At 49.8% G+C, this 218,964-nt stretch overlaps 6 protein-coding genes across 12 annotated transcripts; 4 read left to right on the top strand and 2 right to left on the bottom strand.

Moving 5' to 3' along the window:
- The first annotated feature begins 13,844 nt into the window (after nt 1-13,844).
- On the top strand, nt 13,845-102,717 carry CTDSPL (CTD small phosphatase like). Of its 4 annotated transcripts, none has more exons than XM_087824860.1 (9): nt 13,845-13,952; nt 77,034-77,185; nt 84,907-84,939; nt 90,343-90,444; nt 92,652-92,708; nt 96,032-96,124; nt 99,593-99,778; nt 101,126-101,247; nt 102,184-102,717. In XM_087824860.1, the coding sequence occupies exons 1-9, from the start codon at nt 13,874-13,876 to the stop codon at nt 102,248-102,250; spliced, it is 891 nt and encodes a 296-aa protein (XP_087680986.1). In that variant the 5' UTR covers nt 13,845-13,873; the 3' UTR covers nt 102,251-102,717. The 4 variants fall into 4 exon arrangements, with proteins under 4 accessions (XP_087680986.1, XP_087680984.1, XP_087680985.1 ...); XM_087824858.1 differs by lacking the exon at nt 102,184-102,717 and adding an exon at nt 92,510-92,566 and having other exon boundaries at nt 101,126-102,068; XM_087824859.1 differs by lacking the exon at nt 102,184-102,717 and having other exon boundaries at nt 101,126-102,068.
- A 9,421-nt stretch (nt 102,718-112,138) lies between these two features.
- Nucleotides 112,139-125,613, top strand: VILL (villin like). 3 transcript variants are annotated; one of them, XM_016196182.2, is made up of 19 exons: nt 112,139-112,201; nt 112,380-112,455; nt 112,709-112,913; nt 114,131-114,239; nt 115,620-115,730; nt 116,030-116,229; nt 116,627-116,705; nt 116,796-116,894; nt 117,562-117,700; nt 117,872-117,972; nt 119,972-120,109; nt 120,217-120,375; nt 120,912-121,094; nt 121,643-121,794; nt 122,737-122,881; nt 124,260-124,454; nt 124,639-124,710; nt 124,915-125,220; nt 125,475-125,613. In XM_016196182.2, exons 1-19 carry the CDS (start codon nt 112,139-112,141, stop codon nt 125,586-125,588), a joined length of 2,646 nt encoding a protein of 881 aa, XP_016051668.2. In that variant the 3' UTR covers nt 125,589-125,613. The 3 variants fall into 3 exon arrangements, with proteins under 3 accessions (XP_016051668.2, XP_087680982.1, XP_087680983.1); XM_087824856.1 differs by lacking the exons at nt 112,139-112,201; nt 112,380-112,455; nt 112,709-112,913; nt 114,131-114,239 and having other exon boundaries at nt 115,668-115,730; nt 124,648-124,710; XM_087824857.1 differs by lacking the exons at nt 112,139-112,201; nt 112,380-112,455; nt 112,709-112,913; nt 114,131-114,239; nt 116,796-116,894 and having other exon boundaries at nt 115,668-115,730; nt 124,648-124,710.
- Nucleotides 125,614-126,000: 387 nt separating this feature from the next.
- Nucleotides 126,001-142,644, bottom strand: PLCD1 (phospholipase C delta 1). Of its 2 annotated transcripts, none has more exons than XM_087824861.1 (15): nt 142,572-142,644; nt 134,842-135,006; nt 131,201-131,429; nt 129,916-130,045; nt 129,593-129,824; nt 128,913-129,114; nt 128,686-128,830; nt 128,459-128,608; nt 128,208-128,366; nt 127,816-127,975; nt 127,518-127,634; nt 126,948-127,126; nt 126,730-126,862; nt 126,504-126,653; nt 126,001-126,335 (listed from the first exon to the last, which is right to left on the bottom strand). In XM_087824861.1, the coding sequence occupies exons 1-15, from the start codon at nt 142,603-142,605 to the stop codon at nt 126,250-126,252; spliced, it is 2,271 nt and encodes a 756-aa protein (XP_087680987.1). In that variant the 5' UTR covers nt 142,606-142,644; the 3' UTR covers nt 126,001-126,249. The 2 variants fall into 2 exon arrangements, with proteins under 2 accessions (XP_087680987.1, XP_016051692.2); XM_016196206.2 differs by lacking the exon at nt 142,572-142,644 and adding an exon at nt 137,724-137,826.
- A 7,371-nt stretch (nt 142,645-150,015) lies between these two features.
- On the top strand, nt 150,016-191,618 carry DLEC1 (DLEC1 cilia and flagella associated protein). Its single transcript, XM_016196205.2, has 37 exons — nt 150,016-150,414; nt 151,614-151,764; nt 157,940-158,050; nt 159,586-159,785; nt 160,009-160,229; nt 160,451-160,529; nt 164,920-165,007; nt 165,646-165,819; nt 166,529-166,665; nt 167,249-167,341; nt 168,918-169,008; nt 169,886-170,048; nt 171,180-171,372; nt 172,084-172,142; nt 172,763-172,922; nt 173,292-173,385; nt 173,570-173,700; nt 173,805-173,963; nt 175,704-175,843; nt 179,003-179,156; nt 179,801-179,911; nt 180,865-180,995; nt 181,461-181,652; nt 182,500-182,570; nt 182,971-183,122; nt 183,353-183,468; nt 183,969-184,039; nt 186,663-186,868; nt 186,963-187,076; nt 187,165-187,290; nt 187,397-187,491; nt 187,713-187,797; nt 187,994-188,212; nt 189,635-189,796; nt 190,886-191,039; nt 191,266-191,389; nt 191,466-191,618. The coding sequence occupies exons 1-37, from the start codon at nt 150,016-150,018 to the stop codon at nt 191,587-191,589; spliced, it is 5,250 nt and encodes a 1,749-aa protein (XP_016051691.2). The 3' UTR covers nt 191,590-191,618.
- Nucleotides 191,613-201,953, bottom strand: ACAA1 (acetyl-CoA acyltransferase 1). The gene is made up of 12 exons (XM_016196181.2): nt 201,725-201,953; nt 201,450-201,543; nt 200,451-200,508; nt 197,922-198,001; nt 197,599-197,641; nt 195,751-195,849; nt 194,753-194,833; nt 193,420-193,610; nt 193,088-193,267; nt 192,727-192,782; nt 192,501-192,646; nt 191,613-192,151 (listed from the first exon to the last, which is right to left on the bottom strand). The coding sequence occupies exons 1-12, from the start codon at nt 201,899-201,901 to the stop codon at nt 192,076-192,078; spliced, it is 1,281 nt and encodes a 426-aa protein (XP_016051667.2). The 5' UTR covers nt 201,902-201,953; the 3' UTR covers nt 191,613-192,075.
- Nucleotides 201,954-203,843: 1,890 nt separating this feature from the next.
- MYD88 (MYD88 innate immune signal transduction adaptor) lies at nt 203,844-207,940 on the top strand. Its single transcript, XM_087824611.1, has 5 exons — nt 203,844-204,183; nt 204,960-205,094; nt 205,505-205,685; nt 205,870-205,961; nt 206,220-207,940. Exons 1-5 carry the CDS (start codon nt 203,844-203,846, stop codon nt 206,372-206,374), a joined length of 903 nt encoding a protein of 300 aa, XP_087680737.1. The 3' UTR covers nt 206,375-207,940.
- The last annotated feature ends 11,024 nt before the right edge of the window (nt 207,941-218,964 follow it).

The raw sequence follows: 218,964 nt of genomic DNA, 5'->3' as shown, positions 1-218,964 counted from the left end.
GAGGCAGGTTCTCAAAGCACGCGTGCCCTAGAATGAAGGCGAGCTTCGGGGCGGGACTGCAGCCCCAGGGAAGGCATGAGGAAAGACTGGAGTCAGCTGGTCCCTTCGCACGGCCCTGGACAGCTTTATGAACCGGGACGAGCAGCTCAGATTCTACAGTCTCGGTTCAAGGCAAGGTCAGGAAACAAGGGACTTTCTGTGATGAGGCTAAAAGAATTTTCATCTCATGCTGCCACGGAACTGAGGTTGCCAAGAGTCAGCCTCGAGATCCTGTGGGTTGTCAGATTGTCAAGTCCATTAAATTCGCGCATTATCAGGTCCCTATGTGAAATGCAGGGCGCGAGTGAGGCATAGAGGAGGAAATGAGTGGGCCCAAGAATGCAATGGGGACATGTGGGAGGGTGCCACGAGCCTCCTTTGCTTCTGTCTAATGAGGCTCTTGCTGCCCCACTTGAAGACCCAGAAGATGGAGAAACCTGTTTTCTATATGCCCCACACCCCTCGCCCCTTCAAGGCCTTCAGATCTACAGGAAAAGACAGACCCACTTGGGAGTGAGTCCCATCGCCAGACCATAGAAGAGGAGCCTTACACACATCACCATTAGAAAAGGCCGCAGCGAGGAAGGACCAGTGCCCACTCAGTGTCGGTGGGCACGGAGGCAGCCCAGCCCTACAGGTAGGAGCAGGTAGGAAGGCTCTGGGGGAGGCTGTTTTGGCCAACAAATCAATACTGATCATGAGCACCTGGCATGTTAGGACAGACGGGAGGAAGATGCATACAACCTGAGCTGAGTTTGGGGATGAATCAGTGAGAAAACCAAGTAAAAGGGAGAAAAAGACAATTATTAATTCCAAGGAAAACAGAAATTGAACAGCAAATGGAAACAGATGCATCTGGCCTTGAGCTCCCGCCTCCAATTTGCAAGGTGGCTGAAGAAACTCCTGGTGGTCCAGCTCTCGCTGTAAAGCACCCTAGGTCAGCTCCTGAGTTTCTTGTGAGTTTGGGTGTGGGAGTGCGTCTACGCGGGGAGGGCTCAGGGCCTTCCAGGGTAACACCCCAGCCCTCAGCGAACTGCAACAGGGCTGCGTAGCTAGGGTTACTAACAATAACCATACATATAATCATGCAAATAACCCTGCAAAGGTGTGATAAGGGCATGAAATGGAAGGGTTTGCCTGTTCTGGGAGATCAGGGAGCAGATGCTTGAGAAGGAGAAATAACTAGGCACGAAAGGAGGGGAAAGCATTCCAGGCAGAGGGAACAGCATGTGCAAAGACCTCGTGGCCGGCGGGAGCCTAGATTGTTCAAGGAACTGAGAAAAGCCCAGTGGCCAGAGTGCATGAGCCAAGAGGTACCGGGGGTAAGCTGGGGCATGACAAGAAGAACCTGGAACTCCTCTAGCAGGTGACTGGAGCGACAGTAGCCCTTTGCCAGGTCACGTGCTAGAGAGGAAGGCCCACGGTGAGAGCAGCAGCAGCACCTTGCCATCAGAAGTCTAAAATACTGGGGAAGGAATCAGTCTGGCTACCGGCTGTCCCCTGGTGGTCAGGACATGTCGGGGCAGCCTTCTCAACAGCTGCTTTGAAAGTACGTGGTTATATTTTTTTGGTATTTATGGGAACAGAACATTTTGCTTCCTAAAACGTCAGTGAAGTAGTGCTGAGAGGCACCACTAATCAAGAAATTAAGTTATGCAATTAGTGGGTTTAACAAGAAAAGAAAAGAAAAGAAAAGAAAAGAAAAGAAAAGAAAAGAAAAGAAAAGAAAAGAAAAGAAAAGAAAAGAAAAGAAAAGAAAAGAAAGCAAGCATCTTTTAAAAGAACAAAAGAAAACTTCAGCCATAAATTTATAAAAGCAGTGTTTTAATTGGGCATTCATTTCAAGTTGCAGAATTATGGAAACACTGAGAATAACGATGAAGCATAAAACATGATCACAGTGAAATGGGGCCGTTCTCAAGGCCATTCTCCAAAACTGTATCATTGTCAAGGAGACTCGCTCTTCACCCCCATGTAACAATGGGAGAAATGCTACTAAATCAATAGGTATCTCCCGGCAACATTTTCCCTGCAGTGTCACAGCAGTTACTAAAAAAATCTGAATTTTAAATACATCTTATAAAGACAGCAGAGACATACTTTGATTCTAAGCTGTTTATGTTTTTGCTGTTTGATGTGGATTATTTTCCATGTCTGTGTTGAGGTATGTATGTATGAGTGCTTAACTGTATGCTCTGGGCCCGTGAGTTGAAAACGCTTTTCATTGTACATAAGTCTCTTTACTCAGGTGGTTTAACCTTAAGTTTTCTGAAAATTAATATTCGTCTACCTTGAATACATGACCTTGAGCTGTGGCATACTGAATTACAACACCAGTATTTTGCCTGCTGGAAACGTTAACATTTGTTATTAGATAGCTATCTGCAAGGGTGTAAAACAGGATGGCTTGTTATTTAATAATTTTTTTAAAGGAAGCTAAGAATTCCAAAGAAACAGTGGCAATTGCAGGAAAAAAATTATAAACCAAAAAAGGACGATAAAATTCAGTCATACATACATCCAAAATATTATCTGCCACAGTATTAGTTCTAATGCTTCTTTCGGTTCCCAATTTAGAATAGTGTGCTAAATGCTATGACGGGTACAGACTCATCCATTTAATTTATTTGAGGAACAGCACTCAGCTTAATATGTTTGCTTCTTTAAAATTCATTTCACATTGATCATATGCCATGTGCCAAACCCTATATAATAGATCTGTGTTATTCTCTGAAGAATTCCTGAATTTGCTTTTTAACTGTTTAGGAGATCTTGCTTTCTCTCATTCTAGAACTAGAATTACCTGAAGAATTCTTTCTTTGCTAAATCCCCAATTTCATCAGCTGGAATGTTTCGCTTTTTTCCATGAAGCCTTGGTGTCACGGGTATTACCATTTCATCTTGGAATTTCCCCTATTTCCCCACCGGGTGAAGTGGTTTATTGACTGTCAATTTGTCAAGTGCCCTCTGGGATTATCTGTATGCAAGACAGTAAGAGGGGAAACATATTTCATTGCCTTTTCTGTCCAAATAGAGTTACCATGCACCGTATATCATCATAGAGCGAGAGCGATTTGCGGGCTATGTTGTTAAGTGAAAAAGAGAGGCACTGCGGAGTGTCTGTTGTCTGCGGCCTTTCGTGTAGGAAATGAGAAATAGTGATACACTGTTTAGGTGTATCTGCTATTTGTACAGAACAAGGAAAGAAAACCCAGAAGGATAAACCAGAAACAAATGAGAGTGATGACTGCAAGTGCCAGGGTAGAAGCAGGGGTTATGAGCATGTAGGGCAGAGAGCTTATGGGGTTATGGGCGAGGCACACAGCACGGGGCAGCGACACCTCTCTGAGTGCACCTTTCTGTGTAGTTCTGACTTTAGGAACCACATTAACATTCCACTTACCTAAAGAAAATTTTTTTTAAATAAAAAACAAGAATGGGGGGGTGGAAATCCTAAAATAGGATACAGACCAAAAAAATGACCCTAATCAGAGGGTGGAGGAACTAACCCAAGTGACATCTCAATAAGGTATTTTGATGAAAGACAACAAGAACCTTCAACAAATCCTGACCTCTACTCAGTGGGTTGGGTTTTGCAGTGGGTGGGTTAGCAACTCTGAAGCTACACCCTGGGCGTCCTAAGCTTGAGTATACAAGTATATTGTGGATAATGGGAGTCACGTTTCTCAGTGTCAGAGAAGAAAGTTACAAGTATGGGAAGAGGGGAGGCCACAATGAAGCGTGTATTGTTAGGAATTAGAGGTATCACTATAAACTCTTGGTTAGAAGATTGAATATAGATAGATGATAAAGAGATAAAATGATTTATATAGAAGTAGATAGAGAAACTGATGATAGATGATGATAGATAGATAGATAGATGATAGATGATAGATAGATAGATGATAGATAGATAGATAGATAGATAGATGATAGATAGATAGATAGATAGATAGATAGATAGATAGATAGATAGATAGATAGAAATTTATTCTGTGTCCACCGAGTGAGCCTAGGATCAAGAACAGCCCAGTGTAATGAGCATCTCTAGCCCCCAGATCTTGGTTTGTAAACACCATGCTCCACCCAAAAGAACCAAGCCTTCTTAAATAAAGGACTGGTTTCTATTGCAGAGAAAGGACAGGATGAGCCTGGAACATACTGTACTAGAAAGTAAGGAGGAGCTCAAAGACTAATGGGGAGTTGCCAGGCGCACACAGAAACTCCCTCTGGTCACACTGGGAAACTCACAGCAGTCACCGATTCAGGCAAGAATCACCAACAGATGCTGGAACTGGAAGGTAAAAATTTGATGCAAATAAGGATGTTTACACTGTCTCAAAGCACCTCCCCACAAAATGCTTTTTCATTAGAAAGGGGACATACCAAGGGACAAAAGTTGCAGTGGACAAACCTTAGAGACGCTACCTTAACCAAGGGATCAAAGTTAATGCCATCAATAATGTTTACAGCCCTGCCCGGATAGCTCAGGTGGTTAGAGCATCTTCCCGATGCACCAAGGCTGTGGGTGGGATCCCTGGTCAGGGCACATAACAAGAGTCAACCAATGAATAAATGGAACAACAAATAGATGTTTCTTTTTCTAAACTAAAAAAAAAAAAAGAAAAGAAAAATTTTTTAAATGCTAAAAAGTAACGTGATGTGCTTCATGTGACGCACTGGTAAGGATCCATCACTTTGGAGCATTTCTGCCAAAAATGCATAGCCTGAGTCTGATCATAAAGAAACAACAGGCAACGCTGTTTTAAGGGATATTTTGCAAAAATAAATAAGTAAATAAATAAAACTGGCCTGTACCCTTCAAAACTGACAGGATCATGAAAGACAAAGAAACACTCTTCTAGCTTAAAGGAAACAAAAGAAACATGACAACATAATCCTAATTTGAACCTGAGACCTGAAAAAATAAATTTCCTCTTTTGCCCTAAAGGGCGAAGGGACCAATGGGTAAGATGTGAATCGGAGCTATAGACGGGGAGTGACACGGAATCAGTGTTAATTTCCTGAACTCATCAGTGTACGTGGCTGTATAAGAGACTCTTCTTGTTGTTTTAGAAAATAGTCGCTGAAGTGTTTAGGAGTAAGTCTGCAACTTATTCTCAAATGGTTCAAGTAATAATAATATGGGGGCAACAAAAATTTAACATTTGGCCCGGCCGGGCGTGGCCCAGCGGTTGAGCGTCGACCGAGGATCCAGGAGATCACCGTTCGATTCCCGGTCGGGGCACATGCCCGGGTTGCGGGCTCGATCCCCAGCCAGGGGCATGCGGGAGGCAGCTGATCAATGGCTCTCTCTCATCATTGATGTTTCCATCTCTCTCTCCCTCTCCTTCCCTCTCTCTTTTAAATCAATAAAAAAATAAACATATAAAAAATTTAACATTTGGGGACTGTAGTTGAAGGGTACGTGGGAATTCTTTATTCTTGCAGTGTTTCTGTAAGCGTATAATTTTTTAAGAAATGTGTACACTGTACAAACAAAATTTTAAAAAACAACAACCAACCATGTTTGCCCCCTGCACGGCCTGTGGGCTGGATTTCACCCCTGGGTTGCCAGTTTGTATTATCCGGTTTAGACCCATTTTCTTGAGTTGGTTTTGAGTGAGATGTTGCTGGTGACAACCATCGAGAGTGCTGGACAATGCTTTGGCGCATCCTGAACTTTTAAACCAGTTTAGCACCAAAAAGGAAACTGCGGAGACAGCCCTGATGTGAATCATCAGTTTGGTAATGAAGCAGTTTACATCTGGGCACAGCCCCAGTCCTCGGACATGAAGAAAAGCAGGTGTGGCCCAGACAGTCTCCCCCTTGGAGGTCCTGCATTTCGTTAGCTGCTTTTGGAGAGGTGCAAGCAATCTTGCCTCCTGGGTTTTTTTGTTGTTGTTTTGCTTTTATTTATTTTGTTAATCTTCACCCAAGGAAATTTTTTCCCATTGATTTTTAGGGAGGGAGGGAGGGAGGGAGCAACTTCTGAGACCAGGTCATAAAACATGGTATCGTCTCGCCTGGGGCTCCCTCTTGCTTGGAGGACACGCACCCTGGCCACCCAACCACCACAATGTGAGGAAGCCCAAGCCACTGGAGAGACCACTGTTTTAAAATATAGATTTTCTTATGGTAAGGCCCATAGACAGGAGACAACTGCCACTGAAAAGAGAGTTATACTCATAGTTCCCAAAAGACAGGAGCACACCATGTCATGGAGGCCACATGGGGAAGCACTAGTGCAGGTCAGGAGGCAGATGGAGAAAGGAAAACTGTGTCAAGAGACTTTAGTGTGGTTTCCCTGAAAGCAATGGATAAGACAGGCTGAGCAAGTCTAGGATTGGCTGGTTTAAATAACTTCTGTGGCCTCTGGGGTGCAGGGACTGTCCCTAGTTGTCTGGCACCTGGCCCTGAGGTGACTAGGGAAAGGGAATAGTGGCCTGGAGTGTGACAGCCTCGTGGAGGAGTGGTGCGGGATTGGTCGGTCTGCCAGGAAAGATGTGCTCACAGGCAGCTAGTTGTTTGCTGTCTCTAGGAATGAGTTTGCCTTGCCTGGGAGGGGCAGCCACTCAAGCAAGAGTCGGCAAGGCCCCAAGATGTCAAAACATCAGAGGACAGTAAATAAAAGTCACAGCTGCTACAACCATGTGTGGGTTTTCCAGCCAGCAGCCCAAATGCCTCAGCGCACAGCCAGCATCGACTGTGATGTGAGGAAGTGAGTCTTCGGAGGAGTCCAGCCCTTACCCCAGGTCTTCGAGAAGTTCAGGGGACACCGTGAGAAGCAGAGATGAGCCATTTCTGCCATGTCCCATCCAAATTGCAGATCATATGCATATATTTTTGTGGCTTTTTAAAAAGTCACTAAGTCTTAGAGTAGTATTTTAGACAGCCATAGGAACTAGAACAATGGTAATGAACTGAGCCAAAATCTTTCCTCTCTCCCCAGGATGAAACTGGGACTTATGAAACTTAGTAAGTTGCTAGCAGGAGGACAAGTGGTTAGGCCCAGAGAGAAGCAGTGATGGAAGATACAGCTGAGACACAATCATGACAAATAACTTATCCTGGAGTAATTTTAATGGTTCCAAATGTCCAAACATTTTACTTTTTCAGTCCCATCTCTAAGCTCAGACCAGGACAGGTGCCCCCTTCTGGTTTGCACTAATTCTAGAGCCTTCTGGGCAACAGACCATTATCTGTATGTTCCTGCTGGAAAAGCAAGACCCAGAGAGAAGAAGCGCTTGCCTGTGGTCTGGAGATGGGGCCTCCCTGAGCCCTGGGTCCCCACATACCTACTTCTCCAGCCAGCCCAGCCCAGCAGTCAAATTTGGAGCCACGTTAGCACCCAAGCAGGACTGGGTAGACAGTGGGGGTCATTGGGGTCAAGACCCCATCTGAGAATCGGCTTTAGTGGTGCATTTGGGACATTTATGTAGGACAGAGCACAGCAGGTGCCAATGAGTAAGGTGGTGGGTGGGGGCAGGGATGGGCCGGCTGATTTATTGAGATTTTTTTCTCTCCTAGTACCCTCCCCTCCTCCAGTTCCAAAGGAGATAGCCCAGCTCTCCCTCCACCCAGGCCTCCGGGGAAGTTGGTAAGAAAAACAGAACTTGCCAGGAGACTCCTTTGCTCACACTGTGATCATGTACATGAGGGACGGTCCAAGAAGACCAGAAGGGTAGGAGGCAGGGCTCAAGGGAAATAAAGGGGTAGGGCAGTGCATGGCAGGGCTGGGACATGGATGCCAGAGTGTGGGGGAGGGAGGGAGAACTGTGCAATGCCAAGGTGGGAGAAACCAGCCTGGGCAGAGACAACCCTGTCACGTGTGCACCGTGCCCCAGCATGCGTTTGAGCCTGTGCACAAGTTAGCTCGTACCTGTGTGTGCCAAGATGTGTGTCTGTGACCAGACCTGCCTGTGGAACATCTCATGTCACAGACTGTGGGCATGTCTGGGTCTGTCCGCCTCAGCTCTGCAAGCACAGGTCATGGATTAAAACGAGTACCTGTGGCTGGGCCAGAGCCCAGGGCCTGGGGAGCTTGGGTCAGAGGCCAGATGCCAGCAGCTAGGCAAGGGCAGCTCCACCAGCCTGGCCAAATCATACCTTGTGCCCTGGGACACAGGAGAGGCATCGGAGGGCAGTCCATCTGGGGGTTATAAGTGTGGAGTCCTACCTTAAGGGGCTTTTTGACTCCAGAGTCACCAAATCAACTTGGGACTCTATGATTCTCTGCTCCTTCAGGAGCCAAAGCCACTCCTGCCAATGGGCTGAGGACACACAGGGCTGCCCTGCCCTACTCTGCTCCATTGCCTATTCCTTTGTAACAGGGTTTCAGGGTGAGGCCATGTCCTCCCTCTACCCAGGGCTCCCAGGGAAGACCTGAGCGCAGGGGCGTGTCCCCTATCTCCACCCAAGCTCTCTGGGCAGGACAGGTCTAGGATTTTGGAGGTAGGGGGAGGTGACTGGAGTGTCCTCCTTTAGAAAGGCTTCTTGGATTTCTGGGTACCCTGAGGATGTAACATCTCCGCCCCAAGCCCCAGAGTCTGAGACCAGGCTGTGTCTTGCCCTCAAACTCCAATACTTCCTGACCACCAACTTCATGCCAGGTGGCCTTTTCTCTCTGCACTCAGGACCCCTGGCGGACTGCCCTCTCCATCACCAGCAGCCAGCATCAACTCTGCCGTTCCATCCCTGCTCCAAGACTGGCTGCCAAGTGGGGTACATCCATTCCCCTACTCTCTACCCCTCCAGACAAGCACACAGGGCTTTCCTGAGGGCTTTTCTGTTAACACCCTGGGGAAAGTGGCACAGGAGCGCACATCAAAACCACTAGGGGAAGCGAAGGCGTGACTGAGCCCACCCCGGCTATGGTAGCCTGGGGAGTGGGCAGGGACAGAAGCCAGCTTTCCTATGTAATTGGGCATGTGAAAAGGACCTCATGGGGGCCACCAGGGGGCGGGCTACACCCATTGGACCAGTGGTCCATTAGGGGGCCTTTTCCTTGGGAGTGAAGTGACTGTAGGTAGGAAGGATGCCTTACTCATGTCCCATGTGGGGCCAGTTGGAAAGCATCCCTGGGGATGAGATCAGAGGGAAAAGATGCCTAGGAAGCCCCAGGTGTCAGTGGACAGAGGCATCTGGTTGGAGGAACCCATGTGTGATGGGGAGGGGGAGTTTTGGAAAGGAAGAATAGGATGTCAAGGGAGCGTGGGTGTTGAGGGCAAAAGGATGAGCTGTTGGGAAGCCCTTAAGGAGAATGTCCTGGGGCAACTGAGGAGGGAACACAAGAGGGTGTCTTGGGACATAAGGAAGACGCCTGCCTTCCCTCGCAGCACCTTGGTCTTCCAGGTCATGGGGAGGGGCAGCTGGAGTTCACAGCCTCCTTCCAGGGACCTCTAGCTCCTCTCTTCAGGGGTGCTGCTCCCAGACCACTCCAGCCCAGGCATGTGACCCGGTTTGGTTACATGGGCCAGTATAGTCCCCATTGTTGCTTATGCTGGTAGGAGTTTTCACTTCCACCTACGTAGAAGAGGCAGACCAAGAACAGAGCCCGGAGGGGAGCAATTCAGAGATGAGGAGTGGAGCAGGGGCCGGCTGAGAAGGGCAGACCCAGAGAGCATTGCCATTCGCCATTCTCCTTTCTGGATCAATGCACCATCTTCTGCGGGGTTCCCTGCCCCTCGAACTGCCCCGACCCAACCTGGTAGTCGGTAACAACCTTCTAAACACACGTCTGAATGTGTCATTCCCACAGCCCCACCCCAGCATAGCCCTGGGTGTGAGCCTACACATCGCCAGGCCCTCAAACTGCAGCCGTGGCAGGCTTTCCCCCAGCATGCTCTCCCTTGCCTTGAAGCCTGGAAACCTGCTGTTTCCTAACCTGGGACACTCCTTCTGTACAGCCCCCTCCCTGGTTCCCTCTCCTCAAATCGCCACCCCACTTTGATCTCAAACTCAATGTTCCTTTGTCAAGGGCAGTCTCTCCCTTGCCCTCAGAGCAGTCTTGTCACTCTCCCCCACCTTCTGGCCCAACTGTTCCCTCCCACACTGGAGCTCTAACCCAGGGCTCTACCAGAGACTCCAGGCCAGGCTGCGCTCACCAATACCCTACATCTGTCCTTGGTCCCTTGGAGCCAGGCTTGCCAGCCCTAGTCCCATGTCCCCCCTGCCTGTGGCATCCTAGTCTCTATCCCCTCACTCTGTGCAGCTCTTCCTTTTGGGGATCATGGTCCTTCCTACATTTTCCACTTGTCTTTTTTTTTTTTTTTTTTAAATCGTATCCACTAATTTTCTATTTAAATAAAAATTAATGTAAGGAAAATATTAAATGGTGCAGGTGGTACAATGACTTTGCCTGGTAGGAGTTTGGGAAATGTGACTCAGACAACATTCTGGTGCTCTGGCTAGATCTCCTTAGATCGCGTTTCTGGGCATCCCTCTCTGATGTTCAATGTGCTCTGGCCTCCAATGGTTGGCACCTGTCCTCAGGTCACTGGGGCTGTTGTGCTTTCATTCCCAGGGAGTCCACAGTGCCTGGGAGCTTAAGGCACTCAGGACAGCCCTAGCTATAACTGACAAGTGAGAGTATGACGGCCCAGCTCGCGAAACCTCCTTTCGGACAACGCTGGGGTTCTGTGTCTGGAACAGAACCCAGCACATCTTGGACACTCGATAAATGTTTAATGAATAAATGCACCCAAATTTATCAATCTTATCCTTTGTAATTTCTGGAATTTTTGTCACTCTTAGACCTCTCCCACTCAAAATCAAAAAAGCACGTACTCATACTTGTTCTGGTGTATTTACTTACTTACTTACAAATTTTGTATATTTAATTATTTGATCTACTTGTCCCAATAGCGATTCTTGAATCTTTCCTTTATCTGTAGAACCAAGATACTTTATTATCTGTGATTCATTTAGTGAGGTATTATGCAATTATTTTAATGGTAGCTATCTGTAATGATTATGTCACCATGTGGAAAATACTTTGTAATTTTAAACATTTTTTTATAGCTATATAAAAATTATGTCAACACGTAGGCAAGGACAGGGAGAGATAGAGGAAAATAGATTCATAGGGCTGTGAGTGATTTTTTCTTTGATTTCTATTACTATTTATGAAATAAACAAAAAAAAACTTTAAGATGAAACTTTAAGATACCAAGCTCTATTCTTGCTTGAGCCTGAGACAAACACTTGGGTGAAGGTAGTTTTTTGTTGTTGTTGTTGGATTTTATTTTATTTTATTGGAGGATGGTGAAGGATGCAGGTAAGGGAAAATTGTTACTGAAGGGCCCCAGGGAGTCATTATTCGAGGAAAGGCCAGACAGTAGAGAATCTGTGATGAAAACCACTTCCTTTGGCCCTGTGCCCTGAGCCCCGAGCTCCTTCCCAGCCTCAGCCAAGGGAGCAAAACCTCTGAAAGTCCCCCACCCAAAAGGCCTCAGGCCTCAGGCATGTGGCTCCCTGAGCCCAAGTGCTCTCATCGCCTTGCCCTGGCCAGTGGGACGCTGCCAGCCAGGCAGCAGAGATGCTGGTCTCGGTGCTTACACCCTAAGAATTGTATGAGGAACCTGCTTTCCCACGCAGCGACCTGGAAAATTCCTCTCTGACCCCTTAGAATTCAGTAGTTTTTGAAAATTTAATTCAGAGAACATTTTACTTCGCCAGGCTCGGGCCCAGCCATAAGCCCCTCATAATAGGTGTGAAGCAGCATTGGGAGGAGGGACAAGGGAAGGCCCGGGCGCCAGGGCCCTCAGCCGGTCTGTACTCGGAGGTCAGGCGGGGCATGTCCCGGAGCCCCGGCTACTTAACTAGGGTTTGCCTTCCTAACCAGAGGGCGCCCCGCTTCCCCCTTGATGGCTCGGCTGCCCCGGCGGACTCACTGGGGCCCCAGGGGAGCAGTCACAGGGCAGGCTACTCACGGGTGGGCACGCGCCACGGCCGCCGCACCAGGACCCGCCCCCCGTGGGCTGGCTCCCCCTGGGGCCGAGGCCGGAGAGGGCTGCCGGCTGCCCCTGGCCAGAAGCGCTTCCTCAAGCGTCCAATACGTTTTTGGAGAGGCCCGCTGGTTCCCCCGTGAGCACCCGACCTGGCTGACCGGACCCACGCGCCAGGGCGCCTGAAGGAGAGGAGGTCCCACTGGCCTCGCCGCTTTCAACGACGCGCAAGCCTGGGCGAGCCCGCAGGGCCCGAAGTGCGCGCGCAGCCCGCCCCCTCAGCCCAGCGCACCACGTCAGCCGCCGCGTGCCCGCCCCAACCCTCCTGATTGGCTGAGAGCGCGCGCGAGCGCCCAGCCCCGCCCCCCTGCGGCACCGTCCCGCCCCCTGGTTTACAAAGCCGCCTGTGTGGCTTCCAAGTTGGAACACGAAGGCGCGGGCGCGGGGGGCCCCGACTCCCCGAGGCTGAAGGGGCGCTTTCCCGTCATGCCCGCGCTCTGGCCGTCGCCCCAGGCTTGACAGTGGCTGGCGGCTGCTCTGCACCGTCCGTGCCCAGTTCGGCCCTCCACAGGCCCCTTCCTCTCCTCGGCCCCCTTGCTGCGGAGCACCCGGAAATTCCCATTGCCCAGGCCCCCCTCGAAGGGGACCCCGCAACGTGCCAGGAGGTGGGTCCTCGAGGACCCGGCACTCGGGCTCTCGGCACAAAGCTGATGCGGGTTCCGCCGGCACCCCACGCCTGGAGCCTCCAGCCCGGTCCACAGACGCCCCCCTCCTGACCCCCGACTCACTCCTGGTTTTCTCAGCCCCGGACCCCTCGCATCTCCCGGGAACCCCGGGTTCTTCCTCACACCAGCGCCCGGGGCCCCTCCGGGGTGTAAGGGGCCACTTCTTAGCCTCTACCCCCGCACCCCCGGGCCCTCCCGCCCACGCCCCTGCCCTTCGGTCCCCGCGCTGGGACGCCCCTCACGCAGCGTCTCCCCCAAACACCCTCACGGGACCCCCACCCTCCTCCCACACTCTACCCCACATTCCAGCCTCTTCCGGGGCCCAAACTCAGTCCCGCAGCCATGCGATCCCTTCTCCGTCCCCCACCACGGAGGGGTGCACCGCGCACCCCTCCGTACCCCACCACACACCCACGGGCCCTGCTCACCCCCCCCCACGCCCCTCACCCCCCTCGTCGGCCAGACTCCTCCCCACATCCCTCACACCCAGGCCCCTCGCCCCACTCATTTTCCCAGCCCCCTGACATGTCCCCCCCCATACACCCCGGGACCCTCGCATCTACCGCCAGAACCCCTCTGGAATCCCCGACACCCCAAACCCTGCACCTCACTCACCTGCCCGGGACCCCCACGCGCCCCCTCCCGCCCCACGCTCACCGCCTCCACCTCACCCCGCACCCCTCTCCCCGGGGGCTGGCGGGCAGAGCCCGCGGCGGCGGCGGAGGCCGGTCCCAGGGCCGGGACACACCCACCCGCCCGCCCTCCTCTCCCTCGCGCCCTCCCTCCTTCCCGCCCTCCTCCCGCCCGCCGCCCTCGCTCCGCCGTCGCTCCTTCCCCCTCGCCCGCTCCCGCTCCCCGCGGCGCCGGCCTCCCCCTCCGCCTCCCGGCGCGCGGCTCTCCCGGGTGCGGCTCCGGGGTTCATGGTGACGAGGCGGCGGCCGCTCCAGCCCAGCGGCGGCGGCGGCGGCGGCGGGAGCCGGGGCGCGGGCGCGGGCGCGGGCCGCCTCTCCCGGAGCGCGGGGCCGGGCGGCGGGCGCGCCCAGGCGGCCGCGGCGGCGAGCGCCCCCCCGGCCCGCGGCCCCGCTCGCCCACCGCGCCGCGCCCCCGCGCGCCCGGCAGGCGGGGGCCGGGGCCGGTGGGCGGCCACCGCGCCGCGCACCCATGGACGGCCCGGCCATCATCACCCAGGTGACCAACCCCAAGGAAGAAGAGGGCCGGGCGCGGGGCGCCGGCGAGAAAGGTGAGGAGGGGCGCGGGCGGCTGCGGACCGGGGGTGCGCGCACAGCCGGAGTTTGCTGCCCCGCGTTCGCCGCGCGGCGCGGGCTCGGCCCGGGGGAGGGGGGTTGAGGGTGCGGGGGTGTGGGGTGCAGGGGAGGCTGCGAGTGCGCTCGTGCGGGCGGAGACAGGCCGGCGTGCCCGCGCCGGCGGAGAGCGGTGAGGCGGGTGTGCGCCTCGGCGGGAGGCTGCGGGCGGGCGGGCGACCCCGGCCCGCCGCGAGTTTGTGTGGCCGCCGCGCCGACGGAGAAGTTGTGAGCCGGTGTGTGTTCCTGGAAGGCTCTGTGTGTGCACCAGAGGGCTTGTAAGGGTGCGTGCCCGAGACGGAGGCGGTGAGTGTGTGGGCGTGCCTGGCGAACTTGTGTGTGCACACTCCAACTGAGAGGCTGCAGGGATGGGTGTGAGCGCGTGTTTTCCTAACGGGCTGTGAGTTTGTGTATGTACCTTATGCAGAGGTTGTATGTCCCTAAGAGGTTGTGGTGTGTGTGTGGGGGGGGGGGGTGAGAGAGAGAGACAGAGACACCTTTGCCGGCCTGAGCTTGAGCCTGCAGAGGTGGTGCACGCGTGCTCGCTCCTGCTGGAGTTTCTGTGTGTGTGACCGTGTTCCTACACCACGCAGCTGGCGGGTTGAATGTGCCGTGTGCATGCCCTGGGAGGGTGTGTGTGTGTGTGTGCTCACACATGAAGGCTGTGTGTGCAGATGTGTGTGCCTGCCTGTACCATGTGTGTCCACCAGACAGTGAGGCTGTGCGCCTGGGTCTGTTTAGTGGGTTGTGCAAGTGCGGGTTGGGGGTGGGCGCGGGACAGTGCTGACTGGTTCCCCCTTCTCTGCTCTTTGCAGTCTCAGTGACACCAGCCTGTGAGGAGCACCTGCCAGGCCTGGTTCTCCCCGGGCTCATTTAGGGCCCAGCTCTCACAGGCACTCAGGGAGCCCGCAGGTTGCCAGATGCGGCGTTTCCCAGACAGCCAGCTCTGTGCTGCAGCACCCGGTTTGATTCTGGCACATTTTGGTCCCAGCACCCGCTTCTGTTCCCTTCTTCCTTTTGTTCTTTTCGTCTTTGCCCCTCTCCGAGACTTGGTGTCCCCTTCAACCATGTGCCCTGCTTACTTTTCATCCCATGAGCTGTCCTGAGACTTGGACAGATGGTTCTGAAGGGCCAAGGAATTTGGCTGGTTTTGTTCTGGTGATGAAAGCTCCACTCACTTTCTTAACTGCTGTGCCCCACCGAACACCTGGGTGGAGGTCAGGAGCGGCCCACCAGGACTGGCCTGGCCATAGCCGACTTTGGGAAAGAGTCGGGTTTCTTTCCATATGTTGTCACCCTGGCTGTGCCAGTGGGGTGAGGCGTGTAGCCCTTCTGACGGAGCCGTGTGGGGTGAGGGAACACGCCACTGCCTCTCCCCAAGCAGGGACCACTGGGCAAGCCCACCAGGAAAACGGGAGAAACAACCAGAGGTACCCTAGATTGGGGCTTTGTCGACCCATTTGCACTTTTGTAGACTGTAAACATTCTGTCTGCAGACTTGTTTTCTTCTGTGTAAAATGGGAATTCGAACTCCCCCAGGCATTTTTCTGTGCCTTACAAACTGGCTAAAAAACTCTACAAGAAGCTTCAGGTAAACCTCCATGTCAACCTGGGGCCCAAGCAGGCAGCACCTAGGTGGTCTGGTCTTCCCGTGTGAGGACTGTCAGTTCTCGGGGCCCTGGCATGCAGGCTCTGGGCTGGGTGTGTCCCCTGGGAGGGTTTAATAGAAGGCATCAAGGAGGTTTGATGCCTGTGCTCCTCGCCCGCTCGCTGTGGGTTGAGTGCTTTGTGTGATGCTTTGCCAGAGAGAGAATCCACAGCTCCGTGAGGGGAGGGGTGGCATAAAGCAAGGAAATATTTGTCAGGGCCTCAGCCCTCCTGCTGCCCCACACCTGACTCCGGGGGCCGGAGCCTCCCCAATTTTCTCTTTTCCTGTAGCTGCCAGGCTTTTTAAAGTAGTCAGTCTATCCAAAATCTAAACCATGTCCAAATACTCAGGATGGTGCATGTTCTATTCTACTTGTTTACATTGCTTTTCACCACAGTCTTTTATCATCTTTAACAGCTCATTTTGTTTGTTTTCCAGTGTCAGAGTGGTTGATTGTTAACTGATTAGAGGAATTCTTTACTCCCTTGCTCTGGGTTGGGACAGTTAGCTAGTAGCTTCTTTTTTGCTGAAGCATTAAAATCCTACTCAATTTAGTTTTTCACTTTAAAAAATGGAAATAATTTTGGTTAACTCCAGTGTGGCAATAAACTTTAGAGCCAGACTTTGGAACAGCTTCTTCAGATTCATAAACCACTAAACAGGTTTAGCAATGCTTCTAACTTAAGCATGTTGATATATTTAGATAGGCGCAATATATTTTACATAATTTTAATTTCAGGAAAACAGTCATTTTGTTTTTAAATATGGAGCTTAGAATGTTGTAAGTTTTTGTGGCAGGAAAGAACCTATTGATTTTAAAAGTTTACTTTTATTATTTATTCTGTGAAATAGGAATAATGACTGCCTCTTGGGTTTGATATGAGGGTTAAATGAGATGATGTGCGTTAAGGACTCTGCCTGGTTCACCAGTGTGTCACTACTTCATAAGCCTTGCTTTAGGTGTAAATTTGCAGAGGAAGTGCTAAGCATGGGCTGCAGTTTTGCACGAATTGAATTACTTCTTGACACATTGCTATGTGGTGGTGCAGCACTCAGAGATGACTGTCACGACTGTCACTGTCAGCCTGGCCTGACCTGGAAGATTTATTACTTAGTTGTGTTTGATTTGATTGATAGTGTAAAGATGCAGAGACAAATTTCCCCCATGAGTTTAATTCAGTCTGTTTTGCTATCTGGAAATTGACTCTTACGAATCAATAAGAAAAAGTCAAACAATGCAATAAAAAGTGCTCCAGGGATATAAACAAGAAAGTCATAGAAGAGGAAATCCGAATGTCCAATAAATATATGAAGGGATGCTCCACTTCATAGGAAACATTTTCACACATCAACTCAACACGGTTACCATCTAAATGACTGACAACATCCAAAGTAGAAGTTTTAGGAAATGGATACTCTTAAAGACTTTTGTGAGAGAATAAATAGAGTGCAGGCTTTCTGGAGAGTAATTTAGTACTGCATCATTTGGCTACAAGTAACAGAAAACCAGACTTACACTGCAGCTTATGCCATATAGCAGTGTAGGAGTTCATTCTCACATAACATGCAGCCTGGAGGTAGGCTACTGCTGGCTTTGATTCAGCAACTCATTGGTCAGGGCTGACATCATCGTGATCTCTTGGCTTTCCTTTATGTTGTAACAGGGCTGCCACCCCTCCAAACACCACAGCCACCTTCAGGGCAGGAAAATGGGACAGTGCCAGTCATGTCTATCCCTTTTACCTGGAAAGCAAAAACATTCCTAGGGAGCACTTAGTATACTTTCGCTTGTGTTTAATTGGCCAGAACTGGGTCACATGGCCACTGGCTGTAAGCATAGTGAGTTTCCAGCTTTTTTAGCCTTTGTTTTGGGAGGAGGGGAGGAGATGATTGAAAATGAGTGGGAGCAGGTGGTGGCTCAGCCAATCAACAACGTTGGCCATACCTTCAAAGCCCCAGTTCTACTTCTGGGTTTCTCTCCTAGAGAAATATCTTCATATGTGCTCAGAGAAATATGTACAAGGATTGTCACTGATGGCTACATTGCTTGCAATAGCAGACGTTGGAACCTTCTTAAGTGCCAACAGGCGAACAATTAGACTATGGTACATCAATACCACAGACTACTTACTGCAAGGCAACTGGAAAGAATGAGTTAAATCACGTCTAATTATACTGACATGTACATTTCTAAGGCATTTTAAAAGGGGAAAAAAGGAACTTGAAAAACAGAACACATAGTATGATTCTATCTTTGTAAAAACACACACATGCAAAACTTTACATGTGTCTAGAAATACACAAAAAATTCTAGAAAGAAATACTTCAAACTGACAACGGTGATTTTTCTCTGGGGAGAAGGCTGCAATGGGAAGTGAGGGAACTTTGCCTTTTTGTTTAAATATTAATGAAAATGTACTCGTGTTATACAGATGAATTTTTTTGAACGAAAACAGAAAAGAAATTCCTCAGAGCTGTTTGGAGGGAAATAAATAACTTAAGGGAATTGAATAAGAATGAAACAAAAAAACCACACCTCAATTAATATGCAATATTAGCAAGAACGTCTTGACTCCAGCTAAACGGTTATTTTGTAAGCTAATACATGTCCCTTGGTGAGATTTCTGCAGGCAGGTTTGTTTTGGCAGATATTTTGGCCCAAGGTGCTAGGTAGGTTTCTCCGAAATGTTTGCAGCACTTAAGCTTAACCTTTGGGCTGCTAACAAAATTATAGCAAGGAGAAAACTCTTGGAAGCAAGGGTTCTTTCACATGCCAGAAGAGATTTGAAGTAGATTCAGTTTGATTAACTTTTTAAAATTAAACTTTTACCTAGAGGTAACTGTAGATTTACATGCAGTTGTAAGAAATCACGCAGAGATCCCCTATCCCCTCTATACGCCCCCCCCCCCCCTTGTTAACATCTTGCAAAACTATAGTACAAAATCAGGGTGTTTACATTGGTGTAGTCACCATACAGAAAAATTCCATCACCAGGAAGGTCCCTCATGGTGCCCGTTTATAGCCACACCTACGTCTCCCATCCCTACCTCCTCCTTAGCCCTTCGGCAACCGTTAGTTTGTTCTTCATTTCTAAAACTTTGTCATTTCAGGAGTGTATGTGTACAAGTGGAATCAAACAGTATGTGATCTTTTGGAATTGACTTTTTCCACTCAGCATAATTCTCCAGATGTTCACCCAGGTTGTTGTTTGCATTAATAGTTTGTTGTTTTTTATTGCTGAGTAGTGCTCCATGATGTGGCTACACCACGGTTTGTTCACGCATTCACCTTTGAAAGACGTCTGGGTTGTTTCTGGGTTTTTGGCTATTACGAATAAAGCTGCTATAAACATTAGTGTACAGGTTTCATGTAGACACAAGTTTTTATTTCTCTGGGATAAATACCCAGACATGCAATTGCTGGGTCATATGGTAGTTGCATATTTACTCTTTTAAGAAATTGCCAAACTGATTTCCAGAATAAAAGTACCTACCACTTTACATTCTCACCGACAGTGTGTGAGTCATCCAGTTTCTCTGCATCCTCACCAGCATTCGATGCTGTCACTATTTTTTATATTAGCCATTCTGCTAAGTGTGTAATGGTGTGTCATTATGGTTTTGATTTGCATTTCCCTGAAGGCTGATGATATTGAACATCTTTTTATGTGCTGTATGTCCTCAGTGAGATGTCCCTTTGTATCTTTTGCTTGTGTTTTGGAATTTTTTTTTTTTTTACTGTTGAGTTTTGAGAATTCTTTACATATTCTAGATATTAGTCCTTTGTCAGGTAAGTGGTTTGCAAATATTTTCTCCTTGTTTGTAGCTTGTCTTTTCATGCTCCTAAAAGGGCCCTTTGCAGAGAAAACGTTTTTAATTTTGACATGCAGTATATCAGTTTTTCCTTTTATCGTTTGTGTTTTTGATGTCAGGTCTCAAAACTCTTTATCTATCACTAGGTCTCAAAGATATTTTCTTATTCTTTGTAAAAAAAGTTTTGTAGTTTTACATTTTATATTTCAGACCCTGATCTATTCTGGGTTAATATTTTTATAAGGCGAGAGACTTAGGTTCAGTTTTTTGCCTGTGTCTCTTCATGGCCTAATAGCTCATTTCTTTTCAGTGCTGAATAATATTCTGTTGTCTGGATGCACCACAATTTGTCCATTCACTTTCTGAAGGACATCTTGATTGCTTCCAAGTTTTAGCAATTATGAATATAAAGCTGCTATAAACATTCATATGCAGGTTTTTCTGTAAATGTAAATTTTCAACTCATTTGGGTAAAAACCAAGGAGCACCAATGCTATATTGTATGGTAAGAATATTTTTAGTTTTGTGAGAAACTACCAAACTGTCTTCCAGAGTGACATCATCTTTCGTTTCCAGAAGTTTAGTTATGATATATTTTAGCGTGGATTTCTTTGTGTTTATCCTGTTTGTGGGTCACTCAGCTTCTTGAATTTGTAGGGTTATGTCTCTCGCCAAGTTTAGGAAGTTTTCAGCCATTATTTCCTTAAGTACTTTTTAAGTGCCGCCGTTTCTCTTCTCCTTCTGGGACTCTGAGGACTCAAGTATTAGGTCCTTTGTTATAGTCCCACAAGTTTATCAGTACTAACTTTAAAAAAAATATTTTCTCTCTGTTGATTCGGATTAGGTAATTTCTATTATTCTGTCTCCAAGTTCATTCATTTGTTCCTAGTCTCTTCCATTCTGTTATTGAGCCCATCCACTGAGCTTTTATTTCAATTTTTTTTTTTTTAAGTTCTAAGTTTTCCATTTAGTTTTTCTTTATATCTTGTATTTCTTTGCTGAGGCCTTCTATTTTCTTTATTTGTTTTAAATGTGTTCCTAATTGCTTTTATCAGAGCTGCTTTAAAAATCTTTGTCAGATAAGTGTAACATCTCCATTGTCTTGGTGTTGGCACCTATTGGTTGTCTTTTATTTGGTTTGAGATTTTCAGATTCTTTGAATAGCTGCTGAATTACAGTTGAAATGTGAACAGTTGAAACTCTGCATCTTATTTAAATGTCCTGTTTTAATTGGTTTTCTCTGACGGTGCTCCAGTAGAGAAGGGGCAGCACTGCCTTGTTACTGATAGAGGTAGAAGTCTAGGATCTCCACTTGGCTTCTTTTGAGACACTCCTGGGCAAGGGAGGGAGTTCCAGCTCCCACATGGTCTCTCCTGAACTGCAGTGGGAGTGGTGTCATTACCACTACGCAGTGGTGAAATCCCTGACTCTTCTGACGCCTTCTCTGGTACTACCCGTCTGGAGGAGAGGAGCACTTCATTACTGCCCCGTAGGGATAGAATTCTAAGCTGGCCATGTGGTCTGCCCTGACCACATGGGAGAGGAGAGGACTCATAACCAGCTGTCTTCTCTTGGTCTTCTCTGACACTACCCCAGTAGGGGTGGTGGGTGCTTCCTTACACCCTACTTAGGATGGAATTCTAGATACCCATTGAATTTTGCTCACATGGGTGGGAGTGGGGCCATAGTGTGTGTGTGTGTGGGGGGGGTGGTATTAGGCTGCAGTAGAGCAGTTATTGTCTGAAAGTTTTCTGTCTTGCTGGACTTTCTTTTACAAAGAGTAGGCTTTTGAGGGTACTCTTTATGTTTGCAACTATTGGTTTTTCCTCTCTATCCAGCCTCTTCAGCTCTTAATCTGGGCTACATGAGACAAAAAGAAAACCCAGGGTTACCACCACAATGCTTCAGATCTCAAAGTCCCTAGTTAGTTTACTGCCTTCTTTCTACCTTTCAGAACCTCCTTATGTGTGCTTTATAAACTTTCAGGATTTACTCTCTTAGCAACTTTTAAATACACTATACACTATTGTTAACTATAGTCATCACGTTGTGTTTTACATCCTTTAATCTTTTAACATACATTTTACTATTTTTTTAAAAAATGAAAATACATATTCAGTGCTTTACTTAAAATAAAATTAAGCAAATATTTACCTTTATGGCTTTGAAATAACATCATATAATGGAGCAAAAACTTAGGAACTGCTTGTAGCAGTGGGTTGGGATGTGGACAGTTTTATATTTGGGATCAAGGCTGAAAACACTGGTGGCACAGTTCTCTGAAACTGGGGCCTAATAAACAGTGGTCTTTATGGCTGCTAAGGATTATGTAATCACCTAAGTAATAGCTCATTTTGATTCTGAGTAGCTGCTTCAAGATAAAAACTGAAAGGTTTCTTTGTAATTATAATTTGTGTTAAGGCTGTTTGCCGAAATGTTTTAAAATCCTGGTACTTAAAGCACTTTAAAAACTGAAGAGAGCTGGCTTAACGTTTGATGACTAATACTGTTCTTACCTTTCAAAATTAGTATTTAACCTAAGCTTTCAATGTTTCCGGGCATCTTGAAGAACACACTGCTCCATCTTGTCAACATGGCTTGAATAAGTGTCACCTTTTAGTACCAGAGAGAAGTCAGTATTCCAATAAAAATTCATACTGTACTTTAAATTGTATATAATGTCTCCCTCTGCATTCTGATCAGGTTTTAGCTTCATGCTTAACATATCATAAATTTGATCTTAGTACTTGGCTCACTTATGTTCAAGTCAGAAACCATTGACTTTAGTTCCATAGATTTAAGTCAGAGCTATATATTCTTTCCCCAATTTGAGGAAATGGCTCAACACATTCGTTTTTGTTTTGGTTAGAACAAATGCATTTCATAGCAGTCATCAAACAAGTGTATAATTTGAGTAGCTATTAGCTCTGTCAAGTGTATAAGCACTTACTGGTGAGCATTAATTTTTTACTCTACAGTATATCCTGATTTACTACCATAGGCCTGACATCTCCCCTTGAACTTTAAGTTTTTTATTCACATAAATGTAAACGCAATAAAAATCATTATTTTGGGTGTTTCCCAAGGTTACAAAGTTTTGTGTGTTTTGACAAACTCATATAGCCCAGTCAAGACATGACATGTGCCCCTTTGCAGTTACCCTCCCTCCACACTCAGCCCCCAACAATGACTGATCTGATCTGTCATTTTTTGCCTTTTACAGAATGTCATATGAATGGAATCATGCAGTAGTAGCCTTTTGAGTTTGGGTTCTTTCACGTAATATAATGCTTTCAGTTCTTATGGGTAGATACCCAGGAGTGGAATTGCTGCATCATATGGTAACTCTGTTTAATTTTTTGAGGAACAGCCATACTGTGTTCCACAGTAGTTGTATCATTTTATGTGCCCACCAGGTACACAGGATCCAGGTTCTCCACATCCTCACTAACGCTTGTTATTTTCTGTCTTTTTTATATTAACTGTCCTGATGAGTGTGAGATGTTAAAGATGTGTTTTGAAGGGCTGAAATTGAAGTTTATTTGTTTGCATATGGATGTCCAATTGTGTCCATGTCAGTTATGAAAAGACCTTTTTTCTCTATTGCATTGTCTTTGAACCTTATTAAAAATCAATTGACTACATATGTGTGGGTCTATTCTGGACGAATTCTCTCCTTAAATTTTGATCAGCTTCCTTAATGTGAAGCAGTGTTAAGCTTTATATAGTACCAGCACTCCCTCAGAAGTAAATTTTGGGTCATGATTTAAGCAGAAGAGAAGATCAAGACATTTTACAATCTGGCAGGGAAGAATTACTCTGCATTTTGCAGTGGGGAAGGGGGGCGGGGGAGCTCTGAAAAATAAAACCTATGACTTTCTCCACTCTTTTTTAGGAACTTACCCAAACAGATTTTGTACGGTATATCTTTTTTCAGGTTTAAAATTGGGGATGAGAATTTCTTCTAATCTTGCCTACTCTTCTGCAGAAAACTAGTACAAAAATACAAGATTAGATAAATAAACATTTGAATTTAAAGCCTCCCGTAGTTATACAATAGTGTAAAAATAGTGACTATCTTGATGGAGGCTAAGAGGACAAAGGAATAGAATATCACTAGAACAGAAATAAATGTGCTGAAGTCTCGGCTCAGCAGAGAGGGCCTGGGCTCTGGAGGGTGTGGGGATACCTTTCAGGCTGTCCACAAATGTCTGCAGAAAAAAAAGAAAGTCCTTATACTACTTGAGACTGTAGGCAACAGCCAGGCTCATTCACTGAGTAGCTTGAGTTCTTTTGCCACCAGTTAAATAAACCAGGTGTAACTTTTCTGAGAATGAAATCCTCATCCAGGAAGTGTGACCCAGTTTGTATAGAGATCACAATTCTGTTTGCCACTAATATTAAGACGTGACTTAGAAAATAATGTAGAGATGATGAGGGTCTCAGAGACAGGAAGGATGGGCAAAAAGCTAATATTCTTTTCTCTCTTTCTGCCCGCTGCCTGGGCTCTCATTCCAGTTCCTCCTTGGTGAGGCTGCTGGATGTACATTTCTAAAGCTCAGCTCTGATCATGTTGCTGCCTGATCAAGCTGTTTCTCCATGGTTGCCCATTGGCCCCAAGGTAAAAACATGACATTTCACAGCCTGCAGCCCTTCATGGACTGACCCTAGACTACCTTTACCCCTCTTCTCCAGGATCTCCTTTCATGCTGTAATGAACTGCTGGCTGAGCCCGAACATGCTACGCTTTTTCACTGCACTGTGCAGGACTGGTTCCTCTCACCGGGGTGGCTTTTCCCGTATGTGCCTGGTGGATTCTTAGTCATCCTCTAAGATCCAGCTCAAGGGCCACCTTCTCTCCACACCTTCCTGCACTGCCTGAGCAGGTGTCAAGTATAATGTCAAGGGTATATGCTTGGGTTTGAATTCCAGCTCCATCACTTAGGAGTTGTGTGAACTCCGACAAGTTAATTAATCTCTCTGGGCCTTGATTTTTTAGGATTAAATACCTCAGAAGGTTATTGAGGATTAAATAATATATATGTATTACATAAGTATTTAATAAACATGTGTTCTTATTAATATTGTTTTTAATTCATTTTTTCAGTAAACATTTATTGAGCACCCTCTATGTGCTCTTTACCTATACCAGGTGCTTGGGATGCTCAGGTGAATGGAACCTGGCCATGTATTTGAGGTGCTCAAGGACAGTCCCTTAAGAAGGTGTGGAAAGTGCCATGGAAGCTACCATTTATTTTGTGACTACTGTATGCCAAGCACTTCACATGTGTATCTCAGTTCATTCTCCAACAACCTTAAGTTGTAGGTATTATAATTCCCATTTTACATCTGTGGACACTGACCCTCAGAGAGGTTAGTAACTGCCTGTGTGATACAGGGATGCCTATCAAATAGTACAGGCAAGAGTTAAGCCTAGTCTGTCTGACTCTGTTAAACGGAAACTTAGGAACTATTTGGAGAATATTATAAGCCCTTTGAGATTTGCATCTTGAAAGGCACAACCATATTTTTCCAAAAGATGCTTCTTTCTACTTCTGCCAAAGGCAGCATATTTAACGGGATAAATTCTAGGGCTCACCCAAGTTGACAGGCCACATTTTCTTACAACTCGTGTTCTGTTGTTTATAGAACAATTTCTGTTTCCTTGAGTCTTGCTATTAACTCTTCAACCTCTTCCAGTATACACTGAATAGTAAAAATGAGAGAACTTAAAGTTTATAGTAAAAGGTCAAGAATCTAGTCAGTAGCTCTTATCTCTGAAATTCTGGAAGAAGTGATAGGCTTCACTCATCACACGCTGTGTCTAGGCAAGTAACTAAATAAAAGTAGAGTTTTAAGATGTTTTTAGTTTTCTGCAACCAGCTGCCTTGTGGAAGGTGGACGTTCTTGGTGTAAAGGTGGGGCTTACCTGAAGTGAGATCCAGGGGACTCCGCTCTGCCTGGAATGAGGAGCTGGAGCACCCCATTTCCTGATTGACCTTGTTGGCGATCACTTAACGCCCAATGGTTTGCAATACCTGAGGCGCTTTGGAGGCAAAAAGCGAAAGGTACTTCCAGTGCCTGTTGCCAAGGCGCTGGCCCCGTGGGCCTAAAGGAGCAACATTATTGACGTCATTTTCTTCCCCATTCCTGGGGGTTCGAGATGTCAGGGCTCCCAGAGAGAAAGGGCAGTTGTAACCTGCTGGTTCTTCCAGATGACAGCGAGATCATGGCCCTATGTGACACCATCACCAACCAGCTGGTGCAGCCTGAGGACGGCCAGGATGCTGTTCATGCAATATTAGTGTACAAGGTGTAGAACTTGGCATTGCAAGGGGTTATTATACCTCCAGCTTCTGAATAACACAATCTTATCCAGCATGCAAAGGGTTACTGAGAAAAGCAATTACATCTGAAATTGAAGGAAACCCCAGAGCCGGTTAAGACCTCTGAGGACGTGAGACTCTTTCAACAGCAAAAGAAAGAAGATAAAAAAGCTGAAGTAGTTGATTTTCGTCGATTAGGAGAATTCTGTCACTGGTTCTTTGAACTTCTGCCCCCGCCTGCTGATGAGTGAACTTAGAAGCATCAATGCAGCAGTACCTACTCTCCCTTAAACTTGGTGCCCGTGTTCTAGGAACAACTAGAAATAACAGAAAACCAGTTCTTATAGGCGTATTTGGTTCTTTTTAGGTGTATGTTCACTTAAGGAGCTGAATTGAGATATCGTTAAAAGAGATCCTATAAAAAAAATCCTAGATAAACAAATTGAGGCATGTTTAAACAATGAAATCATGTATAGCAATGAAAAGGTATAAATTATCCAAACCTCTTAATATGGCTAAAATTTTAAAATGTAATATTGAACAAAAAAAAGCAAGTTCCATAATAACACATAGAATGGAATACATACCTACAAAGTTTGAAAACTTGCAAAAACAGTTTTTGTATAGTGTATGGATATGTACATATATTATAAAACTATAAAAACATCCTTAGGAATGATGAATATATTCATAATAGTGATTACTTCTGGAGAGGAAGGAAAGGGAGTGAGGTCAGGGAAGGGTACACAGGTAGCTTCAGTTGTATATTTAATTTTTGTTCTTTTGTGAACTATTTTCTTGAGACAGATACAGAAAAATGTTAAGATAGGCTAGATCCTAGTAGTTGGGTAACCTAATACATAGTTGTTTGTTATATTTATTCTCTGTACTTCTCTGTATGTTGTAATATTTCATAATTTAAAATGTTAATCCTGGACTTCTGGGTATTAAGATACATTTTCGTTGAGTATTAAGATACATTTTTTAAAACATTGCCTTTTTTACATAGAGATGAATTCAAAAGAAGCAAAAATGCAGTTATTGAATTTAGTTGGTCTTTTCCCTCTAGGAAAGTGTTTAGGAAGATATCCAAAACACTTGGTCATTGAGCTTTCCAAAAGGATTCAGGCAATCCTCAGGCTAAGCAGGCTTTGCCAGGTATGTGAGTTGGAGCCAGGTCACACCCCAGTCCTATTATGTTTCTCTCAGGTGACCTTCCAAAGGGTGTCATGAGTGCTTGGTGTAGAGCCAGGTTGGCTTTGTGTAGAGTTCTGACCACAAAAGTCCATGTTGGTTTAAAATGTTCTATTTACAAATGTGTAGTCAGATAGCCTGGGTGTCATCAAAGGAATGATTTGCTCGACTTGCCAATTCTACCCTGTTATCGTGGGAATTCATTTTGGGAATAAAGGAACTGAAATGTTTGGTCAAGTCCTTTATATTAAGCAAAGTAGAATCTCACTGGAAGGAGAACAAAGAAATGTGTGAAATGCAAAATCAAGAGGAGTCATCTTAAAAGGAATCAACTGAAAAAGTGTTTGAAGACTTGTGGCATCCCTAGCACAGAGGCCCTCATGAACACTTTGAACTGGTGGGATTTCCATTTGGACTCGAGCTCTGGTTTCCCAGTGGCCCACACTGCCTCTAGCACTGTGTTGTTGTTTTTTTAGTGCAGGAATTTTTGACATGGAGTCCACATATTCCCAAGTAGTCCATGAATAGACTTCAGATATAATGCATCTTAATTTTTATTGACTTCTGACTAAAATTTAGCATTTTTCTCAGCTACGGAGGTAACTGGCAACAAACCACTGTAGTATTAACAGTGCCTGTAACTTTATTATTACGTCCAAAACAGATTGGTCTGTGATTTTCTTCTTGTTACACGTCCTTGTGAAGTTTTGGTATCAAGGTTATGCTGGACTCAAAAAATAAATCGGAAAATTATATTCTGTGGAAGAATTTGTGTAAGGTTGGTGTTACTTCTTTCTTAAATGTTTAGCAGAATACATTGGTGAAGCCCTTAGAAGCCTGGAGGTTTTTTTGTAGGAAGGTTTGAAATATAGATTTAATTTACTTAATAGAGGCAGGGCTATTCAGATGTTCTGTTTCTTCTCGAATAAGTTTTGGCAAGTTTCTTTTTCCTAGGAATTCGTCTCTTTCATCTGCATTTTCATAATAATGGGTGAAAGTTGTTCAAAATATCCTATCCTTTTTAATGACTGTAGAATCTCTAATGCTGTCCTCTTTTTCATTCTTGATATTAGGTGAAATTTTGAAACATTACCAAAACTTAGGGTTCTTGAGGGTTTAGTAAAATGACAGCCATTGATAAGAGTTTAAATTAGTACAATCTTTCTGGAAGACTGTTTTGCAGTATATATCAAACATAAAAAGTAAGTATATTTTATCCATTAACCCCTTTCAAGGAATTTGCCGTAAATTTCACAAATGCAAATACATTCAACACAGCAACACAGCATTCTCTATAGCAGAAAAAAACTCCACCTGTAAACAAATGAATAGGGGACAGGGAAGTCATTAATGTTATTTACATTCACTAGAATACCTTTTGTAGTTACAAAACAGAAGATACTGACATGGAAAAGTTCTGGGGAGATATTGTTGGTTACCAAAAGCAAGTCATAGAATAGCATGTTGTACAGTGTAACCTCTTCTGTGTTAAATACATACTTCTCTGTGTGAATGTGTACGTAGAAAATAATTTGGAAGCATGGTCACCAAATTTCTAACAGCCGTTATCCATGAAGGGTAGGATGTTGGGTAATAGTTATTTTCTCTTTGCTCTTCTGTGTTTAAAATGTTTGCATGAGCGTGCATCACTTTAACAAAAATAGCAAAACTTTCTAAAGAGCTTGGCAGTAGCAAGTGGATGAGAGGGTGTTAGGGGAAGGGAGTGTCAAAGCATTTTTCTCGCATGATGGAGGAGAGCTTGAAGTCTACCAGAAAGAAGAAATTATCAACCGAGTAAATCCTTTAGAAGGACAGGAAGGCCTGGACTCAGACCCAGAAATTAGCCTTAAAGGGACAGGACGACATTTCTTTCCAGAAAGGAGGAAAAGATGATAGGAGATATGCAGAAGTTTAGAGCCGAAGAGAAGGGAAATAAGAATGTTCGTAACTCGTGGCTGCCACTTTCTTAGTGAAACTGGAGGTAAGACCATTTGCCACGAGTGGGGAAAATGAGTGGATCCAGGGTCTCGAGGAATGTGGTAATGGTTTCCAATAGACTTGACAGTAGGATTGGGATTAAACGGGGTGTGGACAGCTGAGCTGGCCTGGGCCCTACTGAAACTTTGGTAAGGGAGCCCAGTGGTATGCTGGGCAGTTTTTCTCTAGTCAGTACCAGGCTTAGCAAAGCTTCATAGGATACTGATGAGGGCAGTTTAAATAATGACCTTAGAATTTAGGAGGCTTGGCAGGAAAGTGAAATTGAAAGAGTACCAACGACTAGATATTTAATTGGAATCTGGACATCCAAGAAGTCAGAAGACAGGTGTCTGTCCATGGTGAAAATGGGGTCTCAGAGTTTGAGATGTTATAGGACTTCTGGGGGACATGAAGGTCTCCTAGGTGGCTGAGGGCATACAGAAATGGCCAAAGTGCAGTGGTCAGAGGGCTGTGATGCTGGGAGGTTCAGTTGTCTTCCTCATCGATGGCAGCATTTCCCAGAATTCTTTTGGAGAAGATTTTGAGACAGGTCCTATGAGATTGGCTTCAAGGACAGAAAGAAAGTAACTCCTCAGAGAATGTTTGGTGAAGAGAATGGTGGAGACCTGGTCTGGAGCCACTGTGGGATAGCAGGGTCCTAAGGCCAGGACCCTGGGCTCCCCTCAAGGCAGAGGAGCAAAGCCAGGTTTGCACTATAGGAGGCTGGCAGGGGAAGGATCCAGAAAAGAAGGAATGCTCTGCAGAAGCCTCTTAGCAAAGGGACGGGAGGCATGGGGTGCGGATGAGTTGGTAAAACATATGAGAAAGAGGGTTCTTAAGAGAAACAAATTAGTGAGAGGAAGGGTTAAGCCGCAAAGGGATGGAGATTAGTTTGCTGCTTTCCCAAAGGAAATGCTGAACTGTTTGTTTCTTTTTCTTATCACAAAGCAGTATCAGCTCACTACAGAGAGAACAGAAACTACAGATAAGCGAAAAACTAAAACAAGTAAACTGAAAGAACCCAGCAACTACCCACGATCCCAGGGTCCTGGAGCTTTTGCACTCACATGTTCTCCCCTCATGTTCCCACTGCCACAGATCCAGGTCAGGGCCACATCATCTCTAGAATAAGCTTATCCTCTGGGTCACAGATGTCTCCCCATCTGAGCCACCAGGCCTGCCCCCCCTCCCACTTTTCCAGTCCTGCATAGGCCACCCAGTCATCTTCCCAAAACACCACTTTCCATTGTTGCTTCCCTCTTTAGTTTCCATCGTACACTACATCGCCTCCCTGGTTTTCAAGGGCTTCTGTAATCTGGAACCAACTTACCTTCCTACCCATGTTTCCAGTGTTTTTCTTTACTTAGACCTGTTTTATTTCCCTCCAACTCACTCCCCCCACATCCTCACGTCTGGTCTCTCTCCCCTCACTACGATGCCTGCCCTATCAGGATGACCACCCCAATCCAGATTCTCCTCGTTGTCAAGGCCCAGTGCCCTACTCCAGCCCATACTGACTGCTCTTCACCCTTCCAGGTACTCATCTGATACTCCTTTTAGGACCTTATCAGTTCTGTTTAAGTAGCGACTCAGGTATGGTGAGTATACTTAGGTAGGAAGCATAGAATTCAGAGCTGGGAGGGACCTGGTCCCCTAATCTTACTGATGGGAGCCTAAGATTCACAGAGGCCAAGGGACATCCTCAAAGTCAAAGTACAGTTTTTCTCTGATGTCTGGCATGAAACCCCAGAGACCCAGAGCAATGGTCATCAGTGTTTAGAGTACATCAGAATTACTGGGGCCGATTTCTAAAAACCTAGACTCCTGTGCCTAATAGGGGAAAACTATTTCAGTAGGTCCAGGGTAGGACCTGAGTATCTGCATTAAAAAAAAACAAAAAAAGCCCTCCGTGGATGATCCTGACTTAGAGAGCCCACAGATCACCCTTTGAGGCACAGAGCTCATATCTTTGGTTTTGCTTCCTTTTTGAGTTCCCTGATATTGTCCCTATGGACACTAAGCTTTTCTGAAGCTTCCCATCTCAGCGCAGGTTTGGGTTAACCCCACATCCACATTCCCATCCAGGGTGGAAGAGCAACAGCTCAGTGCTGTCGCCTGTGTACCTTCTCAGGCTCACTCTGGCCTGGGTTCAGCTGCTGTCTTTCCCAGGAGCCAAGTTATTTTTCAAAGTACTTTTGGGCATACCTTGGCAAAATATTGAGTGTAGTGGAATTCTTGTTGGAAACCCCCCATTTGCCAAGGTGTTTCTGAGCACCTTCTGTCTGTTGTGTAGATGCCCAGCCTCTGTGGCCTGCCAACTGCCTGTGCCACAGGACACCCAAGTAACCAAAGCCAAACATGCGCCTAGAGCTCTCCAACCCAGCACACAGAGCTCTGGGCCAGGGTGACAAGGAGGAAAGGCAGTTTGTGTTGTGATTAGGGCAAGACTCTGGACATAATGCCTGCCTGGGTTTGTATCTCAGTTTCCACCATTTCTAGCTGTGTGACTTTTGACATCTCTCTGCTTCTGTTTGCTTATCTATAAAGTGAGAGTAAAAATTTAAAAATAGTATAATTATACTATAAAAATAAAAATAATTCCTGTCATGGGATAGTTATGAGGATAACAAATAAATTCATGTAAAGTACTTGAAATAGTGTTTGGCACCTAGTAGGTGCTAAATAAGGGATTGCATGCAATTAATCTAATTATTTTATGAAAACTGTGATGAATTAATGAGACTTTAAAGTGGTGACTCACTGCTCTCCACAGTTCTGTCTGCAAGTTATCAATTCCCTCGATATATGAGCATAGATCAGAGGAATGGCGAGAAATGTAATAGCTCTTCAGAATGCTTCCTGAACCTCTGAAGACAGTTAAAATATGCTAGGTATTTTCCAACAATAAGGTCAAGCCTTGCATAGTTTAAGAAATATCAAGAAGTTCAGCATTTTGGTGCTTTGATAAGATGGCAGTTACATAACAGGCTGCAACCACGCAGATGAGCAGAGCTGAAGGTGGGAGAGCGGGTGCTTTTAAAAGATGTGTTACTGCTGGAGTGAAGGGTGTGATGGATGACCAACATGGCAGCAGCTGCCGTCTCCAACAAGACTGATTCTGGAAGATCTGTGCATGCCCTGTGCCAGTTCTGGGGGCACGTGTTGGCTTGACAGCAGGAAAAACAGCTCCCGACATTTACTACCAGGCTAACACCCATGGGAGGTATGAAAGTTCGTCTTGCATTAGCCATATTGCCAGTGTTTACTCACTCCTGGGTAGTGTTTTTAAGCTAAAAGTAAGATTGCATCCATCTCTAAAGTGGCACAAAGCTGAATTAAGCTCTGAAATCATAAGTTTTATCAAACTTTTCTTTAAAAAACTCAACTTACAGAGTTGCCAGAGCATCACCTTCCTGCCATCACCTCGCCAACTTAACCTTGCTTGGTGCTTCAGACTTAGTGGTGCTGCACTTCAGATTCCAAGCACAGGAGAGCCCTAGAAGGGTGTTAGAAAGCAGGTTCCAGTGACTTATTTCTGTTTTGGGATGGGAAATGCTAGTCCATGAGCACTTAGCAACTGATCTCAGGTGCTAGCCACTAAAATACTTCTTAGACTGCCGTATTTGAAGTGTGCCACATTTCTTTAAAAGAGGACTGATAGATTTAAATAGACTGCTTGGTGTTTGTCACAACATAAGGCTCAAACTTCTAGAGAACAGAAAGCCATTTTGTTTCTGAAACCATCTTCAGGCCAGGCATCATACTCATCTCCTAGGAGGAGCCAGAATTGTTGATTTGTGGCCTGAACTTTTTTGGAGATAATGCTTAAATCAGGGTTCTTTCAATCCATGGATGGGGAGAATGCTAGAGGGGGCTGCTGCCAGCCAGACCAGGCTGAGAGCTTTGGCTCTGCCTCAGCACTTGATAGCTTGCAATTTGCCTTAGCAAGAAATTGCTGTGGAATGAGTCCCTGGAAATAGATGAGGCCAGGAAAACCTTGTTGGATTGAAATCTATTATCTTACCTCCAGATCTTTTAAAATAAATAATTTTAAAATATTTACAATGATGCCCGGCCGGGCGTGGCTCAGCGGTTGAGCGTTGACCTAGGATCCAGGCGATCAGGGTTCGATTCCCGGTCAGGGCACATGCCCAGGTTGCGGGCTCGATCAATGACTCTCTCATCATTGATGTTTCTATCTCTGTCTCTCTCCCTCTCCTTTCCTCTCTCTGAAATCAATAAAGATATATTTAAAAAAATAATAAAATAAAATATTTACAATGAAAGCAAAGTGTGCAATGAACATATTTTTTTATTGCTGCCTATCCGAGCAGCGTGGGGATTAGAATGCTAGCTTGATGGCTAACTAGCTACAATTTTATTTATGAACATAATACCTCCTTGATACAGCAGATGGACCACACAGTGCTATACAGGAAGGATGATGACTGCAGTCTTGCTGAGTACATATGTGTAAGGCATTATTCTGAATATCAAACTTTGAAATGTTTTATAATAATGTTTTTTAAAAGTGAGTATTTGAGAACAAGAAGGAGACCCCAGAAAATAAAAGTACAACTAACTTAAATTATTTTTAAATATAATAGAAAGGATGTAAAACAAAATCATTGAGTTTCCAAAGGTAAAATGAAAAGAGGCAGAGAGAAGATAGGTGAGATAATAAATAAAAATTTTTAATGGCATGTCTAGGAGTTTCAGTATCTGACTAATAGAAGTTCCATGATAAAAGAACACAGCAAATAGAGAGGAGGAAATTATCAAAGAAATAAGAAAAGAAACATTTCAGGACTGAAGGTCAAAACTCTCTGTATTGAAAGGTGCTTTAAATGTAGAGCCCAGTCCTGTGAATCGGAAAAAAAAAAAAAACTTAACCCATACTTCAAGGCGTCTTATCATCAACATTTAAAACTCCAGAAACAGTGAATTATAAAAACTTAGATGGGGAAAACTTGTCGCAAACAAATGAATGAAAATCAGAATGCTATCAGAGTTCTTAACTTCAATACTGGAAGCTAGAAGATAATGGAACAAAGTCAACAAACTTCTAGGAGAAAATTATTTTCTTTCGAAATCTTTATACTCAGATGAACTTTCAGTCAAGTTTGAGCATAGAACAAAGACATTTTAAAATCTGCAGGGACTCAAAATTTTGCTTCCTGCAGATCCCTTTCTAGGAAACAACCATAATAAATACTTTAGCAAAATGAGGAAATTAATAAAGGAGGGGAGAACAGAATTCAGAAAGCAGGGAACTAACAGAGGAAAACAGCCTGGAGAAGCCCAGTGTGTATAAAATAGGCCCAGTTACTTTGGAATTCACAGGTTATCTGATATACTTGGCCATTTGGAAAGTAATATTAATATATGTTGGTAGTTCGGATAGAATGCTTGGAAAAATTCAAATGTAAGTGCATAAGCAAATGAAATAAGTATGGAAGTGTTAACTCCAAGGGAAAAAATTGTACGAGGGGAACAAAAACCAGAGTGAACTCCTTGGCTTTTGGGTGAACAGTTCTTTATCATAATAATGTAAGAGAAGGGGAAACGTGGTAAGTGGTAAGCTAAAATCTAAACTATTATAGCAGGAAGTTAATAGATGAAGGGTAAATCAATAAACCAAGAAATGGCAATATTAACATAGTATTTGGTTAAAAGAAGCTAAAAGCATTGAAAGTGTTTGTCTCAGGGTAGTGAGTTTTGTTTTCAGGATTTTTGAGCAGTTTGACTTAAGACATGATTTTGTTTTCTTTGATAAAAAGGAAAACTAATTTTAAAATAATATAAAAAGTCAAAAATTTTCCTATCCTAGGGAAGCTCAAACCTGCATCATCTACCAAGCTTTGGCCACTACTAGCATCATGTCGTGGTGGATGGTGGCACACTGTCAAAGCCTTGGTCAAATCTAGACTCTCTGTCTCCAGGTTCTTTGCCACTGGATATATCCTCCCTGTCCTTTGGCAGGTGACTGGGCTGTCTCCTGCCAGAGTCATACCAAGTTTCAGATGAGGTCAGAAGCTGAGCAGAGATGCTCGCCTCATAGCAGGAAGGAAGGAAGAGAAAACCCCTTCCTGGGTGGATTTAGAAAGCAGTTTGCCACTTTGCTGCGGAGACAAACAGCTTCAGGGAAATTCTATCTGAAATGCACCAACCAGCTGAATATGGCATCGAATGGCAATTTTGCATCTTTACCATCTGAAGTTTGCTGATAATACTCAATAATGTGTCTCTAGGCCCGCCCCAGGAAGTAGAATTAACCAGCGGGCAGACCAGGCTGTCCCATTCCCACCCCTGCTCCAGGTTGGAGGCGGGGTGTTGTAATGTCCTAAAGCTTCCAGGCTGGACCAACCCAGTGATCAGTATAGGGAACATGGAATGGACCAGGTTACCCTCCATCTTCACCCCTCACCCAGGGGGTGACCGTCTCTCCAGTCATCGCCGCAGCTGACTGCTGACTGAAGCTGAGCCTTATCGTTAGTCTGGGGCCTGCCTCAGTCCACACTAACCATGTCTGGGCTCACTGAGTCTGGTTAGAATTGGACCACCCAGATCATGGCAGTATTCAAGCAGCCATTCACTTCTCTATACCCTGCTCCTGTTGACCAGCACTCTCTGAAAGAGCCGATTGTGCAGGGAAGAGCCTTTCTAATCCTACACACAGGTGTGCAGGGCAGCAGGCCAGACGCAAGCCAGGACGCAGCTGTTTATGTAGACTGGCCTGCGTTAAAGCCCACACTGGCCTCCTCTGTTCAGGCTTGGAGTGCCACTTTATAGTGGAAACTGTTGTACCAAACTCCTAGCTGGGGAGGACCCGTTGTACTTCCAATTAGTTGTAATTTAACCTGTTTATGGGAGTGTTTTCCTTTGAAAAGAAAAGGATCTTTTATTTTTTAGGTAGTGAGCCATTTTTTAAAATCTTTTTTGTTTATTACACAAGCATGTTTATCATATACTTATAACAGATTAAAATAATACAAAAGTATGTTAGAAAAGGGATAGTATATAAGTATGTATGTAGTACAACTTTGTACAGCATATATATGTATATATATGTACATGTATATAACATACATAGGCACACACACATATTTCACAAACAATTATGATTACACCTATATAGTTATTGTTCAGCAAAAATGAGATTTTACCTATGAAATGAACTTGTTTTTTCTATTTACAGATATTATAGACATCTTTTCATCTATAGATCTGCCTCATTCTCGGGAATATTCTTCATACAGATACACTTTGGTTTATCTCAGTTCCCTACTTATGAACATTTAGGTTCTCCCAGACTTGATATTCTTAGTGCTACAATAACACCCTTAACTCTGAAGTCAGACAGCCTTAGTTCAGATTCCAGATACCCTGTTTACTTACTTTGTGTCCTTTAGCAAGTTATTGAAACTCTCTGTGCCTCAGTTTCCTGATCTGTAAAATGGGGACAAAATTGTCCTCATAATGTCCCTCCGAAAAAAAGCTAAGTGAGATAATATATCTATACATATTGTGCACTTAGCATGTTATAATAATGATAACTATCATTTATTGAGTACTTGTTATCAGCCAGGCACTGTGCAGGTAAACAAATATTACACTGTTTTTATATTAGCCTTATAACATATTTTAATATCTGTAAAGGCAAGCACTATACCATTATTATTAAGATGACAGTAGCTATTCCTGTTCATTTACTCCTCCAGGTAAATTTTTAAATCCACTTTCCACCTACTTCCCATCAATATGACAAGGTTTTTTTAAATCCAGTTGGAATTTTGAAGTGTATCTCTGCTCTTGAAGGTTGCCAGAGTAGAATGACCCTTGGACTTTAGTCAAGGAGACCTGGATGTCCATGTAGTGGTCCCTCCAAAACCACATGACCATGGGAAGTTCATTTAAATGCTCTGAGCAACAATAGCTTCCCTACCTGTAGAATGGGAAGGATGGTCCTTGCAGGACTGGGGGGATAGTGTAAGAACGCACTGCAAACAGTGCCTGACGCTAAGTAAATGTGCTTGCTTCAGAGGCAAGTAGTTTTACTTTGTCTTCTGGTCCTTTGTCATCAGCACCATTTTCAGTGGCAGCTCTAAGATGATCTTCAGTGAAGAGAGTTTGTGTAAGAGCAAGAGCAGCAGTGTGTGAGCAGGATGAAGTTTAAGGCCCCTGCTTCCTGTGCAAGGCGAGCTGAACATTTACGACCAGTGAAGATTAGCCGAAAGGGAGGAAAGGGAATCGGGACAAACATAGTCCATTCCATTGTGCCGGCATGTGCCACCAACCATGGAGTGGACTTCCTGTGGCAGGATACAGCTGACCTTTGGAGAATCACTGTCTGGGTGAGGCTGCCCTTTAGCAGGACAGAACACAGCTGTTGTTTAGATGTCAGAGGCTACTTTAATAACTGTGTTTGGCAGTCAGCTTGGGATGTTAGCAGTTTAGAAAACAGTCTGCTTTTAGGTTTAAGGCAGGCCAGAATGAAGGGAATTTTTGTTTTGTGTAACCAACAGGTTGTTTGGTAATCCTTCTTAGAACAAAAATTAACACTTAGCAGCAGCTTTAAAAAAGTATTAAGAGAACTCATAAAAGCCAGAGCAGATGTGCAGGAGAAGGTCACACGTCCATACCTCTCTTGGGGACTATTTCTAGACTAACAAGTCCAACAAATGTGTTAATTCAGGTTGAGATTTCTAATGCAAATGTTGACTCAGTCTCAATCTTTGCAGCTAATTCTCCAGCTTGAATGCGTTCTTTCAGGGTACCTTTGCCTATATGTTTTCTTTCCTCTTGCCTAATAGTTTGCCCACCCTTCATTTTGAACTCTTAGCAGGTGAGTTTTGAATGGTCAGTTCTGAATTCTTTCCCTAGGTCTGAAAAATGCTTAACGGAATGAATTTAACTATTCTTTCATTTTCCTAGTGGCATAATTGTGGAAAGGGGGAGAGAAGAGACCAACCCTTGAATCCAGAAAATCTTGGCAGAATGTAAATGACTCTCAGTCTTAGGTCAGATTACATAAAAATAACCTCTTACCCACTATTCAATATGAAAAGAAAACTGAAGACAGATTTTGTTGATTCCTGCCCCCCCCCCCAGTTCACACAATATTTTAATTACTGTTAATTGAAAAACATGTTTTAAAGTTTCTATGAATTGGTGTGCAAACTGCTGCATGGCTAATTTTAGTATAAAATTAAAAATTTTGACTAAAACATATGACAAATAAAATATATATTTACTTCACCTTCATTCTTGAAGGATATTTTCATGGGGTATAGAATTCTGGGTTGAAGACTTTTTTCCAGATGCTGTTATACCATCTTCTGGCTTCAGTGGTCACCAGAATTACTGTTACCTGTAGGTAATGTATAATTTTTCTCTGGCTGCTTTCAAGATTTTATTCTTTTTATATTTGGTTTTCTTTGTATTTATCCTGCTTGTAGTTCATTGAGATTCTTCAATCTGTAAATACAGGTTTTAAACAAGACTTGAAGAATTGTCAGCCATTATTTCTTCAAATATTTTTTTCTAGCCCATTCTCTCTCTTCTCCTTCTGGGACTACAATTACACTCATAGGAGACTTTTTTTGTACTGTCCTAAAGGCCTGAGATTCTGTCCAGTTTTTTCCAATTTTTTTTTCTTTCAGTTCTTCAAATTGGGTAATTTCTATTGGTCTATCTCGAAGTTCACTGGCTTTTTCTATATTATCTCCTTTCTGTTCAGCTCATCCAGTGATTTTTTTTGAAAGTTTTATATATTGTATTTTTTTAGTTCTAGAACTTAAAGCTGGTTCTCTTTTATGTTTCTATTTCTCTGCCCAGGTTTTCTATATATTTCACATATTCTTTTATGCCTTTGAGCATAATTATAATAGCTGCTTAAAATTTCTTATTTGCCAGTTGCAACATCTGGGTTATCTTGGGATCATTATTGTCTTTTTTCTTGAGGATAGGTTGTATTTTTCTATTTCTTTGCTGAATTTTTATTGTATTTTGAACATTGCACTATTATGTTACGGAGACTCTGGATTCTATTCTTCGGAAGAGGTTTATTTGGGAACAGGGTGAGTTGTTGTTTATTTTGGGTTTTGCCTTAGCCGGCAATTAGCTTAGTTGAACTAAAACCACAAACTCTGTCTCTTGGGCAGCACCTCAATTCTTGGCTCTTATTTTTTCCTTCACTAGGTTGCTTAGAGTCCGCCGTGTGCATACATCGTTCAGGAGTCAGCCAGAGATCTAGGCAGAGCTTTTACACAGAATCTGAGGGTCTTTCTTTCTGACTCTATACTTTCTGGGATTCCCTTTTCACTTTCCAGTGGCTGTGGTTGTCCCAAAATTGGCCCCCCAGGTGTGCTTGCTTTCTGTTGGAGTTTTAGCCACCCAGGGTGGCAATGACTGCAGCCTGCCACTGGGCTAAAAGCCGTAAAACTGAGAAACACATCTAGATTTTTTCCCCTTCTTCCAAGCGTCAACCCTCCTCCAGGATCTACCTAATTTTTTGTCTTTCTACAGTGCCTTTAGGTAGTTGTTCTTTATATTTGTCTAATTGACAGTTGTTTTCTCCGGGAGAATCAATCCAGTAGATGCTTACTTGAGCATACCAGAAGTGAAACCAAAAGCACATTTTTTAAAAAACATTTAAAATGCAAGCTGCTCCTTCCCATAATTGGTTTAGATTGGCAAGTTTGAAATATATCTATAAATAGAGAGAGACATGGAACTTGAAAACTTCTAAAGAAAACTGTTAGCTTTTGGGTCTTAGTAAATAATCCTACTGTTAACACCCAAATAGGCAGCATAGTTCATTGTACACTTCAACCTATTAGCGAGGCACCAAAACTTATTTGTCATATCTTTTAGTTAAAGCTTTTTATTTCATTCTAGCCAAGTAAAAGTTAACATGCAGCAATTTACATACCAATTTATGGAACTAAAGGGAGAAACAAAAATTTCTTCAATCAGAGTTGGAGATTCTTCCTCTGTCAGCAATTGGTAGGACAATTATACCAAAAAAATAAAAAAATCAGTAAAGGCAAAGGTTAAATATAAACCTATACTAAATTCAACATACACATTTTTTTCAAGTGCAGATGGTATGTTTACCAAGTTGATTAAATGCTAGACCATAAAACAAGGCTCAGTAAAGTTTAAAATTTTGAAATATTTGGAGAATACAGTATATCCTTTGACCATAATAGAATTAAATTTGAAATTAATAACAGAAATATACCTTGGGAAACCTCAAATATTTAGAAATTCAACAACACACTTGTAAAGAACCTACGGTTCAAAGACGAAATCATAAGGGTATTAGAAAATATTTTTATCTAAATAGTAATGAAAAAACATATCATAATATGTAGGGTGAAGCTAAAGCAGTATTTAAAGGAAATTCTATAGCTTTAAGGATTTGTATTAGAAAAAAGAAAGGTCTTAAATGTACTATCCAATAGAACTTCCCATGATGATAAAAATATACTGTATTTGTAGTGTCCCATCCGGTAGCCACTAGCCATCTGTGGCTATTGGGTACTTGAAATGTAGCTAGTGCGACTAAGGAATTGAATTTTTCATTTATTTAAATTAATTTAAATTTAGATACCTGCATATCCTTTTTACTCTTATTTTGGATATATTTTTTTTTATTAAGCGGAAACCTTATTCACTGTAAGAGAAGACCATGATAAAGATAAGAGCATAAATCAGTGAACTGAAAAAACAGATATAAATTAGAGAAAATATATAAAGCCAAACGTTTGGTCTTTTAAAAGATCAATTAAAAATTATTAAGTATATGCATAACCCATGGACACAGACAATGACAGGGTGAAGGCCTGGGGAGGGGGTGGGAGCGAGGTGGAGGGGGTCAATTGGGGGGAAAAAGTGGGACACCTGTAATACTTTCAACAATAAAGATAAATTTTAAAAAAATTATTAAGTATAGAAAGAACATGCAGATTATCAATATCCAGAATAAAAGGGGTTATCAATTCTACCGACATTAAAAATTAATAGGACAATAGTGTGAACAACTTTATGCCAAAAGAAACTCAGCAACTTCAATGAAGTCTACAAATTCTTTGAAAAATACAGTTCATCAAAACTGACACACGACGAAACAGAGAATGTCAGTAGCCCTAGTCTATCAAAAAACCTAATTCATCATCAAAACCCTTTCCACAAGTAATTTGGAACTCTCAGATAATGTTGGTAGGGATGTAAAGTGGTATAATTACTATAGGAAAAAGTAATTTTTTATCCAACTAAATATACACCTCTTTAACCCAGCAGTTTTACCCACAGCTAGACACACAAGAGAAATGGAAATATTTGTTGACAAATAAACATACGTATAGCCTAGGTATCGCCATCCATGGGAAAATGATAAACAATGGTATAGTTATACAGTGGAATACTAGTCAGCAATGTTACAGGGAGTATTACTAATACATGCAACAACACATATGAAACTAACATGCTGAGTGAAAAAAGCCTCCCACAACAAGAGTATATAGTATATGATTCCATTTATATGAAATTCTAGAACAGGCAAACCTAGTCTACAGTGAGAGGGAAAAACAAAACAGTGGCTCCCTGTGGAAGAGGAAGAGTTTTTTTACTCAGGTGTATATATTTGCCTAACTTCAGTGAATGTACACTTAAGAGTTGGGCACTTCATTAAGTGTAAATTTTACCTCAAAAGAAAAAATTAATATTGAATTGTAGTTAATGATAGGAATGCTGAATTATTTAGGAGAAGTAGAATGATATCTGTCGTTTACTTTGAAATACATCAAAAGGATTAGATGGATTGATAAATGGATAGAAGAATGGATATATGTATTGATAAGCAATAAAGCAAGTATAGTTAATATTAATGGTGGAATCTAGACATATTTTGTTGTATATTTGAAACATTTTATAAAATGTTGGGGAGAAAAAATGAGGAAAAAGTGCGCTTTTAATTCCGTATACACAGAATTAGTGAAATGTAGTTAGTTGAATCTTCATTGGGATCTACTTTTACAGTCAAGAAAAATGTGTTATGAATACATTTGTTCTCAGTTTCTTGAGAGCTACTATAAGCAAAGGACTGTGGAATAATTAATGTGAATCAAGCATTTTCCTTGTCCTCTGGAAACTTGCAGCCTGAGGGTCATAAATATACAAATAAGAGTGCAAAATGAGATACATTCTCTAATAGAGGTATGGACAAGCTGGTGTGTTTGTTAAGGAGAGTGAGAGCATACGAGGTTAGAGAAACCATGGAGGCTGCATGGAGGAGGGGATATTTTAGATACCAGCAGGACAGAGGGCTTCAACAAGGGAGATGGTACCCCAGGTTCACAAAGGAGCCTGTGCAGACGTTTGGAGAGATGTGAAATAAAGCTACAAAGGTGATTTTTATTCAGTGGATAGGTAGAAGATATATTTTGGGGCAAGGGAGGGAGATGGATATTTCAACATTAATGTTACCTATTGGTCCTGAAGCCCAGCGGGGAGCCCCTCCCCATTCACTGTGAGGTTTTATTCCCATCACGCCCCCTTAGAGGAGTATCCAGGCCCAGACTTCAAGTTGAAGGAGTTAGACTAGCAGATTTCCTTTTTTTTTTTAAATATATCTTTATTGATTTTAGAGAGAGGAAAGGAGAGGGAGAGAGAGAGACAGAAACATCAATGATGAGAGAGTCATTGATTGAACCCACAACCTGGGCATGTGCCCTGACCGGGAATCGAACCCCGATCGCCTGGATCCTAGGCCGACGCTCAACCGCTGAGCCACGCCCGGCCGGGCTAGACTAGCAGATTTCCAAGGTCCCTCCATTACTAGCATTCTCTAATCAGATGGCTGCTCAAAAAACTTGTTGCCCAAGTTAAATATTTCCCCTTAAAATGTTATTTTGCTCTTTTAGCCAACTCTTTCTTTATAAAGTCTGGATTGTGCTATTAGATATACTACAGATACCATGTTCAGAGTGTCAGAGCTCATAAACCATTGCTGTGTGGTAATCTTGTTTTTCCTAGAGTTGTGACATTTCAAGCTATTGAACTTTCACATTATGAAAAAATGACTATGTTGTTAAGCTAGATGAGGGTCATAGGGGAGGCCTTACAGCACTTGTCTCACACGGGATCTCGTAGTTCTTCGTATGTTGCAGATGAGTCTCAATAATCCAAACCTGAAATGAGACCCTTCACAGAATGCTTATATAATTCTGCTAATTCCCAAATGCAAGGAAATGAAATTGTAAAATTGGGCGAGACAACACAATTTCTTTTGTTGAAAAGAAAATTTATTACCACATGAGTTTTTCATAATGGTTTTATCATTGTCTATGATGCACTAAGTATTTTTATCTTTGGCCCAGGGGGAAAAAAGTCTCAAACAATATATTGAACCATTGGGTGAGTGATGAAAAATTAAGTCTTCATCTCTAAAGCATCCAGGTCTAGCTGGACATCTGTGTCAGAGTGAAGACAAGATGCTGGAAATGCTGTTATTTTCGGACCACTGAGGACAAGCATTTGATGTGAGGAAAGGAGCAATATGCTGAAAGTCTTGCGATGTGGGAGCACTAACCTTGGGGAGTAGAAACAGAAAGGAGATTGCCAGGGTACCCCATTAGTAAGCTCACTATTGCTGTGCTGGTTTGGCAACTGACTTAGACCCAGTTCTAAAGACACAAGCTTGATCCCTAATGGAGGGCTGGTTATACACGCAGTGCTGTTGCAGAAAAAATAAAAATAAAAAAAGCATGTTTCTTAGCATTTCATTCACTTTTCATCTTATTAGGGAGAAAAGCCATATCCTGACCTCATCAAAACCATTTGAATGAATAGCAAGCCACACTTCTCCAAGTGTCTCATGTACTTGTCCTCTATAAATTGGGCAGAGAGGGTTAGTCTTTAGTCTTGTTGATGGAATGAGTTCAGAGTAATTTCAGAACCACCAGGGTCTTTTACAAAGAGGGTCTTCTCTCAGGGAACCACAGTGAGAGGGGTCTCTGATCAGAGCCACTTCAAAGGAGGAAGGATGTGCCTCCAGACCCAGGCCCCACCGAAGGGAGGAAGGTGCTTTCCTGTGCTGGGAGGTGAAGGGGCCACATCAGAGACTCTTCCATCTTAAAAATATTTCACTGAAATGTGTGCTTTCTGGCTGTTAGCAAAGAGCATGTTTTGAAGCCAGATACCTGTCCAAGTTATAAAAATTGTGTCTCAACTTCTGTCCCTAGCACACTTTCACCTTTCCTCAACTTACAAATAATAAGGATTTTTCTTACAGCCATAAAAGAAACTATAGAAATCTCAGAAATATAGAAAAGTGTACAAACAAGAAAGTCATCCATAATATCGCAAATTAAAGATGTTAACAGCTGTTAGCTTTCTAAGATTTTCCTTCTTGGCTTTTTAATTTTGTTACAAATGTATATGCATAAATGCTATAAAGGGATCTTGGGAAATATGCCACATGTGTAGTTTAATATGCCAGCTGTTTGTCACATAACAAGAATTTTTCCATAAGAAAAGATGAAATGCTGCCATTTGCGACAACAGGGATGGATCTTGAGAATATCGTGCTAAGCAAAATAAGTGAGACAGAAAACGTTTAAGAACCATATGATTTCACTCATATGTGGGATATAAAACTGAAAGCAACAAATGAACAAACGAGAAAAACAGAAACTCATAGACACAGATATAAACAGTATGGTGGTTACCAGAGGGAAGAGAGATGGAGGGTTAGTAAAAGTTAAAGGGGGTCAAATATATGATGATGGAAGATTTGACTTTGAGTGACAGGCACACAATGCAATGTAAAGATGATGTATCATAGAATTGTACACTTGAAACCTATATAATTTTATTAACCAATGTCACCCCAATAACTTTAATTTTTAAAAAATTTGCCATGTTATAAAAACTCTAAGAGAATATTTTGATGACTAAAGAATATTTATTCCATTTGGCAGACATAACATCACTTTTTTAAATAGTACCCTACTATTAGACATATAGGTTGTTTCTGATGTTCAGTTGTAGAAGTGGCAATATCCATTGTTTTAAGAAACACATTTTTGAGTCTGGGGAAGGGGGAGAAATGTGTGGGTTTGCCGTGGTGCCTGACATCCCTAACAGCCTGTTTAGCCCTCTTCTCAGGGCCTCTGTCTGGCTTTCTGTGTATGTTCCAGGGGGACCTGGGTCCAGATCAAAGGAACAGGGAAGGGAGTACTCAGATCCACCGATTTTGCCAGGGGTCACCTTGTATCTGCTCCTCTTCCCGGAGGACAAGCAGGCTCTGGGAATGGGAGTTGATCTCAGTGGACAACCCCTCTGCTCCCAGTATTCCTGTTAGGGCAGAAGACCTAGCCCTTCCTCACTCTCTTTTCACCTCCTTCTGGGTTCCCATTTGTCTTTGGTCTAAGGTCTGTGGTCTCCTAAAACAGGAACTTTCTGTGGCTTGGCCTAATAGTAATAGTAGTGACCAGTATTTATTGGGCATTTGCTAGGTTGTGTCAAGTGCTTCATATACAGCATTGTGTTTAGTTTGAAGGCCCCTTGTCCTAAGAGCAAGAGGTAGGGTTGTCCTGGGAAAATAAGGAAGGCAAGCTCTGGTGTTGTACACACTTTGGTTCAATTCCCAGCTCCACCATTTACCAGCAGCTCTGTGACCTAGGCAGGTTATCAGTTAGGAATGCATTCAGCTGCAAATATCAGAAAACCCAACCAAGAGTGTTTTAAACAAGTAGGTGGTTATTTTTCAGACATAATGAGAATTCTGGAGGGAGCCAGTCCAGGGCTCCTACAGTGTCGTGAGGGACCCAGTCTCTTTTTTTCCTACCTGTACTGTCCTTGGCACATGGTTTCATCCTCATGGTTCCCAGCTGGCTGCTGCATTGTGGGTCCTTTCTGCGTGATCCAGGCGGGAAGCACAAGTAGCAAAGGGGGAAGGGGTGGGGAGAGCTCAATTGGAAAGCTAAAGCTTCTTTTGAAACTCTCAGCTTATGTCTCATTGGCCAGACTTTGTCACATGGCCACCTAGCTGTAAGGGACTCTGTGGGAGAAGGCTTAGCTGGGCACATTGCCCAGCTAAAGAAATCAGGGTCCTGTTAGAAAGAGAGACAAGGGAACGTTTGAGGGGTAAGCCGCCATCAGCGTCTATATCAGCAAGTCACTTAATCTCTTTAAAGCTCAGTTATTCCTCCAGTAATAATTCCTCCCTATTCTAGTCAGGCTCTTTCAGTTTGTAAGAGTTGTGGCCAGTCTGCCTCAGGGGATGGGAGCTCCTCATGAAGATCCCCGGGGACATGGGCAAACTCAGGCATGGGTCCCAGCGACACCCAGTTCGTTCCCCACAGGTTTCCGTACTTCCCAGCCTGCCCATTGGCACCTCGTTCAGGATGTGCCTGGAGCTCTGGGGACTCCCTGTCATGCCATCACTTTAAAATTGGGCATCCGTGGCTGCCTACCCCAGGGAGTCCTCCAGGTGTGGGGCGCTGGCCTCTTTGCTCGCCCCTTTCTCTTCTACTCCGCGCTCTACTGCTTCACCCCAGCTGTTGTCTCTGCGGCCACTGCGGCATCTCACGTCCAGCCCTGCCCCCCAAAAAGAGACCGTGTCTCAGGTTGGTCAGTTACCACTCACTGAGGAACACCACAGTCGGGTAGACCTATACCAGGCTACCTATCCCAGTGGTCACCAGTCACCCTTGAGCCGTAGGACACATTGTGGCTTCTTTCCTCAACATAGACCGATGGCTGTGGCAAGTGCTAGTGGACCCCAGGTCCTCCCCAGTACCTTCCCTCAGAGAGTCTCAGGTGTACAGTACTGCACAAGTCTTGGGGGCACCATCCACAATGAACCTGTGAGTTGTTTCCTAGGAAACACCGGTCCCTGAAGTTGAGCAACAGGGACGTACAGATCCCAGGTGGGCTTTGGGTGTTGTTTGAGACTGTCTGAGATGGTGGTAGGCTTCTTGTCCGGCTGTTAGAGAACCAAGCACCAGCCTGGGCCGCTCGTATACCAACACCGGGCACAGGGGAGAGTAGGCCTCTATGAAAAAATGAGGAAACGTGGGAAAGAGCAGCCTATCTGACTGCAGACATTCCTGAGGAGGACCTTGTCATTTGAAAAGGAAGCTGCTGGTAGCTACAGTTTTCTTCATTCCAAGCTGCTGAGAGGCAGTTGTTAGGACAAATGAGGGAATGTTTATGCACATACTTTCAACCAGCAGTGACTCACTTGAGAGGCCTCCTTGTTGCTGTTATCACAGCTGCTGCTGCTGCTGCTGCTGCAAAACAGCTTTGAGCCCGGAGGTATAAGGCTGCCTTTGGAGGCAGGGGCAGGGAGTGGGGGAGTTGGCAACACAGGACCCGAGGGCTTGTGTTCAGTGATGGCGGACGGGACATGAGGAAGGCTGAGGAATGAGGCTTCTCTGTTTCCTAAATAGTGGTTTTAGGTTATTTGTGTAATTCTTGATACAGAGATAGAGCCCATCTGGGCCCTGAGTGTCAGACGCCAGAGTCAGGCACGGATGCCCGTGTTACACAAGAGTTATCACGAGGCTGTCTAGGCGACCAGACAGCAAAGGAGATGTCAGACCCTCTCTAGACTCCTCTCAATTTGGGCTGTGTGTTGGCTTCATAGTAAACCAGGCACAGGCTCAGCCCCTTGGGACAGAAGCCCAGCAGCACCTTTCCGTTGTCCACCCCGCGTTTATACCCTTCCCCGGGGAAGCTGCGGTGGGCGGGTGCTGCCACTGCTGGGTCAGGTTCCTGCCAGAGCCGCATGCAGTTGCTTCCGGTTGGCGCGAGGTCCCGAGCCAGCCCTCCGCTGCCTCTAGGCAGCTGGTTTATTCAAGCGGCACAAGCCTGGGCCGTAACTGTATAAACAGAAAATAGCAAGATGGCTCCGCCTCCCTCACAAGATCCCTGCCACACACTCCTGTGGCTTCAGGACTTCTTCAGCCTGTCCAGGGCTGGAGGCTGAAGAGAAAACTTCTCAACACAAAGAGTTTTATATGATAAAGTTGGCCCTGTGCTCTGGCTGCCCCCAGCTGTCAGCAGAATAGCCCTTCATGAACTCAGTTAGGTGACATTTGCATCTTGAGCAGAGAAGAAAGCCAGATTGCTGGGCAGAGCTTGCTGGTTGTGGTTCTTATTTTGGCTGTTTAGCACTATCATTCCCTGTGGGGAGGATCCTCACTTGTCCCCTTTTTAGACACCCAGGAGGAGCATCTACCGAGCTTCAAGGAAGGGACCCACAACAGTGGATGGAAGGCCCAGGGTTCTACTCCCACCCACGCTGAGAAACAACCTCTGGTGTGAAGAGCTCTGCAGAGGGAGAAGCAGTTCACCACCACCACAGTAGTGGCCCCCTGGAGCGGAGATGGGAGCATAGGGAGCCTGTCAGGGGCGAGAGGTCCCCTGCCCACTCCCTAGCCAGACCACGACTCCACCAGGCTCCCAGGAATCAGCACCTGTGGACTCCAGACTCAGACTAGGTGTCGGGAGTGGCGCGACTCCCTTGTCTTGGCACTCGCCCTGCAGCTCTCTGCTCAGCCTCCTTTCCACGATCAGGACCTATCTCCCCTGGCCACATCATACAGACCTGGTCCACGTCTCTTCTGCTTCCTTCTCCACAGTCCCTGGTCTGGGAAAGTGGCTTGTCTGCCCATCCTCACACTTTAACTGCGATATTACGGTAGCCTCCTAACTGGCTTCCTGCCTCTAGGTCTCATTATCATCATTCCATGCATCTTTCCAGCATAACTTTCCAAAACGCAATACAGTCTAATCAGTCCTCCGTTTGGAAGTTTTCTCTGCCTACAAGAGACAGAAGAAGGTGGGAGAACCTTCTTTTGTGATTGGTTCCCACCTGCTTTTCTGAGCCTTGCTGCACTTTGTTCCACCTACAGCTCCAAACGTAAGGACTCAGGAAGCATTTAGAGACAGAATGAATGAATATAAAAATTATGAAGCCAAACAAGAGCTCTCTGGTGTTTTTCATGTTGTAGTTAAATGGAGCTATCATGCTAATATCTGCATGAGATTAATCATTGATAGTCTTTTCATGGTTCTCTTGAAACAAACCTGTTATGCAAAGAATTAAGAAGCCTGTCTTACGTCATAAAGGGGGCAAGGTTTATAGAATATATAAGGAAATTGAGAGTCAAATAACATTCTGATCTTCCATTTTGAATTTGTAGATCAGATCATGCCTCCAGAAACTTTGCTCCTTTTTTAGCCAGCCAGTCAACTTTGAAAAGGCTTGGAAGAACATGTGATGTTTTAAATATCCTGGAGGATTTTTCCAGGCCTGGGCGACTTGTGGGTCAATGCACTGTTGCTATTTCTGTATGTCAGTAGAGTGGGAGAGCTTTCTGCTCGTTCACCGAAGGCCATGGCCTGGTTGTCTGAACTGGGAGCTTGGACAGAAGGACTTCCGTCTTCCCGCATTGTGTCACAGCTGGGCTTCACCGCAGAGCCACACACACGGCCTCCTCACCCATCTGTGTTTGCGTGCATGTGCCTGCTGCAAGGTGTTTTACTCTGAACTGGTCCCTTTGAATTGTGAGACCCCTGACCCCCTGTCAAAGGTGTGGCACGCAGGAATGAACCAAGTCTGCATTTGGGGAGTGGCTCTGGGGAGTGTAGACTGTGCTGTGGTGGTGTAGCTTTGGAATACACAATCTGTGAGAATAAACAGTTCCCAGCTGATTGGAAGGCCTATTAATTTTCAATGTTCAACTCATGTTTATTGGAGAAGGAATCCCTGGGTGTAATGCAGAGTGGAGCAGTGTGAACCGGCACCCAGGGATTGAGTGCCCAGCCCAGCTCTGCACCTTTCCCCCTAACCCCCGCCAGGCATAGTCTCTTTCACGTTAGGGGGTTGAGTTAGTTTCTTCCTGTGCGGGCTGTTTCCTGTCTGTCCCTCCAGATTCACTCTCCACCCTTCTCCACCCTGCCCTGTGCTCTCACTGACCAGCAGGGACTCTATGAAGGGGCTCCCTCGCTTCCTGGCCCCATATTGTGTCCTTGGCCCCATAGGGATTGGAGGAGGGAAGGAGAGCACAGACAAAGTATTGAGTCTCCTGGCTCCTCCCTGTGGCATCACCAGGTCCAGGCTCCTGGCAGGCAGCCCTCTCCACGGGGCACTGTCTCAGGGTTCCAGTAGCCTCTACTCCCTCACCCCTTTGGTCCTAGGGGTGTAAATGTGACACTCTTACTGGTCCCAGAACACTGTGCTATGGTTCCCCTACCCCTGTCCACTCCTCTATAAATGGTCCCTTTATTAAACGCTCCTCAAATTACCCAATTTGAGAGTGCCATCTGTTTCCTGCCAGAACCCTGGCGGATATGGTTCCTAAGATCTTTTCCAGCTCCGAAAAAAGATGCCTGCAAGTAGGGGAGGAGCTGGTCCCCTGGGGCTCCCACTTTTCACTAGTGCCTCCCTGTAAGTTCACCAGGACCATGGGAGGGAGGGACTGGTAGAAATATGATCGTTAGAGCCAGCGTCACTGCGACAGGAATCACCGGTGGCTTGGTTGGCATAGACCGTTTGTATCGTGATTTCCAAAGAGTGCACAGGTGTGTTGTCCTACTGTGGGGGAGGGGGGAGAGAGAGCAAGGGGTGATCACACCAACTGAGGCTGGGCTGCCACTCTCACCTCTTTCTGCCTCTGAGCTTTAACTTTTCTCTTCCTAACCCAAAGTTGATAGCACCTACCCTGGCCCACACATGATTGTTACGAGGTGCAAAGGAAGGAATCTATGTGAAACCGCTTTGTTGAACATTAAAAAGTGCAAGACTGAAGAGAGTTGCAGTCATAAACAGCTTTTACTGTGGTAGGGGTCACAGGCAGGGCACAGAGCCCAGTGGGGACATTACTCCTGCTCCTATCCCAGCTAAAAACCTGTTTTCTTTCTCTCTCTCTCCTGCTGTGCGCACTTGCTGAGACATACATGGCTCCCAGAGTGTCAATTTCAGGATCAAAGCTTGACTTCAGAGATACCAGAAGACAGAATCCTGCCATCAAACAGCCTTCTGACATCTCTGGAATTCGGATCCTGACCTGGAGGGTCTTAGGTGGTCACATATGGCCCTTCTAAAAGCAGCAGCTCTGAAATAGGTTTCTAAGAGAATGGGGGAATTCAGAGGATCACTTTTTAATTTAAACATTTTTTATTAAAGTTATAACGGACTTCTTGACACAAGAAAAATACATTCCTGAAAGCTACATATCTCATGTTCAACTTTCTCTTTAAAAAAAATAAAGGGCCTTGAAGAAGTTTAATTTACTCAGTCGGCACTGTTGACATTATGTTGTGCCAGATGCATACAGTCCATGTGCAGCTCCTCTGCAAGGTGAGAGGGAGAGTTGAGGAAGGAGAAGGGGGGAACGGGTGACCAGCTGGGAGGGTACACAGCATTAAATGCACAAACAGATATTTCCATAAGTTAAAAATAGAAAAACCCATTGCACATTTTGTGATCACTCTTGAAAACATATGCCTCAAGCTCATTAAAAGTTTGCCTGTGGGGAACGGGAGCAGCCTATAGGGCTGAAAAGGAAACACAAGCATTCACACGGGGCTATTCATCAGACGGTGTTCATCATGTGCCAGGAACTACTGCACATGGCACATGCAACCTTCTGCTCCCGAGATGCACAACAAGCAAAGTCCTCCGTTTTTCTTTTCCCTTAAGTTTGCTCTGGTTGCCCCCCATAGTCCTCAGTGTAGCCCCTAAACCACAAGTGGTTAATGGACCAAAAGTAACCTTTGTAGGGTCAGAACACAAACACAGCACAAAAGCCGCCTAGAAACCACATGAAAGAAGGGATGCTGTAAGCCACCCCTCGGGCTCACTTCTGGAAACGCACCACCTGGCAGTGCCCGCCAGGTGGGTGAGTGTCCATCAAACAGGCGAGAGTATTCCAAACGTGGTTCTCTTTTGTTCAGAAACAAAATGCCTAATGGAAAGTGGAGAGATGGCAAATGCATGTAAACCTATCAGAAGAGCTGCATAAAATATTTTGAACCGTGTACCTTCTTTCCTTTTTTTTTGTGTGCGTGTATTCTGTTTCATCTTGTCATGGGTAAATTTTTTTTTTTTTTGCATAAGTGCTAGCACATATCTACATAATCACATTTTACACCAAATGCATTGTTACACTCACCCCAGTCATTCTTTCCTTAATGACGCATTTAACAGTATTTTTCTGTAGTGATACATAGACTATCAGCATCATTTTTAATGGCGGAGTAATATTTTGTTGACTAAATATACCAACACTTATTAGAATGACATTTAGGTTGCTTTCCACTTATCCCCCACTTATAAGTAATGCAGAAAAGAAAGTGTCCGTGTTGCATATGACTTTCCATTTTAAATTAATCCCTTAGGATAGACTCAGGAAATGGAATTACTGGGTGAAGGAGTATACAAAAGCTTCTATGACCTGGTACAAATTACTAAATTGCTTTCCAAAAGGATAGTAGCAATTTACACTTCCAGCAATAGTATGCTCTCATGCCAACACTGTGTTCTGTAGTCCTTAATGGCCAACTTAATAGCTAACGTACATTGAGTTTATTTTTGCATTTTGATTAATAATGAGGTTGAAATTTTTCCAAGTTGGTTAGAGAGTAGTATACCTGTTTATATTACTATTGGGGGGTGGTTTAGACTTTTCTTTTCCATTTGTAGGCAGCCTTTACCCAATATTGATATTTATTCTTCATCATAATTCTGCAACTATTTTGTTTGTCCTTTAAATTTTTTAAAGTGTTGCACAAAGTGTTTTTCTTTAAAGAAACTGATACGGATTCGTTGGTGGTTTTGTTTAGTTTGTTGGCACAATGAAAATCAAGATACCTTGTTGGTTAAATTTGAGAAAGAAAATTTATAGCGTGGCATGATGGAAAAAAATACATCCGATTAAGGGCTTTTGAAAGTAGACAAAGCCAGGTTCCAGTCTCCGCCCATGATGCCCTGGCTGAGGGGATCAGTCAAGCTCTCTGAGCCTCACTGTTTTCATTTACGCCATGGAAATCATGACCCACCTTCCAGGTATGGGACTGGCATCATGAATAAACAGTTGGATAGCGGGTGCCCAGTAAACATGGGTCCTTTTTCTGCTCCGTGCCCTCCAGATCCTAGGGACCGAGCAGGCTGCCCAGGGTGGCCGGGTGGTTGGTTAGAAGGAACCAGCCACAGTGCTCACCCAAGACTGCCTGCGGCATGCCCAGCGCTACCCTGGGGCTGGCTGTTTCTGTCCAGGCCGGAGGCCCTGGGACACAGCAGTGGCTGTGCTTCTTGCCAGTCACTCAGAACAGTGGAGCTGTTGTTCTGGCGTATCTGGTAACCAGCTTCCTGTTTTTCCTGGTGTGTTGGTGTTCTTTCAGTCAGCAGCAGGAGGGAAAGAAATAGTCCTGGGTGGGTAACCTCAGTTCCCTCATTCCTCCTGCAGCGTGAAAGGCTGGCCCTTTCCACCAGGGACTCTGTGGTCACGATCATGAGCTGCATGACCTTGAGCAGGGCCGGGACTCCGAGTCCCACAAGTGGTGAGGGAATGAAGGAAGGGACGGCGAGTCACCATTACCTGGAATTCAGGATCGTGGTGGCCATGAACTACCACTAATGGATTTTAAACGTATGCTGATTAAACATTAAACTCTTATTTCCCACAAAGTGAATGTATCACACGTTTCCATTCTTTTCACATCCTGGGAAGAATGGTTCAGATGAGCAGTGGAGCCAGGCTACGGGGTTCTAATTGCAGCTCCGCTTATTATCTCTGACTTTGGGCGAGTGACTTAACCTGTCTAGGCTTCAGTTTCCTCATCCGTAAAATGGGAGAATAATAGTAAGTACCTGTTAGTATTGTTGTGAGGATTAAATGAGGTTGGGTGAGTCAAGTACTAACAGAATTCCAGGCCACACAGTAACCATACGACAGTATAGAGTCTTAAGATTTTACTTGGAAAACTCCATTTGAATCTGTGGTACTCAGAAGCTGGACTGCGTTTTAGTCAGAGATCTAGAAATTCAGTTTAAAGGTAATTTGAGGAAAGAGCTCAGCTCATTATAAGTAGATGGTATTTATGAAGAATATAGTAAATATATTCCTAAAAAGTTAGTCATAGCCTGGCTGGTGTGGCTCAGTTGGCTGAGCGTTGCCCCATGTACCTGGAGGTCGCTGGTTCAATTCCCGGCACATGCCTGGGTTTCGGGCTCCATCCCCTGTAGGGGGCATGCAGGAAGCAGCCAGTAAATGTTTCTCTCTCTCTCTCTCCCTCTTCCTTCCTCTTTCTGAAATCAACAAAAACATATTTTTAAAAATATTAGTTGTAGAATGTAATATTTTCTTTTCATTGGCTTTGATTTTTAAAATTCAGCGCTATACTCGCATGAAATAGTTTGCTTGCTGCTGAAATAAATGCCCCTTTGTTCCAGGGAAACACACAGAAGCTGAATTACTCCACAGGGTGAGAGGTGTGAGCTCACCACAAGTGAATGTGGGCCCCGATGTCTGGGGGAGGTGAGCCAGTGGGTTACAGCTCCTCCCAAGCTCCAGTGGTTCCAAGGTTGGGGCCCCTGCCCTGTGTGCAAAGTCCCGGCCCCTGCCCTGCCTTATGTACATAGGGCTTTGTTAGAGGATGGTGTCCGAGGGCGCTGGACAGATGCGGAGCTTACAGTGAGCCCGTAGGTCATTTAAATCACCTAATGCCCTTGCTTCTTTCAAAACAGTCTATCGCAGGAGCCTGACTCGGCTTATTGCTGGGCTCAGGAAATCAAAGCAGAGGGTGAGCCCTGGATGTGGTTACGGCGGCTGCCGCATTTGCTCGTCTGCAGTGTGCTTTGCCAAGGTGACTGAATACTAAGAGTGTAGTGCTCCTTGGGTTTTACAAATTGAGGGAGATCACAAACTTTTCATAACACTTTGCAGTGTAAACTGAGTCTAGGCTGCAGGGCGATGAGGCCCCTTTTGTTACTCGGGAGAACTGAGAGTGAATTCAGAGAAGGGCCAGCGAGATCGGGGAGGGCAGACCCTCGAGGGACATAGAGCTGTGTAGCTAGAACAGAGAAGGCTGAGGGACGGCTGAACAATGACGCCTTCATCTGGGGTGCAGATCAGCCATGTGTAGTTCCACCGAACATCCGAAGAGAAGAACCTTCGACAAGTAACGTTGGAGAAAATGGCTTTTTTAAATTACATTTCCAAAGCAGGTTCAGATTCTCTTATTGGGAAGGGCAAGAGGAGGGTTAGCAGCAAGTCTCAGGAAACTTACCAAGCACCATGGTGGCAGGTGCAGCCCTTTCTGTAGCCAGAGGGAGGAGCAGGATTCTTATATGCTTACAAGTCAAAAATTGTCATGAGGAGTCCCTCTTCAAAGTTACGGTTTAGCATATTCATCTGTGACTTTAAAAGCACCTTGGTTTATGGTGTCAGGGGTGAGGGGGAGAACTTAACACACACACCCTCGGTAGGGTCCAAAAGTCATGTGACAATCCCAGCAGGGAAGGCCAGCTCCTTCCTGCAGTCAGCCCTGGCCACTCCTCCCTTCCTGGCAAATGGTTTCAGGCCTAAAATGTAAGCTCTAAAATAGGGCATGGTGGTACCCAGCTTCTTGTTGGTTTTGAAATGTTTCCTTTATAGGCTGTTTTGTGTTAGGGGTCTCTGGGTAGGGTAGACCTTCAGTAAAGCACAAGTTGACCACATGAGGCATAGGGCCCCCCATATGTTCAGGATGAGAAGGGAAAAGATGTTAGCTGAGGCTGGTGTGCGTGTGTGTGTGTGTGTGGTATTGGGGCCTTGGGAGGAGCCCAGTCTTTCATGGAGGGCAGAAATATATTAGGAATCCAATTATCATTTCAAAGCAATCCTGACACTATAAACAAGAGGACACTAACTACAGGATTTGTGAGAGAGCCTGGTAAATGAGTAACTTCCCCATTCCACAAATATTTATTAAACATTAACGACACAGGAGGCACTATGTGATAAACCCTCACAAGTCTAGTTCATTTCCGCTACCCTGTCCCCATCATTAGTAAACAGCCCCAGCACCCAGCCCCAGTATATTTTCAATAATGGCTTTCACTTTTTAAATGCTTGCTATGAGTTAGACACTGTCCTAAGTGCTTCGCAAGCATTAGTCAATTTAATCTTCACAATAACTGTCCTTCCACAGATATAAGGATAACTGAGGTTCAGAGACCGTAAACAGTTTGATTAGAAACTTGATAGACATGTAAATGAAAAACAGTATTTTAAAACCAAGGACTACCTGATTCATCCACTACCTTGTATGCCTCCTAAGTGAGCAAACATGGCAAGAGAGCAGTTTATACCCTTTAGACGCAGACTTCCCTGGAATACTTTGGATTAACATCTGTAGGTGGCAGGACACAGGGCATAAATCCCGGCTATTCCCTTTTCCAGGAAAGCAGGGGTGGGGAATGGTTTCCTAGAAGGTTGTCTTGCTTTGAGGTGGAAGTGAGAATTGGGGAGACCCTGCAAACTGGAAGTGCTTATTAATCCGTTCATTTTTATTTCAAGTCAGAATTTTGTAACCGAGCTCAAATTGCAGATATTGTCAATGAAGAAACTGAAGTCAGGATACAGGGAGAGCCTTGCCCAGGATTATACAGAGAGCAAGGCTCCCGGAATCTAACAACGTTGGTCTCTCTGTGTGAACATAGATATGCCTGAGACTGTTTCCAGGCTTTCTGTTCTGTTACACTGGCCTATTTCTCTATTCTTTTACCAAAATTACACATTTGTAATCACCGTTGCTGTATAAGTTTCAGTATCCAGTGGAGCAAGTCAGTTATTGGCCCTTTTCATTTCCATGTAAGTCAGCTTATTTGTTTCCAGTTTCCACAAAATGAACAAAAACAAAAGCTGCTGTGGTTTTCATTGAGACTGCATGGAATCCGTAGACTAGTTTGGGGAAAATTGGCATCTTTAAAATATTGAATCTTCAAAACCATGAATATGGTATGTCCCTCCATTTTTTATGGACGTGTAAATTTTCTCTAGATAAAAGCTTAGCATTTTCTGCATACAGGTCTTTCAGTTTATTCTTAGATATTTTATATTTGGATGTTCGTGTAAATTATAACTTAATTTTTCCCCTTTTTCTAAATGTCTGTTGTTGGTTTTTAGAAATACAAGAGAGATTTTCAAACTGACCTTCTTATATTTCCCAACTAATTGTTGATCCTAGAAATTTATCTGAAGATTCTTTTGGATTTTCTATGCAATAATCAAAATATCAGTGAATAAGCTTCCGCCTCCCCACCCCTTGCTTATACATGTGTTTTTTTCCCTAGTATGATGTTTAATAGAAGTGCCCATTCAGGCATCCTCATCTTGTCCTTGATCTCAGCAGGAAACTAGCAACATTTCATCAAGTATGATGAGTCCATTAGGTGTTTATAAATACCATTTATCTAATTCAGGAAGTCCCTCTCTGGTCCTAGTTTGCAAGGTGTTTTTATCATAAAAAGATGTTGAATGTCATTATTTTTCCGACTCTATTCCTGTTTTTCCTCTTTATTCTGTAAATGTGATGAATTACATTTCTTCATTCAAGCCATTTGCTTGAGGTGCATTATATTATTTGAATATATTGCTGGATTCATTTTCTGAATCTTCTGTTCAGGATTTTTACGTCCATGCTCATGACAAGGATTGCCTATAGTTTTACTGTTCGTTAGTGTCTTTGCCATGGTTTTGTTAGTCTCATAAAATAACCATGTGTTTTGTTCTCTGGAAGAATTTATGTAAGACTGGGGTTATTTCTTTCTTAAGAGTTTGTTTAAAATTGGTGTCTTTTGTTTTTTAAACATTTGGATATTTTCTTTCAGCACTTTGACAGTATTCCAGTGTCTTTTGGCTTCCGGTATTTTTGTTGAGAAATTAACTGTCAATTTTATTGTTACTCCTTTGATGATAATAATCTGTCTTTTATTCCCTCTGGCTGCTTTTAAGATTTTCACTTTGTCTTTGGTGCACAGCAGTTTATTATGTGCCTAAGTACCATTTTCTTTTTATTTATCCTGTGTGGAGATCATCCATTTAAGGTCTTGGATCTGTACTTGATGTCTCTCTTTGGTTTTGAAAAATTCTTGGCTGTTATTTCTTCTGCCCAATTCTCTCCTTTCTCTCCTGTGATTCTAATTGCATATCTATTAGTCCCCTTTTTTTGTATCCCTTACATCTCTCACCCTCTCATCTTTATTTTCTATTCTTTTGTCCCTGATTTTCAAGCTAGATATTTTCTTTGGGCCTATCATTTGGTTGACTAATTTTCTCTTCAAGCTGTATTTAAGCTGTTGTTAAACCCACCTATTGAATTCTTAATTTCAGTTATTTTAAAGTTTTGGGATTGCAGTGTGTTCTTTTTGTTTTGTTTTGTTTCTAGCATTGAGAAACTTTTCAGTCTTTAACTCTTGAACATATTAAGCATAGGTTTTTTTTCAATTCTGTGTCTGGTAACACCTTTATTTTTAGCCCCTGTGGGTCTGTTTCTGTTGCCTGTTGTTTTACTTGGAATCCATTCATATCGTCTTGTATCTTCATATACCTGGTTATTTCTGATTGAGTGTAAGTCATCATAGATGAAAACTTCCAGAAATAACTTGAGGCTTTGGATGATGTTACCTTCCTTTAGGGAGAGCATACATTTATTTCCGGAAGGCCCCAGAGCACCCACAATCTGTCATCACTGTAATCCAGTTCCAGGGCTTGAGAGGGCATCTACCAGCCTGCTTGTGGTCCCTCTTTACTTTTTACTTTGGGAAGGGGACTTCCACTTTAGTCTCCCTAGCTCCGCACCTGTCCAGAGTGCTGCTCAGCCTTTCCAGCTCTTAGCCAACTCTTCCAGGAGTTACAGGCATTCTTAGAGGAAGAGTGTCCCCAGATGCCAGGCTTGCCTCTGGATTCCTCCCTCCTTCTGAATCTTGGTTTCATTGTTCTGCATCACCTGCTAATTCTCCATAACTTTGAGCAGAATTTTTAAATACTTTTCCACCTTTTTTCATTGTTCTCAGCCGAAGGGATAGTCCGAATGACCTGGTCTCTCATTATTTCACTGGTTTTTAAATGTGGTGCTTTTATTCACATGGCACTTATAATGGATTAAACTGTGTCCTGCAAAAAGATCTGCTGAAGTCCTAACCCCCAGGACTTCAGAATGGGACCTTATTTGGAAATAGGGTCATTGCAGATATAACAAAGCAATGGGCATCTGCGCAGGGTCACTGGGAACCTCTCCATACCTAGGACACCAGAAAGATGGGATGAAGTTGGACAAGAATTATGGCATCGCAGTGGGGTAGAAAGCAGGAGGCTACTTCAGCACACCCAAACTCTGCCTGGGACTTGTGGTACCCAGAATGCTGATGCCTCCTCTCGGGGCTCAAATGTTTAGCAGACACTTAGTGAGCACTGAGGCCCGGTGCCCAGGTGAGGGCGAGGGCACAGTACAGAGAAGGACAGATGTCAGAGGGACAGAGTGAGGACTCAGTCCCTTTCCTCAGGAGCTCACAGTCCAATGGCAGAGAAGATGCATGCTCACACTTAAACTGTCGTAGCTTGTAAGATAGAGACTAGCAGAGCGTGAATAATTTTACTCATGTAAAGTGAATTTTCCACTCCGGTTTATATACAAATGAAATGTAAGAAAGCATTTGTATATCCTGTTTAATATTTATGGCACATCCTTTGCCCTAAAGCGTTAGACATTCTCACTATAATTATTTAGAAAATGATCTGCTGATAAATTGTCCTAAATTATATCCCAATATAGATGAATAAATTTAGACCTTATTAGGTTGATGTCATCTAGTTAGAAATGTAGCCTTACAGCAAATGCCAGACCACAGTGTACTGGATATAGTTTTCCTAGTAAATGTTTCTATTTAGTACATAGTGTTACTCAGTCATCAGATTTTTAAAGGAGTATAAAGGAAGTGTCGGGCAGTTCTTGTGCTGAGAGAAAAACTGTAAGTGATGGAACCTTATCTTTTCATTTTTCAGCCTTGATTTCAGTATCCAGGCAGTGGCTATGTGGTGTTGAATAAGACATGAATGAGCAAAGTGTAAAATTCAGTGCTATTATGTTTAACAGCAGAAATTCAAGAAAAGAGCTGGCTGAGTCAAGCGCCCAAAGGCATAGTAGGTATCTGGGAAGAGAAATGTGGGTTGGTGTTTTTAGGGAAGACTTTCAGAAAGCTTCATGGAACCAGACCTTAAAAGGTAAGAAAGGGGCTCGAGGGAGGACTGTGGGAAGTACTCAATGAGGAGAGATGGGGAGCAGAAACAGGCGGGCACAGGGAGGAGGGGAAGCACACAGAAGGGTGCTCTAGAAGGGACATAAGCCTAATGCACTCAGTTGCATGCATACTTGCTTCATTGGACAAGGGAACAGAGCTCAGGGCCTGGAGAGCTGAGTTCCAGTCTCTGTTTGCATCTAACCAGTTCTGACATTGTGCATTTCTCTGTGTCTTTATTAAGGAGCTCAAGAATCCACCTGTCATCAGAACATTCCTCAAAGTCTAATTCGTTAGAGCCCCTCGCGCCCCTGCCCCATCTTGCCAAGGCCCGTGCTAGCTCTGGAAGTCCCTGTGTGTGCTCAGGCTGGCTGGGTCCTTGAGGCTCCCTGTGCTGTGTGCTGGGTCTTTTCTTAGCTTCATGCCTCTGCTCCCAGAATGGCTCAGTACCTTCAGGGACATGTGTGGACTATTTTCCAAACCTTCTTGCATTTACCGTATTTCTTGGAGCCCTCCAACCTGTAAATGTGGTGCGCCTCTCCCTCAGAGTGTCGTCTGGGCTCACATTTCTGGAGGACTGTAATCTCTTTCTGTCCTTCCAGGCACATTTCGTTTTCATATCAGTTAGTTCTCTTAATAGTTCTCCCATCACATGTTGTCTTGATTTAATCTGATCACAAACTGCATAGACCAAAATTTCGCATTGCTTTACAGTGACACTCAGAAATTGTCTTCTTTATTGTGGTAGAGTTGTTTTTTGTCTTTCTGCATCAGATAGATAGGGTCTTAAATAAAGTGCAGCTCCTGGAGCTTAGGAACAATTTGAATCATTGCCCCAACAAACACCCCCCCCCCACACACACACACACAGTGTATACACCGTGTATGCTGGTATAGAACTATTATGAGGCCTCGCCTCTGTGGTAAGGGGACACACCCTATCAGAGAGTGGTAACTACAGCTCCTGGTCAGGCTGGGACATCCTGTTTCTTCTCTTTGTGCCGTCTTCTCTTGGGCCTTGTCTCTGCCAAGTTCAGATGTGCTTGAGGACTCTTTCCTAGGTCTTGGGAAATGGAGATAGCTCCTTGGGGGAGGAGAGATAGCCAGAACAGCTCCATAGAGGACCCATGGAGAGGAACATGAAGGCAACCTCATCTAGCCGCCCCTTGTAGGTAACTCTGAGTTCGATTCTTAAATGCTGTCCTCAGCAGAAGGCTTGCAGGAGCAGGAAGGCCAGGGAAACTATCCCAGAGTTTCCCTGAGTGGTCTGGGAAGCAGTGCCCTGAGGAACCTGAAGCAGGGCCTCGGTGACCAGTTGGATTCCCAAAGTGAAAGTGGATCTCAGGACAGGAATTGGGCTGGAAACTCCAGTTGCTCCATCTCATTTGGAGATTCTCCCTCCTCTGCTCAGAAAAATCTTTACATCGCTACTCTTTTCCCTTGCAAATGTGACTCTGTTGAGTTATGGGTTAAACTGGGCCTTACAGGCCATCATGGGCACCATAAACTCTTTATCACATGGTATTTATGGGAAATAGCATTCCGGGCCCCAAACAAGTGGTTGGCAAGTGAGGCTTGTGAACACAGCCTGCTCACCAGCCAGGGTTTTGCCAGCTCCTGGCCTGGAGCACTGAAGTGTGTGTCTGTGTAAGGGCTATGGGCCTGGTAGGACTATGCCAGCCTGGGGGTATTTGACAAACCAGGGCAATGCTTCCATCGTGGGCACTAAAGGGTGAGTCCACCAAGCATCCTTTGCTTCCCTTTGTTACCTTATCTTCTGTAACATTACAATAACCCAGTCCAAGCCAGGTAGGGCCTCCAAGGGACTGTAAGCAGGAAAGGGGTCTCGCCACACCTGCACTTGAGAAGAGGTCACTTGGAGAGAGTGGTGAGGAGAGACCTGTCACCAGTCAGACTGCTGCTCAGGTTCCAGGGAGGGTGGAGTGGCGGCGTGGGCCAGGATGACAACTGAGCAGATGGTGAGAAGAGCCCTGGCCTGATAGTTGATTGATTGTGGGGCACGCAGGAGGGAAAATGGAACTTGGCGTCCACATTGCTCGTGTTGCTGAAGTGACATCGAAGTAGTCAGTTGGAGAAAGGAGCCCTGAGGTCCTCTTTTGTGAAACCCTGAAAATGCTGTGAAGACTTCCAGTGGACTGCCATCCCAACCAATAGTTCAAGTGCGTTCTTAAAATATCTGACGTTGGCAGAGCGGAACTCTGTAGGAACAATCACGTGGAACTTCCTATTCCAGGCTCAGTCTGCCAAGTGTACTGTTTATTTTGAAATCCGTGGCTTATGCATCTTTATCTACAGACATTTCTTTGTTAATATTTTTCCATTTATAAAGGTTTTCTACCCTAGAAAATGCCTGGTAAAGGGACAAATAACCAAAAACATTTTTTATAAAGCCACGCTGTTATGGTAATTCACATTGTACAGTTAGGAATACAGGCTGTTGACAGTGAAATTTGAATGTGCATATTTTCATCTGAATTATTAAACTGTTATCTAGTTATATAAACAAGTTTTCCTGGCTTTTCTCTGTGGGTTTTTTTTTTTTTTAATGAAACAACAACTTACAAACCAATGCAAAATCCAAACAGTATTAAATCACTCATTTTGGCTCTCAGAAAACTACAGTAATAGGAAGGGAACAATACAAACATAGAATTTAATGAAATTTTCAGAATTAATCTGAGAACGCCTGTCCACATGCCTTAGAGCTGATGCCTGTTTTAATCGGAATGTCAGAAGCATAAACTCTTGTATTTTACCCTTCCCTTGTTAAAACAAAACAGGGAAGGGTTCCTGTGCTTGAACACTGGGAATAAGGCCGAGAGGCCTTTTGCCAGGTAGCATTTGCACGAGTCCTAGGTGAGATTTTCTTTGTCTGAGATTCTCGAGGTATGAATTCAGAGTTCATTACAGTTCGTGCTAACGCTGTTTCCATGATCTGGCCTGAAGAGAGGAGTACTGTGTGTCCCGTTTACACGATGAAAATAAATTTCTCTTGCTCTTTCAGCATTTGCTCTTTGTCCCTTGTGGTTGCAGTCCCACAATTGGAGGGCTTGTTTATCCATGTGGAAAAGGAATTTGAAAGGGTTACGAAGTCCAGGGTTGATATTTGAGAGACTGAAAAACAGCACCGAGTGACCCGGTGCCAACAGTGTTTACTTTTCCTTGCAGGCTCCCTTCTATTGTTATTGCCGGCTTCTCCCATAAGGGGGACCAGTGGGCACCCTGAGGAATTATCCTGGTGGGCAACGTGTAAAATGTCCTGTGGCTCCTGTTGATCTTCCTGCCTCTACACTGGCAAATAATGATAAAAGTAAATATTTGTGGCCAGGTTTATTTTGGTGAGACAAGTTCCAGTCTGGATGCTAAAATTAGGAATTCTGCGGGATGTACGTGGTTGGAGGCATCCTGCCAGAGAACTGTGTCTCAGGAGTGGGCAGTTCTCCTACTTGTTGCTTGGAGATGTGCATCTGAACCCTCTCTCATGCCTGTCCATCTGTGCAAACCCACTGCTGATGGCAGGAAGGTGCTGCCTGGCTGATTTTGGTAGGCTCCTACCCCCCTGCCCTCGCCAGCGTGACCCCTGCCTAGATGGGGATCTAAGCCTGCCTTCTGTCCTTCATACTCTGCCAGGCAAGCCTTCCAAGAGGACAGCTCTCAGCCTGTCCCTGTCCCTCCTCAAAGCATTCACTAACACACACACACACACACACAAACTCTGCCTTCAAGCTAAAACCTACCCCCCAACTCTGGTCTCACCTGGTGGGACATCCCCTGCCACCAGTCACATTGGCCTCCTCGTTGCCCCTCAAACACACTGGCTGCTTGCTTGCCTCTGTCAATTCCCATCTTCCCATATAAGTGTCTCTCCATATGCCCTCAGTCCGTCCTTCCAGCTCAGCCACAGTCCCACTTCCCCCAGGACACTGCCCTGCCCAAGGGGAGCCTTGGCCAACAGCCATGGAGGTTTGCCTGCACCCTCCGCCTTGTTGAGCCTCTTTCCCTCAATGCCCAGGGCAGAGGACACATGCAGGAAACGTTTCTGTTCAGCCTTCTCTTTTAGTTTCAGGTTTGCCCCTCCTGGAAGCTGTCCTTGCGCCAAAAGGCTGCTCTCCCAGCACCGGTTCCTGGGCTTGCCTTTCTTCTCCGCCCAGACTCGTTCAGCTCTTTGCGGAATGTAGTAGCGAGGGCCGTGGTCCCCTACACCTCCAACCAGGGCTGTGTCCGGGGGCGCGGCCTGCGTTCACGCCCCTGCCTTCATCTGCCTTCTTGGGTAGAACAGGAATAGGCGGGGCCACCCAGCAGAGGTCTTCCCTCCCCACTCCCCCTCCCCCCCCCCACTTGGTTTAGTGCTCTGCCGTTTCAGTCTTGAAATTCTTACTTTTTGAACAAGGGGCCCTGCATTTTCATTTTGCACTGGGCCTTGCAAAGTAGGTATCTGGTCCTGGGAACAGAGCAGGTGCTGACAGACAGGTAAGGGTGGGGAGCATTCCAGAAGGAATGCTGGGGGCGGTGTGTGTGGAGGCCAGTGGAGGGTGGGTAACAGAATGGGAGAAGAGGTGGAGGGCATACATCGCAGGGGTGATAGTTCTCCAAAGCCAGGAATGTACCTCAGGTGAGGTGGCTCCACAGCACCTGACTCTGGCCCTAAATAGCCTTATTATGTTTCTGTCATAAGCCTCCCATTTGAATGGCACTATTCCAGCAACTTTCCTATCTCAATCAAAGGAAAAACCACATCCTTCCAGTGGCATACAGGTCCTGCCTGACCTAGCCTTTCACCCCTGACCTCCTCTCCTACCACCGTCTCCGTCTCCGCAGTTACTCTGTTGCAGCCACACTGGCCCCCTTGCTGTTCTTGCACATGCCCAGAATGGCCTGGCCTGAGGGCCTTTGCACCTGCTGTGCTCTGAATCCCGAAGGCTCACCCTCACCTCCTGAAGGCCTTTGCTCAGATGTCACTTTTACAGTGTGGTCTTCCCCAAATACCCTATTTAAACACACACATCCCACTCTTTAACCTCTCTCCTGCTTTACTTTGATCCACAGTACTTACCACCATCTGACCTCTATATTTTACATGTTTGTTTATTGTCTGTTCCCACTGGTTGTAAGCTCAGCGAGGGCAGGGATTGTTGTGAGTTTTGTTTGCTGCTCTTTTCCTCAGCACCAAGATCACTGCCTGACACAGAGAAGACACCCAGTAAGCATTATGCTGGATGAATTCACCGCCCTTTGGGGGCTGATAGTTCTGCTACTTGAGACCAGAATGATGACCAGTGGCAACTTGGGAGAGGTCTGTAAGGCCTTGGGAAAGTTACAGAGAAGACAGTAGGCCAGCTGACAGAAAGAAATTAAAAGATAGCACACAAGCAAGTGGGGGTAAACGCCGAAGTGCTGAAATGACCAGAGCAGCAAGAGACAGGAAGACTCCTCCATTGAAGCCACCCCAGGGAACTGAGAGGAACAGCTATGGTGGCTAGGCTCATAGGTTTCCAGTCTGCATTAGAAACACTATTACTTTTTTCATTCCTGCCCCCACCATGGACCCCATATCAATGCTAGCAAATAATGTATTAAAGAATTAGTTTTTGTTCTCATTTGCTAATAGAGACATAGATATTCAACATCGTAAATAAGAAACAGCCCCTGACTGTCACCAGCCGCATAGGTGTGCAGCCTGCCAGGTGTGCAGCCTCCCAACAGCAGCAGAGCGTGGTGTTTCCATGTGCGTCCAGCTGTGTTGCAGCCACATCCCCAGGCTCTCGGAGACCCCTATTCATAATTAGCATCCTGGGCACTCACTTAGAAACCACCCACGTGAGTGACCTCTGAGATCCCTTCAGCTCTGCAAATCAGGTAATCCTGTGAGGTAGCTCAGTGGTGCCCCTGGGCAGGTGAAGGCCTGGGTGGATCTGTGGCATTGACTTATAAATATCAGTTCCCATCATGACAGGTCCACTCTCCTGACAGGTAGGTGTGTGACGGCCATCTGATCAAGGGAATCCTCTTGGCAGAATAATAGGGAGTCCAGACATCCAGGTCTTGCCTCATAGATAACAGACTCTGACGATAAATGATGGGTATACTGTCATAATTGATCAGGGGCAAAACTGATGTAGGAATTGAAGATTTGCTGGCAGACAGATGGGAGCTTTTTTGTTTTGTTTCTGGCCTAGGGAAGCATCCGTTCTTTGAGGAGGATTATTGAGGACTCTGAGGCATTATTTGTCTCTACTGTATGACAAAGGAACCCTTACACATCAAAGGAAAAAATAGGCAAAAAATTTATAAGCATAATTCTCAAAGAAATGGAAATGGCCAAAAAACATACTTGGATGGCAGTCAAGGAAATGCAAATGAAACAATAATGAGTTGCCGTTTTTACCTTTCAGATTGACAAAGGCTGTTTAAAGTCTCGGTGTTGGCACATCCCTACTGTAATACCCCCCGGGTGGGAGTACACATCCACACTGCCTCACTAAAAGGCAGGTTGTCTATAGGTGTCAAGAGGCTTGACATTTTTTTCCAAAGACTTTGGTCCTCGCAATTACATTTCTAGGATTTTCTTCTAAGGGAATCATTAGACATGCTCATAAAATTATGGACACTGTGCTTATTTCAGTATTATTTTTGATATTTATACTTTTTACTGATTATAATGCATAATACATGACACAGAATTATTATTTTAATACATGATACAAAATGTAAAGGATTCGAAAGAGAATAGAGTAAAAAATAATTCTCCCTCCCACCCAGTTCTGACCTCCATTTCTCTCCCATGAAGCAACCAGTTATTTATGTCTTTCCAGAGATACTCTTTGTACATGTAAGAATATACATGTGTGTGTGCATATTCTTCTGTTAATTTATTTAATTTTGTATTTGGAGGTTGATAGTAGCATGCTGTATGTACCATTCGTACCTCGCTTTTCTCATTTAACATGTCTCAGGATGAGCTCCATTATCAGTAGGCAATACAGGGCAGAGGTCAAGAGCACAGACTACTTGGGTTTGAACAAACTCTACTACTTACTAAGCAGGTTTCTTAACTTCTCTGGACCTTAGTTTTTCCATCTATAAAATGAGTATAATAATAGTCCTTACCTCATAAGATTACTGAAAGGATTCAATGAGTCAATGTATATAAAGGGCATAGAATAGCGCATGGCACATCTTAACTAAGATAAGTGTTAGCTAGTATCAGTATGTGTGGAGCTGCAGCCTTGTTAACAGCTGTGTAGTATTCCACCTAGAGACTTATTTTATTTTGTCCCATATTGATAAGACAACCAGATTGTTCTCAGCATTACTGTTGCAAATTGCAAGGTTTTTTACGACACATGTTTTTAAAGGAAACAACATAAATGGCCCAAGTTAGTTTAAATATAGTGCAACTCACATCTGTACTGTGGAGTACAATAGAGTCGATCAAAATCAGGTCATAGAAAGATACATGAAAATGTTCCCATCTATTTTATTGAGCAGAAGCATTTTAAATATTTACTCAACTTTTTTTTATATATTGAGAAATGATAGAAAAGAATAAAAAAAAGTAATAACCTAGTCTTGTGATCCAGAGGTTGCCATGCTTGCTTAACATATTAGTGAATTTTACATAATCTCTCTTTCTGGAAACTTGCACTAATTATTTTATAGGAAGCAGGGACTGCCATCTTCACTAAAGATGGCAGGGGAGGTACAATTTGGGTCTGCAGAAGGGGTTGGCCAAATGTGGGTAGCATAGGTTCAGACTTCTTAGAGGAGGGAAGCTTGCTGTGGGCAAGAGGGCTTCCCAGGAAAGTGGTGTTGCTCGAGCTGAGCTCTTTCTCGAAGAATCGCAGGAACTGTTTCTTTTTAAAATATCAGTCATTTTCACTGTTCTTTGTTTCCTTTCATACGTTCATTTATTCAGTAAACACCTGCTATGACAGGCCTGTTTTGTACCAGCATGTTTCTAGGTCTCAGGGACTCAGGTGTGAACAAGAGAGGTTCCAAGCCTGTGTCCCTGGAGCCCACCATCCAGACCTTGTCCAGAAGCACATTAAAAAGTTACAGACGCAAGGCATGCGCAGTGTCTGGGACGCTTCACCTGCCAGTGACCACAGACACTTCTCTGTGTGTCTTCATAATGGCCGTTTCTTCAGGCAGCACAGGATTCTGTCTGGTTGCTGTGCACTGATGTAACTGACCATTTCTACTCTCTTAGACGTTCAGATAGTTTAGTCTTTGACATGCCACTCATCTGCTTTTCACGTGGATTGTTCCATTTGCAGAGTTATCAGTGATGTGTGAATGAATGGGCCTGTGCCATCAAAACCTCTCCATCGTTGGCTATATGTTTTTATTTTTATCATTTCTGTTCATTTAATAGGTACAAAACTGGCCTCATTGTTTAAACATTCACTTATTTGATGATTGTTAAATTTTAACCTTTACTTCCTCCTAAGTGCATTACCTCTTTAAATCCTTTGTTCTGTTAACTTTGGCTCTCAATGTGAGAAACAGGCTCTGTATAGTGATCTTTAAGAGCTTGGGTTCTAGACTCGCACAGACCTGGTTTATATCCAGCCCTGCTCCGTATGAGTGTGTGACCTCGGGCACAAAGGTCTGGGGAAGTGCTAAGGTGAGGAAGGGCATTCCCAGAAGAGGGACTCGTCTCATAGGGCTGCCGTGAATATCATTGGTTTATTTGGGAGTTCTCGAAAGTGCAGCATTTGGCCGTGCCAGTGTGGCTTAGTTGGTTGAGCGTCACCCCATGCACCAAGGGGTCACCAGTTTGATTCCAGGTCAGGGCGCATGACCATGTTGCGGGCTCGATTCCCAGTAGGGGTGTGCAGGAGGCAGCTGATCGATGTTTCTCTCTCATCAATGTTTCTATCTTTCCCTCTCTCTTCTTCTTTCTCTAAAATCAATATTAAAAAACATATATATATTTTTTCTAAAGTGTAGCATTTGGAGTGAAGGCAGGTGGCACAAAATCTCCTATTCAATTTCTCCCTAGAAATAAAACCCCAACCCCAAAGAGTGCTGGGGAGAGGCAGGGAGGGTTATGAGGTGGCTGGGAGCCCTGCAGGCAGGTTCCTCTGGCTTTGAACCCAGTACCCTTGCTGTGTAGTTGAATGTTCTCCGAGTCTCTGCCTTCTCATCAGAGAGGTAGTTATATTGGCACTGTGCACTGTGAAGGCCAGAGATAGAGATGGCTTATGTAAAAGTCTCGCACAAACGAGGCTCTCAGCTAATGTGGGCTGTTAGGAGCCAACGGTGAGCAGGAGAACGACATCCTATCATCATGGGAAGGTGAGAATAGAATTTTCCCTGTGCAGCCTTAGCCACCAGCCCTGCTCCCACCCCACCCCCTTGATTTCTCTCTGCTGGAAGAGCCGTGCCAGTCCCTGGCTGCAGTGGGAAAATGCGCTTTCAGAGGTACGTTTCTTTCACAGAGCATTGGGTGGAATTCCCTGGGGAAATTTATCGCTTAGAAAAGGAATAGGGATTGACTGGCTATCTCAAAAAGTGACTCTTTGGGTGCCTAAGCCCTTTTTCTAGGAGAAAAAGATGTTTGGATCCTCAGCAGCCACATCTGCTTTTTTGAACTGTGTGCAGTCTGTGCCCTGGCTTCTCCCCGCCCTCGACACCCCCCTTCTATTCAAACAGAGGGAAGCTGTGGTTGTTGACCACTCTTTGGGGTGGGAAAGGAATGTAATGTATGCATAGACTGCCCAGAATTTCCTGTTCAACACCCATTGCGAACCACGGCCCTGGGATGCATTCCAGAGGTTGCAGCCCAAGTCCCGAAGAGAAGAAATGGTGCATTCATTTAAACGCCGACCTCGGGAGGGAACTCCCCCTCCTCCCAGAAAAAAGGTGTGTAGCTTAATCCATAGTAGCAGAGCTGTGCGTTGAGCTGCATGGCCTCTCCGGGGTTGTAAAGTGGTCTGACACCCCTACGTTAAAGACAGATCCCTACCCTGGGAAACTCCAGGGTGCAGTTTTGCAGCCTTAACAGCACTGGTGTCCACGTTGATGCTTGGAACAGGATGTTGATTTTTAATGTGTCCTTACTGATTTCAGAGAGAGGAAGGAAGAGGGGGAGAGAGAGAGAGAGATAGAAACATCAGTGATGAGAGAGTCATTGATCGGCTGCCTCCTACACGCCCCCTACTGGGGATGGAGCCCACAACCCAGGCATGTGCCCTGACTGGGAATCGAACCTCGATCTCCAGGATCCTAGGTCGATGTTCAACTGCTGAGCCACACTGGCCGGGCAGGATGTATTTTTGTTCACTGCTGTAAATACTTGGATGATGTAAATCTGCTCTGGAACACCTTTTTTAATTCTGCTCTTATGTGATAAGTCAGTGTTCTCCTAGAAATTCCATTACGCTGGGTGTTGGGCAGTCTGGCCCCTGTGCCGGCACGTAGGTGGCTTGACACCATGGAAATGAAAGGCAAACCTTCTGTTTTCTGTAGCTGCCAAGATGATTGGGGATGGACTCATAGTGAGTAGCCAGCATTTCTGCCTGTGTGTTCGGCTACTCTGATCTTCCTCCTGAACTACTCCTTTGATTGTGTAGAGATGTGTGTGGCGCACCGGGAGTTCTAGGTCAGCTCAGAGATACAAAGGATGGGTGGGGTGCTCACAAAGGTGAACGTGGGAAGCTCCGAATTGATGTGCAACCTGGAAGTTTGGGTCCTGAAGCCTCCCACATCCAGAGTACAAACCAGGGTAGTGATTGTGGGCTCAGGCAGCTGTCAGGCTAATTAAGAAAACACTGGCTGTTTGGGGTCAACATTTGAATTTCTGGGTATAGAAGGAACCAGTTAGTCAGGCGGTATAAGAGGATGACTAGAACTGCCCCTTCTCAGCCTGTGTTCCTGACTGGTCGTGAATTCCCTTGTGCCTTGCACGTTGGCATAAGCACGGTTTGATAGCTCCTTAGACCAGCCCGCCTGTCCCACTGAAGGACAAACCTCACCGACAGCCTTGGTGGACTTACCCCTGGACATTTCATGTTTTTAATTACAACACTTTCTACCTATATTTCAGGTGAGTGCCTACAAAACTGAGCCCTAGGGTTTACTCTAAGCTTTACATGTGGAGCTCCTTTGTATATGTTTGTTTGGTTTCTATTATTATTCTTCAAAGAAAACTTCACTGGATAGGTGGTACAGTTTTAAAGAGCTACTGTAAGTTCTGTGTTTAGAATTCACATAACCAGAAACAAGATGGGTCTGTCAGCGTGTTTTCTCATAAAGCCAGGCTGTTTTGGGAGGACTGTTGTCCAGATAGAAGCTGACTCCTGAAGGTTCACAGTAAGACACTGTACCGTGTCTAAAGCAAACAAAATTTTTTGTTGCTATGCTTTAGGCTACCGGTAGATTTTCCCTCTTACGCAGACGTACGTGTTTTTGCCGCATGTACACAGGGAGCCCTGCAGAGTAGGCATTATGATGCCCGTGTTACTGGTGTGACTTAGTCAGATGAAGTCACACTGGCTAACAAAGAGCCGGGCTGGGGCTCACACCCAAATGTAATTTCAAAGCTCCTGCTAATGATCTCCCTTTACTCAGCCTATGGGATGTCCGTGCCCATGGCCCAACCATCTGTGTGAAGAGAAGGGCAGCTGCTGGCACCAGCCATGGGCATGTCTTCGTTAGCAGGGCTAAGGGAGAGAAAAGGGTGGTCCATCTGACAGGCCTGCTCTGCCAGAGCCTGGGAGAAATGGCAGCATCTAAGGGCCCAGTAGGTGAGCCTGCAAGAGAGGCCCGTGCTGGGTCCATTAGCCTCCTGCATGGTCCTCATGTGGTCCACCTCACACAGGAGGACACTTGTTTTTCATGCACAGCTTAGGGCATTTGGACCCTTAACCTTCCCTTTTCTCATCTCTACATCCAGTTTTTAGAGCAATTAAGTAGAATCACTTCCCCAGATTTTTTTCTACTTTTGCTTTCTAAATTGCCATTTATGTAACCAGGACCTGTGATGGTAAGTTATGCCTCCTAGTTGTCAGATGCCAGGGAAAAAATATATACCCACAGAATCCAGCCTTTGATTTAGGATTTTCCTCCAGAACCCCCACTCCTTTAAAAAGCAAAAGCTTTTAGGAGACTAATGCTAATAACAAGAGTTAACATTTATGAAGTGCTTACCCAGTGCTAGACACTGTTCTGATGCTTTATAATAACCCCATTCTCACAGCTGCCTATAGATGAGTACCTTTATTATCCCCATTTTACAGATAAGGAAACTGAAGCACAAAAAAGTCACGTAACTTACCTAGGAGGCCCTGTACTACTGCTGGTCAAGCCAGCATTCTACACCTAAGCAAGCTCACTGCAGAGTCCACACTCATAACGACCAAAGAACCTATTTACTTGTTGGGCTTTCCCTAGGTGGCTCCTGTCGATAATTAATTATAGGACACAAGATCAGCAAGAAAACAAGTGAAAAAGCTATCACAGGTGTCCAGGGACAAAGTGATGAGTGTCTCAGCTGGGATATGACAGGGACAGGAAATTGTTGAGGACATATATAAGAGCTGCTAAGGGTATCAAACCCAACTACTTGATGAAAGGGAGAAGGGTAGGTTTTTAGACGAGGAGATGGGTGCCTGGAAGTGGAGAGGAATGAGCTGAAGACATAGCTCAGATATACACACATTCACATGGGAATTCAGTGGCCAAGGAACAAATCCCTTCCACTGGGGTGGGCTTCCTCCAGCCCCTGAAGAACAGGCATGTTCTGAGAAGTGGGGATATGAGGACAAGAGGAGTGGGAGGGGGGATGTCAGCGTGGTGAGGAGTCTATCGGAGAGGAAACCGGGAGTGCGGTGGGCGGGTGTGGGCGTGGATACGAGTGGGAAGGTTATGGGAAAAGGCAGCAGGAAACTTTGGAATGATTGTCTATGACTCTTTCTTCCTAAGTCTGATTTTTAAAAAAGAAAATCTTTATGTAATGTTTTAGACTGATGTTCGAAGTTGCTGCTCCTTCCTTTACTCCTCCGAAGTATTAAAACCCACATAACAGGAAGATGTATGCATTAAACTCTCTATAATCTCCTGCTGTTACCATCCTGCTAAAGACCTTGCTCCTGGATACCTGAGCCACCAGGAGACCTCCCTCTTATGTATGTTATCAGTAGGAACATTTAAAGGCGGTGAAGAAAGGTGGTGAGAGGCCCAGTCCTGATAAAGAACAAAGAAGCTGGACGCATGTGTGTGTGCAGGGCGGGTGGGGGTCTGCTGGGGCTGCCAGATGAGAAAGCCAGTGGGAGCGTTCTGCTGGGGAAGACACTTGTTTGGTGCCTGCCTTTCACGTGGGCCTCCTCTGGTTTTGAGGTGGGCGGGTTGGAGATAATCACGGTCCAGGAGGGGGTGTGGGCCGTGAAAGTAGCGACATTTGCTTCCTGCGAGGCTTTTAACAACACTGCTGTTGCCCGGTTTGTGCTTCACGGGCATGGAGTGGGAAAGCATAGGAGTAAGTCTAAAGGTTTCGATTTAGAAGTAGGATATGGTTTCTCTTGAGCATCACCAAGTTGCCAAATGAAGGCGTAACAAGATTACTTGCTTTCCCTTTGTTAGAGTACTGTATAATTGCCATAAAACATTTGGAAAATATACATTGAAGGAAAAAATGTGAGCACTCATAGCCTGACAATTACTATAACATTCTGACATATTTTTGCCAGCCTTTTCTTATTTATGATCTCCTTTAATTTGTTTTGCACGGTTCTAATCAAGTCAGATATACAATTATTTATCTAGTTTTTCTGATCTAATGTTATAATAAAATGTTATAATATAAACATTTGTCCGTTAAACTATGGCTTTAATTTCATGTAGCAACCAAAACCCTTTCACCCGACTGTAGCTAGAGGAGAGGCAAGAGCTGGGGGTGGAAGGCAGTAGGCTCCTTACATTCAGACAGCCCGTGTCTTGAGCCCTTTTAGGAACAAATGAGCACTGAGAGTGGGGAAATCCGTGCATTTCCCCCCCGGCCTGATTTTGAGAGCGCCAGACTCAGCCAAGAGTGACTAGAAAATTAGAAATCCCCCAGCCTCCCAGAGGTCCCTGCAGATCCTAGAACTAACTGTAGTTGGCAGGAAGAGGCCTGGACCCTAGCACAGGCGGGGAAGTGAGACCCCTTAAGCTGCTCCACAGAGAAGGCAGAAGCTGAGTAGCTGCCATTTCCCCATCGGGGACGATAGGCTCCCAAGTGACTCAAGCTCATTTAGTGACTCTTAGTCTATTTATGGCTTCTACATGCTAAATAATCATATGGTAGAAATTATAAGTAGCTCACTGGCTCCAGATTTAGGATTTTTTTAGCATATAAGTTAGTTAGTTATAGGTGGATTTGTGTGACCTGAGGATGAAAATAGAATCTGGAAAGGTACTTTTTGCAGAGCTATTTACTGCCCAACCTGGGTATTATCTGCTCAGTGTCTCTGAGACATGAACAAATACTTGTTTACTTGCAGAGAATTGGCCAGAGAAGAAAGGGTTGAGGTTTTTTGTGTGTTTTTTTTAGTCCTCATGTGAGGATATGTTTTTCATTGATTCTAGAGAGAGGGGGAGAGAGAAAGAGAGAGAGAAACATCTATGTGGGAGGGAAACATTGATCGGTTGCCTCTCGCACATGCCCTGACCGGGGATTGGACCTACAACCTAGGGCATGTGCCATTACTGGGAATCGAACCCGTGACCCTTCAGTACACAGGAAAACGCTCTAACCACTGAGCAACACCAGCCAAGGCAGAAGAGAGATTTTTTCCCCCTCCTCTGACTAAATTATTTGAGTGTGGCACAAAAATTAAAACAGCCAATATAACAACAAAAGAGTTTAACCAATCATTTATATAAAATGGGAGTTTACTGCAGCAGTTGTCTCTCCATTTGGCCTTTTTCTTCCTCTCCTTAATCTGACCTAAGTTGTTTCAAGATGGTCTTCCACATGGCACATGGAGAAAGCACACACTTTGGTAACAGGCCGTCTTGGGTTCAAATCCCGGCACCTGCAGCTACTAGTTGTATTTTCTCGGCAGTGATATGGAAGCAATGACACCTATCTCCTTGGGTAGCTGTGAGGACTACATGAGATGAGGGCTGTAAAGTCCTGGAATTAAGAGGCCTGGTCCTTGGTAAACAGTGTCATTATTGCTTCCCACCACTGCTGCTCGGAAGGCCTCTGTGTCCGGAGGCCTGGCCTGGCCTGGCCTGGCCTGGCCTGGCCTGGCCTGGCAGGTGGGGCCTGAAATGGTACCTGGCACATGTCCTCAGAGATTCACAAGGCAGATAAACAGCCCGCTTTCCTGGGGATTTATGGTTCTAAAGCCTTTAGTGAAAAGGGATCTTAAATTCACACTTACTGGGCCATGTGCTCAAACATAGCCTAGTGACCATCCATGCCTGTAGAGTTGCTGGAAAAACAGCTTTTCCATACTTTTTCAGAATTTCCTCCTGAACGCATTGGCTTTTGCTGTCAGCAGGGAAGGACCCCAAGACTTTTAGCAAAGGTTTTGCAGTCTCTTCAGAGGGAAGGTGGTGTACAAGTCACTCGTGTTCAAAAATAGGAGCCTTGCCAGAATTGCTTTTGGGGACAAATAAACTCCAACAGTGATCGTGTGGACTTAAGTAATTTCCTCCATTGGTGATTTTCCCCTTAACCGTAAGCATGTTCCTTTACCTATAGCCTCTTCTCAGAGCACTGCTGACCCACCCAGGCGTGATATGTAGGGGGGAAAGCCCTCGCTGCATTCCCATGCAAAATCCCCCTGCCCCTCCAAGTTGTGAGTTTCCTCCCCTGAGGTGTGCATTTCATTTATACTAATTTTTGCCTTCTATTCCTAACTTGTGTCAGCTTATCTTGCACCCTGGATGACAGAAAGGATCCATCCCTCTCTCAGGAGCTTTAGCTCAGGCCAGGTCAGGGACCAAGTCCATGGCCCAGTACTGCCCTGGGTCTCACAAAGACGGGCTTTGCCCGGGCCAGCCCTGCGCAGGCCAGAGCGCCTGTTCTCTGTGCCACGTTTCTTGCTGTTTAAGTGGAACGGAAGCCTTCAGCCCTGGGCTCTGTGAGTCCAGGCTGCAGTCAGCTTCCCTTCAGCTGAGGAAGGGGCCTCCTTTGTGCCCTTACACATCCTATTTCTTAACCGCGTGAAATGAGTCATTTCCATGGAGAGCGGGGATTATCGAAGAACCTAGTTTCAAAGTGACTCTTGGGACCCTTGATAGAGAAATGCTTCTCCGAGAGCGCCAAGGATTTGTGCCTTAAAGGATCCTTGTTTTGAAGGGGTGCTTGACGCAGGGTCAGAGCCGCTCTCTGCCGGGCTCAGGAATGCAGAGGGCGCCTGACCCTAAGGGTGGGTCACGTAATGAGCAAGCAGCCCCCGCTGGGCTGAGGTCCGAGGAATTCCGTCCAGCCAGCGGGACTGGCCTCCATGGACCGGCTGGCCGCCTAGGATTCACTCGTCCAGTAACAATCCTTTAGAGGAACTTCCCGGGGCCCCTCGTCTGCCTGTCCTGAGTGGGCCTCCCGGAGTCAGGGCGGGGTGGGTGGGGTGGGCTGGCGTCGGGGTGGGTGGGGTGGGGTGGGGCGGGGCGGGGTGGGTGGGGTGGAGCCGGGCGGGCTGGGTGGGGTGGGGCGGGGCGGGGCGGGGTGGGTGGGGGCAGCGCACGCCCCGTCCTCAGGGTGCACCCCAGCACGCGCTGCCCGGGGCCTCAGGGTGCTGCGTCTCCCCAGCCTCCCAGGGTAGCGTCGGCCTGAAGAAGCAGCGCAGCCGCAGCATCCTCAGCTCCTTCTTCTGCTGCTTCCGGGACTACCATGCGGAGGCCCCGCCGGCCGGCCCGGGCGCGCTGCCGCCGCTGCTGGAGGAGAACGGCGGGCTGCAGAAGGTCAGTGCGGCGCGGCGGGTCCCCGCCAGGCCTTCCTCACAGATCTGAAGCCACCCCAGGCGTCCTCTGTTTTGTGAAAGGGCGTCTCAGCCCTCCCCACGTGGCCACCGGAGAGGGTACTTGATGAGAGTTGTGAGAGTCGCTTGTTTATAACACTCTTGGCCAGTTGAACGTAGGAATAGAGAGTGGAAGGGCCATTGGCAGAGACCTGGAAAGACAAGGAGACGCAGACATGGGAAAGAGCCAGTAATAACTACAAATGGATTAACTACCTTGTTTAATAACAAACATCCATTATATATTCTTTTATAGGTTTCAAATAAAGCAGTGTAAGCCAGTTGTCACCGTAGGCAAACAAGAACAAACAGATTCTACCCACATGCTGCCTACGGACGTATTCGAAGCAAAGGAGCTCAGGATAGTTAAAAGTAAAGGGAGCGAGCAAAACGACATTCCACAAGTACAAGCAAAAAGAAAACGGGTTGCACTGTTCATTTAGCCAAAAGTAGACATTCAGGCAAAAATCACTGAGAGAGGCAAAGGGGATTATTCGTTATGAAGACAGTCAAGATTGAGGACACAAAAGTCATAAATCTTTATGTCCCCAATAACATGAGCAAAGGACATGAACAGGCGTTTCTCAAAATAAGTAATACAGTTGGTCAATAAAGAAAAAATTGTTGAGTATGGCCAATAATAAAAGAAATACAAACGAAATGATATCCTTGTACATTATCAAATTATTAGAGATATTTTTAAAGCTAATACCTGGCTTTGGTGTAGAGTAGTAAGGGAGAGCAGAGGATATAAGTTGGTTATTGGTAGGAGTGTTCATTGGTTGTACCTTTCTGGAGGGACAATTGGGATCTGACCTTAAAACCTTAAAGATATGCCTATTTGTTCCCCTAAGCAGTTCCACCTTATTGACATAATTATAGATGTGTCAAGAACACAAGGTATTATCCAGAATACATTATAATATTGCAGAATTGTAAGCAACCTAATGATCGACAGTAGACAGTAAAAGACCCATAGAGTAACCCATACAATCAAATAGTATGCAGCTATTAAAAATGACATCTCAGAAATATTACTGATACAAGGAAATGTTCACAATATACCACGTCAGAGAAAAACGCTAAAATATAGTAGGTGAGTGTATCTGTAATTATGTATGTAATCGTACACTCCCCCCACACACACACTCACAAAGGCATTTCTAAGACTAGAATGATATATGCCAACATGAAGACGTTATCTCAGACCAGTGGGATTACATGTAGGATTTTCTCCTCTCCTCTGTATTTTGTTTCTTCCTCTCATTTCTTTTCCCAGTTTTTCCCAGAATATGTTTAAATTACTTTTGTGATTAGAAAATACATTATTTTAAAAATACACATGAATGGAAAGAAGGGGATTCTGGGAAGATGACAGCCAGAGCGCATGGCTTTGACCTTTTAAATTCCCTCTTTGAATAAAACCCAGCTGAGCCTGCACTAAAGCCTGGAAAGTGCATTAAGGCTTCCAGTTTCCTGACATCTCCAGGGGAAAGAACAGGCACAGGATTCATTCTTTCTGGTACTCAGTGAGAAGCAGGGAGCCACCAACACAGGAAATTGCTTGTCTCTCTTGGAGTCCTAGAACAAAGGCATAAAACATATAGTCCTGTGAAGCCCACCAGCCAGCAGGAACCTGTGAGTCCACTGTATGTGTGTAGTCCTTGGAGGGGCTGTATCAGTGAGCTGAATTGCTCTCAGTTCTTGTGCCCTGGACAAGCTCCATAGTACAGGGTCTTTCTTCATCTCTCTGTGGTTTGTTAATTGGGCTGTGCTGGACCATGAAAGTGTCACTCTTTGCTGGGCCTTGCGCTGCTTCCTCATTTGCCACTGCTGAGAAAGTCCCAGTGGAAAAATTAGAATATGAGCCTCCTATTGGGGTAAAACTAATGGAAGAGATAGGAGAGAGCTTTAACAGAGAGCTTCAACTCAGGAAATGCCATTTCAGGAACTGAATTTTAAGTGCAAAAGTAACTTTTAGAACTTAAAAAACATCCCATGATTTCTGAATAGAAAAATTCAGTAAACAAACTGAGAAAAGACAGTGAGAATGGTCACTGCTGAGAACTGAATTAATGTTCTGGAAGAGCAAATGGAAGAAATATCTTATAATTCAGACCGGAAACATAGAGATGGTAATGGGAGGGGGGCAACTAGGAGACCTAATGTGCAACTAATAGGAGTTCCAGGAAGAGAATAAGTAATAGAAGAGATTTTCATTGAGCTGAAAAAAACTTTAATTTGCAGAATGAAAAGGTACCAAATCTACAGCAGGATTAGTGGGGACAAGAGAGGGAGCATAGGCCTACATATATGCTAATTATATTCTGAAATTTAGGTATAAAGAGAAAATGTTACAAACTACCAGAACAAGTTATTTCAGAGAGAGAAAGAGAGAAAAATTATACTAGACTTCCCATCAGCAACACAGAAAGCCAGAAGACTATGAAAAACATTTATAGGCTACTGAGAGAAAGGAATTACAAACCAAAAATTCTATATGTGATCAAGATATCATTTATCAATTAAGGAAAAAGATGTACACTTTCAGACATACAGTGACTCAGAGAAGGGGGCAGAAAAACCTGGGTGAGATTGATATTGTTACAATATAATTATAGAAAATGTAGGAATAAATATCACTATTAGGAATAGAACTATATATAACAAGTAGCACAGTCAGAAAATAGATCCTCAGAATTCACAGAGAGTGAAAGGGGAAATAAACAGAAGTGTGAACAAGTCATTAAGGAAAAAAGGGACAAATCACATAATAAATAGTAAACCTAACATAAAGAGTAGGCATAAAACCAAGGTTAATAAACCAAATTCTCCTAATGAAAGACCAAGACTATATCAGATGAGCTTGAAAAATTCAGCCGTATATGTTTCCAAGAATATACCTATATCAGATAGGAATGATTTTGGCAGCAAGTAAAAGAAAACTGAGAAATAATAGCTTAAACAAATAAGGGACTATTTTTGTCAGATAAAAAGCCTGACATTGGTCATTGTTGGGATTAGTTCAGGTGCCTGATGAGGCCATCAGGGACCCTGACTCTTTCTGTTCTTTTGTCTTTTCATCTTTCTGTTCCAGCGTCCTCGGCATGTTTGCCTTTATCCTCGGGCTTGTGGTTGATTATCTCAAAATCACAAGCCTCAGCCTTCATGTCCACACTGAAGGGAAACACAGATGGAGGAGGAGCCTAGCCATGTCTGTCCCTTTTATGGAGAGTAACGGCTTTCACAGAAAACCCCAGGAGACTCCTGCTTAGGTCTAATTGGCCAGAACTTTGTCACATGGCTACCCTCCAGCAGCAAGGGAGGCCCGAAAGGGGAAGAATTGAGACAAAATCCGAGCCCTTTTCACAAAAAAGAGGAGTGACTACTGAGCAGATGTACTTACTAGTCAGCCAGGGTTTAGTTATGCTGCATCAGTAACATCCCCCGAAGCCCCAGAGACTTAAAATAATAAAGTATTTATTTTTCACTCCTGCTGCATGTTTGTCATGGGTTGGCTGGGCCTTCTGCTCTGTGGCACAGTTCAATAGAAGTATAATGCGAGCCACATACGACTTAAGCTTTTCTAGTAGCCCCATTTTTTAAAATAGTTTTAAGGCAAATTCATTTTAATAATATATTTTATTTAATCCAGTATATCCAAAATATTGTTCCAACATGTAATCAATTGAAAAAATTATCAATGAGATAAAATTGACATTTTTTTATCTTATAATTCTTCAAAATCTGGTGTGTTTTACATTTATAACACATCTTGATTTGGACTAGCCACATTTTACAATAGTCTCATGTGACTAATAACTATCATTATTAGATTGTATAACTCTGTCTTATGCTCACTCATGGACCTAGACTGAGAAAGGCCCATCTCTGCTTCCATGATTGTCACAGCACGGAAGAGGGAATGTGGTGGTCACACTGGCTCTTTGAGTTTCCACTCAGACGTAAGATGCCTCGTTCCTGTGGGTTAAACACTGAGCTAAGACAGAATAATGTGGATGCCAAGAATGTGGGGCTCAGCTTGTGTCCTGGCCATACCAGTTACTTCTCATGTGACCTTAAGCCAATTACTTTAACAATAAAACAAGATACAATAAATGTTTGTTATGCCGTTATTAGGAGGGGAAAAAAAGTAACATGCCTCGTTTCAACTTACTTTTTATTGGCCAAGGCAATTCAAAGGGCATAGAAATGTAATCCTACCATGTGGCCATAAAGAAAACTGGAATTAATTGGTAAACTGTGCTAATATTACAGAATAGTTTTTGACCCAGTATCTAACATACAGTGATTTTTTTTTTAAGGTGGGAAATAAAGAGATGGGTAAAACGTACAGAGCAGATCAAATAAAAAGCAAAAGTGGCGGTGTGAATATCAGACAAAACAGAATTTAATGCCAAAAGCATTAAACAGGAGAGGGCAGGACATTTTATAATGATAAAAGGTCTAATACAGGAAGTAAATAATAGCCATAAACCTTTATATGCCAATCAATAGTATAGCCAAATACATAGAAGAAAGGCATTTAAACATGATAAAAAGCTATCTTCTAAAAATAAACAGTAAACAACATAGGAAAATCATTGGCAGTATCTGGCTGATGTAATAAGACAAGAAAATAAAACAACTGGTACAAATATGGGAAAGATACAAAATTAGTTTTATTTGCAGGTGACATGATTATTTATATAGAAAACCCAAAACACTACAAAAAAGTTAGAATCATTAAGAAATTTCGATATGGCAGCTCTTATTTATGGAGAAATGTGCTGTGTTTCCGGATAGGAAGACTTAAAATGTATAGAGAAGAAAAATGTCTAAGAATAGCTGAGAAATTTGAGGGGGGGATAATGAAAGATGACTTGCCTTAACAGTTATTAAACCTACTCTCCACTGGGGTAGAAAAATATATCAGTGAAATTTGAGTGGCGACATTCCACTGTAAACCATATTGCAGCTCCAGATTCTGATATGATATCCTCAGTATGCTTTCCTTATACTCTCCCTCCCCCAATTTAAAAATCATTGCTGTTGGAAAATAGCCATTAGTGAAGGGAAAACAGTTTGTGCTGTAGACCTGTAGAGAATTTGAAAAAGAGAAGAATCACTGCTGTCATAGTAAAAGTTATTTTAAAATAGTTTCTGCCGAGAGGCAATGACATGGAAAAATGGTGTTGCATCCCTGGAAGGCTTCCCAGAGTATTTAGCTGTGTGTGTCAGCAGCAAGTAAAGGCCTTTAAAGACAGAAAGACAGTTCTCTGGCAGAGCTGAGCTCACCTGGACTTAGTGTTCATTCATGGACTTCCCCCAGTTAACATTTGTCAGAATGGCCTTTTCAAGAATGAAGTTAACTCTGAGTAATACATCATTTGCATAACACTCCACTCTTCCATCTGTGAGACCAGACCCCTTAGAAAGAGCCCATGCCCAAGTGGACCAGCTAATTCCCAGGGAGGCCCCTCTGCCCTTTGCTCTCCGCTTGCTCAGGACACCTGGGACACAAAGCCCAGGCCCGTTCGATGTGGAAGCAGATTCTAGGCCTGTCTCTTCTGCCGACTCCTCAGCTCTCCCTGCTCTTGGAGCTCAGCATGCCAGAGGGAGACGCAAGGCTGTGGACAGGACGCCATAGATGGCCCCTGGGGTTCCATCCACCCGCGTGTACTTAGGCCTGGAGAAATGCTTCGGCAGGAGTGGCCTGGGGTGGCAGCCATTGCCACCATCCAGTTACACCCTGGGCCTGCAGGCTGGTTGCCCAAAATAAATGTGTGCAGCCCCTGGCCAGAGGCTGGGAGGAGTCAGCATCTAGAGGACCCCAGTGGCAGAGACCGAGGAGGGTCTTCTAAGGGCGAGGACAGAGTGAACAAGGTTTCTGGACACTCACTGTTACGTGAATACCCCGTGTGCACGCGCACACACGTACATGTAAACGGGGGTAATTTTCAAGCCCAAATATCTGTCTAGAATAGCACCGTTGGTCCCAGTGTGGGTTTGGTCGAGCCCTTCAGATGTCGCTGCTACCTGTCTCGTCACTGAGGCACTCATCTCATTGAAGATGTACCTGTGCGGGGAGCTGTGTGCAGTGTCCCGCTAGTGCAGTGTTCTCAACTGAAGGCAGTTTTGCCCCCTGCGGAACATTTGGCAACATCTGAGGGCATTTGCGATGGTCACTCCTGGAGGTCCTACTGGTATCTAGTGGGTAGAGGCCAGGGGTGCTGTTAAACATCCCACAATATCCAAGACAGCCCCCCCCCCCCCCCCATGGCAGAGTTCCCAGGCCCAGAATGTCAGCAGTGCTGGGGTTGAGAAACCCTCCTCCACAGTGACCCAACGTGTGAGGGCTTGTGAGCGTCTGGTTAAAATCTCCCAGGTCCAGATGCTGGGAACAGTATCATTTAAGAGCTTCTGAAATGGACTCCTCTATATAAATTCTTGAAAATTGAGATTTGATTCGATGGTGCCAACGTGTTGAAGAGCAGCACAGCTCTACCTTGAGTAATAATAGCAAGAGACCGTTTAGAATCCTTACGACGAGCCCCGAGTGTCCCGAAAAAAGGAAGGAGCCATCAAGATTATCTCAAGAGGAAATAATAGTTGCTGTTACACCGCAGAGGGGACAACTAGGGTCTGGAGACAATCAAGAAGCTGCTAAATGGTTCTTGGAGTCAGAGCAGAGCTCAGAAAGGTGCCAGCCATCTGCCACTGTCCATATTCAGGTTTGGCCCCTTTCCGTGAGAACCGTCACCAAACCCCCCTTAATAAAAGATGGTTACACTTTTCACGAATCGCTTAGTGTGGGAGACCATGAAATGGAGCACGTCCTTCTCAGGAGCCATGCTGCTATCTGTTGCCTCCCATCCCACCATCTAAAACGGAAGACGCACAGAAAGTGGAAATGCTCAATGGAGAGAAATGTGTTCTTTTATTAGCATTTCTTAGTGATGCCAAAAGGAAGTGTTTCCATCAACCATGTTTGGAACAATGGGCATTGATGGGCATTCAAGGCTGAGGAAATGATTGATGCTCTTCCTTGGGACCTGAATTTTCTTAACACTCCCTGTGAATACAGGTTCTGTGCCCCTTAAAGGGAAAGCTGTCCCACGTCTGTGGCCTCAAAGGGCATTTCTTGTTCCTCGCCTCATCCCCTCTGCCCGGTCCTCCCTGGAAGAGGACCACGAGTGGCCAGGGAGCTCCTGGTAATCTGACGAACTGGTCTTCCTTCCCCTGCCTATTTGTATAGACTTAAGTCTTAGTCTTCTTAGGGAAAACTTACTTAAAAGGAGAAACGAGCCAGTTATTAGAGGGAGTCATGGATCAAAGTAGAGTATGGGGTTTCATTTTTAATTTTTAATTAAGGATTAAATTTCTGGAAGTAAGGGAGGCACTATTCAAATAAACAAGATGATTAATGAGCCTCAGGAACCCAGCCTGGATGGTCAGGGGAGGGGGCGTCTGGGAGGAATGGTGGAGCGCAGGGCCCTGACTGGAAAATCTCAGGGTTCCTCGTGTCTATTAAAGACCACCAGGGTACAGAGAATGGGAATTATATGCCTGCTATATACTTACAAGTGCTTTGCAGTTTTTTTAGAGTATATGTTCTTCTCTTCAAACCTGACAATGACTTTTTTTTTTTTTCTTTTTCCTCAGGGTGACCAGAGGCAGGTCATTCCCATACCAAGTGTATGTATATTTCTTCACTTTTATTTCAACATTCATAGAGTCTTGCAGCTTTGGGCCTACTAACATAAAATATTTTTATCAATGTCCTTGCTTATGTTGCGTTTTATTGTGTGGTATAAACAGCTCTGCACTGTTAAAAAGAAAAATAAGGCTGCCTTTTATTTTTTTATTTTATTAATATGTTTTTATTGATTTCAGAGAGGAAGGGAGAGGGAGAGAGAGATAGAAACATCAATGATGAGAGAGAGTCATTGATCGGCTGCCTCCTGCACACCGCCTACTGGGGATGGAGCCCACAACCCAGGCCTGTGCCCTGACCGGGAATCGGACCGTGACTTCCAGGTTCGTGGGGCAACGCTCAACCACTGAACCACACTGGCCGGGCAAGGCTACCTTTTACACTGTGAACAGTAAGTCCTTTACAGAGAGAGCTCCCTTCTGCAGGAAAAGCAGGGCAGCCAGTGTCTCCTAACCAGATTCTCGCCTTCCTGGATTAGCTAAGGCGGCTTGCTGCAGCCCACCACCCGGCACCTTAGCCCCAACTCCACAGACTGGGAAAACACACTTTTGCCCAGACATGGTTCTTTGCAGCAGGAACTGTCCCGGTGGAACTGGGCTCACCAAGCCCATGCCCCAGGTGAGAGGACCATTTCTCACTTGTTCACCAGTGTCGGTAGCTTGGCTGTGGCCCCGAGATCAGAAAATCAGCCCAACTGAATATACCTTGAACTTGCAGGACCCACCCCACCCCCACAGGCTGGTGGGCTGTAACTCTGCCCAGCTAGGCTTCCCTTGGGCCACCCACTTCTGCCTTCGGCCCTGGGATTTGGGAGAATAGCTGTACCAGTGTGTGACCCCAGCACAGGCCTGGACCAGCCACCCCTCAGGCATCCACTGCCCTCACTGCTCTTCTACTTCCTCTTGCTTGACCAGCAGAGTTATGTGGCCTGAGGCCATTCCAGTGACTGACTCTCGAAAGAAACTTACTGTCGAGATGCCCATATCAAACAGGACCTTCCTAGTGGCCCTGTGACCTTAGAGGACTAGGTTTTGGAAGGTGTCCATAAATTGATATTTTAATCCAAAAGATTCTCTTCTTCAAATAGTCTGATTCAAATCTGTTCTCTATTTTTCCTTGGACTTTTCCCCCTATTTTCTGGGCTCATCCAAGAGATACAGCAATCCTACATTTGAAAGGAATGGATTTCACTAGTATGGGTTGACTCTACATTTGGTGATGCATGTCACTTAAAAATTGCCCAAAATGTTTCTGATCATTTCATTTTTCTCAGAACTTTTAACTCTCCATTTATTAGTAAGTTGCAAGGGTTTGTGGGGTGATTCTGACTCTGCCAGCGCAACTGGGGGGTTGGGCATTGTTAGGAAAACTGATCAAAAAGATTGGTAAGGCAGCATGACTGCTTATTCAGTGTTGAGTAGGATTCAGATCTGTTCTTCTATCTTTCCTTGGATTTTTTCACATATTATTAATCCCCAGTGGGATTGATAACCAGAGGTCTCTTTATAGCCGTCATAAAATGCAGTTTCATATACTGTATTCTTTCTGCAAAGGTACTTATAGTAAACAGGTGACAGTGGGCATCTCTCCCCCTACCTCTGAGGCTCCAATAGCACTGTTTTTTCTCAAAGTTAATTCACTGCTCTGTATAAAGTTAGGTGCTGAATCAAACACTTGTCAGGGTAAAAACTCTGCTGAGAAAGATCCTTTACCCAAAAACCTAGACTCATTCTAGACGCCTAGAATAAATAGCCAAGGGGGAAAAGATTCCTTGTATAATTTAGCCCAGTGCTAGATTAATATACTACTGACTGCCTCTTACATATGAGAGCCTGAGGTCTAATGTACAGTAAACCCTTGATTTTACGGACCTCGATTGAGCAGACAGGATTTAACGGACAAAATTTCCAGTCCTATGTCAAATTAACACCCTGCTAATTTTAAAATGCTTTTAACCAAGATTTGCTTATAATTAAATTAACAGGTTATTTTTTGTTATTAATTCACTGTTGTTTTTAACAAATTTAGTGACTAGGTCATATGTTGGAAAAAAAACACTGTAGAAATTTCATGGACATAAATAAATCTTACATATCTACAGCAATCACACCGCATTGTGGGAGGTAATTGGTTCTGTTGCTCGTGGTGTGACTTTCTGCAGCAGTTTTTTTCTTAATCTTTATTGTTGAAAATATTACAGATGTCCCCTTTTCCCCCCCAATGACCGCCCCCCCCCCCCACTTCTACCTCCCCCCACCGCCTCCACAGCACTTTTGTCTGTTTTAACACCTGCCGGCCGCTGTTCAGAGGAGCGCTAAGCCCCAGCCGTGTGCATGTGTTTACTCTCTGTGACTGGTGAATGCACACATTTACTAGACCTATTCAGTATAAATTTAAAATTACAGTAATACATATAGGAAACTCTTCTGTGAAATTAAACTTCTCATACATACTTAATTTTAATTACACAAGCGTGTCTACATAAGTAAAAACAGGTAAACTACCTTGTCAATTTTTTAACATACGCATTCGGAAAACCTACTTTATTATATAACAGACTTTGGGCTTTAAGGGACACCCCCTCACCTGAATTAGCCCATTATATCGAGGTCTTACTGTACCAAGAACAGGTGCTACATCCGTAAGATCTGTGAGGGCACATGGGGTGGGTACACTAAAGAAAGGAGCTATAGAGTTAACTATTCATGGCTGCAAGTCCACCACCAAGGACAGGAAATTTGAGACCTACTCCCAGGAAGAGAACTCCCAAACCTTGGATGGCAAGTCATGGTCCCTTCCTCCTCCCCCCTCCCGCCACATGCTTTCTGGTCTCCCCCCCCCACCCTCACCCCCCCCAGCCCCCTGCAGTGCTCGTCTTGATACAACATTTCTCTTGCTCTTCAGTTTTATGAAGGAGAGAAAATTTGCTTCAGCACATTTTTTAGTTAATGATAGAGGCATCTTTGAACAATAAAAGAAAGAAAAAATGATTGAAGCATCACCCGAACAGATCCATTGACGCAGCAAAGCACTATTGCATGTGTGCAGTGTCCTTGCATGTTCCAAGGACACAGCTGTCCAGAAGAACCCTTACAGTGGCCTGGACAGTGTGCATGCATCCAAAGCCTGGCTCTCAGCGAAGCTGTGTGTGTTTAGGCACAGACTAGGGATTCACGGAATCTTCCGAGTCTGCCGCCCCCCGCCTGGCCTTGTCCTCTGCAGCACAAATGCTAAATCAATAGCTTGCCTAACACCCTTCTTGCTTTTCCCTCAGAGAAGTACAGTGAGGCATTTCAGTCTCTGTTAACTCAGAGAGTGCTGGTAAAGTGTGAGTTAAATGTGCTAAGAAAGTAACTTTTATTCTTGGGTTTGGAAAATAACTGAGCCCCTTTTGGCAGATCTTTGGTGTTTTCAGATATGCGAGGGATAGAATTTCTGGATCCTTACTTTCCAGGCTAGCAATTACACAATGTTAAAATGTTATTTTAGTGTATAAATGCATAGAGAAAGGACTGGATGGACAGACACCAAACTCAAAAGGGAAACATCTGGGAAAAGAAATGGGGGGCATGGAAAAGAGAATGGTTGTGTTTTCATGTCTGTGTTCTTTACAGAACTGTATAATAAGACGTTAAAACTAATTTTATTCTAGTCTCAAGCATGCTTTTTGTTATGGCCCAAACAATAGAAATAACCCAAATCCTGATGTTCACTTAGAGACTTTATCATATCCTGCCTTTTTAAAGCACTTTTTGATAGAAAAGTTCATGCAAGTTTATTTTAATTTTATTAATAACCTGCTGGCTTGATGATTTATAATACAAGGTGTCCCCCAAAAATGTATACATACTTTGAATAGTTATTAATTCCAGTGGGTTAAATCTGAAAAGAAAGAAACACCAATTGAGCTATCAAAAAACATGCGTATACATTTTGGGGAGACACCCCATATATGACACTGTCCTTCCCAGGACCCTGAATCCCATGGCCCAGGTCTAAGGCACATCTCTCCCCAGTGCTGCAAGGTTAGGGACATTGCCTGGGGAGCTGGGAGGCCATCAAAGCTTCTTCTAGATGATGTGGGAGGAGGTGAAGCACCCACGCTCACTAGAGAGAGCCCCTCTAGGATGAGCAATGCCCATAGCCTCATCCTGGTCAGCCCTGCACAGCCCTTCCCCACCAGATTTACCTAACCTGCTGACCACTGGCGTTACCGTCACTATTGAACCAGCTAAAGTCCAAAACTAACTCGAGATCCTTGACTAAGGTTCAGAGTTTAGACCCAAAAAATAGCCATTTAAAAGGGAATACGTCTTGATTCCATTTCTTTCTTGTTTTATTTGATAAACTAATTGTTCATTCTCAGTGGCTAGGGACAGATATTTTCTTGTGTTTTGTTTTGTATTAAATATTGAATAGAGCTTGATCTTCTTAGAGCTCGGAGAATTCGCTTGTTAACATTAGATACTGACTATGCCGCAAAGTAAACTAAAATACTTCAAATCATTTCTTAAAATGAAACAAGGTCCAAAGACATAAATACTCTAAATCAAGAATGAGGTTGTCTGAAGATATCTAGTGTTTTATTAATTCTTTATGACCTTTTGATCACAAGGTAGAGTCAGCTACTACAAAGACATAGATATATAAATAGATTTTCCAGTTAACATGCAGCATGTTGATTAAAGTATAACTTCCCAAGACAGAGTCCAAGAGGTGAAAACGCCACATTCACCCACTGTTATGGCTCAGTAGGGCAGGCACAGGCCTGGCGCTGAACATGGACCAGTTTTATTTGTTTCCTATTATTGGAGGTCACTTTGGATTGCATTTTGCTTGTGGTTCTATAGTTTCCCTTCAAGTTTTTGAAAATTTCAATCCCTTAAAAATAAAATACTGTGGTTCCAATATAGCTCTGAAATATATTTATGTACCGCAGTGAATTTCAGATAAAACATGACCCCAGGAAATGGGCCTGCATAGTTAGAGTAGCTGTTATAATTAAACATTCATTATTGTGTAGCCCATTTTAATAATAACAATAACCACTATATGTGCGTGCACCAGGCAGAATGCAGACATTGACAACCTTTCAGGATAGATATTATTATCCCAACTTACAGCCAAGAAAGAATCAGAGCTGATGTTCAAACCCAGGTTTGTCTGGTTCCCAAGCCTCAGCCCTCATCGTAGCCATTCAGTGGCGCAGTATTTAGTAAAACTTTGGTTGCAAACTATAAAATTCCATGATGTGCTTGGCCAGGCATTTAAATGTTTGGTTTCGTTTTTAACCTCACTGACATAGTATAATACAATAACAGGAGGACTGGTTTGTCTTTTATTTATTATTATCAATAATAATAATGATTATTTCTTTCCTTTAGCCACCAGCTAAATACCTCCTTCCCGAGGTGACGGTGCTTGACTATGGAAAGAAATGCGTGGTCATTGATTTAGACGAAACATTGGTGCACAGCTCCTTCAAGGTAAATCAACATAAAAGCCATCAGTGATCTCTGTGCTTCGGTCGCAGTTGGATGGAAGCTTACGGTTGTTAGTGTGCAACTTCATTGCTCATGAAGAAGTCCCAGTAACAGTTTTTTATTAACTCAGGTGAACAGTAACTCAGGTAGTTGAATATTAACATGATTGGTTTGGGGGGGGAATGCTCGGCTGCCAGTATCACTGAGCCCTCACTCTTATTATGAGGTTTGCGTTTCCAGCATTTTAACCCCTGCAGAAGCACTTTTCAGGTGGCACAAGGCAGGCAGTGCACCGATGCCCCAGGACACTACTGTATATTTGTCAAGGTAACCAGAGGGCCATATGTGTCGTTGGGAGGGGCCGGGAGGCACTGCCAGAGCAACCTGCTCTCCTGGAAGTTTTCCCAGGCCAGTTTTTGAAAGAGGTCCACACTTGAAGAAGGCTTCCAGAATCACCGCATCTGAACAGATTCAGCCGTTTATCTTGACCATTTTCATAACAAGAGGTTGCTAGGGATTTTAGAAGCTTCCCAGCTAAATGAGTACCCCCCTGCATGACTTTCCCCCTGCCGCGCTCGGGGCTTCTGTGACGTCGAGGTGAGTGAGCGTCAGGAAGTCTAAATTCCATCACCTTCCTCACTGTCCATCTCCCTGCGGGAACAAGAGCAAAAATTAATTACAAATCACCAGAGGACCTCTGTGCGAGAACAGCTGTAATTATACCATGAAGAAATGAGCTCATTAACCATTTTCCATTTTTTTGAAATGGAATAAATTATTTCAAAGAGGCCAGTGATGAGAAGGTTTGGAAATGGGGGGTTGATGTGCTAGGGGGAAGAAGTGGTGTTTGAGGTCCTGGCCCTGTTTGCCTCGGGGTATTTCTAGCAGTGGAGCCCCCTCTGCTATCGCTGGCCAGTTAGAACGCGTTCCTCTTTGTATCCGAATCCTAGGGCTCCCCTGCTTCACTGGGAGACATGGAGGAACCATCCATGATGGGGCATGTGTCTCATGTGAACCAGGGGGACGTTCCTCAATGGTTGTGTGGGGAGCCAAGAGCCATCAAATTCACCTGCAGTCCTTAATGCCAAAAAATGTTCTCCTTGTGTTCCCACTAAACAGAGGCCTTCCTTGACAGGTCAGGGCCAGGGGCTTGTCTCTGAGTCCTTTGGAAGAGTGGAGGAGGGCCCATATTTACCTTTAGCAGTGAGAAATGGCCTGTCCGGCCACTGGGGCTTGTGGTATCACCTCATCTCCCGGTACCTCCAGAGCCCTTCCATGAGGCCTCATGGCCCAGCTCAGCTCCAAGAGGCACTGGAAGCCTTCCTCCTCCCCGGGGAGCAAGTTGCTCAGAACTTTTTCAAGTCCCTCTGGAGGGAAGCCCTTTAGAGCAGGGGTCAGTTGCCATCACATCATAGACAGCTTCCCCCCAAGCAGCTCTGGGAGTGTGGGCAACCCTGGCCAGACCGCCCAAGGTTACTGAGGGCTCCTGGCTGAAGAGTCATATTTGAATGTTCAATGTCATTAATATTGTCAGCCTTATTTTAAATATCCAGCAGTTTGTGAGTGTGGCTTAGACCAGAGCAGGCGAGGGAGGCCTGAAATCCCTGATGCTCAGGACTGGATGGAGCTATGAACATTCATCACAGTAGCTATGGAAGAGAGGAGAAACCGAGGTCCAGAGAGAAGAGCCTGCCCAAAGTCATGGTGTGTGGCCTCTGACCTCACAAGTCCTTGGCCCTGCTTTGTGTCCATGAGCTGAGCATCTCCTGCCCATCACAGGGCAGCTGGCACTTGTGGGTTTAGTAATAATTATTGCCCTCGACGTAGCACTGTCCTCTGGGACTGTTGGGTTCTCATCACCTCCCCTGATGGCCAACAGTGGTTCCCTGTTATCCTGGCTTTAGTCTAGAGCTGGAGTTTCTGAGGCTCCCCATTCCCTGGCCAGGCTGCCCCACCCTTTGTGGTTGAGGGAAAGGCAGGTGATAAAGAGGTTGGACCAAGATGCTGAAAATGTAACGATATTCAGGGGAAAGAAATAATACGCTTTCCTGCTTGTGCTTATTTTAAGGAACCCAGGCACGCTTCAACATCTTCTGAACTGTTTTTTCCAATAATAAAAACATTGGTACAGGCAAGCTTTTTTCTTGCTAAAATTTTCAATTTTATTTCATCCTTCCAGATGTATTAATCATAGTTTCTTTTCTCTCTAGCCTATTAGTAATGCTGATTTTATTGTTCCGGTTGAAATCGATGGAACTATACATCAGGTAAGAAATCAAAGCTAAAACTGTGTTTCCCTTAGCATTTTCTTAGTAATTACATTTCTTCTGAACTTTATTTCTAAATTCCCATTTCAGTAATACTCTTACTACAGAATCAAAAGGTTGCACACTTTGTAAAATAAATACAATGGTTTTCTGCTTTTTTTTCACTCGTGAACTTGTCTTATACTGAGTTTATAAGGGAAATTATAAATATTAGATGTGGTTGCAAGTTCAAATAGTTCTTTGATTTGATGCAGACTTTTAGAAGTTTCCATATCCCCCACTGCTCCAGCTTGATGGTCTGATTAACTTCCTCACGTAATTGCTCTCGGCTCCTCTCCTAGCAGGCAACAGGAAAAGGCCACATGTCAACCACGTAGGGTGGATTCTCAGGAAAAAGTGTCCATTTCCAGTGCCAGCCACTGCAGCCTGATCTAGTCTCTCCTGCATCATGTCGTCCAGTGAATCTTTAGCAAAAACCCAACCCAGAGAGGGAGGGAGAAGGGTGTGAGTTTTTGGACCAGCAGGCAGCGTTGAATAAAGATAAACCTAGTCAGCTGGCATGCATCTCTGTTCTGATTTTTTTTTTTTCCCCTCTTATCTGCATGAAGCTCCTCTGGGAAGAACATATTGGAAACACTGTAGGAAAAGTAGCCTTGGGGGCTGTGGAACGAGGGAGCCTTTGTCAGGTTTCCCACAAGGATGATCTGACCATCTTCCTGTCAACCCCACGGACTTAAAAGTGGGCCTCTGGACTGATTGAACCAATAGGTTTATATCCCAGGAAGGGAAATCTCTCTTGGTGCTTGAGCCATAACAGGATGTCTTTCCTTAATGATTTCAGTAGTCACTGGTCCTTGAGTGGAGGGTGTCAGAACTGCCAAGGCCTTAGAGATCAGCTTGTCTGGCCACCTCACTGTCCAGATGGGGAAACTGAGACTTAGCCAGAGAAAGTGCTGTTTCAAGGTCATGCAACATGAAGAATTAAAATGAGACTTCCAGGCTCCTGCCCTGCCAGGAGATCCTGCCAGGAAACCAACCCTGGAAAAGACAGCTCTGTCCCTAGCATCTCCACACTCCATGCTTTTAAAAGCCACCAGGGAGCCAAAATGGCAGGCACTTGGGCATTTAACATTTGCAAAAGCATCAACTGAATTAACTTAGCATCTGAGAAGCAGTTAAGGCTTCTGCATTTATTGTCTTGGCTCATGTTACAAAGTAATGAGGCAAAGGAGAGGCTGCCCACTGGCATGGCAAGAATTAGGAGGGAAATTAATACCTCTTGACTGTGAGCATGACCCTGGGGGCCTGACCCGCTATGGCCAGACCATTCTTGAAGGAGCCAACCCAGCTCCCTCAGCCTCCCTCCAGACTGTTCTGTGATACCCCAGGGCACCAGGGCTGGGATCAAAAACTCTCTCCTGAGGGAATGAAGCCACAGGCGCCAAGAGAGGACCAAAGCCCTGGCGAAGGCCGTGGCCTCGTTCAAGTAATCCAGGATAGGCTGTGCAGGTCCCGATGGGCCTATTCTCGGTTACTTGCACGGGGACGCGGGCCTGGACGCCGGCATCCGGGCCCAGGACCCTCCTCTCTGCCAGAGGCACCAGCACCAGAGTTCCCAGATCAGTCTCCCACTCTTTGCATGTAGCAGAGCTTGCTTTCCAAGCGTATTCCCAGGGAGACTGAGGACCGCGGGCCACACCATTTTCTGCACCAAGAGTCTCATGGACAAAGTGAGCTCCTAGAGCTGCTGCAGCCATAGGCCCTGCCCCTAGCCCCAACCATCCTCCCAGCTCTGCAGAGCCCTGTTGGCACCCACCGCAGGCCTTTCTGCTCCTTTGGCCCTCGCCGCACCTTCGGCCACAGACCCATGCTCCTTTACTCTTTTGGTCGGCTGCGCACTTCTCACCAAGTCCTGGCTCTAGAGAATTCGTCTGTGTGGTACAGAGCCCCCTGTCTCCCCTCTGTTACTCCTCCTGTAGGGATCTGACCTGCTCCATCTGCCATTCTCGGCCCCGCATACTCACTCCCACCTGTCTCTCACACTTGGTCTTTAGCCACTTCTCCTGTCCCCCATCTCCCCTCTTCGATGGTTTTCTCTGAAGGGCTGGTCACCCAGGGCTCTGGCCATTCTCTAACACCCCAAGTATTTTCAGTCCAGGTCTCATGTTTATACTGTTTCCTACAGGGAGCTCACTTACCCTCACTGGCCTGGTGAACTCCAATTCATCCTTCAGGTTCCAGGACAAATATTACCTTCTGTGACTCCCTCCCCTTGAGAGGGGAGTTGATTGTCCTTAATTTACCCCTCTGCGATAACTCTTACTATGCATGTTTACTTCGAGAAATGTGTGTGTCTGCTCTAGAGTGTGAGCTCTTTAAGGGCAAGGCCTGCATTGTACCCCTCTTTGTAGCTGCTGCAGCTGAGCAGAGCTGAGGCTGAGTGAACTCGAACTGAACTGAATTTTAACAAGCTGGATGTATTTTAGGGAAGCGGCTAACTTCTAATGGAATTTATTCAAGTTTTAATTAGTTCTTCCCTCCTCCTACCTCCTCTATCTTGGTTCACCAGCTTTGCCTTCTCGCCCATCTCCCCGTTTCCTCAGATTTGTTCAGGCTCCCCGGTCAGGAGCACAGAGCCCCGCCCCTCTAGAAAACGCTTTGCTCGCCTCTGCTCAGTGTCCCCTTCTGATTGCTCTGTGTCTGGGGCCTGGGATTCAGCTGGCTTCACATCCCCGGAGCTCTCATTTCTGTACCAAGCCCAAGTACAGTGCCCTCTGTGATGTCCACGGTGCCTTCCCACGCCCACGAGCAAGGTACTTCCTCAGCAGGCCTTCCCAGCAAGGAAAGTGTCCCCATCGGAGAACCAGCAGAGCAGTCCCAACCTGCCGGGCAGGCCTGTACCTCCCAAAGGGCGCCTAGGAGGTCCACCATGGCCTGTGTCCACATGGAGCCTGACCCAGAGCATGTGCCGAGACACACACGTGAAATGAATGAGTCGTTTCTCACAAACAGGGCTCGATCCTTCCACTCCCTGGTTCTGAAAATCCCAGGGCCCTCAGGACCCTGCTCAGCTTTCCTTTCTCCCTTGGGAGGAGCATCTGCACCGAACTCAGACCCGGAGCCCAATCAGAGGGTGTGTCTGGCCTGAAGTGCCACATCAGAGTACCGAGCCCCTCATAAAACCTGGGTCTTCATACCACACATGGACCCTAGGGGCAGGAGGTGGGAACCATTTCGGGAATCCTCCTGCGCTGGTGTTTGGGCCCCCGCCCATCCCCAGTACCTGCTCTAACTGACCGGCCTGCTGCTTCCTGCCGTTGCAGGTGTATGTGCTGAAGCGGCCACACGTGGACGAGTTCCTCCAGAGGATGGGGCAGCTCTTCGAGTGTGTGCTCTTCACTGCCAGCCTGGCCAAGGTGAGTCCTGCCCCCAGCCCCGAGCTCCCAACCCCTCCACTCCCACCACCCCCCCGTCTATCAAACAGCCCTTTGTTAAGGTGGGGAATGTGGTTTCTTGGTGACACATTCCCACCCCAGATGGGGTGGATGCAGGCCATGTGCACAGTGCCAGCCTGAAAGGCTTCTGGGTTACCATGGTGACAGGGAACACTTGGAGCAAATGCTCCATGAAGTTGCTGCGTGCAGCCGCCTGAAGCTGGTTGTCCACAGAGCAGGAAATCACAAATGTGTCCAGAGCAACCAAGAAAGGTGTCTGCATCTCACCTGTTCACTGGCAGCCACATGCTAGAGGCCCAGGCCTCTGTGCCCTCGGGTTAGTTACACGGGTCTGGGGGAGAGGTGAGTGCCAGCGACTCACCCCCATGCCTGGCCCAGTTAATACTGACTGCACTGAGTCCTGTGACCTCAGGCCAGTTACTTCATTTCCGCACCTCAGTTTCTTCTGTTGATTGGGGATCACTTCATTTACCTCGTGGGATGGATCAAAGTAACGCACATAAAGGGCCTAGCACGGTGCCTGACTCGTGTTCGGCAAATACTCGTGGATACCTGTGCTCCGGACGCTGTGCTGGGCAGTCACACGGCGAGTGCTCCTGGTGTCCTTGTTCGTTGTATAATTGTAATGATGATAAAACAACCACACGTTTTGGCCCTGTAGCTTGGTATGAATCTCTGACCCAGCGTCTACTTGGCTTTAACCAAATAGAGTGACTTCTTTGCCCCCTCCCACTGTTTAAGGGAATTATCGGGGTCACGGGACCCCCAGTGTGGTTTATTCTATCCTATAACAGGTGCACTGAAGTGCCTGTGCTTGTGGGACAGGCAGGCAGGCCCCCGTTCCGCCGAGGAGATCCTCGCCATGACCATCTCTCACACCTTGGCTCTGGTGGGGCCAACACCATCCATTTCTTAGTGGCACCACCAGTGTCTCTGTGGGCACCTCAGAGACCCCAAGTGGCCCCAGTGATGAACTCCGTGGAGCCCGAGTTAGCCACGCTCCTGTCTCAGACCTGCTCCGAGGACTCTCCTGCAGCTGCTTCCCCCATGTTCTGTATCCAGATGGCTCCCTCCTCTGTGTCTCTGTATGTCAGGGCCTCTTACTCCAGGTTCCCAGACGTGCTGCTTTGCCCGCCTGGGTGCTCCTGGTTTGGGCCATCTCTCTGTCATGGCCAAGGTGAGGGAGAAACTTACCTGTACAACATTCTGCCAGGCTCCTTGCCAGGCCTTAAAGCATGAGCTGGCAGAGATAGAATCCAAAATCTGGGCCTCACTCGTGCATGCTAAATCAAGACCGTGGCCTCAGGGAAGACATAATCTTCCTCAGTGCACTCTTTCCGATGAATGGTACCGCTGATTGCATTACAGTGTCCATGGCTCTCCTGCCAGTGCTCTGGGGTGCTGAGGGCCCGGAGTGATAACCAAAGAAATGGTAAGCAGGAAGGTCGCACTGGTGCCGGTTGACTGTGAGCTATTTTTTCTGTGGCAAAATTGAAAACACTCCTCCTTGGCATTGTCCCCAGCATCATCCTTGCTCAGTCTTTTCCTGGACTGCTCCCACCTGCCCCTCCATCTGTCTCTGCACCCTGCTCTCGCTGCTCCTCCAGCCTGGCTCGGCCGTCCAGCCTCATCCTTCCCTGATGCACGGGTTGTGCTGACAGGTGGCACTCCCCAGTGCTTGGCTCCGGGCTCAGCTCCCAGCCAGCACTGTTGGTGCAGTGACCTCCTGGCCTACTGCCCAGGGGCCACCAGGAACCCTGAGCTGTCAGAGCCCTTCAATAGCTGTGTCCTCATCTTAGTTTCCTCCATTCACTCATTCACCCTACAAATATTTACTTAGTCCCTGCAGTGTTCCAGGCACTATCCTAGGCCCTGGAGATACAGCAGAGAACTAGAGATGAAGTCCCAGTCCTCAGGAAGCTTGCATTCCCCTAATTCATCTCCAAGGCCTGGAGACCCTAGACTTGGACGCTCCCTTAAAAGATGTTTGCCACCACCATTGTTAATGGTTATGAGGAAATTAATCTTTTCCACGTAGAGTGAACTCCCTAGAACCCGCCCACGTGGTGCTTGGCTGCCTTGCCAGCAGAAAGCTACAGTGCCCTGAGCTTTCGCCCCCTGGTCAGCAGGAAGTACAGCCTGCTCCTGGACTCCGCCTCAGGATGTCTCTGGAGAGAGGAGCTCTTGGCATGGCATTGGAGCTGCGGCGTGTGGCCCTGTAGCCCTGCTGGCACCTGCTCCACACTCGGGCTGCCGTGCCTTCCTCTGCTGGCCTCCCAGCACCACCAGCCTTGGTTACTTTTTGCCTCTGGGACAGAGTCGCTGAGCCCCTGGTGACATCTGGCTTTTGCCTCTCACATCGGGGTTAGAACCACCACTCTTGCCTCTAGCTCCAGCCACTCAGTCTGGCCCAGTCTTTTAGATATTTTCATTTATGAAGATTTTCCCTCAGGGATGATGCCTTTATTTCTTTACCATTTCAGCCTGTTTGGGGCAGAATTCCCCAGGCCCTGAGAGGGGGCCAAGCAGAATGATCCCCAACTGCAAGCAGAGCTCAGACTCCCATGAACTCCCAGGATCCAAGTAAATGTGTCTGGGCCCCATCCTGAGACAGTCAGCGGCTGGTCAGGCCCCATTGCCTATAGCACCTCTAGGGGGCAGTGTGGCCTAGTGCCACGCAAGCCCAATTCAAAGTCTGCTCCTTCGTTGTTCCGTGTTGAAATTAGTATTTGCCGAGCCCCTGCATGGGGTAGGCACTCTGCAAAGTGCTGGGGGTGTCCTGGTGAACAGGACAGGCAAGGCCTGGGCCCTGGCAAGTGAAGAGAAAATAAAGTAATCCCACGTGGTGGTGAACTGTGCAGGGAATTACTGTGAGGCGGTAGAGTGATATCCTAAAAGGAAGGTGCAGGAGGACTCTAGGTGGATAAGGGACACCAAGGCCTAAGAGATGAGATACAGGAGAGGTTCATGCAGAGGGCTGGGGAGAGACTGTTAGATGCAGAGGGAACACTGGTTCTCACCATGTTCAAAGCCAGTGTGGCTCAAGTGATTCGAGATGGGGCAAAAATCACACAGCTGCAGCCATAACGGGGTGCGGCGCCAAGAAGCATGGGCCTCATTGCAAGTGAGTGGCTGGAAAGGAGACCAAGGGGAGAGCGAGATTCTAGAGGCGCACCCACTATCCCAGGCCGAGATCAGAGGACTGGACAAGTGTCGTGACCGTGTAATAGAGAGGCAGGGAAATTTATGAGAATTCCTGATGGATGTGAGAAGTGAGAGAAGTGGAAGAATCCATGGGAAGATAACTGGGATCCTAAAACAGCTGCTGATTTAAATCCCTTTCGAGAAAAGTGAGCTGCATCTCGCTGCAGTGGGTCAGGGCTTCCAGGCTCTCAGGCGCCCAGCTTCATTGCAGTCCCTGCTTTCTAGTATGCAGACCCTGTGGCTGACCTGCTGGACCGCTGGGGTGTGTTCCGGGCCCGGCTCTTCCGAGAATCCTGTGTTTTCCATCGAGGGAACTACGTGAAGGACCTGAGTCGCCTTGGCCGGGAGCTGAGCAAGGTGATCATCGTGGACAATTCTCCGGCCTCCTACATCTTCCACCCGGAGAATGCAGTAAGTAGCTCCCGAGATGAAGAGTGCTGATCTCGTAGGCTTGCTGAGGGTGGTGCGGTAGGAGGGGAAGGGCGCTTACTTAACAGTGCTCGCGATGGGTAAGAGCTCAGTGAGCCTGTATCATCTTAGCGTTTTTGGTACGAGCACTGAGAAGGGTTCTGTCACGAACCTCCTGAAGCTGGCTGCTGCCCAGGACTTAGACCCCTGTAGACTCAGAAGGCTGGGTGACATCTTCAGCAGAAGTATTTCTTTCCTTTTTTAATATGTCTTTATTACTGATTTGAGAGAGAGAGGAAGGGAGAGAAACATCGATGTGAGAGGGTACCACTGATTGGCTGCCTCCTGCATGCTGCCTACTGGGGATCGAGCCCACAACCCGGGCATGTGCCCTGACCAAAATCTAACTGGCAACCTCTGGGTGCGTGGGATGACAACCAGCTGAGCCACACCGGCCAGGGCCAGAAGTATTTCGTAAACAAGAATGAATAAGACACCTTAATAAGGTCTTCAGATAAGGCTGCCAGGCTTTACTGCCTCGTAATGATGTGTAAAATTATACAATGGGAACATTTCCTACATAAAACTCCCTGGAGTGTGGCAGCGATATGTCTGCTCACCGGGTGCAGCATGACTCTCAGAACAAGACACCTCCTGCCCCACGTTTCCAGGGAAGAGGGATCAGCCAGGCCCAGTGCTGACTGCTGACCCTCCACAGTAGCTGCCACACCAGGCCCTCACCCAGCTCAGGCGGCTTTCCCTGGAGAGGAGGCTCCCTCCCCAGCTCTGCTTCTCAGAATCAGCAGGAGCCCACACTGGGTCCTTTTCTTGAGCCCAGAACTTGGTGTCTCCCCTTATAATGTAAAAATGAGTTCATACTAGATTCAGTTAGTGTGGAATCGGGAGGTCACAGTTCGATTCCCGGTCAGGGCACATGCAGGAGGCAGCCCATCGATGTTTCTCACTCACCCATGTTTCTATCTCTCTGTTCCTCTCCCTTCCTCTCTCTGAAATCAATAAAAACAATATTTTTTAAAGGGGGGAGGGGAAAGACTGGCTGGGGTGGTTCAGTGGTTGAGCATTAACCCATGAACCAGGAGGTCACCGCTCCGTTCCCGGTCAGGGCACGTGCCCGGGTTGCAGGCTCGATCCCCGGTAGGGGGCGTGCAGGAGGCAGCAGATCAGTGACTCTCATCATGGATGTTTCTATCCCTCTCTCTCTCCCTTCCTGTCTCTGAAATCAATTTTAAAAAAACATATTTAAAAACGGGGGGGGGGGGGGCCAGTCAGGCTAGGAGCAGCTGGGCCCTGGATGCAGAGCTGCTGCCCTCCGCACTCCCTGTCGTCCAGGTGCCTGTGCAGTCCTGGTTCGATGACATGACGGACACGGAGCTGCTGGACCTCATCCCCTTCTTCGAGGGCCTGAGCCGGGAGGATGACGTGTACAGCGTGCTGCACAGGCTCTGCAACAGGTAGCCCCGGCCCTGCCCGCGCCTCCCGCCTGCGCTCTCGGCCCCCCGCCTGGGGACCTGCCTGGCCGCCGCGCCCCAGGAGCCAGAAGCAAGGACACTCCGTGCTCCAGGCCACGGGGTGACTGTGGCCATACCTACCTGTTTTATTTTTTAAAAACAGAAACAACTATTTTAAAATGAACTCTTTTAACGAATTTCATAAGGGGACATGCATTTTCCTGGATTTGCTTTTCTTAAAACATACCAAAAAGAAAAAAAATGGAAAAAAAAAAAAAAAAAAGCTTGATACCTACCAGACTTCCTTCCAACTGTCTCCCTTCTGAGCAGACAACCCGTCCCCGTCTATCCCAGTCGGAGCAGCTGACCCAGCCCGGAACCTTTCCTACAGGATGAAGTGCCTTTTTGAATGTTATTTTAAGCTGAGAGTTAATTTTTCTATACAACATATTTCCAGACATCTTTTTAGTCTTTTATTATCTTAGATTCTCTAAAAAGATAAAGATGACAATTTTCTAGAACCTGGGGGGGAGGGGAGGCTGGGTGCGGGAGTGAGTCAACAGGGATGGCTGCTCCCGCAACCTGAGGCGCGTGCAGGGTCGGGCTCCTGGTGGGCGTTTCTGTGACGGTGTCGGTGTCTCCAGTCATTTCTGATCCAGTCGGGGACATGTCTGCAATCATGTGGCTTGACACTTTGGGAAACAGCTGATTCTTTTATATTATTATGACTTCAGATGGCGACAGATTGGTCTTGGGGTCACATCTTTCCCTTGAAAAGTGACATCGTGTCACTCCTGCGTTCACACTACTACCATATCTCCATATGTTTTTTTGTTCTGTCGTTGTTGGGTGTAGAGCAGTTCCAAGAAACTCAAACCCTTGCATTTTAAAAAAAAAAAAAATCCATTTATTGATTTTTAAATCTTTCCTTTCCGAAAGCTGGATACACGTGGAGCTGTTAGGGGATTTTCTTTGCTGCTACTGCGCTGCCACCAAATGGAATTGACCAGCGGCTGTTACACTGTTCTTTGCCACTGTGCCTATGCTCAGAATCTGCTCACTGCTAAGCTGCACACTTGGACAGGGTTGTCAACATAGGTGTCCCACCCCGTTGCAGACTGCACCTTCTGCACCCCTCCCCTGGCACCGGCCATGGGGGTTTAGAAGGGCCAGCACGCCACACAAGGGTGGTGTCCATTTTAAACTAGTCAACATCAGATCCCGCGATGAGCTGACTGTTCTCTCTTGAGAACCTGTGGCCTCAGCCGCCCGCCACGCCGATGTGGCTCAAGTCCACCTCTTAGTCTTCTCTTCTGAAGCACAGCCTATTTCTGAGCCGGAGGGTGGGGAAGCCTGTCTAGATGTGAGGCTCATTGTCCTGAGTCAGGGAGAGGAAGGGCTCCCTCCTGGAGCCAGGGCTCCTTTTGCAGCCTTTCCCAGTGAGATGTTTTACACAGTGCCATGTTCCTTGTTTGACAAGTATTGCTCTTACAAATAATTATAAAGAACCTTCCCTTGTTGGCACCGATGCCTTAGTCCTCTGTGGGTTGGGCCTCCACCAGAGCTCTGGTGGGAGCGACGGGCGCTAATAAGACTGGAAGTTGGGTGTCAGAGTAAAATTTCTCCTTCGCTTTCATTCACAAAATAGTGAAGCCAGCTGCCAATCACGTCCTCCCAACAGCTCTTTGGTCTGTGGACTGCCCTGCGTTCAGAAGTAAGTATTCAGGGGTAACCAGGTCTCCCAACATTCTGAGTATTCTGAACCCAGTAACCCATATGCCAGTTAAAACAGAAACAACCCCTCGCTCGGCATGACCACAGATCATGACAGTGACGTGGCAGATGTGCACGTGCCATAACCTTGATTTGAAAACTAGTCATTAAATGAACCCGCTGCCTTAAATGTCTTGAATGTTGCGGTCACGTGTCTGTCATGTGCTGAAATCCACACAGAACTCGGTCCTGATGAGAGCCTTATGCCCTCACCTGCGCCCCTTCCTTGTTGTGCATCACGAGGTCTTGTTTGGAATGGGGGGCAGAGAGGACAGAAATTCTAGAATATTTCAGGGGAATAGAACCTGGAAATAGTGCCAGATGGAGTGAAGACACTTGGCAGGCTTGAGCCAGACACTACACCCGGCCGTTCCTGAAACCGTGCTGTGCGCTAACCCAGTGCCGAGCTGTTGAGGATCGAGCCCGGTTCCTGCCACAGACACAGAACGTCTCGGGAGGACCAGTCAGCCCTCTGCGGGTTCTGGATTCTGTGCACCTTATTGGACCACACTCCAAAATCCCACTTTTATTTTAATCCTTGATTCTGCTTTATGTACATAATCAAAATAAATATCTATATCTATATATATTTTTAATCATCTACATGTAAATGAAGCAATAGATTTCTAACATAAGGCCAAGAAATGAGATGAATGTTTGGGGTTTATGTTTTTTAAGGTAAATACGGGTATTGTTTTTAATTATTACCTTTTATTAAATTGTGGGCTTTAAAAACCGAATTGAAACCAATTAGCTATTTCTCTGTGCCATATACTTCCCATGTTACCAAAACATCCCTAACTCTTTAGCCAAAAGAGAAATCTGACGACCTGAGTTTCCATGGTCCCTTCTGTACCAGGTTAAAATACAGTTTTCTGGACAAGTATTTTTTACACTAACACCTGGGACAGGATATCTTGGGTTGTGAACTCTCGCCCCTAGGATGCTATGACATCTCTGGCTGGGCCTTGAGTGGAGGTGCCCAGGCACATCTGAGGTTGTGACTGCTCTGTCTTCCATCTCTCTGGAATCCCACATCTTGGTCTATGGTTTCACCCATTCACTGTTTGTAAACAGTGCGTTTGTATAATAAAAAAGACCACCGCCTGTCACAGCTGATGGTTGGTGGGGAAGCTCCTTTGATGCGGTGCCATTTTGATGAGATGACTTTGGAGGTGACACTGACTTGTCACGGTTGCAGCATTTGAACTTTGCGTATAAAAGGGAAATCTGTAAGTCTGTAACCTGGCAACATCTTACAACCCTGTATTTTAAAGATGGCTTTCTAATAAAATCCAGAACCACACAGCCCTATGGTCAAACACTCATAACGTTTGTGCCTCTGCTTTTCAAGGTGCTGTGATGGACAGTGGCAGGCCAGGGCTAGAGGAGAGTGGATAGCTCGGAGCACTTGCAGTTACCTGTGCAAGACCCACTGGCTGCCTCTGTCCCTATTTTACTGTAACTTGATGGTGTCTGTTCCTGTTCCATTCTCCAGGGAGCTTCTCTGCAGACTAACACCCCCACCCCCTCCAAGTAGTGGAGATGCTGGTGTCTGGGTAGTCATGGGTTTCTGCTGGACATTTGAATGTGATGAGCAAGCCAGCATCACTCGGGAAATGCTACATGTGGAATGTGCACATTTCAGGGGCGAACATTGTTAGTCAAGAGATTTGCAATGATTTCCTGCCTGCCTGCCAAAAATAAACACGTAAAACTGCGCCCTCTTGTGGATGGACTGCTTCTGTACCGGCAGCGCCTCTTGTCACTCGATTCTCTGTTCTCTGCGCACTGCCCAGCCTCATGCCTGCACCTTGGGTCTCCTGGTACTCCGGCTTCTGGAGTATGGGAGCAGGGCTGCAGGATCTCAGGAGCCCCGGACCTTGACCCCAGGGGGAGCTAAGGACCCAGCCTGCCCAACGTTAGGCCCCCCGGTTTGTCAGAAGCAGTCTGGCTCACCATCCTCCCATAAGGATTCCAGCCCTTTCCAACTGCAGCCCCCGCCCAACCCCATGAGAGCCACAGGCGCTGTGTGTGCCTAAACCCGTAGCCTCGGGTACCCTGGCTGAGATGCTGCGATCATCATGTTCTGCAGTCCCTGTCCTGTCTGTCACAGGGATACAGGGTTCTACCAGGCATGTTATTCGCCCCAAACACAGGACAGTGTGTTTCAGCCCAGGAAACCTAATATTTACCCAGAGACAAAACCCAAATCCCCCACGGCTAGTCTGTGCTGTGCCCCAGCCACCCTGCTAAAGAGGTCACCTCAGTTTTCTCCCCTGGTCCTGGACCGACTGTGTCCCTGTCCCTCTGTCCCTCCTTCACTGTGCTCCCTAGCCCTCTCTGCCTCCCCTTGCCCCCAGCCCTGACTGCTTCACACCTTTGCATGCAAGCGGACAGGAAAATGGTTGAGAACTGGCTGCCCGTGAACCCACTTGGGACTTAGGCATACTGAGATTTCACCTCCTGATATTTTTGTTCGTTTGAGCACTTATCATCAGGATATATTCTAGGACCAAGGGATGGGCCAGAAGCCCGGGAGTGGGAGGAGTGGCTGGGGAAAGCGGGCCTGTGCTGACAGCCTGTTGATTTTATGGATAAGGGGTGCTTTGGGGGCTGTGGCAGAGCCCTCGGAGTAATCTGGGAGGATGGCATGGCAGGACCTGTGCCAGGGCTGCCCGTGGGTCAACGGCCAAACCAAGGCTGAGAGCAACGAACTAGCCTGGCCCCCAAGCCTAATCTCAGGATAGCTCGCTGGACCCCCAGGTGCTCCGGCTGCCCATTAGAATCACATGAGGGCTCTTAAACATCCAGATCCCTCAAGTACATCAACAATTTAAACCCAAACCTCGGCGTGGGCCTCAAAGGTGCAGCCAGGGCTGAGAAAAAGAAGGCCCCCCCAAGCTGTTCCAGGCCGGACGCCCAGGTATGTCAAAGCACCTTTCCCAAGGCAGGAGCGAGGGGGGCAGGGTTCTGGTGAGAGCCCCACGTGGCTGACAGCTCCGTTTTTACTCTGAGGTGGGGAGCAGCGTGGAGCACCGCGCAGTGGAGCCCTGGGTCCCTGCCCCAGGAAGGGAACTAGACTCCCCTGCCCACCCGTGTCTGGATGGGGCAGTGGCCCCTGAGCAGGGCCACGCTCCCCTCCCGGGCATGCACGGCAGCCGCGCCTCCTTTGCAGGGACCTAGGACCATTCTTGGGGCAGAGGTCTGGCCCCAGAGTGGAGGCCCCTGGGGCACAGCTCCGCCTCAGGCCCCGGGGCGTCCCTCTCAGGCCAGGCCAGGCGCACCCTGGTGACCGTGTCACTGCTCCTTTGCGGCCTGCAGCCAAATGTGGGGGACCCACGCGAGCCCAAGGCTGCTCCCCTCAAGGGTGTGGGGCCAGGGCATTTACCAGGCAGTGGAATCCACCCCCTGCCCCACCCCCTGCCACCCTGCGGAGGGGCACACTCCTCAGCAGGGCCGGGTCTGGGGGGGGGGGTGCACCCGAGGGAAAGGACTCCCCGCAGCCCAGGGGACCAGAGAGGCGGGGCCTGGGGCAGCCCCGCCCACCCCGCCACCCGCAGCCTTTGCCAATATTAACCTTGGCTGGCCAGGCCTTGGGAGATAAGCCGGAGGGAACAAAGTAGCGGCCCACAGCCTCAAAGCTGCTGGGGGGGGGGCCGGGGCCTGCGGGGCCGGAAAAGGTCAGTGGGACCAGGGGGTCATGGCCCAGCCCACGGTCAGGAAGGAAAGGAGGGGGCAGCTGGGTGGACTGAGAGGGCGGACTGGCCTCTCCCACTACGGGTATCAGGGCTTCCTGGGGAGGCTGTGCCTGGCGGGCGTGGCGCCCAAATTGGCGGCGGGGAGAACAGCAGAGATGTTAGAGTGCCCTGGCCCCCCCTCGCCCCCCACGCCCCACCCCGCCCTCCTGGAGCGACCTGGTCTCAGAGCCCCACTGCCACCCCCGCCCCTCCAGCCCTGGTCCTACTTCCTCCTAAAATTTGCTGGGGTGGCCTGGCCTTCTGGGGGGTCAGGGATCAAGAGCCCCTTCTGGGCCCTGGCAAGTGTTGCTCAGTGGTCAGAGCGTCAACCTAGCCCCAAAGGATCCGGGGTTCGATTCCTGGTCAAGGGGACATACCTGAAACCTGGGGGAGTGGGGGGGAGACAACCAATCCATGTGTCTCTCTCACATCCCCACCCCCCATCCCTTCCTTTCTCTCTAAAAATCAATGGAAAAAATGCCCTTGTGTAAGGAGTAACAACAAAGAAGAGCCCACCGGGCTCTCAGAGAAGGGAAGTCACGGTGTGTCCACGTGCACCTCCTGGCCCAGCCCAGGCCTCCATTCCCTGCTCTCGGGCCACCGGCACCCAGGAGGTGTGGCTGGCTGACCAGCCTGGGCCCTGAGGAAGGGGTTGGCTCTCAGAGAGCTGGGTCAGTATTTGTTGACTGTCTAACCAATTGACTAAGTTTGAATGCCCAGCCCGCCAAGCAGGTGGGGTGTGTCCTGCAGGCGGAGCGGGATTGCGTTACAGCGGAGGGGGAGCGCTGGGCAGAGCCTGGCCCTGTGCCAAGCCCAGCACTGCCCACAGGCCGGCAAAGGTGCCCGAAGTTTCCAGCAGGTAGGCCTGGCAGGGAGGGGGCAACGGGCACAGCTGGGCCGGGGGTTGGGGGGTGGGGGGAACCGGGTGGAGGCGTTGTTCTGAGTCAGGGATGTGCGGTGTGGGGGCACAGGCTCAGGGTTGCCAAGGGGCTGGTAGAACTGGGGAGGCAGTGAGGAGCCCGACAGTGAGAACACTGGTTGGGGCAGGGAGGCCATGGCCCAGCGACTTACAGACAGGGAAGAGAGTAGCAATTGTACGTGGGTGGGGGTCTCTTTCACCCACAGAGTCTGAACACTTGGGGACCCAGCCCAGCCCTCCTTTCCTCCAGCAGGCATCACCCGTCCCCCTTCCTGGAAGCTGGGCAGAGTAGCCTCAGGGTCCACCCTTGCACAGGTATCTCAGGAGGAAGTTGAGCACCTGGGGGAGAGGAAGGGGCTCCAAGGAGGGAGTGGGTGCCTGGGTAGGGAGAGGGGATGCTGGGGAGAAGAGGGGGTGCTGGGGGAAGGAAGGGAGTGTCTGGAGAAGGGAGCTCCTGGGTGGGAGAGGAATCTAGGGGAGAGTAGGGGGCCAGGGGAGAGCTGAGCAGGGAAGAGAGGGCGCATTGTGAGAGGAGAGCAGTGTGGAGGGGGCACCTGGGGAAAGGAAGGGCACTGGGGGTGGCATGGGGGGATAGGGGTATCAGAGGAGGAATTGGGCACCTGGGAGAGAAAAGGGGCCCTCGGTGGAGGGACAGCCCCCAGGGGAAAGAAGGGGACTTTCCTGTACAGGGAGAGGACACAGGGCAGGGGCCCCCACTCAGGGTAGGTGATGGAAGGCAGTGCCCTGGGGGAAAGGGGACATCTGTGGGTGGGAGGGCTTGGCAAGTTAGAGGGGCTCTCTGGAGAGGGAAGGGACCTCTGAGAGAGAAAGGGACTGCCTAAGGGAAATAGGGGATGCTAGGGGGAAGAGGGGACCCCCACCCTCTGCGCATCCCCCCAGAACCCAGTTGGAAAATGCTGAGCCCAGGTTACATGGGGATGAGTGCCTCAGGCTCTGGGATCCTCAGAGTTTGGCCCCCCAGCTGAAACTAGATATTGGGGCACCCTCCCAGCCCCTCAGGCATGAGACTGTCCCCACCCGGTGAAATCAACCCAGTCCCAACTTTCTGGCCACTAGTTTGACTTTTCCTGTCGCACATGGTGACCACTGTGCACGTCCAGCCAGCCTTCCTGTCTGTCACTCTGTTGTATGATCTACAGCTCAGGGTTGGTGCCTCTGCTCACTGCCTGCTTGTGCCCTGGTCACTTGAGACCACCTTTGCATGGTCACCGTGTCACTGTCATACCAACAGGCCATCAACTACAACAGCAGCTCTGGGTACAGTTAGAGCTCATGGTGACTTCCCTCCATCCACTTGCCCTCAGTCCAGTCGCAGGGCACAGGTTTCATTCATTCAACAGCTATTTGCTGAGTACCTGCTGGGTGTCAGGCAGCTGGGAGCCGACAGTCAATAAGACAAGCCCCTGGCCTCAGGAATCCATACCCAGGGGTCCCAGGCTTCAGTAAAAGCTGGCCCCTCCCCCTCCCCCCACACACCGCCAGGGCCACCGTGGCCCTCTTTGAGACGCTGGTGTTTCCCAGGGCACTGTGAGCTCACCAGGGCCCCAGTCCTGCCCTTGGGGACCCGCTTTGTTTCACCTGTCAGGCCATGCCTCTGCTTCTGCAACTCTGTATCTCTGCTCCTCCGGTTTCCCCTGGTCACGCAGGGTCAGCAGAGCCAAGGGTGTTCGTCCTGTCCCGCTGATAAGACGGCAGAGCGGGGAGGGGAGGGGAGTTAACACTGAGCCAGGGCCACTAGGAAGGAGGAATTCAGAAAGGAGTGACTTCTGGGTCTGGTGAGCAAAGCAGCATAAAGAAGAAAAGGTGCAGCTAGCAGAATTTAGGTTAGATGTAGAAAGGACTTCCCCAGATGAAGGAATGAGCAGACCTCACACAGAGGTTTCTGGAAGAGCGGTGCAGAGAAGCCTTGGGTAGTCGAGTCACCTGCGGAGATGTAACAGACTGAGGGCCTCGTTCCCGCCCAGGTACCTCTCATTCCACGCTTCTCTCTCCTGTGCACGCTCGGAAGCACAGAGCACAGGCTCAGGGGACCGAAGTCGCTGTCCGCAGAGCCCGTGTCTGTTTGCCGTCTGTGTGTGTGTGTGACACGTTCGGGTCCGTTTCCAGGATTAAGAGCGCTCGTGCCTGACTTGCCCGGCCCGCTCACGTCGGCTAAGCCTGCCGCCTGCCACGGTCTTCAGAGACGGTCCTGTGTGCAGAGTCTGTCCCGAGTTTGCAGAACGTTTGTCTTGTCTGCAGAGCCTGTGTCTGTCCTGATCCTATTTTCAGATTCTTTTTGCAGAACCTGGATCTTTTTAGACAGTCCGTCCCTGTTTCCCTGCGTATGTGACTGGCTTGGCTGCAGAAAGCTGCCCTGCGTGTACAGCCTTTCCCTGTCCATCCCACGTCTTTCTGCCTAAAGATGCTTTTCCTGTTCGCAAAGCTCTGCCTATGTACCTGCCCCTGTCAGAAGAACCTGTTTCCTCTGCAGTAAGTGTCTGTCCCCAGACAATGTCCCTCTTTGCGGTCCGATCCTATTTCAAAGCCTGATTCTGTCTGCAGAACCTGAGCCCTGTTTGTCCCATCTATGACATTTTTCAAGGCCTCTGCCTAGATTTCCCTGGATAGAAACTATGTCTGCCTGCAGGACCTATTCCTATGAAGAGCTTATCACTGTCAGGATCGTTGTGTCCATCTGGGAGCACCTGTGACTTTCTGCAGAGCATATCCCAGTTCACAGAACCTGTGCCGCCTGCACACTTTATTCCCAATTCCCCATGTACCTGTTAGCAGGACCTGTCCCTGTTTACAGAGCTTTCTCTCTCTCCAGAACTCATCCTTTTATAGAAAGCCTGTGCCTGTTTGCGGAGCCCGGGCTCTCTGCAGGACCCAGCCCTGTTTCAAGATCTGGCCCATGTCTGGGGCATCTGCGCTTGACCACAAAGCTCATTTTCCTGCCAGCTGCTTTCAGCAAACCCTGCCGTCTCTGAAGAAACTTTCGCTGATAACAGAGCCTGTCTGTTTGCAGAGCCTGTGTGGGCTTACACACCCTCTCCCTCTCTGCAAAGCCTGTCTCTAGAGGCCTTTGTCTTTTTTCAGAGCCTGGGTCTCATTGTCAAGTTTATGAATGTTTGCCCAGCCCGCTCCCACCTCCCTGGAGTCCAGCTTCCAGTCTGCCTCCCAATGCTGTCCCTGCGTTCAGAGCCTGGCCATGCCTAGAGAGCCTTTGCCTCTTTTAAGAGCCTGCTTTGGCGAGTGTGGTTCAGTTGGTTCGGTGTCCCATGCACCAGGAGGTTGCCAGTTCAATTCCTGGTCAAGGGCACATGCCCAGGTTGCGGATGTGCTGGAGGCAGCCAATTTATGTTGCGCTCTCACATTGATGTTTCTCTCTCTCTCTCCCCCTCTCCCTTCCTCTCTAAAAATCAATAAGCTATTCTTTAAAAAAAAAAAAAAAAAGCCTGCTTTGGTCTGGGAGGTATTTCTCTGACTGAAGATGCTGTGCCTGTTTGCAGACCTTAACTATCCAGCTCCCTGCCCATCTCTGCAGAGTCTGTTCCTTAAGCAAAGTCTACCCTCTTGTCTTAAGGGTTTGTCCCGGACCGCATTCGAAAAGCCCTTCCCAGCTGCAAAGCTCCTCCATACCTGCAGAACCTGTGACTGTCTGCAGGGTCTTTTTCAGCATCCACAGCTTCGCTTGTTTGCAGCCTGTCTGAATTTCCCTCTGCAGAGGCTGTCCTTATACACACAGACTGTCCCTGGCTACAGACCTCACTGTCATTAGGAGAACCTGTGCCCGTTGTATCCTGTTCTGTCTGAGGAAGCGGTCGTCCCTGTTTGCAGAAACTGTGCTTGTGCGCCAAGCCTTTTTCTATGCACACAGCCTCTCCCTCGCTGCAGGTGCTGTCTCTCTGCATTGCCCGTTCCTAATGGTCCACAAAACCTATGCCTATTTGCAGCTCTGTCCATGTGTGCAGAGCTGTCTGTGTCTACAAGATTCAGTCTTGTTTCAAGAGCCTGTTGCTGTTTGCAGAGCCTGTCCCTGCCCGCAGAATCTGTGCTTACTAGCTGAGCCGTGGCCCATCTGCATAACCTACCACTGTCCACTGTGACGGTCCTGACTGCAGATCCTCTGTCTGTCTGCACAGCCTATTTCTAACTCTGTCTGTCTGCAGGGGTCATCCCTATGTTCAAAGCCTATCCCTGTCCACAGAGCTCAGTCCTGTTTCAAGAATATAACCATGGATGACAAACCAACTCCCTGTTTGCAAAGCCTTTCTGTGCCGACGTCTGCAGTACCTGCCCTGGTTTGCTGGCGTTTGGGTGTCCCTAGAGCCCTACTAATGGAAGGCACGCGCTATGTGAAGGAGCTTTGGAGAGCCGTAGGCAGGGAGATTCCTTGCTTGGAGGCCAGGGTCTGAGAACTCTGGCTCTTGTTTCCTTCCTCACTCCTGCCTGACCCAGGATGGACATTGAGGACATCCCCGACATCGAGAGCCATAGGGCCCTCAACATATGGATCATTGAGGTGAGGGGCACGGCTAGACAGCCGTGTCAGTGCCACAGAAAGGGTGTGATCTCTGGAACTAGGCTTCTCCTGGGCATCAACTCAGAGTCGCCCCTGGCCCCAGAGGGCCATGGGGGTGGGGGTGGGGTGGGGTTTGGGGACATCTCCTGGGTCGTCACTAGGTACCTTCCTCTCGCAGAACCTGAAGATGGTGCCCGTGCCCGAGCAGTCTTACGGGAACTTCTTCGAGGAGCACTGCTACATCGTCCTGCACGTGAGCGCTGGGGAGCGTGTCCGAGGGGGTGTGGCCCCGCTGGGGAGCCTGACGGGGCAGAGGCCCTAGAATCGCACCCCACAAGGGAGCTGCTGCCTCTGAGGCCACGTAGCCCTTCCCTCCCCAGGCCACATCCCCTGCCCAGTCTCCCCAAGGCCCTTGGCACATCTTGGACCTTGACCTCGGTGTCCACTCCCCCGCCCTGGAACCTCAGCTCCCTCCCCCCACACCCCCACCAACACCTGGGCCCTGCCTCCCCCAGAGCCTGAAGGCCGCGCAGGGGGCAGCCAAGGACCTGCACTACTGGATCGGCAAGAAGACGGACGCGGAGGCGCAGAGCAAGGCGGGGGCCTTCGTGCAGCTCCTGCAGGAGAGCCTGGGCAGTGCCACAGTGCAGCACCGCGAGGTGCAGGGCCACGAGTCCGACTGCTTCTACAGTTATTTCCGCCCAGGGGTCATGTGAGTGAGGGGGCTGCGGGGTGGGCGACCGTGTCCCTCACCCCTGGCGTGTAGGGTGTTTGGGGGTGGCTGACATCCTTACTGAGATACAAATCACACCATATGACTCGCCACTGAAAGTCACAATTCAGTGATTTTTAGTATACTCACAGATTTGTGCAACCACCAGTTTTAGAACATATTCATTACCCCAAAAAGAGGCCCCAGGCCCTTCAGCCACCCCACTGCCCCCCAGTACTCCCTGCCCCCGTCTATCCAGAGGTGCCTATTCTGGACATTCCATATGAGTGGAATTATGTAACGTGCGGTATACGGATCGCCACGTTTTATTTAGGTATTCATCCCGAAATGGACATTTGGGTTGTTTCCACTGTTTAGCTGTTATGGATAATGCGGCCATTAACATTTGCATACAAGTTTCTTTCCTAGTTCTATTGAAATATAAGTGTCATTCACCACTGTATCCGTTTAAGGTGTACAGCGTAACGGTGTGACTGATGTGTGCTGTGAAACGATCACTGCTATGTTTACTTAACATCCATCATTGTATACAAGTTTTTGTGTGGACACGTTTCCCTTCCTCCTGGGTATACACCCAGGAGTGGACACCCATGTTTATTTGAGTTTGCTTTTATGTTACTGTTCCCACTAGAAATGTGTATTTGCTATAAATTTCTTCAAATATCTATTAAATTAATAGTTGCAAAATATTAGGTTGAACTATAGGAAATTCAATCATTTCTGTTTCATACAGTTGAACCTAATACATGCATATAGTATATATATGAACACACACATGTATACGTGTACACGCAGGAAACATGCCACTTCTATATATGTTACTTCTATATCTATAGATAGGCACACTTACACACATACATGGATAGTCATGTCCACCTACACACATATATGTTGTTTCCTGAATTCCACACACTCACATCTGTACTCACATGGATAAAAAGATAACACACTATGCCCCCACAGGTATACATGTACATATGCACATGCATGTCCACATATTAACACACAGATAAACACATGCATACTCCTGTACCACATGTAGCCATGTGCTTGTACACACGCTCATATATGCTTGCACACATGTATTAAGCAGGCACATGCATGTCCCCACATGTGTGTATGCATGTGCTCACATCTGCACTGACTCCCGCACATAGCAGTGTATGGTCTTACATGGCATCCCATTTCCCCCCCAGCTACAGGAAGGGAGGCCTAGCCTCTGACCTCAAGCATGTAGAGACCAACATGTACAACATCCAGCGACTCCTGCGCATCAAAGGGAGGAAGCATGCGTCAGCCACTGAGGTGAGGATGCCAGGGATGCCACCTAACCTCTGGACCCGCTCAGACTTTGTGCACTGAAGTATAGGGCCGTGCGGAGGGTGCCATGGGAATGGGGGGGACCACCAGGGTGTTGTCATCCCCAGATGGCCTATCTTTTTTAAAAATTTATTTTTCAACTGCAGTTGACATGCAGTAGTATAGTAGTTTCAGGTGTACAACATAGTGATTCGACGTTTATATAACTTATGAAGTGATCACCCTCATAAGTCTAGTACCCAATTCCCGGCTGGCCCATCTTCACTGAGGAGAGAGAAGGCAGAGTCAGGCTTTTAGTGCCACCCCCACCAGGGCTCCTCTGACCCTCGGCGTCTTCATCCGTCTATGGCCATATCAAGAAGCTGGGAGGGGGGCAGCGAGGCAGACAAGCTGGTGCACCTGGGTGGTCCTTATAGGCAGAACTAGGGCAAGAAGCATGATTTGGGGTGGGGGGTGCACAGCCCTTCACATTCTCATACATGTTGTCATTGTCACCCATAGGCGCACACACTGTCTCCCGCTGTTACCCCTGGGGCCACTCTAGTTCATTGCAGGCCCTCGTGTAATCGCGAACAGAATGCACCTTACCTCCACTTCTGGAGATTAATGGGAAATACCAGCCTTGGTAGAACAAGACATTCCGCTGCCATCTGGCAGGAACTGGGTGTAATGAACATTCAGGTGTTTGATGCCTGTGATGTGAATGAGCCTGAGTTGTGCATGTTACTGTCTGCATGGTATGTGGCAGCCCTGTGACTCAAAGACAACCCCACACAGGCTCACACTCTGCCACCCACAGATGCCCACACGTCCCTGCTCACACACAGATACCATGAGGCCCCGGGTTTTGCCTGTCATCCTGGAATAATTATTTAAGTCTTTTCTTTCACTCACTGTCTGGATGATAACTATGCTTATCCGTAGATAATACACTGTTCCCCGCACAGGCACACATACTTTCATACTCGGCCACCCATGAGCTTACACACTTACTTGTATTTGGTACACATACATCTACACACATGGGTAAACATGTACACCCCAATTGTATACATGTGTGCATATAGACATGCATTAAGTGAAAAGTGACACAGTCATGTACACCTATGAAATGCAGCATTACCTACAGGCAACGTGCCTAGAGGTGCACACAGCCACAGCCACACAGTGACCCTCAGGTGTCATACGGTCACACAGATACCTGTCTGCACACCATAACAGCAGTGTCATGGTCACACGTACATACAGTTGCACACCGCTTCACGCACACTCTCGGAGGCAGGGACAGGCTGTGGTGCCCCTCCTCGGAGGCAGGGACAGGCTGGTGGTATGGCACCTGTCTCCCTCCCCTTCTGGCTCCGGCAGGTGGAGCTCTCCTGGGAAAGCTTTAACAAGGACGACATCTTCCTGCTGGACCTGGGCAAGGTGATGATCCAGTGGAACGGGCCCAAGAGCAGCATTTCCGAGAAGGCACGGGTCAGTGTCTGCCCTGGAAACTAAGGGCTGCGGGACTTGGGGAGGGGCTGGTCCTCCAGGTGCCCATTCTCCAGCCACCCCAGGAGGGAGGCCTGGCTCTCCACTCCAACCTGAAAAGCGACTACTAGGTGTAAGTGGAGTCCAGACCCAGCACTGGTGGTACCTCTGGATGCCAGGATAGGGGGACACCCTCCCCCAGCCTCTGGGAGTTGACCAGTGACAGGAAGGACCTGGGACACCGTCTGAGGGGGGAGGGAGAGCATGCTGTGGAAGCCCTGACTGCCAGTCCTCTCCTGCAGGCCCTGGCCCTGACCTGCAGCCTCCAGGACAGGGAGCGCGCTGGTCGTGCGCAGATTGGCGTGGTGGACGACGAGGCCGAGGCCTCTGGCCTCATGGAGATCATGGAAGCTGTGCTGGGCCACCGAGTGGGCAGCCTGTACACCACCCTGCCCAACAAAAGTTTTAACCAGCTGCAGAAGGCCCGTGTCTACCTCTACCAGTGAGCAGACCTTGGGAGTGGGCAGGGTGGGTGGGGTAGGCCAGGCCTGCATGCCCACCAATACAGCAGTAACACAGGGCCTCTAGAAAGCCCTCCAGAAAAGGCTCATGGGCTTCTGGGGCAGGCCATCTGGGACCTTGGGCCCCACCTATACTCTTGCACGGCTGCCTTTCAGAGAAACCCATGGTGCAGACAGGACAGCTAAGGCCCTGAGAAGGCCAGGTAGTTGCCTAAGGCTCCACAGCAAGGCTGCAGTGAAGCCAAGACTTCAACTCAGGACCCCAGCCCCCATGCCTCTGCCTTGGGGTGGGGGTGGGGGGTGGGGGCTAAATGTGGCTAGAGTAGAGCCAGGCCAGGAAGAGGCTGAGCTGCCCACTTCTGGATGCCTGTCCTCCAGTGTCTACGAGAAGGGTAAGGATCTGGTGATCCAGGAGGTGGCGGCCCACCTGCTGACCCAAGACCTACTGCATGAGGAGGTGAGGCCCCAGTCACCCCATCCATCCCCTCCCACCCCACAACCTACCCAGCCTGGACCACCTACAGACCAGCCCCACTCTTGCCCCCAGGACTGCTACATCCTAGACCACGGGGGTTGCAGGATCTATGTGTGGCAGGGACTCAGGTCCAGCCAGGAGGAGAAAAAGGCTTCCTTCCGCCTGGCTCTGGTGAGGCTGTGGGGCCCTGTCTCAGAGGGACATATGCTGTCCCACATATTCCAGGGGGAGGTAGCCCTTCCCTGGGGTCTGAGGGAGGAAGCTGTCCTACCCTGAAGTCTAAGCTAGGGGACATCCCTGTCCTGGGTCTGAAAGGGAAGCAGTCCTGCCCTGGGAGCCTGTCTGATGGAGGACATGGCCCTGCCTGGGTCTAAGCCTGCAGACAGGTCTCCCTGACCGAGGGAGGAGAGACAGCTGTGTCTGAGGAGGGGCAGCACCGGGCCCTCTCTGGGGAGCTGGAGGCATGTAGCCTGCCCCAGGAACCCTGATGGGAAGACCAGTTAGCACCCAAGAAACCGTATGTCAAAGGACGCTCTGCCTTGAGGTCTGAGGAGCCTAGCGCCCTGGGCACCCCTGGGGCCTGCTGGCTGTCATGGCCAGCCGAGACTAAGGGGACCCTGCCTGTCCTCAGAGACCTCGAAGAAGTCGGTAGTGATAAAGCCAGCTCCAAAAAGCAGGCCGTGAGCTCGGTTAATCACAGCTGCTGGGTGCTGGGTGCAGGGTGCTGGGTGCTGGGTGCAGGGTGCTGGGTGCTGGGCTGGCAGCCCAAGCAGCGGGGCCCTGCGGGTGGAGCAGAGCAGGGGCCTCGGGCACAGGCCTGACGGAGCCCCCGCCCCAGCGCTTCATCCAGGCCAAGGGCTACCCGACCTACACCAACGTGGAGGTGCTGAGCCACGGCGCCGAGTCCGCGGCCTTCAAGCAGCTCTTCCGGACCTGGTCTGACGGGCAGCACTCGGGCAAGAACCTCGGACCGAACCGTGAGCGGGCGGCGGGGCCGAGGCGGCACCCAGAGCCTTGGCCGACTGGGTGGTGGGGCGTGGCCCCAGGAGGCTTCTGGAAGGGTGGGTGGGCCAGGTGGGGGCCAGGATGGGGCTGTGGAGCTGGGGTAGGGCAGTAGGCGCCTGTGACACCCTCTGCCCCACCCTCAGGTAAACTGAGTCAGGCAAAGCTGGACATGGGCCTGCTGCGCAGCCAACCTAAGCTAGCTGCCCAGCTCAGGATGGTGGACGACGGCTCCGGGAAGGTGGAGGTGAGGGCACTGGCCGGGCGCGGGGCAAGGGGAGGGGACATGGGCACACAGGGGTAGGCTGCGTCTCCAGGTGAACAGTATGGCTGCTAAAGCGACCCAGCTACTTTCAAGTACACGTCTACACACCGAAAGGGACGCCCAGGGGTATGTGCAGACATGCAAACCCCTCCGAGAGCCAACTCGCACATGGCACGCTTAATGCTTCATACACACATGGCTGCTCACTCACATAACACGGTAACACTCGGACGCTTCCTGTGCCCTTTGCCATGTGCATGACACAGCCATCTGCATGCTAATATAGACACACAAACACCTTATAATTGCACGTAATCACGGCGCAGTACACAACAGCAAGAATCAGTTGCGCAGATTCTATATCACACATGACTGGTCACGTACAACCAGGAACCCACAGGGACGCGCCCACACAGGGACACAGTCAATCACAGCCCCACACACCCAACCCCCAATGCACCGTCACGCACCGTCAGACTCCTGCTCTGGAGACGGAGGGGTTGGGGACCACTTCCAGGTTCTGTACACAGGACAGAGTTGCATCTTGAAATGTTGGCTACACCCCTGAGCAGAGCCTCTAATTCCTTTGAGCCCCAGGGCAGGTTTTTTTTTTCTCTATAAAATGGGGGCAAAAACTGTGGTCCCATCGATCCCAAGGCTGGTATGGGGATGCTGTGAGATTCTGGGACTGCTGGGCTTATGTGAGGCGTTCTAGTTCTCAAGGTAGGTCAAGGTCAGAGAAAATATTGTTCCTCCAAAGGTTCCTCCTACAATTGCCCTAATATGGATGGACAGAAGCAGCGAGTGAGGACAGCCAGAGATAGGAGGAGACAGGGCAAGGTGGGGAGGAAAAGGGGGCAGGGGGAGAGGAAGACAGCAAGGGGGACATGGAGACACAGAGGAGACTGAGAAAGAGAGGAGGGAGGAGGTAGAGAGCTGTCGGTGGGAGGGGTGCGATGAAGAACCGGGAGAGATGGGCCATACAGGGAGAGACAGAGGGACAGCTAGGGAGATAGAGGGAGACAGGAAAGCAGAGAGGAGGGACAGGGAGAGGAGGAAGGAGGCTCTGTGGCCCAGGTCACAAGCCAAAGGCGAGTGGACAGGAAGGTAGGGGAGGCCCCAGCCAGGAGGCCTGGCTGCCAGGCAAGTGCTGCCCCTGGGTGGTGTATGTTTGGAGTGTATGGTGTATGTTCAGCCTTTTCTGCAAAAGGCAGGATTCTGGATGCTCTGGTCGGGAGGAGACCTTCCCCAGAGAGAGCTGTCAGGCTCTATGTGGGCACAGGATGCCCAGGCATTGTTTCCTGCCATGTCAAGGTGGGCGTTGTTAGCCCCACTTTACAGGTGGGAAAAACTGAAGCTCAGAAAGGTCTCACTGCCAACATGGGCCAACCTAGGATTGGACCAGGTTTGCCTGGTTCCAGAGCCCATGCTCGCTGCCCACAGGAACAAGAAATCACGCTGTTAAGTGTGAGGAAGTATATTTATTTCAGTCTTTGAACAGGCTTTGTATTTTCAAGTGATCCTTGAAAAAAGGGAAGTCTTCCAAGAGCCCTAAGACCTAGCTTCTTTCTGCCCAGCTTCCGCTGCCCCGGCCTGAGCAGTGAGCAGTTCTGCCAGGACCTGTCTGTCCCTAACCCGTGCTGTGGCTGGTGGGGTCAGGCTGGGGGTGGTGTGGGGCAGGGGGCAGGTTTACCTTGGCAGCCTCCAGAGTCCTCACCACTTGTCTGTCCCAGGCACCATAGGCCAACTCAGAGTCCTCGCTAAGAGCAGGTCTGCACAAGTGCGGTGGGTCCCAGGGCCCCATGGGAGAAAGGGTCACCTGCAGACCCTTGCACAAGCCCAGCACAGAGCACAGGGTAGGTGCAGAGTTGGGGGTGAGTCCCTTGCCTGCGCAGACGAGGCTGAGGAGAACTTTCTGGCTAGGTACAGGGTGAGTTCAGATGGAAGAGCCACCTGTGCCCATTGGTCCCCTGTCTCCCAGGTGTGGTGCATCCAGGACTTAGACAGGCAGCCTGTGGACCCCAAGCGCCATGGACAGTTTTATACAGGCAACTGCTACCTTGTCCTCTACACATACCAGAGGATGGGTCACATCCAGTACATCCTGTACCTGTGGCAGGTGCGCAGGCCCGAGGGGTGGGTGGCAGGCACCTTCCAGCCTCAGAGCTGAAGATCTGAGAATGGTATCTAACAGTTGCTCCAGGCCCTCCCCACCCCTGTCTGCAGGGCCACCAGGCCACCGCACAGGAGATAAAGGCCCTGAACAGTAAAGCCGAGGAGCTGGATCTCCGGTACCATGGAGCCCTGGTGGAAGAGCGTGTGACTATGGGCAGCGAGCCCCCCCACTTCTTTGCCATCTTCCAGGGCCAGCTGGTGGTCTTCCTGGTAGGACCCTCCTTTGCTGCTGTGGCCACAGCCTCATGGCTCCTCCATGTGCCAATGACCTTTATTATGCACATGCTAACAGCTCTTTGGGCCAAGGGCCCAGCTTACCCCCATCCCACTCTGGTTTCTTGGTGCTGTCCAAGGCCCAGGAGCTCCAAGGGTGGCCCCTGCCTAAGTTTCTTCCCCCAGTCCTCAGAGCCAGCCACAAAGCAGGGGTGCAGGTGAGGAAGTTTAATTGAAAGCCAGGACCTTGCCTGCGGTCACACACGGGCAAAGCCAGTCCCCACTTTCTGCCTTCAAGCCTGGGGGAACTATGCCCTGACCTTTTGGAGATATGGGGTGAGGGAATCCATTTAGAAAGGCCTGGTTCTATCCTAGGCAATGGGATCCTCACACTCCACATCCAGAGGATCTAGAAAACAGTAGTGGCTTCAAGAAAGGGACCCCTGGGCCTTGAGGCAGTTTGTCCCCCACTGGGACAGGGGGGTTGGCCCCCAGGACCCCTTGCCCCAGCTGATGCCTAGCTCTCTTTATAGGGGAGCGCCGCTGAGCACAGTGGCAAGGGGCAGCCAGTATCTGCCACGAGGCTCTTCCACGTGCAAGGCACCGAAAGCTACAGCACCAGGACCACGGAGGTGCCAGCCCGGGCCTCAGCCCTCAACTCCAGTGACATCTTCTTGCTGGTCACAGCCAGCATCTGCTACCTCTGGTTTGGGAAGGTACCACCAACACTGACCACTTGTTTCACGCCCGGGGCAGTGGCGCCAGGCAGGGATGGGGCCACTCCACAGGGGATGCAGACTTCAAGCCCAACCTTAGATAGGCCTGGAGGGGGTTGGGGGTATGTGTCCCCTCTTGAACCTGGGGGAAGTTATAAGGTGACAGGTGGACCTGGGGGTCCACAGGTCAGAGCTAGGCTCAGGCCCAGGCTGCCTCCCTCCTTCTTGCCTTGAGCAGGGAGCCTGCATCTTTCCAAGTCTCTTTGACAAGGAAGAAACCTAGTTCAGTTTGCCAGAATTTTCTCTGATCGTCAGTATAAACCGTAAATGATCCCCAAGCCTGGGAGTCCCAGAGAGGGTCCCAGTCCCTGTGACCCTGATCAGCTGGGGAGACAGAGGCCAGGAGGGGCAGGAAGGGTGAGCCCTTGTTCATGCAGCCCTCCCATCGGCTTAGGCCCCCTGACTCAGGCCCCTGCGCGTGGGCAGCTGTGGGACTGGAGGTGAAGACCCCTTCCCTGCAGGGCCTGACGCAACCATTTGCCTGCCAGGGCTGCAGCGGTGACCAGCGTGAGATGGCGCGGAGGGTAGTCAGTGTCATCTCTGAGGACACTGAGGACAAAGAAACAGTGCTGGAGGGTCAGGAGCCTCCCTGCTTCTGGGAGGCCCTGGGAGGCCAGGCTCCCTACCCCAGCAACAAGAGGTGACAGGGTGGGAGGAGGGTGTTCTCCTTACACGAGGGACGAATCTGAGGCCCAAAGAGGGTGGGGTGACTAACTAAGGGTCACACGTAGAGCTTGAGGAGCCAGACTAGAACCGAGGACTCTTGGCTCCCCACCCCAGGGGCTCCCAGGAGCGCAGCCCCGCCCCCTTCACTCCCAGCCGCCCTAACTTGGATGGGAAGATGCAGGGCAGGGGTGTCCTCTGCTGGCTGAATGTGCTCCCTGCATGGCCATAGCCTCGGACCAATAGCAGAAGCCGGTCCCCAACCGCACTGTCCCCAGAAGGGTGGTACCGTGTGTGTGTGTGTGTGTGTGTGTGTGTGTGTGTGTGTGTGAGCGTATGTGGAGTGTGCAAGAATGCACAAGGGTGTAAATGCACAAGGGTGTGTGTCCGAGGTAGGGCAGAACGAGGCCTCAACGGGAGGAGGGAGCTGAGTCCTGGACCGCTCTGTGTTGCCTGGGGGCCTGGTTTATGCACCGCTCTCCCCCCAAGTCTCCTGAGCTCCTAAGTACTACTGTGGCCCTCTCTCAGCCTAACTTCCCCCCTCCCACCTTGGGCCTGAGGCCATCCCAGCCAGGGATGGGACCAGGGGCTCCTCTCTCCCAAGGACAGCAGGGCTCCAGCTCAGGCCCACCCACAAAGCCAGCCAGCCAGCCCTTTCTGGTGCCTACTCCCGGGAAAGCTCACGTGGCAGCTGTGCCACAGCTGGCTGGAGCTAGACGAAATCCCGGTCTGCTTTTCCCACTGCCTTTCTCCTTTCTGGGTCACTGAGGCCCAGAGAGGAGCAGGGCGGGTGTTCCCGGACTAAACTGCAGGGTGGGTGGAGCTCAGAGGAGGGCCCAGCCCCTGGGGTAGGGGCCCCTGTGCTGAGGGCTAGCTTGGCCAGGCCGCACAGTCCCAGCCTTCTGCCCACTCTGGCCAGCCTCCCCGAGGACGTCGCCAGCATCCAGCCACGGCTGTTCGAGTGCTTCAGCCAGAATGGCCACCTGGTCCTCACGGAATTGGTATTCTTTAGCCAAGAGGATCTGGACAAGCATGATGTCATGCTACTAGACACCTGGCAGGAGGTGAGGTGGCCACCCCAGCCTACCGGGGTGTGTGTCTCTGTGTAACTGGTGTGCGCCTGTGTCTTTGTGTATTTCTCACCATCTGACTGCATGTAGGCTGCCAGTGAGTATGTGTGACTGTGTGACACTGTGTGACAGTGCGAGTGTGTCACCATGAATGTGATACCGTGGATGACTCTGTCACAGTCAGCTTTTGGGAGACTACGACTGTGTGTCTGGACCTTGTGCGTGATTGTGACTGGCTTTGTAGTTATATGTAACTCCCTGTGCCTTCAAATGGTGTGTGGCTCCAGGTGACTGCCTGGGGCTGACATGTGTCAATGTCAAGTGAACAACTGTAAATTGAATGGCTGTCCCTGTACGTATGTGTGATGCATTTGCCTTTGTGTATGTGGCTGTGTGGTCAAGTAACTCCCTGTAAGTGACCAGATCAGCCACGACGGGCGAGGTTGAGTGTGTGACTGAGTGACGGTATTTGCGTGGCTAATTGTTCCTTTGTGGCTAGATGCAGTGGTTTTTCGGGCTACCTGTGTTTTTCAGGCTGGGACTGTGTAATCAAGTGTGGCTGTGTTTATGCACAACTATGTCTATGTGCTGTCTCGCTGTGGCAATGGATGATTGTGTCTGTGTAGCTGTGATCAATGGATGATTGTGTCTGTGTGTCTGTGTCACTGTCTATGACACTGTGTGAATGTGATGAGGCTTGCAGACTCCCATGTCCCTCAGAACAAAACCAAAGTCCTTACTACAGCCCTGCATGGCCCGGCAACCCCAACTCTCTAGCCCGATTTGCTCCCACTTTTCCAGTGCCTGCTCTGCTTCAGCAGCAATGGCCTCCGTGCTGCTCAAATGCCAGGCATGCTCAGGGCCTTTGCACTGGTTGTTTTGTCTGGTTACAACACTTTCTCCCCAGACATACACATGACTTGCTCCCCCACCTCCCTCAGATCTTGATTCCATGTCACCTCCCCAGTAAGGCTCTCCCTGCCTTTAATTTAAAATTCCATTGTCTCCCCATCACCACACTTATCTTCTTTCCCTGACTTTTTCTCCATCTGATATATTACATATTTTCTTTCTTTTCCTGTCTCCCAAATAAAATGAAAGCTCTACAAGGGCAAGGATTTTTGTCTTTTTTTTTCACTACTGAATCCCCTGGTCCACAACAGGCACTCAATAAATATTGTGGATTGAAGTCATACATATATGCCTGTGACCTTCGGGAGTGTTTATGGATGTGTGGATATGGTGGCCAACCTGCTGTGTGTCTGGTGCTTTGGGGGCTCTGAGACCATTTGATAAACAGGGGTGGGAAGGAAGCGGTCAGCTCTGGGCAGGCCCTCCCCCCACCCAAGGCCAGGCCCCCTCTGTGGCCCAGATCTTCCTGTGGCTCGGGAAAGCTTCGAGTGAGCAGAAGCAGGCGGCAGTGGCCTGGGGCCAGGAATACCTGAAGACCCACCCAGCTGGGAGGAACCAGGCTGCACCCATTGTGCTGATCAAGCAGGGCCATGAGCCTCCCACTTTCACTGGATGGTTCCTCTCCTGGGACCCCTACAAGTGGACTGAGAGTGAGGTCTGAACCCCCAGCTCCACCCTAATCCAGGGGAGGGGGCTTGCCCTGGGCAGACTGAGAGGAGGCACTACCCTGCTGGGGGTCCTCCAATGTGGGTTAGAGAGACCTGGTCTTGTCCTCAGACCCCTTCCTGGGTCCCATTGGTACCATTCCCTCTCACCCCTACTCTGATTCTTGTCCCCAGAACAACCAGTCCTATAGGGAGTTGGTGGAGGGCAGCCTGGAAGCAAGTTCTACCATCTCTGAGATAACAGCAGTGAGTACTGGGGCCTCCCAGGCTTTCCCCAGGGTCTGGGCTCAGTTGGCATGGTCCAGGTGGGCAGAATGGGCAGGGAAGGAGCCAGGCCCTGGTAGGTGGCGGGGGTTGCAGGTGGGGGAAAGAGGGCCAGTGGGCTCAGTATGGCCTCCCCGTGGGAGCCTCTCCCCCATCACCCCCAGTCTGAGTCCCCTCTATGGACAGGAAATCAACAACTTCCGGCTGTCTAGATGGCCAAACAATAGCAGGCCAGGCTCCGTGGCCCTGCAGGCCCACAAGAGCTCCCAGGACAGATCAGAAAATGATCTGCAGCTGGGCCCCAAGGCGGGTGGTGGCAGCACCAGCACCAGCACCAATACCAGCACCAGCACCAACACCAGCACCAACACCAGCACCAGCACCAACCACAGCAGCCCCAATTCCATGAGCAGCAAGGGCCTGCCCCGCGAACAGTTGATGTACCGGCCCGCCAAGAGCCTGCCAAAGGGCGTGGACCCGGCCCAAAAGGAGGTAGGTGCCTGAGCCTCCCCTGCCACTCACTGCCCCAGCACTGATGCACCTGAAATTAAGCTGGAAGCACCTAGGACCCACACTGATGGTGGGAATGAGCAAGCTGTCTGGGGGGACGTGTGTTCCAGATGCGGTGATGGGCAGAGAGAGATGGGAGAGGAGAGCCTTGAGCCCTGGGATGACACCTCTGGGTGGGACAGAATTCTGGGCTCAGTTGACACCCTTCCCTGCATTCACCTTCCCCTCGCCCACAGTTCTATCTCTCAGACTCTGACTTCCAAGATATCTTTGGCAAGTCCAAGAAGGAATTCTACGGCATGGCCAAGTGGAAGCAGCAGCAGGAGAAGAAGCAGCTTGGCTTCTTCTGAACCCAGACCCTGCTCCTGCCAGTGCCTCTCACATGGCCGAGCCCCGTGGGTAACACCGCTACATGCACCTGAGCCCCAGGGGAGACTCCTGGGTCACCCCCCTCCCCAGCAATAAAAGCTTGTGGCCTCACAAGGTGTGGTGTGTGGGTTTTCAAGTCTGGATCACTCAGCAGGTCTACCTCTGGGGAAGGGGCCTCAGGGGCTGGAGGGGGTGGTCTCTCTGTACCCTCCCCCGTGAAAGGAAGGGTTGGTTTCTTGCTGGTCCCTCCTGCCCAGGGCGACAGACAGCGCCCACAATACAGTGTGTGTGTGGGGAAGCTGGAGAGTGAGGTGTTGGGTTCCGGCGCTCTGGGACACGCAGGTGAGCGCACTTACAGGCATTTTCTGGCGTGCAGGTGAAGAGACCATGGAATTTAGTCTTATGATTTTTATAAAAACCCTCCACCTAGGGCTGGCCAGAGGGTGGAGAGGGCTGCAGTGTTGTTTCCAACGGAGGTGAGGACAGATCCGGGGCCCAGAGCAGCTCCTAGGCCCTGGGGAGGCAGCAGCACAGACTGTGTTAGAGCTGAAGGCAGCGTGGGGCCCCCGGCTCCGGGCAAGGCTGGAGCAGCCACGCCCGCCCTGCCCCGGACGCGGATGGAGGTCTGGCCGGCTCCCAAGCCTAGTCCTGGAGGGACACCTTCACAAAGAGGGTGGCGGATGGGTGCTGGTCTCCATTCTTGGACAAGAGGTGGACGTGGCGGTATCCTGGCAGGTGAGTGGGCAGGAAGGAGCACACAGGGAACGTTCCAGTCACTCGGGTAGGATGCTTCAAGGGACAGCCACCCCAGCCCAAGAGATGCCAGGCCCTGCCTCCCCCCACCTTGCCATCCCTTCCCCCCAGCTTGCCATCCCCTCCCCTTGACAAACACTCACCCTGCTTGAGGCTGTTCAGGGGGATGGTACTCTGGCCAATGAAGTCGTTCTTAGAGGAGGCATCGTAATCCTCGACCACGAAGCGCACCAGGGCAAGCTCGGGCACAGCCACCTCGAACTCAAACTCCGTGTCCCACCACGGGTTGAACCCTAGGGGTACAGGCGCCACGTCAACAACACAAAGGCCAGCCGCAGTAGCCGGGCCCAGCTCAGACTCAGCACGTACCGTTATTGGTGACTACCGCGGTCTGGCGGCTGGCCACGTCCCGGCCCACGCCGTGGATCTCCACCGTGACCTTGGGGTCCACAATCGAATTCTTACTCTTGTTGACTTTTGGCAGCTGCTGCCCCGTGATGACCTAAGGAGAGGTTATGGACGTCAGGAGTGGTGACGAGGGGGAAGGGAGGCCCATGGGCTCCTGTCCCTTCTGGGTCTGGCCATACCCTGATGCTGAGCCGCTTCCGAGTCCACCAGGGCCCCTGAGTCAGGTTACGAGGGTTGAAGGTAGAGTTGGGGTCTCGCAGGAAGGCAGGCTTCAGCACGTACCCACAGGTGCCGTTGTCCTGGAAACGGCCCTGATACACATCCATCTCTGGCCCAGGTGTCTGGAAGTTCAAGGCCACTACAGGTAGGACAGAGCAGTCACAAGCTGTGGGTTGGCCTCAGGGGCCGCAGAGCCCAGGCTACTCTGGGTACACTGAGGCCTTTGAGTCACATGGCGAGGCAGAAGCAGGGTCCAGTATCACTTCAGTGCCTACTGCCCTCCTAACTGACCCACCACACCAACCTCGCATTCCATTTCTGGTGCCAGAATTCAAAGAACTACTGTGCTAACTACGGGATTTCAAACACTGTCTTGCTAGGAGGGGGATATTTCCAAACTGAAATGACCAGCTCCTAAGCCCACAAATTCCTGCATCTGGCCCTGCTTAGGTCCCCACAGTCTCCGGGTCCTTGGCCCTCTGGACTGAAACCCTTGCCCAGGCCCCCTCCCAGCCCTGGCCAGCCCATACCAATCTGGAAGCCCCCATTCCACATCTCCACGGGGCTGTAGTTGGAGGAGTCCGTTCTCCGCCCCGCAGGGTAGATCCTGGTCAGGTGATTCATGTTGTAGCGGACAAGGCTGTTTCCTGATGCGAATGCGGGACGGTCAGAAGCGGAGGCCTCCAGGTTCGCCCAAGTCCCTCCCACCCGTTCCTCCCACAGCGGGAAGTGCTAACTCCGGCCAGGGCGCTGCGAGCCAGGCCTGGCCCTGGCCATGGCAGGTGGTGGGACAGCAGACAGCAGCCTCAGGGTGCAGGGGGGGCTCACCTGACTCTTGGAGCAGTCGGAGGGCGCGGTTCTCGGAGAGGGATGCTATCTCATAGAAAGCCTGCCCGGGGCGGCCGGGGCTGGAGAAGCCCCTGAAGTGGACGCTCTTACAGTAAATGACCATATCGGAGAGCTCCTTCGCTAGCCTGAGCTTGTCCTCCTGGGGGCCACGGGAAGGCCCGGGTTAGAGTCAGAGGTCGGGGCAGGTGGGCACTGAGAGAGCCAGAAACCCAGCCGTGGAGACAGAGAGAGGGAGACAGACACAGAGAGGGGCAGAGGGTCTGAATGGCAGCCACAGAGAATTGAGACAAGGCACACATCCCACTGGGCGATGGGGGTGATGGTGGGAGAGGGCCCCAGGGCTCCCTGCCCCCCACAGCTTCCCCTCGAACCCTGGGCTTGTGCTGCACTCGGCTCCTCACGGCCTCATCCTCCATCTCGGCAGCCTCATCCTCATCGGACACGACAACGGCCTCTGGGCCACCTTCCCCACAGGGGGGCAGGAGACCCCCTAGCTTCTTCCCCTTCAGCAAGATCTTTCCCTTCAGTTGCTAAGGATGAAGGGGCAGCTGGTCAGAACCAAGCTGACCTCCCAACCGGTCCCCCTGCCCTCTTCTCTGGGCGCCCCCACCCCACTGTGCACCTCCGGGGAAGGTAGGCTGGTGGTGGCCGATTCCAGTGGCTGGTCCAGCAGCATGTGGCCCAGAGTAGTACTCAGGTGTCGCGCCATCACACGCTGCTGCTCCAGGCTGCAGTGGTTCTCCAGGGACAGGATGACAGGGTAGGGGGACACCTGGAGGTCGAAGGGCAGGTTAGGAGGGGTTGGCCATTCCTAGCCTCCCCCTCGTCACCCCCCAGGGGCGTGGCCACCTTGAAGGCATAGTCCCGGATGGCCCTGAGCACGTCGCAGAAGAGGATCTTGGAGGTGAAAGTGTAGCCGTGGTAGATGACAGGCTCCTGGTTGGGCCCGTCCCAGCAGTCGAGCTCCAGGCAGCGGCAGCCTTTGCACAGTGCCCTGCAGGGACAGTGGTGCTAGGACCCTCAGGCCGTGCCCCTGGCCCTCCAGAAGCCCCGCCCCAGACCCCCCCAAGGCTCACCGGATGTAGGCTTCCGTGCTGCTGGGCCCGGTGAGCTGGTCTTCCATCAGGTAGGTGTTGTGCGAGGAGGACACCAGGTAGTGGCTGAGCGGCTGGCCCATGTCCTGGTAGACCCGCCGGTGCGCCAGGTTGAAGGCGCTGCCATCGGCTGATAGCAGGTACATGAGGAAGCCGTCCTTGGTCATCTGCCGCTGGGCCTTGGCTGGAAGGGAGGAGGCCCAGGCCAGTCAGAGCCCTCTGGCCAGCCACCTCCTGGGGCCCTGTCTTCTCTGCTTCTTTCCCCAACACTGTGAGGCCCCTTGAGGACAGGACCTCATCTCCTCCTCTGTGCCTCCAGACAGGAGCCCCCTCCATGGCAGGGCCCTGTCTCAAAGCTAGACCCAGGATGGTCAAGAAGGAAGCCAGGCAAGTGCTTGCTTTTCCAGCCCCCTCTCTCTCTTTCCTAGGGGAGGGGTCCTCAAAACCCCCTGAAGTAGCTGCTGAGGGAGGTAGTGATGCTGGAACCCTGTCTCCCATCTGCCTGCTGTCATGGGGCAGGCAAATGCTGACCCAGGCCCTGAGGCTGGCTGTAGTGCTCCTGATCCTGCAGCTCCCTACTCTTGGACTGCAGTCTCCCCAGGGGTCTCCCAGCCTGGTGGGGCCCTGGGACTGCAGGTCGCAGGCCACAGCCAGGCCCTCACCAGTCTCGCTGGGTTCGTAGCGCTCAATGAGGGAGAGGGCCAGTGCAGGCCCCGCAGCCTCCTCCCTCTGCTGGTGCTTCAGGAACGTCACTAACTGATCCACTGACAGGGTCTCCCCCGAGCCTGCAGCCTCCTCGAAGGTGCGGTCGATCTCCTTCCTGTGGGTCAGCATCTTGTAGAAGGCTTCAATCTCCTCGTCTTCCAGGGAGTCTGTCTGGGAGCGGTCACATTCCTGCAAAGCCAGGACAGCCGGGCGGGTGGGCTCAGAGCAGGCCTTGGCCCAGGGTCAAGGACCACACTGCCAGGGCTCACTGCTCCCTCACCCTGAAGATCTTGCGAGCATAGCTGTCGTCCACCTGGACGTTGAGCTCCTTCAGGAAGTTCTGCAGTTCCTTGAAGCTCATCTTGCTGTCCCTGTTTTTGTCAGCTTTTCGCAAGCAGGAGTGGATCCAGCTGGGCAGGAAGTAAGGAAAGAACCTAGAAGCCCAAGACTCCCAGCGCCCCAGCCAGAGCCATCGTTCAAGCCCAATGTCAACTCCAGGGACCCGGCAGACTGAGGCCACCTGTAGACACAGCTCCCTGCAGGCCTGACTTACTGACATCCGAATTTCGGGGCAAGACCTGGTGGCCTTTTGAGAGGAAGTGTCACATCCTAGTACAGGGTCTTTTTCCTATTTGCTGGCTTGGAACCCTTTCACATTTTAAAAATATTTATTTTCTTTCTATAAAAGGGTTTATTTTAGACAATTTAGAAAATAACAAACAAATCCCCCATAGACCCAGAGATAACTCTGTTAACATTTCAAGGTATGTCCTCTGGTTTTCAATATATAATTGTTAGCCAACATGACTAAAGCCCTTGAGGCTTATTTTATAGGAAACAACAAATTTCAAGCCACTGATCATGTTGTCATGACAGGGCACTTAAACTCCTACTTCTCTCTTACCGCTATCCTCTCTCCCCTCAGCCTTGACCTTGAGAACTAGAAGATTAAAGTGTCAGAGACTAGGTCTCCCCTTGAAGCAAGCGACTCCCCTCAGCCTCCCAGGGCCATGTGGGTTACAGATGGGGGAAGAAGGGACATCAAGGGGCTGCATAGCTGCCTGGTCCTTGGGCCAGAGTGGAACACAAAGGACTCCAGATACCTCCCATGCTATGGATTGAATTGCGTTCCCCTAAAATTCGTGTATTGAAGCCCTAACCCACAATATGATGGTATTTGGAGATGGGGTCTTGGGGGTTTAGATGAGGTCATAAGGTGGGGCCCTCATGATGGAATTAGCGCCTTTATAAGAAGAGACACCAGAAAGCTTGCTGTCTCCCTCTCTTTCTCCCTCTCTCTCTGCCATGTGAGGACACAGTGAGAAGGCGGTCATCCAGGAACTAGGAGGAGGGGTCTCACCAGAACCCAACCACGCTGGTACCCTCATCTTGGACTTCCAACCTCCAGAACTGTAAGAAAATTAATTTCTGTTGTTTAAGCCACCCTATCTGTGCTATTTTGGTATGATGGTCTGAGCCGGTGTCTCCCATACCCAGGTTGACCTGGGGACAACCATAGCCAGTATTCCCAGGCTGGGCCTGGCCCACTGCCACCAGAAGGATACTGCTGCAGCTTCTGCTGCTGGTCCATGGAGCCTGAGTGATGGATGATCTTGCGCAGACCCTGCACCCAGTGCTGGGCGTCAGCTGGCGATGAGGCGATGAGGTCTAGTGTGTTTCGCTGGTTCTTAAAGACAATGGAGAAGCAGCGGTCTTCGGGCACATCACGGGCAAACTTCTCCAGGCCCTCTGTGCGGTGTCCCATCCGGACCTCCTGAATGTCCTCGATGGAGACTGTAAAAAGGGGATGGGAGCAGAGAGAGGCATGAGGCCAATCCCTGCCTCCAACATGGCCAAGGCCACAGTGGAAGGGGTCACGGTTTAGAGACAGAGGTGGGGCTGGAACTCAGGCATTGATCCAGAGAGAAAAGAGGGGGCAGGAGGACTGACAAGGGGGGCAAAGAGGAGGAAGGAAGACAGAGAGTGAGGTGGAAAAGGAATGTGAGACACAGCTGCAGTGGGCAGAGTGAAAACAAACAGGGAGTGACACAGAGAGGGGGACTGACTTTAGGAGGGGACAGGCACCTTGGACCCCAGACTGGCTGTTTCTGTGCTGTAGGGAGCAGGGCCCCTGGGAGAGGATTGGGGCAGGGCAGCACCCTTAGAGGAACCATTCTGGAGCTCAGGGCCTGTGACAGAGACGAGGCCACACACCTCCTGATCAGACTTGACTTTGGACCTGTTTTCCCCTCTGACAGCCATAAGAGCCTCCAGGCCTCTCTCCTGACCATTCGGGAGACTCGAGCCAACCCTTGATCAGCCCTGGCCCTGGGGCCTGGGAACAGAGGGCCAAAGACAGAGGAAAAGTGCTTGTGTCAGAGGGTAAAGGGGGCCTTGCCCTGTCTGTGTTTGTATGTGTCCAGAACTCAGGGAACCCCTGGGCAAGGAAGGTGCAGGAAGGCTCTGCCCTCCAGGATCCCAAGAGGCAGAATGGAGCATGCCCACTGGAAGGTCCAAGATATTATATCATTCTGCCCTTAGGAGCCAGGGGGTGGGCCCTGCTGTCAGAGCTCAGCCTTCCAAGCTTCAGGGGGCAGCAAGGCCCTGCCTACCCTCACTAACTCCCAATGTGTCTTCCCTGGTCTGGCTGGGAGTCCGTCCCACCAAGCTCTGTGCCTGCCCTACCCCCATCCTGAGCCATCCACATCCGTCTGTCTGAGTCCTAGACCAGCTCTGGCTAAAAGCCCGCCTGTCCCTCCTGTTGCCTAATCACACCCTGAGTGCCCCAGAGCCTCCTAGCCACCTGCAGCCCATGTGTGTGCCATGTGCCCAGGCCAGGCAGCAGGCTCTGAGAAGTAGGCTCTGAGCCCCGGGCCATCTAGAGTTCAGGGGAGATCCCTGCTTAATCCTTCCACCCACAGCCTCCTGTGCCCCGCTAGGCCCCACACCAGCTGCAGCTGACCCAGGCTGGAGTGAAAACAGGAAGCCTGAGCCGTGGAGCTCCCGGGCTGGCACCCACCCACACCAGAGAGAAAGTCCAGATGCCTTCACTGCTGATAATGCCTTGTCTGCCTCTGGGAACCAGAGGGAGGTGGGGTGGGGGGCTAGTGGTGGCAGGATCAGGGGAGACTTAGGGATCAGGAAGCAGAGAGAACTGGGTGGGGGAATTTGATCCACTCCTCCCTCACCTGGCCTCAGTTTCCCCGAGGATAGAGTACCATTGAGGACAACAGACTCACTCTCTCAGAGAAGGGAAGCGGCTGACAGGCAAGCACAGCTCAAGGCCTGTCTCAGTGGCTCTGACATCGAAGAGAATCTTTTCTGGTCACAGTCCTCACCTGACCACACCCAACGCCTGACCCTGGACCTGTTACCCCTGCAGCCATCCCTGACAGGGAGCAGCCCCCTCACTCATTCTCACCTCTGCACCTTTGCTTACACTGGGGCTCCCACCTGGATTTCTCTTCCTGCCCTTCTGCTCATGGCCATCCCACATGAGGGTCTCACCTCGCTAGGGCAGGGTTGGAAAGGCCTGAGTCTCTACCCACTGCTGCCCCACGCCCAGCCTCACCAGGTGCTAGGCACACGCTGGGAACCATTCATTTGGACTGGCTGCTGGCTCCCAGGACCCCCCAGGGCTCAGAGTGTAAGATAACCCCTGCCCCCATGGTGCCGCCACCTGCCAGTGTCTAACAGGAAACTCCTATAGGGGCAGAGGCCTGTGAAGAAGCCTGGCTGGTGCCACAGAGGCCAGGTCAGGTTGAGTGGCAGACATGTGCTGAGGGTGGTTTTCTAAGAGCGCTTGAGTCTCCGTTTCCTCTGACCCTGCCCTGGCCTGCTCAGAAACCCTCCATGGCCCACAGCCCCAAGGCCCCAGCCCAGCTCTCCCTCTCTGACCCTGCTCCTGTCCTTCCTCTCCTCTGGCCCCTTGGCCACAGGTCAGCAGGCCATATCACAGGTTTCTGCCCAGGGTCCTGAGGCCTGGCAGACCCTTCCTGGGGTACCCTCAGTGGGCTGACCCTCCCTTCCTCCTGTCTTTCTCCTACTCCTCCCTGGGGCCTGTCACCTGTGTCTGGTCTCATTCCCTACAGACCTGCCAGTGGGCTGACCCTGCCTGCCCTCAAACGGCCAACAGCAGGTGAATGGGTGAGGGATTTCCAGAGGTCTGGGCTGTGCAAAACCCAGCTGCAACTATCTCTCTGCACTGTCCAGACAGCAGCTACCAGCCACATGTGATCATTTAAACATAAATTCATTAAAATTCAATAAAGTTAAAAGTTCAATTCCTCAGTCACACTAGCCGCATTTCAAGTGCTCAGTGACCACAGGTGGCAGCTAGTGACAACTGTGTCAGACAGCACAAATATAGAACATTCCCATCAACAGAAAGTTTTCTGGGACAGCCTTGGTCTGAAATTTTCCCAATAAGAAAAGGTGCAGAGCAGACCTCTCATTTTACAGTTGTTAGGACATTCCGTGTTAAGAGCAGCACTGATCAGAGCATTCCCCTAAGGCCTTACAGGGAACACGCTCCATTTGCAGGCCTGAGCTTTGGGTTCCTGGGCCCTTTCTTAAACTTCTAAAGCCCTCAGACCCACAGCCTTGAGGGAGCTACCCAGCTGAGACCTCTTTCTTTGGGTTCTAGCCCTGCTCTGCCCCCATCTCCCTCCTATGGCCCCAATCCCAGGGAAGGGCTGCCTCCTTCAGGCCCCACCTCCCATCCTGGCCACTCATACCAGGAAGGGCCTTATCTGCCCTGACTTTGGGCTGGCTTTGCTCACCACACCTGGAGTCCTAGTCCGCCCAACTTCCCTGCTTCCCACAACTGCCTGGGTGGATACCTGTGAGCTCATATAACACTGTCCAGCTCCCTCCCTTCTGAGCCTGCTTTCCCCATCTGTGGTCATGGTTTTGTGCCCCAAACCTCCAAAAGGCTTTAGCATCTCCATCTGTAGTCCTGGGTCCATGACTGCCTTCTCCAGAGCTCAGTTTTAACTGACTCCTCTCCCAGACTCTGGCCAGTTTCAATTTCCCCATATCTGGTCCTTATTGCATGACTGGCCTATGTCCCACCAGGTTGGGACTCAGTTTCCCTTATCTGTGGTCCTGGTCCAAGATGGACCTCCACCCCCAGCCAGCATCAGTTTCCCCATCCAAGCATGGGCTGCACACTCTGCCTCCTACCCCATGGCCCCAGGTCACTCACACAGCTGGGACTCGGGGGTCCGCATGACCTTGCGGGACTCCTGCCAGATGGTCTTGCAGTCTTCCTGCAACTTGTAGAAGCGCTCTCTCCGCCATGAGTTGGACTTCACCTTCAGGAGCTGGGTGCCCTTCAGCAGTGCCTGTAGGTCCTTGTCATCCTGTAGGCCTAGGGGGCAGAGGTCATAAGACGCCACCTCCTCCAGTGTCCCTGCTGCCCGAGACCCTGTGCTAGCCACGCCCACTTTGGGACCCTCTTAGAGCCCACTCTTCGCCAATCTCAGCCTCATCTCTTCCTTCACTTCTTCCTCTAGCCATTCGCCAGCCTGCCCTGCTTCCACCATGAAGTCATCTCTGATGCCAGCTGAGGCCACGTAAAACCTTAGGATGCCTACCTACTCAAGGCTGCACTTTATACACTGTGGCTTGCCACCCACAGCTGAGTGCATAAAAGGAGGGCAGCTAATCTAAGAACTCCTGGTCCCTAGGGGACCGGACCCCTAAGGTGGGCCCCTCCTGGACACACTCAGGGGTGAGAGTGACTTGAAGGAAGCTGGGACCAAAAGATCAGGCAGATGCATCTATAGCTGTGCCTGTATATATCACCCTATATCTATACCAGTATGTACATATCTGTATATATCACCCTATGTCTGTATCTATATATCTGTATCTGTATATATCACCCTAGCCACATGTAGTCCAGCAGCCACTTCTCTATAGAGCCAGTTGGCCATCTCACCTCATGTCTGTCACCAAAACTAAAATTATGTGGCCTCAGCAATCTTTATCATCTGCTCCAGCAGAGTGATGGCATCAGGAACCATGTGGGTCCAGTCTGAGGGGCCTGAGCCTAGGCCCATAGGCTTTTCTTTTCTGAGCCCAGAGTCGCAGCCCCTCATTGCGTCTCCCACTTGGTCCTTGCCTCCCCACTCCCTAACCAGTCCCACACACCCACAATACCCACAGAACTTTCTGGACCACTTCCGTAAGCCTCAGTCACCACATCCTCTTTTCCCCTTGCCAATCTCCTGCCTCCAGTGGAGACAAAGCCCAGTGCTAACACCCGCCTCCCTATCACTTTAGGCAACTCCTTTCCCAATCTCTGCCTCTGTTCCCTCCGCTAGCACTGGGTGAAAACAGCATTGGAGGAGGCGTCTCTAAGCCTCCTCAGAGGTGACATTTTGATGTGACCTCCCTCCCCCACTTTGTCCCAAATCTCTCCACTCCAGGAGACCCCTCTGCCTTGGTGTAAGCAGTTCCCCTTCAGCCCCAGGGGAAGCTCAGTGGAGAAGGGGGACCCTGCAGGATGTCCTAAATTGTTGGTTGTGTCTGTGGAGCTCAAGACCAGAAGAAGGGGAAAGGAGCTCCCAGGCTGCCAGAGGAGGCACCTCAGCCTCTTCTGGGGATCCCACGGTCCTTTCTGAGGCTGAAATACAACTGGGAGGGACATCTCACACTTGGTCTGCACCCCACCCCCCAAGCTGGACACACATTAGGGCAAGCCCCTGCCCACAGCACAGATGGGAATGGGGGAGCGGGTCGGAAAGTAGAAGGTGAGCCCCACCCACCAGTTCTGGAAAACACCATAAAGAGATGACATATCCATCCTGTCCCGGAGCCAGGCTGTGGCCCTGTCTGCAGTCAGGCAGAGATAAGTCCCCTGGCTGCTGACATGATTTCCGAAACAGACCTCCGTCCCAAGGTGGGCGTTGATAACCACTGCCCTCTGGGTCACTGGGAAACCTGGACAGGCACCTCCACCTTTGAGCCTCAGTTGAGGCCCTTTTGTTTCTGAGGCCCCTGGGCTGCCTGCCCCACCACCCAGAAAGTATGGGTACTCCCAGCCCAGCCCCATTCACTTAGCTCTAGTACCTTCTCCTGTGGAAGGGTGGTGGTGAGAGGCCTCTGAGCTCAGGGGCCCCTGGGTTGACCTTGCAGCCTCACTAACCTGCCCAGGCCAGCTGCACATGGCAAGGTGGCTCAGGGGAGGAGTGCAGAGGGTGCTGTAGGTACTAATAGGAGACTAAGGCAGATGCCATGAAGCTAGGGTGATGCACAATGGAGACAAACTGGGCTTGGGACCCAAAGCAATACACAGCAATATAAAGTCATACAGTGATATACATGGTTACATAGTCACACACACCCACATAACATACAGTGCCTTATCATCACAATGATGATAATAGCATCCACCATAATAATCGTTAATATCTGAATAAAATAGCGCATGTATTTAATCTCCCTGACAATCCTACGAGGAAGACACTATCACTATTTCCATTTTACAGATGAGGAAATTGAGATTCAAGGAAGTTACATGGTGGAGTCAGGACTCAGAAGCCTGCCCACAGGGTCAGTGACAGGAAACATTACCATATGCAACCACCACTCAGGAAGACACTGTCACAAGTAGTAATGTCAGAAAATCCACATAACATACACAGACCATAACACAAAATAATAGAACCAGCCGCCTAGGTCACCCACTGTCACATCTGTCACCCATACTGCACACAGCATCACACTGGGCCACACACTCTTGCAGATCATCTCATTGGGTTACAGTCATACCAGTGAGGCACCAGGCCGCATATCCAGTGGTGCCTCATAAATCTCTAAATGGGGGGTTAGGCGTGGCAAGGAGCAGGGAGCCTTGGAGGGGCTGAGGTATATCAGGAGAAGGGCTAACCATTCCCCCTAGTACCCCACATGCCACCCCTGCAAATACAGCCCCCCAGTAGGTCACGCACTCACAGGAGTACTAAACGGGTCCAATCAAAGGATTAAAGGAGGACCCTGAACTCAGGAACATATAGTCTGCCTCCTGCCCCAACTGCCATCCCAGCCTCCACAGATCTCAGTGTTCCCCGAGACCCTTACCCAGCCGCTGCCCATTGAGCGCCGCCACCTTGAGGCTCTGCTCCTCCAGGTAGGGCTCTTTGGGGCGGCTCTGGCCCCAGCCCCGGCCCCCGCGGGACGGCATGCTGCTCTGCAGGGCCCCTGCCGCCCGCGAGCCTGACCCGGGACAATGCAGGAGTCTGGGCGTCTAACGAGGCGGGGAGCAGGGGCGGAGACCGGGGGTGGGGGCGGGGCTAGAGCCCGCTGTGGGGGCGGGGCCTCAGCCCTGGAGGCGGGGCGAGAGGGAAATCTGGGCTTCGTGGGGCGGGACCGATAGCCCCTGGAGGTGGGGCGAGAACGGAGTCCGAGCGGGGAGAGGAGGAGCCTGAACCCAGGAGGCGGGGCGCCCAGGGGCAGGAGCCAGGAGCGGGAGGCGGAGTGGGACAAACCCATAACCCAGGAAGCAGATCCGTGGCGAAACCCAGAGCCTAGAAAGCGGATCGAGGGCACCACCAGAGCCAAAGAGGTGGGGCGGGGGAGGGGCCGAGCCTGGCGGCGGGGCGGAGGCGGAGCTGTACCCAGGGAGCGGGCGGGGGGCGGAGCCAGGGCTCAGGGGGCGGAGTCATCGCCCAGGGGGCGGGGCCAGAGAGGGGCCCTCGCTGGAAGGGCGGTGTTCCGTAGAGGGGCGAAACCCCGGCCTTGGAGGCGGAGTCCCACCAGGGGGCGGAGCCTGAGCCTCGCTTCCAAACGCCAGCTGCGGGGCTGCGGGAGGACCCCGGGCGAGGCAGTGCTGAGGGGCAGCGCGCTGGAGGGCTGCAGCCTCCCGGGGTACGGGATGGAGGCTGTGCCAGACAACCGAGCCAGCCAAATATTTTACCAAAATGACTCAACGAATTCGTTGCGACTCAGCTGGCTGTTGCCTCACTTGTGAACCTCAGGCAGGCCTGTTTCCTTCTGATTCCCCACCTGAGTGGGGTCATCTCCAAGGTTCTGAATGCGAAAGGAATTCTTGAAAAAAAATGCTGATCTTAAAAAGAGTGCATTAACGCAGGCTTGCTTTGATAAATAAATGAGGAGGACTGCAACTCTATACGAACTGTGCTGCCAGTGTGCTCAGGAACAGTGGGACCTTTCATGTAAGTTACAACTTCTCTTTCATTCACCCAGCAATTATTTATTGAGCCCCTACCGTGCGCCAAGGTCAGGACGCCACCCACTCCAGGCCTGACTCACTCCTTTCTTACTCCCAGCCTCTGAATAGTTCTTCCACTCGCCTCACTTCAGCTCCAGTCATCAGCATTCGCAGTGAGTCACTGGCAAAGCCAGTTAGTAGCACAGACAAGCACAGCAATAATAAACTGAAGCAAAGTGACGCACCTAAAGTCACACCACAGAGAACAAATCATGAGAATGTGTGTTAGTGTAGATGGGCTGAAATATGGGCACAGACAAGTTGTTACTCATTTGGAAAGGGGCAGGGAGCAGAGTGTAAGGGGAACCTCTGTTTTAGAGAAACCATGCACGGGTTTTTAACTGGAGGACCAATGATAGAATCGCATCTCAATATAATTTGCTTCGTTTGAATTATCGTGTATTTTATTTTGTGCATTTAGAAACATGATCCCGCCCTAGTCGTTTTGGTTCAGTGGTTAGAGTGTTGGCTTGCACACTGCCAAAGTGGCCTATGGCACAAAAAATTTACTGATCAGTGTGGATCACTGTGTGTCTGTGTAGTGTGGGCCTGGAACCCCAGAAACAGTACTTTGAAACATAATTGAGGAGGGTAGGGGGCTGGCCACCCCAACTTGCTGTGATGGTTCTGGAACCATTTTCTCTTAGGGGTACTGGCTTTTTAGCCAACCTAGAGCTCCCATGCCCATTAGTGCTTTATCCTCGCATCTGTGAAATGGGTATTGCGATGCTGTGGATGAGAAAACAAGTCCACAGAGGCAAAGGGATTTTTTAATCCTTACCCGAGGAAATGTTTTTATTGACTTTAGGGAGAGAGGGAGGGAGAGATATCAATGTGAGAGAGAGACATAGATCAGCTGCCTCGGGTAGGAGCCCTGACTGCGGATCAAACCCACAACCTAGGTATGTGCCCTGACCAGGCATCGAATCCACAACCTTTTGGTGTACAGGGTGATGATCCAACCAACTGAGCCACCCAGCCAGGGCCCCTGCCTTACAAATGCCAGTTCTTACAGTGGGGCAGGAGGAATTAGGTGTAGGAAAAGTTAGTGGAGATAGATGTTTTCAGTGGGGACAAGGCCCGGGAAGGTTATGTCCTTTCAGGCAGATCTGGGAACTGTTTGAGAAGCCAGTGCAGCCCTCGCCAGAATGGAGAGAGCAGAGGAAGTGAGATAGGAGGAGGCTGGGGGCCTGGAACATCAGTCAGAGGGCTTCAAACTTGGGAAGGAGCCCTTGATTCTTAAGTCCAGTTCTGGTCACATTTTTGCTGGCTAGGGGCTGCCTTATGGTGCACCCTCATCTCCCAAAGAACTAGGCAGCAACTCAAAGGGCATGGTCACTCGGCCTCTGCCAGAATATGGCACTGGCTGGGTACCAGGCACTGTTCTAATTGCCTTATAGGTATTACCTCATTCAGTCCTCACAGCAACCCTATGAGGTAGGTAGTGTTCTTATTCCCCATTTTATAGATGAGGAAACTGAGACACAATGAAATTAAGGGATTTGCCTGAGATGAAAAAGCCAAGACATGACCTCGAGTAATTTGCCCAGAATCCACGCAAGTTACTACACGGTATACTACAAGGCCTCTGCATGCACCTGGGGGTGAGGACAGAAGGGATATTTCATATCCAGGTGGCCCCCATAGCTCGCCAGGCCAAGAGACGGGGTCTTTCTGCAGCAGACCCCCAAATGCCCTAACCAAAAAATGTGGTCCTACAGCACGTGTCTGGTGCTTTGGGAATTGACATATGAAAGGGGAGCAGACTCTCCAATGAAAGTGTAAACAACCTAAGACAGCACCGGACACAGGGGCTACCTCCTCCCACCACCCACCAGTTCTCCTTGACAGATTCTTGCTTCCCTATGTGGTTTGCAGGAGGGACAAAAGGCAGTCAGGGAAGTAATTTTTGGTGATGAGCTAGAAGTGGCAGGGCCTTCAGGAATATGGCTTGGGATGATAGTGTTCATGTCAGCCCCACAAGAAGGACTAGACAGAGTGAGGCATTTGGGAGGCAGGTCTCAAATAGGATGGGCCAGGCGGCCAAGCCCATGCCACAGGCCTGGGAGGTGCTGGCTGAGCCTCCATGAAGCTTCCTCTCCAAGGGGGAGATACGAGGGATGCCAGGGGAGAGAAACTGGACAAAGGCATAGATGCCTGAGGATGGAGCCCGTTTCAACATGAGCTGAGGCTGCAGGCGTGCGAGAGGCGACCAAAGGGCTTTTAGGTGGTCTGAGCGTGAGGCAGCCATGAGAGAGGTGGCAGTGTGCAGGGTAGACAGCACTAGCTAAGGAATGATGAGAGAGAAAGCAGAAGTCTCCTGTGTGGTCCTCTGAGCTGCCAGTCTCCCTTCCTGCCAGGCTGGCAGGAGCATTAAGGACACCTCTGGCCTGAGAGAAGAGGAAGCATTGGAAAGAGTGGGGATCCTTTGACCCAGCTGGGTGAGGTGACCTCAAGGATCCCAGGCTAGTGGTATGAGCGTAACAGCCCTAGGCACCGGGCAAGGTCTCCCTGGGCCACCGGGACCAGGTCTAGCCAACTGGGAAACATGAGACAGACTGGGACTGGCTGATAAGAACATCTCCGAGTCCCCCTGAATTCCAGGAGTCTCTAGTGGACAGCTGGAGGGCTCTGCCTTTCTCTCTCCCAACTATTTCCAGGTATGGTTTAGGATAGGTAGTGGACACTAAAGTCTCTAACCCGAAGAGCACTAGGAGACAGAAGGAGATACGGTTAAGCACTGATTGGTGTGCCAGAGGCGGAGGTTTGCCGAGCTGACAGATGATGGGGTGGGGCGTGGGGACAGGAGGGTAAGCTGCCCAAGAGTAGGGGAGTCCCAGGCTGGAGCAAAAAGACGCCAGGTCCAGGATGGGGGTCCCGTCCAACCATAAGACCTCCAGGTCCTGCCGTTGGGAGCCCGCAGCTGCTCTCCCTCCTGGAGGGGCAGCGTTAGGGCAAGAAGCTGGCTCCGACTCCGTTCGCGGGTCGGAGGAGACAGAGTTCAGCCGGGCAAGGGTGGAGACGCGGGCATTTCCAGCGGAGACTTGGCCCTGTCCCGCCAGGGGGGTGCGCAGATGGAGGGATCCGGCTGCTCCCCGCAGCCTGAGCATCGCTGACTATGATTTCTGCGCGGGGCTGTTCCAAAGCACCGCCTGACCTCGGCCAACCGCGCGCACCTCCGCGCCCCACCTCCCCCCATCCCCCATCCCCCCCACCCCCCCACCCGCCACACCCACGGGGCCTGCGGCGGTCCCCGCACGCCAGGGCTTTGTGGAGCGTCTCCCGGCCGCCTGGACGGGGCGGGGAGAACTCGGTTATTCGCGGATGCCGCTTCCTTCCCTCAGCCCTTCCGTGCGCGCCGGACCATAGAGCCCAGCCTTCCGCGACCAGGATAAGGGGGGGTCCCCGGGGCGGGGGGGATCCGGGGAAAGTCTACAGAGAAGTCTTCAGACCCGGGCCCCTTCCCTGTCCCCCACCCCGGTTTAGATCTGGGGGACTTGAATGGAAACGCCCCGGGTCGTGCCTGGCAGTCCCACCCTAAGTCCCGGGCCGAGATTTTCCCAGGGCGACCGGGGGCCGAGGGGCGGGCCCGGGGCGGGGCGGAGGGGGTGCCGGAGCGGGGGTCTTCCGCCGGGTCGGCGCGGCTCTCCGCGGGGTTGGCCCGCGCTGGCTCCGCAGCGCGCCAGCTGGGCACTCACCGTGCAGGGTCAGGAAGTCCCGGCCCGAGTCCATGCCCGACGTGCGGCGCCGCGGGGACGGGGCGGCGCGGCGGGAGCGGGGCGCTGCGGGACACACGGGCGCGGCGACGGCGTCGGCGGCCCGGGGTCCGAGGCGAGCGCGGCGGAGGCTCGGAGGGACTGCGGTGGGAGGACGGCGGAGGTGGGCCCCGGACGCCGCCCCGCCCCCCGCCCGCCCGCCGGTGCCCCCGCCCCTCCGGTCCACCAACCCGCGCCTCTCCCCGCCCCAGCCTGAGGATCCCGAGGGGGGGCAGAGGTAGGGGCTGGGAAGCCGCCTAATCCTGGCCCCTGGGGGGGACGCGCCGCGGCCAGAAATAGCCACATCCCTCCCGCTTCCTCCACCGCCGCCACCCACTGCGGCGGGCCCTGTCATTACCACGGGCGGCCCGACCCCACGCCCTGCTTGTGGGCGCCTCGCTGGGGTTGGGGTGATGCTCCAAAGAATCTGGCGTCACCCCGGGGAAGGCGCCGCGTAACGTCCGACGCCCAGCCAGATTGCTTCCAGAGGCAGCCTCCGCGTCCGAGCGTCTAGCCGCTGCTCCCCCGAGGTCTGCTTTCCCTTCTGTAAAATGGGTGCATGGGTTCCGAGCTTCTCAAAGAGGAATTCCGGGACCTTGTCCGGAGGAGGGTCCCCTCCCCTCTAGCTGGGAAGTTTCTAAGCCCAGGAATGTCTTTGGTGGGGGTTGGGGGAGAGGCGGGAAGCGCACAGGAAGGGAGTGCAGGGAGCCGAACTTTGAGACACGCCCCCCCCCCCCCCCCCAATCCAGGCAGTCTGTGCAGCGGAGTGGCTGACAGGTGTAGAGTCCGGTCCAGTGATATTCTCAGATTCCATTCTTTGGGTGGTCTCCCAAGAGGCTGCCTGAGCAAAGGGTCCCTATATGGACCCCTGACTCCCACCCTTAACTCTCGAACCCAGACACCCTCTTTACAGGGTACTCAGAGATCCCCAGGGAAAGTCTGGGGATCCTGCTGCCCACCACCCTTTGGGAGAGCCCCTTGGGAGAGCTGTGCACTTGGGAGAGACCCCAGGGGCCTCCCCGGATGAGGGGTGTGGGGCCCACGAATGGGCCTCCTGGGCAGACAAAGCCAATGTGGGAGTCGGGCAGAAGCCAGCTGGACCCCTTCTGGAAGAGCCCTGCTTCGCAGCACAACCAGCCTAGGTGGCCTTGTCTCTTGGTTCAGAGCATTGAGAATGGGTCAGAGCCCCCTCCCTCTGCATACCTCCCTCAAACCCTTTATCTGGCATTCACTCCAGTTGTCCTGTCCTCCAGGAGGAGCACCCACCCCCAGCCCTGGCAGACCTGTCAGAGCCCTTCTTGGTTTCGCTTGTGCTCAGGCCTCACGTTGGAGCCCCAGCCTGGGGGTGGGGAAGATGAGGAGTTCCTTTCTCCGCCCTCACCTCTCCTCTCTCTCCTTAGTCAAGATCCACCCTTCTAGGCCTGCCCCAGGGGGCCTCCTTGAGGCCTAGTACTTAGACCTCTCATGTCCCTGGGGACCTGCAAGCCCCTCTATTCAGCAAGTCAGGCCTCCTCAAGCCCAGGCAAAGACCCAATGAAATTCCGACACCAGCAGTTGACTTGGCTTCATCTGAAGCATCATTCCTGTTTATTCACATTACCTCCCAGTTCTGAGCCCCAAGCCAAAACAGGGCATTATCTGGGACTGTCCCTCTCCCTTTGCCCCAGATGCCCCTGAGAAGGGCTGCAGCCGGGCTCCTTCTTCCTTTGCACACCCCAAACCCACCTCACATAGGCCCTCTTTGGGCCTCTGGCCCAGACAGAGGAGCCAAAGCCTCCTCCCTGGCCAGGGTTGTTGGGCAGGATAGGCGTGGCTGACTCAGAGTTGGCACACACAACCAGGTTCTGCTGGAAGAGGGCCGGGCCACACCCTGCTGCAGCTCTGCCTCCTGGGTCAGCCTACACTCCAGTACTCTCCTCACCTCTCCTGTCTGCCTCTTACAGGCAGGGAGGCATTCTGCCTGTATCTGCTGGGTGTAAGCCTGTGTGGTGATTATGCCTGTACCTGTGTGTGTGGAGAGGCTAGAGGGCCCAGCAAGAGGCTTTGTACCCAACCACAAAGTTTCTGGATTCTTTTCCCTCTGCCTAAACTCCCAGGGACCTCTGTGCCCCCCCCCCCAAACCCGGCTTTCAGTTACAAGATGCCCTGAGATCCCTGTGACTCAGCAAGCTCAGCTGGGTGCACAGAGAGGTCATGCCCGCCTGAAGACTAGTTGCCTCATGGTGGAATTTTCAGGCATCTCACCACCCCCAGCTGATCATCCTGTCTTCAAGGTGTGTGTGAGGGTGGATTCTGGGATGACTGGGGACAGATGAAACCTAGTGTTAGGGCCAATGACTCCCTCAAGTCACTTCCCTTGGCCCCTCCACCACTTTTGAATGCCAACTTTCAGGATGGTCAGGTTCCAGGTGTTCTTCAGGGCTGGCCCTGCCCAACCCCTCCCCCAGAAGCAAACCTAGGCAAGCCTGGTGAGGTGGATGAGATTTATTCTGCCCCTCCTTGTCTTGGGAGCCCCTGTCCCAGGGCATGGGGGATGAGGGGCTGTTTAAACCTTAGCTTTGCTGTTTCCTGCTGTGAGACCTTGAGCAAGTCCCTTCACATCTTGGAGTTCTACAGTCAGGAGCTGCAATCCTCCCTGGAATCAGCTAAATAACAGATGTTGACTACCTGGTATGAATAAATGCCTGCTGGACAGACCCGCACGAGACTCCCCTCTCCCCACAGCTATCCTCCGCCTGGCCTCCTCTACTGATCCTGGTGGTCAGAGCCCTGCCTGTTGGCTCTTGGTTCAAGGGTGTGCCCAATGCATGTGGACGCTGGAAAACCCCATCTGAGCTCCCTCCAGAAGGTTTAAGACCCAAGTCCAGATGCATCAGGAGGAAAGGTGAAGGCTGCCTCTCTCTAGAGAGTAGCTGTGGTGAAGTGAGGGCACTCAGATCGTGTTAGCAAGACACTAGAGAGCACGCAATGATCTAGGATGCCACACTGGACCGCAAGGTTTCTGGGCCTGTGGGCTATCCCAGGACAGTATGGGGCATTTGGGGTTAGTTTTCTGGTTATATTTTTGGGATTTCATTGCATATTCATTTGTGACTGTAACTGATTTTTTTTTTTTTTTTTAGTCTTCACCCAAGGACATGCTTATTGATTTAAGAGAGAGGGAAGGGAGAGAGAGAAACATGGGTATGATGCTCCAATATCCATGTTTGGAAGGAGGGAGCTCCAATAACAGATGGGGGAGGCCGAAGAGGAGCAGGTGCTTTATTTTGGACACGTTAGGTTTGAGGGGCCTTCAGATGCTTAAGGCGAGATGTCAAGTACGAGATGAATGTACAAGTCTGGAGTTTTGGAGGGAGTTGTGCATTGGGATAAAATTGGGGATATGGTCCAAAGCATGTTTTAAATATCCATAAGCCTCACATAATGCTCGTTGAGTCTTTTCTGGAGGGCAATTTGGTAATATTTCTAATATTAAAATGTGCATACCCTTTGGCCAGGCAATCCTAATTCTAGGATATTATATTGATATCTAATTCTATGATATTACCTCTCTATTATATACAGAATCACTGTACAAGGTAAAGTTCATTAGCAGGGACCTGGTTAAATAACTTACATTCCATACATTGGGTTCCCTTGCATCCGTTTAAAAAAAAAACACAAAAAACAGTCTTCTGTGAGTTGCTGTAGAACGTAAATGAAAAAAAGCAAATTGCTGGACAATATATATTTTTCCAATAAAATTTTTTTAAACTATAGATATTGGTGTTTGTACAGGCAGAAAAAAAATAGCTGGAAAGATACAGACCTTACCCAAGGAAAGAGATTGAGGATACTTATATTTTATTCTTTATGCACTATTTGTTTTTTGGTGGTGTTTTTTTTACCATGATGATGTATAACTTTTGAATTTTAAAAGTAAAAAAATTTACAAGGCCAAACAACATGTGCAGGAACCCAAAGATAAATAAACAGAAATTCTGGTCAGCAGCACAGGTTATAAAATAAAGAAAGCAACTCAAGAAATTCCCTTTGTGCTGCTGAATCCCTCCCAGGGGAGGAGCTGGAAAGTGGATCAAAGGTGGCCCAAACCCTTTGTTTCTGGACACAGTTTGAACCAGTCAGTTATTTGGTTAGTCAGAGAACAAACCAACTGAATGCTGGGCACAGCGGAATCAGGAATGAGCCCAGCTTATCAGGTGGAGAGATACCAGTCGAAGGAGAGGAGAGTGGAGATGGGGGAAGCACAGAGGGAAGGGCAAAGCAGGAGAAGAGAGTGTGTCATTAAGAGGGAACACACATCAGCGGATGGTGCTGAAAGGTCGAGGAAGATGAGGACAGGAGCGGCCATTGCCACTGGAGGAACTGAAGGGTTGCTGGAGACTTTCGCCCAGACAGAGCAGAGGGGACTGAAGCCAGAAGGTAGGAGGAGTCAGATAAAGGGGAGACCTCCCAGGCTGGGTCAGACTCCCTGTGGCCTACTCTGAGGCTGTCAAGGCAGGATGGAGAGGCCCAAAGTGATGTCAAGAATCCGTTGTCCTGTCCTTCTCTATGACAGGGAAGGGGGCCAGGGAGCCTCCATAAGAACTACTACTAACTAACAAGACCACCTGGTTTGGGCAGGCCCACTCCTAATATTAGAGCAATGGAGCCCCCAGACATCTCCTTCATGCACCACTGGGGACCTTGCATGTGTGTAGACAATTGGACAAACCAGCCAAATCAACCAAGCTCTCTCCACCTCCCACCAAAGCTACCCCTTAGTGCAAACACCAGTCAGCAACGGGAGGAAGGCCTTAAAGAAGTGGCCTGCATAGGCCCTGTCAATGGCTCAGGATGTTTAGGCAAATAATTTTGGGGTCCCAGGTACATGGAGAGCAGGCATGGGGCATGTTTCCTTGGCCTAGTGGCCCCCTTGCTGTGTAGAGAAGAGTGAGGCTGTAGGAGAGCCAGAGCAGGGGCCTCTCAAGTACATAGTCTAGGGAGGGGCCCTAGATTGACAGCTCTGAGGACTAAGTACTAGAAAGGACAGATGAGGGAGGGAGGCCCAACCAAGAGAAGCGGAAGTGAGCCAGGTCTGTGGGCGAGCATCCTGGGGCTTATCTCAGGAAGTGGGTTTCAGGCTGTAAAGCACACAGACTTGCCCCAGGAGTAAAAAGTTGTTAGTTGTATCGCCTGTGAGCAGAAGCCACACTGTGCCAATGATGACAGTCAGTGTGATGTCAAACTGTTGCCCTGGGACAAGAGCAGCCCTCTTCCTGAAAATCACAGCGGATAATATAAGTATCCACCTGGTTGCACATACAGGATATTTGGGAGGTATTCCTGACCCCTTTTCTCTCTCGCTACCATTACCCATCAGCAAGTTTTGTCCATTCTACCTTTTAGATGTATCTCTAGTCAACTCCCCTCCTGAGCTTAAGTCCTCCCATATGTGGTGCTCTCTCCCAACTCCCACACACGGGACCTTCTGCAGGGAGTGCCCCTTTCCCATCTCTCCTGGCTTACTCCCACTCATCCTTATGTTTCTTTCACTTAAGAAAAACTGAAGTATAATTTATACACAGTAAAATTCGCCCTTTATAGTGTACAGGCCTGTGAGGTTTGACAAATCCATACAGTTTGGTAACCACAACTACAATCAAGTAGAAGACATTTCCATCACCCCCATGAAGTCCCTTCGTGCTCCTGTGGAGCCAACACTAATTCTTATCACTCACACCTGACAACCACTGATCTATTTTGTGTTTTGCATTTTCCAGAATGTCCTATAAATGGAATCACCCAGTGTGCATGGCCTGTTGGGATGGTTTATTTTACCTAGCATAATGCATTTGGTAATTCATCTGGGCTGTTGCGTATCAGTAGTCTGTCTCCTCTTTATTGCTGAGAGTATTCCATTATATAGATAGATGTACCACAACTTAGTTACCCTTTCACCAGTGAATGGGACACTTGGGTTTTTCCCAGGTTTTGGAGATTATGAATAAAGCTGCCTTAAACATTTGCATGTGGGGTTTTGTGTGCCCGTAAGTTTTCATTTCACTTGGGAAAATGCCTAAGAGTGGGACTGCTGTATGTGTAACTTTATAAGAAACTGGCAAACTGTTTTCCAGAGCTGCCAGACAAGTTCATACTCCCACTGCAATATATAACTTGAGTTTCTCCACATTTCACTAGAACTCAGTCAGTTGACTTGTTTTTATTGATTTGTTGATTGATTGATTTCATATTCTACAAAATATGTAGTGCTTTCATATTGTGTTGTGTTTCTTTTCATAGTCACCCAAGGAGGGAGGATATTTTTCCATTGCTTTTTAGAGACAGTGGGGAGGGAGGGGGAGAGAGAAACATTGATGTGACAGAGGCATTGATTGGCTGCCTCCCACAGGCGCCCCTCCCGGGGCAGGGATCTGCCCTGCAACCCAGCTCAGCCCTCAACGGGAAATCGAACCCGCGACCCTCGGCCGCGCAGGCGCCGCTCTAACCAGCGAGCACACCGGCCTCCCCGGGCACATGGTGCTTTTAGCTTCCCCTTCCCTGATGACTAGCGGCGAGTCCACTCGTGCTTTCAAATCTCTGCTTGGTCTGCACGCCGCTGTTCACCGTCACTCTCTAAACCGATGAAGTTCCTGTCCTTGTGGTTCCCTGACCACCGGCGTTCATCTCCGCCTTGGCCTTAAGCCACTGAACTGTAATTGTTTTCCTGTTCCCACCTTGACGGCCACCCCGGTGTCTGTGCGTCTGTCTGTCTCTCAACACACACGCGCGCACACACACACACATGCACACGCACACACGCACACTCACACACACACCACACACACACCCCACACACACGCACACATGCACGCACACACACACGCACACACACACACGCACGCACACACATGCACGCACACATGCACGCACACACGTGCGCACACATGCACGCACACACACGCACACACATGCACGCACACATGCACGCACACACACGCACACATGCACGCACACATGCACGCACACACACGCGCGCGCGCGCGCACAGCGAGCTGCCTGAGGACAGAAGCAGCGTCTTCCTTCCTTGGGTATGTCCAGCTCCCAGCACGGGTCTGAAACAGAATCTTTAGGCAGCAAATATTAAATGAGCGAATCAAGGGTGGCTTGACCACTTAGGCAACGGACGGATGGGGATGGGTGGCTGGGCGCCGGGCTTTGCAATCAGGCCCTCCTGGCTGCGTCAGGGCGCCCTTTCTCCACGGGGCGCACCTGAACACAGGCGACGCTGATGACGCACTATTTATGACGGTGACGACACCGGTGACGCCGTGGAAGACCGAGGCACAGCGGAAAAGGCGGGGCCAGGAGCGGAAGTGCGGCCGGAGTGAGCCGCGTCTCAGTTGCCATGGAGACCGGACGAGCCCGGGACAGCTGTTCCGCCAAGTCTGGCTCCTGCGGGTTTGCGGGCGCAGCGTGGACCCCAGCGCAGCGCCCGTCCGGGGCCCGCACCTCCAGCCAGCCCGCCTTGCTGCCCTCGCTCGTCTACCCCGAGGCCTTCCACTACGGCTGCGGGAGCCGGCCGCGCCGCCTCTCGCCGCCCGCGCTCCCGCCGCTGCCCGAGCCGCACCTGCTGCGCCCGCGCCCCACCTCCCTGCGCACCCAGGAGATCTCGCACCTGCTCACCGCGGTCTTCCGCAATTTGTACACGGCCGAGGTGTTCGGCGACGAAGTGAGCACAAGCTTGATCAAGGCCCGCGGCAGCGAGGATGCGCTGCACGAGGAGTTCGTGGACGAGCTGCAGCAGGTAAGGCGGCCCCGCGGCCCCCTCGCCGTTCCTCGCGGTGCTCCCCCGGGCGCCTGAGGACAGCGCTGGGGACCCAGGGCGCGCCCCAGAAAGCTGGGCTCCCGCAGTACTCCGCTGCTCCACCAGTGTGAGCGCCTGTCGGGTGCCCGCGCTGTTCCAGGCGCTGTTCCAGGCACCGGAGACTCAGCTGGAAAGAGCTAATTCCCTGCCGCACTGTTCCCCACATTCTAGTGGAAGGACGCTCTAAACACACACTTACACAAATACACGTATACTATCCACAGAAGGCCTATATCTGTAACACCCATCTTTATTTCTCTGCACACGTGTACACATTACATACAGACATACCTCGGAGGTATTGCGGGTTTGGCTCCAGATCACCATAATAAAGCGAGTATGCAACAAAGCGAGAGCTAATCTTTTTGCTGGCGGAAGGCCTTGCCTTCAGTTTGTGAAAAACACACCTGTGAAGGGCAATAAGGCGAATTGCAATAAAGTGAGGTATGCCTGTATTGTATATATAAATAAAATGACTGGGATAGATAGAATAATTGTTCCCAGGAGATAAAACTAAAAGTCACCCCCCCTTGGGGTGCTGCCTTTGTGTCTCAAACTACAATCTTAACCGGGGTATTCATGCCCAGATTTTAGGAGGCATTCCCAGCCTCTGGAACAGCAGCTCTACTTCTTCATCTGTGCAAGGCCAAAAGCAGCCAACCTGAGTCCTCTCTGCTGGGCCTGACTGCTGACCACACTGCTCGTAACGGGGGCTCAGCTGAGCGCTTTCGAGCAGCTGAGGTCAACTCCGCAGGGCTGGCAGCTGGAGGCTGTGTGCTCACTAAGCTCCCTGCAGCTCAGTAGCAAGTCCTTTGAAGGGCGATCTGGGTGGCACAGCCCTTTGTCCACCACGGTGGTGTGCCAACTTGTATTTGGTATTTCAGAGTTTTGATGGCGGCTCTCTTTACTGTGAAGTCAGGAGATGGATTTTCCAACTTGCCTCTGTTACTGACTCTCCTATGAAATCTTTAAGTCATTTTCCTCCACGGGCCTCAGTTTTCACACATGTCGGGTTGGGCCCGATGGTCTCCATAGTTCTGTGACTGTTCTATGCTTTGCGGGAAGCCCTGATGCTGGGGTGAGGTTGAGTAAAGCTGTGTGATCTCATACGTCTGTGCATTTGGTCATCCACCTGCCAGATTCGGAAGCTGTATAAGCAGCGGTTGGATGAGTTTGAAATGTTGGAGAGACACATCATTCAGGCCAATGCACGGGCCCTTGCGGAGAAAGAGCGGGGCATGCACCAGGCCAGAGTCAATGTCCTCGAACCCTTCATCAAGATGCCTCCAGGTGTGTACAAAGGACCCCCGTGTGCCTTTCATTCTGACTCCCCAGCTGTGAGTATATTACTGTATTTGCTCCACTGCTCACTTTCTGGTCTTTATCTGAACATTTGGACAGCAAGTTACAGATGTAATGTTTCATTACCACAAAACACTCCAGTGTGTGTGTCTCCAAACCAGGGACACTCTCCTACATAACCCTCGCACAACCCTCCAAGCCAAGAAATCAGCATTGGTGCAATATTAACCTCCAGTTCACAGATCCCATTCACATCTCACCAGCTGGCCCACACTGGCTCTCTCTGCTCTCTGGTCCAGGATCCTGTCTAGGAAGTCATGGTGGATATAATTGTCACGTCTCTTTTATTAGACTTTTCCTTTGGAACAGTTCTCTGATCTTTTCCTGCCTTTCATGTTCTTGACAGCTTATTTTTTCCAATTTTTTTTTATTGTGGTAAAATGCACATAATGTAAAATTTACCTTCTTACCATTTTTAAGTGTACAGTTCAGTGGTTGGGGTAAATACATTCTAATGTATAACCACCACTGTCATGCATCTCCATAACTCTTTTCATCTAGTAAAACTGAAACTGTATACCTATTAAACAATAACTCCCTATATCCCCCTACCACAGCCCCTAGCAACCAGCATTCTATTCTCTGTTGCTGGGATGTTGACTGCACCTCTGTGATAAGAAGCAGTAATCAGCAATTAGAGCATAGATCCTGGATTTTTGGAGAACCAGGGTCCTTTTAGTTCACCCAGGTTCCCACAAACTGTATGCAGGTTGCCCCAGAAACATGAGCACAGATGCCTGCTCTGGGACTGGAGATCAGGGCTGGGTAAGTACTACGGTGCTAGGAGCTGAAGTTAACCACAATTTACTGTTTCAAGTTTTTCCCTGAAGTTATAAGCCTTAGACTCCAGAGTCCCAAGTTAGTTAACATTAGACAGGCTCTGCCAGTGCAGCTGTTGTCCAGGCAGAGAGACAGATTTTTGGTGCTCCCTACTCCATGTTGTCCCAGAGCCCCCTCTCTTGACAGTTCTTGGCAGGCCTCTCATTCTGCAGGATGGTTCTAATGTTTGTCATGACCAGACCCAGACTCCTTTTTGGCAGCACCACCAAGTAAATTATGCTGTGCTCTCCCCACCGGGGCACATCAGGAGGCACAAGTGATGTTAACCTTGATCACCTGGTCAGGTTGGTGTCTGCTGGGAGTTCTCCACGTTAAACTCTCCAAGTTAAATTGTAATTTATTAGTATTTTGCAGAGAGGCATTCTCAGATTTTACCAATATCCTGTTCCTCATCAAAGCTCCATCACCACTCCCCCAGCACTCACTGAGAACTCTTTCTCTGTCAGCCACCTCTATGGTGACACTTTCTTTAATCAATGTATTCGTTAAAGGAATTGTGCTATCTTTCCTATAGACATGTCCACAGCCTGCTTTGGCTGATTTCAGCATGTTTACCGTGTTCTTATGATTTCATATTTCCTGCAACTCAGTAATTCGTTCTAGGGCCTTAATGAGGTTTAGGTTCCATTTTGGAGGGTATCAGGCAAGACTGCTTCATAGGTGGTGCTGTGTGCTTCCTGTAGGAGGTACATGGTGTCTGATGTCTCTCTTTTCATGATGCTGGCAGCCTTCGCCTGGATCTGTTATTTCATTGGGGGTTGTAAATTATAATGAAATGCTAATGGTACTGGAATACTTCCATAAAGAGAAACTTTTCAGCAACTACTGTGATTACCCCAGGGTATGAGCAGGATTAATTCTTTCCCCTTATTTGCCAGCTTTTAAAATAATGAGTCGGTCCCCTGGCATCTTTCAAACACGACTAATGAGGTTTATTTAGTTTGTTTTCAGTACCATTATGAACTCATGGATTTCATAACTACAATTATATTTATTATCCTATTGATGCTCCCCAGCTGTCCCATCTTTGACCACTTGGAGCCTTTTCGAGTTGACTCCTAACTCTTGAACACAACACGTCTTTGATGACTTCCTTGCCTTCTGGAATGGTCAGAAGGCTCATCTTGTGTTTTTATTGCCCCAGACCTGGAATCAGCCATTTCTCTAAGAAGCCCTGGTTCCTTGTATTTTCCCCCAAAACTTTGATCTATCTTCCTGTGTCCCTGAAAATCATTATTTTCCCGTGCAGTAGGCAGAAGGGACAGGGCTCTTAGGGTTGGGAGAGCTGACATATCTGTGGCCTAGAGGCAGGAAGAAGTGAAAGATATAGTGGTTTAGAAAGGCACTACACTTACGGGCTGCTCTTAGGGACCCGATGCTGCCTAACATGAATCCGTCCAGTGATTCTGTGAGGTAGGTTTCTATCCATTTTATAGGTGTAGGAACTAAACTCAGAGAGAATCAAGTAACTTCCCTAAATCCCCACAGCTCAGAAGGGCTGGGACCCAGAGTTGAACTTGAGTGTGTCTGCTGCCAGAGCCCATCTCTTTCTTCTATCAGGAGGAGGAGGAGGGATCGTTGACCAGGCGCACTGTCACACTAGGCTAGAGAACTTCCCTTAGGGTGTGGCTCTGAGCATGAGGACCTGTCCTTTGCCAGGCCTGCCACCTCTGAGGCTCAGGTCCCATTAGATAGTAGATACTCAGCACAGGTTCCATATCTCCTCCTGCTCCCCCCACACACAGCAGAGCCATGGAGCTGCCAGAATATTTCCCTCAGCCATGCAATTATTTATTTACTTAAATATGTTTTATTGATTTTAGAGAGAGAGGGGGAGAGGGAGAGAGAGATAGAAATATCAATGAGAGAGAAGCATCCATCCGCTGCCTCCTGCAGGCCCCCTACTGGGGATTGAGGCTGCAGCTCAGGCAAGTGCCCTGACAGGGAATGGCACCAGTGACGTCCTGGTGCACGGGACTACCGGGCCTCAGCCAACTGGGCCACACCCACCAGGCACAACCATGGATTTAGGCAGAGATTTTTGGTAGCAGATTCTCAGGAGGTTTTATTAGTTGCCTGATATCCCTGAGCCTTGGGAGTCAGACACTATCCCTGTGTCCCTGTCTTTGGTGGGATTCTTTTGGCTAGAGATCAGGGGAGATTAAATAATTGGTTGTTGTGGGGGGTTTTTAATGAAAGTGTAATAAAATATTGAGAACCAGGAAACAAACATCAGTCATAAGACTTTTTCAATGACCTTAATTTTTTTCTTTTTGCTCAAGATAATATTAAGTTATAATCAGACATTTCCGGCTCTGGTTTCTCAGCCTTCTGCTGGTAATGCTTCTCTCTTTTATTTCAGAAGTAGCAGAAGTAGAGACCTTAATCCAGTTCCCTGGACACACCTCTGGTCCCTTCTCAGGGGCAAGGTGATGTAAGAATCTTTTTTTAATCTTGACCTAAGGATGTATTTTCATTCACTTTAGAGAGAGAGAAAGGGGGAGAGAGGGGGCAGAGAAAGGGAGCATCGATGTGAGAGAGAAACATTGCTCAGTTTCCCCTACCCTCAACCCCCACTCCCTGAACACACCCCAACCAGGGATTGAACCCACAACCTAGGTATGTGCCCTGACCGGGAATCAAACCCACAACCTTTTGGTGTACAGGATGACACTCTAACCACTGAGTCACACTGGCCAGGGCAACCAAGAACCTCTTTTAATGTAGATGACTGATGGAGAGGACATTTCCCTGAAACTTTTCTTGAGGCACAGAGGCAGCCTTCCTCTGTTTGCTAATACAGACGTCACAGGGTGTAAAGCATACATAAATGTCTCCCAGACAGAGGGAGAAAGATCAGATTTCTGCAGAACATCTTGTGCTTTCATTCCCTTCCCTTCCTGGTAAACTGTCCAAATCATCTCTGGTGGACTGGGTGAGCCAACCCCCTGCAGAGGGAGCCATGCTCAGGAGCATAGAGTCAATGCAGGAAGCTCACCCTTCCCAGGTGGGCAAGGATGGTCACAAGGCAAGTGCAGGGTTTTCCAAGGCTCACGTGGTACATAGTCCAGGCCTGACATGGAGAGAGACTTTCCAAACACCAGATAAGCAAACTGCTCCCTGCATCTGCAGACATAACGTCTATCCACCCACACCCCGGGGGATGACTGCAGAGAGAATGGTATCAGATAAGAGGGTACATTTCCTTCCCACATGGCCTTTGCTCTTTGTATGAAAGTTTGATCTTGTGATGTTTCAAATAGGCCATCACCAAAGTCTTTGAGAGCTGGACTAGGCTGTGTCAACTTGACATTGCTGCCGCTCCCTGCTGAGTTCTGTGTTGCAAAGGAGAGCCTAGGGAGTGCATCTTCTAGAATGTACCTTTCCCCGGTGGTTCCAGGATAGGCCACTGATGAGAGGCCCTTGGTGCGTTTTGGAAGGGAAGCCACTATTCTCAAGAAGCAGTAGCAGACCGATGACTGGGCAGCTGTGAATTTCACAGCAGCTTCCAGATAACTTCTCAAGAACCCAGCCTCAGGGCTGCTGGCTGAATCTGTTAATGACAGTTCCCTGGCTTTCTCTCTCCCACTCCATAACCCCCTGCATTCAAACCAACCCTTTATATATGACATATGTAGAGTAATTTCTGTTTTCCTCATCAAGCCCTGACTATTACAGTAACTAGGCCAAATCTCAAAATCCCCAAATTAACATATGATAGGAAAAACATGTCTTCTTCACTTGTCTCTCCTATACCCTTGGTTATAGGAACCTCCAAAAGGAGAGGCCATTTAAAATCACCATGTTGGCCCAGCTGGGCATGGCTCAGCAGTTGAGCATCGACCTAGGATCCAGGAGATCGAGGTTCGATCCCCGGTCAGGGCACATGCCCGGGTTGTGGGCTCCATCCCCAGTAGGGGGTGTGCAGGAGGCAGCCGATCAATGACTCTCATCATTGATGTTTCTCTCTCTCTCTCCCTCTCCCTTGCTCTCTCTGAAGTCAATAAAGATTTTTTTTTTTTTAAATCACCATGTTTGTTAATAGAGCAAGCAACAAAGTTTGAAAACTTCCAAATCTTCCATTCATCCTGTTTATTCCTTAATTTTTATCAATGTATTAATATACATGGTTTGAGAAAGTCGAATAGGAAAGCTTTAGTGAAATATAAAGAGCCTCCACCCATGAATGTCATTATAAATTTGTCCAAACCCTTAGCATGTACAGCACCAAGAGTGAACCATATATGAGCTGTGGACTTTGGGTGATAATATTGTGTCAGTTATAACGTATGCACCACTTTGGCGGGGGACTTTGATAATGTGGAGGTTATGTATGTGGGGAGGGGGGTAAAGAGTACATGGGAAATCTCTACCTTCTCCTCAGTTTTCTGAGAACCTAAAACTTCTCTAAACATAAAGTCCATTGAAAAAAAATGTTCCACCTCACCTCTCCCAACCTCAGTCCATTTGCTAACATGGCCATTTCTAGCTTCTGGACATTTCTAAATATTAACTACTCTTAACTACTACTACTTGGCTCATCAGCCATAAATAGTAATCATTGACTTCCCACTCTATTAAATAAGATTTTCTCTCTCATGTGTCTATGGGTCATTTGGGGGTTGGATGATCTAGGTTGGGCTTGGACAGCTGGACCAGCTTCAAGCTGTGGGTCTGGCAGAACTTGGCTCCTTGCTGCAGGTTGGCCTCAGGTCTGCTCCACGTAGATTCATGCTGGGGTCCAAGATGAAGGGGCAGGAGCTTTTCTCAGGAGCAGGGAAGCTCTTCTCATCATGATGGCAAAGGCTCAAGAGGGAAAAAGCTCAGCTGTACAAGCACATTTCAAACCCCTGCCAACATCTCATTACCCAAGTCATATCGGTCACATGGCTAAAGTCAAGAGTGAAGTGTGCTCTGTCTATAGTAGCAGAAGCTACATGGCAAAGGACCTCTGAATATGAGATGACTGAAGAATTGTGGCCGTTTATTTAATCTACCATACTTCTCTTGATGCTGTTTTGTTACAGGCCTCTCTGTAACAATATTTTAGCTCAAATAGTACACAACACAGCCTTGCCCAATGGCTGTCCTTTGTAAGTGCCTCGTAAACTTGCTGATTCGTTTCTCAAATCTCAGAATTACCACAGGGCTCTGAGAAAGAATTTTCTTAGATGGTTTAGGCTCAGAGGGTGAAGGAAGTTTGGGTGTGGCTTCTTCAACGTCCGCCTGACTTGAAACACCTGTCCTCCTTCCTTCCACGTAGTGAAGACAGTCTTCAGATGGTGTGTGGACAACGAGTTGCTCCAGAGACATCATTTGATCTGCCCCAACGATTACTACAATGACCCAGTGCCGTTCTGCTCCGCACCTAAAGGTAATGCTTCTGTATTCTCTCAGAGCCTGCGATACTGTCCCAGGGATGCTCGTTAGCAGCAGGACCACTTTGCTGCCATGTCCTTGTTCATAGGGTCCCCTCGCCCTTTTCTTTAATTTTGATAGTGACTATTGGGAGCATGCCACGTCCTCACTAGCTCCCTGACACCTGCAAGAAAAAAGTCTCAACTCCTCAATGTGGAACGTGATGCTTATGTCAGCTGCTCAGCGCCAAGAGAGGAAAACATTTAGAAATGTATTTGAATGAACCATAGTTCCTGATGGAGTCAGCATGGCCCTGGGGGTTTTCCCCTACCCCGTACAGGACCAGGACAACTTTTTGCCCTCTGAGTATGGAGGGAAGGTTGGGTAGGAAGGCAGAGAAGGGTGTGTGTGTGTGAGACAGAGAGAGAACGATTGGGCTAGTTTCCTGTTATATGGGAGCTATAATCTTCCGAGAATGAGTGGGGTGGGAAGCTAGGTTGTGGGGCCTTAAGCAGGGAGGTATTTGGAGGAGTCATTGTGCGGATTTTGTGGCCAAACATCACGATGGCCTACTGGTGCCAGGCTCGGAAGAAGAGCTCTCCAGCAGCCCTGGTATCTGAGCCTCTGCTGATCTCTGGGGCTTTGGAGCTGAGAAGGCGCTTGGGGTGGGAGGATTGGGATCCAGAGAGCTGAGCACGCTGAGGCAGGGAGAATCGTAGAGAAAGGAGGCCAGCAAGAGGTAGCACCATCAAGTGTCGTGGGACACCTAGCCTCTCAGTACTTTAAAGTGAGGTGCAAACCCACTATCTTATGCAGGTATAGAAGGATGGAGTTAACCAGTATTGAGGATTTATCAGGCGTTGTGCTAAGAAATGTGCGTTGGAGCCAGTTTCATTGTGCTCTTGCTAGCAATGAATGTTCTCATTTAACTTTTCTGGCATGATCTTAAAGATATAAAAAGCCAATATAAACTTTGGTTCCTGTGTGAGCTTTTAAGAAGCATGTTTACCTACGGGGTATGTGAAAATGCGTGTGTGGACGACAGTGGTCTACTCATGTTCTTTGACTGTGTTTATCAACAGACATTTTGTTGTTGTTGTTAATCTGCACCTGAAGATATTTTTTCCATTGATTTTTTTTTTTTTTAGAGAGAGTGGGAGGAAGGGGGGCAGAGAGAGAGGAGCATCCATGTGAGAGAGACACATTGATTGGTTGCCTCCCGCATGCACCCTAGTAGGGGCTGGGGATCGAACCTGCAACCCAGGTACGTGCCCTTCGCTGGGAATCGAACCCACAACCCCTTTGGTTCGAGGCCGATGCTCTAACCGCTGAGCCACACCGGCCAGGGCAACAACAGACATTTTAACACTCAAGTCCCAAGTCTCAAGTACATAAAATAAGGTCCAGTAGTCATTTATGCTGAAGGTCATGTACATCTGGTAGTAAATGTGAAAGTTTGGGACAAAATATCAAGTGGTTTATTTAGTCATCTGAGATACGCCCACCTTCACACCTTGGTGGGGAACTTGGTTTGTTTCCTTGGTGCCATAGGCAACTTAGACCCTGGGTATTTAAAACTGACGTTCAGTTGCGAGAGGCGTTCCATCCAAAAGAAAGAAGTGACCAAGAAGCTTGAGGCTTCATGCAGGAAGGCTCTCACTGAGCCTGAAGACGAGGCAGACTGCACTGTGGACAGCCTGACATGGGACTCCTCTTTAAAGGCCAAACGCAGGAGCAAAGAAACTGCCAAGGTTAGTGCTGAGGCCTGTGCACAGTGGGGGGGGGGGGGGGGCAGGGAGGACGGGAGATGACGAGGGGAAGGAGTTCCAGGGGACGCAAGAAGCTGTGCTAAATCCACAGCAAAGTCGAGGAGAGTTGGCAGTGGCCACCTGTGGGTCATGCCATTGGCCAAGGTGTCAACACACACAGCCCCTCTGCCTGGCAGTGACTCTATGCTTTTTCTGTGTTTCACAGACAGCAAGCCCACCAAGGAATAGAAGCTGGATGAACCACTTAAGCATGTCACAGAGGAAACTGGAGCGGCTCCTCCTTGCGAGGATGCAGCGCCGGAACTGCTTCCTGAGAAACCCGCGGTTTTTCCCTCCCAACACTGCCCACGGCGGCAGGTCCCTCGTCTTCCCCCCCAGGAGGCCGGCGCTGCCGGGGGCGCCCCGGAGCCGAGAGCCGGACCAGAGGTGTGTCTTTCCCTCACTCGTGCTCAGAAAACCTAACGGGAAGATGTTTAAAACATGCAGTCCGTGGTAAAATTATTCTGCAACCTGTCGACAAAAGCCAGCCAGTGACATACTGCAAGGTCCCGTGACGGCGCGGTGTGTTGGTCTCGCAGGCGTCAGTCACTGTGGCATTTCCCCGCGTGGGTGGAACTGACGGCCTTTCTCCCGCTCTGCCCCCGCAGCTGCACTGACACCCCGGTGTTCGTCTCTGAGCCACCAGTCGCATTTTTCACAGATTACGAAATTGGATCAGTTTATGAGGTAGAAATCTTATTTCTTTATATATCCTACTCCATCTGCTTCCTTATTTTTTAAAAAGTCTTTGATATGGAATTCTAAAACCATTCACAAGGGGAGGAAAAGACTATAATGAACCCTGTGTGCCCACCACCCAGCTTCAACAGTTAACTCCAGTCTGCAAATGGGATTTCATCTCTCACCACACAATTTCTTTGTGTGTGTGTGTATGTGTGTGTGTGTGTGTGTCTGTCTGTCTGTGTGCACATGTGTACATTGGAATATTTTAAAGAAAAGCCGAGACATCATGTCTTTCTTTAGGTAATACTTCAGTATCTCTAACAGCTAAGAACTTTTAAAAAAATAACCATTATCACACCCAGCGATATTAATGATGATTCTTTAATATCAGCTAAAAACCATCCATATCTGATTTTCCTCCATTTGGTTTTTTTTAAGTCAATTTACAGTTTGTTTCTTTGAATCAGAATTCAAATATTGCATCTGGCCCTGGCCAGTTTTCTCAGTGGTTAGAGCATCGGCCTGTGGACTGAAGGGTCCTGGGTTCAATTCCCACCGAGGGCACGTAGCTCAGTTGCAGGCTCGATCCCCGGTCAGGGCATGTGTGGGAGGTAACCAGTCAGTGTTTCTCTCTCACATCAGTGTTTCTATCTCCCTTCCTCTTTCTCTAAAATCAATTTTTAACGAATTTTTTAAAAAAGAATTACAAATGTAGTTACAAAATAATCATGGGGATGTAAAGTACAGCATAGAGAATATATATAGTCAATAATGTAAGAACTATGTATGGTGCCAGGTGGGTACTGGAAATATTGGGGGGATCACTTTGTAAATTATGTAACTGTCTAACCACTATGCTGTACACCTGAACTAATAGAACATAATATTGAAAATCGATTGTAATAGAAAAATTTTTTTAATTTCTCTTTTTGGCAAGAATCCTCTTTGGTGGGGCTGTGTGTCTCATTGTAGACATTGGGAGGCACATGCCAGCTGCCTCTCCCATTATCAGTGATGCAGGGCTGCAGGGGTTGTGAGCCCAGTCCATCCTTTATCAGGTCCTTATCGACCTTTCACTTAATGGCTTCAGTAGCCTTAAATTATTGTTGCCTAGATCCATTTTTTTTTTTTTTTAAATTAGGGGTTACCAAATGGTGATTTCTAATTCTATTAATTAGCTGTGATTTCCTGTTTTAAAAACAGCTTTTCCTCTAACTTCTATTCCTGTCCCCTCTTCCTTATACTCTCGGTACCCCTATAGGTAACTATTTCATTAGTTTGGGTTCTTCCATTGTTTCTTTTTGGAATCATGAGCAAATATGTAGATCTCTTTGAACCCCCCTCCTCACTGTCCTCTGAACCTTGCTCTTTTCACTTAACGGCATATCCAGGGGTTCCTACAAGAACATCGTGTAGAGACCCGCCTCATCCCTTTTTCCCAGTTTCCTTCTTCATTTAACGCTAGCCTCCCACCAGCCTGGGCAATCAGGTCAAGAGCAAGCGTAGCCGTCGCCAGCCCTGCTCACCCCATGCAGAGACACCTGCTGGCCTAGTCACGACAACCCCTCCACGTACACGTGGACTGCACTTGGCAGTTTAAAGGGTGCTCCTTGCAAATCCGTAATTCCAACACGTAAGTTCTAAATGCTAAATGTTAAATCATTTTATTTACCTCTTGAACTTACTAGTTATATGTTATCTTTTGGGCTTCTGTGTCTGGTTATCACGTTTCAAAGACAGTTGGGGAAGCTGGCAAAGACTCAGAGAAAGGGAGACAATTTCGGTTGGGGAGTGATAGGGCAAAGGGGGAGCTGCCTGGGGCCCCGTGAAAGACAGTCGTATGCGGGACTGGAAGGCGTCAGCTGTGGGCGCTGGTGGGTGAGATGAATGCAGTCTGCTGAACATGCTCCCTCTGTCGTTGCCCCGTTGTCTGCTGCTCATCCCTTGCAGCTTGTTTCACTGTCACTTCTCTGGAAGGTCACCCTGACCTTTCTTGACTGGATTAAATGTCCTGCTTGCAGCCTCTTTTTGTACCACTGGCTCTCTTGTGGCACAATTTTATACTTATCTTCCCCACTAGAGTGTAAGTAAGCCCAACAAGGGCAAGGCTTATTTCTAGGTTTGTGTTGTCATTTATTTCATTACCGGTGCCCTCCGTAAATAAGTGCCAGCTGAATTCATGAATAGTTGAATATAGGCCTACCTCCCGGTCTTGCCTCCCCCGAGTAAGGTAAATCAAGAGTCAATGACAGGTGTGTGTGTGTGTGTGCCGGTTGTCAGGATACAGCTGTAGCCATGTGCCAGAGAGCCAACACGACTTCTCCATGTGGCCTCGGCTTCCTTACAGAATGGCCACCTCTGGGTGATCAGACTGTACACGGCAGCTCAGAGCTTCTCAGTGAGTATCCTAGCAAGCGAGATGGAGGTTGCATCACTTTTTATGACCTAACCCTGGAGGTTACGTAGTAGAGAAAGTCACTACTTCCCCTGCATGTTATAGGTTACAAGTGAGTCACTAAGGTTGGCCCAGATTCCAGGGGAAGATAAATAGAACTCACCTCTCAGTGGGGAGGGGTGTCCAAGAATATGTGGACTCGTTTTAAAACTAGTGCAGGTGATAGTTAATAGCAACCAGCCCAGCCTAGAGGAGGCCCAAAGGCTCTAGGACAGGTTGACTTACAAGAGTGACATTGATAAGAGGCCCTGATAGGTCTGGACATCAAAAGAAGTCATAAATTTGGAGATGTTTATGCTACATACATACCTTATAAAGAATCAGTTCCCAGAATTTATGAACTCCTACAAATGAATAAGAAACATGTCAAGTACACAAGTGGCAAACTGGTAAAAGGATATGAACCGACACCTCACACAAGTCAGACCAAATGGCAAGTAAACATATCAAAAGACGCTCATGGTCATTAGTAGCAGAATGAAAACTAAAACCATAATTCAGGTCTCCCCACACTTGGGCCTGGGTCACTGGCAGATTAGTGCAGTATGTTGTGCTGCCCAAAATGGACTAAAATGTTGATTTAGGAATATATACCTGTGAATAAAATTGTGAAGACATATTTCAAATTTATGTTGCTGTTACCTGGTTGGGGGGGGGGCGGCTAAGGTAGGGCTTCATCTGTATTTTTTTTTTTTTTAATATGTCTTTATTGATTTCAGAGAGAGGGAGAGAGAGATAGAAACATCACTGATGAGAGAGTCATTGATCGGCTGCCTCCTGCATGCCCCCCACTGGGGATCGAGCCCACAACCCTGGCATGTTCCCTGACCAGGAATTGAACCGCGATCTCCTGGATTATAGGTCGGTGCTCAACCACTGAGCCACGCTGGCAAGGCTTCATCTATATTTTTAATGTTTTATTTCTTAAGCTGGATGATGGAAACATGACTTTTGTCACATTGTAATTTATACATTTTTTCCAGTGTAATGTCTCACAAAATAGAAGCAAAGATGTGTACGTGGATTGGGCTCCTTTGTGCGAGGCACTGTGCTGTTGCTGGTGGGGTGAACGTGTGTGAGTTCCAGGCCTTGCCCAATCTGAGCGGCAGGGCTTAATGGGACCAGGTGGCTTGAGTGAAGGAGAGAGGCCCAATTTCAACCCTGGCATATGGGTGCCCATAACACCCCTCAACTGGGCTCATGGCAAGAAGTGGCCCAAAGGGATATGTGGGGAAGAAGACAGTAAATAAGAGGTGGGACGGGCAGGACTTTAGAGCCAGATGTCCTGGGCTCAAACCTCAACCCTGTTACTTACCAGCTAAGGAGTATCTTTGAACTTCAGTTTCTTCTGTGTAAAGAACTATCTCTATAAATTATTATTATTTTTTAATCTTTACCTGAGGACATATTTGGAGAGAGGAAGGGGACATCAATGTGAGAGAGAAATATTGATCAGTTGCCTTCCGTCCATGCCCTGACCGGGGATCGAACCTGCAACCCAGGTATGTGCCCTGACCGGGAATCAAACCGGCAATCTTTTGGTGCACAGGACAACCCTCACCAGCTGGGCCCTCCGACCGGGCAAGAACTATCTCTAGATAGTTCCCACCGTGCGAGGTTATCGTGAGGTTGCCCAGGCACATGGCAGAGACTTCATAAACAGTGGCTGTTATTTTAAACAGGACGAAGACTAGGTCAGACTGTGCCTGTCTTCATGCTCACCTTGTATTTTATTTTTTTCCAAAAAGAAACAAAAGCAGAGAGACTAGCATAATGAATCCCCATATGCCTATCCCTCAGCTCAACAGTTCCCAGCACCTGGCCAAGCTTATTTCATTTACCCCCCTCCCCCTTCCCATATTACTTAGTAAACCCAGACCTCATGCTGTCCGTCCATCCGTGTTGCTGCCTCCTGAGCCCCCCTTTACCTTTGGACAGATGGCCGTCTCCCTGCAGAACATCACCTCGACCAGCCGCTGCCTGCGGGTGCTCCCGCCTTCCACTCCGTACTTCTCTCTGGGATTGGGTGAGCTTGGCCGAGCCGATGTCTAGACTGCCTCGAAATCACGCGCTGGGCTTGCTCCCAGTTCCTGGCCCAGCTGGCCCTCGGGTGACTCCTAGGCTGTGTCCTGAGCTTGGGCCATTAGCAGTCCCTGGGGGCCCCTCACGCGCTGCTGGAGGCCTGCCCCCTCCTCCCTGTGAGGCCTCTGAGTCCCGACAGCTCCTCTCTCAGGTCACCTCCCTCCAGGCTCTTGTTCTGCCATCTCCTCACCCTTCACGCTGTCACTTAAACCATTACAGTGGCATCCAATGTCACAATATTTTTCTCAAGAACAACTTACCATGCCATCCCAGCTCAGGAATCTTAAATGGCTCTCTTTTGCCCGTAAAATAAATTTGAAGCCACAGGGTCAGGCGTGGCGTCGCCTAACCATTCTGGATGTACCCCATCACTCTCCCCACCCTGGTGTTTTTACCCGGAGTCCCTGCCCTCGCAGCCTGCTCCCCAGCACACCCTGGTGGCTCTGCCATTGGCATGGCCTTGGCCCAGAGGCATTTATTCACAGAGCCAGCCCAGCTGTGGTGGGGTCTGTAGCCCTGAGTCCCAAGCCCTGGCAGCTGGCGGGTCCTCAGATCCTCATTTGTCACTTTTGTCCTGCACAGGAATGTTCCCAGGAGAAGGTGGAATGGTGGCTCCTGGAATGACCTGCCAGTACATTGTCCAGTTTTTTCCTGACTGTCTTGGGGACTTTGATGATTTTATCTTGGTCGAGACCCAGTCAGCCCACCCGCTCCTGATCCCCCTGCAGGCACGGAGGCCACCCCCAGTGCTGACACGTGAGTGTGTGCCCTGCTTCCTCCACCCCCCGGAATTCATCAGGGTTGGCGAGTCCCTATAAGGACTGCTGGCTTCCTGAGCCCTTTGTGGCAGCACACAGCTTGGCAGGGGCTTCTGGGTCCTGCAGTCTTCCACTGTGTCAGTCCGGATTGTCCCGCTTCCCAGCGCAGGCTGACTGAATTAGCACAGCCCGGGAGGAGGCCAGCAGCCCTGTTAGCCCCTGCATGGCTTCTCTGGCTCGTGGACACCCCTGAGCAGGCCTGTGCCACGTGGAGGCAGGAAGGAGAGCCTGGAGCCTTCTGGGATGTTGCCTATGTGGCCGTGGGGGTGGGCTTCTTTGGGGAAGCTGACTTTGGCTGGGGTCCCTTCCTCACAAGCCTCTTTAGCTGGACACAGGCTGGAAGCTGGGATTGTGACCACAACCCCCAGGACCATCCCCAGTGGGCTGAGGCTTGAGTTCACAGTGTGTGCTGACTCCTGCTGCTCTAGCCAGGAGTGGGAGCAGGGGCCAGGGGTGTCCCCATTTGTCCTCTCTGATCTGGGTGCTGGGGGCAGGGGTCAGGGCAGGTCCCCATTCATCCTCTCTGGCAGGGCTGTTGGGCAGGGGCCCGTGCTCTGAGCTCTGGTTGGACCTCGGGGGAACAAGGACAGTAGGGCCATTCACAGCGACACGTTCTGTCTCTTGTGCATCTTGTCCTGTGGCTGCAGTGTCGCCGGTGTTGGACTGTGGTTACTGCCTCACTGGGGGAATGAAGATGAGCAGATTCCTCTGCAAAAACGTGGGCTTCAGTGTCGGCAAGTTTTGTGTGATGCCTAAAAAGAGCTGGCCGCCCACAAGTTTCAGGGTGAGTGGTCACAGATTGCTACCTGGGAAAAGAGCAAACCCATCAAAGGAAATAACCTCCCGTTAGAGACACGCTAGAGCACACCTGTGATTGGAAACACACAGAAAATGGAATTTTAGAACCTCTCTATCCAATCCCTTTGTCCAAATGAGAATCAGTATGTACAGAGACCAGCGCTGTATCTCTGGTTGTGCCACTCATATGTGCACGACCCTGGGCGAGTTGTGTCACCTCCCTTGTCACTGCATTTTACTCACCCAGTCAGTAACTGTAGCAAATGTTTGAATACATCAGAGGTCACAAATTAGCAGCTCTTTGGCCGAATTCTGGGGGCATGTTTATTTGTCACAGTGCTGAAAAATATATTTTGAGCCAACATTTACAAATATCCATGTGAAATGTGAAGGTTGAGTAGATGCTTGCTGAATGAATGAGCTTCCATTTCTTCATTAACAGGGGACTGGATGATCCTTAAGATCCTTCACATTGAAAAACGGGTGTTTGGAAGAGAGAAGTTTGTAATTCGATCACTGGTTTTATAGTTCCTCCCACACTGTTGTATAATCTTATGCTTTTCTTTAAGAATATTGCAACCGTTGGCTTCGTTGAGCAGCCTCCCTTTGGGATCACGCCTTCGGTGTTTGAGTTGGCTCCGGGGCAGGAAATATTGGTGGAGGTAGGTAATGAGGCGTTGGCATATATTTCCTCCTCCTTAAGACTGGGCATAGCTATTTCTTCAGCCTCTTGCATGATTTCATTGCCTCTGTGTTTTCATGACCCAAATATCCACTCCCATCCCAGGCCCCAGCCTTCATGGTTTCTGTGGAGGAGCGTGTTCTTGCATTCTGTGGGGTAGTGTCACTTGGCTGTCTTATGGCCTCTCTCATAAAGCAAGTGCAGGAAGCCCTAGCATTTCCATCCCGGTGCCTGAGCATTGCTTGTCCACACTGTTAGCCTGGGAGTCACTCTCACCAGCCTCTGAGCTGCTTCCAGGATCTTCCCATGGTTGGTTCTTAAGTCTCTCTTGGACACCCCTCTCCCCAATCTGGTACCTGGGGTGACGCCAGTGGCTTAGTTCTCTCTTTCCTGATTCATCTTCAGTTATATAGTCAACAAGACTCGCCTTCCTTAGGCCTTACTCTGAACCTCTGCAGAAGCTCTCAGAGTCTGCCCCCACCCCTCCGGGCTGTGGGCTTCTCCTTTCCAAACTGGCCCCTTTAAGTGCTCCCTTCAGCTCATCACACCTGCTCATTGGTCCCCAGAAGAGCCTTTGAGAAATGGTGATGTTTTCCTGTCCTTGTCACCCTCCCCGGCTCCCTGGCCTAGGATTCTGATTCTATGCTGTTATGTGACTGGCTGTGGGGCTTTCCTCACTAACCTGTTGAGGGAGACACTGATATTCAAGAGTAAAAGGTGTCTGGTTTCTGGGGAGGGGACTTGGCCTGCACCATGTCATTGGGTGGTGAGAGCCAAGAGCCGTGGGTTCTCAAACTCAGCTGTACTTTGCAATCCCCTGAGAAACATACCAACACACTGATGTCTGGGCCCCATCCCTGAAATCCTAAGTTCTTTGGTCTGGGGTGTGGGCTGGGCACAACACTTTTAAAACTCTCCGTGTGATTCTGGTGTGCAGTGAAGCTTGAGGACCACTGCCCTACACTTCTCTGCCATGGAATCCTGGTGCATGGATGATGCTTACTCAACTGAGCCACACCGGTGGGCTTGGACATTTTTAAACATATACAAAAATAGAAGAGTGTAATAATCTCCCATGTATTCATCTCCCAGCTTCAGGGTTTATGAGCTCTTGGCCAAACTTACTGCATCTACATTCCTCCATCTCTTCCAGCCAATCCCCACCACACCCCTCTAGATTATTTTGAAGAAAACCAAGATATCATATCATTGCATTTATGATAGCTAACTCTGTGCTCTTTGCCACTATAAACAGTGAAATCCTATTTTTCTGGCTGGTTTTCATTTACATTTACATTTCCTTTATTATGAATGAGATTTAACATGTTGTCATTTGTGTGTTGGTCTCTGTGAGCTTTCTCTTCATATCCTTTTGACATTATTCTGGGGTGGAGCAGCAGCCGAACTCCTTGGCCTTCGGTAGAAAGTGGGGAGCCGGCAGGGAGGGAAGCAAAAAGCAGAGAGCGAAGACGGGGTGTGTCTTAGAAGAGGAGCCTGAAAGGTGGCAGTGGAAGCCCCTTAATGGGAGGTAACAGGGGCAACCTTCCCTCCCCCAGGTCTTGTTTCTCCCAAAGAGCTTCGGAGAGGTACAGCAGACCTTCATCATCACGTGTGACAACTGCCAGATAAAGGAACTAGTGATCTCAGGTGGGCTTGTGTGTGCATCCAGGGGAGGGGGCGGTGTGGGTCCCGGGCTCCAGAAGCTGCTGTAGTGGCATTGGCATCAGGGGACACTTTGAGGGGATGCTACAGCCTCTATGCACCAGGGTCTAGTTTGGGGCCTCTTGCTCTGGTCAGACCTTGGAGATCCAAGCCAGTGAGGCCTTCCGGACAGTCCCAAAGAGCCTTCTAGCAAGAGACAAATGGAAACCTGGGGTGAAATCTTCCATCGTTCATTTTGAAACTCACCTTGATCTCCTTTTGGGGAATTGCCAGTGACTCTTACACAACCAGGTGCACCTCTAGTTTCCTGTAGGGTTAGAGGGGCATCCTGCTGAATTTCCTCCAGATGTCTTCCTTCCTTCCTTCCTTCCTTCCTTCCTTCCTTCCTTCCTTCCTTCCTTCCTTCCTTCCTTCCTTCCTTCCTTCCTTCCTCCCTCCCTCCCTCCCTCCCTCCCTCCCTCCCTCCCTCCCTCCCTCCCTCCCATCATCTATCCTTCCTTCCTTCTAGCCAACCTTCCTCCTTTTCCTTTCTTCTTTCCTTCCATCTGTCTGTCCATTATCTGTTCGTCCATCATCTGTTTTCTATCCATCCTTCCGTCCATCCATCCATCCATCCATCCAGTTTCACTCAGAAAGCATTGAGTGCCCTCTGTGTGCCAGGTTATCGGAATCACCTCCTTTTGGTCTGTGAAGATGTGGGGACATGCATCTGTGTGTTAATGGCCCCCAGTTCTCCTCCTGTGTATGATTCCTGGGGTCCTGACCAGGTTGCATGTGGATGATAGCATGGGTCTTGTGACAGCTGTTGGCCAGAGAGTCCTGACTCCAGCTCTAGCGAAACCTCTCTACCCTATTTTGTCAGGAATCGGACAGCTGGTTGCTTTGGAGCTGGTCTATATTTCTGGTGAGAAAAGTCAGCCAGAGCCTGGAGAGCTCACAGACTTAACAGCCCAGCACTTCATACGCTTTGAGCCTGAAAACCTCCAGTCCACCGCTAGGAAACAGCTGATTATTAGAAATGCTACGTGAGTGAGCCCTCTATAGCCCCCAACACACACCCCTTCTCCTTCCTCACCTGGCCCTGGGTTCCCAGCGAGGCAGCAGGTTCCTTCCGGGGGCCAGGGAGTAGTCGGGACACAGAATGGAAGCATCCGGATTTGCTTTCCATCATGGTAGCCACTAGACACATGTGGCTGTTTCAATGGAAATCAATTAACATGAGATAAAATTCAAAACTCACTTCCTCAGTGGCACCAGCCACATTTTAAGAGCTCACAGCCACACATGTAGCTAGTGGCCACCATACCGGGCAGCGCAGATCTAGAAGATTCCCACGGCCGCAGGAAGTTACGCTGGACAGCACTGCTCATCCTGGACCATCCTTGGCCGGGAACAGTGCTCCGGAGAGTTCTGCCCTGCCCAGGAGGGGAAGCCGTCACGTCCCAAGGTCAGACAGACTGGCCCGTGGATTCAGTTCTCACTGCCATTTACCTCCTGACCATTCTGGGTGCTCTGCCGTTGCACCAGGACAGACCTCAGGGAACCTCCCAGCCAGGCTGCCCAGGTGACCCCAGCCAGGCCTTACATGGGCTTCTGTCACCCAACTGCCGTCCTCCCCTGACAGCTGCCGTCAGAGTGCAAGTGATGTCCTGCTCCTCCACTACCATGGAGTTGTCCCCCCTCCTGTTGGCAGCTAGGGGCACCTGTCTTTCTGGCCTGAGTGGTCCTGGGAGGCCATAGCTGGAGAGGTGGAGGGCAGGGCAGAGACTGATGTGGCGACTCCCATGTGGTAGGAGACACTGCAGAACACTTCCCGGAGATCTGGAGGCATCCAGAGCCCTGCATTTTAATGGTTGGAGCATGACTCCATGTGTTAGCCATTTCCCGAGTCACTGTGGCCCTAACCTTCAGCTGCTGTGGGTGGGGAGAGGGGGCTCTCTTAGGGGGTCTACAACTTGGACGCACGTGATATCCCTTCCCCGGGCTCCTCCATGGGAAGGGTCTGAAGGCTGACCTGGCCTCTTCCTGTTCTTAGGTCCTTTCCTGGCCCCTCCCAGAACAGCACCAGGCCAGGTGGGGGAGGTGGGGGGGGGACGACCTTGTTCTGATGGAACTGGGACGTGAGCTTGGATCTACTGTCAATGTCACCCTCACAGGCATGTGGAGCTGGCCTTCCACTGGCAGATCGTGAAGCCCAACTTGCAGCCCCTGATGCCCGGAGATACCTACAGCCTGGACAGCCTCAAGTGCTACCCCGACAGCGAGACGGCCTTCTTCATCACACCCGAGAGGAGCGTGCTCACCCCCCACGCGGACCACGAGTTCATCCTGAGCTTTTCTCCTCACGAGGTTAGGATGGTGCCGTCTTGGTGGCCACACATGATCAGGTCACGGTATTTTCACCCTCTGGACATGCTCTTTGGTGACATCGAAGCCTCAGTGGGGCCTGACTGATCCCCAGCAGCCTGTGGGGTGACACTCAGCTAAGAGCTGGCAGGAAGATGTGCGGTGTAAGGACGATGCCACTCATTTTGCCTGGTCCTGATCCCGCACACGCCTAGCCTACAGCAAGACCCTCAGTCCATTCCTCACTCTGGGTTCTCCTGTATCTCTGCTACATCAAGGACATTCTCATCCTTGCCCAGCCCCTAGCACCCCCAGAGAGAGTGGGGAGCAGGTTCCTGAGGGTGAGGGTAACAGCTCTTGGGTGAGAGGGGCATGAGCGCCGGGTGTGAAGGCTGGTGCTCGGGGACCCCGTTGGTGGGACTAGCAGGTGGGCCTCTCAACCCAGCATCCAGCCTCTGCACTGTCTGTCCTGGGGGGTGCTGGGACACATTGAGGGCAATGTTGGGGTCTGCAGAACCTTTTCTTCCTGTCCCCCAGGCTCAGCCGAGGGAGGCATGCCACACGTCCTGGCAGCCACCCCTCTCTCCCTACATGGTGGGAAATGTAGCAGGGAAGCAGCACTCTTCAGAAGCCTTTCTGGGGTTGAGACCCCAGCCTTTCTTGGGCAGCCTGGCTGGAAGGCAGGTTGCTTTCAGGGCTCTGTTTGTCTTTCAGCCAAAGGATTTTCACAGTGTTCTCCAGATGGTGATAGAGGAAGTACCAGAGCTCTCGAGGTGAGCAGGGACGGGGCCCCGGATGGAGGGTGGGTAGTGGGGCCTGCCTTCCCCATGGGGATGCGAGGGAAGGCAGCGGGAAGGGGTGAAGGAGCCACCTGACTCCCAGGAGGTGTTGACCTGTGGGAGCATGTTTGCCTTGCTCTGGCACCTAGGCCTGGTGTGGGCTCAGCATGCAGGGAACGGAGCCTGCTGTGCCCCAGGCTCACTGTTGTTACCACCAGGCAGCCAGGCTGGTGGCCCCTGGGTGGTGGTGACTAATAAGGGAAGGTTTTGCCCCATGGTTGGCATTGCTACCAGCTCCTCCCTAAGCAACTGTCGCAGGGGTCTGCAGTCAGCATCCTGTAGAGATCCCAGGCTGGGTGCTACACTGTGGTCCCCAGAGGCAGCAGGGGAGGTGCCCTTGTCCCAGACCTTAGGCTGAGCCGCTGTCACAGCCACGAGCACTCATCACTGTTTCAGGGCATGGACTGGCATGTCTGACTTTAGGGGGCTTGGGTACTGCGGGTAGGCCATTGTTTTCTTTTCACAAGGCCACAGACATGGGACAGAAGTGAGAGCCGTGCAGGGCCGTGCTGCGGGCTGTGCCGGCTCCCAGCTCACGTTGGGTCTGTGCTCAGTTCAGAACCGGAAGGCGCCTCGTACAGTGCGGATGATGTGATCGTCCTGGAGATCGAGGTGAAGGGCTCAGTGGAACCTTTCCAGGTTCTCTTGGAACCATATGCTCTCATCATCCCGGGGGAGAACTACATTGGCATAAGTGTGAAGAAGGACTTTAAGGTAGGTCCCCGTCTCCCCAGCCTGGGCCAGGATGGTGCTGAACTGGGCACAGGTGTAAGGAGAACTTAGCTGGAGGGGCGGAGGGTGGCCGCCTCATAGAGGATGTGTCCCAGGGCCCCTGAACCAGCTTGGTTTGCACAGATGCTGGGCTGGGCGGGTCTGTCATTTCCAAACCACAGGGTTGTGGAACCCATTCCTGTGTTCGTGGAGATTTGGCAAGATCTGGCACCCTCAAACCCTGCAGTGTGGTGTTGGGGCTGTCGGGTGGCCAGGGATTAGCTGGGAGGGTGTCGAGAGGACCTTTGGTGCGCCCACAGTCCCATAGTCCTTCCTTGGGTACAGATTGGATGGTTGGGGTGTGTCTTTCAGATGTGGAACAGCAGCAAGTCCCGCATTAGATACACGTGGGGGAAGATCAGCGACTGCCACATCATTGAAGTGGAGCCCTGCACAGGGACCATCGGTACTGCGGGAGGGGTCTCGACCTGCCCGGGGCTGGTGGGGACGGGAGACCTCAGAGTGATTAGCTCCAGCTATATCCCGGCACACATGGGCAAGAAGTCAGCGAAGGTCAGACATCCAGGCCCAGCCACGAAGGGAACCCACCCCTGCTTCCTTTCTCTATCTCTGCTCCCCCGACCCCCCAGAGTCCAGTGAGGTGGAGGATTTTGAGTTGAAGTTCACCGGGGGTGTCCCCGGCCCAACAAGCCAGGACCTGCTGTGTGAGATCAGATTCTCACCCTCGCCAGTGGTCCTGCACATCGAGGCGACATTCAAGGTGCTGCTGGGGGACTGGGCAGTTTGGTGGGCCAGGCGGGTGGCAGGGGTAGGGCACGGAGCCCACGCCCGGGTGGCTCAGTGATAGGCCTCTGGGTGTCTCAGGGGCCTACCCTCGTCATCAGCGACTCAGCCCTTCAGTTTGGTTTGCTGCGCCTGGGGCAGAAAGCCACAAACTCCATCCAGATCCAGAACACCAGCCCGCTCCCAGCCACGTGGCACATGAAGGAGAGCTCGGTCTGCCTGGAAGAAAGGCAAGACGGTGTAAGTCAGGAGCTGCCGCTCTCCGGTGCACCCCTCCCCGCAGGAGCCGATTTACCGGCGTCATGTTTGAACTGTGAATCTTGGGCTAGGCGTTCAGAGGGTTGAGGCTGGGTGAGGAGAAGCCTGCCTGGTGACTTCTGCTTGGCAGTGTCCCCAGTTCTCCCCATCTCCAAGGCAGTCAAATCCTTTCTACAGCAGAACTTAACTCCGAACTGGATTTTCCTGTTATTTTCACAACCCTGTGATGCAGACATAGGACATGGGTGTCTCCCTCTGTCACAGCAGCCTGAGTCAGGCAGAAAAGAGGCAGTTGAGCTGGGCAGGAAGCTTCCAAGGCCTCCAGGGAGGGACTGGCTGGGTGGGCACACCCCAAGGTTCCCAACTTCGCAGGGATTGTGCCTGCAGTTTGAGTACCTGCCACCAGGTGGGGCTTGGGCCTGGGCCCCTCGCCCAAACCAAAGGCTCCAAAAAGAAAATCGAAGATTCATTTCCACTCAAATAGCACTTTTCTTTTTACTATAAAATAAGAAAGTACTACAGGTGGCTAAGTATTATCAACATCACATCTAAACTGTGGCATCACATTTGAATATGTGATGTGCAATCCAGAAGAAAACCAAGTCACAATGCCTCAGTTGCTCCCAGCAGCAGTTAGTTGTAAATCACCGAAGGGCCACCCCTGCTCTTCACACTTGGTGGCCTTCGATCCCTGGGAGCTGCCTTAGGTTGTCACTGCACCTGTGAGCCTCTGGCCAGGTCCCTTTGGTGAAACATCTCCCTCTGGCAGCTTCCTGCCAAGGCCCCTGTCTTGCTTGCCCACTTCCCCTCTGGGGCATAACACTGCACACTTTCCCTTCCACATTCAGAAGCCCAGGAAAGACAGTCGCAGCCAGACATGCATCGTAGCTGCTAATGTTCCCTTTCTCCAGGACTTTTCCTCTCCACTCTCCGAAAGTCATTCTCCTTTACCTGATGCCTCACTTCTCTCGGTGGGCACCCTGAAACTTAGAAGTTATGACATTTACAGTGAATCACAACGCCATTGCCAAATGTCCTGTTACACAGGCTTGGGGTGAGCACTTCCCCTCCTGGGGGCTCCCTGGTCTCCCTGCTTGGACTGTGAAGCCACAGGAGCTTGGTACTGGGACTGGGGGTATCAGTATCCTGAGACAGGAACTCTTTCCTCTATGAAACCTTACACAGAAGCCCAGGGTCTAGAATAAATTATGGCTTCTCGGGCCACTCAGAAACCCCCTTTTTACGCCCCCCTGCCCCACCCTGCCTCTCCCCACTTTTGAGGAATCCCTAGGATTTCCCAGAGCACAGCTGGAAACTTCCTGGCCGCGTCCAATCTCCTTGTCTGATAGAGGAGACGGAGAGGGGCAGGGTCTCACAGCCAGTGGGTGGTGGAATCATATGGGATCCCAGCTCTCTAATTCCCAGTCTGTGTTTTGCTCCCACTGCGATGAGTACATTTTATAATTGAAATAATGGCCAACGTGGAGTATAAATTGCATGGTGACCTCCTCCTTTACATGGAGACTCGGTTTTTGTCCTCTGAGTCCTGAGACTCTAGCCCGGCTGTGCTCCCCCACCTGCTTGCCTCCCTCTGTTTCCTACATGGCTCTTTGAAGAGCTGGGGACAGCTTGGGAGTGACCCTGGTTGGGCATGGCCAGCCCCATGTCCTGCAATTCCAAGCGTCCTCACTCCTTACCTTTCTGGAATGACCTCCCAACCAGGTGTCTCCTTTCGACATTGAGCCCTCCAGTGGCGAGATTCCCCCTCTGGGGGAGTGCAGAGTGAACGTCACCTTGGAGGCTCTGCGGGGCCAGTGTCTGCAGACCGTCCTGGTGCTGGAGGTGGTCAGCGGGCCCTGGAGGTAAGGGGGAAGGGGAGAGCCCTTGCAACACACTTTCTGCATATTCCCAGTATAGTTACATATATTATATATAATTTCAGAATTTACAGGTGTGAATACATGTTTATTCTATAAAATTTGGAAATTACAGAAAATACTCATTAAAGTAAAATACGCGCATGCCCCGTGACCCAGTATCCGCCCTTCTAGATTAACTGAGGAACTTAGCGTGTGCAGCAGCAGCTGTGGGCACGTATGGGGATTCTCAGAGCCGGACTGTTCAAAATGGTGAAGAACCGGAAACAACATTCAACAGAACAGACACAAAATAGTTGTGGCTTATTTATTTATTTTCATTTTTTATATAAAGTTTTATCGATTTCAGAGAGAGGAAGGGAGAGGGAGAGAGAGAGAGAAACATCAATGATGAGAGAGTCACTGATCGGCTGCCTCTTGCACGCCCCCGACTGGGAATCGAGCCTGCAGCCCGGGCATGTGCCCTGACCGGGAATCGAACCCCCATCACCTGGATCCTAGGTCAGCGGGCAGTTGTGGCATATTTAGATGAGTGAATACCACTATTCTGGGGGGAGCACACTGAAGGTTTCAAAGGTTATTAGTGAGATTCCCTCCCTCGCTTCCAGAAAATTCCTTAAATATGTAAAAGTAGAATCGTATCATGAGCCCCCATGTTCCCCTCACCCCCCTGCATAATTATCAGATGGCCGCATTCTCATCCAGTTCTCCCCACCCCCTCCCCGCTTATTTTGAAGCATAATGTTCATTTTCTTAAGCTGGCTGGTGGAAATGTTCTGTAATAAGCTGAGTAGTAGTGATACACAGGAGTTCTTTAAACCGAATGTATTTACACTGTGTGTTTTATAGTCATTTCTGTGTGTATTTTGTATTTCATTATGAAAACATTTAAATGTGCACTTTAAATCTTTATGGATACTCTCAACTCACCCTCCAAATACCCTGTGCCACTTTATACTTCCACTCCCAGGGTGAGGCTGTGCATTGCCCCACGCTCTCGCAGCGACACGTATTACCTCACTTCTTATACTTTGACCATCTGATGGGGGAATAAGTGCCACCAGTGTCTCGTTCCAATGTGCTTTTCCCCAAATGCTAGTCCGGGCCTGAGAGTGGGTCTTTTCCTCACGGGTCCTGCATGCACTTCACGGGCCTTGACTCTGAGGGAAGAGGCCTTGTATTAAGTCTTTGCTCATTTCCTTTCCTTTTCCGTCTCTGTTCTTTCTGCCTAAAGGAACTTGTGTTCATCAGGGTGTTTACAGGTGAGACACGGGTTCAACCAGGTTAGGCAAAAAGGGGAGCCACTGGCTCATGCAGCTGGCCTTCCCTGCCCTGCTGATGGCAGGGGCTCCGGCCTTTTCTCCTGCGTCTCTCTCTTTCCCACCAGCTTTGGCTCTGCCCCACCCCAGCCTCCCCCCCCCTTCAGCTGCTCTCGGGTGGGCCTTCCCCTCCCCTGCTGGACAGGGGCCGGTGGTCGCTCTGCCCCGAGGAACAGCCCGGGAAAGAGGAAACTGGCTTTCCCAGGGGCGGGCCTGATTGGTTCCCTTTGGGTCGCGTGCCCACCCCGGTGACTTGGAGAGGGTCTGTCTCCAGAAGAGGCGGGCGGGAAGACTGTCTTCGCTTCTTGTTGAGGAGATGGCCTCGGCCTCGCAGCTCACTAACTCAGTCTTTGGTAGATGCCCTTCTTTTCACAACCACGTTCTCAAATTTCAAGCTTTTTTGTTCTTGGATGTTTTGGGGGAGGGGTTTGGGGGATAGTAATCTGTTATTATCTTACGGATGCAGCAGCTTCTCAAATTTCCCCAAGGAAACGAATTTTCTAACTTTTGTCCCCTCGGGTTTTGGTTTGGCGCCCTCCTTCACAGTTTGGTTTTTCTTGGTGTCTGGTCGTCCTTGGCTGCCATTCCTGTTTCTGAGTGGGAGAGGGAGCTGACTTGCCTGAGGAGCTGGTGGTGTAAGTCCCCTCTGAGGAAGGGGGTGCAGGGCGGACAGCACTCCTCAGAGGGGGACGTGTGCGAACCCTCAGAGCACACCGCCGCCTGCAACAGGAAGGGTCGTGGGGGACACAGCCCAAGCCCAGCGGCGGGGAACCCACGCTGGCAGCCGCACAGACCACCCCACTCATTCATTCGTAAACAGGGATGAAGACTAGGATCTGTCTGGCTGCTTTCCCTCCGTGATAGTTGAGGCCCGATGTCAGTCACTGCAGGATCTGCCCTGCGGCTCTCCAGCCCCACACCCACGTTCTTCTGGGGGATAGATCCTGCGGCAGCCCCGTCTCCGTGTGTCGTGTGAGCTCAGGGGCTGGGGCCCTGAACTGGCTGCGCTGATCACCCACAGTCCTTTCCCACATTGCTGCCCTGCGATGCCTCTCGTTCCCTTGTTAAGGAGCCCCTCGGGTCCTCTTCTGGGGGCCTTAAGGAGCAGTTTTGCTCTCCTCTGTTTTGTTATTGATCTGATCACATCCTTCTTTTATTTATTTATTTCCCATTGGAACAGCATCGGCGGTGCATATCCCTCCACCAACAGCGCGCTGTTGTGATTACGGTGCATATTTAGCAAGTCTTAACGTCTAGTAGAGTGATTTTCCACTTTGTTGCTTTTTTTAAATTGTTTTAGTCATTCTGTGTCTTTGTCTTTTCATATAAATTTAATAATTGGCTTGTATATATCTACAAAATCCTTGCTGGGAGTTTGACAAGAATTGTGATAAACCTATAGATCGGTCTGGGGAGAACTGACACCTTTGCTATGTTGACTCTTCCAATCCATGGACACGGAATATCCCTCCATTTATTAAGTCTACTTTGATTTCTTTCATCAATGTTTTGTTGTTTTCAGCACACAAGTCCTGTACATGTTTTATTAGATTTATACCTTAGTTATTCCATTTCTGGAGCAATTTTAAATGCTATTGTATTTTTAATTTCTGTTTCCACATATTCATAGTTATCATGTAAAAGTGTGATTGATTTTTGTATGTTGATGTTGTAGGCTGTAACTTTGCTGCCTCATTAGTTCTAGGAATTTTTAAAAAATAGATTCCTTGGGATTTTCTACATAGACAATCATGTCTTCTGCATATAGGGATAGTTCTATTTCTTTTTTTCTGATCAGTATGCCTTTTATTTCCTCATGTTCCAGCTACCTCCCTGTGTATGCAGAGATACAGGAGCCCTACGTGTACCTTCAGAGCAGCCAGGTTGTGGTCAGCAACCTCTACCTGGGCGTGCCTACGAAGGCAACCATCACACTCATCAATGGCACGCTCCTGCCCACCCGGTTCCACTGGGGCAAGGTGAGTGAGCCCACACTGTCGGCACCAGGTCTGCAGCCCTCGGCACCAGAGGCCTGTGGGGAGGGAGACATTGCCCCTCAGGTACCGCAGAACAGATGCTCAGCCTCCCTTCCACAGCCTGTCCTTGCCCCACAGTGCCCAGAGAAGCTGGGCCCCTCGAAGGAGCAGCACATCTGGTCTGGCTTTTCCTTGGCCTGCCCTCAGGGAATTCCGGTTCCCTGCCTGAGCAGGAGTCTCTGGTGTAAACAGCTAGACTGCCCAGCCCGTGACTGGTCCACGCGGCTCTTGGGAGCCCAGATGAGGCACTGTCCATGGGGCTGTCTAGAGCCTGCTCTGCCTGCCATGGGAGATGGGGCTATATTCCTGTGCATCAGAGGCAGCTGCCCTCTGCTCCCCATCACGCTGGTCCTCCCAGGGCTGCTATTTTAGTCCAGGCAACCCTTGACAGATGTGAGGTCCCTCTAGGGTAGGGAAAGGGACCAGGGGTTTATCTCCATCCAGAAGCACCCAGCCCTACTGGTCCTGCTGTGGCCCCCAGTCTGCCACATCCAGCAGAGCTGCAGTCCTGCTGAGCATTCTGGGTGGACCTCTGGCCCATCCTGGGAGTTCCCATGTGACAACAGGCCCACCCTTGTATCTGCCAGCTCCTAGGGCACCAAGCAAGCTTCTGCAAAGCAAAAGTCTCCCCCAGACGGGGCACACTGGGCCCCAGTGAGGAGTTCCATCTCAGCCTGGAACTGACCGCTCATACCCAGGTGAGTAGGGATGGGAAGGGCCGAGGGGGACCGGGAAGACACCTGGTGACTGTCTGCACCTGTGCTAGCAGGGAGGTCAGTCTCAGACCGCACGCCTGGTCTTTGGGAGTGGGGAAGAGATTTCTGGTATTTAGGTCTTGGGTCCTCATTCCCATTAGGCCTGTTCTTTAGGGTCACAAGGTCAGAAAGCCTGCATCAGGCCTGAAATGGAATTGCCCTGAAATCCGATGGCCACATCTGGCCTTTGGCACCAACTTTAGCCCTCCCCAGGCCGTGCTCTGTGGCCACAGGCGGGCCATCTTTCCAATTTGCCCAGAGACCCAGAGCAGGGCTGTGCTCGTGGCAGACTCTGTGCCGGCTGCGGCTGGGAGGCTGACTGGCAGCCAAGTTCCTCCTGAGAAGGACACAGCTTCTCCATGGTATGGCCCATAGGAAAGCCATCCAGGTGGCATATGAAGAAGAAACCTCTTCCTTCAGAGACTTGCAGACCCAGGTCCCAGTTCCTCACTGGCAAACATGGGGACAGTGGGCTTTCTTACACAGCCGAGACTGAGCTCTAGGTCGACAGACAGGTGGGCCCAGGCCTGGCACGGAGCAGGAAGGGTTTGGTTTCTATGCTAGCAGCTTCATCAGAATAAACGTATTGCTTCTGCAGAGTTTCCACTTTGAGGGTCTTCTTTCCTGTGTGCATGTCCAGATACTTGGAGCAGACACAGCCGGAGCCCAGAGAGAGGGCCAGGCCTCCTGGGGGCAGGGTGGGGGCCAACAGGCTGGGCCTGGGGATGGTGGCTCACTGAGGGACTGGGGAGCCCCCCCACAGAGATGGGCCTGAACAGAATCAAGGCCTTCGTGTTGAGCACCCCCCACAGCAGCCACTTGTGCTGAGGGAGACCTTCTGAGCCCAGCCCTGGTACTCACCTGTGCTAATGCACCCCCAATGGGCTTTCCTCCAGGAAGAGCTGACCGATCTGGCCCTCCCTTGCACTGTGTCAGGCATGAAGGAGCCACTGGTTCTGGGCATTTCTGGGAAACCCCAGGGACTGCAAGTGGACATTGCCATCTCTATGGAGGGCTCCAATAGAAGGTGAGCCCAGGACTGGGGCCAGGGCCTGAGTGCTGAGGCAACTATATGAAGGACCAGAATTACCCCATGGTACCAGCCTCCTCCCAGCTGATTCCTACAGCCAGATCCCTCTACCCCATCCTTGCCCTCTCTGTGATCTTTTGCCCCCACACTTGGAGGCATGGTGCCCAGGCAGATAGGTGATGGCAGGGGAGAGGGCTGTGAGTACCTTGGGCTTTCCCACATGAGGCCCAGCAACTGAGAGATAAGCCAGTCTGCCCCTGGCCAGGGAGAGGTGGTGGTGCTTGAGGCCTCTCTTGGCATCTCAGGTTGACAAGAAGGGGTGTCCATGGGGTGGCAGCTTGACGAGGTGGGAGTCTGAGGATGAAGCCGGGATGCTAGACAGCTCCCGTACCCCCACCCACAGTGGCTCCTGGGGCAGGGTCAAGGGTGATATGTAACCTGGTGCCCACGGGCAAGGGACAGTGTTCCCAGCACAGAGCCATGGCCGGGCCAGAAGGAGGAGCTCCGCCTGGACTTCGGCTCGGCAGTGCCCCTGAGGACCTGCGTGCATCACCAGCTCATCCTCACCAACCGCTCCCCGATCCAGACCTCTTTCACCCTCAAGTTCGAGTACTTTGGGAGCCCTCAAAACAGCCTGAGCCAAAAACTCAGCCCGTAAGTCTGGTTTCTCTCAGGCCCAGTCCCCGGGAAGGATGTATTTTCACAGGTAGCCATGGGGAAACACGGAGAGGAAATGGTGCTTGCTGCCCAGCTCCCAGAGCCTGAGAGGGCCTGTGGGAGAGGCTGGGCCTGTGGGCCCTTCTCCTCAGCCTGGCCTGCTGAGTGGAGGGCTTCTGACTCAGGCCAGAGGATGAGGGAGAAGTTACTGGAGTTGGAGGGAACTGTGTGGGCAGAGATGTGGCTGTGAGGCATTCCGCAAGCTGTAACTTGAGATCAGCCACGGGGAAAGTATTTACACCACAGAAATTGGCAATTTACCAGCACAGCACTGCAAGCACCTCACTGCCAAATCGCCTAAGGCAGGGGAGCCCACCTTTAAAACCACTGCCACAGGTGGTGGGGAGCCACTAACAGTTTCCAAGCCATTAACTCTCCCACTCCAGAAAATTAGTGTGCACTCGATGCTGGACAGGTGTCAGCTGGAAAGACTGGAAACTGGGACCTGTTGCAGAAAAGTGGGCAAGAGTTGGCGAGTCTGGGCTGGGTTCACACCCAGGGGTCACCAAGGCACAGAAACTGGGAGTAGGGGGTCTCTACCCCAGAGCCTTACTGAGTTTCTTGGGAGGCAACCCCTGGGGCCAGTGGGTGGCTTTGGGTGGTAGGGGTGAACCAGGAGCAAAGAGGTAAAGAAGAGACCTGGTCAGTGCTCCCCTGGGAGGAGTGGGCAGGGCCGCCTTCCTCCCCTGGGCACCTGGTAAGATGCTGTTTCCAGAGGAGGTGGCTCAGGTCTGAGAAAAGGTCTAGATGGCTTGATGCTATTTCTTTGTCCCATCTGGTAAAGCCCTGACGTGTCACCTGCCCTGCTGAAGACGGATCGAATTCGCCAGCAGTTGGCCAAGCGAGAGCACCTGAGTAAGAGCCCCAGGACAGGCACTGAGCCTGGCCTAGCCAGAGCAGGATTTTCCATGGCTCCTGAGGATGTGGAGCCCAGCCATCTCAGTGTCCTTTCCTGCATGGTCCCTGAGATGGCTGTGGTCCCCCACCTTACAGAGTCCCTCTTTTGAATGGGACCATCCCCTTGTTAGGGCATAAAGATTGTACACAGGACCTGGATTAGATTTGGAGTGGTTGGCAGCTCAGGAGGGAGGGCTCCCACTGAGGACTGGGCCCCGGACTCTGGGATCCCAGAAGGAGGGTCTGTTTTGCGAGGCTGTGGGGTGGTTTGTCTGGGACAGTGTTTTGACACCTGAGGGTTTGACCTCATTGTCCCCCACCCTGGGGTCCTGAATCCCCTTTCCTGGTCCTCTCCCAGAATTTATGGAAAACATGTTGTCTCACGGAAAAGGAGCTGCCTTCTTCCCCCACGTTTCACAGGGCACACTGGGTGCCCACCAGCAGCTCCGCATCGACATCACGGGCTGTGCGAACATGTGGGGCGAGTACCGGGACAGCCTCATCTGCACGGTAAGATCTTGCAGGCGGGTCGTGGCCTGGGGTTCAGGGAACCTGACCCTGGCCCTCACCTCCAGACTCTCTCTTCTCCAACACCCGGCCCTTAGATTCTCAAATCTCACCAAGCTGTGGAGACCCTGGGCTGGCCTGACAAGGAAAGGCCTTGCACTGAAGGGAATGGGGAGCCAGGGAAGGTGGTGGCATCCGGTGACAAGTGACAAAGGATCGGTGTGTGTTTGCAGGTGGGAGACCTGCCGCCCTTAGTCATCCCGGTGCACATGGTGGTGGTGGGCTGCCCCATCAGCTCTCTGAGGACCAACTACACCATGGACCAGTTCCAGAAGGAGCCTGTCGTCAGGTGCCCCACCCCTGCCTCATTCTCTGCTCCCTTGAAATCTTCTGGCCTCCCGCCTGGTCTGTTCTCTTCTTGCCCTTCAACTGGCCTGGGGCCACTTGAAGCCACTCAGCAAGGAAGCCCCAGGATGGGTTGCCCTGGAGGGGAGAGGCCTCAGGGCACCTGGCTGCTATCTGCACGTCTCAGTCTGCTTTTGGGACAGAAGTAGTGAGTAGTCAGTGTGGCCTAAGGTCAGTGCTAGACCCAGGGCCCCTCATACCGCCTGAAGGGGGATCTGTCGTCAGTGTGGTTGCAGGGAGGGGAAGGAGGAGGGGTGTTTTGGGGCAGTGAGCAGCCCTGGGTCACAGTTCACCAGGTACCACATGGAGAAGGCCTCCAGCCTGGGTCTTGGGGCACCCAGGATGAAGACAGACCACTGTGGGGCCTTCTCCCTGCCTGAGCCCCAACACCAGCCCTCCTGTGTGCTGGCTGTGGCTTTGCTGAGCCTTGTCGCCTGCCTCTAGGTTCAGCACCCAGGTCTCTGGAGGAGATACAGTCACCCGCATCCTTCGCCTGCATAACTACAGCCCCTGTGGTGAGACGCTCACGAGATAAATTGGGGTTCTTGCTATAGCTTGTGCCATGTGCTGGGCCAGGCTAGAAGGGAAGCTGGGGCTAGGAGAAGCTGGCGGCCCCTGACCAGGACCCAGGAGTCCAGGCGTCTGTGGTTAGCAAGGGAGGCCCCCAAGGGCCACGGTGGGGAGTGACCAAGCCAGCTGGGGTTGTCAGAGAGAGCCACTTATATCCTTGAGGACAGGACTTGGCCTTGCTCAGCCCTGGGTCTCCCAGTGTCCCTGGGACCACAGCTGCCCCGCTCTTGCTTTTTGCACAGGGACAGGCAGTGGCAGGGGGTAACTTTTCTTACCCTTTAGCCAGCAGTACCTGGGATACCTGCCAGGTTCTGTGCAAGGAGACGGGACAGCTAGGCCTCTGCTGAGTGGCGTGTGCCCCGATGGGCAGGACAGACACGACTGTGGGCTGCCAACACGCTGAGTGCATCGAGTGTGTACAGGGGAAGGCCAGAGTGCTGGGGACTGGACTGAGGGTTGAGGCTCCCCTGTGGAGGGCTGTTCAGGCTGAGTCCAGGAGGAAGGGCGAGCCACGTGGGTCTGGGGGAGCGAGCCCATGGAGATGAAGAGCGCCCGGGCCACAGGAAGCGCTGTGCCAGCTCAGAGCCCGTCAGAGCTTCGGGAGAGGATCTAAGGCATCCCAAGCCTGGGCTACCCCAGACCAGCTGAACCAGTCTCCAGGGGTGGGGCCTGGGCACCCGGCTCCTAAGCTGCTCTGGTGATTTTTCTGCTCTCAGCTGGGAGAGAGAACTGCCACTCCACGTGATCCTGCTGCTTTTTGTCTACTCGATCGGTGCAGTTTGGAAAGGGTGCGTGTATAGAAGTAAACTCCTCTGATCGCATCTTTATCAAGTTCTACTGGCGCTTCCAGTAGTTGGTTTTTTATTTTTATGTTTTTAGCTGCTCTATTTTTAGATGCTTTTGAGAAATGAATCTTCACAAATGATGCGTTTTATCACCCCATAATGTTCCTCGTCACACCTTCAGTGCTTAAACCCACCTCGCCCTACAGTAACATTGCTGCGCCTGGTCACGGGGTCGCCTGACCGTTGGTTGGCCTGGTATCTCTTCGCCCATCCCTCTGTTTTCACCCTTGTGACTGTGACCTGTGTTTCTTTGTAAACAACGGAGAGCTGAGATTTCAAGAAACTCAATCTGACATTCTGTATCTTTTTTTTTTCTCCTATATCTTTTAAGAGGGAAGGTCATTCAGTCTATATATTTCTTCCTTCTTATTTTACTTATTTTACTGCTTTCTTCATTCTGCTTCTTGTGACTTTATTCCGTTTTCCCTTCGTTTCACTGGGAATTTCTCTTCTACTTTCCTTTCCTTTAATGGTTACCTTCCCTTCCTTGGGGCTCATCAGCATGTGTACATTTCTCTGTCTTTACTTGAAACTGAGGTTGCCCACTGAACTTCAGGGTGTGGGGGTCCTTGGTGGCCTTGCTGCGAGTGATTTGGTGGGTGTAAGAAGCAAGTGCCGGTAAGAACCCTAAGTTACACAAGATCCGGACCTTGGGCCTGTGACCACCAGGTATTCCCCAGGCCCAGCCAGTGAAGCCAGTGTTACCTGGGGTGTGGGTGAGAGCTGAAGAGGGGGAGGCGATGATGGACAGTTTGTCTTATGAGCTTGCTGTGAAAGGGAGAGAGAAGGCGGTCCTGGACAGGCCGCCTGGCAGAGGGAAGCCTGTTCAGGTGAGGGGACCTGATCTTGTATAAGTGCTGTTGGGAAGGTCAGAGATGGGGAGACTGGGCATGGCTGGCCCGTGAACAGGGAGGCAGGGACAGGATTGAAGACCAGGGGAAGGGAGATGGGATTAGTACAGACATGTGGGGGTTGGGACAAGACTTTAGGGTCTTCGTGATTTCGGGGCTTCTGGGAGATGAGGTAGGGCCACCAACTCTCAGGGAGGCAGTGAAGGTGTCAGAGGAGGGCAGGGAAGATGTGGCAGCCATGGTACAGTTGGCTGGGAGAGCTGAGTAGGCAACGGAGTGATGGGCAGAGTGGGAGCACAGTTTAGGTTGGGGACAGATTTATGGGGGTGGCAAGCTCTTTGGGGTGTGGGGGATGTTCTCCAATGGGGCCCAGAGGGTTGGTTCAGTTCATCCAGGGCTAGGATTTGCCAGGCAGGTAGAAGGATGGGGGCAAAGGAGATGTGAGAATCCTGGCAAGATAGAAGTTGATGTGGTGGTCTCCAAAGATTAGCCTGGCTGGGGAAGGGTGTGAATGTAGATGGGGGCTGATGGATGGAGGGGAGCAGGTGGGGGATACAGGAGCTGGAGGGCCCAGAGAGGTCAGCAAATAGGCTGAGGGGAGGCTGTAGGGAGGGAATGGGGTGCCTGGGTTCGTGCATTTGGACATGAAGACCTCGCCCTGTGCCTGAAGGGCTGAGGGTGATAGAGCTGGAGAGTATAAGCCTGTGGATTTTTAAAAAATGAGAATTGCCTGGAAGTGGCAGTAGAGGGGAAGCGAGGCCCCTTCCACACTGAGTATGGGATAAGGGGCAGCCTCCGAGGGGCTGCAGGGAGGTGGGGGCGTGGGGAAGATCTGTCTTCTTCTTACCTCGTCATTGCCCCTGTCCCCCCAGACATCCGCCTGGACTGGGAGACCTACGCTCCGGAAGAAAAGGAGGACCAGCTGCTGGAGCTGCTGGTGTTTTACGGGCCACCTTTCCCACTGCGGAACCAAGACGGAAATGAACTACTGTGGCCTGAGACCCCGGAGAGCAGCAGGTCCTTCTGGTCCCCAAGTCTCTCTCACGAGTCGATGTCCAGCCTTGAAGCTGCCCATTCTGTGAGCAAACTTGGGGGGAGGTCACGGGCTTGCTGCCCAGGTGTGGCTAGTGGGCCTTGAGCCTGTGTGAGCCTCAGTGACACCGTGGTGACAGGAGGAGAGCAGCTCCGGTGCCAATGAGAGGGAAGCACAGATCATCTCAGTTGTCCTGCAGGGGCACGAGGGAGTGCCCTCTGACCACCTGTACCGCATCAGCCCCAAGCAGGTGGTGAGTTGGGGCTGGGCTGGGAGCTGCCTGGAAAAGTCCCCACTGGCCAGTGGCACCAAGCAGTGCTGAGTCTGTGTGCCTGTGCTAGGTGGTCCCTGCAGGGGGCAGCAGCACCATCTCCATCTCCTTCACACCCTTGGTTCTCGGCCCCCACATCCTGCACAAGGTGGAGTGTGTTGGCTACGCCCTGGGCTTCATGAGCTTAGACAATAAGGTGAGCCCTCCCGGCCTGTGGTGGGACCACAGCCACCCCCCTCTCCAGGGTAGCACACTGCCTGCTCAGCCCAGCCACCTGCCAGTGATCGGCTTGGGCTTGGCAGGTGGAAAGGGAGCTTCCAGGGAGGAGGCGGCGTCTGCAGGGCTTTGCCGTGGGACCGCTGAGGCTGGACCTGCACAGCTACGTGAGGCCCGCACAGTGAGTCAGCTAGGCCGCCTGGCCTCCCTTCGTTCCCTGTGAGGAGCACCCTTACCCGGCATTGGTGGGGACCAAACAGGGTTCTGGGAGCAAGACAATGGAATGGGGGGGAGGTGTACCCAGCAGATGAACCCAGGAAAAGGCTGGCCAGGCAGAGTGGGGGTAGCCAGGAGGCCCCCAAGGCCCAGCCTGGCCCCACCATCGATGCCTGTTGCTGGCAGGCTAAGTGTAGAGCTGGACTACGGTGGCGGCATGGAATTCCGGCACCAGGCCAGTGACCTCATCCCTGAGCAGCCCTGTTCTGGGGTGAGTGTGCTGCCCTCCTTGGCCCTGCCCATTTATCTAGACCTCAGATGTCCCTATAGTCCCCTCTGAGGCACAGGTGTTATAGTCTAAGCACCCCTGCCTCCCTCCCCCCCATAATCCCAATCCTACCCCAGAGCCAGGGCTTGAGGAGGGGAGAGATGCATCCCCAGCCTCCCCCACCTCTGTGGCCACCCAGGTGCTGAGTGAGCTGGTGACCACCCACCACCTGAAGCTGACCAACACGACAGACATCCCACATTACTTCCGGCTCCTGGTCTCCTGGCCCTTCTCCGCTTCTCAAGAGGGAGCTAGCTATAGCCGCAGAGCTCCCGGGCCTGGCCAGGAGCAGCCGTGTGAGGAGGGGTCGGCAGCAGCAGGCAAGCAGCTGGTGCTCCACCCACAGGAGAACATGCTGGTCAGTGGAGGGTTCTGGGGTCCTCAGCCTTGATGGGCATGCCCCCCTGGGCTGGAATCATAGTCTTCTCTCATACATGCACATATGTGTACAGACAACACACTTCATACCACCCTCACACGTTTGTATGCAGACACACACACACACAGATGTATATTCAAAACACAGGTCTCACCCCCCAGCCCACACCCTGGGCACTCAGGACCACACTCCCACTAGACACACCATTTCCAGCAAACACGGGCCCTCCGCACAGGTGGCTCACATGCGGAGGTAGAGCCAGCGATTGGTGTGAATACACGCAAGTCCCAGACACGCCAGACCCCCCCTCAGTCCCCTCTGCCAGCACCCTGGTCAAGGCCAGGCATTCCCTCGAGCACCTCTACTTGGCACACAGACTCCCATGTGCCATCACTCGGGTCTGTGCCTGGCTCAAGCGAGTTCAGTTTGATTGCCATCTTGCCATCAGTGTAAGGTACTCTGGGTCCAAAGGCGACTTTCTCTCTTCTAATGGGGTGTCAGTGATAACAGGATCCTGGATTTGCAGAGTTGGGAGGAGGGGTGGTCCCAGGAATGCCAGTCAGTGGGAACCGTGAACATCTTCCTCCTTTCACAGGCCACATGGGTAGTTGGCGGTGTGCACCCCACATCTTCACTGTGGGCTCCCAGGTGTGTGCAGCCAGGCAAGGGCTGTCAGGCTGGGTGCCCCACTCTCTCCCAGCTCCCCTCTTGCTCCAGAGGCTCCTTCCTCCTGTCCCCCGAAGTGCTTTCCTTTATGCTGCTGCTCAGAGCTCCACCTGGGCCCTCACCTCACTCTGCACACTCCTGGGCCATCTCGGCCACGTCCAGAGCTTCTGTGAGAAGCCATACATGCTTTCAAAATGTGTTCCTCAGTGTAAGCGTACTGAGTGCTTCCACGTGCTGCAGGGCCGGGCCTTTTGACTCCTGACCAGAGTCCTCTCCCACACACCACCTGTCCAAACTGAACTCCCCATCTTCCTCCACCCAGTCCTGCCCACACTGATGCCTTTCAATAGTGGCATTTTATCTCAGCAAGTACCACTGCAGCTCTGGCACTCCTCATTCTAGACAACTGTGACTAGCCACCGAGCCCTGTTGCTGCCCTCTCTTCAGCCTCAGAATGTTGCCCTTCTGTCACCCCATACCCACATCTTGGTCTAGGACAGAGCAGGGCACAGATAGTGTCCGTGGAATGAATGTGCCTGACGGGCTCTGGGTGGTGTGGGAGGAGACGCACTGCTGGGCTCTTTGCTGGGCAGGGCTGGGTCTGACCCCCTGCAGGCTGTGCTGTGTCATTACTGAGCTGGGACCTTGTCCGGCCTGCAGGGACAGAGCTCCAGGTGGGGAAGCTGCCACCTGCCTTCAGCAGCCTGAGGTGACGGTTGGCTCTTGTCTGCTCAGGTGGATGTGTCCTTCTCGCTCTCCCTGGAGCTGCTCTCCTATCAGAAGCTCCCGGGTGACCAGATGCTGCCCGGAGTGGACATTCGGCAGAGCACAAGTGGAGAGAAAGAGATGGTGTTTACCCAGAATCTGCTCCTAGAGTACACCAACCAGACCTCTCAGGTGAGTCCCAGGCATGTCCCAAGAGCTGAGGAGGGTGGAACTGGGTTGGGGTCAGACGAAGGCAAACCCCAACAGGGCCCTCAGAAATAAGAGGAGCCCCAAGCCCTTGCCCTGCAGGTCCAGTCTGCCTTGAAAAAGGCCTTGACCATGGAGAGATGAGGGCCATTCATCCTTACTTGCCTTAGGAGCTCAGAGCCAGGTGAGGCACTATACAGTGAAAAATCGAGGAAGGCTTCTAGGAGGAGGTGGCATGTGAAGCCGCCTATTTAATCACTATTTAATGAAAAGGGAAACCATATTAAAAGCCAGGCCGAGGGAATGGCCTGATGGGTGGGAATAGTGAGCACCTGAGGGATGGACTCCCAGGCTCTTGTGGGGCTTTGAGCACCAGGGTGAACACCACGGGCCTGGGTCTGTGGACTGACAGAAGATCACAGGCTGTGGTGTGGGGCTGAGCTGGAGGGGCCCAGGCAGGTAGGGGCCCAGCGGGAAGGTGCAGGTGAGGAACGTGAAGGAATGGCCTGACTTGGGGAGTGGATTCCAGAGAGGCCAAAAGGAAGGATCTAAGCGCTAGAGCCAGGTGAGCCCTCTAGCCTGGTACTTGGGCAGCTGTTGGAGCCAGGGGCAGGAGAGGCCAAGGTAATAAGGTAAGTCAGACAGTGCCTGAGGTGACGTGGTGGTAGTGGGGCTGTCAGGAGCTAGGGCGCTCAGGGCACAGGTGGCCCTGATGTCAAGGGAAAGGGGGAGATGGCCTAGAGTCCAAGAGGAACACAGGGCTGGGCGCTGGGGCCCCATGGGAGCAAGAGGAAGGCAAGAGGGCAGCCGACCAGGGAGCTCGATTAGGGCAGGGGTGGCAGGGGGCGCAGTTGGTGCCTTCCGGCCCTCTGTCTGCGCAGAAGCCCACCGGCAGCTTCCAGCTTTAGATGCTGACACCAGCCCCCACCACCTCCACAGTGCTGCCTGTGCGCTCCTCAGAAGCGCCAGTGCTTGGAGTCGGCAGGGCTCATGTGTCCCTGAGACCCTGGCTCAGAGCCCAGCAGGGGTGGGCAAGGTCGCCTGGTCCTCAAGGTAAAGGTTCTGTGTCCTTAGGTGGTGCCCCTGCGGGCCACCGTGTCTGTGCCCGAGCTGCAGCTCTCTACCAGCTGGGTGGATTTTGGGACCTGCTTTGTGAACCAGGGGCGGGTCCGGGAGGTCTACCTGATGAACCTGAGCGGTTGCCGGAGCTACTGGACTGTGCTGATGGGTATGTCATGCTCTCCTGTCTGCCCACTGCTCCCATGCAGCTGGGCCAGGACCCCCAGGAAGGGGCCTATGTGTCCTGTCCCTGCAGGCTGGTACCACCTGGGAATTCCTACAGGGATGGCCAGTTCCCCAATCCTAAGTGATCCCCCAGAGATGCAGGGAACGTACTCCTGGGGCAGTACATGGAGCTGCCTGCCCACATATATGCTCCCTTCCCCTTGGTGCAGGCCAGAAGGAGCCGGACAAGGACCCTGTGGCCTTCAGGGTCTCCCCAAGCAGTGGAATGCTGGAGGCACGACCAGTCAACGCGCCTCCAACTTCCATCAGCCTGCAGGTTCTCTTCACTGCAAGGTACAGCCCCTCTCCACCTCTCCAGCACTGCCCTCAGGCTGGAACTCCTTCCTGATCTCACCCCCTGGGTCCACAGGAGCAATGAGCTGTATGAATCCACGCTGGTGGTGGAAGGTGTGCTCGGAGAGAATGCCTGCACCCTGCGGCTCCGGGGCCGAGGCTCTTACGATGAGAGATTTGTGTCACCCTACCAGCTCTGAGGTTCTGTCCTCAGAATACCCCTCCCCCTGCCAACTTTGGGAATAAACATGGCCCAGAACTAAGAAACAGGTGTGCTATGCATGGGGACCTCTGAGGACCTCTGAGCAGCTCCTGGGATGGAGGGACTCCCTCCAGGGCACTGGTCTCAGCGCAGGTCCTGCACTCTGTCCTCATGGGCCATACCACAGTGAGCAGAGACAAGACCAGTGTGGTAAGACCTGGCCCTTGGAATAAACCACAGCCACCAAGATAAGCTAACATACATTTACTGTGTCTATTGCATTCCCCATCCACAAGTATTACATGGTGGCCTTGGTGGCCCAGTACCTCACCCACTCCCATACTGTGCCATCAGTGTTCACGTTTTCCAAATTAGTTGAAGTGCCTTGATTTGCCCACTGCCGCCACAACCACCCACGCTGAGTTTTCCCCTGTGGCGCCACTTCTGTAGTGTTGCTTTCTCGCCTGTCTGGGGAGTGCAACCCTCAGTTTCCAGGGTATTCAAAGACAGCAGCAGCTCCCATTCCGGTCCCAATGCACATGGACACCACCCCATATGCCCTGTGGAAGCAACGCTGTGTTGGCTGGGTGAGGGCACAAAGGGCAGAAGCCCCCCCACCGGGCTTTCTCCAGACCAGGCAGAGCTGGGTACACCAAGGTCTCCGCGGGCACAGAGGATGAAAATCTATGGGTATGTAATTCCCTGCCTGCCCACCTGGGCACACACATGGTGGCAGGTGTTGGCTGCAGGCAGGCCAGGGTCCCCTTCAGGGCAGGCTCTCATGGAAAACGGGGGGGTCACACTCCTGCATCCTTAATTCAGAGTGTGTGAAAGTATACTTCCCCCTACAGCCCTCAGATGCCCAGCCTGGGCATCCTCCAGGACACCCCCATGGGGAGTCGGCCTCACCTCTTCCCACGGCGCTTCAGCTCGTTGAGTAGCGTGATGACTTGTCGAGCCCCAGTGCAGCCCAGTGGGTGGCCCAAAGCCACGGCACCCCCTAGAGGGTTCACCTTCTCAGGGGGCAGTCCTAGCTTCTCCACACAGTAGACAGCCTGAGAGGAGGCAGAGCTTCAGCTCTAGCTCCCTCCCGTCCCCTGCACCCTTGGCTCAATGTGGAGAAACAAAGGCTCACCTGGCTTGCAAAGGCCTCATTGATCTCAAAGATGTCCACGTCATGCACTGTCAGCCCTGCAGGCAAGGAGAAAGGCCTCAGCTGACCCAGTGGCCCCTTACCCTCAGCAGGGCTCTCAATCCCCAAGGGCCCACCCCATCCCTGGCCTGGTGTTTCTGTCTGGTGTTTCTGTCTTTGTTTCAGATGCATGAGTAGGTCCCAGAGTGGGGTCAGGAAGGGCTCCTGGCAGAGGTGCTAGTCTGTCCCACCTTCACTCTGCAGCCCCCATAGGACCACCACCCTCAGGCAAGAGGACACACATGGCCTCAGACTGAGAGGCAGAAGGAAGATCCAGATGTAGGGCATGAAGGAGCCACCTTACCTGCTTTTTGCAAAGCTACAGGGATGGCATAGGCCGGACCAATCCCCATGATGTCAGGTGGGACCCCAACCACTGCATAGGACCTCAGGATCCCAAGGATGGGAAGGCCCAGCTCTTCTGCCTTGGACCTCCGGGCCAGCAGGATGGCAGCTGCCCCATCGCTCACCTGGCTAGAGTTTCCTAGAGGCAAACCATAGGGGTAAGGAGGCCTCAGAGCAGGGCTGAGGCAGCCCAGCCCTCCTATGTCCACCTTGCCTGGTGGCTCCAGGCTCCCAGAGAACACCCAGCACGGACACGGCCCCTTCTTCCTCCCTCCCCCAGCCCAGCCTCACCAGCAGTGGTAGAGCCGCCCTCCTTGAAGGCAGGTTTCAGTTTGGCCAGGCCCACCATGGTGGTGTTGGGGCGGATACCCTCATCCTGGTCCACGGTGATCCTCCTCTCGTTGCCCTTGTCATCAAGGACTGTGGTGGTCACAGGCACAATCTCAGCTTGGAAACAGCCCTTGCTCTGGGCTCTGGCTGCCCTGCCAGCACCATGGACAGTGAGACTCCCTTCCTTCCTGAGGTCCCTCTGCTGCCTCCACTTCCTCCCCATTGGGGCAGACACGCAAGCTCAGACTGTTAAATACTGGGACACACTCGCCTTGGGAAGCTCTGAGGGACTACTGTGGGTCCCCACTACCCCTACCTGGCCGTGGGATTAGGAGGCCTCAGATCTTCAGATCCCCGCCAATCCCAGGTTCACGGGGGAGGAGAAGGTATGGAGGTGGTGGCTCCCCATTGAGTCTGATACCCATGAGGGACTGAGCCTGCTAGGCTTTCTATGCCAAAGTGAGTATAGCGTCCCAGAGATATCTGTGCTGGGTTCTGCCAACTTTTCTGTTTGATCACTAGGGCTCAGTTTCATCTGTCCCCCAGTTCCCACTTACGTAAAATGACATATACTAAACTACTTGATGAATCTTAGTATTGAAACAGTGTAAATCCACAGGGCATTTTAGGGTGATACTTAGAATCATATGCAAAATGTAAGTGCCCGGGGCATTCCCAAGGGAGAAATCCATAGCTTTCACCAAATTCTCAAATGGTTACTTGACGCCAAGTGGCTAAGTACCACTGCCTCAGAGAAGCCCACCTGGCCAGATACGACTCCCTTACTTTGCTGTCCTCTCCCTGGGCAGTTGGGGCTTGCCAACTTCAGCCTGCTCCTGCCCAGAGGCCTGAGCCCCTGGGGTTCCTCTGATGTCATCCTCAGCCCCTGCCTCAGGATGCTACCCCGGATGTAGGAGTGGTCCAGAAGCTGGGATGCCCGGGTCCCCAGCAATGCTGACCCCACGCTCCAGGCTATCCAGAGGAGCCTGTGGCTACCATGTCTAATCACCAAACCACAGCAGTTAGACAAGAGTCCTGGCCCTCATTACAGTTCCACCCCCAATGAACAGATGGGGAAACTGAGGCCCAGTAGGAAGCAGACACTCAGGGTGGACAGACAGTAGCAGGACATGGAAGTGCTAACATGCACAGTGGCCTGGCCCCTGCTTCCCTCTCCATCCTGTGAGGCACGAGACTCGGAACCACTCGCTGCCCTATGTAGTTGGTCTAAGGGCAGCTTCACCTAAGACCACCTAGGTCAGCCTCTAAACGCTCCACCCAAAACAACACTCACTTCTGCTGGGAAGCCAGTGCAAAGGTATCCTGCTTCTCCCGTGAAATGCCAAACCGCTCGGCTACATTCTCCGAGGTTATCCTAGAAGACAAACAGCAAACAGAGGGTGCAGTCTGGCAGCCTAGGACTGGCCAGGCGGTGCAGCTGTCATTAGAGACAGTAATGACAACTCGGGGAGTGCAGGGGCACAGACAGGGAGTCACCCAGACTCTCAGAGGCTCATACACCAGAGACCGGAAGAGAAGACGGGCAGACGGTATGGGAGGGGCACTACCTGGCTACTTTTGGCCAGCTTTTTCTACTCCTCAGGAAAACTGCTTCAATGTGGGAGATGAGGGCTCGCAAGTCCCCTCTGGGAAGATCACACCAAACCTTCCTGCTCACTGTAGGTGGAGCCTGCCCTCATCCTGGGAACCCAGGGCCACAGCGAGGCCTTCCGCCTGGGCTTCTGGTGTCTCTTGGAGATATGGCCACTGGTGCGGAGGCAGCCAGGACACTGACCTCTCTGAGCCTCAAGTGGAGCCAGGGTTCCCCCCGCCCACGGACTCTGGGGGTGGCCCAGCTCAGTGATGCTGGCAGGAGGGCTAACGTGCTAGGAAACCCCCAACATGCTTTCCACACTGCATCTGCTGGGGCCCAAGTTCCCTCACTAGCATGTCCAGTAACCAAAGCTTCTTAATTCATCTTTCTAGTTCTCCAAGGCTTTGGGGTGCAGCTGCCATCATCCTTCGTGTGACTGAACCCCCCCAGGGAGGGAGTAACAGGTTAGGATGTGTCTGGAAACCCAGAGGCACAGAGAGGACCTGGGGGCTCAGGAAAGGGAAGGAACTCGGGCAGCATCAAGTCCCATCCTGAGTCCCTGCAGAGCAGACCAAGAGCAAAAGCAGAAGGCCCAGGTAGGCAGCACCAGCCACAAGATGATCAGAGTTCCCGAGGCCCTGCTCCAGGCCAGCAGGGAGCTGAGGGACACAGGCACACTGCTGCAGGTGAACACTCACCCCATAGGAATCAGGCAATCTCTGGCCTTCTCCTTCTCCACCAAGCGAGAAGTAATATTTCCAGGGTTCCCTCTGTCAGCCAGGGACATGGACTCCACCCTAAGGAGGAGCAGGAGGAGATCACCAGCAGCTCTCAGGCACGAATGGCTGTGCATCTGACAAATGCTGGGGAGTAGCCAGGGAGTCCCAGCAAGGCGCTGGTCAGCGACGCAGAGCCGGGACTGTGGGACAGAGCACTGCACAGTCCACGCTCGTGGCAGGACCATGCTTCCCTAACTCAGCTGCTCCTGCAGCTCAGCCTAGTGTTAGCCACAGAGGGGGAAACACATCCAAAAGCCTGGGCCCTGCCCTCAGGCACCACAAATTCAGAAGACAGAAGAGACAAATTTTAAAAGCTGCAGCTCCCAGAGTGATGTGGCCTGCATGGGTGAGGAGGTGCTGGGAACTGAGAGGAAGGCGAGGTCTCAGGTTAGTGTGGTCAAAGGGCTTTGAAGAGGTGGTGGAACACGAGGCCTCATAGGATAACACATAGCCCTGACCGAATGCTTTTCATGTGCCCAGCACTATTTTCAAATCTTTCCAGGTCTTTAGTACAGTGTGAGTCACATATATGCCCTAGAGAGTTAGCTGCTGTTACATTTCATCTTATCAACTTCAACTGGGCTGAGGTAGTTTTCCACATTTTATAGGAGAGGACACTGAGGCCCAGAGAAGCTGAGTAACTTGTCCATGGTCATTCAGCTGGGATCCAAATTGAGGTAGTCTGGCTCCAGAAACCACTCGCAACTAGAATGTTCTGGGCTACTCTTCACGATCAAAGCCTACGGGGAACAGTGAGCCTGTGATATCAGGGACAAGACTAGCTCAGGACCCTTAATACCTTAGTAACACAGTCCTTATCATGCGTGGGGGCCTCAGGTGCCCTCTAAGAAACTCGTGAAGACTCAAGCCTTCTCCTCCAGGTACCCACACCTCTCCCTCCCACAGTAAGATAGAGGCACGTGAGAGACTGATCAGAGGGCAGGCTGGGCAGTAGCCCTTTCCCGGCCAAAGTCCCTGCAGTGTGGTCTTCGGTTTTATTTACAGCTGCAGACACAAGGCAATATAACCTAGTGCCAGTGGGCACAGCCCTGAGGCAGCCCAACAATGCTCGTGAAGAAACACTATCCAGAGGAGCTGAAGGGGGCCACCCACCTCCCTAGGCTGCCAAAGCCATTGCTTGGCCTGTCCTCCCAGCACCAGATGCCCACCAAGCCTGAGCCCCACACCGTCCCTCCTGGGAGGCACTGCCCAGTACAACTGCAGCTTCATATGCTGCAGGCAAAGATGGAGCCACAGCTGACAGTGCTCAAACCACCACAGATCTGACCATGCCCCTCAGAACCCAGGAGGCAGCCAGAAATTTCCACCATGGTACCAGGGTGAAGGACAAGGAGATAGCCTAGGGAAGTGAGAAACTAGTTAGAGTAGGCAGCTGTCCCTGGCTTTCGGGAACCAAAACTGCCACTTCTCCCTCAGCAGCATCGTGAACCATCCAAAGCCATGGCAGGAAACCTGAGAGCTCTATTTTCTCATAATGCTTGCCCACATTCTCCAGCCCAACAGATTTCCAAGAAAGCAAGCTTTTAAAAGCCCACTTCCTTTCCCCATTAGCACTGAGAAGTGTGAACAATTCCTGAGCAGTCAGAGCTGAGGGCTACTTCTAAGCTGAATTTGTGGGAACCCTCTCCCAGGCAGCTGCCTAAAGGGGAAAATCCCGAAATCATGGGCCTCTGAGAACTCAGGAGATGAGTATTAGTTTTATTGTTACAAGCTGGTTAATAAGCTCTGGCAGAAAGAAATTCTTACCCACAAGCCATGCCAATGTCATAAGACCCATTTCTGATGCCACCTGCAACAAAAGCATTTCATAAACATCCTTCAACAGAGTCCTCTTCTGGACACAGGGGAGCCTCTTCCCCACCTGGTTGCTAAGTGGGCCCCAGCCTCAGAGATGGAAGACCCAGGAAGTGTCCAGAAAAGGCTGGGGGTAGCAGCAGGGGGCTGTCTTTCTCTTTCTGTGATGAGTCCTCTCAGAGATCCTTACTGCTTGCCCAGTAGATGGTGACTTTGCTGACCCAAATTCCCAGAGCCAGGCTGTAGCAATGAGCACCCACCCAGTCACAACTTACCAGCTATGTTGACCACTGCCTGGAGTCCCGAAGAACATTGTCTATTGACAGTGGACAAAGGTACAGTCTCTGGGATGTCACTGAAACAGAAGGTGACACCACAGTCAGCCCCCTCTGCCCTGCCAGGCTCTCACAGAAAGCAGGCCTGTGCTCCTGGCCAACACGACTGTCCCATCAGTGGGTGCAAAACCAGCAGCCCTTTCCCCACTCCAGGCCAGATCCGTACTGGGCAGACTCCATCTCTACAGGCGCTTGGTCCCCGGGGCCCCACAAGCACATGCCCTCCCATCCTGTGATTCTCTTCAACCAAGGCCAATTCTCTTCACAGCCAAAGGCAAGGGAAAGCTGGTTAGGCCACAGGGATCCTTCTTTCTCTCCCTTTGAAGATTCAAAAATGAAAACTATAGTACATCTGTGTCTCCCAAAGAACAGAGAACCAGAGCAAAAGAAATGTCTAAAGTATGAGGCCAGAAACCATCTCTACTCTGCAGCCTTGCCAGTAACCACGTGGCTAACCCTTTCTGTTCCTTCTCTCTGGAAAGTCTGCTCCCAGCTGGTCAAAGACCCTGATGGTGTTCTAACATTCCTTGTTCTAGTGGGTTCCCTCAGGCTCCCACTCTGGTAGTTGCCCTGGGAGCTGGTGGGGCTGTCCCTCCTGATGTAACCTGTCCTGGGGAGCCCAGCTGAGTGTGGCTCAGCGGTTGAGCATTGACCTAGGATCCAGGAGACTGCGATTCGATTCCCAGTCAGGGCACATGCCAGAGTTGTGGGCTCCATCCTTACTTAGGGGCATGCAGGAGGCAACCGATCAATGACGACTGTCTCATCATTGATGTTTTTCTCCCTCTCCCTTCCTCTCTCTGAGATCGATAAAGATATATTTAAAAAACACACATACACACAAAAAACCTGTCCTGGGAAAAACCCCAGACCCTCAGACTAAATCATAGGGGGTAAAAGCACTCTGGTGATTTTGGGTGCAGCAGGGTCTACTGAGGCCCTCTCAGATGGCTAGCCTCCTAGGTCCCCTAACTCCCAAAGCACATCACAAGAAAGCACATGGCTGGCTGCTGTGGAGGTCACTTTAACCTTGGGAGCTCAGGGAAGTCAGGCAAATGGCGAAACTGTTTGGGCAGAGTCTAGCTAGGGCAGAGAGAGGAGGTAGGGAGAGAATGACCAGCATAGGGATGGTGGGCAGGCAGGCTGGCTGAAAGAGGAAGAGTTACCACCCCTTCACCCAACCCCCCAAGTTTTCGCTAAGCATCCACTCAGTACAAGATACCACCTGAGGGATGCTGAGAGGCTTATAATACAATGCCCTAGAGGATGCCCGACCAACACACACAAAATGAATCACCTAGCAGAGACTGAAATAACAGAGCAAGAAGACAAAGCACATCACAAGAAAGCACATGGCTGGCTGCTGTGGAGGTCACTTTAACCCTGGGAGCTCAGGGAAGTCAGGCAAATGGCGAAACTGTTTGGAAAGGGTTTAGCTAGGGCAGAGAGAGGAGGTAGGGACAGAATGACCCGCATAGGGATTGTGGGCAGGCAGGCTGGCTGAAAGAGGAAGAGTCAAGGCCAGCACGCAGCTGGGAAGATAAGGCTGGGAGGCAAGCCCGGAACCAGATCCTGGGAGTCCTTGAACTCCAGGCTAAGCAGTCTGAACCTCTCCTGGTCCCGAGAGGTTTTGTTAGCTTTCCTGGTCCTTCACTGGCCAATGTTCCCACTATTTTTTCTCCATGCTGTTAGGAGTACAGAGCTAAGTGGTTCTTAAATCTACACGTGAAAATAACTTAAGCATTCCTCCTCTGTCTTGAGACAGCAAGAAGTGAAGGGCAAGTCGACCAAGGCCCCTCCTGGGCTACCCCTCTCCTCAAGTTCTGCCCTGTCCCTAAGTCTCTGCTGACGGAATATGACTGAAGGTCCCCACTTGCTCAACTGGCAAAAAACCTGAACGTCACTCTTCAGGGTGCCTACTTGGTTACTGACCTGGCAAAAGAGGACAGAATCCAAAGAGTACTTAGAAAAAGCAAAGCAATAAATTGACTTTGGCTAGAATTCAGGTCAGATCTTTTGCTACAGTCTCAAAGGCCCTGTTTGTCCTGACCCAGTGCCAGGTAACACATCTCCCTTCAGTTTTCGAATGTAACTCGTTCCGGAAGCCCTTTCGAGTTCTGAAACATTCGGAAACTGAGGGATCCACAGCCGACAGCTAGGTCTCAGGATCTTGCCCTCAGCGGGAGCAGCATGGCATGTTCGACTTCCGAGGCATGTTCGGAAACCGAAGCATTTACCTCTGGGTTTACGGCATTCGTAACCCAAAATGCTTGTCAATGGAGACGTTCAAAAACTGAGGTGCCACTGTAGAGGAAAGGTAGGGTTCTCAAGAGCAGGGTGCCGAGGACCCTGGCTGCGTCCAGGTTGGGTATCCAAGCTGATTCTCTCCCGTCCACAAGCTGAGTTCCCTGAGGCCTGAGCCCACTCAAGAGTCAAAATGGCCAACCAGAGCTAGAACTGGAAGTTTACCTCAGAAACTGGGCGATTCGGGCCATGATTGCCCCGGCCCCCGGCTGAAGCACATTTCCTGTGGACAACAAACCTTCATTCAGTGCCTGTTGGTGTTCGGGGCACTAAGGTCTATCTGTGCATATCAGAGAGGGAACATTCCAGATCTTTCTTCAGAAACACGAGCCCTGAGCAGGCTCACTTGAGGCCTTGAAATGTCCAAGGTGTGGAGCTGGGGGAGCAAGCTATATAGTAGCTCTTCCTGGTCATACACTACAGTGTTGTAGTGTATGACCCCCCCCCTTCCAAATCAGCACACAATGAGCAGGTTGCCTGCCTGTCATTGAAAGGAAAGAATGCAGTGCAAAGCTTGAAGTCAAACAAACTGGTTCGGTCGGCTAGGTAAATGGGGTTCTGAAGATGCAACACCTCTCCAAGTGTCCTCTGCCAATCCCTGCCGTCACTCCATAGGTGGAACCTAGGGGTGGTGGCATCTACGGTATTTAATAAGACTTTTGCCACACTATGTTGTTTTGACGCTAGAAGAGTAGAGGTGGGGAAAAAGAGTTGACCAAAGGTGAGGAAGCCCTGGATTCAGATCCAGAGCTCTGCTGCAAATTCCCAGGCCTCAGTTTCTCCATCTGTAAGTGAGGGATTGGACTAGACTGTTTTTGATGCTACCTCTGTTCTGTGGTAGCAGAAACTGATTGTCGGGATCGGTAGAAAACCCCACAGTTTCAGGTCTCCTAGGGTGTCCTCAAACCTGTGCCAAGTGTCTTGGCGTTAGAGAATGTCTGTCACTGGAAAGCCCTGCTTTCTACCAAACTTAACATGCCGAATGTGCTTGGAGGAGGGCAGAAAGTGCCTGGAGGCGGGGGCGGAGCCTAGTCCTAAAAAGACAAATGCATCTGTGTGCAGTCCCCCGACGTCCCCCTCAGTGACAACACCAGGCCGGTGCCTGGAGGGTGGCGAGGTGGGAGCGCGAGGGGGCCGAGCCCAGGGCCCGGGCGGCGTGCTCACCCACGCAGATGTCTCCCAGTTGGGTCGGGCTCAGCTTCAAGTCCTGGAGAACCGCGGTCAAGACGGCCGAGAGCAGCTCGTCGGGGGTGGTGTCCTGCAGCGAGAAGCGCGGCCGCGGTGGCCCCGGCCGTCGGTGCGCGAGGTCCCAGGGCCTCCACTACCTGCCCCCCTTTCACAGCTCTGCAGCCGAGCGGCCTCCGGCGCCAAGGGAACCGCGCGGCGGAGCCAGACCCCAGCGCGCCGTCTCTCACCCCGCGACCGACCCGGGGCCTCACCTTGAAGCCGCCGCGGCCCCCTCGGCCAATGGCCGTGCGCCGCCCGTGCACCACGACCACGTCCTCGGGCGACGCGCTGCGAGCGACGCTCCAGCACTGCGCGGCCTGCAGCGCGGGCGTCCCGTCCGCATCAGGCCGGCCTTTCAGGTGGCCCAGCACCACCTGCAGCCTCCGCATCGCGCAGCTCGGCCCGGTAAACCCCCGCCCGGCCCGGAACACAGCGTCGGAACCGAAAAACTGTCGCGAAACTGCACCTTTACCCTGGAAGCCTAAACACCGCCCACAGACCTGCGCAACTGACGCGCCCTACTCCCCCAAAGTCCCGCCCACCTCCTGCCCCAGCCAACCAGAAGGTGAGTCTGCCTTAAGGCCCGCCCCCGCCGCAAACTAAACCACCTATCGCAGGGGTCATCCAGTCAAAGCCCCGCCTAGGTAGCCTACGGCTGCCAACCAGGAGGTGGACCTTTCTGAAGCCCCGCCCAGAAATGTGGATTGGAGGAGATTGCGAAACGCGCGGTCAGACTCCAAGAGCCCTTTAGGCATCTTGGAAAAAAAACTCCGCCACTGCCTGGGCTCCGTCCCCCGCAACTCAGCCCGCTGCCAGCCGCCAAACAGAAGGCCGGGCCGCCGGAGCCCAGCCCACGGCTTCCTGCTGGGAAGGAGGCCGGGACTCGAACCGTTCTTCCCTGGTCTCGTCTTCTCTGCTGCCTCCTGGATCCCAGCACCTAAGTAATTCTGAGACTGCCCAGGACCGTACCCCGACGTGCGTGGGCTCTCCTGGGAAGTCTGTCGAGAAGACTGAGGGAATATGGGCGTCTGAGGCGGCAAGAGAATGGATTGTTCAAAGGCGCACGAGCTCCCTGTCTGGAGAGAGCCCCGCACAAGTCTGTAAATTACCAGCGTTACAGTCATTTGGGATGATCGGACGAGCGCCCAGCCCCACCACTAGGCCGGGATCCTCCACCGAGGCAGCAAGGGATCCTCTATCCGTGGTGCCCGCGACATGCTTGACACTAAGTGAGCCATACACACCTATAGAATGAATGAACCAGAGTGCCCCAGGTCAGGCTGAGTCTCCCCAAACCTAAAGCGCAAGGCCAGGTGCCCCCTTGACTCCCAATGGCAGTGTGTTTCCCTTGAGCAACGATTCCACCCTTTTTCATCTCATGGCACACACAAACTAAGTACTAAAATTCTGCAGCATACCAAAAACTATATTTTTTGCCGATCTGAAAAAAAATGGGTATAATTTTGATTTATTCACAGGACGGCTATCTTTGTGTTGACTGTTGTCATATTTATTATTTATTTATTTATTTAATTTATTTTACAATCTAGGGGGAAAGAGGTCAGTGTCCCTGACTAAATAGCCAGGTGCTGCATGTTTTAAAAATTCCTGTGGCACATCAGTGTGCCGGGGCACAGGGTTGAAAATCGCCGCCCTAGAGAGTAGTACTGCTCCCCCCCCCCCCCCCCGCCCCAGACAACCAAGTCCAGGGCGCCCTGTCAGCCCCACCCCGGAGGGTAGGGCTGTACCCCCGCCTTCCACGGCCAGGGCCGCGGCACGCCTCAGACCCCAAAGGGCAGTAAGCACTTTCCCGCCTCTGCCTCCGAGACCGGGGCGAGGGCTCCCCCTACTCCTGCGGGCAGGACTGTGTGTTTCCAGCAGATGGGGACACACAATCCTTGCCTCCTCCCCCACCACCCTCGAGGGCAGGGCCGCACGAACCCCTCAAACCCCCCACTGGGAGGATGTGACTCCACGAGATTCCAAAGGGCATGGCCCCCGCTCCCTACCAGCCCCGAAGGAAGCTCGGCACCCCTCCCCCCGCCTCCCCCGCGCGCACCAGCCCCCCCCCCCCAGGTCAGGCCTGTGGGCCTCCCCAGCCCTCAAAAGGCAGCTACCCAGTTTCCTCATCCTACAAGCACGGTCCCCCGAGGGCAGGGGTGGGGCGCCCCCACCTCTGCACTGGGCAGAGGCTGCAGATGGGAGGGGAGGGCGGCGCTTCTCGGAAAGTGAAACCCGCGGGGCGGGGCCGGGAGCCGGGGCCCGAGGGGAAGGAGGAAGTGCGCGCCCGGGCCCCGACGCGACCGCGCGCCCGCTCCGGGGGGCGCCACGATGGCTGCCGCAGCCCCCCGCGCGGGGCCCACCGCCGTCGCCCCCGCCCTCGCCCCCTCGGCGGCCTCCCTGCCCCTGGCCGCGCTCAACGTGCGGGTGCGGCGCCGCCTGTCCCTGTTCCTGAACGTGCGCACGCAGGTGGCCGCCGACTGGACGGCGCTGGCGGAGGAGATGGGCTTCGAGTACCTGGAGATCCGGCAGCTGGAGGCGCACGCCGACCCCACCCGCAAGCTGCTGGACGACTGGCAGGGCCGCCCGGGCGCCTCGGTGGGCCGCCTGCTCGAGCTGCTGGCCAAGCTGGGCCGCGACGACGTGCTGCTGGACCTGGGGCCCAGCGTCGGTGAGGACGCCCCGTGCCGGCCTCGGCGGGCGCGCCCCGGCCAGGCCCCCGCCCCCGGGCGTAGAGAGGGGGGGCAGCCTGCAGGGGGGAGCCGTGCCGGACCGTTCCCTCTTGCGGTACCGAGCGTGGGAGCGACCAGAGAAGGGAGGGGGAGGCCCGGCGACACGGAGAACGAAGGGGAACGGCAAAGGCTTTGCGTTAGGACCAGGAGTCAGAATCGGGTCCTCTGTGCGGGTGTCTGGGTCGCTTCAGGTAGAGCGACAGGGCAGGTGAGGGACTGAAACCTGACAGCCTTGGAAACCTCGGGTGCCTAGGAAATGCGCCGCTTCCTGCATAGGCATGGGGACAGTTGCCCACAGACAGGCGCACCTTGCTTGGTTGGAGCCTCTGGCCTCCCTGCACAGAACCACTGGGTCCCTGGGCCCTTCTTGCATGCCCCCCCCCCTCACATTAGCTGTGGCTTTTAGAAGCAGACCTTGGGTTCTATTCTCCCGGGCCCTAGGAAAGGGTGTTAGGGCAAAAGCATAGAAAGATACAAACCTGACCTTGATGGCTTTCCAAATGGCTAGGACACCAATGACATCCCTTTGGAATGGTCAGAGCCAGCTGGGAGCTCAACTTTTCAGAGCTGTCCCAACAGCGGGTGGCACCAGTCAGCTGGAGAGACCCTAGAGCCCAACATGGCCAGGGAGGTGGGACCGGGGCTGGAGCCTGACTGTGGATAGAGGCATGGGGCACCCCTGGGGAGCCTGCCACACTCTGTCTCTTCCCCACAGAGGAGGACTGCCAAAAGTATATTCTGAAGCAACAGCAGGAGGAGTCTGAGAAGCCCTTACAGGTGGCTGCTGTGGACAGCAGCGTCCCACGGACGGCAGAGCTGGCGGGCATCACCACACTCGATGACCCCATGGGTAAGGGCCTAATACTGATCCAGGTGGGACAGGTGGGCCATAGGACATTGTGGTGTTTAGAGCATGATTGTTGAAAGCAGATGGGCTGTGGCACTTTGGGCAAGTCACTTAATATCTCTAAGCCTGTTTCTTCACCTGAGAAATGGGAATAATAATAGTCCTGCCTCTGAGTGGGTATGAAACTCATGAAATGATGTGTCTGTCTCATGTTCAACCCAGGGCTTGGCCCAGGCCGAGGGTGGTGGGGAGGTGCTCATCTTTCCTCTCCTGGGAAGAGCACTTTTTTTAGTGTCATCTCAGGGTTGGTGTGGGGTCCAGGACCAGGGTCATCTGCACTGGGGGCTCCTGGCTGGGCTTCTCCCCAGCCTTCCAACAGAACTCTGACCATCACCCTTATTCTCTGCACCCAGGGCAAATGCCTGAGCGATTTGATGCCTTTATCTGCTACTGCTCCAGCGACATCCAGTTTGTACAGGAGATGATCCAGCAGCTGGAACAGACAAACTACCGGCTGAAGTTGTGTGTTTCAGACCGTGATGTCCTGCCTGGCACCTGTGTCTGTTCTATTGCCAGTGAGCTCATTGAGAAGAGGTTGGCTAGTGGCCAGGGGGCGAGTGGGTGGGTACACAAAGCCCTGCCCAGGGATCCAGATGCTGGGATTTTCCCAGCTGGGCCCTGTCTAGCCTGGGCACAGTGGGCTCCTCCCAAGGCCATCCCTTGGGAGTATGCTGAACTGTGTCTCCACAGTGCCTACAACCTGCCCACTCTTCCCTAGGTGCCGCCGGATGGTGGTAGTTGTCTCAGATGATTACCTGGAAAGCAAGGAATGTGACTTCCAGACTAAGTTTGCACTCAGCCTCTCTCCAGGTAAGCTCAGTCCTTCCCTTGCTACAGAAGAATAGATGGGTGGGGCTTCAGGATGCCAGCCTTTCCTCACCAAGGACCATGGGTGCAATATCAAGGAAATCCTGCAGGTCACTGCACACCTGAGTACCTTCTGTGTGGCTGAATGTGTTCCAGGGATGCTTAGTTGGGAGAGGGCTGTTGTTAATCCTGGGCTAGGGACTGGTCCCACCCACTGTGGGACAAAGGCCTGGTGCCAGCTCTACACCCCTTGGCTTGTAGGTGCTCATCAGAAGCGACTGATCCCCGTCAAATACAAAGCAATGAAGAAAGAGTTCCCCAGCATCCTGCGGTTCATCACTGTCTGTGACTACACCAACCCCTGCACCAAGTCCTGGTTCTGGACTCGCCTCGCCAAAGCCCTGTCCCTGCCCTGAAGACTGACCTGGGACCCTGGGTGTACGTGTGTCTGTCTGCCTGTATTTGTACTTCTGCCCCTGCCTCCCACTGCGGTTGTAGGGGGATTCCTTGAGGTGCCAACTCCACAGACACATCTGCAGCCACTGGACATTTCTGGACATCACATCTCATGTTCTGTGTGGAACCAATGGCTGTGAGTGGATGTGCCAGCTGGAACTGCGAGGAGGACCAGAGGAGCCATCTCTGACCCATCCACACATCTTAGACCTCAGTTTCCCTAACTGAGAACTGAGCAGGGTGGGGAGAACAGGCAGTAGCCGTGTTTGAATCACTGTGGGAAATGGTAAAGCGTTGTTCTGGGTCTCCCGGGGGAGACAGATCTTGGCTGAGAGAGAGTTGGCTGCTGGGGCCCGGCACTGCCAGGGCAGCTGCTTCCACAATGGTGCCTACTCATTGCCCACCTCACATCCCACTTCCTCCTGCCCCCAGGGTAGATAGTGGCTTAGCACAGGGAGATCCCACCTTTGAGTCTGATTTCCCCATGGATTCACCTCTGCCTTCCTCTTGGATTCCTCCCAGCCCTTTCCCGGTTTCAATGTGACAAGTCCTCTAAGCGGTTGGGGCTGCTTTACATGTCAACCCGTCAGGGTGCTTATGGACACACCCTCGGCTCTGCCTGACACGGGATGGGATCCACCGAGTTTGGGTTCTGAGGCTGGGTCCCCATGGCGGGGTAAGCAAGAAACCTTCCTCCCTGGGCCACCCACAGAGAGCTTTCCCACCAACTTTCTGTACCTTGATTGCCTTACAAAGTTGCTTGCTGGGACTAGTTTACAAACCAGGACCATGTAAGAGCCTCCTGCCCCAGAGCTTGTGGGCACATGGACACACGTACACACACGCACATATGCATGCGCACACGTGCACCTCCATCCATACATTTCCCTGGGTATAGCTATAGCTCCCAGGTACAGCCGGGTGAGATAGTCCCACCATTGTGGGGGGTCTAACCGTGGACAAAAATGGAACCCTCTTGTATTCCTTTTCTCTTTTTTCCCACTTCATTGAAACCAGCCTCTAGAAAGGACCTGATATGCCAGCATTTACACCTTCAGTGAAGCTATGCGCAGGGAAAAGAGCTGCTTGACCTCACAGAGCAAGTCAGCAGCAGACAGCTGTTTTCCCCTCTCCCTCTCTGGGGGATTTGTACATTAGTTAACCTCAAGCTCTCCTTTGGGGAGAAAATACCATGTTCTCAGGTCTCTGTCCCAGAGCAGATACCAGGACCCTAAATCTAATAGAAAATGCATGTCTCTGCTCCACATCCAGCAGGGCTGGTGTGAGGTACCTTTCCTTGGGGCCTGGGGAGGGACTGAAGGCCCCTCTCTGCACAATCTTAATGGAGCACTTAGCTGCCATGCACCTATCCCCGCTTTGATACTAGGGAGTATTTTTAAGACAATTTCAAGAAAGTATCTCACACCTATTTTGTATGCATTGTGAGAATTTCAAAGAGCTGAGAAATGCCTGTGTCATTTCTCCTGTATCTTGGGTTTATAATAAAGAGTTTTCTACTTTGAGAACAGCGGGTTTCATTTGTGTCTAGAAGGAGTTTGAAAGTGGTAACCTGGGATGGGGCTCTCCTGGGTAAGAAACTGGCCTATAGGGTAGGTTCCTGTGGGTTTGGCAGGGGTTTCCTGAAGGCTGGACCAACGAAGTCAGTAATGGAAAAGAAACCTTGAGAGGGATTTATTCCAGATTGGACAAGAGAACATATTAATACTGTGAGACTTCGTTGGATCCTGGTTCAAAGAGACCAATTATAAAAATACCTTTTTTGGTCACATATCTGATCATTACCCAGAATATATAGAGAACTATATATAACCCAAAACCAAACAACCCAACTGAAAAATAGGCAAGGGACTTGAATAAACAGTTCTCCAAAGAAGATATACAAATGATTAGTAAGTATGTGAAAAAATGCTCACCATCACTAATCATTAAGGAGTGGTGTCAGAGAAGGCCTGTGAAAACAGAAGATTTAGGTAAGATCCAGAGCTTCATAACAGTACTCAAAATGTCCTGTGTATCTGGCCTGTGTATCTCGGTTGGTCGAGCATCGTCCTGTGCACCGTAAGATCACCAGTTTGATGCCCCATCAGGGCAACAGATGGATGTTTCTCTCTTTCCCTCTCCCTTCTTCTCTCTCTAAAATCAACAAAAAGATATATTTTTTAAAAGTATCCAGGATTGAAAATCACTCTTCATATCAAGAACCGGGAAAATCTCAACTTGAGTGAGAAGATACAATTGACAGGTACTAACACCAAGATGACACAGACATTGAATTATCTGACAAGGGTTTTAAAGCAGCCAGTGCAAAAATGCTTTAATAAACAGTTATAAACATACTTGAAACAAATGAAAATAGTCTCAGCAGAGAAAGACAGATGAAGAATTAAATTGAAATTTTAGAACTAGCGGGGAAAAAAAAAGCCCAACTAAAATAAAAAGCTCACTGGGTCGAGAGGACAGAGGAAGGAATCAATGAACTTGAAGACTAAATAATATAAATCACCCAAACTAAACACAGAGACTAGCCTGGAAAAAATTAAGAGTCTCAGGAGTACTTGGGACTGTAAGGAAAGATACAATATTTGTGTCACCTGAGTTCTAAAAGGAGAGGAGAAAAACGGTGGAGCTTAAAAAGAATTCAAATAAGTTGGGCTGAAAATTTTCCAAATATGGCAGACATACACCCACAGACTCAAGAATTTGATCAAATCTAAAACAGGGTAACTCAAAGAAATCCATGCCAAGATACATCGTAGTCAAACTTCTGAAAACTAAAGACAAAAACAATAATCTTGAGCCCGGCCGGTGTGGCGTCAGCCCGTGTACCAAGAGGTCGCTGGTTGGATTCCCCGGGGGCCCATGCCCAGGTTTCGGGCTGGGTCCCCAGTAGAGGGCTTGCAGGAGGCAGCCGATAGAGGTTTCTCTCTCATCCATGTTTCTCTCTCTCCCTTCCTCTCACTCTTAAAAAAAACAATAAAAACATATTTTTTTAAAATCTTGAAAGCAGCCAGAGAGAAATGGCACCTTCCCTATAATGGAAAAAACAATTTAAATGATACCAAATAGCTTATCAGAAGTCACGGAGGCAGGAAGGAAGTGGCACAATATTTTTAAAGTGCTCAAAGGAAAAAATGTTAACTCAAAATCTTATATCCAGTGAAAATCAAATAGAAGAAATGAAGGCAGCCCTGGCTGGGTCGCTCAGTGGGTTAGGGCGGCGCCCTGATACGCCAAGGTTGTGGATTCAATCCCCAGTCGGGGCACATACGAGAATCAACCAATAAATGCATAAACTGGTGGAACAACAAGTCAGGGTTTCTCCTCTCTCTCTCTGTCACCTCCCTCCCTCCTTTCCACTCTCTCTAAAAATCAGTGGGAACCAAAAAAAATTAAAAAGCTAAAGGAAATGTTTTGACACAATATAAACATTTTGAAAAGAATTTTGGATCATCAAGAAGGAAGAATGAGCGAGTAAAAAAACAAGCGAAGACTATGCTTTACTTCTCTTAAGTTTTCTAAATTATATCTGTTGATTTAAGCAAAAGATTAGTGATTGTGCAGGACATTTTAGGGAAGTTGATAAGCACAGTGGTAATTTCTGCTTCAAGCTAATGCACAAACAAAAAGGAGAAATGAAGTGACTGCTGCCCGGAAGGAGGAACTCTGCCTTCCCCACGATTTCCTCTCTCAAAAGATCAAAGCCCACGAGGTCCAGTTCAGCTCCCCCTGTCATGTATTTTTTTTGTAAAGAAAATACTTAAGACGGTTATAAATAGGGGAGAGGAAAGGGACTTAAAGGGAAGACAAGTTTCAGAACCTTACTAAAACTGGTAATGTCAAGACAGGCACAACTAGGTGAGTTATATACAAACAAGATGATACCTAGAGCACCTACTAGATGTCTATACATATATTCTCCAAACATCATAAATAAATCAAAATGAGATTCTACGTGAAATGACCAGAATGATAGAGATGGAAAAGAGAATAGTGGTTGTCAGGAGTTCAGGATGGTCGGTGGTGGGAGTGGGGGCTGAGGGAGTGGGTGTGCTGTAAAGAGGTAGGCGAGGGAGATCTTTTTTTTTTTAAATGTATCTTTTTATTGATTTCAGAGAGAGGAAGGGAGAGGAGAGAGAGATGGAAACATCAGTGATGAGTCATTGATTGGCTGCCTCCTGCACGCCCCTGACCGGGAATCGAACCCTGATCTCCTGGATCCCAGGTTGATGCTCAACCGCTGGACCACACAAGGCGGAGCTCTTTGAGGTGTTGTGATAGTTCTGCGTTTGGATTTTAGTGGTGGTTAGATCTACACATATGATAAAAATGGCAAAGAACTACACAGATACATTATATCAATGTCAAGTTCCTGGTTTTGATATTATGGTATAGTTATAGAAGATAACTAGTTTAATAACTATGGGAAATTGTGTGAAAGGCCCAGGAACTTCTCTGCACTGTTCTTGCAACTTCCTGTGAATAATTATCTCAAGAGGATATGTTTTTAAAGAATTTAACATAAAAATGAAGTAAAAACCAACCCCCCTCAGTGCTTATGCAATGGTTAAAGCTTGATTTTCCAATTTACTTCCTCCCAGTTTTACTGAGATATAATTAACATACAGCACTATATAAGTTTAAGGTGTAGAACATAATGACTTTACTTACATATATTGTGAAATGATCACCGCTAGCTAACATCCATCATCTCATACAGATATCAAAAAAAAGAGGAGAAAAAATATTTTTTTGCCCTGATGAGAACTCTTAGGATCTACTCCCTTTACAACTTTCAAATATACCATACAGCAGGGATAATTGTAGTTACCATGTTGTACATTACATCCCCAATACTGATTTATTTTATAACTGAAAGTGTGTATCTTCTGACCACCTTCATTCAATCCCTCCACTTTCCACCCACATCTCTTTTTCTGAGTTTGGTTTTTGTTTGTTTAGATTCCACATATAAGTGAGATCATACAGTATTTCTCATTCTCTGACTTATTTCGTTTAGCATAATGTCTTCAAGGCCTATACATGTCACAATTGGCAGGGTTTCCTTATTTTTTAAATGTACAGCTGTATGTACAGCTGGCCCATATTAGGCTTTTTTGATGGAGCATCCACATGTGAAAAAAAAGGTGTTTTAAGAATATCAGTCTCATCCACCTCAAGAGCTACCTCCTTCTAGAACAGCGCTGTGCAGCAGAAATATGTGAGCCACATACGTGTTTTTAAATTTTTTTAAAATATATTTTTACTGATTTCAGAGAGAGGATGGGAGAGGGAGAGAGAGATAGAAACATCAATGATGAGAGTCGTTGATCAACTGCCTCCTGCATGGCCCCCTACTGGGGATCGAGCCTGAAACCTGGGCATGTGCCCTGACCTAGAATCGAACTGAGATCTCCTGGTTCATGGATGGATGCTCTACTACTGAGCCTGAGCCACGCCAGCTGGGCTTTTTTTTAATTTTTAAAAACATACATATGTATTTTTAAAGTTTTTAGTAGTCATGTTGAAAAAGTAAAAACAGGTGAAATTAATTTTAATATATTTTATATAACCCAATATATCTAAAATGATTTCAACAGGTCATCCATATAAAAACTATTAATGAGATTTTAATTTTTTTCATATTAAGTCTTCAAAATTCAGTGTGTTTTACATTACAGCACATCTTATTTATTTATTGATTTACTGAATATGTCTTTATTGATTGCAGAGAGAGGGAGGGAGAGGGAGAGAGAGACAGAAACATTAGCAATGAGTCATTGATCGGCTGCCTCCCGTACGGCCCCTACTGGGGGTTAAGCCTACAACTTGGACATGTGCCCTGACTGGGAACCAAACCGCAATCTCCTGGATCATAGGCCGATGCTCAACCGCTGAGCCACACCAGCCAGACCAGCACATCTCAATTTAGACGAGTCACATTCTGAGTACTCAATAGCCACACGTGGCTAGTGGCTCCCATATGGGGCTGTGAAGCTACAGAACCTTGTCACTAAAAGTGTGGTCCCTGGACCAGTAGCATCGACTCACCGGTTAGAAATAAGGAATCTTGGGTCCCACTTCTGACCTAATTCATCAGCTTCTGCACTTTAATAGGGTTCCCAGGTGATTCATTGGTACAGAAAGATTGGCAAGCTCTGCCCCATTCGTTTGGGAAGAGAGATATAGGATATAGCTACGACTTGGGGATATTGTGGGCTCTATCCCACACCACCACAACCAAGTGAGTATTGCAACAAAGCAAGTCATCATATTTTTGCTGGTGGAGCATCTTGCCTTTGATCTGTAAAAAACTCAACATCTGTGAAGCACAGCAAAGAGAAGTGCAGTAAACGAGGTGCGCCTGTACATGGGGTTTTGGCTACTCAGCATCCACATTTCTCCTGCTCACCCAGGTGCAATGCCAGGATTTCCCTCAGCGCCCGCCCCAGACACAGATCTAAACTAGCAGCACCGGCCTCGATGCTGAGCACTCTGATTGGTTCAGGCATGACATGTGACCCAATCACAGTCAAGGAGACCCAAGGAATCCTTTGACAGAAGATACTGGGCTTGGATGAAAAAGGCTGTTTAAATTAAGGACCCACCTTGGAGCATTATGGGAGAACCTGCTAGTAAATGAGACCTGGGAACGGAGGAAAACCAGATATTCATTTGAGCCCCTGCATGAAGCCTTACAGCTTGACTTTTCAGATAGGTGAGCCAGTAAGTTCTCTTTTGTTAAACTAGTTTGGGTTGTGCGCTAGTGAACTACCCAACTCCTCTTGTATCCAAGGCCACTGCCTGGCTGTACCTCCTTCAACATTCTGTCTATGCTCTCAAGGAGAACCCAGTAGATTGGTTGGTGGGGGTAAAGAAAGCAGAGACTTCTTTTACAGATGAGTGTAGACATGAACCAGCCATAAGAGGTTAACTGTTGCACCACAGACCACCCTGGAATGGTTCCCAAAGTCAGTAGTGAAGGGACAGTCTCCAGTGGGCAGTACTCTGCTCCTCTGAGGTACAGAGCTGACTTGACTAGTGGGCAATGGCTAATAGGGTGGCCAGCTGGTCAAGAATTTGGATTAGAAGGAAAGGATTAGAAGACTGTCCCCAGAATCCAGCTTCTCTGTCTTTCCTGAGGGACAGTTTTAACTGGGAATATGGACACCCTGCTAAAGACTACAAACTCCTGTGTAGCTCGGGCTGGTAGACTAGATGATTGGGAACTAGAAGCTGCATGTTGAAGGTGGGAAGGGCCTGGGACCTCGCCACTATGGAGTTGAAATACCCATCCAGGCCTTCTTATCCTCAGACTTTTATGTCACAGAGAAACAAATTTCTATTTTAGCTATTGTTACAGAAGGAAAGCTAGCATCCTCCTAATGCAGTTTGGGTTTTCTGTCGCTAGCAACCAAGAGGTCCTGACTAACAAAAGGGTTTGTTGCAAGTCCCCTGCAGAGCTCATCCAACCATAGTCCCACCATGTCCAGCAAGGTCTCCGCCTTGCTCTGCTGTGGGTCCTGCCCATGTTGCTGTTGAACATTGGGCCCGTGGTCTGCCTTGGACTACTACTAGCCCTGTTACAAAGGGCCCCGTTCCCTGCTCCACGGCTAGCTGTTAGGGTGTACCTAACAGCTACACCCTAACTGGAAGGGCTGTCTGTAACTGGACACGCTGTATGCCTGCCCTATAGTTTAAAACACAAGAAGAGTTAGAGCAGGGATGCACATTTATTCACCCTATAACTCAGAGTTACAAAGACAACGTAGCTGGTTTTCTATAACCTAATCTTTCCCATGAGTCCCTGCCCCATTGGGTGGGAAGGGGAGATTTAGGCTTGCCAGTAAACAATATATTAGATTCTTTGGTTCAGACAGCATCTTCGGGGGGTGGAGGGGGTAAGTTGGTCTCTGTTAGGTAAATGCTACTTCTCAGGTCTCTTCCCCTTCCCCTTTGATCTTGTGAATATGGTGTCTGTAAGTGAGGGACAGAGGGGAGGGAGAGGGAGAGGGAGAGGGAGAGGGAGAGGGAGAGGGAGAGGGAGAGGGAGAGGGAGACGGAGACGGAGACGGAGACGGAGAGGCTCACATGTGACCTTGTGGCAGAAGGAAAGGATCCCTGTGAGCAGGTCCTTGAGCTGCCTAGCCTGATTCCTGAGTTCCTATAATTACCTGCTGAGATGCAGGGCCCTCATCTGGCCTTTGGAGTATAATGCCAGCACCCAGAGCTGAAGTCTATGGTCTCAACCATTTGCGACAAAGGCCTACCTCTGCAGCCTTTTCATTCCGACTCTCTGCAAGCCTTGATAATTCCTCCTCATACCTTCGTGGGGCACGTGGAAGCTGTTGATCCCCTGCAGCCCAAGTACAGGCTGTGAGGGACCAGGCATGGGGGCCTGGTGTTCATGGGCCTCGACTCTGCCCTCCATCATTTCTACGTTATTGTTCCTACATATGTTGGACACAATGCAAAGCCAAGCGCAAGTCTTCTCCTAGTGACTTTCAGCCCCCCTAAGCCATGCCTGGGGAAACGGTCAACAAGCCTCTGATGTTGTTTGGTTCTTCAGAGTCTCCATCCGTATCTGTCTTGGATATTCCATAGCTTCCTCCAGACAAGATCTGGATGGGCTGAGAGGATGTATAGGAAGGGTCCTTGGCACTGAGATTTGCCTCTTTCCAAAGTCTCCCTGAAGGTGAAATGTTAACACACTCTACACACCACATGCACGCACGTTAACAGGAGGAATTACCCAATTGCACATTGAAAAGCAAAGTTTGTTTCCAGCTGCACTACAGTGTGTTCAGCTTTACTTTCTGGAGTCTGACTCAGTGTTTTGCAATACACAGTCAGTTCCTCATTGCTTCCTGCTTTCAGGCTGTGCACCACGGCTTAGTGGGTGCGTAAGGCCCATTACTGCATTACTCTATAGTAGTTACCACAAAGACGCCATGTCTTTCCTATTATTTTTCTCTCTAGGGTTTGGGTGGGTTAAATTCGTGGGCAGGGCATTCTGTGGGATACTCCTAAATAATTCTATATAAGGGGTCAATGTCCATCTAGATGATCTGTGGGGGGTGGCATGGGGAGGTGGGGGATGCTTTGGGTTAGCACGTAACTAGGACCAAGTTATTTCCAAAAGACTGAGCCAGAAGAATCGGATAATAGTAGGGTAACACCCTCTCTGTCTGCTAGATGGGGTGGCCACAGCAAACGCTGCTGTAAGGTCACAGAGACCCGCGCCACCCCCCCGCCCCGTTATGGTTACTGTTCTCCAGGGAAGCAACACTGATTCTGAAGCCCAGGTCCCTTTGGATGATGGAAGACAGTCTCCTCTTTAGACAGACTGCTCAGAGCTGTGCACGTGGGGAAGAGTTCGCAGATGCCTGTGCACTGCATTTGATAGGGCATTTGATTGTCCCCATTTCTTGGTGTCCTGAAATTTCCAACTCAATGCGCAGGCAGGCAAGGGCCTAATTTTGGCAAACCTGAAACTCAAATTCTCTTGATCGCGTTGGGTGTTAAAGGCAAACAAGGTCTCACAATCCACGGAGAATCAAAGAGAAATCCTTCATTTCCTTAATCAGATTTTGCGGTAAGAATTAGGCAGTGCTGCAAGCAGCAGTGATTCAGCGGTGGTATGATGTGAACCACATCATGCAGGTGGTGGCTGAAACCTGCTTTTCCTGAGTAAGCGGACCTGAGCCACACGCAGGTAGGCACTGTTGCTTAGCCTCCATTCCCATGATGCTTTAGGAATGCCCTGTTCTCACCAACTAATAAATAACAGCTATCACTTACTGAGCACTTACCACAAGCCAGGTACTGTACTAAGCACTTCTAGGAATTTCTGGAGGCGAGTTTTTTTAATTGATTTGAGAGAGAGAGAGGGAGGGAGGGACATCAATGTAAGAAAGAAACACTGATTAGTTGCCTCCTACATGCACCCTGACCAGGGATCAAACCTGCAACCCGGGCATGTGCCCTGACCAGGAATCGAACCCCAGTCTCCTGGATCCCAGGTCGATGCTCAACAGCTGAGCCACGCTGGCTGTGCCATGAGGTATTTATATTAGCATATTGCCTGGCCCACTATAGGCACTTAAATCTGCTATGAAGATTTTATTGGGCTTTTTACCTGAATTTATATTATGAAACTAGGCATTAAATTCCATGCTGTCTGAAATGATTCAGTTCCTGAGTTCAGAGAGTGAGGGGTACCAAGTTATCAGAAGATTAATATAAGAATTCAGTTCCCGAGCTTACTAGTGAGGTAGCTGTATTCTTGACTGTTTTCATAAACCACACCCATGCCTCAGAGATTCTGATACTCCTGCCTAAGGTTGAGAATCAAACGGCATACACATTTCAAAAATGTTTTGATTTTAGAGAGAGAGGAAGGGAGAGGGAAAGAGAGAGAAGCATTGATGTGAGAAACATTGATTGGTTGCCTCCTGTACACACCCCTGACCTGGGATTGAACCCACAACCTGGGCATGTGCCCTGACTGGGAATTGAGCTGGCAGCCTTTTAGAGCACAGGGTGACGCTCAACCAAGCCACACTGGCCAGGGCAGTAGACACATTTTTGAAGATTTTCCTAAAAAGTAAAGAAATGCAGCTCTTCATAAATTTCTAAACTGTCATTATGCTGGCAAGGCTTAAGGTGGGCAGAAAAATACCAAACCCCAAACTCCACAAAAATCCTTTATTTCCTTTCTAGTGCTAGGGTACCCTCCACACCCCATGGGTGACCCACAACCTAGTTTGAAATGCAGAATATTTACAAAAGGAGAAGACCTTGGCTACATGGCAGCACAGGCTACGTATCCAGAAATGGTCTGGATGAGGAGGTAAGTGTACATGGCTTCCCTCGGGGCTCGAACAATCTCAAAAAAAGCATTCGAAGGGGGGGAAGGGGCGGGTGACCCACCAGCTGATCTGGCAGAGCCAGTAAGACTGACAGATGGAGAAGAAAAGTGGTATTTCTGGAAGGAGGAATGGCCTGAACGATGGGGCAAGGGGAGGAACAGTGAAACCAGGTTGAAGAGTGTTGAAGTCCCTTCAGTTTGAAAGAAGGGAAGTAAAAACCTCATTTACTGCCTGAGACATGAGAAGCCAAACTTTAAATTATTAAATATACTTTAACAGAGCCCACAAATATATATGAATAGTTGAGCACTTGTACATCCATGATCAGGTTAAAAACTGGAACATTACCTGAACCTTGTAAGCCTTCGTGTGTCCTCCCCTAGTTACATCGCCTTCCTTTCCCCTAGAGCTAACCACCAAACTACATTTTTCTTCCTTGTTCTTCTTAAGTACTTAAAAGTTTATTCAACTGTGACTACTTTTGGCCTTTTTGTGAGTGCAATTACACTGTATGCATTCTACTACTTTGTTTCTATTAGCATTGTTTTGACGCTCCACTGAATTATTTTATGTAGCTGTAGTAAGTATATTTCTATTGCTGTTTAATATCCATTGTATGAATATTTTTACATTCTAGTGGGCTGATTTCCTTTATTTAGATACCACAGAACATGTGGATACAGGTATTCTTATATTACTTGGAATGTATGAGTAAGAGTTTGTTTAGGTTATGTATGTAGGAGTGGAACTGCTGGGCTATAGGGGAAGCACAGATAATATCAATGTGCTTTCCAAAGAAGTTGCATAAATTGATGTCCCAACTAGCAGAGGACCAGAGTTTCTGTTGCTCTTCAACCTGGCCAACACTTACTATTCTCTGGCTTTTAAATTTTGCCTATCTGGTGAGAGTAAAATGGTATTGCATTTTAGTTTTAATTTGCATTTCCTTGATTATTAATGCAGCTGGAGTTTATGTGTATAGGCCCCCAAAATATTTTTATGGAATCGATCATAATGAATTACTTTAAAGAATTTACATTGTTAATGTTATACAGTACTGGAATATTTTTTCTTCATATATACACATAAAGCAAATGTGTATTACACCTCCATGCATCTCCCAGACCTTTACAAATTTACATACTCTTTATGTTATGGACTAATGTTTGTGTCTCCTCCAAATTCATGTGTTGAACTCTTACCCTCCTCCCCCCCCCAATGTGATATATTAGTAGATGGGCCCTTTGGGAGGTAATTAGGTCATAAGAGTGGAACCCTCATAAATGGGATTAGTGCCCTTATATGCAGAAACACAAGAGCTTACTCCAGCTCTCTGCCATGCAATGAGAAAACGGCTGTCTGCAAGCCAGATCTACCAGCAGCTAGCTAGATCTTGGACTTCCCAGACTCCAGAACTGTGAGAAAAAAAATGTTTGTGGTTTAAGCCACCTAGCCTATGGTAATTTGTTATGGTTCGCAAAACTAAGTCAGTGCAGAGATCTAATTTACCTACAACTTGTTTACCTTAATTGCTTGCTCACTTAGCTAGAGCTCATCAAGTCGGCATGGTGCCAGTCTGGGTGACCTCGAAGCTACTCCCCAGCCTGAGACAGCTTGATGCCGAGACTGTGCTTTCCGCACAGAGTGATTGTTTTTTCCTA

The sequence above is a fragment of the Miniopterus natalensis genome, chromosome 15 (genome assembly GCF_054644295.1).
Source record: "Miniopterus natalensis isolate mMinNat1 chromosome 15, mMinNat1.hap1, whole genome shotgun sequence".
NCBI classification, from domain to species: domain Eukaryota; kingdom Metazoa; phylum Chordata; class Mammalia; order Chiroptera; family Miniopteridae; genus Miniopterus; species Miniopterus natalensis.
The sequence above is the reverse complement of the archived record's forward strand: the minus strand, read 5'-3'. Positions and strand labels throughout refer to the sequence as shown.

What these genes read in the sequence shown, in the direction of transcription:
- DLEC1 (XM_016196205.2), top strand. Translation starts at nt 150,016, where the DNA reads ATGGAGACCGGACGAGCCCGGGACAGCTGTTCCGCCAAGTCTGGCTCC. An exon ending in AGCCGAGAGCCGGACCAGAG is followed by an intron (nt 160,230 to 160,450) that starts GTGTGTCTTTCC and finishes CTGCCCCCGCAG; the next exon opens with CTGCACTGACACCCCGGTGT. An exon ending in ACATCGAGGCGACATTCAAG is followed by an intron (nt 173,701 to 173,804) that starts GTGCTGCTGGGG and finishes TGGGTGTCTCAG; the next exon opens with GGGCCTACCCTCGTCATCAG.
- VILL (XM_016196182.2), top strand. Translation starts at nt 112,139, where the DNA reads ATGGACATTGAGGACATCCCCGACATCGAGAGCCATAGGGCCCTCAAC. An exon ending in CTGCTACATCGTCCTGCACG is followed by an intron (nt 112,456 to 112,708) that starts TGAGCGCTGGGG and finishes CTGGGCCCTGCC; the next exon opens with TCCCCCAGAGCCTGAAGGCC. An exon ending in ACAAGTGGACTGAGAGTGAG is followed by an intron (nt 124,455 to 124,638) that starts GTCTGAACCCCC and finishes TCTTGTCCCCAG; the next exon opens with AACAACCAGTCCTATAGGGA.
- CTDSPL (XM_087824860.1), top strand. Translation starts at nt 13,874, where the DNA reads ATGGACGGCCCGGCCATCATCACCCAGGTGACCAACCCCAAGGAAGAA. An exon ending in AGGTCATTCCCATACCAAGT is followed by an intron (nt 84,940 to 90,342) that starts GTATGTATATTT and finishes TCTTTCCTTTAG; the next exon opens with CCACCAGCTAAATACCTCCT. An exon ending in TCTTCCACCCGGAGAATGCA is followed by an intron (nt 99,779 to 101,125) that starts GTAAGTAGCTCC and finishes CCTGTCGTCCAG; the next exon opens with GTGCCTGTGCAGTCCTGGTT.
- ACAA1 (XM_016196181.2), bottom strand. Translation starts at nt 201,901, where the DNA reads ATGCGGAGGCTGCAGGTGGTGCTGGGCCACCTGAAAGGCCGGCCTGAT. An exon ending in GGCAGTGGTCAACATAGCTG is followed by an intron (nt 197,642 to 197,921) that starts GTAAGTTGTGAC and finishes CTTTTGTTGCAG; the next exon opens with GTGGCATCAGAAATGGGTCT. An exon ending in GGGCGGCTCTACCACTGCTG is followed by an intron (nt 193,268 to 193,419) that starts GTGAGGCTGGGC and finishes GTTTGCCTCTAG; the next exon opens with GAAACTCTAGCCAGGTGAGC.
- MYD88 (XM_087824611.1), top strand. Translation starts at nt 203,844, where the DNA reads ATGGCTGCCGCAGCCCCCCGCGCGGGGCCCACCGCCGTCGCCCCCGCC. An exon ending in CACACTCGATGACCCCATGG is followed by an intron (nt 205,095 to 205,504) that starts GTAAGGGCCTAA and finishes CTCTGCACCCAG; the next exon opens with GGCAAATGCCTGAGCGATTT. An exon ending in AGTGAGCTCATTGAGAAGAG is followed by an intron (nt 205,686 to 205,869) that starts GTTGGCTAGTGG and finishes ACTCTTCCCTAG; the next exon opens with GTGCCGCCGGATGGTGGTAG.
- PLCD1 (XM_016196206.2), bottom strand. Translation starts at nt 137,826, where the DNA reads ATGCCGTCCCGCGGGGGCCGGGGCTGGGGCCAGAGCCGCCCCAAAGAG. An exon ending in GACCCCCGAGTCCCAGCTGT is followed by an intron (nt 131,430 to 134,841) that starts GTGAGTGACCTG and finishes CCCTTTTTACAG; the next exon opens with TCTCCATCGAGGACATTCAG. An exon ending in CCGACTGCTCCAAGAGTCAG is followed by an intron (nt 127,635 to 127,815) that starts GTGAGCCCCCCC and finishes CATTCGCATCAG; the next exon opens with GAAACAGCCTTGTCCGCTAC.